At 40.4% G+C, this 288,358-nt stretch overlaps 2 protein-coding genes across 3 annotated transcripts; one reads left to right on the forward strand and one right to left on the reverse strand.

Moving 5' to 3' along the window:
• Window positions 1-2,741: 2,741 nt before the first annotated feature.
• On the reverse strand, window positions 2,742-39,099 carry CEP55 (centrosomal protein 55). Of its 2 annotated transcripts, XM_036736254.1 has the most exons (9): window positions 39,020-39,099; window positions 32,505-32,699; window positions 29,294-29,569; window positions 27,476-27,544; window positions 12,612-12,762; window positions 7,732-8,048; window positions 6,772-6,843; window positions 5,663-5,788; window positions 2,742-3,434 (listed from the first exon to the last, which is right to left on the reverse strand). In XM_036736254.1, exons 2-9 carry the CDS (start codon window positions 32,685-32,687, stop codon window positions 3,237-3,239), a joined length of 1,392 nt encoding a protein of 463 aa, XP_036592149.1. In that variant the 5' UTR covers window positions 32,688-32,699; window positions 39,020-39,099; the 3' UTR covers window positions 2,742-3,236. The 2 variants fall into 2 exon arrangements, with proteins under 2 accessions (XP_036592149.1, XP_036592150.1); XM_036736255.1 differs by lacking the exon at window positions 6,772-6,843 and having other exon boundaries at window positions 3,000-3,434.
• A 16,235-nt stretch (window positions 39,100-55,334) lies between these two features.
• Window positions 55,335-208,981, forward strand: MYOF (myoferlin). Its single transcript, XM_036735055.1, has 54 exons — window positions 55,335-55,515; window positions 87,435-87,490; window positions 90,995-91,086; window positions 111,904-112,012; window positions 113,846-113,939; window positions 119,820-119,977; window positions 120,447-120,575; window positions 122,969-123,031; window positions 123,118-123,168; window positions 124,537-124,567; window positions 125,111-125,226; window positions 128,042-128,168; window positions 133,506-133,609; window positions 134,676-134,744; window positions 134,854-134,897; window positions 137,372-137,454; window positions 139,416-139,454; window positions 143,784-143,908; window positions 148,083-148,199; window positions 152,413-152,590; window positions 153,748-153,872; window positions 157,002-157,108; window positions 160,652-160,844; window positions 163,580-163,735; window positions 164,331-164,462; window positions 167,009-167,172; window positions 170,123-170,237; window positions 172,220-172,325; window positions 172,908-173,053; window positions 174,039-174,212; window positions 176,805-176,913; window positions 177,255-177,332; window positions 178,802-178,983; window positions 179,080-179,238; window positions 179,364-179,462; window positions 180,184-180,345; window positions 183,600-183,765; window positions 185,230-185,306; window positions 189,535-189,546; window positions 191,128-191,226; window positions 191,754-191,879; window positions 193,070-193,225; window positions 193,991-194,082; window positions 194,413-194,583; window positions 195,540-195,688; window positions 195,860-195,999; window positions 196,405-196,493; window positions 196,588-196,683; window positions 200,151-200,292; window positions 201,316-201,415; window positions 203,735-203,925; window positions 205,402-205,511; window positions 205,871-206,018; window positions 207,739-208,981. The coding sequence occupies exons 1-54, from the start codon at window positions 55,428-55,430 to the stop codon at window positions 207,778-207,780; spliced, it is 6,186 nt and encodes a 2,061-aa protein (XP_036590950.1). The 5' UTR covers window positions 55,335-55,427; the 3' UTR covers window positions 207,781-208,981.
• The last annotated feature ends 79,377 nt before the right edge of the window (window positions 208,982-288,358 follow it).

The raw sequence follows: 288,358 nt of genomic DNA on the forward strand, positions 1-288,358 counted from the left end.
CTCTCCCTAGCACAAGGGGGTGAGGGTGGAAACTAGACTTAGGTGAGAACTGTCCTGGTGTTCTGGCCCTTGAAGGTTATCAGGGCTGAAACCCTCCCTTTTTGTTGATCCTTGCTGTGGTGGAATGACCATGTCTCAGGCATCTAATTATCCACTAATCAATCAGTATTGTGGGGAAGTTGTCACAGAAAGGATGGGCTTCTCAGAAGTAACTGATTTTCCCTTCAAAGTCATGTTAGTCTTTCAATTTATTACTTTTTGTTTACAACACAAGAGGTTATAGGTTGGTGGCATTAGGCAAGGTGAATCATTTCTAAATGTCGATCATCTAATAATAGAGATAGAATAGCATGGAGATGCCAGGACCCCAGGATAGTTTAATCCCAAAAGCAGCGTCTTCACCTCTAGGATCAAACTTCTCGCCTCAAGGAAATCTGTTATTGAGAGATGTGTGGGGATGCCTGGGAGTCTGGTTTAGTATCTTTACACCACCAAGCTATTGTTCATGGGTATCTGGTTTGCTATCTTTTAACCTTGTAGGTGAACTCAAACAATGAACACTTCTTAGTTACTGAAAAGGGAGGAGGAGGTTGTTGCTAGTCCCTCATTCCCAACTTCCAACCAATCATATTGTTCCCCACACCTCAGCTATGTAACCAATCACGTTTCCCTCACCTTCATGATATTACCAACCCTGTAACAATTGCATTATTCCTCCACCTGCCCTGTTTTGTTCTTTGTTCTAATCTTATAAAAAGGAACTGAGTTCCCATCTCTGGGTCTTTGGCTAAACTGAGGCAGCCACTGACACATTCTATTGGCAGGCAGTACCCCTGTTAATAAAATGTTATCTTGCTTGGAGAAAACATGCCTCAGTCTACCCTTGTTGAATTTCACTCGTGGCATTATGATACAAAAACAAACAGGATTGGGTTCTGGTACCAGAGTCAAGAGACTATAGTAGTTCCAGTCTAGTCACTGACTCATTTATAGTGAAAAATTACTTATGATCTATCCATTTTGATTTTCTTACTTCTTTAAGTTGATATAATAATGTTTGTATTACCTACTTCATAAGATTTCTGCAACAATAATATGACAGCTCTGAAATTTCTTTTCAAAAAGTTAAAAGTACTATTCTTTTGGTGATGGGGAGTAACAGCTCACAAAAATGTTCTATGCACACCAGCTCATTTATCTTCCTAACAACCACATGATGTAGGCAGTACAAGCATTCCACCCATGTTTTATAAAGGAAGAGGCTTGTACGACTAGTAAATGGTAGATCCGGGTTCAACGTGAAGTATTCTGACTCCAAAGACCCTGTTGGGGGACATGCTTACTGAGCACCATTGTGCTTTAGTACTATGTCCTCTGTGGGAATAGTGAGTGAGCAGAACAGAAGGCTTGTGAAGGGGAGCAGCAGGACAGAAGGCTGGCAAGGTAGGTTAGAGACAGGTGGTTATGAATGCCAGGCTAAGCAATTTCAATTTATCTCGTGGATGACAGGGAACCTCTTGTCTCAAATATTAACATTTTCAAAGTTACATGTCAGTAGCAAGGGCTTAATTAGTTGTGTAACCTTAGGTAAGTTATTTACTATTTGTAAAACAAAGGGGTTAGTTTAGATCAGAGGGGTCAAACACACTTGTGGCATTGCAGCCACAACACTCTTGAGTGTGGCCTCAACCAGATTAAAGTGTAATTGGGGAATATTTAACAAAATAAATAAAAGTACAACAGAACATAGATAATGTTAATATGGGGCCCACAGGGATCCTCATGCACATTTTAGTAGGCCCTGTTGCTCTCTGAGTTTGACACCAGTGGTTTAGATGATTTCTCACATCCAGGTCTACCGTTCTATGATTCTATAACTGTGCCACTCAATGTCCTTTATATACACAGGATAAATATCTGCTTGAATTTTAATTTTAGGAAAAGTTTTACCTCTGCCAGTGAATCTGAATGCTTTCAACAGCAAGAAACAAAACTATAGAATAAGTATATTATTAACTTATAGAATAAAGTTTCCTTTTGTCTAGTGTCCCAGAAAACGTAGAGCCAAAGTGTCATAGTCTACTCACTTCAGGCACCCCAAAAGCATCTATTTGATTTCTCTGTGTAACCTCTACCGTCTGAGTATTAAAATGTTTAATGTTGTGCTATGTTTTGATCTGTAAGCCATCTCCGTTTGTTTCAGTAGTAAGAAGGGTACAAATAATTTTTAGTAATTTACTTCTACATGTATATTGCACACATTAAAACTTTTAAAAATTAGTTTATTTTCTCTTTTATATTATTACAAATAACAGCCCAGTGTTAAGAATTTTAAAAACAAAAAAACTTAAAAGCATATAAAAATTTATTCTGAAAAGTTACCTGATACTTACACTTCCCAAATTTAAGCTACAGAATATAGAAATGCCAAGAAGAATTTAAAAGTGTTTCTGGTTCAAATGAGAGGCCTGGAGGCTTTTAGTAGAATTAATTTTAATTTTTCAGTGGACCAACATATGCTATGGAAAGTCTGAAGAAATACCTTTCTGGTCAATATGAAAGTAGCCATCACGTGCAGCTAAGTGCTTATTGGTTACTTTAGTCTGCACAGGCAATCTCTGGTTTCCACTCTGAACATGGCTGACATAGAAGGCACATCAACAAGCAGCACAAACACGTCAATTTAGACTTTTCCAATGCGACGCTATGATGTCAAGTGAAAATAATGAAAAATGCTACTGCGGTTTTTTTTAAAGGACATATATATATATATATGTATGTGTGTGTGTGTGTGTGTGTGTGTGTGTAAGAGCTTGGACCAAAAGATAAAACATTCCTCTATGATTGTTGCTGATTTTCTACAAAAGTTTTTGCCAGTGTTTATTTTATTGCACCATTGAACATCAAATATTTGGTGTGAGAGCACTAAAAATACTTTGAACTCTTTATGCATTTCCATTTCCCAAAAGAATATTTTATAGTACAAAATGTCAGTAGTCTCAATATACATATTCAGAAAAATCTATTATTTTTAACATGCCTAGATGATGCATGAACCCTGGAAAATATCACCGCAATGGAGAATAGAAAGTAACCCGATTAGCTTGTTCCAGTTGGAATCTGAAAGGCAGGCAGCGTCTTCTACAATTGTAAATGAAATGTGAATTCAAAATGTCCATAAGCTAACGTAAGATACAGTATTGGGTCTTTGATGCATAAATACAAATATTACCTTGCTAGTTTTCACAGAAATCAATATGAGCTAATAATTCTCTGTGTTGACTCGTTGGGTAGTGTGCTTTACATTTGGGACACTCTAAGAAGCTCTCATCCAACAGATTAGAGCACTTTGGTGAATCAGTTTTTAACTTTTCCTCGTGTTCTCCTGAGAAAAGGTCAGATCGCTCTATGTGGACATGCTCCTGGACTTGTTTCTGAAAAAGAGATTTTCATCTGAAACTACATTGCATAAAGATACAATGGTAGGTGGGCTCACAGCTGTCAGTAAAAACCCTTATTCTTGCAGATGGATTTTCTTGTGAACCTCTACCCCCTCCCCTTCACAGCACCATAGTGAGGATTCTCTGGTAGCAGGGGAGCACCAATCACCCAATAAGGACTGGTGTTGGAATTCGTTTTCATTTTAATTAAAATTCTTAGCTATAAAAAAAAATTCCCCCCCTACCAGGGTCTGTAGACCAGTGCTAATTTGCAAAGCTAATTAGTTTGTGAAAAGAGGAGGAACAGATCCAACAAAAGAATACAGAATGAAAATCAATGGGTACATTTATAAGAGAAGTTTACATTGGGTGTGCACAGAGCACTTGTAAAACTAAAGCTCTGTCCTTTTATGATTTCCTCTGAGGACTCTATAAGCCTTAAAACTCTAAACCAATGTTTAAGACACTGTGAAGATGATGGATGGGGCAGATACAAAGAGATGTACGGAGAATGGCTGGCAGATGACCAGAGACATTCTTGAATTTCAGAAAGCACCTGGTCATGCACAGAAAAACAATCTATTTCATTTAAAAAATAAAATGTTAAAATCAGTGCTGTACTAGATGCTGGGGTAGAAGGGAAGAGCACTGAGAAAGTGGGAAAGGCAGAGAGACTAGGTATTCTCGCAAGGCCTTATGATTCTGCAAGACTCAAAGTCTACATTTTGGCTGTAGAAAATTTACAAGGTTACAACAAGGGAAAAACCGAAGTGCTTTTAGTGATCTAGATCAGGGCGGTCCAACCTTAGGTTTTTATTGAAACAATAGACAATATATTTTGATTTGCCATTTTAGTGAGAGCTCTGCGGTAGCTCAGCTTTGTTTACTAAAGCATTTATGTAAATTTCTATGCTTGTAGGTGGGCCAAATAAATCGCAGCACTGCATTTTGGACAGCCCTGATCTAGATTATGATTCCCTATTTCCTACCTACCACCAAAATGCATAAATGGGAACACCAAAACAATCTGCCATGGCTGCGGGCTGTAGTCTTCATATTATGAAGATACCATACAACGTCTCATTCAAAAAAAGGTTAAGACTATCTAGATTCAATTTTTTTGAGTTCTCACCATCTAGGACAATGTTCTGTACATGTGTGCTGAACAAATGAAATCAACACCCTGGTTGTACCACCTACTAGCTGACTTTGGGCAAGTAATTTTCCCTCTCTGGGAAGGATATTAGATCTGGACATAGAATGGGACCTTTGCTCATTTTATCCAATCTCCTCATTTTGGAACTGAGCAAACTAAGCTCTAAAGTGGCAAGTGACTTGCCCGAGGTCAAAGACCTGATCAATGGATTTAAGCCCAGGTCTCTCTGACTTCAAGTCCAACACTCAATCACGAAACATCTCCAATAAAAACAGTCAACTCTGCTATAGCACTTGTTCTGAAAATGTGAATCTGTTCCCAAGTGACTGATACATTAGGGAACAATTTGAGCATAAAGTGAACTTTGAGTTTGTTCATGCTCTGTTTTATCCTGGAGAAATAGCGAGAATGCAGAAAACTGCACTATTTCACAATAACTCAGAAGCTGCAACTCCTCTGACTCCCATTTCTATATGCAAACTTCAGGTCTTTTTCAAGGTAAAATGCCATACAGATCATCTCCAACTTATAAACAGATTGAGCTCCAAAAGTCTGTAAGTGGGTTGTCGGGACTTGCAAAACATTTCCCCATAAAAACACATGATAAAATGGTGCCTAGTTTCTAGTCTAGTCCATGAAAATCTGCTGAACTCACAATGTAGCTATCAGAATAACAGTACTATTTCAACTACAGCCAATCAGCATGTCACTGTTCCAATAGGAAAAGGCATTCTATGTTTCTAACAGGAAGCTTGAAATCTCTCTCCTATAAGTGGTTCTTCCTGTGCTGGGAAGTCTGGGAAGGGGCTCTGTCATGTGTCCTAGATATTGGCAATCTGTTCACTTTCTATACAGGAAGAGAAGAAGGCATTTCTCTAGATTAACACATCTCAAGTTATAGAACAAAAGGCAGCTGTGTGCATAGAAGTGTGGGCTCTGGGCTCATGCTCTTACCTGCATGGATCCGTCCTTCCCTGCCCCTTACCCAGCACATACACAAATATACCCCAACAGGGTTAGATTACAGTTCAAAATAAAACACTAATTTTAAGTATTCAAGACTCACCATAGGTTCCAACAGTTTTATTTGTTCCCTTGTTCTTCTTAGCTCCTTAAGAACTCTATGCAACTGATGCTGCATGTTCTGACGGTCAAATTTTTCATTTTCAAAATCTATAGTACAAGCTTGGATCTGGTAAACCCCAAAGACAAATAATTACAGTTACAAATATGATTTAAGCAATAATTACAGTATAGTTTTCCTTGCTGCATATCTACACAATTGATAAACAATAAGCATTTATTATTTATAAATAAAAAAATCTGTTTAGTTCAGAGTAACCTGAAAACTTAAATTCCAATTAGTGAAGGCTATGGAAAATCCAAGGAGGAAGATGACTGATTGCTTGAGGTAGGGATGAGGAGAAAAAAAATACACTCACTCTGTCCAAACTGTCCCAAAGTGATTGTCTCCCTAGCTGCTCTTTTTTAAAAAATTTTCTTTATTTAGGCCTGCAAAATCCAAGTGACCAGATAGGCATGTAGGTGTTGTCAGGGCTTGTCATTTGAGAAAGGCTGGATGGTCAGGTCAAATCAGTAAGTCTCTATTAAGTGTTTATTATGTACCAGGCCCTGTGCTATGTGTAGCAATGTTAGGAAAAATGTTTGTAGTTGGTTTTTGCGGAATTTGGTTCCTTTTTTTCCTCCATCTCAAACTTCAAGAGAAGGAAAAACCACACTCTTAACAGTCATGTATTTTTTCCTATAGGGTTATCCCTGATTTGGAATTAATAAGGAATTGAACACTGGGAATATTTGCCCCACTAGATGGCTTTTAAAATTCGTAGAAACCTTTACTTCTCTTTGCCATTCCAAGGCAGCTCCATTAGGGAAATTTCCCAAGACGGGAATTGATGAAGCAGATGGAGCTGAAATCCCCATCTACTCCTATGGATCACTGCTTAACAGAATTTACTAAAGCACATCTCTTTTCAACAGATACCTGGGCCCTCTCTCAAGCTAGCCCCAGAGGTGTATAATTGGTATGGTCTACTTAAAAATTAAAAAAAAATTTCTCATGAATTTTGTAGCAGTTGTCCACATGATATTGTAAAAATAAGAAAACCTCTGATCTTCAGTGATAGATTCATGTTAAAAAGAATCTACAAGGAATACCTGTTGTTCCAATAAAGCCACCCTTGTGTGTTCCTCCTGTTGCTTTAGCAGAGATGTGGAGAGAAACTGGACCTACCGCAGAGAGAGAAGAGCTACATCATAACAGAATCTGTCATCACCTCTAGGAGTCGGTGTCTGAATTCACGCTCAAGCCAAGGGGCACTCATCGGCTTGTCTCTGGAGAGTCGTGTGGATGTAGCCAAAGGAAGCAGCCATTCTAATTTGCTCTTCTGACTATAATTTGGGGATGAGGATGGGGCAGTGAATGAGGAGGACTGAGGAGATGGGTCACAGAACAGGAAGCTGATGAATAGCTTCTTGAATTCTGTAGCAGCCACTACTACTACTTACCACCAACAGGAGGCTGCATTTACAAGGGGAAAGAAGGCTGAATCCAGAGAGGACCTGAGTTCAAATCCTACCTTGATGCGCTTGCCCTGGGTGACCTTGGGCAAGTCCCTTAACTTTCCTGGGTTTCACTTTCCTCATCGGTAAAATGTGGACCAGATGGCCCCTGAGGTCCTGTTCAGCTTCTCTCCCTCTCCCCCTTTCTTTTACTAGAGGGCCTAACCTTTGCCAATACTTCTTGAAGAGTGCTGACTGGAAGAAAGTAGACAGTTGGAGAGGCTAGCCTCGCTTGCCTGCAATTACAGAGATCTTTCAAATGCCACCACTACTGTCATCCCCAAACAGAAAGGACTGGTTGTGCTAAGACCCTGAAGAGCTACTCACCTTCCCATTCATCTCTTCTGAAGGTTTTTTAAAAGGTTGTTTTGCATTCTTAGTGAATCTCTATTGCAAGTAAGATAGTACTGAGAAGTATGTCCCACTCACAAACACCAAAGCAAGCCACCTTAACTCTAAGTGATCTAGCACGGTCTGGAAATAACAAAGCCCAACAAAGGCTAGTCAGACACAAACACTGTGAAGGTCGTGGAATCTAACTGGTAGCGGGCTCACCTGAGATAACAGATCCTCAGACCTTTTCTTTTCTTCTTCGAGTTTCTCTCTGACAATTTCATTCTCTTTCTTTAGCTTCTGTATTTTCTCCGTTTTGTATTTGTTATCTTCCATATATTTTACATCAGCCTTTCTTAGAGAAGACAACAGGTTACTTAAATCTAAATTTTCTTTCTTGGTTTCTTCATATTTCCTTCGGAATTCATTAAGTTCAAAACTCAGTCGGGTTACAGTTTGTCGTTCGGCCTCCAGGTCCTTTTCGATATTCCTCATCAAGAGATGGCTGTGGTATTTTTGCTTCTCTTCTTGAAGACAGACTAATAGAAGGGACAGTAAGGAATACCTCATTTTAGCCAAGAAATTTGGTCCCCAAATGTTGGCTGGAAAGCAAATGGCTACAAACCACATTTTCCCACTGACTTCTGTTATAACTATGGCGCTTATTTCCATAAGTGCTCAGACCCTATAAGGAATTAAAATCACACTTGAAAAGATAGCAAACTTTTATTTAAAATATTATGTTCCTTTAGGATTAGATCCAAGTATGACAGGGCCACATCATTTAAAGAGAGGATTTCCCTTTAGACACTCTCTGTACTGCCATCTCCATGTTAAGTAATTCCATCTGAAATCTGAAAATTGTAAAATAAGCTTGTGGTCATCAGTTTTTCTGCCAATTTGAATAAGATTAATGCTTTATTTAAGTAAGGGCTTTCTGCCTTGTTTGGGCTATTAACATTGTATTTTGTTCTGTTGAGATTTATTTTTTCTAGGTTATTTATTTACAGTTAATTTCATCAGGAATTTCTGTATTCTACATCTCTTGTGAGTATATGTGAATAATGACCATAGAAAAACTTAAAAGACCCATTTACATACTTCACTACTTCTGTAGGAGCAGATTTCCTTGAATTCATAGAATTTTAGAGTTGGAAGGCACCTCAGAGGTTTTCTATTTCAACCTGTACCCAATCATGAGTCCCCTTTATAACATATCCAGTAAACAGTCATCTCAGAGGGCACAGTGGATAGAGCACCAGACCTGAAGTCAAGAAGACTCATATTCCTGAGTTCAAATCTGGCCTCAGACTAGCTGTGACCCTGGGCAAGTCACTTAACTCTGTTTGCCTTAGTTTTTTCAAATGAGCTGGAGAAGGAAATGGCAAACCACTACAGTATCTTTGCCAAGAAAAGCTCAAATAGATTCATAAAGAGTTGGACGTGACTGAAAAAAAAGACTGAACAATAACAAAATGGTCATCTAGCCTTTGCTTTAAGAACTCTGTTAAGAAGTAACCTATTTGGTACATTTTTACAAAAAAGATGCTCTGTCTTAATTACAGAAAATAATATAATTCTTTTATATAGTGATTTAAGGTTTACAAAGTGCTTTCCTCATAAACTCTGTAGTCACAAATACATAGTGTAGAGTTTATTCTTCCTATTTTACAGATAATGACAATGAATGACTTTTCCATGGCTCCATATCAAGGTCAGAGATAGAACACTACACTAGATGGCTGAGGTCCTTTCTGGTTCTCAAGTCCTATGATTCTATTGGGAGGCCTATGAAAAATTACTATTATGATAGTTTTTAAAAAATTCATGTGCAAAAATGGAAATATAGGGGGGGTAAAACCTGAGAAGACCAGAAGATTCTAGATGCAGTCTAGAATTAAAATTTAACATGGGAGTTTCCCTCTAGCCTAAGTCAAACTGCTCCAATTCTAATTAGTGAAGAAAATAATGGTTTTTTTGGTAAAGATTTGAAGCCCAAGTCAATAAATTTACTGGAAGTGAAAGGCAGAGAGAGACTAGTATACTAGATCATCTCTTGAGGGCCCTGTGACTCTGCAGGAGTGAAGAGCTAGGTTTTGGTTAGAGAGGATGTACATGTTTATAAAGAACAAAAATCAAATACTTTTATGATGATTTTCCATTCTCTATCTCTAGGGTTACCAAAATGCATAAACAAGCGTACTAAAACAAACTGTATTTTCATGTCTCTGCCATGGCTGCTGAATGGAGACTTCATATTCCAAAAGCACAAACAATGCATGATTCAAAAATGGTGCTAATGTGTATTACCTATATTAAATTGCCTACCATTTTAGGAAGACAAGAGGGAAGGGAGGGAGAAAAATTTGGAACTCAAAATCTTGTAAAAATGAATGCAAAAAAATTGTCTTGACATGCACTTGGGAAAAAAATCTATTAAAAATGGTGCTGAGGCATTGTGAACTTATTAGATGCAATGTTAACTTCCAATTCATAGTGCCATTAAAGCAAAAAGTATTTAGCACATGGCACTTTCTAAGGTTTATAATGAACTGATTCCTAATGGCAGGGCAACATATTTCATTAAAATGGAATCAACATGTGCAGTTAAGCTAATTAATCTCTCTTATTTGTAGAGGTCCATGTTGGGCAAAATCATTACTTTAATGAACCCAGAAACTGACACTTCCAGTAGTATAGTACTGACCTGTCGGATGAGTTAACTTATCTTTACATTGACCCTTCAAGAAGTGCCCCTAGGTTCAAAGCGCGTCTCTACCTCTTACTGTCTGTGTAACGTGGGGCAAGTCACTTTAACCTTCCTTGGCCTGTTTCCTCATCTGTAAAATGAGGGGGATGGACTTGATCGCTTCTAAAGTCCTCCCTTCCAACTCTATATCTAAGATCTTATAATAGTAAATGGATTTTTTTGGTGATGGTAAGGTATATTTCAATTCAAAAGGCATTAGTTCCCAAATGCATAGTTCATCTGGCATTACCTTCTCTAACAATTTTTATCATTCTCATTTTAATGGAATACAAGAAGTAGCTTACATCTAGACTGCATCTAGAATCTTTTTACCTCTTTCAATCCTATCAATTTTGTTTCCAACGTGGATTTGGAATAGAAACTATATAACGTACAAATACCAAAGCTCTCCTCAATTAATGACCAAATGCTCCTGTCTGGTTTGAATGTTGGGTGGGGACTGCTGAACAACAATTTAATGATTAGATCTACTTTGTGCATCTAACTGGAAATAGCCTTGTTAGTGGAAGGTTAATGTCTAATTCTTGCCAAGGTCCAATAGGCCAGCCCTCCACACACAGTGTAAAACACCCTTGCCCATCTTCCGTTTGGTATGTTTAGGACAGTTTTTGTCCCATCTTTATGGAGCCTTCTGAAGTTATTGTACAAACCATACAGGCAGCGGATAGCGTGGGTATTCGTGTCGCTCCCCTCTGGGAGCTCCAAAGGTAGAAGTGTGGTGTAGTAGATAAAGTGCTAGACTTAGAGTCAGAAGACCTGAGTTTGAATCTCATCTGATGTTTATTCGGTGCTCCTGGGCAAGTCACCTGACCTCTTCCGGCCTCAATTTCCTCATCTGTAAAATGAAAGGACTGGCCTTGCTGACCTCCAAGGTCCCTGTTAGCTCTAACTGCACATTCTTAGAATTCAAGGGCAGACTTTAGTTTTTCTTTGTATGCCCAACACCCAGCACACAGTGAGAGCTTAATCCACGTGGGCATGGAGGGGAGGAGGCTGTTCCTCTTCACTGCACCCCCCCTCTCTACCACAACACTAAGCTTTCTCCCTATGTGAATACTCACATGACGTCAGACATGGGAATGGGGAAAGTCATCTTTGACTCTTCTCTAGTAGCGCAGGCCAGCTCTCCCTCAGCCCAAGCTGCTTTCTGAGCTGGAAGCAGGAATTAGTCATTGTTCCATTTCCTTTTATCTTGCCAGCTTCCTGTCAGGAGCTTGACACACCAGGGTTACCTGGTGTCATCTTAAACCTTGTATCATGTAGGGCAACTCTTTGTGAAAGGAGGGAGGACTATATCACTGGAGCCAAGTAGAGCCGGTGTGTCACCCCACTTCTCAACCCCTGGAAGCACCTGTCAGCCAGAGACTCTCAAAACACCTGAGTGCCTGAGTGTTCTTTGGCAGAGGAGGAAGGGTCCCTCCCTAGGCTTTCCCCTGGGTTATAGGTCTAAGGATCTTCACATGGGATCAAAATGACTCCTTGCTTTTCCCAGTCCCTCACTTCCAATTGTAGAAAAGTAGTCTACAATTCATGAGCAGTTAATTAAACTGTTTCTTTAGTACTAAGTCAAACCAATAATGACCACTGGACACAAACTGCACCCCCCCCCCCGCTCCGCTCCCCCAAGGATGAGGTCTCAGGCGCCAAGAAATGAGAGAAAGAACAATAACTCTTAATATTTATAAGTAAAAGCAAATAATTATCTGGTCAAAATATGGCTTCCTCATTTGCTTCCTCCTTCAATTATCACACCACTAAGCTTACTCTCTTACAAAAAATACTCAGAACATCTAAGTGGGGAATCAGAGAAAGCTTCCAAAAGGGAATTCTGAAGGAATAATGACAGATTGGTAGAAAGACTGGAGGAATGCTGAGAGGTGATCTGGTAGTGGAAAGAGAGTGACAAGCCTTGGCCTCAGAAAAACCTAGGTTCAAATTCTGCCTCTGACACTAGCCATGTGACCAGGGGAAAGCTAATTAACCTTTCTATGAGTCTCAGTTTCCTTATCTCTATAATGGAAGTGCTCTGTACTGTGTACTTCACAGGGTTGTTCTGAGGCTCAAATGAAATAATCTGTGTAAATATAGCAAGCACTTTGCAAACATGTCAGCTATTGTTAATCCAAAGTTGCAATGACTAAACCTTTGCTCCATGCCTTTCTTTTCAAGTTAATATTTAGGAAATTTAAAGGATTAGGTTGAGCTGGAATTACTAATGTGGGGGTTGGTAAACTGTCCCTAGTTGCTTAGTTTTAACATACAACAATACATTCGATTTGACAAATGATTTGGGGGAACTTATTCTAAAAGAGATCTTTCGTATCAGCCCGACCTTCTGAGTCACTTCTTTCTGATTGCTGTTGCAGTGAATGAGCAGCTGCTTCCGACTGCTGTTCCAATTCATAGATTTTTGTCCTAAGTCCCCTCACATAGGCCTCTCGCTGCTGATCATATATGAGCCACTGCTGATTCTTCTCCAGAGCCTTCGAGTGAAGATGAAAAACAAAATAAACAAATGAAACAGAAAAAGTCAAAAACAAAGGGGCCCAGACATTATTTTCAAAAACCAGAAGAAAAGTCCTTGGCATAGAAGAGAACTTAATTTGATCAATCAAGTAAGAAATCCTATTTAAAGTGCTTTGTAAACCTTCTAAGTGCTTGCTCCCCCAACTGCTTTGCCTCCTGTTTCACCCATGTGGCATGGAGGTGATTTCTAAAAATATTCAGCTTCAGAATAGAAAACCACATCTACTTAGGCACATTTCCACATGCCTGTGGTTGCTATACTAAAAAAAGAGTGTCTCAAATTAAAAATGTCAACAACTGTGACAAATTTTGGTTTATAGCTTGGACCTTGAGCTTGCATAAGTAACCGAAATTTATTAGTCACTGTACAAACTAGCAAGTGTGAAGGCTATATGGTCAAATAGGAAGGGAGACAAAGACTATTATTTCCATAAAAGAAATGAATTATGATACATTTATGTCCACATTGTTCAAGTCCAAGGAGAACAGCACTATAACTCAAAATACTAGCAAATTCACTACATGTAAGAGCCTTTTTGTAAAGTTTTAACAAAATAATTTCATTTTGCTTTGCTAATATTAAAATATGATTGCATTTACTGAGGAAACACCAAGTGACTGCTAGGTAAGGTGGCTCAAAAATGTGTCAAGTAATTTGAAGTAGACCAGAAATGACAATTTACCAGGAAAAATTGCATAAATTACTACAACTGAATAAACCATGTGCAGGTAAAAAAGGGCTAACTATATTAAGATAATGTGAGGCATGCATTAGCATTATAGTTCCCTTAGTAACAATTTACTGATTAAAAACCAACTATTCTACTCTACTATAGCAGAGAAGGTGCTGGTAAGATGATCCTACAAAATCATGAAGATCTGGCACTTGGCCCTCCAAAAAACTCTAAGTGGTTGGGAGCGTATCATGGTCAGGTTCAGAGTGTGTCATGGAGCCCATACAGGACCTTCTGGGTTCACCCTGTGAGGGGACAGGGTAAGTGATTTCCCACTGAACCTTTCTGGCTCTGGGTCCCCGTGCTCTCCCAGGCAGCGTTATCAGTATTAAATGAACAATAGGTAGAGTCCAGCAGATGTTATATCTGAACTGCACTGTTTTTAGCTCCTTTCATGGCGGGGCAGGGGTGAGAGGAAGATGAGGTGGAAGGTCAGCGTGGGGAAAATGCTAGGTGTGGAGAGAGAAGACACCCCAGTGGACTTGGAGCTTGAAGATGTCTGAAATTAGTATGAATCCAAATAGGTACATAACACCCTGTGATTCATAGTCACTGTTGAAAAATCCCTTTATTCACTATCCCTGCCCACATTCTCATTTCTGTGTGGTTCAGCCTGACCCAGGCCCCGATGCTAGCCTTTTCTGTCCTTCCTTTCCCTTTGTAAATCTGGAAGGGTTTAAAAATTCTCCTTTATACTGGGAAAGAATTTTTACAACCAGTGTCTCTGATAAAGGCCTCATTTCTAAAATACACAGAGAACTAAGTCAGATTTGTAAGAATATAAGTCATGCCCCCACTGATAAATGGTCAAAGGATATGAACAGGCAGTTTTCAGATGAAAAAATTAAAGCTATCTATAGTCATATGAAAAAAATGCTGCAAATCAAAACATCTCCGAAGTACCACATCACATCTATCAGATTGGCTAACATGACAGAACAGGAAAATGATAAATGCTGGAGAAGATGTGGGAAAATTGGAATACTAAAGCATTGTTGGTGGAGTTGTGAACTGATCCAACCATTCTAAAGAGCAATTTGGAACTATGTTCAAAGGGCTATAAAAATGTGCATACCCTTTGACCCAGCCATACTTCTAGGTCTGTTATCACAAAAAGATCATACAAATGGGAAAAGGACCCACATGTACAAAAATATTTATAAAAGCAGCTCTTTTGTGGTGGCAAAGAACTAGAAATTGAGGGGATGCCCGTCATTTGGGGAATGGCTGAACAAGTTGTGCTATATGAATGTAATGGAATACTATTGGGCTATAAGAAATGATGAGCAAGCAGACTTCAGAAAAACCTGGAAAGACTTATATGAACTGATGCTGAGGGAAGTGCGCAGAACCAGGAGAATATTGTACACAGTAACAGCCACAATGTATGATGACTAACTTTGATAGACTTATCTCTTCTCAGCAGTGCAAGGATCTAAGACAACTCCAAAAGACTCATGATGGAAAATGCTATCCACATCCAGAAAAAGAACTATGGCGTCTGAGTGCAGACTAAAGCATAATATTTGCTCTCTCTCTCTCTTTTGTTTCTTTTTTTCTCCTGGTTTCTCCCATTGGTTCTAATTCTTCTTTACATATTACACACTGTCTTGGAGTACGGGGAAGAAAGAGATGGGGAGAAAATTTGGAACTCATCATCTTATGGAAGTGAATGTTAAAAACTAAAAATAATAAACAAATTCTCCTTTATCCCATACATCCTCTCATACTCTTTCCAGCTTGGGGTCCTCATGAAACAGTTTTTTTTTGTTTTGTTTTTCCTGAAGACACTGCATTCTTTCTTCCTGCCTACTCATCTCAAGATCTTCTGACAATTTGTAGTCATGTTTTCACTGGAACACGGCTTCCCACACACAGACAGCTGTGCCTGTGCTTCACGTTGAACCCTGGTCATCTTCTTGCCACTTGCTTTCTAGTCTCCCTCCCGTTTTCCACCTCTAGTTGTTGTTGCTTCGTCATTTCAGTTGTGTCCGACTCCTCATGGCTCCATTTGGAGTTTTCTTGGCAAAGATACTGCAGTAGTTTGCCATTTCCTTCTCCAGCTCATTTTACAGATGAGGACCTGAGGCAGACAGGGTTTAATGACTTGCCCAGGGTCGCATGACTGGTAAGTGTCTGAGGTCAAAGTTGAACTCAGATCTTCTTGATTTCAGGCCAAGTGTTCTATCCACTGTGTCACCTAGCCATCCTTCACCTCTAGAGTCATAGTTAAATCACTGCTTACATTGCTCAAGAGAAGCAACATGGTATAGGGGAGAAGAACCTTGGAAATGAAATCAGAAATCGCGCTCAAATCCTGCCTCTATCACTCACTACCTGTGTGACCTCAGACAAGTCACTTGACCTTTCTGGGCCTCAGGTTCCAGACTTGCAAAATTAGGGTGTTGAGACAGAGAGATAGATAGCATCCAAGGTCCCTCCAGCTCTGTATCAATAATTCTGTGATCCATTAGAAAGTATTTCAATCAACTCCTCTATGGCTCCACTTATCATCCCTGTGATTTTTCAAATCAAAAACGCCTTCCCCCTTTTCAGATGGTAAGTTTCTTGAGGAATGTCTCACTTTTGTATCTGTATCCCCAGTGCTTAGCATAGTGTGTGGGACGTGGTAAGTGCCCTTTCAGGCAGTAGTTCACTCCAATCTTCCACTACTAAATGGCCAGAACCTCACTGCCTCTTTTTCACCTTGTAAACTGGCTTCCACATCTACCACTCTGCTGGGCCTATTCTCTCAGAGGCTGCCAGAGAGGTAAATCCTGTGGTCTTTTCTCAGTCCTCATCCTCCTTGATCTTAATGAAGCTCTCAATACTGTAGATTTCCTTCTCTTCCTGGATACTCTCTCCTGTTTGGGCTTCAAGGTCACTGATCTCTCCTGGTTCACCTCCTACCAATGTGAATGATCCTGTTCCTCAGTCATCTCCCACCATCTAAGGAAGAGTGTTCACCAGGGCTCTGTCCTGGACCCTCTTCTCTTTCTCCTCACTTTCCTTTGGTGATCTCAGTCACTCCTGTGGGTTCAATCATCTCTAAAGCAGATGACTCTCAAATCTATTTATCCATCCTTAATCTCTTCTTTGATTTCGAGTCTTGCATCTTCAACTACCTACTAGACCTTTCCCCCTTGTTCTTCCACTGGCATTTCAATCTCAACATGTCTAAAACCAAATTCATCTTATTTCCCCCTAAAGTAACTCTCAACTCTTTGCTATTTGTTTTGGTAGTACTACCGTCTCCCCAGAAACTCAAATTAGAAAGCTTGAGGTAACCTTTGCTTCTTCACCCTCTCTTCCCCACTTATCCAATCAGTTTCTAAAAATTTGTCAATTCTCTCCATAGTGTCTCTTGCAATTTCTCTTCTCTTTACTCATGGCACCCTAATTCTTCACCTAAATCTTTACCTGCCCTCTTCCTTTGCTACTGACTAAAAAGTGTCTCTCTTCATTGCCAAGTCTATGATCTTTATATCAACTGTGATTTTTGTATTTACATTGTTAATCTTTCCCTCTCTACTAACATTTTCCCCTCCTTCTATCTGCAAACATGCTAAAAATCCTCCAAATCTAAAATATCTCTCCTCCCCACTGCTCTCCCCCAAGTTACCATTCTATGTCTCTCCTTGTCACCAACAAATTTCTAGAAGAGTAGTCTGTACTCATTGCATCCACATCCTTGCTATCTATTGACAATCTAGCTTCTACCCCGACCTGTTTTATTGAAACTGCTCTCTTGAGTTACCAATAATTTTTTTATTGCTAAATCCAATGGCCTTTTCTCTGTCTTCATAGTCGGCATCTCCATAATATTTGACACTGTGATCACCTCTCTCTTTGAGATGGGTCTCCTTCCTTCACTTCTGTGATAGTGCATTCTCCTTGTTCTTCTGGTACTTTGCCTGCCTCCTTTGGTGGCTATTCTTCTTTCTCCCATGCTCCAAATATAGTCATTTAATGATCATATGACACAGTGGCTAGACTGACTTAGAATCAGGCCCACCTAAGTTCAAATCCCACCTTAGATATTTACTAGCTTTGTGTTCAAAGGCAAATCACTTAATTTCTCTGAAGAAAATCACATTTGCTCTATATGCCTAATAGCTGTTGTGAGGACTGGGCTTTGCACAACTTAAAGTGCTTTGGAAATGTGAACTGTTATTATTCCCAAAGTTCTGACCTCAGTCCTTTCCCCTCTATATACTTTATCTCTTGGTAATGCTGTCTGCTCTTGGCATCTATAGCAATTCTATATGACTACCAAATTTCTATTTTTTTCTGACCTCTTAACCAAAGTTCCAGTCCTCCATTTCTCCTTCCTGATGCCTCATACTCAATATGTCCAAAAATAATATTTCCTTCCAACCCATTCCTCCTTCTGACTTCTCTATTTCTGTTACTGGCATCGCAGTTCAGCCTGGGGGTTAGTGACTCCTTCCTCTCTCTCATTTCCTACATCTAATCAGTTGCTAAGACCTACACACTAAGACAATGAGAATGGAAAAGGAGGAGGCAGATTTAAGAGACGCTGCTGAAGTTGAATCATTAGACCTAAGACAAGGGAAGGGAAAAAAGGAATTGAAGATACTCTGAGGTTTTTGGAACCTTATAAAATATAAAGACATTTACTCTATTACATCATGTGATTTATAGTCAAGCTTTAACAAATACTGTTATAGGAAACAGAGTATGATGAATCCGATAAGGGCATTAGTGGACTAAACAAAGAGGGATATACAAATATGGGTGTGTGGATTTGAGATCTTTTTTAAGGCTCCTGTAGAATCTTGTAAAATGGAACAAATGTGTAAACCATCTGTAGGTGAATGAGTAGGGATCTTGATGTCACCAATAAAAGTTTATACAAAGATAAACTGCTTTTCTTATTGTTTAGAACATGGTCATATTAAAATTTAGATCTATATTTGCTATTACTCTTAGAAACCCTAGACAAGGGAGAATACACATTGTAAATTTCCAAAGGCTCTTCTGTCAGTAGCTGGGAAAAGAATGTGAACCTTCTAATCACCCTAGTGCCCTGGTTTGTAAAAAGGGTAGAGAGACTGGGGGTTGAAGAAGAGAATGGCTGTACTACCAACAGATGAAAAATGACTCTGAGAGAGAGGGAGAACTATTTGGAAAGGCGGAGGTGGCTCTGTCAGCTGTTACTAAAACATGGGAGGTTCTTATGCACACATAAATTAATTCATAATCCTCACCACATACATCATCAAGCCAGAGCAATGTGCCCTCTCCCTACCCTTCCATATATATCTCTCAGACTGTCACTGTATAAAAATTTCTTTTATCTTTCCAGGTTGTCATTGAAGTTTGATATAAGATGTTGGTCTAAACCTATTTTATGCTAAACTATTTTGCAGTTTTCCCAGCACTTCATGTTAAATAGGGAGTCACTGGACTGCTGTTCGATAGTTTCTTTTTGCTTTCCTTGTCTCATTGATCTACTCTTCTTTTTAACTAATATTACATAGTTTTGATATTTATCACTTTACAATAGTCTGAGATCTGGTAATGCTTTGTCCCTTCCAGATCTGATTTCAGTGAGATGAGAAAACGAAAAGGATCTATGATTTTGCCAGCATGATGAGTTCCCAATGTGGGAATTTCCTCTTTGAATACAGACTACAAATCATGACTCACCTAATAATAAATAAATCCTTAGAGCATTATCTGTGCATAAAGAGCTTAAGTGATCTATCCAGGGTCACAGAGCTAATAAGTGTTAGAGGGAAGATTTGAGCCCAGGTCTTCCTGACTCTAAGCCACTACATCATGCTGCCTGATGTCGCTTCTATAAAAACATGGTGGAGCAGAAGTAGAATTGAAGGTAGGTTTTTTTTCCCTAAGATATAGACTGGCATACTTGACTTTGGTTATGGAAAAATTCTAGAACATATTATTAAAGGGATAGTTTGTGAGCACTGAGAAAAGGAAATGGTGATTACTAGTCAGTGTAGGTTCATTGAGAACAAGTCATAACAGACTAACTCCTCATTTCCTTTTTAACAGGATTATCAGGGGAATCAAATCAGGCTTAAGTTTCAGCAAAGTATCTGACAAAGTCTCTCATAAGATTCTTATGGGCAAGATGGAGAAGGGACTGGATGATAGTAATTAGATGCATTTGAAACTGGTTGAATGATCAGATTCAAAAAGTAGTGATTATCAGATCTATATCAAGTTGGAGGGAATAGTGGAGTGCTGCTGGCATCTAGCTCTGTTCTGTTCAAATTTTTTTTCAATGACTTGAATAAAGATATAATTATTTGTCAAGTTTGCAGATGACACAAAGCTAGGAAGTCTGGCTAATTATAATTAGTATTGGATTTTTATTTGCTGAATTTGCTTAATGATAGGGAATCTAAAAGGATTCAAGATGTTAGAATAATGGGCCCAATCTAATAAATTTAAATTCAGTAGAGACAAATATAATGACTTACACTGTGGTTAAGAAATCAACCGGACAGAAGCAGTGTGATCAAAAAAAAAAGGTTTGTGTGAAAAAGATCTGAAGCTCATACTGGGCTGCAAGCTCAATGGGAGTCAGCAAGGCAACATGGCAGCCATAAAAGTGAATATTCTGAGGCTGCCTCAATAAAAGCAGAATATCCAGAAGGAGGCAGCTTAGAGTCCTGATGCACTGTCTTGGTCACACTATATCTGGTATATTTTTGGTTCAGCCATATTTTGGGAATGATGAAGGGAGCTTGGAGAAGATTTAGGTGGACATAATAGCAATGCTTGGTTATTTAAAAAGTTGCCAAATAAAAGACAGACTGGACTTGTTTAAACATAGAAGGCAGAACTGAGAGTAAAGTGGGAAGTTACAGAGCCAGATTTAGGTTCCAAATAAGGAAAAACTTCCTAACAATTAGAGCTGAACAAAAGAAAAGTAAAAATCCTCATATGGTAGTGAACTCTCCATCACTGGATGTCTGCAGGGAGAGGCTACCCAGACATTTTCAGGGACATTACAGAGGGGTTTCCTTCTCAGATGTAGGTTAGACTAAATAATTACAGGGGTCACTTACAATGCTGAGAGTCTGTGCTTACAGACCGAGAAGTGACCTGACCCATACTTCCTAGGAATTGATCTGCCAATTAATACTAGAGTCCTGTCCTCCCTAGCCATAACTGTAAAAGGTACCATCTTTTGTTCTCTAACTTTTAATGGTGAAACACACAGAAACACAGGCATATACACATATCTACTCAAATATGTATACACATATACACATTTATCCTATATGTACACACACGTAAGTGTGTATATCACACCCATTTGGAGCTTATCGTGATATATAAAATGTTGGTTTAAACTATTTTCTGCTAACCTCCTTTGCAGTTTTTCCAGCACTTCATGTTAAATAAGGAGTCACTGGACTTCCGTTTGATATCTCTTTTATATTCCCTATTTCACTGACCTACTATTTTTAACCAATACTAGTTTTGATAATTATAATTCTATAATAGTTTGAAATCTGGTAATGCTTTGCTCCTTCCTTATTGTCTTTTTTCACTGTCCCTTGAGACAACCTGCTGCCCACTGGCCACTATACGGCCCTCAGACAGCTTGCCACATGCCAAAGGATTTCCTCTACCTACAAAGGATGTTTTCGGCTATATTTTTTGCAGGCTGAAGGAAATCCTTTGGCTTGCTGCAATTGGACTGAGGGCTGTAAGCACCCGAGGGTGGCAGGCTGTGCAGACCTGTTCTAGACCTTTATTCTTAAAAATGAGATTTAATTCTATAAAATTGTTATTGGTTAGACTAGTATATTACTAAATCTACAAATTAATTTAAGTATCACTTTTATTATATGGGCTTAGCAAGGAAGAAAAGCAAAACAGCCCATCACTGGGCCCATATCAGTATGGACCTTTCCAGCTTTGCCAGCTTTGATGGGAACCACTGGTATTTATGCTCCATTGGGCCCAAGGCCCAAGGTCATCTTCACATCATAAGGCATCAGAACAGGATGTTATTTTATCTAACGCTTAGCACAGTGCTTGGGCTTTACATAGCAGGTGCTCAATAGATGCTTATTGGTTGACTTTAGCATAGGCAAATCTTAATGCATCAAATAAATGAATAGTTGTTTTATGCTGGAATGGGACTGGAACCACATTTCCTAACATACACAAATGAGGTTTTCTGTGGTAAGTATAACAAATATAATCGATTTCTACCAATTAGCTGAGGACTAGAAAATTTAAGAAAAGCTTGATTTTAAGACATTTAAAAAGGAAATAAGCATTGATCACTATCTACTGGGCCATAGCAAACAGAAGAAGGATAGAGAAGACTACTGTACAAGTTAAGTAAGGTAAGGAGAAGTTAAAGGACCATGTAACAAGGGATATCTATGTGCATGTAGGCACATGCACAAATGCACAAGGAGGAAAAGGCTATATAACTGAAGAATGACTAAACTTTGGCCAGAAGAATATATAAAGTAATACCTTTGGGTGGTATTTAATGTTTATCTCTGCAAAAATCAACAGAGCTAAATTAGGTTTGGAGTATAGGTGGGACACTCCCTCAGTGAGCTAAATGATGTGGGAAATAAAGTTGTACCAATACTTGTATCATAAAGCATATCTCTGGGAAGGTAGGTAGGATGGAGATAACTACTGGAAGGGAAACCAGAGCTAATAATCTAGTGCAAGGAAGAGGAAGGAAGAGGAAATTGAGTGGAAAGTTAAGTGACTGATCCAGGGTGTGTGGCTAAGTTGATGTCATAGTAAGGACCAGAATCAAGGACACTTGATTCTCAGTGAAGGGCTCTTTCTAGAATATCACTGAGCTCACTTAAAAGCTTCATATGAAAGATACAAAATAATGACTGAACTCCCGTTTAATCATCTGTACACATTGCTAACAGGTTAGCTGATAAATAAAACAATGAATAAATATTTTTGGCAATCACCATTGCCACTAGGTACCATCTAGAAAGATGATACCTAATTATCAAAATATTTAGTTCCAACTATCATTCCACTGTAGAGTTCATGTATAAGATCCTGAGTGCTTTTGACCTACACAGATGTAAACTCTTATAGCGTTCCCAATGAAGAATGATCTTGCGTGTTACCATGTCCTCTGACAACTCATTGAGGTGGATTCTTTGGCTTTGTGCTCTTTTTTAATTCAAGAAATTCTGAGCCCAGCTTTAGGCATGCATCAGCCATTCAAAGATATGTATGACTAGCACTATACTGAATGCTCAACGTCTTGCCACAGTTGCTACTGTGCATAGTCCAAGAACTGCTCTATCATAAGATCATAGGATTCAGAGTTAAAAGATCGTAAACATCTAGTCTATACCCCTTATTTCAGAGAAAATAAAACTGACGTCCACAGAGATTAAGTGATTTGAACAAGGCTACAGCAAGGCAATGATTTGGACATAAGTCCTCTGACTCCAAATCCAATGCTTATTTCTACCATGCCATTCTGCCTCTTCTGATAATTAAGAATGCTAAGTTCAGACAACTTCAGCATTAAGAGCTCCTGATTAATACGTCTTGCTGGATCTAAACAGCCAGCAAACAGTTGGTAGTCAGTAATAATATGGAGTCAGATGCAGTGTTACCAAAGGAGACTGTCTTGATTTAGCATTTATGCTAAATGTGTAGCTATAGCCAGTCAGTTCAGCCTGGAGATTAAACCTGGGTTAGCATTTGTGGCATTGACAGCCTTACTAGGATTGTGCCAGTTACAATTCAGATGTCAGAGTATAGTATGCTGTGCTCATTTCCATGGAATGAAACATGAGAGTCATTGCTACTACATACCTTCACATGGTAGGGTAGGGGGAGAACCAATGACTGTCAAACTTAATCGAACCTTTGTCTGAACTTTAATTAGCATGTGGGTGATGCACTGAGGTAATGACACGCATAAACTTCCAAAGAGCATAATGATTTAAAATCTTGAAAAGCAATATACTAAGTGACCACAAGATGGTGGTATTATTCTAGAAAAGTAGAAAACCAATTTTTCCTCACTTTGATTTATCTCTGTTTTGTCTTAGATTCATAGATCAAAAGAACTATTAAGACTAAACGGGACCTTAGAGGTGATCTAGCTTTGTCTTCTCGCTTCACAGATGATAAAACTGAGGTCCACATGTGTTATGTCTTTCTTTCCTTTCCCCTTAAGTGACTATAATATAGAAATAATTTATTTTTTTTACATATTGATGAATTTTGTTTAAAAGTGCGACTGAATAAAATGTTTTATATTTCTTGTGCTACAAAACAAAACAAACAAACCAAAAAACCCTACCCCAGCCTGCTAGAGAATTATGTGACCCTATGTAGGTTAGGGGTTCTAGACAGAAAAAAATGTTGCCAACCCTTCACAATAAGTAATGATTGTAGAATTACCTCCATGTAGGTGATATTAGTTATGTGAGTCAGGTTTTACCAACATTCAAAGAATGTTACAGCTGAATCTTGAGAGAGGTAATTATTAACACCAAAGGCTTTCCATGGATTAACCTAGTCTTACAAAATAATAAAAAAAAGCATTGGGAATCATCTAAGGAGATCATGTAGGAACTTTCAGAGGACTATGGAGGCAAGAATTGCAGCCTAACTAATTAATGGTGTTAGTGAACAGTCAGATAAGCACCTGACAACAGTGTAGATAACACCCTGCTGTGTGTGTGTTTGTTAATTACAAAAAAAAAAAAAAAAAAAAATTTGATTCATTACTGTAAGGAAAAAAACCATAGGATTTACTCCCACAAGTTGTCTCCCATGCACATCAGAAGTTCATGAGTCACACAAAAGAGAATTTCTAATATATAAAATTAAAAAGCTTTTCCAGGAACAAAAATCAATGCCACTAAAATAAGAGGAGATTATTGGGTGTGTGTAGGAAAACTTTGCATCAAATCTCTCCTAATACAAATCTGATATCCAAGATCTATAGGAAATTGATGCAAATCTATTAGACTAATAGCTACTCCCCACTAGATAAGTGGTCAAAGGATGTGAACAAAATTCTCAAAAGAGCAGCAAACTACCATGAGGAAAAAAAAATACTCCAAGCTACGTATAAGAGAAAGGAAAATTAAAACAACTGTGTAGTTTCTCCTCACATCCATTGACTTGGCAAAGATAATTAAAAATCAAAAAAGAAACTCACATTGGGAAGGAATATGGGAGGAGAATTACACAAATGTACTGTTGATGGAGCTGTGAATTGGCCCAGCTGTTGTGGAAAATGTTTAGAATTATGAAGAAGAATCACTGAACTCTCAATCTACTCCCCTATAGCTCTATTCCTAATCCCTGTAATGTTCCAAACCAAAATACCCATCTCTGACCACCAATCCTTTATAATAAATTTTTTAAAAAGTTAATACTAGCTAACATTTATACAGCACTGTGTGGCAAGCACTGTGCTGAGCACTTTAAAATAATTATTTAATTTGATCCTTACAACCACCGTAGGAGGCAGATGCTATTATCAATCAAATGATAAACAATTATTAAGCACCTACCCCATTTAACAGATGAGGAAACTGAAACAGAGGGTAAGTGACTTGTCTGAGGCTGGACCAGGCCCAGCACTGTACCATCTAGCTGCCCTTTTCTGCACTGTCTCTCCCTATTAGGATGTAATGCTTTGAAGGCAAAGACTACCTTTGTTTTTGTATTTGTATTCCCAGTGCTTAGTATATAGTCTCTTATGTAGCAAAATATTAAAAGCAGTGTTGTTTTTTTAATGGTAGCAAAACACTGTAAAGAAAGTAGTTACCCAGCGATTGCTGAATGATTCAACAAACTGTGGTGTACAAATGGAATGGAATGGCATGGATGCTTAAACAAGGAAGAATTCAGAGGAATATTGAAAGACCTGTATGAGCTGATGCAGAATGAACAGTAGAATGAGTATATACTTAATTACAATAATATAAATTTTTTTTAAAAAAAAACCACTAAAAGGCAAGTGAATTTGTATTAAAGAAAATTACCTATACCAGACTCAAGATGATGAAAAATATCCCTTTCCTTTCAATTAAGAACTCAGTAAGGAGAGGTAAGGGGTGGGGTGATGAGGTGGTGGCGGATTTACTTGCCATTTGGTAGTAGCAAATATATACTGTCATATATGGTAATTATATCAGTCGGTTGTGCTTAACCATTTATATTTCTGACAAAAGAAGGTTGGGGGCGGATATTGGGAAATGGAGCTGGTGACATCAAAAGTCCTCAATAAAATCTTAAAGATCATAGGATCACAGGATATATGTAACTACAAAGAACTCCTGAGTATCAATATTGAATGTGGCATAAAGTGGGGAGACATGCTCACCAAAAGGCTTTTGGCAGTGTCATGGATGACATTCCACACAAAACATAAATGGAAGAGTACCCTATAGCTAGAAATGTTTGTCAGTTGTACCAGATGGCAGATAATACTATGGTGATTGTATAAAGCCCAATAATGTTAAAGAACCTCCATGGTCATTTGAGAAGCTAGCAATTCACACAAACAGATAAAAAATGTGATTAGTTGAATGGGTAATCCTCTACTACATATCTTGGGTGCTAAAGATGGCCAATGAGTTGGCTACAGAAACGAACAGGAAGAGAATAGCCTAGATTACATCTGGAAAATCATACTGTGTTTTCCAAGGTCACAACCTGTTCTCTGCTGTAAAAGTGCATTTTTAACACCAATATTTTCCTTGAAATGCTCTATGGCTAAAGTAGGCTGCAGCATATTGTCAATAATAGTCATTATACAAGAAGTAGAGTAAAAGATGGTACTGAGAACATGCATGATTGGAAAAGAAGGTAGGCCAATCACATACAATTTTCTTTTTCAATTACCTCTAGAAGAGGCACTTTGACAAAGGTTGGATTGTTCCACTGTGACCTTTTTTGCAGTGGAGTAAATTGACTCCATTTCTCCTTTCAGAATGCAAAACCACTTCATAGAAAGTTTGTGTACTTACTGGTCAGAAGCAGAAACCTTAAAAGTCTATCTGCACATTTTTTCAGGCCAGTTACTTTTTCAAGTTCAAATGATAACTGATCACCTGATAATCAGCTCATTACTATCATTAACCTTCATGTATTAAATACCAAAGCAAGAAAAGATGGCCTATGAACATAAATTCTGTGGCATCTTTAGTTTATTCATTTTAAATTATGTTAATAATCCATGTATAATTTATTAAGAAGTCATGTAAAAGTACAATTTTATCATGCAAATAGCCAGTACATGTCTGATTCTAGAATAAAATCACATGTGACTAAGAGCAAAACATACTTTCTTCATAATTTCTTCATTTTATGACTAAAGATTACAAGATTAAGTCATTTTGTCAAACTAGGAAATATAAATCTTAAAAATGAGACATGTAAAAATAGATTATAATTTAAATCAGGGCTGTCCAACCATAGGTTTTTATTGAAACAACAGACAATATATTTTGATTTGCCATTTTAGTGAGAGCTCTGTGGTAGTTTGGCTTCCTTTACTAAAGCATTTATGTAAATTTCTATGTTCATAGGCGGGTGCATAAATTGCACTGCAGGACACATCCCTCCCATGAGCTGCATTTTGGACAGCCCTGATTTACATAGGTAAAGACAAAAAAGGAGGACAGCTTATAAAAACAGATTCTACCAACTAATTATATTATAGGTGATTGAAGGTCTCTTTCAGGAGAGGGAAATTTTAGGTATCCACTAATGGCAACAGACAAACTTTCTAAACTTCTCTAGGCTACATGGGGTAATATCAGCATGTGGGGCTCTTAAATAATTCAACTCTGCTAGCTCATTAGTAGCTTATTAAAATTACAGTATACATATGGTAGCAAAGCTCCCATTTAAATAAAGAACTCATCAAAAGGAAAATGCCCATTAAACTTACGTCTCTCAGCTGTATTTCTACTGCATGAATATTAACCACAGGTGATTCAGTGAAACTTGTAGCCATGTTCTACAAACAAATCAAAGTTATTAGCAGCTTAGACTAAGCATAAATTTATGAACAGTCTCATGATTTCCACCACAAAACTAAAGGCACCTATATATCCCAGATTGGCATATTCTGAGGGACTATCATGACTTAAAAGTATTGCATGGTTTTGGGCAGATGAAATAAAGATTTCTTGGACATTTAGATTGGAAGAAGCAGAATTCTTCAGGTACGATGTGCTCCTCTTAAGCCCACCAGAACTGCACAAACTTCCTTGTAAATAGGTCATAAATAGCCTAAAGATCTTCATCCAAAAGAAAATCATCACACTATTTAAACGTCTTTTGAGAGATGTTAAACTGTCATGTCAAAAAATTAGTAAGTACCTACTTTTTTTTTTAAGTTTCAATTCCAAAAGTCTGTTTGTAACCCTGTCAGCTATATAGAAGATTATAAAATAATAGTTAAGTGTTCAGGCTAGATAATAAAAAGTTCATAATGGAAATGTATTTTAGCTCTTCAAGATTTAGTAATAAAGAATTTGGTAGTCTAAACTTAGTCTTTTTGACTAAAAAGTTCACTTTTTTGAAAGCTCTGCTCTATATTCTATTTTGTATCTAACCATGATCCCTTGGCACACAATAAATAACAATAGGTGAGGAGGCCAAGGATAATGCATAAGATGGAGAAATTACTTAGAGATACAATGCTGGTTGAGAAATGACTTTTAAAAATTTGTTTGGAACTGTGATTTCATTGGTGTAGAGAACTCCCTCCACAGGTGCAGACAGCAACTAGTGTGTAAGCTATTATTTGAAAGAGAGTTGCCTGGAGAATTGAGAGGTTACATGACTTATTGCTATCACACAGCAAGTATATGCTAGAGGCTGGACTTGAACTCAGATTTTCCTGATTCTAAGACTCTCTAGCCTCTATATTACTCTATACTGCCTCTCAAATGTCAGTATTATAAAATTCATGCAAGGACCAAATTAGAATTTCTATTTAAAATTAACATTTGCATTCCACATTCAAATATTTTAGTTTGGTTTTTATAGGCTGAATTTTTTTTGGAAGATCTAGCCATCTCTGTTCTTATCTAATCCCCTTAGCACTTTCAATTTTATATATACACACATACACACACATATATACATATATGTGTATGTGTATGTGTGTATATATATACATATATATACACATACATATATACATATATATATATATATATATATATATAGAGAGAGAGAGAGAGAGAGAGAGAGAGAGAGAGAGAGAGAGAGAGAGAGAGGAAGAGAGAGAGAGAGGGAGAGAGAGAGAGAGAGAAATATAACTTATGTAAAACATAAATTGGCAGGTAAAAATAGAGACAACATGCAATGATATCCCAATACTAGTTGCCTTAAAATCAATCATTCATTTAAGAAAGTAATATTTAATTTCTTCCAGACACTTCCACAAAAATATTAAAATTCTCAGCAGCAATGTAGGTCTTATCTATACAGCATCTATTACATAGCCAGCTTGGACAAACTAATATTGATATAAATATTTTTATGTGAAAATGAACAAATGAATAGTTCAGCAAGAATAATACTTTGGGTAAAAAAAAGTTGCTGAAATTAGTTACCCTATAACTAAATCATGAGATAATCTCTATTATATACTTTGCTATAGTCACACTAGAGTTACAAAATACACTTTCTAAGTCTATCTGATTATGTACCAAAATACTTTAGATGCTAAGATTTTTTGTTTAAATTTAAGTACCTGTGATAAATGAAGTGTACTGGCTTTGCTTTCAAGTTCTGACAGTCTTGTAGTTGCTACAGACAACTGCTTTTTCAGAATGTCGGTCTCTTCTGATAAAGACTTTAAGAGCTGATCTCTCCTCTCTGCCTCTTTAGTTTTTTCTTCTAATTGACTCAGTAACGAATCGCTTCCACTTTTAGATTTTAGCTGGGCTTTTAATTGCTGTATTTCTTTTTCTTTCTCTGCCAGATGGTAACTATTATTCTCCTTTTCAGTTTCAAGGGCAAATATTTTCTAGAATTAAAAAAAGGTAAGATTATTACTACAAAGCTAAATCAAACAAGAAGATAATGTGATACAAACAAATGTCAAAATAAACACAAGATAATGAATGTCACCACAAAATAAAGTTTTAAATTAGAACTAAAATAAAATATGTAAAGAAATAAACATGAGCTATTTGAATATTTTACTACCACAGACTCATAAGAAAGCCAAGAACTTCCCACTTCTCTCTCATTTTTGGCCTCAATTTCCAGGAATAAATCAATCTTCACTTGATTAGAAGAAAACTAGAGAAAGGTTAAGTAGGTAGAAGTTCCTATTTAAAGGAAGTTATAAGGAGTAAACTACCAAGAACTCAAGCACTACTAAAATAAAAAGTTATAGTTTAATAGGAGTAGCTTCTTCTTTGGATGTGGAAACATTTTCCCCATTTCCCCTTTTGGATTAATTCAAAATTAAGATGCTAGTTGAGAAAAGAAAAAGTGAGAAGCCTCATCTTTCTTTTTTAGCATATGAATAAATAACACAAGGAGGGTAAAAACTAAATTAGATAAATGATCTTATATTTAAAGATTGTTGTGTCAAACTGGAAAAAACAACAACAAAAAAACTATTGCTGCTGATAACAACCTACTAATACTGTATTTACGTTTAACCTGATTAACACAATTAATTGCCTGTGGTGTCAAAGGGCTCTGTCCAAGGTACCACTCTGTTCAACGTTTTTATCAATTGAAGTCATAGAAGACATCCTATCAAATTTGTAATGATAGGAAACAAGTAGGGATAGTTACATCCAGCAATTACCCATTTATCATACAAAACATAAGAACATAAGCAAACACTTAAAAATTTTGATCATTTGAAATATCCTTTTAGAGGTGGCATAATCATGAGTCATGATACCAGAAAGATATAACTTAACTGGATAGACAAAGTCTTTCACTGGGTTAAAAAAAAACAGTTGTATATATTATGATGTGGGAGAGCTAGCTTGGGATTAGTTCAAGTGAAGAAAAACAACCTGTCTTCAAATACATGAAAGAGTTTAAAGATATTTAGAATATCTCAACTAACTGCCCTTTCCTAAAATCCAAAAGCTGATTAAATGTGTCTTATAGAGAAATAATAGTGAAGTACTGACTTTATGGAATCAAGACTAATTTTTTTTAGATTTAGAAGGAAATTTACTAGGTTGTTTGGTAGAGGTAAAGACTATATAACTCACTTCTAAATTATCATTTTTATCCATTTTTATAAAATATGTATTATATATTAAAATATGTATTATATATATATATATTGTATATATACTGTATTATAAAATGTCCCTTTGGTAGTTTGACTGGTATAATGCTAAATCTATAAATTACCTTCAGTAATAACGTCATTTTTATTTTATCATGGCCTAGTCATGAGCACTGACTATTCCTTCGGCTATTTAAGTTGTTCTTTGTTTCTTTAAGGAACATCTTGTAATTGAATCTATATATGTATTGAGTGCGCTTTGGTAGACTGACTCACAAGTATTTTATGCATGGGTACTAACATTTAAGAGAAGTACTGATAAGCTAAAGTGTAGCCAAAGAAATGGAAAGATGGGTCTGGAAACAATGTCATACATTGGGGGCTTCTTAGTCTATACAACAGAAAAGTAAGAAAGACAACCTTACTGTCTTCAAATATTTGAAAGGGTTTAAAGATATTTAGAATATCCCAACTAACTGCTCCTTCCTAAAGTTCAAAAGCTAATTTTTATAAATTGGAATTTTATAAGAACTTTACTTAAAATAGCCTGGGGGAAACTATCAGACTGCTTAGAAGGAAGCCAAGATGTGAGAGGTAACATAGTGAATACAGCACTGGACTTAGGAAGACCTGGGTTCAAATATTGCCTTGAACACTTACTAGGTGCATAACCCTGGGTAAGTCAATCTCTGGGCCTCAATTTCCTCATCTGTAAAACGAGGGGGTTGGACTCAGTGCTCTCTCAGGTTCCTTCCAGTCCTAAATTTATGATCTAAATTCATAATGATAATCTATGAAATAATAAAATGTGTTAAATATTCACATGAAATTTTCAGATTGTTAATTCAATAATCTCAAATAAGTAGCCTTGATTCTAAGAAGATAGTGAAGAGACAAACCAGATTGTGGTCATGACAAAGACTTGATATAAGTATGTATGTGTATGTAAATGTTTCAGGAAAAATCAAGTACTTTAAAATATGAAAATGGCTGGTATTTGATAAAATAATAAAATGCAATGACCATCAAACAACCAGTCTATTATAAAATTGTGAAAATGTTAAATACAAAATAACTTATATAGACTCAAACTTTCAGAAAAGAAAAATCCAGTTAAAAATAGTCTTGCAATTAAATTTGGTTAAATGTGTTTTAGAGATAAATAATAGTGGTATATTGACATTATAGAATCAAATAAAGACTTTTTTTGAGTTTCAGGAAGAAATGTATTAGGTTTTTTTTGGTAGAGATAAAGACTCTATAGGTCCCTTCTAAAACATGTTAATAATATATGATGGCCTGCTGGACTTGGAGTTAGGACCTGGGTTTAAAACTTGGGTTCTTCCCCTAATATGTATGATCCTCAGTAAGTCATTTAACCTCTTGTAGTCTCATTTCTTTTCTCACTTCTAAAATGAGAGGGTTCTATATTAGATGACTTCTAACATACATTTTAACTCTATATCTAATATACATGTGATGATTTCAATGAATTATGTGTGAACTTAAAATCCTTTTGGGTATGTTTAAGATAAAGGAATATTCTAAAATAGTCTTGATGTTATCCACCCTTTTCATCATATTGATCTTTGAAGAATTAAACAGTTCAGCTATTTGAAGTTAATAAGATAAGGGGAGGAAATGATGACCAGAACGTGTAATTTCATTACAATATTCAAAAGTGAAAACCATCTACCTCTAGAAGTCTGTGTCTTTCATTTTCTGCTGCCTTCCCTTTTGCATTTGCATTTTCTTCCAAAGACTTTTTAAGGGCTGCATTGTCTCTGTTAAAGTTCTCTAATTCAGTTTCAGATTTGGAGGTGCTAGCCTTTAATCCCAATTTACTTTTAACAAAATCTTTGGGGCTTCTGGAGGACATATCTGGAATATTCTGTAAAAACAAGAATGAAAGCACATAAAAGGATATTAGTTGGAAGATTTGTTGCTATACATACTCAATTGCTTTCAGCAAAAGAAGTACACAAAATGTAAAGGTGTTCAAATCATACATTGGCCCTGCCATATATAAGTCACAACTAAGAACATTTCCAATCTAGAAACAATGCTAAGTGATCCTTTATATCTCTATTGCACTTTACAATTTAACAAAGCATTTTCTCAGACATTATTTAATCCTCATAACAGCTCTGTGAGGCAAGAATACTCATTATTATCCCTAGCTTTACAGATGAATAGAGGATTAGAGAGGTTAAATGATTTTCACTTTTTTTAATTTAAATTTATTTATTTAACATAATTAGTTTTCAGCATTGATTTTCACAAGAGTTTGAATTACAAATTTTCTCCCCATTTCTACCCTCCCCCCCACTCCAAGATGGCATATATTCTGGTTGCCCTGTTCCCTCCCTTCTGTCACCCCACTCCCCTCCCATCTCCTTTTCCCTTCCTTTCTTGTAGGGCAAGATAAATTTCTACACCCCATTGCCTGTGTATCTTATTTTCTAGTTGCATGCAAAAACTTTTTCTTTTTTGTTTTTGAACATCTGTTTTTAAAATTTTGAGTTCCAAATTCTCTCCCCTCTTCCCTTCTCACCCACCCTCCCTAAGAAGTCAAGCAATTCAACATAGGCCACATGTGTATCATTATGTATAACCCTTCCACAATACTCATGTTGTGAAAGACTAACTACATTTTGCTCCTTCCCGACCCATCCCGCTTTATTGAATTTTCTCCCTTGACCCTGTCCCCTTTCGAAAGTGTTTGTTTTTGATTACCTCCACCCACATCTGCCCTCCCCTCCATCATCCCCCCCTTTTTTTATCTTCCTCCCTCTTCTTTCCTGTGGGGTAAGATACCCAATTGGGTATGTATGGTATTCCCTCCTCAGGCCAAATCTGATGAGAGCAAGGTTCACTCATTCCCCCCCCCCACCTGCCCTCTCCCCTCCTCCCACAGAACTGCTTCCTCTTGCCACCTTTATGCGAGATAATCCACCCCATTCTATCTCTCCCTTGATTTTCACTTTTTAAGTAGCACCTGAGCCCATTCAATCTAGTTTCAAGTACAATATTCTTCTTCTGTTACCTCTTCAGGAGATGATGCACACAGGTTCAAGTGAGAAAGAAATAAGACAGCACCGTACAGAAAAAATGACAATATGCATGAAATCCAAAAATGAAAAGAATCAAGTAGACAAAAACCCAAGAATAATGACTGGGAGTAATGGAGAGCCAGTGTGATATAAGGAAAAGACTACTGAACTTGGAGTCAGAGGACCTGGGTTCCAGTTCTGTCTCTGCCACTTACTACGTGACCTTGGGCAAATCAATTACCCTTTAATAAGTGATCCTCAGTTTCTGCGTCTAAAACTAACTATCCCACATGGGTGTGGCAAAGCTCAAATGAGATAATATCATTAAAGTAATTAATTGCTTGGTAAAAGAAGCACAAAAAAAAATTGAAGAAAATAACACCTTAAAAAACAGAAATCGGCCTAATGGTAAAAGAGGTACAAAAATTCACTGAAGAAAAGAATTCCTTAAAAAGCAGAATAGGCCAAATGGAAAAGTACAAAAATTCAATGAAGAAAAGAACTTAAAAAACAGAATTGGCCAAATGGAAAAAGAGATACAAAAGCTCACTGAAGAAAATAATTCCTTAAAAATTAGAACTGGGCAAGTGTAAGCTGATGACTCCATGATATTTCGAGAAAAAATAAAACAAAATCAAAAGAATGAAAAATTAGGGAAAATGTGAAATATCTCATCAGAGAAACAACTTACCTGGAAAATAGATCAAGGAGAGTTAATTTGAGAATTATTGGATTATCTGAAAGTTATGATCAAAGAATGTAGAAATCTTATTTCAAGAACTTATCAAGGAAAACTGCCCCAATATCCTAGAGCCAGAGGGTAAAACAGAAATTGAAAAAAATTTACCTATCATCTCCTGAAAACTCCCAGGAATATTATAGCCAAATTCCTGAGCTCTCAGGTCAAAGAAAAAATACTTCAAGCAGCCAGAAAGAAACAATTCAAATATTGTGGAGCCACAGTCAGGATAACACGACATTTAGCAGCTTCCACATTAAAGGAGTAGAGGTAGTGGTGGGATTCAGCCAGGTTGCACCAGTTCAGCAGAACCGGTACCGAATTTTAGGTTGAGTTCTTCAAGCAAGTTGTTAGCAGGGGGGAGGCCTGCGCCCACCACATCAGCAGCAGCACCTCAGCTCGGTTCCATGAAGAACCGGTTGTCAATTTATTTGAATCCCACCACTGAGTAGAGGGCTTGGAATATGATATTCTGGAAGGCAAAGGAGCTAGGATTACAACCAAGAACAACCTATTCAGCAGAACTGAGTATAATCCTTCAGGGGAAAAAATGGACATTGAGAAACAGTAAAAGAATATAAGCAGGCAGTTTTCAGAAGATATCAAAGATGTCTATAGTCATAGGAAAAAATGCTCTAAATCACTACTGATTAGAGAAAAGCAAGTTCAAACAACTCTGAGGTACATATGCTGGAGGGAATGAGGGAAAAGGAGGTACACTAATGGATTGTTGATGGAGTAGTGAACTGTTCTAACTATTCTGGAGAACAATTTGGAGCTAGGCCCAAAGAACTATAAAACTACATACCCTTTGACCAAGCAATCAATACCACTACTAGGTCTGTATTCCAAGGAGATAAAAAACAAAAAAGAAAAGGACCTATATGTACAAAAATATTTATAAAAGTTATTTTTGAGTTGGCAAAGCATTTGAAATTGAGGGAATACTAATCATTTGGGGAATGGCTAAACAAGTTGTTGACATATTACTGTGGCATGATGAGGAGGGCAGTTTCAGAAAAACATGGCAAGACCTATATGAACTAATGCGAAGTGAAATGAGAAGAACCAGGAGTTCATTGTGCACAGTAACAGTAATGTTGTAATGAGGATCAACTGTGAAAGAATTGGCTACTCTGTTCAATACAATGATCCAAGATAATTCCAAAGGACTCATGATGAAAAAATGCCATCTATCTCTGGAGACAGAACTGATGAACTCTGAGTGCAAATTGAAGTATAATTTTCTCATTTTATTTTTCTTGGTTTTTTCCCCCAATATGGCTAATATGGAAATGTTTTGCATGATTTCACAGGTATAATTGCTGTCCTGTTGTTTGGGGGACAGTAGATGGGGGAGGGGTGGGAGGGAGAGAATTTGGAACTCAAAATTTTAAAAGAATGTTAAAAGTAAATAATAAATTGAAGTATTTTTTTAAAAAAATATCATTAAAGTGCTGTTTATAATAACAAAATACTGCATATAGCTTGGCAGTGTGTTATCAGGTGGCCTATTAAATTCAAAGTATAAAGAAAATATGGAATTTGGTCAGTATATTGAGGAGAAAAAAAAGACAGGGCACTGCTTAGGTAGTGAGTACTGTTACTTTTTGCCTTAACTAACTTCTGTAACTTTCTAGGCTCTTTCACACTTAGCTTCTATTTGATTGGGTTCATCACAGCATACCAAGATGATACAATAAGAGGAATAAAGATAAGAATTGGATCTATGATTTACACTGGTATAGAGAACTCTGTAGTGAGGAACTTCCCTCCACCAATGCAGGTTAACACCTTTTATGAAACCTATAGTCTCAGAAAGTTACCTACATTCACTAAGAAGTTAAATGACTTGCCCAAATCCACAGTCAGCATAAGAGGCAGCATGGTATAATAATAAGTGAGCTTCAAAGCCTGGAGGACTTGGGTTCAAAATCTACTTCTGATGCATATTGGCTATGCTTAAAAAATTTAAAAAAAACCACACAACAAAAAAAGGGTGTATTAAGGTTCAGTGACAAGAAATGTTCAAAATATAAGCCCGGAAAATAAGTTGAGAAGCTTACATCCTCCCTTCACCTTTATATGCCCAATTAATTGAAATTAATCAATTAGCAAGCATTTAAACACCTACTATGTAATAGGCACTAAGATGCTGGGGGCAATGACAAACATTCAATAGCCCCTGCCCTCAAAGAGCTTATGTTAAAATAAACAAAATGTACCTGAATAAATATAAGGTAATGGGAGGTGCAGAGGGTGGCACCAGCAGCTCCTGGTGATATGGGAGGATCAGGAAAGGCCTCATATAAGAGGTGGTGTTTTTCAGTCAATAAACATTTATTAAATACCTACTACCTGCCAGGCACTGTGTACTGGAAATACAAAGAAAGGTTAAAAACACCATCCCACTCCTCAAGGAGCTAACTTTCTAACAAGGTAGACAGTATGCAAATGATTATGTACATACAAGATGTACAAGGTGTAAATGGAAAACAATCTTGGGAGAAGCCACTATGTGGGGATGAAGGAAGAGACATGACCAGGAAAGACCTATAGAAGGTGGGATCTAAGCTGAGTCTTGAAGGAAGCCAGGGAGGCTAGAAATCAGAAGTGAGGAAGGAGAGAATTTGGAACTCAAAATTTTGAAAGAATGTTAAAAATAAATAATAAATTGAAGTTGGAAGATGGATTGAAATGTGTAAGGAATAGAAAAAAAGGCTGGTGTCACTGGATCCTGGGAGTATATGGAGAGAAATGAAAGGTAAGATGACTGGAAAAGTTGAAAGAGGTCAGGTTGTGAAGGGCTTTAACAGCCAGAGTAGTAAAGGTAATAACAAATAATAAGGCTGGAAAGGTAAACTGGAGCCAGATTGTAAAGGGCTTTAAATGCCAAAGGGGAGTTTGTATTAAATCTTAGAAGTAATACAGGGCCACTAGAATAAACTGGGGACAACCAGGTGGTCAGATCTGTGCTTTGGGAATATTACTTTGGCAGTTGCTTGCAAAGATGGATTGGAGAAGGAAGAGAGATGTTCAGTGGGCCGTCCAATTGTCTGGCTTTCAAGATAGCCCCTCCATGACTGGGCTCCACACTACCCAACCACCTTTCCAAATTCATTTCACAAGACAACCCAAATCCAGTCCTCCACCTTAATCCTGATAATTTTCCTATTGCCCCCCAACATACAATATTCACTTCTTCTCTTCCCCATACTGTTCTATTTCCTCTTCTGTTATTAAAACCCACCATCCTTTAAGGCCAAATTTAAGCCCCAAGTCCCTAAAGTCTTCCGCAATTCCCTAGTCCTCATGGAGCTCTCCCCTGTTCTGACCTCCTATAGAAAGTCTAGTTGTTAACGCACAATTTGACAATTACTATGTTCCATCTTGGATCGTTCAGTAATTGTTTCAGGGACCTAGTCTTTTAATGAACCTAGAAGTCTGATTACTAGTCCTGATTCTGCCCCTAATTAGTTGTGTGACCTGAAGCAAGTCCTCTCTGAGCCTCGGTCTCTATCCAGAGAATGAAGGCACTGGACCAGATCGTTCCTAAGGTACCCCTCCGGCTCTGAGGTTCTATAATGCTATATGTATGAGCTGTTACAATGATTCTGCTTCTTAAATTCCCCAGAGTGCCTTGCACATAACAGGTATTCAACTGAAAGGACATTAGAGGGAGGGTAAAGCTCTTTCGTATTTTTAAGAGCCTCCTAGGAAGTCAACAAACGTTTATTAAGTGCTTCCTATAGACCAAGTGCTGTGCTAAGTGCTGGGAGTACAAACCAAGCAGGAAATTCATTCAACAAATATTTAAGCATCTTATTGATGGGGGGTGGAGAAGAGCAAAAAAAAAATTAGGTAAGACACAGTTTCTGCCTTCATGGAACTTATACTCTGGTAGGGAGACAAGATAAACATAGAGAAGTTTAATATTGAGTATTACGAGGTAGATATTAGAGAGTTGCAGAACAAAAGTGTTAGGAGAGCGAACGTTGGGGAAGTGGGCCGACCGCCTGCGTGGTGCAGAAAGGACTCCGGTGGAAGGGCTGGCTCAGACTCCCTCGCCGGTGAAGGCCTCCCCGGCCCGGCCGGATCTCTTCGTGGGGTCCTCAACCTACGGCTCCGCTATATCACAGAATCCACAGCACAGGGAAAGGCGAGAGAAATCCCCAATCTGGGGCCGCCGCCCGAGGATCCAGGGTGGGGTCTCACACACAACCTCGGCCGCTGGGCGGTGCGGGGCGGTGCAGGGCGGGGCCCTCAGCGGAGGCGCTAAAGCCTCCCCGCCGCCCCGGCAGGCTGGGACAATACCAGCCCAAGGTCTGCGGGCTTCGCGGTCAAGGCCTCCCTACCGGCTCCCGTCCCCTGGCGACTGACCGAGCTCGGTCCGCCCCGGCCACCGGCGCCACCACCCACCTGAGACAACGACGTCGTCCGCCCTCCTTAGCAGCCGAACCCTCATCGGCTTCCGGAAATTTGAATCCCGCGGCTGAAGGGGGGAGGGGTGTGGCGTCACTGCCGGCTAGGGCGAGGTTCCGGCAGAGAAGGGGCGGAGAGAAAAGCGCTCTCTTTCTGGATTGGTTGCTAGCGCTGATGGGCGGAGCCTGGACACGTGGACTGGGGTGGGGGTGGAAACAGAGGAGCGGGGCTGTCAGTCTGTCCCCCGCCTGCCCCTCTCTGCCCCCGCCCTAGGCTCAGAGCTCCGCCTCTTACACCTGTTGGAGCTGCCACCCTGAGGGCTCGCCCTTAGAAGGGGCCCCGTGTCAGGCTCCCCCGGTGGAATGAAGCTGGAGCCTCCCTCCCCCAGCCCTGAGACAGCTGCGTTCTTGCTGCAGCCTCCAGAGCAGGGGCTAGGTCTACAATCTCAGCCTTGGGACGCTCGTAATAAGCAGCCAAAGGCTGTACTTTTTAACCACAAAGTTAAACGTTGTTTTCCACGGCTTCACCTAAACTAGTGCTAAACGGAAAGATCAAAAAGGAGCAAATTGCTTATTGGCCTCGCATGACTCCCCAAATTTTTGTTCCGACCACAAATTAATTAATTACAATTCTATTAATCTGACATCAATTTAGGGCATTCTCTGTGCCAGGCGCTGCCCTGGGTGCTTGAGAGACTTAGAAAATTGAAAGAGAAGAAATAATCCCTGCCCTGAGGGTGAGAGGTAGGAGGGTGTGCTTGCTTAGATAACAAATCATACCTAAATAAGTAAGGTTGGTGTGGAAAAAAATAAAGTGGCTAAAAAGTTGTGGAGGCAAAGGAAAATAAGTCGGGTGTCACTGCCGCCAAGTGACAAAAGGCCTTAGACAACTTTTTTGCAAAGAGATTTACCAATCAATCCATAAACATTTATTAAGTGACTCCTGTGTATCAGTCATTCCCAAGAATTGGGAATACAAAAGGAGGCAAAAGTCACTGCCTGGTCTCAAGGACCTCACAATCTAATTGGGGAGGTACTATGCAAACAAATATATACAAAGCAAGCTCTCTACAGGATAACAGGAAATAATTAACAGAGGGAAGGCAGTGGAATTAAGAGGGGCTGAGGAAGGCTTCCTGTGGAATGTGGGGTTTTAGTTGGGACTTAAAGGAAGCCAGGAAAGTCAGAAGAAGAGGGCATTCTGGAGAGACTGGGGGACAGACAGAGGGTATGCTCAGAGCAGAGAGACGAGGCATCTTGTTCATGGAACAGCCAGGAGGCCAGTGTCACTCAATAGGAAGAGTTATATTGGGGAGTAAGGTGTAAGAAGAGGGGAAAGGTAGGGGTGGGGGTAGGTTATGAAAGACTTTGAATGCCAAACAGAGCATTTTTGTATTTGATCCTGGAGGCAAGGGAGAGCCACTGTAGTTTATTGAGTAAGGGACTGACCCAATGGACTTAAACTTTAGGAAAATCACTTAGGTGGCTGAATGGAGAATGAATTGGAGCGGAGAGGGACTGAAGCAGGCAGACCCACAGCTGCCTGTTGCAGTAGTCCAAGCATGAGGTGATGAGGCCTGTACTACAGTGGTAGCAGTATCAGAGGAGAGAAGAGGTCACGTAGGACAGGTGTAGAAAAGGTGAAATTGACAGGCCTTAGCAAGATTAGATATGAAGGATGAGAGACAGTGAGAAGTCCAGGATGACCTATAAGTTTTGAGCCTGAGTGACTGGGAGAATGGTGTTGCCCTCTACAGTAATAAGGAAGGTAGGAGGGCTAAGGGTTTAGGGGAAAAGATAATGAGTTCTATTTTGGACATATTGAATTTAAGCTAGGTCTAGTAGACATCCAGTTTGAGATGTCTGAAAGTCAGCTGAAGATTCTAGATTGGAGGGCAGCAGAGAGTTTGGGACTGGATAGGAAGATTTGAGAATTCTCAGCATAGAGATGGTAATCAAATTCATGGGAACTGATGAGATCACCAAGTGAAATAATACTGAGACAGAAGAGACAAGGGCCCAGGACAGAACCCTGAGGGATACTTATGGTTAGAGTATGTGATCTTGAGGAAGATCTAGCAAAGGAAACAGAGGAGTAGTCAAATAGGAAGGAGATGAACTAGGACAGTGTGGTGTCCCAAAAACAGTAGTAGGAGTATTAGTAGGTAGTATTATTAGTCCCGTTTTAGAGATGTGGAACCTGACACAGAGATTAAATGACTTGTCCAGAGTCACACAGCTAGTTTGTGTAGGAGGCTGGGATTGAATTCAGGTCTTCTTATCTCCAGGTCCAGAGCTCTACCTACCTTCCTACCTAGTTGCCTCTAGGACTCATCGGTGGAATTCTCAGGTAAGGAAACTCCCTATACCAAAGCAATTGGCCATCTCTGAAAGATGTAGTCTTAGAGAGATTAAATAACTTATCCGTAGTCAGAGCCTGTATGTCAGAGGCAGGACCCTGAGCTTCCTGTCTCTAAGGCTCTCAATCTCCTATTCCAAGCTGCTTTTCACCCCCAAGTTGTTTGGAAAACAAGGTTGAGGCTCCCTATCAGTACAATCATGGAATCATAAACTTAAAGCTGGAGAGGCCATTTAGTCGACCCACTCATTTTACAGACAAGAAACTGAGGCCATGATTTGCCCAAGGTTACACAGGTAGTAAATGGAGAGCAGAAAGAATTTTACAAAGATATCAATCCACAACAAGGATTTATTAAGCACCTACTATGCTTCTGGCAAATAAAATATTAAGAAAAATATTTTTTAAAAAAATCAAGAAAAAATAACAAGAAAAAAATCTACCAATGATCTGCAGGCCCACAGGCCCTGGAAAATACATAATATCACTCTTTTTGCTAAAACTTCAATTTAATTTATTTTCAAGTTTGTATTCTTTCCCTCCCCTGTCCCCAATCCCCAAAGTGAGAAAGTAAAATAAACAGTAAAACATGTATAGTTGAGCAAAATAAATTCTCCTGCTGGCCATGTCCAAAAAAATCTTCAATCTGCATGCACTCTATCATTGATCTGTTGGGAGTCTGTATGTTTCACTGTGAGTATTCTGGAATTTTGGTTGGTCATTGCATTGATCAGAGTTTCTAAGTTGTAGTATTATTTTTTAGCCCCCAGCAATGCACAATTAGAATTTGTCTATTGCCCCAGAGTCCCTCTACTATGAAGGGACAAGATCATTTGGCTAATAGAACACAGTTTGAAACTCAGTGTTCCATTCATGAATCCAGCAAGACCAATTATTACAACATGAAGATGTAAACGTCTGGCACTTGGGATTTCAGCTTAGCCCAGAATATGTTCCTCAGGATCGATTGCAAACTGGAACTTGAGAAAGTCAGTGCCTTTCCCAGCTTCAGCTGTCTTGTCTCTGGCCAGGATCTCTGATCCATTCTGGCCTCCACCAGCTGAGAATGGAATGGGGTGAGAAGACTCAGCAACCAGCCCAGCTAGGAATTCTGCCCCCATCCCACCCTAGCAGTCCTGACTTTCCCCATGACTCCCCTCTGCTGCAGCTATGTGTTTGAATTCCTGTAACTTCTTCCTCTCTTTCCTCAGCCTCAAAGACCCACAACTTGGGAGGATGGAGAGGAAACGGTCAACTATCCTTTTATTCTTCCCTTTGACCTACTTCTCCACTCCTTTCCAATTTCCTCAAGTAGCCAGCAATCCCTTTCTTCTTCAACAGGGGAACTCATCTCCTAATTACAGGGAAAATTGAGGCCATCCATCATAAGCTTGCTTTTCTCTCCTACATTGTACCTTAAAACCCCTATACATCACCTCCCTTCTCCTTTTCTTGATTCCTTTGTTACAGCTTCTAAGGAAGAGGTGGCTTTTCTCCCTTCAAAGATCAACCCCTCTGTTTTGCACTTTGTCCATCATCCCTTCCTATCTCCTCTGGAATCTTGTCTCAGTCTCTTATCTTTATTGTCCATCTACTGGCTCCTTCTTCCCAGCTGCCTATTGACTTACCAACTTCTTAAAATGTTTAACCACTTCACTTGACTCTGCCATCTCAGGCTATAATCTTTCTTTCACAGCCAAATGCTATATATTTATTTTTATTACATATTTTTATTAACACTTATTAACATCTGTACTTATGGCCTCTGTTTCTTCACTTCCCGCTCACTTTTCAACTCCTGGCAATCTGGTTTCTGACTACAGCAATAGTGAAATTGATCTCCAGAAGGTTGACAGCTAAATTAATTAGCCTTTTCTTAGTTTTCATTCTATTTGATCTTTATGAGACGTTTGACATATCAATCCCCTCCTCTTCCTCGATATTCTCTGCTTTCCTGTCCTTCAGACACTGCTATCTCCTTTTCCTCTCCTCCTTTGCTGAATCATCATCTTGTTTCCTATTCCTCACTCAAATTTCAGCCTCTTGGATTTGGTGTGTCAAGAAGATCTGGTTGCTGACCTGGCCTGGCCTTTGGTTTATGCTCGTTATTTTGGCCCAGATCCTCTTTAAATCCACAGTCCTTCCCTAGAAGAAGAGCAATATGGTCTGTTATTAAAGCTGTGAATTGCCCTACCCATCCCAGAAATAACTTGGAATTATGCCTTCTCCATTAAAGTCATTTGTACCCTTTAGCCTAGAGATCCCACTCCTGGAAGATACCTCCAAGGAAGTCAGGCATAAATAAAGGTCTGGGCACATAGCCAGTCAGTCAATAAACATGTATTAAGAGTCTGCTATATGGTAGGCACTGTGCTAAGTGTGAGGCATGAGAATATGAAAAAAGACAGTCACTGCCTGTAATAAATCAATCAATCATGTTTACTAAGGGTCTACTGTGCTAAGTGCCATTCTCAAGGAACTTACAATCTAAGAAGAGAGACAACAAGCAAAAGCTATGTATATGAGCTACATACAGGATTAATCGGAAATAATCAGCAGAGAGAAGGGACTAGAATTAAGGGGGATTGGGAAAGATGTCCTATACAAAGTGGGATTTAGCTAGGGTTCGAAGGAAACCAAGGAAGCCTGCTGAAGGAGATGAGGAGAGAGAGAATCCCAGGCATGGTGGATGGCCGATGAAAATGCTGAAGTTGGGAGATAGAGAATCCTGTCCAAGGAACAGCAAGGAGACCAGCACTGGTGGATCACAGAATACATGCCTTACTTTGCATCCCTAACATTTAGCACAGTGTCTGACACATAATAACTACTTAATAAACACTTGTTGAGAGTCCCCAAATAGCATCACTGACAGACATATAGTCTGTTCTGTATACAGAAAGGTGGCCTTTCAGATCTGCTATGACCTGCACGAAATCCAGTTTTTCAAAGATGCATTCCCTGCTTGACTAGGAGACATAGATCTGTCTTCATTAGGGGCATAAGAAAGGCAAGACCATCAAAGTTTTGTCTGAGAGTACTGAAATTGAGAGGGCTTTGACAGCATCTACCCTCCAGCAGATGAAAACAGCTGAGTTTAGAACTTGCTAAGTGACAAACACAGTTGACTAGGAACTGACAATGAATTGTCTGGGGCTGATCAGATGTTGTCACTCCCAGCCTCTGATTATTTTGTAAATCTCCTACCTGCAGTTTGGCCATTCCCTCTGCCCTAGTACCATTTATAAAGCCCATTCCCAGCCCCCACTTCATGTACCCCAACATTTGCTGTGTGGCACCCCACTCTGCAACTCGCTTCCCATAATTAAAGACCTCATTTTGCTATATTGGCTATTTTCTCTTTAATTCAGGTTGACACTAAGCAAGAATAGAGATAGGGGCCAGCCTATGATTTTACTGGTGTGAGAAGCTCCTACCTGAGGCAGTTCCTTTAATCTATACAAACTGCCCCATCACTGAACCTTAGAGTCTTGGAGTTGCCTAGAGGTCTGAGAGATGTTGTGATTGGAGGAGGGTCACATAGCCAGTCTGTGTCAGATGTAAGGACTTCAACCTAGGTTTTCTCAGCTCCAAGACCAGGTCTCCATCTGCTATCCCACACAGCCTCTCAAACAGGAAAACTTAGTTAAAATGGAAAGCTGTTGGGTTACAGATTTCCTTTTCCTAATAGGCACACCATGGTTGTGCTAGAGCTAGCTCTAACTGACTCAGACCTGATTGTTAGATTGCCAATGTAGGGGCAGCTAGGTGGTGCAGTAGATAGGGTACCAGCTCTGGAGTCTGGAGGATCTAAGTTCAAATCTGGCCTCAGATGGTTGACACTTACTAGCTGTGTGACCCTGGGCAAGTCATGCAACTCTGATTACCTTGCTGAAAAAAAGAAATTCTCAATGTGGGCCTTGGAAATCACTACAAATTAGAGTTTCGTTTATTGTTTTGTTGATTGTCTTCTAGAGTTCCATAGATTACCAAAGCTGGTGATATTGCCCGCCTGGGTGTGCTGGAATGATGGGGGAGGGGGCTGTAGTAGCTTTGGGTGCAATTGGGGGGTACTGAATAAAAATAAGGGGGTGGTGGAAGCAAAAGGAAAAAAGAGAAGAAAAATTTGAAAAAAAAACATTCGACCATGTTTCATCTGTTGTGTAACAGAGTTAAAGTCACAGTGATTACATTATTTTCCAAATAAACACACAAAATGCAAGTTAAAATCAATCAGTGGTCGAGTCTGCCAACGGGTCTTAACAAGCAAGTCTTGGCAGGCAAGCATGTCTCCATTGCCAGGAAGTCCAGCATACATCTTCAGGAATATATGCTTGTACTTGTTTAGAATGTGATACTGTAGCTAGAAAAAGAACAAATTGAAAATCCCCAATTAAATACCAAATTAGAAATATGAAAATCAAAGGAGAGATTAATAAAATTGAAATCAAGAAAACTATTGAATTAATAAATAAAACAAAGAGCTGGTTTTATGAAAAAAAAAACAATGAAATTGATAAACCTTTGGTCAACTTGATTTAAAAAAAGAAAGAAAAAATGAAATTACCAGTATCAAAAATGGAAACGGTGAATTCACCTCCAATAAAGAGGAAAACAAAACAATAATTAGGAATTATTTTGCCAAATTGTATGCCCATAAATTTGATAACCTTAGGGATATGGATGAATATCTACAAAAATATAAATTGCCCAGGTTAACAGAAGAGAAAGTAAAATTCCTAAATAACTTTGTCTCAGAAAAAGAAATTGAGCAAGCCATCAATGAACTCCCTAGGAAAAAATCGCCAGGGCCAGATGGTTTTACATGTGAATTTTATCAAACATTTAAAGAACAATTAATTCCTATACTTTATAGACTATTTGGGAAAATAGGTGAAGGAGTCCTACCAAATTCGTTTTATGACACAAATATGGTACTAATATCCAAACCAGGAAGAGTCAAAACAGGGAAAGAAAATTATAGACCAATTTCCCTAATGAATATTAATGCAAAAATTTTAAATAAAATATTAGCAAAAAGATTGCAGCAACTTATCACTAGAACAATACACTACAACCAGGTAGGATTTATTCCAGGAATGCAAGGCTGGTTCAAGATTAGGAAAACTATCAGCATAATTGATCATATCAACAATAAAACTGGTAGAAACCATATGATCATCTCAATAGATGCAGAAAAAGCCTTTGACAAAATACAACACCCATTCCTATTAAAAACACTAGAAAGCATAGGAATAAATGGAGGCTTCCTTAGAATTATAAATAGCATCTACCTAAAACCATCAACAAGCATTATTTGTAATGGGGATAAGCTAGATGCATTCCCAATAAGACCAGGGTTGAAACAAGGATATCCATCATCACCCCTACTATTCCATTTGGTAGTAGAAACATTAGCTGTAGCAATAAGAGAAGAAAAAGAAATGGAAGGAATTAGAATAGGCAAAGAAGAAGTAAATTATCATGTTTTTCAGATGATATGATGATTTACTTAGAGAATTCTAGAGAATCAAGTAAAAAGCTACTTGAAATAATAAACAACTTTAGCAAAGTTGCAGGATATAAAATAAACCCACAGAAATCCTCAGCATTCCTATACATTACTAACAAAATCCAACAGCAAGAGATAGAAAGAGAAATTCCATTCAAAGTTACTGTAGACATTATAAAATATTTGGGAGTCTACCTGCCAAGACAAACCCAGGGCCTATATGAACATAATTATGAAACACTTCACGTGAATAAAGTCAGATCCAAATAAATGGAAAAATATCAGTTGCTCATTGTTAGGCTGAGCTAATATAATAAAAATGACAATTTTACCTAAATTAATTTATCTATTCAGTGCCATACCAATCCAACTACCAAAAAATTATTTTACAGAGCTGGATAAAATAAAAACAAAATTCATCTGGAAGAAGAAGAGGTCTAGAATATCTCTGGAATTAATGAAAAGAAATGCTAGAGAAGGTAGCCTAGCCATACCAGATATTAAACTGTACTTAAAGCAGCAGTCATCAAAACTACCTGGTACTGGCTAAGAAACAGAGTCATGGATCAGTGGAGTAGGATAGGTACAGAAGACACAGTAGTCAACGACTATAACAATCTACTCTTTGATAAACAACCCAGCTTCTGGGCTAAGAATTCACTATTTCACAAAAACTGCTGGGAAAGTTGGAAAATGGTAGGGCAGAAACTGGGCATAGACCAATATCTTACACCATATACCAAAATAAGGTCAAAATGGATTCATGATTTAGGAATAAAGACTAATCTATAAGCAATTTGGGAGAGCAAGGAATAGTTTACCTATCAGATTTATGGAAAAGCAAAGAATTCATGACACAACAAGTGATAGAAAGCGTTACAAAATACAAAATAGATAATTTTGATTATGTTAAATTGAAATGTTTTTGTATAAAAAAAGCCAATGCAACAAAGATTAGGAGGGAAGCAGAAAATTGGGGGAAAAGCTTTGCAACTAGTGTCTCTGATAAAGGCCTCATCTCTAAAATATACAGGGAACTGAGCCAAATTTATAGGAATACAAGTCATTCCCCAATTGAGAAATGGTCAAAAGATGTGAACAGGCAGTTTTCATAGGAAGAAATTAAAGATATCTGTAGGCATATGAAAAAATGCTCAAAATCACTAGTGATTAGAAAAATGTAAATCAAAACAGCTCTTAGGTACCACATCTCTCCTGTCAGATTGGCTAAAATGACAAAATAGGAAAATGATAAATGCTGGAGAGGATGTGGAAAAATTGGAACGTTGTTACATTGCTGGTGGAGTTGTGAACTGATCCAGCCATTCTGGAGGGCAATTTGGAACTGTGCCCAAAGGGCTATAAAAATGTTCATACCCTTTGACCCAACAATACCACTTCTAGGGTTGTATCCCAAAGAGATCACACAAGTGGGAAAAGGACCCATGTGTACAAAAATATTTATAGTGACTCTTTTTGTAGTAGCAAAGAATTGGAAATCAAGGGGATGCCCATCAATTGGAGAATGGTTGAACAAGTTGTGGTATATGAAGGTAATGGAATACTATTGTGCTATAAGAAATGAGGGTGATACGGACTTCATAATAACCTGGAAAAACCTACATGATATAATGCTGAGCAAGCAGAGCAGAACCAGGAAAACATTATACACAACCACATATATATGGAGTCTGTGATGACTAACCTTGATAGACTTCATTCTTCTCAGCAAATACAGGGTGCAAAGACAACTCCAAAGGACTCATTATGGAGGGAGCTATCTACATCCAAAGAAAGAACTATGGAATCTGAATGCAGATTGAGGCACACTTTATGCTCGCCTTTTTTTCCCTTTGTTTTTTTTTTCTCTTTTGTTTTTGGTTTTGTTTCTTCTTCCTCATGATTCATTCCATTGGTCATAATTCTTCTTTACAACTTGACTATTGTGTAAATAAGTTCAATGTGAAGTTATACGTGGAAGATGTATAGGATTCCGTGCCACCTTGGGGAGGGAGGTGGGGAGTGAAGGAAGAAAATCTGGAACTCAAAATTATGTGGAACTGAGTGTTGTAAACTAAAAATAAAAAAAAATCTCAATAAAAGAGAATGTGATACTATGCAGTCACATGATGCAATATCACATCAAAATTTCAATGCAAGAAAAAAACCCACAAATTTACAATAAATTATTAAATTTAAGATACATCATTTAATTATTCATGAGTAGGCCAAGACAATAGAATAAAAATTATAATTCTACTTAAATTAATTCATTCAGTGACATACCAATAAACTATGAAAAATTATTTTATAGAGCTAGAAAAAATAGCAACAAAATTCATCTGGAAGAACAAAAGGTTAAGAATATCAAGGATTTAAATAAAAAAATGTAAAGGAAGGTGATCTAGAGGTATTATGTCTCGAACAGTATTACAAAGTGATAATCATGAAAACAATTTGGTACAGGATAAAAAATAGAGTGGCAGATCAGTGGAATGGATTAGATAATATATAATACACAGTAGGTAATAACCATAGTAATCTAGGATTTGATCAACCCAAATATCCAAACTTTTGGGAAAAGAATTCAGTATTTGACAAAAATTGCTGGGAAAACTGGAAAGCAATTTGGCAAAAACAAGGTATAGACCAACATTTCATACTATATACCAAGATAAGGTCAAAATGAGTACATGATTTAGACATAAAGGGTGATATCATAAGCAAAATAGGGGAGCATGGAAGTTTTTACCTGGAAGATCTATGGATAAGCAAGGAATTTATGACCAAACAAGAGATGGAGAACATTACGGGATGTAAGATGGATAAATTTGATTATATTAAATTTAAAAGGTTTTGCACAAACAAAACCAACGTAGCCAAGATTGGCAGGCGACTAATAAAAAAATTTTGCCAAGTTTTTCTGATAAAGGCCTCATTTCTCAAATACATAGAGAACTGAATCAAATTAATAAGAATATGAGCCAACCTCCAAATGATAAATGGTCAAAGATAAATCAGGAAGTTTTTAGAATAAATCAAATCTGTCAATAGTCATATGAAAAAAGTTCTAAATCACTATTGATTACAGAAATGCAAATTAAAATAACTGTGAGGTACCACCTCACACTGATCAGATTAGCTAATATGAAAGAAAAGGAAAACAACAAATGTTGAGGAGGATGTAAAAAAGCAGGGACACTAATGAATTCTTGGTGGAGTTGCGAATTTATCCAATCATTTTGGAAAGCAATTTGGAACTATGCTCAAAGGGCTAAAAAACTATGTATAGTTTTTGACCCAGCAATACCACTACTAGCTCTGTACCCCAAAGAGATCCAAGAAAAAGGAAAAGGACCTATATATACAAAAATATTTATAGTAGCTCTTTTTGTGATGGCAAAGAATTAGAAATCGAGGGGATGCTGAATAAATTTTGGTCCATGATTGTGATGGAATACTATTGTGTTATAAGACATGATGAGTAGGATGCTTTCAGAAAAGCCTGGGAAGACTTAGATGAACCGATGCAAAGTGAAGTAAGCAGAGCCAGGAGAACATTGTACAGAGTAACAACAATATTGTGTGATGATCAGCTGTGAATGACTTATCTATTCTCAGTAATACCATGATACAAGAATTTATGATGAAAAGTGCTATTCATCTTCAGAGAAACAACTGATGGAGTCTGAATGCAAATGAAAGTATACATTTTTTACTTTATTTTTCTTGGGGTTTTTTGTTTGTTTTTGGTCCGTGTTCTCTTTTGCAAGATGGCTAATATGGAAATATGTTGTGCGTGATTATACATGTATAATCTATGTCAAACTGCTTGCCTTCTCAAGGAGAGGTGAGGGGAAGGAGGGAGGGATTTGGGAACTCAAAAATTATTTTAAAAATAGTGTTAACTATTGTTTTTACATGTAATTGAGAAAAATAAAAACATTTAAAAAAGTAAAAAAAAGATACATCATTTAAAAATATTTTATATGTTTTTGAAATGATGCAAAGTTTAAAAAAAACCAGTAGAGAAAGTAGATTTCTAGGGGGGGTGCTGAGTAATTTTTTTGAGAAGGGGGCAGTAGGCCAAATAAGTTTGGGAACGTCTGGTCTAGACGTAAGAAAGTGATGGGCAAAATGTTAATGACGCAGATTAAACTTAAAACTGTCATGGGGTACATTTTTTTTTCTTCCAGGGAGCTGGTTGCTAAATACTTACCAGCATATCGCTGAGTCTATCCCATAAAAACCCTTCTCAGCTCAACCCTTGACTGGTTCATCTTCCCAAAGAGGCTTCTCCAAGAGTGACCTAGGGGTATCTAGGAGGTTCTGTCCATGGGAGCCAGGGTCCCATTACCTCTCTACTCTGCTACAGGTTGGCATCAAGAGCCTCTCTCATAGTTGATCTTTGTGATTTAAGGTTTCTCTTCTTTACCTCCAAAATGGAATGTTTTTAAATGTTGATTAAAGGGCATTTTTATACTGCTTGCTCAGAGTGAATTTTGTAACACCTGTCTGCCTATTCCTTACTGTCCTCACTCCCTATTTCCCACCTCTCTTCTCAACAGTTTTGCCACCTGGACCAGATACATGTTCTGGAGGTTTAACCCTTTCCTCTCTGGAAATCCCATCCTGGGACCTCTGCTGCCTTTACAGGTGATTGCCTTGCTGGGTTCACTATTTTGGCCTGACCCAACCACACTTCACTTTACTCCCTTTCCCCCAGGGGTATTCTCCACAGCCTCACCAACCACCTTGCCATTGTTGAAGTATCTTCTTTCCACTGCTCTAGTTCCAGGATCAAATCAACTTCCTGGAAGGAAGATTTCAATCTATTCTTTCATGGTCCCATTTCTCATCCTCAGTGTTCTGTACAAAAATACTCTCTCCCTGCCTACATCTCCCCTGTGTGTAACTCCCTCTATAATAATGTAAGTTTTCCTGAGAGCAGAAACTGTTCTCTGTATTTGTATCCTCAGCACTCGTGCTTAGCACATAGTAGGTACTTGCTTAATAAAGGCTTTTTCATTCATTCATTTGTTTCCCCAGATACCAGAAACACAGTTAAAGCTCTCGTTCTTGATTATGACACTTGCTCCTGGGACCCAGCTCAACATGTCAAACTTGTCTGTACCACCCCCCAGGACCAGCTGTTTGTCAAATCAGAGAGATTCCAGTTTGAGAAAGAAGGTGCTCATTCCCAGACTGACATACACTTTAAGAGCAGCCAAAGTGTTGTGACACAGGAGTACAACCACCAATCCAACCTTGGGGAGCCCAGACATCGGGGAACTGATCTGACCATCTAATTATGATCTCCATTGCAGTTAAGTCTTTCCTGGGAATTGGTTGATGGCTAGGGCTTTCCTATTACCTTGTCAGGGAATATGGCAAGAATTATCCTCTTCAATTAATTAACAAGCATTTATTAAGTACCTACTACATGCCTGGCACTATGTAAAGCACTGGGTATACGAAGAAAAGCTATAACAGTCTCTGCCTTCAAGGACCTTATATTTCAGTGGGGAGATGACATGTACAAAAATTGGTACATACAAAAGACATACAGAGTAGATGGAAGGTATCCTAGAAGAGAAGGATCTATAGCAAGGAAGGGGGATGTGGTGGCATGAACTGGGAAAGGCCTCCCATAGAAGAAGGCACTTCAGCAGAGTCTTGAAGGAAGCTGGAAATTATAAGAGGTAGAGGGAGAGCATTCTGGGCAGGGGTGGGGCAACAACCAGTGTGAAAGCATGGAGATGGGAAACAGAGTATCATGCATGGCGAACAGTGAGTAGGCCGGTATGGCTGGACCATAGAATAGAGGAGAGTAATATGTAAGAAAGTTGGAAATAGAAGAAAGGAACAGGAGGGAGCGCCAACAATTCATTGGATCAGGAAGGGCTTTTCACAGGAGGTAGAAGCTAAAACTGATCCTTGAAGCCTCAAACATAATTTGGCTACTCTATGGAGAATGGGTTGAAGAGAGTAGAGACTGAAAGCAAAGGGACCATTTAGGAGGTTAATTCAATGGTTCAGGTCAAATGTGATGAGGGGTGAACTAGAATAGTACATATTTAAGGGGAGAGAAGGGGACAGATATGAGAGATGTTGTAGTGGTACAGTGAACAAGACTTGGTAACTGATTGGACATGGAAGCATGTAGGAAGCGAAATGTTGAGGATGATCCTGAGGTTTCAAACCTGGATGGATGACAGTGCTATCAATAGAAATATGAAAGTATGAAGGATGTGTAGGTTTAGGGAAAAAATATTGAGTTCCATTTTGGGAATGTTAAATTTGAGATGCTAATGGGACATCCAGGTAGAGAGGTCCAATAGGGATTTGGTAATGTAGGACTGGGAATCATCTGTACAGAGATGATAATTGAACCTATATCGGAAAAGATGAAATTGGCAGGGGGAAGAGGGGGAGAGAGAGAAGGAGGAAAAGGAGGAGGAGGAGGAGGAGGAGGATGTGGGTGGAGAAGGAGGAGGATGGGGGTGGAGAGAGAGGGAGGGAGGAAGAGAATATAGCAAGAAAAAGGAAGAAGGTGAAGGTCCAGGGTACAGTCTTGAGGAACACACACATTTAAGGAAATATGGAGCAAAGGAAACTGAGGAGCATTCCAATAAAGAGGAAGAAATCCAGGAGAGATCATTTTTTGGAAGCCAAAGAAGGGAAAAGGTTTTCAGAAGGCAGTGGTTGACCGTGTCAAAAGCCACAGACAAGGTCAAATACTTGAAAGAGTGGAAAAACAACAACATTGGGTTTAACATTTAAATCATTGGAAAAGAAATAGTTTCTGTATGAGTATAGGATCAGAGCCAGATTCCCTCCAGCTAGAGAAGTGAGTGGGAGGTGAGGAAATGAGGGCAGAGAGTAGCGATAAATTATCATTACTATTATTTTTAGAAATTTCAGTGCAAACTGAGAGAAGATGCAGCTTGAAGGGATAGCAGGGACAAATGAGTATTTTCTAAGAATAGAGGACCTGAGTTTCTTAATAGGCAGTAGGGAGGAAGCCAGGAGATAAGGAGAAATCGAAGATTTGTGAGAGAAAAAGACTTTTGTAATTACGACCACCAACTTCAATTATCTGACATTTATCTAGATCTTTAAGGTTTACAAAGTACTTTCCAAAGATTATGCCATTTGAATTTCACAACAACATTATATAGCAAGCATTGCAGACATAATTAGTCCCTCTTTGATTATGAAGAAACCGAGGCTCTAAGAAGTTAAATGACTTTGCCCCTGGCACACAGCTAGAAGCAGCTAGGTGTCAAAGTGGATACAGTACAATGCCTGGAGTCAGGAAGATCTGAGTTCAAATCCAGCCTCAGACATTTACTAGCTGTGTGAACCTGGGCACAGGCTGAAACTTGGGTTTCCTCATCTGTAAAATGAGCTGGAGAAGGAAATGACAAACCAGTGTTTCTGCCAAGAAAACCCCCAGAAGCAGTCACAAAAGTCAGGCATGGTTGGAATGACTTAACAACAATACAGTAAATATCAGATCTGAAACTAAGCCTTTCTGACACAAAGAGCAACACTCTATCCATGTTCCATCTATCTATATTCCAAGAGGATAAGGTTTATGATATGAGAGGGGTTGGGGTCAAGGGCACAAATAGAGGGATTAGACTTGGTAAGGAAAAGAGCCTTTCTTAGAAGCAGAAGTAAAGGAGAACAAAATCAGGGCTGATGTGGAGAACTTTTCTCATATGGAGAAGAGAAGAATAGGAAACTCAATGGATAACTTTGATTTATCAGTAAAGAGAGGGAGAGAGGAGAGAGTAGCTATAGAAAGTATGATAATGACTCCAGATTTCCTTATATTAGCAATTAAGCCTAATTAAAAGCTACTTGGTATTTAAAACCCTAGGTATTGAAGCCTAATTTTGAGCTTAAAACCATACAGCTATTCCAAAGTCATACAGAAGGGGGAGTCTCTTACTTAGTTTTAAATACTGTAAGTGGATACCTTTGGGTGTGTGAGAGGGGAGAAAGGTACAGGTAAAATGAAAGGCACCATGGCTAATCAAAGTTAAAGACCTCTCTCTCCAAAGCTCAGGCACCTCCAAGCCACCTGGTATCTCTTTAACTAACCATCTTCCACTTCAGGAACTGCTGCCCGAAGAGTCAAACAGCAGCATCAGTTTTTAGCTCTAACTTTAATCATTAACCCTAAATCTATTTTAGTTTTATATATTGCACATTAATATTTTTAGTTGGAGTTTAAAAGGTTTCACTTCCACCTTTTCAGATTTCACAAGTTATACTACTGCCTGTTTCTGAGTGAAAACGGAGAGTTTCAGGGATCGGTTTGCCTTGAGTAAATTATCTGACAGAGATCCACCCATTTGACTTTTTTTTATTCCCCCTCCCCCCCTTCCCTCCTTCACTATAAGCAAATCACTCCCTGCCTTCTTTGCTCAGCTAGTTCTCGGAGGAGCCGCAAGCACAGATGCGGTGCTACCTTTTCAAACTTCATTTCCCGATCTGAGCAGCTTAATTGAAAGTCCAGTAACCATGCTTCGGGTCATTGTGGAGTCTGCGAGCGATATCCCTAAAGGGAAATTTGGGAAACCTGATCCAATTGTCTCGGTTATTTTTAGGGGTAAGACAACTTTATTTCTTAGTACCAGGGTCATGTTTGGATTTTGATATAATGCAGTTTCTCGTTTGTCGGGTAGAGGTGTTTTATGATTCTGATATAAGGAGATTGTACTGTTTGCAAAGACCCTCTTTGATTAGTGGGCTCTTGTTACCTACATAGAACAGGAAATGGAATTGATTATTTTGGATGATCTCTCCTTCCCCACTCTCTTCCCTCCCTCCCCCCCCCACCAGGCTCTGAGACTTATCGTAAGACCTGAAATTTGAACCTCTGGGGGAAAAATGATTGCTTTGTTTTTTAAAGGAACACATGTTGACTTATCAGCTCTGGTTTCTGTTATTAAAAGTCTATAGAGATTTCAGCTGCAAACTTCAGGTTTTTTATACATAATTCCTTCTGCCAGCCATAAGCCTGCTTTAAAAAGTAGTCAGCTGTCCCAGCAACTCATGCTCACTAATACAATTTCATGGTGATAATCCTTTTGATGCATTTTTGGCAATGCAAGGTGGGGGTCATAGGAGTATAGCTCTAGAGCTAAAAGTGAGCTCAGAAACCCCCCCCCCCCCATGTATTACAGATGAGGAAACTGAGGCTCAGAGGGATTTGAAAAAAAACTTGCTGAAGGCCACATATTTAGTAAGTAGCAAAGCATTGGTTTGAAACAAGTCAAAGGATCAAAGATTTGGAGCTGGAAGGGACCTCGGAGGCCATCTAATCTAACTCCCCCTTTTTACAAATGAAGAAACTGAGACCTAGGGAGGTTAAATGACATGTTTAAGGCCACACGAATAGGAAATGTTAGAGATGGGGTTTAAACCCAGACCCAGATCTTGAGTTCTTTTTACTGGAGTCATTATTTGTGGGTTAGTTAATGCATTCTTAAACATTTTTAATGTTTTCCTTTCTAGATGGAAATTATTTAACTTTTTGGTGTTTGAGGCAATGCTTGTTAAGTTCTTTATGATTAGAGGGATCTCCTTTGTGGAAAGATTCCTGGGCTACTAGCAAAAAGATTAGTGGATGGGGAAGACTAGGCTCTAGTTTCTGTTTTCTCTGTGTGACATTTTGGGGATAATTGAGCCTTTCTGAGCCTTGGGTTCCCCACTTATTAAATGAAAGGGTTGGACTGTCTAAGTAAGATCTCTTCCAGTTCTAAGCTTCTATGAATCTGTGAGAAAGTTATTTTTCTGCAAACTCTTGTGATCATTGACTTTTACCCAGAATGCTGGATGGAACTTCAGTTTTTAGAGACTGACCATTGGCCATTTGCAAACACAGAGTTTAGACACTAGAGCCCATAACAATTAGAGGGTAAAGGGGAAGGGGTGAAAGGCGAAGGCAAAGAATAGAAACTTAGACCCATTCCTCGTCTCCTGTAGTGCATGCCTCTTCTTTCGCTTATAGATCATTCATCCTTTTCTTTTCTTTTTCCCTTCCCTTCCCAGTCCAATTCCAATTCAATTCAATCAGCTTCACGTGGTTGTTGACATCAATATTATTATTGCTGAAGTGAAGAGACATTTATTGTTTGCTGCCTGTAGGACACTTACAGGAGAGGCAGCATGGCATGGTTAGAGAGCAGATCATGAAGATGAGAGGATCTGAGTTCTGGTCCAGCTTCTGACACATCCAGGGGTGTGACTTGGGGCAAGCCAATTAACCTCTAACTGCTCCAGGCAATTTAAGATACAAATTGAAGAGCAAGTGTTGATTTGTATTGGTAGGTGGAGTTTCCTCTAAGGTTCAGTCCAAAAGAAAAAGGGTTGGTGGGATTCCATTGTGTGGGGTACTATTGTCTACTAAAACAGAATCGCGTGTGGTTGGAAATATTTGCTAAAATATGACTAAGGAATCATGTGAATTTCACTTAAAAACAATACACGCTTACATAATGCCTTATTATCACAAAGTGCCTTATAAAAATTACCTACTTTGGTCACGATAGGGTCACAGATCTAAGAGCTTGAAGGAACCTCAGAGGCCATTTAGATCAACCCCCTCATTTTACAGATGAGGGAACTGAGGCCCAGGGAAGTTACATAATTTGTCCAAGGTCACACAAGGAGTAAGCATTAAAGGTGGAATTAAAAGGTATATAATAAGCATCAGAGATATTACCACAGTTACAGATTAGATATCTAGAGAACTGGGTCCCAGTTCTATCACTAACTAGCTATGTGACCTTGGAAAAGTCATTTAATGTCATTGGTCCTCAGTTGCCTAATCTGTAGGGCCTTTGGCCAAAACAGAAAACAGGGTTAGGGAGGAGAGAACGTGATAAATGATCTGCCCATGGTTACTCTGGCCTCAGACACTTACTAGCTATGTGACCCTGGGCATGTCACCTAACCCTGTTTGCCTCAGTTTCCTCATCTGTAAAATGAGCTGGAAAAGAAAATGGCAAACCTCTCCAGTATCTTTGCCAAGAAAACCCCAAATGGGATCACAGAGAGTTGAATAAGACTGAACAACAACATCCCAGCTAGTAGAAGGCCGAACCATGATGAAAGCTGACTTTAAGTATGGGAAGTGCTGTCCTGCAGAAGAAGAATTAGACTGTGGCCTGGGGAAGATGCTGCACTGTATGGTTGGGTGAGCAGGTAGAGAATGAGAGAGAAGGGAGGTCACCGATCAAGTCCAGGGGAGAAAGCGCGCTGCCCTGGACATTGACACCCTGGGGTAAAGTCTCCCTGTCTCTGGCTCTGCCCATCTGTAAACGGTCTCCTGCAGCTCTGGCATTCTATGATTCTATGAGAACAATATATTGTTTTGAAATCCCAAAGAATCCTGAGTTCTTTTATGCATCTGTGCATTATGCTCATGTATGTGAGTAATGTAGAAAGACTTCACCCATGACTGAAATTGGAAACTACTTGGATGAAACTTGATAAAGCATGAAAATGAAAAGGGAAGAACAGTGAGTCAAAACAGAGCATGGTTGACTTGTTGATAGTACATCAAGGCTGTTATGGAAAATGACTTGGTTCCTTTAATGATTATGAGTTCATCTCAGGCCCTGGAAGTACAAAGCCAAGTGCTAAGATGGAAACTGAAAATTTCTGTTAAACTGGGCAAGCACAGACCACTTAAATGACCACTCTGGATTGGCATTTCGCTCCATTCTCTTTTTCAACCATTGCCTTGTAAACTGAGGCATGTGTCCTAAGGAATCTGGATCTCTTTTTCCCTAGAGAGGACCTTGGGTACTCAAATTCCTCTTTTCCTCAAAGGGGAAGTAAACCTGAGGGAGATGATGCCTGCGAAATCGAGAGTGATCTTTATTAAGCAGGTATAACTTGATCATGTGGAACAGACAGCCTAATGCTGAAACAGCTCATTTTGAGAAAGCAGGAACATGGTTTATATTATTTTCAGACAAAGGAAGGTAGGGAATTGACTGGTCCAAAGACGGAATGTGTCTCCAGGCATGATAGGAGGGGGAGTGGCAGGAAGCAGGGGGAGTAAGGAATTCCAGGTACAAGGACTGTAGCCTTTTGATACATCAAACGGAAAGAACCTAGACAGTTCAAGGCTCAAACATAAACAACAAGATAGGGGGATGTCTCCAAAAGTCCCGTAAAAGTAGGATGTTTCCGAGAATCTAAGGCTAGCTAGGTTGGTTGGTTGTCATGTTTCATTCTCTAAGAGGACCAAAATGATAATCACTATGGTGGAGTCAAGTTACAGTGTGTACAACTTTGGCTGATCAGACCAATACAAGGTTGGAATGCTCTACCACAGGTCAGGCACAAATAGTCCATATGAACATTTGGAGTGGAATGTCTCTAAATTTGTGCATCAAACATTTCTTTTGAGCTACTGCAATTCTGCTTTGATCATAGAGCACAGCATCTTCTTTAATTCGGGCACTCCATGCAGAGCAGTCCTTTGCCAATGTCTCCCATGTCACACAATGACTTCCAAAGTTCTTCTTGAGAGGTTTGTATCACTTCTTCTGACCACCATGTGAATGTCTTCCTTACATGAGTTCTCTGTAAAATAGTCTTTTAGGCAAGCAGACATTTGGCATTAGAACAACGTGGCCAGCCCATCATAGTTGTGCACTCTGAAGCAGAGTTTGAATGTTTGGCAGTTTGGTTTGAGAAAGGACCTCAGCGTCTGCTACCTTATTCTACCTTATCCTGGTCTTTAGAATCTTCCCAAGACAATTCAATTAGAAGTGATTCAGTTTCTTGGCATGGCGCTGGTAGACTGTCCGGGTTTCACAGGCATACAACAATGAGGTCAGCGCAACAGCTCTGTAGACCTTCAGTTTGGTAGACAGTCTAATACCTCTTCTTTCCCACACTTTCTTTCGGATCTTCCCAACCACTAAGATAGCTCTGGCAAGGTGTACATCAGCCTCACCAACTTATCTCCAGAGACTACTCAAGGCCAGCTTGAGCTAAGCCAGCTGCAGGGTCACTGATTCTACACTTCCAGCTAGTTTCACTCTTGTTCACCACAAAGGATTGTTGGTTTGTCAAGTCATTCTGTATTGGTCAAATCAGTCCCATACAGCCCCCCTTAGTTACCTGGATAATGGGGGTGGGTGCTCAAACAAATCGAGCTAGTTAGCAGATCTATTTTCACACCCTTCAACCATCTTCAGTACCTTTGCACTTCTCTCTGGTCATTTGATAATGGCTCATTTTATTACGATGAAGACAACTGATTATACCATTAAGTTGAATTGGCCATCACACAGAGACTTAGAGATGGAAGAAATTGTAGAGATAGTCTGGTCGAAACACTTTAGTTGATGAGGAAACTGAAGCTGAGAAGTTAGGTAATTTGCCCAAGATCATCCTAGCATCAGAGCCAGACCTAGAAGCCAGGTCTGTCTCCCAAATTCTACTCCCACCTTGACAAGCTGCTCTCCAGCTTTTGTGGGTGCTATTTGATTGACCATATTGCCAGGTAGTCAGAGACTCAAAGGACTAAGAGCTGGATGGGGCCTTAGGGAGTTCAACCCACTCATTCAAGCCTCTCACTAAGTACCTTGTCCGAGGTCACATAGGTAGTTGGTGGCAGGGGAGTCATTTGAACTCAAGATCTTTGACTATACACCCTGCTCTTTTTCTACAGCACTATATTGCTATAGATGATCTTTGACTGCATCTCAATCTTTGGATTCCTGGCATGGCGCTGGTATACTGTCCAGGTTTCACAGGCATACAACAATGGGGTCAGCACAACAGCTCTGTAGACCTTCAGTTTGGTCTGGAGTTGGAGATGATCTTTGCTAACACCACCTTAGTGCCTTATTCATTTTCCTTTTATTTCACTTGACATACAGAACCTTTGATAATCCTAGCATCTCCTTTACCCCTAACTTTATTAAGCATGTCAGGGAAGGACAAATCGCAGAGAGATAATTAGTGGAATGGATTCTAAACTCATTTTCTGCACGTTTGAATTACAGATGAATGGGCTGGCAGGTCTGAAACCCAGTGAGGCTAGTGCAGCCAGCTGGGGCTCTATTTCTGGAGACTCACAGCAGCTATCACAGGCACACACTGGAATTTTAAATGAAAATGCCATTGCAGGCCAAATGTTACTAGTTTTGTTTTTTTTTTTAATGAAACACACACACAGAGCTACACTCGAACTCACAGATACAGTCAGTAGTTGAGGAAAATCTATTCATGGCCAGAGGCTGGCCAGTCAACTCTAAGTCATTCATCAACACTCCAGATGCACTTGGTCCAGCCTCATGAAAGTCAGAGCTAAGAGATACTCTGCTTGGTGTTTCCTTCTCCCAGTATAAGAATGAGTATTTTGTCAAGATGTCCATAATTACATGTAATGTTCTCGGGGGTTGATGTAGGATCTTCCAGGATCTGAGTTTTGCTGATCTTTGTCACAGCTCCAGTCTTTGTAACATGTCTGACTGTAAAGTGGATACATCTGCTGAAGCCCATCTTCCCCCTCTGGATGTTCATCTTCGTAGTCGAACTGTCTGCCATTTACCACAGTAGTATGCTGAAAGCTGCCTATTTCTCTTTCTTTGTACTGACTCTGCAAAGGAAAGTGTTCTCTCTGATGTGTGATTTCATTTTGAGGCACAGGAAGGGATCTTTCTTCACACACAGGAGGTGGTTTATGTGTGGGTGGAAGATCGATCACTTTATCAAGATAAGATGGCCTTTTCTTCCGAGGAGTCAGCAACACAGTCACAAAGATAGTAATGATAAAAGGTGCAAGCATGGCTCCAATGACTGCTCTAGCTACTGCTATGGAAGAGGTCTGCTTAAATGGAACGTCTAATATGTAGATGATCTTTTGGGCACTTCGTTGGCCAAGGGAATTTGTAACCTTACCGATATAAACACCGGAATAATTGTAAGTCAGTGGATTGATAAAATACAGAATATTCTCTGAAGTCTCTAAACCATCAGGTCACTGTCCATCCAACCTGCTCCGTTTAGACTGTGAAGGTGGTGGATTTGCATCTGCATTACACTTAAGATTAACATTCATTCTTCCAACAAACCAATTCCCATCATACCCTGTGACTGAAACTTCAGGGGCATAATGTATATCCAACATAAAAGAATATCGAATTTCCTTTTCCAAAGCAGGATGCCTCACAACACAAGTAATACGTCTTCCTCGAGCAAATTTGGTTGGAATAAGCTTATATTGGCTTACGATTGTCACAGTCTCGTTTGGAAAAGAAGTTACGGTGGATTCCATTTCACCAAGATCACCTTCCCAGTCTATCTGTGCAACTGGTTTTCCGGTGGCTGCTGTACAAATGGCTGCTACTGTTTCATTTCCACCATCAATTAAAGGGTATGGTCCTTTTTTTAAGCTCACAGTAGGTTCAACCAGTACAGTTACAGTTGTAGATGACTGTGCATTTCCTAATGGGAATGTAACTGCTTTGCATATATATTCTCCTGCATCAGAGAAGTCTATGTTGGGGAGAATAATTGTTGCATCGTTAAGTGAATGATTTTTAAATAAGACTCTTGATAGGCCCCTTGAACAGAGAATCCATATTGAGGATGATGAACCGCAACAGTCTGTGAACTTTTGCCCTGAATCTTCTCCCATGAAACTTGTTTTTTTTTGTTTGTTTGTTTGTTTTTGCCAAGGACGCTGATTTTTATTTTTATATGAAAGTTTCTTTTCAAAGTCGAAAGGTAGGCTTACGTTCCCCTAACCCACAGACCCACCAGGCACAATATAAGATAGACCAACCATTTTATTTTCCTCTGATCGGTTCAGGAATGTTGATGGACAGCTCTCTACATGGGCTTTGGAGGGGGGTCTGGGGGCAGCACCTGCAGGTCCGAATCGGGGCGGGGGCGTCCGATCCTTCCAAGCCTCACGGGAGCGATTCCTCACTACCTTGCTGTGGATCGCGCAGCTCACACAGTAATGTAGTTTCACATACAGTTTGGGCAGCAGTCGAAGACGCTGACCTCGGAGATGTCCCTGACGGCCGCAGCTTCCACGATGTTGCGGATTACAAATTTCTTGATGGCCTTGTCCTTCGGCACCAGTTGGTGCAATGGATGGGATGCACGTGGCCGCGGCCCTTCTTGGCGCGCCCGTTGTTCCTCCTCTTCTAGGTCATCTTGGAAGCCAAGAACCGGAAAAGCTTTTTTTTTTTGTTTTACAGGTGGAAAAAACCCTACGACTTATTTTTTTTTAAACCATTTATATCAAACAGCAAAAGATCTAAAGAATTTTAGTGTCATTATCCACATCATAGAAAAGTTCTGGAAAGGCACAGAAGAGAATGTTCCCATGCCAACCAGGAAATGTCTTAAAACTGCTGCATCCTAAATTTTACTGTATAAACTGTCATTTGAAAAGCTTAGCAATACACCACAGCAGAAGAGTTGGGTAAGTTCTTTGAAGGATCAGAAAATCACAGATCTGTAGTTGGAAGGGAACCAAGGGGCCAATTCCATCCTTTTGCTGAAAAGGAAAATGAAGTCCATGGAGGTTTAGCAACCTACTTGTCTAAGGACAAGCATAGTGAACATCAGAAGCAGATAAATTAAACTCAGTTCTTCCCAGGTATGTACTAGAGTCAGTCCTAACCAAGACCTATTGTTAAATTTTCAGTGAGCATTTACACCTTGGAAGTCTGCAAATCAGGGCTCTTTTTGTTGTTTAGTGATGGAGAAGAGAGAGTGATGGAGAAAATGTTAATATTGCGATTGTTTAGACTTGAGAAAGTGATGGAGAAAATGTTAATAATGCAAGTGTTTAGGCTTGAGAAGGTGATGGAGAAAATGTTAATAATGCAAGTGTTTAGGCTTGAGAAAGTGGTGGAGGAAATGTTAATGATGCAAATTAAACTGTGAGAGAAAGTTATTAAACATTTACTAGCACACTCTTGGCTCTTCCCATAGACTGTGAGCTCCCTGAGGGCAGGGACTGTCCTTCGCCTTTCTTTGTATCCACAGTAAGTTGTGCTCTTACTAAATTGCAGATCACTGCCTGACTGTCTTAGAAATGGGATTTAGATCAGGTCCTCTTACTCTTATCTGAGACATAGTAGTTGCAGTGTGGTGGGGTAAAAGACCTTGGTTCTGACCCTTTCTACCTATATGATTTCAGGCATTGGATTAGACTAGTTAGCCACTGAGGTTCTTTCTAACTTTCAAGTCCTATGATTCTGTGATACTTACACTAGTTACCTAAAATAGTTGTGATGAAAGTACATTGTAAATCATTAAGCACTACAGAAAGGTAAAATTTTATTACCTACAAGCGAGGATAATAATTCCATTATTCATCAGCAATGTGCCTTAATTTATGCAAAAGATGTGTGTCTGAAGAGTTGTGTGCCATTATGAAAAAAGGGAATTTCCTCAATCTACTGTGTTTCTTTCATTTTGGGATGAGCTACAAGCAGAGTCATGCAGGGATTCTATTTCTGGCCAAGTTTCTTTGGCAGAATCAGACATGCGTGAAGACGTGTTCATCTGATTCCCCATGGTTTGTGAAGGCAGTCTTACAAGCAAAAGAGACCTTAGGTTCTCTGTCATTCAAGAGAACCACATAGCTGACAGGACACAGACACAATTTTCAGGGTCAGCTGGACACTCTACTCACCTTTAGTCCTGTGATTATCCAAAGAATTTTTGGGGTTTGTTTTGATGTTGCTTTGGTCTCTCTGAGCATTTGCAACAGATTATCTCTGCTTTGGAATTCCCCCCTTCTCCTGACTGGTAACCTCCTACCTTTTTCTAAAACTTCCATATACTCCGTGCTGGAAAATCTCTTGTCCCTTGTCTGAACATCTGGGGCCTCACTGGTCAATCCAGAGCTATCCCTACCTATGGCATCAGAGATGGGAAAGCGATCAGGCATGCCTGATGTAGAACCTACACACTCCTTACATAATCCTGAGTTAGTTCTCCTGATGTGGAGGTGATGAAGCACTCATATCTCATGCATCACCTAGGAGGAGTGATGAGCGATGGCAAAACCTAAGCATGTTCAGTCAAAAAATTGGCCTTTTGCAAAACCATCACTGATACCTACCTCTCTTCTTATTCCTAGAGACCTCCCCAGTTGTATTCTTGATTGTCTCTGCCTCACCCTCTCTTCCCATGTCCTTAGTGTCTCACATTAGGCTTGGCTCCTTCCTTTGTGTAGGTTAAAATATGCTGTCACCGAAGCCCACTGCCTTATAAATTCATCGCCTGTATGACTTTTGTCAAGCCCCTTTTCAGGCCCCAAACTTAGTTTGTAAGCAAGGCGAGTCTTATGGTGAAAGGCAAAAAGAGGATCTCCCAAGAGTGCTACTATTATCTCACACTTACTAAATACTTTAAAAAGCAACAGGATTTAACCTACTGAGTCATTAATACCACTTCCTGGAGTTGGGAGATTGGACACTTTCCATCCAAATGACCCAACCCTACTTAAACTTGGCCTGTTTCAGAAGGCCAGCACATAGAGGCCTAGTCTGCTGACTCCTACCTATTTCTTAGGTGAAGTCCCCTTTGATTAGTTGACTTGGTTTGTTTGTTTTCTCAGTAGTATCGAGCACTTACTTATCGAGCAGACTCTGGTTATTGTTTTTTTTTTTCCCCTTTTCAATGAGATGATGAATAATTTACCAGATTCATCTTCCTGCCTTTCTTTGATATTTTTGTTCGCTGATAGTTATAGAATCTGAGAGTTTCAAGGGATTTTAGAGATTATCAAATCCAATGCCCTCATTTGATAGAGGCCCTAAAAGATAGCGCGTTGTGGGAGGTCAGAGAGGAAGTAAGTGGCAGAGCCAAAGTGAGAGCCCAAGTTTTCTGATTATTAGGACAAAGCCCTTCCCACTGTACCCACATTGCCTCAGGCCCCTTTCACTGCTCTCCAGAACAAGTGACATATTGTTGACACTGAACTTGCATTTAATTTTTTCATTCAGCAGGCATTTGTTTTTTTCACTCCATATTTTGATAGAGTATCAACAATTGATATCCTGTTTTTATATAACCTTCATTTCTAAATATTTATATTTATCAAAGTGCACTTAGACTTTATGGGACACTTTCTATACCTCTTTCTCCTTTCCTTACCTAGTGAACCATCCCTGGTAATAAATAATAAAACAGAAAGAAGAAGAAAAAAAGAAAGCAGTTTCATAACCAACCTATTAATAGAGTCTGACAATGTATGCCATGTTCCATAGGCCCCCAGCTCTCCAGTGAAGGAAGAGAGATATATTTTTCATCTTGTCTTCAGGCCCAGCCTTGATCATTATAATTAGATAGTACTGAGTTTGTTTTGTGTTGTTCTTTTCATTTACATTGTGGTGGTTATTGTGTATATTTTTCCTGGTTCTACTTGCTTCACTTTACATCTATTAATATATCTTGTAATGTTTCCCTGTACTCTTAATATTTCTTAATTGTTACAACGCAGTCATATTATACTATACTCATGCACCACAATTTAGCAATTCCGCAATCTTTGAGTGCTTACTTTGTCTCTGGATCTTTTCTCCTACAAAAAGTGCTGCTATAAGTATAACGGTATTCTAAGGGACCTTTCTCTCTATGACCTCTTTGGGCTACACAGTTAGCAATAGGACCTCTGGGTCAAAGACTATGAAAATTTTGGTCACTATTTTAGCATGACTCCTGCTTTACAGAATGCTTAGATCCATTCACAACTCTACTGGCCATATCTTGGTGAGCTTGTCTTTCTACAACTCCTTGACTTTGACCCTTTGACCTCTCTGTATATCTTTTTTAAAATTATAGAATAATTAGATTGGAAAGGGATTTAAGAAGCTATTTTTTTTTCTCTTTTCCCAAGCCCTGAAAAGTTAGGTGACTTGACTTGCTGAAGGTTACATCTACCCCTTTATCTACTAAGTCAAGTTGCCTCTACTTAAGACACCATACCATTATGGAATCTTGGATCTGGAAGGACCTTGGAAGGTAATCTAAACGACTTCCCAACTTTCAAGCAGTATCACACTTAAACCTGCTTTTTTTTGTTCCTTGATCAGTCATTCAGTTGTGTCTGACTCTTTGGGACCCTTTTTAGGGTTTTATTGGGAAAGACACTGGAGTAGTTTTCCATTTCCTTCTCCAGATCATTTTCCAGATGAGGAAACTGAGGTAGACAATGACTTGCCCAGGGTCACATGGCCAGTATGTGTCTGAGGCTGGATTTAAACTCAAGTCTTCCTGGCTCCAGGGACAGCACTATGCTACTATCCACTGTGAAACCTAGTTGCTTAGTATCATATATAATTCCTGCTTAGTATTCAGTTATGTTGTGGAATAGAAGTTTGACAAAAGGAATATTCCTACATGCTTAGCTTGCTACTTTCCTAATACCTATTCCTAGAAGCTAGAGGATGAATGGAATAGCAGCACTCTTTTAATTTTATTTATTTTTGATTTGTTTATTTTAAGTCTGGGTCTGCCTATTGCACCCAGGTTAGGAATGCAAGGGCTACTCACTGACTTCTCCCACTTTTATCAGCATAGGGGTTTTGGCCTGCTCTATTTCTGTGCTATGCCAATTCACCTCTACCTAGGCAACCCAGTGGCCTTTCTCTCCCTAGGATTCACCATATTAATATTACCTTAGTTCGGACACTTAGTGGGGTTAACCTACTAAAGCTCAAAACTCCTGAACTCAAGAGATTCACCATCCTTAGCCTCCCTGGCAAGACAGAGTACATGTGTGTGCTACCATTCTTGGCCCTAGAATTCTTTAGAGTCCTGATTTTGGATTTGAGAACATTAAAGAGAACAACATGAAATGGCGCATGCATTTTTTTTAACAAATCTAGTTGGATACTTTAAATTTTAGGTCATACAGGTAATATAACATACCAATCACTTCAAAGGCTCCCACAGTAAGGTCTGGCCAGGTGTAAGCAGTGGAGTCACCATCTTATTTGAGGAGGGAATTGGTAGGTTTCCCATCCAAAAATACTTTCTGCATTTTCTGTCATATTTTTTGAAGTTCCATCAGTGGAATTTCTTTGGTTCTTAAAGGCTCCTCTCTCTCCCTTCTTTCTTGATGATCTTATCAGTTCCCATCAATTCAACGCAGATGACACTAAGATCTGCTGTACACCCAATGTCGTCTCTCTCCTGAGCCTCAGTCCCACATCACTAAATGCCTATTGGACATTTCTAGTGGGATATTCTGTAGACATATCAAACTCAACATGTCCAAAACAGAATTCATTCTCTTTCCATAAATCTACCCTTCTGCTTAACTTCTCTGTCTCTGTCCAGGGCACCAACATCTTTTCATTCACCCACACTTGCAACCTTAGTGTTATCCTTGTTCAACTCTCTCCCCACCCCCACCTACATCCACTCTTGTTCTGATATCTGAGGCCAAGTCTTACTGATTTTACCTTTACAACATTGTGAGCATCTGTTGTCCTTTCTCCATTCACACAGCCACCCCTAGTTAGCCCTTTACCACCTCTTGCTTGGACTACTGCAATACCATACCAAAATGATATTCCTAAAGTGTGCATCTGACCATGTCCCTCCTCTGCTCTGAAAGTGCAAACGCTTTCTGTTTTCTCTAGGATAAACTATAGACTTGGCATTTAGACCACATACATAGTCTTGACTCCAGGCGATCTTTCTAGACTTATTACATATTACTCCCCTTCATGCATTCTCCATTCTAGCCATTCACTCTCTCTTCCTCTCACACATCATTCCATCTCCTGCCTTTCAACAGGATTCCTGGAATGTACTCTCTCCTAATGTCTGCCCCTTAGCCTTCTTAGAATTCTTAGGTTCCTTCAGCTTAAGTGACTCTGAATGGACAAGGCCTTTCCTGATTGCCCCCCAGTTGCTGGTGCCCTTGCCTCTAAAATTACCTTGTATTAACTTTGCGTATATTTTGTATTTCTATGTTTATATATAATTTCTTCTCAATAGAATATAAGCTCCTTGAGGGCAAGGACTGTTTTTTAAAAATCTTTTTGTACCCAAGGCCTAACATAGTGACTTTATCAAATGCTTTAACAATACTTATTGAGAAGAACATTGTATACAGTCACAACAACATTGTGCAATGATCAACCATAACAGACTTAGCTCTTCTCAACAATCCAATGATCCAAGACAATTCCAAAAGACTCACGATAGCAAATGCTATCCACATCCAGAGAAAGAACTATGGAGTCTAAATGTAGATCGAAGCATAGTATTTTCATTGTTGGGGGGGCGGTGGTTTTTCCCTTTTGTTCTGTTTCTTCTTTCCCAACATGACCAATGTGGAAATATGTTTAACATGATTGCACATGTATAATCTCTATCAGATAGGACAGGCAGGGAGAAAAATTTGGAACTCAAAATCTTATAAAGATGAATGTTGAAAACTATCTTTACATGTAATTGGAAAAATAAAATATTATTTATGAAAAAAATTTGTTTTATGACAAAAAATAAAAATACTTGTTGAATGAACAAATAAGTTCAGTATTAAAATACACATAGGAGGGGTAACAGCATAGGCTTTCTCAGTTAAGAACTTTTCAGCATTTAGTTGATAATGGAGTGTATAATGTTGCTTGAGTCAAGCTCAGAAGATCTGGGTTTAAGGCCTAACTCTGGCACTTATTGGTGATGTAACCTTGGGCAAGTTCTTTAATTTTCCTCATTTCCTTAGGTTTTCCTTATCCATAAAATAGGAATCATAACGTTTCCACCTCTTACCTTACAGGGTTGTTGTGATGATCAATCAATCAACAAGCATTTGGGGATGGCGATCTTTGTGAGATTAAAGCATGCATTACATGAATATCAGATATTGCTATAATCAGCTCCTTAAGAGAATGACAAGGGATGGACTGCCTCCAGTCTCTCCACTCTAATCTTTCCTCCACTCACTTGCCAATGTGATCTTCCTAAAGTGAAGTCTCCATTCAATAAACTCCAGTGGCACCTATTACTTTCACAATCAAATATAAAATCCTCTGTTTGTCTTTTAAAGCTCTTCATAACCTGAGCCCTTCTTACCTTTCCAGTCTTCTTACATCTTATTCCATTCCACATACTCTGCAATCCAGTGACACTGGCCTCCTTGCTCTTCCTAGCACATGACTGGGCAATTTTCACTGGCTGTCCCCATATCTAGAAAGCCTTCCCATCTCATCTCTGCCTCTTAACATCTCTGGTGTCCTTCAAGTCTCAGCTAAAGTACCACCCTCTACAACAGGGCTGTCCAACCTTAGGTTTTTATTGAAACAATAGACAATATATTTTGATTTGCCATTTTAGTGAGAGCTCTGCAGTAGCTCGGCTTCGTTTACTAAAGCATTTATGTAAATTTCTATGTTTGTAGGCTGGCTGCATTTTGGACACCCCTGCTCTGCAAGAAGCTTTTTCCATTTCTCTTTAATTTTAGTGCCTTCCTTCTGAGACCACCTCCAATTTATCCGGTATATATCTCACTTGTACACGGTTGTTTGCATGTCGTCTCCCCCATTAGACTCCTTGAGGGCAGGGAATGTTTCTATTTTGCTTTTCTTTATATCTCCAGTCTACTTAGCTGGTTCCTGGTACTTAGTACATGCTTAATTGACTTGGCTCAATTTTAGTAAAAAACCCTGTAGTCAATATTTCAATGTGGGCTTCTGCCTCTGTAGAAACTAATTCCATTATATTAAGTAAGGTCATTGAAATTACTTTTCATTTAAAAGAGAATGAATTAGCCAGTGTGTGGGGTCATGGTCCTAAGTCCTGATTGGTTGATATATAAATCAGCATACTCCTAGCCAGCATAATGAGAGCAGGTGCTAAGGGTAGACCCTGTAAACACACAGAAAAGGCACTTTATTGGCATTTTTGTCCCAATAGGGTAGGCACAGACCTACAGGGTGAGTGTAGGACACCCCAGCAAGTGGCTATCAGTGTTACCTGGAAGTAACTCCAGATCAGCTAGGAGGCCGATTGGGAATAGAGCAGGGTAGGAAGTTGCTTAAGATTTGTCCTTCTGAGGATCCCTAGGTGCATAGTATGCTGGAATACAAAGTGTGCTAGGTTTGGAATCACAGGACCTGAGTTTGACTCAGGACTCTGTTCCTTACGACTAATATGATCTTGGGAATCTCAGCTAACCTCTCTAGACTTCACTTCTCTTATTTGTAAAAGGAGATAAGCCTAGAGGATCCCTAAAGGATCTTCTAGCTTGAAAGCTTATGATCCTATAACTCAAGGAGATCTGGGCAGCCAGACCTCTTTTTTTTTCCATTTGGTATTCCCATGGCTCTGATGTTACCAGCAACTGGCTCCACTAGGTAATATGCTACTGCAAATAGGATTTGGGAGCCAGAGAAAAAGGGGGTAAAGGAGAGAAGAGGGGAAGAGAATGACCTCAGTTTTTGATACTTGGAGATTCTGGTGTCACCAAGCTATGCAAGTGGAGATGCCTTGTAGGGAGTTGAAGGAGGATAAGAAGGTCAATAATTTGTCAACATTTTGCCAAAAAATTTTAATCCATTTAGTGGTAACGGTGGTGGTGGTAATGGTGTGTGTTGGGGGGGTAGATCAGGAATTCATACTTTTTTATTAACTAGGGTTTGGTGGGGTCAGCCTGCTGTTTTACTGACTTTTTCACTGGTGGTGTGGGCATGGGCAGAAGCATACCCTGAATAGTTCATTTCTCAATCTTGACACCACAAAACTGAGCCCAAAGAAATGCCCATCTGTACCTAAGTAACTGCTCTAGCTGTTTTTCCTTTTTATCAGAATGAGTAAATTACCCAGTAGCATTCATGTTGTATGTGGACCCAAACTGTAAAAGGAAGAACATTCATCAGGAACAAAAGAATCCTTTCTATATCTCTCAAGGTGTGGGTTTGCCACAGGATAATGAAATTCCTTTGTAGCTGCTTATGACCATGGGCTGGAACATAGTTTAGCAATGAATCAGTTCCTTATTAGAAAAATTAGAGAAAATTAGAGGCCATCTTATGAGCGACTACTAAAATTATACAATTAAAATCTAACAATGGCAAAGAACTAGAAATTGAGAGGATGCCCATCAATTTGAGAATGGCTGAATAAGTTGTGGTATATGAATGTAATGGAATACTACTGTGCTATAAGAAATGATGAGCAGGCTGATTTTTTAAAAAACATGCAAAGACTTACATGAAATAATGCAGAGTGAAATGATCAGAGCCAAGAGAATGTTGTATACAGTAACAGCAATATTGTTGAAAGAGTAACTGTGAATGACTAAGCTATTCTGAGTAATATGAATATTCAAATAAACTACTAAGTACTTATCAAGGAAAATGCCATCTGCCTCCAATTGGTATATGGAAATATGTATGATACGTTTCTCTCTCTCTCTCTCTCTCTCTCTCTCTCTCTCTCTCTCTCTCTCTCTCTCTCTCTCTCTCAAATGTTGACCTTCTCTAATGTGGGCTTGGGAGGGATGAAGATAATTTGGAACTCAAAATGTAACAAAAAATATTTTTAAAAATCTAATAGAATCCGTCATTTGGGTGGCAACCTAGCCACCCTGTACCATTGGTTGGAAGGCCAGAACATATTATTTCAATTCTTAGACAATGTGTCCTTGAAAAACTTAGTCCTAACTTAAAAGCTTAGTGTGAGAATATCTCATTGGAACAGGTCAAGAAAAATTTCAGGATGTCTGTTCACTGGTCTGGTCTCCCAGAAGTCAGGATTTCTGAGGATGATGCTACTATTTATTGTTCTTCAGTTCTCTGGTTTACTTTTTTCATAATCTGATTTCCTCAGAACAGAGAACTCCTGGTATGGTGTGGGGACCTCCTCTACCAAAGTCGATTACATCCCATTTATAATTTAGAAGACGCATACTAGGGAATCTTGGCTGAGACACCTAGAGGTACAAGAACGTGTCCATGGTCCCTCGGAGGAACCTATAGCTAGAATAGGTTTGAGATGAGATGTCAGTTTGGGTCTTCCTGACTCTAAGCCTAGCATTCTATCAATTGTGATACCATGTTGCCTCTTGTCATACAGGACAATTTTTAAATTAAGAAATTCTCCCCGAAGCCTTCATCGTACGCTCTTCTTCCTACTTTTTTTCTTCATCCGCTTGCCTACTCCACGCTCCTGTCTCCTCTTCTCTCTGCTACTGGCTATAGCTAAACAAGGTCAATACGACCCACTGATTTGGTCAAATAAAAAAGTGAAAAAAAATTAGTCAAGTTGGTTGGAATTTTATAAGAAAAAGCTCAGGGATGTTATCTTTCAAATTCAATTCAATCCAGCAATTCAGTTGAATTCCATTGCATTGTATTAGCTTTGGAATACAAAAATACATATGACACAGACCTTGCTTTCAAGAAACTTCCAATCTAATGAGGGAAAGAAAGGCACAAATAATTACAGTACAAAGGACATTATAACTGTAAACGTGTACAAAGTGCAATGGAAAATTTGAGGAAGGAGAGATTGTGGCATGTCTAGTCTTGCTCCTCATATGTCTTAGGCAAGTTATTAAACCTTCATAGACCTCAGTTTTCTTTCAGTAAAACGAAGCAGGGAAGGGGGAGTAGAATGCAGTGTTGCATTTGATGATCGTTGAAGGCCTCCTCCGGCTATAAATGCTAAGAACTTATTATCTTTCAGCTGGGCTGGGGAGATGAACAAGGGCCTTTAAGAAGGGGAGGAACTTCAACAGATGGAAATGAAGGAGGGGAGCCCATTGCAAGCAGGAGAGACAAAGTAGTCTAGTCTGACTGGAATGTATAGTTGTTGTTCAGTTGTGTCAGACTCTTTGTGACCCCATTTGGGGTTTTCTTGGCAAAGATGCTGGAGTAGTTTGCCTTTTCTTTCTTCAGCTTATTTTACAGTTGAGGAAACTGAGGCAAACAAGGTTAAGTGACTTGCTCAGGGTCACCCAACTAGGAAGTATCTGAGGCCAGATTTCAACTCAGGAAGTAACTTCCTAACTACAGTCTCTGCCACTCCCTAACTGCTCACAGAATGTGTATATAGTGCATAAAGGGAAATGAGTATAGAGAGGAAGATTGGAGCCAAATCATAAATGGCCTTGAATTCCATGATCAGGAGTTCACACTATTTTTTTTTTATCAGGGAGGCAATAGAGTGCCACTGAAGCTTTTCGTTTGTTCTGTTCTGTTTTTTACTAGAGAAATGATTTGGTGCTATTAGGGAAATTATTCAAGCAGCTGTGTGGTAGACAAAGTGGAAAGAGGAGAGACTGAGGCAGGGAGACCAGCTGTGAAGCTATTCTAACAATCTAGGTGATCAAAGATGACTGCAGTAAGAGTGCAAAGAAGGAGAAAAATGTAAGAAATATTTAGGAGATAGAAAGGATAACATTTGGCAACTGATTGGATGTGGATGGTGGGGTGAAGAGTCAAAAGTAACTCCTAAGATTATGAACCTGGGTATGTGGGACAATGGTGGTGGCCTAGTCCTACAGAAATAGAGTTGTTGGGAGGAGAATCAGGGTTAGGGGGAAAGATGATAAGTTCAGTTATGGACATTGTGGAGCTTCAGATGCGGATTGGATATCAAGTGGAAATGTATGGTAAGATAGTACAGATAGGACCGGAGATCTGTGGAAAAAGTTAAGAACAAATTTGTAGTTTTGGAAGTCATCCGCACAGAGTCATAGCTAAAGCTATCAGAATGTAATAGAAAAAAGAAAAGAGGGACAAAGACAGAACTTTGAGGGACATACACCTTTAATGGGAGGGCAGAGGAGCCAACAAAAGAAATGGGCGAGTACTCAGAGAGGAGAAGAACGAGAATTCACTGCCATGGAATCTGAGGGAGAAGTGGTTTAGAACAGGGGAGCACACCAGCTCTAACCACTTGAGCTGATGGTTAAATTTTCCGTGTTCAATTTACACCTCAGAAGTAAGCTAACTACAAATCTGGAATTGGTTCATTGTTTTGTTGGTTTCTAGAAAAATGTTAATAATGCAAATTGAAGTCTAGCTGTTAAACATTTACCAGCACATCCTTAATTGGTCTATAAACATTGCTTGAGTTCAGCTGGAGCTCAGTAGAAAGCTCAGAGAATAAAGTTTTTGCTACACCAGAGGCCTGGTGACTAGCCTCCTACTACTACTACTACTAATAATGATGATGATGATGATGATTATAATTGTTGTTCAGTCATTCAGCTGTGTCCTACTCTTCATGTCCCCATAGTATACCAGGCCCTTCTGTCCTCCATTGTGTCCCAAAGTCTGTCCAAGTCATTTTCCTTGCTTCCATGATACTATCTATCTATCTCATCCTCTGCTGCCCCCTTCTCATTTTGACGTCAATCTTTCCCAACATTAGAGTCCTTTCCAGTGAGACCTGTCTTTATTATGTGGCTAAAATGTTTAAGCTTCAACTTCAGTATTTGTCCTTCCAATGAGCAGTCACAGTTAATTTCTTTCAATATTGACTGATTTGATCTCTTTGCTGTCCAAGGGACCCTCAAAAGTCTTCTCCAGCACCACAATTTGAAAGCATCCCTCTGCAGTGCTCAGCTTTCCTTATAGTCCAACCCTCACAGCCATGCATTACTACTGGAAGAACCAAAGCTTTGACTACATGGACTTTTGTTGACAAGGTGACATCTCTGATTTTTAGTATGCTGTCCGGATTTACCATGGCTTTCCTTCCAAGGAGCAAGAGATTTTTAATTTCTTTGCTGCAGTTGCCGTGTGCAGTGACCTTTGAGCCCAAGCATACAAAATCTGACACTGCTGCCATTTTTTCTCCCTCTATTTGCCAGGAAGTGATGGGACCAGATGCCATCATCTTAGTTTTTTTAATGTTAACCTTCAAGCCACCTTTTACACTTTCCTTTTTCACACTTACTAAGAGGATTCTTAATTCTTCATAATAATAATAGCAGTGATAATGATAGTAATATCTGGCATTTATATAGTGCTGTAAGGTTTGCAAAGTGCTTTTCATCCACTATTTCATTTGAACCTCATAATAATCCCTGGTTAGAAGTTCAGCATGAGGAGCCAGCAAGAGACAGAGAAGCTTTTAGAAAGCTGATAAAAATAAGGTCATTGGATCAAAGTCATTAATATCCTTGGAGAGATCTGTTTCAGTAGAGGGATAGAAATGGAAGCCAGATTGGAAGTAACTGAGAATGGAGTGAGAGGCAGCAGGTGTAGAATACTTTTTCTAGAAGCAACATATAGTCTTAGAAACTTGACTACTAGAACACTAAGTGGTTCAATGATTTTCCCACAGTCAAATAGCTAATATGTGTCGGAGATGATATTTGAATCTAGGTCTCCTTGACTTTAAAGACCAGTTCTGTATCTACTAAGCCATGCTGTCTGTCATGATATAGGGAGATGGATATAGATAGATAGACAGATAGATAGATAGATAGATAGATAGATAGATAGATAGATAGATAGATGACAGACATGTGTATATATTTATATAATTTAGACCTATATAGATTATAATCTATAGTCTAATTTATATCTACATCTACATACGTATATACATTATACACACACATACTTACTACAGTGTAGAATATTATCAGGGCAAACCTATAAACCTATTTTTCCTCATTGCATATTTTTCTCTATTCATTCCTATTCTGTCCATCCATTGACTCTGATTTGGCCTTAATTTCCTCCCTCAACTGTCTAACCTATAGTTTATTCATTCAACTATATAGTCTTTTGTCTCCAAAGCTCTTGCCTTCTCATACTTCTGCTATTTAGGTATTGCCAGTCCTCAATTCCAGAGTCAGGCTTTGCCTTCTTACTCGTGGGTTGATGAATGTTGCTAGTAAGAATCACACAAAAGTGAGCTGACTAGAACCACTACATATCATGCTATGCAACTCCATCTGGGCCCTCCAATCTACATGAAGGCCTTTTATGATTCACTGTTTGACTGTTATGCTCCTAGCGGCCATTCCAAACTTCTCTCCTCAAGTCCCATAAGTCCCCCTCTCTCAGGAGAATCTTTCCACATCTTTACCTGTTCTCTCTTCCTTTTATCCCATCTCTGATAAAGATATAACGCTTCTCATCACCAAAGCCAATAGTCCTACCTTTAGCCTTGTATTTCCTACTTTCCTGAATGTTCCAGAAGCTGATACCACCTATCCTTCCTGTACTCCCTTCAATCGTTCCTTATATATCAGGTTTTTTTTCCTCCTGCTGCCTATAAATATCCTCAGGGTTTCCATAATCTTAGAAGAAAAAGTTCATGGAGTCCTACCATCTTCTGAAGCTATTGCTTTATGCCTTTCCTCCCTTTCATTACCAAGTTCCTAGAAAGCACTCTTCACTCTCTGTTTCTGTTTTCTCACTACCCACTCATTTCTCTGCCCATTGCAACTGCATCACTCTACTGAAATTACCTTCAGTGGTTACCAATGATATCTCAACTGCTAAATCCTATGGACTTTTCTCGCAGCTTTGACTTCTCTACTCCATTTGACACCATCAACCGTGTCTTTCTTCTGCATACTCTCACTTCTCTTGGGTTCCATAACCCTGTTTTCACTTATCTGACTATTCCTTCCTAACCTCCTTTTGCTGCATCTTCAGCCTTCTCCTGCCTGCTAAGCCTGGGTATCCCGTAAGGTCTGTCCTGGGCTGTATTTTCTTGTCTTATAACAATGTATCCTTTGGGGATCTAATCTCTTCTCTATGGCTCAATTCTTCCCACTACACACATTACTTCTAAAACTATAAATTCAGCCCAGATCTTTCCTGAATTCTAGTCCCACGCTGCTAATTGCTTGCTGGACATCACCACCTAGATGTGTCAAATTCAACATGTTCAAGACAGATTGTCTTCCCCCATCCGACATTCCCCCTCCTCTAAGTGCCCCTGTTTATGTCCACAGGATCATAGATTTAGAGCTGGAAGGAACTTTAGAGGTCATGTGGTCCAATCACCTCATTTTATAGATGGGGAGACTGAGTCTCTCTTCTTTGGAGCCAAGCTCATTCTTTGTAGTTTCACAGCGTCTATTTTTGTTTGTTCGGTGGCTGTCATTCTTTCTTACATTGTTGTAATAAATGCATCTATCGTTTTTGTGGCACTGCTTACTTCATTCTTCATTAGTTCATTTAAGTCTTTCCATGTTTCTCTGCATTCAGCATATTCTTTGTTTCTTATGGCACTACAATGCTCCATTACATTAATGTGTCACAATGTCTTTATACATTAACTAATCAATGGACATCTACTTTGTTTCCAGTTCTTTGTTACCACAAAAAGTGCTACTATAAATATTTTAGTATACTATATATCGAACCTTTTTTTGTCAATGACTTCCTCAGGTATTAGCATAGCAGTGAAATCTTTGCGTCAAAGGGTATGAGCATTTTAGCAGCTCTACTTGTATGGGTCCAAACTGCTCTCCAGAATGATTGTATAAATTTGTAGCTCCATCAACAGCGTATAACCAATATATTAATTTCATTCGTGTTTATGATGTAGTCTCTACCTTTCTATAAAATCTTTCTCTAACTAGATCTCTCCTCCATTCACTGACCCCCAGAGCACATTAAAAACCAACAATCTGTAAGTATTTCCTAAAAGGGGCTGAATTGGGGATTAGCAGCCCTGGCTTCCTACCCTTGCTTCTATGCCCACTTCTGTGGGTAGGATGCTTAATTTCCTGTTTTCTCAGAAGTAAAACAATAATAATAGTAATACTTCTGCTACCTATTTCACAGGAATATTGTGAGAAAGAGGCTTTGTAAATGGTAAAGCACTGCAAAAAAAAATGTGAATTATTATGATTGTCAAATCCTCTGTTGATGTGTGGTTGGTGCCAGGCCTCAAGTTTTCTTTCAAGGCCACATTGTGGTGTGAGAGTAGCTCTGGTTTCTTAATGACTGCCAGTGGAAGTTTAAGCTTGGTGACCAAGTGGTATGTCTGTCCACCAAGGACCAGCCTACCTAAATCTAGAGGCCAATCACCAGGCAGGCAGCCAGGTTATGAATATTTTAGCAGCAGCAATATTTGAAGAGGGGTGGCTAGGCAGTGCAGTGGGTAGAATGCCAGGCCTGGAGTCAGGAAGACTCATCTTCCTGAGTTCAAATCTGGCCTTGGACACTTATTAGTTGTGTGACCCCGGATAAGTCATGTAACCCTGTTTGCCTCAGTTCCTCATCTGTAAAATGAACTAGAGAAGGAAATACTCTCCAGTATCTTGGCCAAGGAAACCCCAAATAGGGTTGAGAAGAGTTGGACACAGCTGAAATGATTGAACAAAAGAATATTTGAAGACCATCTGCGAAGTTATGGAGGGGTGGTGATTCATACCTGTAGAGGGACTATGAACAGGAAGCAATCATGGATCCTTCAGGTGCTGAGGTCTAAGTGTTATAGTGAGGTTTCAATACATTAGCTCCATCTCCTGCGGATAAGGAAACTGAGGTACACAGAATTTAAGTAACTTGTTCCAAATCACCCAGCTTGTTAGATATGAGTCTGAAGCTAGAAGTTAGGCTTCCTAATTTGTAGTCTTGTGCTTTTGGGAGAGATGCTGCTTGTTCTAATCCTGAGCATGATCTATACCTGAGAAACCAGAAAGCAAGGAAATCTGTGGAGCTTGGACATCACCAGTATACAATGGGATCATCTTAGGTCCTGTAGCAGTATGTTAAGGAGAGGGATATTTTCTGAGAAAGGTAATTTCTATGGAATGCTGTTTTTTGTTTTTTAATATGGGGCATCTCCTTAGGTCAGCAGGACTCCAAGTGACAGGGAAGTGATGTGGTGAATTAGCCCTGCTCCTCTCCTTGGTGTTCCAGTTTATCAGTGCTATCAATTACAGTTTAAAAAAAAAGGAAAAAGGACCAAACAGCCCCACGTTGAATTTCATTAGCTGCTCAGCCAAAGTTCTCTTTCTGAGCTTGTCTGGCAAGATTACCCTTTAGTGATCAAAAACAACTGTTTATGCCAGCTTGCTCTGAATTTCTGAGAGTGCGTCCAGAGATTAGAAAACATTATGTTTCTTTTCCTCTTAGAACCAAAAGGGCAACATGTTTCCTGGGGTCCAGATGAGAGAAGGGGCTTCCTTCAATCCCTTTCCTGAAGTCACTCCATCAACCTGGGCTGGCAACTGTGGAAAGTTGTCCCCTTGGGCAGCTGCCAGTCAAGGATGGAAAAGGCTCATGCCAAATACACCCAGGCTGTTCTATAGAAGGGGTGGAGTGGAGCCAGTGAGTCAAGTGAGACCATATGACCTATCACCTAAATATTAAGGTTAGCTCACCCCTTGAACTTTCCCTGGTCCATCCAGGTCAGCCCAGGCCAGGGTCCTGCAGCCTGGGGTAGGTATATTGCATGACATCTTTGCAGAGCTGGAAGAACAATTTTCTACCCCATCTTCAATGAATAGAGTGTCCTGGGTGAAGTTTATGATAACTATTTCCTGAGGCATGGTGGAGCCAGCTCTAACTGACTAGAAAGCTGATTATTAAATTTTCAGTGTGAGTGTTTGCACCTAGGAAATAGTCAAACATTATAAATTAGGGCTTGATTTGTTTGTTGATTGTCTAGACTTAAGAAAATGATGGATAAAATGTTAATAATGTGATTAAACTTAAAAGTGTGTCAGGCATACTTTTAAATATTTTTTTTAATTTTAAACCTTTTGTTCTAAAGAAATCTGGTTGCTAAATATTTACCAATGTACCCCTCACTATTTCTCACCTCCACTGGAGGGGACTGGGAGACATGCTTTGTTCCTCTGGTTCAACTTCAGTGGAATTGAAATTCTATCTCATTTCATTTTAATTTTTTTAACAACAAAATTAATTTGGGAGAAATTTTCTCCCTGACTGCAAAATTTCAAGTCTACAGCAACTTTACTGAATTGGACAAAAGTGAAAGATTCAAATTGTCCATTCTGCCTCTCAGACAACTCACATTTCTATAGCACTCATAGGTTTACACAGTATCTTCCTCATAACAGTGCTGTAGGGCTACCAATATTTATCCCTATTTTATAGAGGAGGACACTGAAGTGATTCTCCCAGGACCACATAGCTAGCAAATGTCAGAACTAGAATTCGGACCCAGATTTCCCAACTCCAAGTCCAAAGCTCTTTCCATAGTAATAATATGGGTTTACACATAATGAAGACTTCAAAATCATGGCTCCCCCTTCTCATAAGCCTGTTTCAATAAGGCTCAGCAAATAAAACAGATCAAATTTTCTGCTCTAACATATTTGGCAGGATTCTTATGGGCATAGTTTTAGATTGCTAAGCATCCGTGAATTTCTCTAGCCTCTTCATAAGTAGTTGGACGCATTGTCTCCAAGGTAAACTGCAGAGATAATGAATGGGTATAGTCATACAACTGTGCCTGGCAGATTGGCACTATCATATTTTTAAGATTTGGGAAAGGGTGGGGTGGAGCCAAGATGGCAGCTGGAAAGCAGGGACTTGCTTAAGCTCTCCCCCAGGTCCCTCCAAACACCTGTAAAATGGCTCTGAACAAATTCTAGAGCTGCAGAACCCATGAAATAGCAGAGAGAAGCAGGGCTCCAGCCCAGGATAGCCTGGATGGTCGCTGGGAAGGGTCTATCACATGGTGCTGGGAGCAGATCGCAGCCCAGCATGGGGCACCAGGACCAACCAGACCAGGAGCCAGGTGGAACAGGTTGTAGGGCCCTGAATCATTGAGCTGTGGCAGTTACCAGACTTCTCAATCCACAAATGTCAAAGACAACAGAGCAGGTTAGTGGAAAAACTGCTGGAACGGAGTGAGAGGGGTGCGTGGTCAGGCCCACCCCCCAGGGGTGGCGGAGGTGATGCAGTGCTGCTGCTGCTGCTTCCAGAGCATCAGCTGCAGTTGCTCCCAGCCCCAGACCCACCTGGTGGGAGGAATTAAGCGGCGGATCAGAGGGGGAGTGCAGAGCCTGCTTTGCCCTGCTTGGATGTGGGTCACAGTCCTGGTTGGCAGTTCTTGGGGCAGGAGGTGCGCTGCTGTGGCAGAGCTTGCTGTGTAGAAGTAGCTCTGAAAATAGCAGTGCGAGGCCCCTAAAGCTTGGGACAAAGCACTCTCTACTCTACAAGTAGTCATACCCTGACAAAAAGCTGTCAAGTAGTTGGCTGGGAACATGGCCAGGCAGCGAAAAAGGATGCAGACTCAGACCCTAGAATCTTTTTTTGGTGACAAAAGATCAAAACATACAGCCAGAAGAAGTCAACAAAGTCAAAGAACCTACATCAAAAGCCTCCAAGAAAAATATGAATTGGTCTCAAGTCATGGAAGAGCTCAAAAAGCATTTGGAAAATCAAGTAAGAGAAGTAGAGGAAAAATTGGGAGGAGAAACGAGAGTGATGCAAGAAAACCATGAAAAACAAGTCAATGACTTGCTAAAGGAGACCCAAAAAATACTGAAGAAAATAACACCTTAAAAATAGACTAACCCAAATGGCAAAAGAGCTCCAAAAAGCCAATGAGGAGAAGAATGCCTTGAAAGGCAGAATTAGCCAAATGGAAAAGGAGGTCCAAAAGACCACTGAAGAAAATACTACCTTAAAAATTAGATTGGAGCAAGTGGAAGCTAGTGACTTTATGAGAAATCAAGATATTATAAAACAGAACCAAAGGAATGGAAAAATGGAAGACAATGTGAAATATCTCATTGGAAAAACCACTGACCTGCAAAATAGATCCAGGAGAGATAATTTAAAAATTATTGGACTACCTGAAAGCCATGATCAAAAAAAGAGCCTAGACATCATCTTTCCAGAAATTATCAAGGAGAACTGCCCTGATATTCTAGAGCCACAGGGCAAAATAGAAATTGAAAGAATCCACCAACTGCCTCTTGAAAAAGATCCCAAAAAAAAAACTCCTAGGAATATTGTCACCAAATTCCAGAGTTTGCAGGTCAAGGAGAAAATACTGCAAGCAGCCAGAAAGAAACAGTTTGAGTATTGTGGAAACACAATCAAGATAATACAAGATCTAGCAGCTTCTACATTAAGGGACTGAAGGGCTTGGAATATGATATTCCTAAGGTCGAAGGAACTAGGATTAAAACCAAGAATCACCTACCCAGCAAAACTGAGTATCATGCTCCAAGGCAAAATATGGATTTTTAATAAAATAGAGGACTTTCAAGCTTTCTCGAAGACCAGAGCTGAATAGAAAATTTGACTTTCAAATACAAGAATCAAGAGAAGCATAAAAAAGTAAACAAGAGAAATCATAAGGGACTTACTATAGTTGAACTGTTTTGTTTACATTCCTACATGGAAAGATGATGTGTGTAATTCATGAGACCCTTCTCAGCATTAGGGTAGTTGAAGGGAATACACACACACACACACACACACACACACAGACAGAGGACACAGGATGAGTTGAATATGAAGGGATGATATCTAAAAAATAAAATAAAACAAAATTAAGGGGTGGAAGAGGAATATATTGAGAGAGGGAGAAAGGGAAAGATAGAATGGGGTAAATTATCTCACATAAAAGTGGCAAGAAAAAGCAGTTCTGTTGGAAGGGAAGAGGAGGCAGATGAGGGGGAATGAGTGAATCTTGCTTTCATAGTATTTGACTGGAGGAGGGAATAACATACATGCTCAATTAGGTATCTTACCCCACAGGAAGGTAGAGGAAAGGGGATAAAAAAGCAGGGATGATAAAAGGGAGGGCAGATGGGGCAGAAGGTAATCAAAAGCAAGCACTTTTGAAAAGAGACAAGGTCAAGGGAGAAAATTGAATAAAGGGGGACAGGATAGGATAGAGGGAAATATAGTTAGTCTTTCAGAACATGACTGTTATGGAAGTGTTTTGCATAATGATACACATGTGGCCTATGTTGACCTGCTTGCCTTCTTAGCGAGGGTGGGTGGGAAGGGAAGAGGGGAGAGAATTTGGAACTCAAATTTTTAAAAACAGATGCTCAAAAAAAAGTTGTTTTTGCATGTAACTGGGAAATAAGACATATAGGCAATGGGTCATATAAATCTACCTTGCCCTACAAGAAAATAAGGGGAAAGGGTATGGCGGGGAGTGGGATGACAGAAGGGAGGGCTGACTGGGGAAAAGGGCAATCAGAATATATACCATCTTGGAGTGGGGGAGGCTAGAAATGGGGAGAAAATTTGTAACTCAAAATCTTGTGGAAATTAATGCTGAAAACTAAACAATATTAAATAATAAAATATGGAATTAAAAAAATAAATCAATGCAGGATGTGGAAAAAAAAAGATTTGGGAAAGATCCTAGTTGGTAGGTGACTGGCCCTGCCAAGCAATTCCATTGTGACCCTTATAGAAAAGAAAGAACATCACTAGTTAAGATTGCAGAAAATAGGGAATGCCCTAAGAAAAATAGCATGTTTCAGTCCTGAATGTGCTCTAAGTTTGAACTAATTATTATTTTCTATGTAGAAAATGTTTTGTTCCTTTCCATAAAAAGAAAGTCATCTTAATAAAACTGGAATGAGGACTAGAAGAGAGAGCTTCCTGTAATTTAGTCTAATGTTTGTAGTCTGCAACTTCTGACCCTTTAAAGAAAACATCAATGGAATTGAATAGCTGAGTAATAGAAATATGTGACCCTGCAACCGCTGATAAGAAAATAACTCGACCATTTTTTTTGGCTTGACTTATTTTACATGTGAGGCTGGACTTCCAACAAAAATATAAAATATATCATTCTAACTAAAAGTCAAAATAATCAAGCCTAACCTTTTAAGGGTGGGATAAGATAGCTTTCTCTTAGCCAGGAAGCCTGTTCTAGCACCTAGGAATCAGCTGGGAGCCAGCCAGAGAAGTACCAAGAGAAGCAACAGGAAGCCTCATTTCCCCAGCTTCCAACAGGATAGAAGATGAATAGCCCCACCTATTCAACAGTCATCTCTTTCTCGGAATGACTCATCTCCCTTTTGCCCCAGCAAAAAAAAGTTTGATTATGATATTCACTGGGTTGGAGTGTTCTTAATTTATTAGATTCAATTAAATTGTGAACTACGTCCATTGGATTATAAAGATCTTCATGCAAGTGTTTATTCCCCAAGAATACTTAATTGATGTTTATTGAAGAACTAATTTATTGGACAGTTTCCACAGGGTTGGTTACTCCCCAAAGATTTCCCTCAGGCTAGGTTAGTCTATTGGCATTCCCACTCTTCCAGGAAGTCCAGGAAAAGGGCAAAAGCAAGAAATAAAATATTTTGGGGGAGTCCGATTTAATTATGTACATAGGGTCCCTGCCCTTTTATAATTCTAACATCCAACTCTGGGGCCATTTAATGGAAGCTCAGGGTCTGATTTCATCCTTAGCCAAGGTGTCTTAGGCCAGAAGCAACTTGGCTTGCTATCAAGCAAGTTAACCTGGTGGTTGGTCCTGCTCTGAATATATACCTCCAGTTCCAGTAAGTAGGCACTGAACTTGTTCCTCTTTGATCAAGATACTGCCTCTCTGTACTTCTGTTCTATTGTTTCAGTCCTTGTCTTGTTTCTTCCCTGCTCTCAATCCCATGTCTGAATCTTTGATTTAATTATTCTTTGTGATTAGTGACTTGGTTTTGAATCTTACTTCTGATACTTGCTACCAGTGTTATCTTGGGCAAGTCACTCACCCTCCTTAGGTCTCGATTCCCTCATCTGTGAAAATGAGGTGGGAGAGAAAAGCAGATTAACTTTGAGTAGAAAATTTTTAGAAATGGCAGTGCCATTGTACATGGTATACACTCCATGTAGATGTGTCCAGTTCCTTATTAGGATCTCTGAGAATATTTCCAGGTAAGGGAAGACCTTTAACCCAGTCAGGAGAAATGTTAAAGCAAACACTCCTTTCCTTTGACATGGTTTTGTTCACTTATCTCAAGAGTTAAACTTTTTTTTCATTGTAATCAGATATACAGATTTAGAGGTTTGTTTTGAGTTTTGAGGTTTGGTAAGGGAGAAGAACAGTCAATATGAACATGCCAAGGTAAGTTCTAGGAAAGTCCCCATGTGATCAAAAGAGCAAGGCCAGTGACTGGGGTTCTATAGGTCATACGGCAGGCTCAAACTCAGAAAATAAACACTATACACTTAGACATAAATTGATGATTTGGGGGTCATGTTGAACCTTAGAGAAACTAGTTTAGAATGTTCAGTCTCAAGGCAAGTGCAAAAGTTAATACTTAGCAAAGTAAGAATAATGAGTCATAGATTTGTTATGTTAAGCCCTCGGAAGAATGCAAATGGATAGACAGAGTGATATGTTAGGCTTAAAGCTTATCTTTGTATCAGAAAAATACATGGAAATGGGACATTCAGACCACACTAGAACAAAGGAAACTCAAGTCAGGAATTGTTTAGTAATCTCTAAAATATGAAAAGAGCATTTTCATCACAGAGCTAAGAATGAAGAAAAGATTGTAGAGATTTTGCAGTTCCAAGAAAAGGCTGAATGAACACTTGTTGGGGATGTTAAAGGGATTCCCATTTGGGGTCAGGTGGGAGGTCCTTGCCACCTCAGGGATTCCATGATTGCCTAATGTTGTGCACAAGGGACCTGCAGTATCCAAGGGAAGCACTTCTGAGTCACCAGCTTGTGATAGCCTTGCAGTATATGACTACATTTGAATCAAAGTGGGGAATATTTCCTAAGGGGAGTCCAAAGAATTGAATTCTCTTTCAGATTCTTTACTAAATAGCTGCATGACACTGAGCAAGTTGTGTTGCCTCTCAGGGCTTCTGTTTCTCCAACTATAGAAAGAGAGGCCTGAACTAGATGATCTTTCCAGGTTCACAGACATTCTATGATTTTGTACAAAGTAATTTAACATATCCTATCAGCTAGAGTAGAAAAAAGGTGAGCCATCTTGTTTTCACTTGAAGGGGAATTCTTGAAAATACCACAAAAGTTTATAGTTGCTTGTCATTGGAAAAGAGGGAATTTGTGTCTTTGATGAAGTTGTTGTCACCCCTCATTCTTGAAAAGGACCAATGATATCACGAGGGTAAAATCTTGACTTGCATGTGAGTTGGATGAAGTGGACTGGAAGACAAGGGGCTCCAAAGGGGCTTTCCTTGCTCTAGTTTAGTGTTAAACTAGCTCTTCTGGAAAATCCCAGTCACTCTGTATTAATGTGAACATACATTAGAAATGTGGAGCATCCAGGTGCTTATATGTGTGATTCTCTATCCCATCAGTCAATGAACACTTATGAAGTGCTCACTTTGTGCCAGGCACTGTGTTAAGTGCTGGGCATACAAAGAAAGGCACAACAGTCCTTGCTCCTGGGAAATCCCACCTCCTTTAGCGACATGTAAACAACAGGGAGGATATGCTATGGGCTCAATCAATTAATAAATCAACAAGCATTCTCAATAATGGTTGATTAATGTATTTCATTAATCGGTGATTAATGCATTTCTTTATTTTAATGGTTACTTAATGCATTTTGTGGTTGACTGATATGTTTTATTTTTAAATTTACAGATGAGAAGAAGAAAACAAAGAAAATTGATAATGAACTCAACCCTATCTGGAATGAGGTGACTTTAGCTTAAGCTTTGTTTCAGTATATTTGGCGCCTAATTCTTCCTCCTGTGGGTCAGAGACTAGCCTTGGAATTAGAGAATCTGTACTTCCCTCCCCACTTCCTTTGCAGAAGGAGCAGAGCAATTCTCCAGAACTTGACTGATGTAACTCCCCAGATGTCCTCCTAGTAGGGGAATCAAGACCCTAAAGGTTTGCTCTAAGGCTCCCCTAGACACTTCTTAGAAGCTAGTACCATGTGTAAGCTTTTGCTGTCTTGAGGTGCATGCTTTTCTGTTCAAAACACAGGGAGGATTCAGTCTGAGGGGAGAATCAGGGCAGTGAACCTGGCCCTGCCAATGCAGTAGGGAAGTTTTATGGGTCCATTCCTCTGTGGGTTCCTTGTGGTAATAATAATAATGATAATAATTTATATAGTGCTTTAAGATTTACAAAGTGTTCTCTTTTTATCCTTACCAAAACTCTTGGAGGTAGATGCTATTATCATCCCAGTATTTACAGTTGGGGAAACCAAGGCAGATAGAGGTTAAGTGACTTGCCCAGGATCTCATTGCTAGCGTCTGAAAGCACATTTGAACTCAACCCTTTTTAACTTCAGGTTTAGTGTTCTATCCAGGGTACTACCTAGCCGCTTACATAGATGGAAAAGGAGAATCAGGCACATTGATATGGGCATGGAAACCTAATGGGAACTGTTAGCTTGGGAACTTGGAAACTAATGTAGCTCATTCATCAATTAAGGTCTTGGTTAACATTTCTGTTGCCAGCTCTAATAACTCATTTGGATTAAAAGTCATCTGCATTCATTAAGCTATAAGTACCTGTCAAAAATTGGCAAGGTTGTGAGAAAGCAACCTTTTTCATCCCTTGGTCTGCATGGGGAGATGAGGGATTTGCCTCTCAGATGCTGACATCCAGGGGTCACTTACTCCACACTATAACCGTCATCTCTGTGCCTTACATAGTGATTCTTCACCAACCCCATACCACAGTGGGATTTCTTTCTGTACCTCTACTGTTAGTATCCCGTCTTAGCCATGGCATCCCTTTCTCCAGGCCTTGTCCCTAAATTCCCATGGAGGCTTCATTCAGACACTGCAATGGACAGGCCACCCCTCTCTCAGCATGACCATACTCAGTTAGACTGTCTTCTGTGCCAACATGACCGTGTCCCTCTGCCCCAACTAAATTTGTCCTAGGTTCAATAATTCCTAGTTATAGCTCTGTTGACCACTTGCTGTACCTTTGAAGATATGGGGGATTTGATAAAACTCTAATGAAAGGATTTTAGAAGATTCTTCCCCCATGGGAGGAGGGGACTGATTATTGGGCTCTGTGTACTGACTAGGTCTTTCTTTTACCAATTTCATTTCTTAAGGAGAGGTGACACAGTAGAGTAGAAAGACCACTGGATGTGGATTCAGAGGACCTCAGTTTGAATCAAAGCTCAGTGAGACCCTTCACCTTTCTGAACCTCAGTTTTCTTGTCTGTGAAATGAAGAATTTGGACAACATAATCTTTAAGGTCACTTCTAGTTGTAAATCTGTGAGTCTGTGAAAAAAAAATGGAAAGCATATCTATTGAGAAAAGCAGTAATGAATGACTTTTTGATTTTAAACTAGTTTACATATGTGCTTAAACCTCCCCTCTACAGATTTACATCTGGCTTAGAGAATCTGAAAACCTTTTCACATTTTGTCCAGGGAGGAAAAACAAGCTCCAAATAACCAAAAAACATTTTAAGTAGTAACAATTGCCAGTTTTAAAGCTGGCAGCTTAATGCTATTAACTAGGTGTGTGAATTCATTGTTCTGGGTCAGGACAACTTAACATTAGTATTACTATTTACAATTTTGAAAATATGTTGGCACTGCTTTTGATTTTTAATAACTCTCTATAAGTGGTTGTCCAAATCTGGTCAGACCTAACCTGGCCATTTGCAGACTGATCTTATAATGGACAGAATTTCTGTGTATATTCACATCTGCTCACTCTCTATCATGTACATATTGTGGGAACATATTGCAATTAGTTCCTAAAACAAATGTATCTTTAATTAGCACATTTATGAAGTGCACTTCTAATTACAATATTATAATTGAGACTCTATAGATAGAAAAAAAAAAGAAAATGAAATTCTTTCCTTCAACGTGCTGATTTGTGGTTGTGCTCCGAAATGAGCTACGGAAGCCATTTCCCATTATCAGGAAAAATGACATCCACTCAGTCCATAATCTGATACCTCATTGTGGTGTACAGGTGAACCCTGGATTCACTGATGGATATGCCAGCATGAGCGTTCTACCAAGCTACACCAGTCCAATCCTGGACTTCATGCTTGTGGTCTGAGGACCAGATTTTCAGAGGCTCATTGCCAGATAGGTTTGAGGTCAATGAATTTGTCATCCTCAGCAACTCTTAAAGTCTACTGAATAAATCAGGGAGGGGTTATGAGCTACATCAATAGAATCATTCCCAAATTATGAGATCACCAGTACTAGAAATATAGATGTGAGATAAAAATTGACAGTGAACCATTTAAAAGAGAGGCAAAAAAGGCAGGATCCTTGGCAATGGGTGAGAGTCTCATAAATGCTTTGGGGTATTTTTATTTTGAAATCAAATATCTTAGTTATTGATCTGCTTTGTGTATCCCCTCCCACATTCATGGCTCCAACCCACTCACTCATACCCAAGTATAACAGGAGTGGGGAAACTATATTAGGCATTGTGGCTGCTGGGTTTATTGACCATCTTGGATGCTATGAGCCTGAAATAAAGTGTTCTCATCTTTCTTTTCACTGTATAAATCTGTTAAAATTGTGTTTTCACCACTGACGGTTTTCAATTTTTAAAGATATTTTCATATCACCTTTTTCAAAGTAAAATCATTACATGAGAAAATGTGAAATTATAGATTCTTGGAGTTGAAAGAGACTAAAGGTCATCTAACTCTTTAAAGCATGGATCTCCTCTAGAGAAACTTCAACAACTGATTATTGGCTATCCATTGTGAGAATTTGGAGATCTGCTACCTTCAGACATAGTCCACTCCACTTTTAAATAGCTCTAAGATAACTTGGAAGTTTTCCTTAAACTGAGTCAAAATCTGCCCTTCTGTACCTCCACTTTTACATTAGTTGGTTTTAGTTCTAACCCTTGGGGCCACACAGAATTACTGTCATCCCTTTTCCACATCACGAATCTTTAAACAACACAAGATCCTATTTATGTTTCCCCAAGTCTTCTTCAGTTTGAATGTCCTGCAACTTGAATATAATGGTAGATCGCTTGAATTGTTAATTTGGTTATGTTTGAAGTATGCTCAAGGAAAAAAAACATATTCAGGATTCATTCACTTCTGCGTCATCCTTTGGTAAGAATTTTATTCCACAGGAATATCACTAGTGAAAATAGTTCTATGACTTGTTATATTGTTACAGTTAATGTTCCTTGTCCCTTAAAATAATCTAACTTTTAAAAACTTTTCTGTTCACAGATATTTGAATTTGACTTGAAGGGTGTGCCATTGGACTTTTCATCTGCTCTTGACATCATTGTGAAAGATTTTGAAACAATTGGACAAAATAAGTAGGTTGCTTTTCTGCTATTTTACTTGTGCTATCATCATGTTTTTATAAAAAGGAATGCATTTAATATAAAGCAGTAAAAATTTTCAATTTTCAAAAAATTTCAATTTGATTGAAATTTTCAATTTCAATTTCAATGTTAATGCAGATCATTGTAGGAACACAGTGTATTGTACACAGGACTACTATAAGTGTCTGTTAATCACTTGATATGATGGTTCTGGTTTGCGTGACTATTGCTAAACAGGACCAAAGGATTTGGTTGTTTTGATTCACTGGCTTGTTTGTAAGGTTCCGTGATGGATAAGGGAGAGAGAATAAGTGTGTTTCCACATCTGACCTCTCAGACCGTCTCTCATCTAAATTTCAATTATTTGTTGGATACTCACTAGGAAATCCTATCAATCCCTCGAGATGTATATCTTTTCTGAATGTAGTGCAAGCTCTAGGGCTTATTCTTCCAACTCTCCTTGTACTGTCAGGTTGGTTCCCAGAGCATGGCTACTCCTTTCCTCATGGTTCTAAGGATTACCCTGAGGGATCAGTGGATTGTCTAATACTATTGCTCATAAGCCCCATCTCGTGGGTTCCCTCCAGTATCATTCATCACTTTGACAAGTTGATCCCTCCTTAATATTAATTAACCAATTAACATCAATTAGCTTTAACAAAGGGTTATTTACTGAGAAAGTCTAGCAAGAACCAAAGTACATGGTGTTCCAAAAGTTGTAGTGCAATTTAATCTACTAACACCATTACTTCTCTACACAAGGCATACATTTCAGTCAAAATGAGTTACTTATGGTCCCCAAACTCAGACTGTACCTTTTGCTGTTAATTAAGCTTTGCTTCTATTATTCCACTTTCTAGGAATGCTCTGTCCCCTTCTCTCCATCTATTTAAAACCTACTTTTAAAACTCATCTCAGATTTCACCTAAAGTCTTTGACATTTCTCCCTAGTCTAAACTGTTATCTATATAATTGATATGTCAATTAATCACATACCTCTTTGTGACATCTTTTCTTATTATTGTCTTCTTGAACTACCAATTAAATCTTTATTAGCTTTTTAAATATTTATCTCATCTTCCCAATAAGATGATAAGCTTCTTGAAGGCAGGCACTGTGCCTGATACTTCTTTGTAACCTTCACAGTTTGTGTCAATAACAATGTCTTGCCTATAATCAATGTTCACTGAATCTCTGTTGCTTTAATTTTGATTTGGTAGGAGCAGGAGTGATGTGGGCATGGAAAGAAGCAGTAAATTGTACATATATGTATTGAGCAAGGAGATACATGTTGGGAGTGGGAATAGAGATCATAGATTTTCTATGGGAAAATGATAATCAGGCAGGAATACAACATTAGTTCAGGAGCCTAAGAAAGGTCATCTCAACCACTACTTAGATTAAGCTTATTAGGCAGCCTGCATAAAGAACAGGATTAATAGCATGGTGATAGAACATATTGACTGGACCCAAGAGTTTACTGATATAGGAAGTTCCTTGGTGAAGAAATTCTTTCTATCAATACAGGTTGGCATTTTCTTTGCAACTTACAGTTTTAAGGAGTTGCTTAGAACACTGAGAAGTCAAGTAACTTGTCCAGGCTCACACAACAGTATGTGTCACAGGTGAGCCTTGAACCTAGGTCTTCCAGGTCTGGAGGCCAGCTCTCTGCCCACTATGCCATACTGTCTGAACAATGAAAATGGATAGGCTATCTTGGGTTGTTTCTATAAAATACCAAAGTAACTAGTCAATTCAGTTAAAGTAATTGTTGGGTAGGTGTGAATAGACTTCCCTTCTCTTGCCTTCCCTTCCCTTCCATCTACATTTTCCCTGGATGAACTAATTTTCTCCCATAGATTCAATTATCATCTCTGGGCACATGATCCAGACATCATTTATTTCCATTATTTCCAGTGACCTACCAGATACATCCCCCTGGATGTTCCATTAACATCTCAAATTCATCATATTTAAAATGGGATTCATCATCCTCTCTCCTAATTCCATTTCTTCTCCAAACTTCCCTATTTCTGTTATAGGTGCCAATTACCAGGTCACTTAGAATTATCCTAGATTCTTCATTCTTTCTCAGTATTTCCCCAATATCTAGTCAGTTCCACATCCTATCAATTCTGTTTCTATAGTATCTCTCGTATCAGTCCATTTCTCTTCACTAAAACATAACCTCAGTTCAGGCCATCATAGTCTCTTACCTAGACTGTTATGGTTGTTATTGTTTGTCCTTCATTCTCAAAGAGGACCATGACATGAGGAAGCTGATGGCATGACTTCCGAGTGAATTAGATTTAAGTGATGGAGGGCTGTGCAAAGTCCCCAGCCTCACTTTCTTCTCTGGAGCCATCTGGGTCCAGTGGCCAGATATAGATCAGGATGACTGGAGATGGCCCCCAGACCATGGTAATCTCTTAATTGGTCTCCCTGTTTCTAGTCTCTTTCCTGACCATAAAATGACATTTTCCACACAGATGCCAATCTAATCTTCCAAAGAGATAGATCTGACCATCTCATTCCCATGATTAAAAGTCATTGGTAGTTCCCTATTGTTTTCAAGAGAAAATACACCCTCTTTTTTCTGGTGTTTAGGGCCCTCCACAGACTTGGCCTAATTTCCTTTCTATTTTTTTTCTATTCAATTTTATTTTATTTTAAATTCTAAATTCTCTCACTCTCCCTTCCCCTTCCTTACCCAATGAGAAAGCAAAAACCAAAAACAAAACCTGTTAAAATATATAGTCAAGGAAAAAAAATCCTGTTTTAGCCATGAAAAAAAAAGTTTCAATCTGTACTCCAAATCTATCACCTCTCCATCTGGAGCTGGATAGCACATTTCATCATTAGTCCTCTTTCTAACTTTATTTTGAATTACTCTCCATTACACAGTCTGCATCTTATATAAGCTGTACTTATAGCTGTTCCCCAAAGATGACATTCCAACTCAGGCATGCTGACAAATGTTTAACAGATGGAAAGTTTAATCTGCATTATTAACATTTCCTCCTTCATTTTCTTAAGTCTAGACGATGAACAAAATGAGGAATCCAGCCCCAATTTGTAGCATCTGCCCATTTCTCAGATGCAAATTCTCACACTGAAAATTTAACAAATGACCTGTTGTCCTCCTTACTGTCATGGATTCCAATAAACTATCTTCCCTACCTAGAATGCATCACTTCTTCCTCTCCGCCTTTCAGAGTCCTTGTCTTCATTCAAGGCTTAAGGCTCTGGTGCCTTGTCCTCCATGAAACCTTTCCTGATCCTCCCGCCTCCAGTTGTACTGTTCCTTTGTTCCTCCAAATATTTACTGAAATGCACTTGGGTTCTATCTTCCTAATCAAATACAGGCTTCCAAGACTGTTTTATTTTTAAATTTGATCCCTAACACCTAACACAGTTCCTGGAAAATAGCAAGCTCTCAATAAATGTCTGTTCAATTAATTAATTAATTAACAGTAGGTTGGCGACCAAGGGGTAAATTTTTCAGTCACAGCAACACCGGAACATCATCTACTAAGGCCCAGAGTGGTTGTGAGCTGCATGAGAGCAGTATCACAAGAAGGAGAATCGGAGGGGTCATTCATTGTATAGATGGGGAGCTTGAAGTAGATTTTACACACATGGATTTGGTAACAGAAAAAAAATATACTTATTGAGATTTCTGAATTCAAAATGATTGGCTTTATTATTCTATACACACAACAGGGTAATGAATAAGCAAAAAAAACCCCAATACTACTTTCTTATGATAAGGATGGAAATGTGATGTTAGGTAGCGCAAAGAGCTGTGACCTTGAAGTCACCCAAATTCCAAGAGAGCCAATAAACACGGCTGCCATTTCCTGATCCCTCTTACTTTTCCTTCTCAAAGCAGCTTGTTATTCCTATATTCCTCACTTTCACCCAGGGCTCTGTGACATTTATTTACGTAAATCTTGTCTCCAATCCTCCTCTCAACATAGCTTCAGGAAGGCAGATGTTATTCATTATTTTTATACCTATTGCTTTGTCTATAGTAGGTGCTCAACAACTGCTTAATTGAATTGAATGGATCTGATAGATTAGTTAGAAATAAAATGTAGAAGACTTGTGGGTACCATGCTCTCCTAGAGATCATTTGCATTTCAGGAGGGAGAAGGGAAGGGAATAACTCAGTGCCTCCCAAGTGTCTGGGGCTCTTCCTCTTCCTCATTTGATCCTCAAAATGACCCTGGGATGTAGGTACCATTATTATTATCCCCATTTTGCAATTGAGGAAACTGAGGCAAACAGAGGTTAAGTGACTTGCCCAGGGACACACAGCTAGCAAGTAGCTGAGACTGGATTTGAATTCAGGTCTTTCTGACTTAGGACCTAGTGCTCTGTGTACTATGGCCCCACCTAGCTGCCTCTAAGGGGCCTTCAGTACTTTAAGGCCAAGAAGTACCTTGACTTAAACAATTCAGACTCTGGAGCAGGGCCTAAGCAGAGCAAACTGGGGCTTTGTCAAAATTTAGGGGTCAGCACTTGTACTTTTTTCAATGGGCAGAAGCTCCAGAAAGCTCCCTAGGGAGAAAGATCAATACAGTTGAAAAGAACCTTGGCTTTAGAGTCAGAGAATGTGAGTTCAAATCCTGCCCTGCTACCTGTCTGTGTCACTTTGAGCATATCTCTAGCCTCTTCAGGATTCAAGCTCTTCATCTGTTAAAGGAATGGGCTTAAACTTGCACAGTGGAAAGAACATTAGCTCTGAGTTCTGATCCCACAACTGACCTTGGTCAAGTAATTCTCCCCCTCCCCCATCTTCCTCCTCCCTCTGAGAAAGTTGGACTAAGTGACTTCAGGAGTGTCTTTCAGCTCCAGATCTATGATTCCATGACCATAAGGTCCCCTCCTGCACTAATCTATGGTCCTAAGAGGCCTTGCAGCATCCCAATGTCTCTAGAGCCTGGAGTTGATGTTCCAAGGTCTCCAGGGTCTTTCCCACTCTGGATCCTTGTTTCCTGACATACAGAATTTGAATTTGATTTTTAAAAACTGTTTAGAAGGCCCCTTCAATGCCCCTGGATGCACATTGTCGTGCTTGGAAAGCCTGATGCCTTAGTGCTTAAAAGCACAGAGTGGCTTGGAAAGGCCTTGAGCCGGGGGAAGTGTTTTTGAGTAGACAGAAAAGTCGGATCAGCAACAAGCGCTTATGAAGCCCCTCTATGTGCCAGGAGCTGTTCTACATCCGCTGGGGAGACAAAGGAAAGCAAAAACGGCCCCTTCCCTCTAGCAGCTCACAATCTAATGGAGGAGTCCACAGTCAGACATCCAGCTAAGAAGCAAGACACATACAAGAGAAATTGGATATAATCTCAAAGGGAAGACATTAGCATCGAGGGAGAAAGCATGTATTTAAATAAGTATAGACAAAGTAATTTTTCAACGTAAACACTGACATGTGGGGGGAGGGGAGAGGAATCATACAGGAGGCTTCTACAAACTCAACACAATGGCATAATTAGGCAATTATCTGGATGATTCATTTTTTTTAAAATCCTGCCTGGACAAAATTGATATTTTTTGTTGGAATTCTGTTATTTACTTTTTTGAAGAACTTTGCTTTCTTAGTGGAAGTTTGATTTTTGAGAGAGGAGTATTTGAATACTGGGTAAAGGTTTTCCTCACCTGTCATGTCCCTGGAGGCACAACATTCCTTTAGCATTGGAAGACATGCCCCATATGTTGGAGCTCTGGTTACTGGAAGATAATGGTTTAAACTCAGCAAATAGTTGCTGCATTTAACATCTGCTCTGCCTGCAATTATAATTACCGTATTTCCCCATGTATAAGATGCACCTTAAATTTGGGGCCCGAAATTTGAAAAAAAAATGCCTTACATAAAGTTATTGAACTCAAGTTTTATTCATCTGCCATTGGCTTTCAGGCATCTTTTGGGCAAGTCTGGTGAGTGTACACATGCTTAGTCCATTCCATTTCATGAACCTGAAGCACCAATTGTGTCCTCCTTTGAAATCAGTAACTTCTTTTTCATCAGCAATTCTTCTTGCCTCATGCTGAACCATCTTTGTGGACATAGGAATTCCAATTGCCCTTTGCTCTTCAATCCATATCTTCAATTCCCTCTCTAAATCAGGCCATTTTGCTGACTTGCCTCTCATGGCCTTCTTCTGCCATGGCGTTTTCAGTAGGGTTTCTTCTTCCTGGAGCCAGTCTCAGATTGTTTTCTCAGTTGGAGGAGGACTAAACCTACATTCAGCAGCACGATTTCCATTCACTTTTGCAAATTGGATCACTTAACTTGAATTCAGCACTGTACAAAAATCTTTTCTGAGACATTTCAGTGCAGAATGTGGCAAAATGTAACCTAATACACCGGTAACAAATGCGAAACAATGAGTGCAAAGACAACAAGTGGGAAAAAGCAGAAAATGCAAGTAAAGAAAATCTACAACCACTGTATAAGACACACCCAGTTTTTAGACCCCAAATTTTTCAGAAAAAGGGTATGTCTTATATATGGGGAAATATGGTAAACAGACCCAGCCCTGAGGGGATGGGCAGAGGTACTTGATCACAACTGTGTGTGTAAGCATGTATGTATGTATGTGTATATAGAGAAAGAGAGAGAGAGAGAGAGAGAGAGAGAGAGAGAGAGAGAGAGAGAGAGAAAGTTGTTGTTCAGTTATTTCAGTCATGTTCCACTCTTCATGACCCCTTTGGGAATTTTCTTGGCAAAGACTGCCATTTCCTTCTCCAATTCGTTTTACAAATGAGGAAACTGAGGCAAACAGGGTTAAGTGACTTGTTCACAATCCCATAGCTAGTAAGTATCTGAGACTGGATTTGAACTCAGGTCTTTCTGACTTCAGGCCCAGCACTCTACCTACTATGCCACTTAGTTGTGATAGATAGATAGATAGATAGATATAAAGTGTGTAGGAAAAGTTTCATGCCGTAAGTAGTCAGTGGTCTTCATACCATCTCTCCTTTAAGCTGTAGGATGAGGACAGACAGTTCCCCAAATCTTACATATGTTCCTCCCTTCCTTGCTGCCATGAAAGTGACCATCCAGCCCAGAAAAAGGGAGGACTGCTAAGTAACTAGAAACTGATCATCTTAGCTGAAGTGGCAGAATATAAGGATTTTTACCCCAAGAGCTGTAGCAATTTCCCCTTACAGACAAGCAGATATGCAGGAATTTTGGAAGTCATCTGCTTTTTGGCTGAAAATACAAATTTTCACTCTTTTCCCTACTACTTTTTAAGCAAGAAATACATGCAAGCACATGCTATCTGAGGCAAAATGATAAAGAATAATAGTAATGACAGCCACTGGTGTTTGTATGGAGTTTTAAGGCTTTAAAAAGCACTGTGCCAATATTATTCCAAGTGGACATGACAGCAACATTGGTAGGTACTATCTAGGTGAAATTTGCCATGGATGTCCTTCTGTCCTCTGTTTCCTGGTACCCGCTCAGACTGGTTCTGTCTGGGTTCTGCCCGCTGTTCCAAACTTATTTTTCTTATTTTGACCCATCATAACCTCAGGCTGCTGTTCAGTTGATGAAAGGAACACTAGAGATAATTTAGTCCAAGCCATTTTATAGATGGGGAAAAAGAGAGGAAAAAACTAGCTTACCTCAACTCAAATGGCAAATTAGTGACATAGCCATCCTAGGAAACCAGATCTCTTGACACTTAGTCTAGTGTTTTTAAAGGTAAAGAAACTGGCAGGTGGAGGGGGAGCACTCGTGCTGGACAAATTGCTCAGCTGAGTTTTCAGGGCCTGCTCTTCTCCAAAGCTGACTCTCTTTTCCACTGCCAGGAGCTATGGTCCTGAAAGCTGCTTCCACCCTCATGTGACTGCTTTTCTGTATCTGTGTTTGTCTGGAATACATACATCTGATTGGGTTGTGCCTTGAGTTCATTTGTGCCAATGAACTCTTGAACATCTCTCTCTCTTTCTCTCTCTCCCTCTTTCTCTCTCTCTCTCCCTCTTTCTCTCTCTCTCTCTCTCTCTCTCTCTCTCTCTCTCTCTCTCTCTCTCTCTCTCTCCTGCTAGTTTCCCTGGGGAAGGAGGTGAATGGAAGAGAGGGAGAAGGGAGGAATCCCTCTCCTTTTCCCCTTCCATAAAGTTCTCCTGAGTTAGTACTACCTCATACTTCCCAGAATTTAGCAATTTAAAGCCCCCAAGATGGGCAAATTTTGCTTATCAATGGAACCTGTCCTTTCTGATACCCTCAAAGGACTTGTTCCCACCTTATAAAAATATGACTGCAATTTTACAGTTAAATACCTTCCTACTATAATCAAAACTTCATTTTTTTGTTCAGTCATTTCAGTTGTATTTGACACTTAGTGACCCCATTTGGGGTTTTCTTGACAGATAGTGGTTTGCCATTGTATTTGCCGTCTAGTAAGTGTCTGAGGCCAGATTTGAACTCAGAAAGATGAGTCTTCCTGACTTCAAGCTTAGCACTTTATCCATTGTACCACTTAGCTGCCCTGAAACATCATTTTCTCTGATGAAATCTAGTAACTATAGAAACTGAGTTGAGAAGATTATACTATTTTTCTTATACACACATATAATAAAACATATATGTATGCACATACATATATGCATGTACATATATATGTACACACACATTTATATATTTGGCAGACATTTACCAAGTGGTCAGACATCTGGGAACTTCAGATATCTAGAATATAGCATTGACTTAGAAATAATTATAACCTTTAAAAGTCTTCTTTGCACAAGGAAAATACCTTTCACAAAGTACAGATGCTTCACATAGAGAAGAGGCACTCAATTCTGAGCTGGAAATAAGCTTAGAGATCATCCAGATCAGTCATGCCACTTTAAGGCTAAGAGACAGTAAAATCACTGTTCCGAGGGCATGTGGAGTTATTAACGAGGTTAGGACAGCATTAAATAGGCTTCGTTGTCTGGTTTTCCTTGAAACATTTGGTTCTTCCTGGGTTATATCACATTGAGCCTGATAGAGTAAATGCTTTCTGACTTGACTTACTACAAGAATTCTGAAGCATCAGGAGTGGGGCTTGACAGAAGGTGATATCCTAAAAACTGATAGGAAAGGAGGAGACGGCAGAGGCATCAGAGTTATAATCTCTGAAGAGTTTGAAGCCAATATCCCCACATATCCCATTAAACCTCAGTGGTCTTACTATATCATAGCATAGCCAAGAAGGTTCACACTGATCACTTTTAATCATCAGGAAGAGGTTAAAATTCTTCTTAGCTTTCAGTCCTCCATCAGTTAACCACAAGTCATGTCATCATTCCCTGATGTCATGTTCCTCTTCAAGAACGAAGGTCAAAAACAAAAACAAAGCTGATCTGTGACAGAGCTAGAACTAGCAATTTTGGTGCTGTGGACAAGTGGTACAAAAGGTACACTCTGATCAATTGTTTACAATAGTTTCAGCTGGGAGTGGGGCGTATGTGTAAACCCTGAGCTACCACAAGGCCACTGCTGTGGGGGGACAGTTTGGGTCAGGGAGGAAATTATCTGGGACAATTTTTTTGGTAAAGTGCTTTGCAAACTTCAAAGCAGTATATGAATGCTGACAATTATTATTAATTATTATTACCATCCTCATCCTCCTCAACAACAACAAAAATGTTTAGAATACAATAAAAGCTTCAGTATTAAAAAACTGTGGTAACCTTTGGTTAACTAGAAAATTTGTAAATTTGGGGGTGCTTCATTTCCCAATGGTGCTGTATGACTGAAACCTAGCTACTTCCAGTGGTGTGATCTGACAGGCACATCCACTTAAAGAGCCAAGAATTTTGCTCTTATGTATGTGCCCTAATCCCAAGTACAGAGTAGAAGGAGCCTTTTTCTTGCTGACCTAAAAAATGACATGTTAACTTAATTATGTGTGACTCATAAGGAAGCTTTCTGTTTGCTGAAAACAGACTATCTCCCAGAGTTTGTTTGCATTTCTTTCTCTTCCCTCTCAGTCACCCTCACCAATGCCCAGGGCAAAGTTAGAAACAGATCATCAGAAAATGGCAGATGTTACCTTGTCTACTAAGCCAAAGTTGAGGGAAAGAAGCCTAATAATTCCAGATTTAGAATGAACCCCACCTCAATTCTACCATGACCACATTTAATTTAAGACAAAATTCCATTTCCTGATGAAAGGTCTCAAACTTGAAAGCTTTGGTTCTTGGCCATCAAACAGGTCTTAAGACAGTCCCTAAAAAATAATATTTATTGATTTGATTTGCCTAAAGGAAACAGCACAAGGAAGTGAGATTTGAGGGCATTGTGGAACTAAGAAAACAGAACTTTGTCTTTGGACACAATTTTACGTACCAATTCATAGACAGAGGTTTTAAAATTAGGAAAAAGAGCAGAACTGGTTTTTTTTGTATGAAATAAGTTTTTGTGGGGTTTTTTGGTTTATTAAAATCTCTAGAAAGTGACATCCTTCTTCTAGATTTATCTTTTTCTTACATCAAGTTTAAATATTATGTACATTTTACATCAAGTTTATATATTATATAGTTTTCTTATATTGTTAAGTATTTTTATATCAAGTTATATCTAGTTTTCACAATCCTGATTCATTTCTTCTCCATATAAAACCAATATATACAGCCTGGTAGAATGTAAACAAATTGCTTTTATTCCTTTACTCTTTAGTATCTTTAGTATCTTTCTTTCTGTGAGTTAGTTTAGTTTTATGGAAAGAAGGGTCCCTAGCAAGATGCCCAGTCAGAAAGTGTTGAAGGCATACTTTCCTAACTGAATGACTTACCCTGCAACAAAGTGTGCTGAAAATCAAATGCAGATGTCAAGATAAATTTCCTAATGATTGGAATTGATCCAAACAGTAATGGGCCGCCACCTCTAGAGGTGGTGGACCTCTGCTCATTAGAGTTCTTTAAGTAGAGCTTGGATGATTAGTTGGGTATATAAGAGTAGGGTTTCCTTTCTGGTAAAGGTTGAATTAGATGGCTGCTAAGATCCTTTCCAACTCCAAATTCTTGAGATTCCCTAAATGAGCACATTCCTTTGGGTGAACATATTACATTTATCAGGAATACCCTGTTAAAACTCCAATTCCTGGGAAAGATAATAAGTTAAGCTCTTTGTAACCATAAAAAGATTATTATAATTACTGTATTATTATTATTATCTAGGTTGGGGGGATGGAAGAAAAAAAGGAAAAAAATTCACATGATAACTTTATCATATATTTAAAAAGAATAGCAAGTTGTACATAATAGATTTGCAGTTTTATGTGCAATCATCTTTCTTTATTGCACTGTTATGTAAATACTTGTTTTATTCCATAAATTAAAAATAAAACAAATAAAAATTTTTTAAAAGATGATTGTAAAATAGTTTATGAGCTGGCTTTTCAGTATGACAGTTAACAGGAGAGGAGGTCTTTGAGGAGATATAAAAGAGAATCCATGTTTTTTACGTCATTTGAGAGAGGATAAGATGGAATCATAGGTCCTGAGGCTCAGGAATGGTGGGCCCAGGCAGGATGCTACAGCAAGTATCTTTGGGCAATTGGAGAAGAACCATGACAGTGTAGAACCCCTTGGGGTTCTTCACAATTTGGGGTCAGAAATGTGTAAAATCCTGAGTATGCAAAAGAGTATTGAAGACACTTTTCAAAGACTTCAAAAATCTGCCTGTGGTCAGTCCATCCTTGTACTAGCCTGCTTTTTGTCTTTTGCTCTCTGTTCTTATACATTGGACCTGTTGCTTCTTACTCTGTGTTTCTCCTTTTTTCTCGTCTCTCTCATGTGGAGCTTTGTGTTCTCTGTCTCTTTCTTCCCCATTTACCACTGACTCTTTCTTGGCCCTCCATGTTTCCTTGTTTTCTCTCACTCTCTTGTCTCTGTTTCTGTCACATCTAAAAATAAAGCCCCTAGTTAAACTCCCTATTCACTAGGCCCCAGATGATGTGCAGATGGTTTGTGAATAGGGCTTTCTGCCAACTGGTACTTCTGAATTTCTGGATGTCTGCATGAGGACGATGATTTTACAATTGATCGCCTATGAATGCAAGTTGCAAAAAACATTTATGGTGATTGTGAAAAATGATAATAGGAAGAAGTATAAACCAAAGAAGAAGCATACATCTGGGGAAGTCTTGCTGGGAAGTCCAAATATGTAGGACAGGACAGGACAGGAAAGAAGCAGGAATCACAGTTACATTTGTAGCGTGAGAGTTTTAGTTTGGTGATAAGGAATTATTTCCTGAGAGTAAGAGTTACTGGATATTGAAGTAGATAACTAATAATCAGATGAAATAAGTTCACATTTATATAAATTTTAATGTTCACAGGTTGCTTTCTTTATAACAACCATATGAGGTGGGTAAATAGAGTTAAAAGAAACTCTTTCACAAGAAGTCTTTACAATTGGGCACATCCAAATAGACCCAATATGCTCAAATGCAAGGCTATATGAAGGGGAGAAGATGAACAAGATAATAGTTTCCCAATTTTCTCTTCCTTTTTTGAAAATGTGTGATATAGTTGTCAATATGTGAAGGTCCATCTTCATGTCCTGCCATCCACCAATCTGGTCACTTATGTATCTACATCCTCCCAATCAAATTTATTATAGCTATACAGTAATAAATTTACACAAATCATTCATCCTCCTTCACTTCACTATAGTTAACACCATCACCACCTTCCACCAGTTTGGCTAAAAATTGTCAAAAGTGAATGAGAAGTTCTAGAATGTTATGACATATCAAGGACACCTTTGTGGTGAACTGACATGTCCCAATGTACTATTTATGGACTTCAGATTCCTTTTGGATATTACCATAGCATTCATTTGTATAATACGGTACATTTTTAGAAGAACTTTCATTGCTATCGTTACAATATCTCAGATTTGGCAGCTTAAAGCACCTGGGTGGTCCAATGGATAGACTGCTGAACTTGGAGTCTGGTAAAGCAGAATTTTAATCCTGCCCTAGACACTAGCTATGTGACTGTGGGCAAGTGACCTAACCTCTTTCAACCTCAATTTCCTCATCAACAAAATATGGGGGTTGGACTCAAGGGCGCTAATGCCTCTTCCAGCTCTAAATCTTAAAGTCTATGGGATTTCAGAAGCTATCCAGTCCTACCCATACCTAAATAATAATTCCTACTGTGACATGCTCGATGAATGGGTGGTGGAATCCATCACCCTGTGAGGCAGCCCATTTCACTTTTTGATATTACTAAATGTTCAGAAGTTTGCAGAGGATGAGATGGATAGAGAGTGTCATGGAAACAATGAACATGAACTTGGACAGACTATGGGAGATAGTGGAGAACAGAAAGGACTATGTGGGGTCTCAAGGAGTGGGACATGACTGAATGATGGAACAACGACAACAAAAGTTGCCCCTGCAACTCTTACCCATTTTACTTCCACTCATTGCTTCTGAGACCAAACAGAATGAACTTAATTCTTGCAGTGTGCTTGAAGACAGCTATCAAAGACTTCTCGCCCTGACTCCTCACTCCTACAAATCTTCACTTCTCCAAGCTAAGTTTCTATTGTTCCTTTAACTCTTCCTCATAAGGATCTCAAGCCCCTTCATCATCCTGGCTGCCTTCCTTTGAAGGTATTCCAACATATCAATGTCCTCTCTAAAATGTAGCAGCCAGAAATGAATCTAATACCCTAAGTGTGGAATCTCATTAGAGTCTCAAAACCCTTAAATCTATGTTTAATTCAACCTTCTCTGAAAATGAAAGTGGAATGCTTTTCATTGCTTATGGAAGATGTTAAGTGAAGGGTCCATTTGGAAGATGTTTAAGGGTGAGGTCCTCTTGATATTCATAGGATCATAAATTTAGACCTCTTAGGAACCTTGGAAGCCGTTTAATCTAACCCTTCATTTTATGGGTGAGGAAACCAAGGCCCAGAGTGGGGAAGCAACTTACCCAGTGTCCATAAATAAGTCACTAAGATTCTCTGAGACTCCATTCCTTCATCTATAAAATGGGATAATAATTTAATGAGGTCACATCCATAAAGTGCTTTACAAAACTCGAAAGCCCAACAGTAATGCCAGCTTCCTCTTCTAGAATTATCAGGGACCATCACTTCTTCAGCCTCCTTTATCTAAAGAAGATAAAGGAATTATTCATTCTGACTCATGGGATCTTTCATGGAACATATCCTTTTAAAAAAACCAGGAAGAATTTCCTGTTAAAGGGAGGGACCTTAAAATGAATGGAAGTTTCCACTTCTCTAATGCAGTTATTTTCTCAGCTCCCCTTAGAATTTCAAAAGAAGCACAAAACTTAGTATGGAAAACCAATTGGTTGGCTCTTTTAACACTTTCTAGGCTCAGTCTTATGTTGTCCCATTAGAGAAGAGCAGGTTAGACTGGAGTGTTGTGTGACGCCTTTGGGATTTATCAGATTCCAAACTGGGGGCTACTGATGGAATCTATTTCTAACTCATGCGGTCTACCTTCATTTGGGCTCTTAAAAGTCCATTTTTTCCTTCATTATTGCTTCCTTAGCTTAGTTCCCTAAGTAGCTGTTAGAAACCCTTTCTGCATTCCTGAAGCCCTCAATGGTCCACACTCTTCTTCCTGTTCTACTTCACTGAAAATATTTAGGCTGTCAAATATGAAGTCTCTCATTTACTCTTGTCACACCTAGGAATTTCTTCATAGCCTTTCATCTTGTTGATGGATTGATAGATGATAATCAGTCAATAAACATTTATTAAGCTCTTTCTGTGTGCAGGCACTATGCCAAGCACAGTGGATACCAACACAAGAAAAGAAAGACAACCTCTACAATCCACAAAAGGAAGCTGAAAAAGTAGGGGAAGGAGGGAAAGGTAACTGATGTGTGGGCAAGGTGGAGGAAATGGGCCAAGAAGTCCCCAGGTAGTACAGCCAGGTGAGAAATGAGGAGGTGTCTGAGCTGAGGTCTCTTCTTAAAAGGAGGTTTGGGGTTCTTGGCCCCACCCTTCAATCAGAGAATTGAAGGAGCAGGGGTGAGATGGAGGACCAAGGCTGAGGATATCTTGCAGGATGATGAGGTTACCCAGTTGATGAACTTTCTCTGGGCCATAGTGGAGAAGCCAGTCAGAAGAGTCCCAAAGTAGTGCAGCCAGGTGAGAGATAGATACATAGATAGAGATAGACAGATAGAGAGATAGATACATATGTACATGCATACATAGATACATAGATAGATACATAGATAGATAGATAGCAATATATGTGGCAGAGTAGCAGGTGGCAGAATGGATGGAGTGCTAGATTTGGTGTCAAGAAAACCCGAATTCAAATCCAGTCTCAGACATTTATAAGCTATATGAGTCACTTAATCATTGTCTGCCTCAGTTTTCTCTTCTATAAAATGGGGATGATAATAGCACATTCCTCCTAGGGTTCCTATAAGGATAAAGGGAGATAATATTTATGAAGTGCTTTGCAAACCTGAAAGTACTATAGAAATGTTAGTTATTTTTGTTATTATTATTATATCATGTATCTTCATAGTTATTTACATCTTGTCTCCTGGTTAGAATGTGAGCTCTTTTAGAGGTGGGATTGTTTTTTGCTTCTCTTTGCATCTCCAACGCTTAACACAGTGCCTGACATATCATAAGAACTTAACAAATGCTTTTGACTGGCTGTCCCTATCTATCCTTCCCGGCTTCTGTATTGTTTCAGAGGAAGGGATACCTTTCCTTTTGCAAGGCCAATACTTTTCATATTCTCTTGATGCCATCTTATCCTGCCTCCCCTGGGCCCTCAAACTCAATATGCCTCACCATGAGATTTCTATACTGCTGGAGGATGGGGGAGCAGGGCAAGATATGGATTTGTGGGGAGAAGGAAGTCTACCGTGGGACAAGTCTGCCTTTGATGAGGGGTGGAGAGAAGATCATCTGGGGCACAGCCTCAGGGAGTAGGAAGCAAACTCCAGAATAGCCCTTTTGGCATTCTATCAATTTCTGTACCCTGGGTCAAGGACTCAGTTACTCCACCCTAAATGATTCTGTTGAGAACCACTGCCATCACCAACGGAAAATCAAATTTGAACTTTCGTCTCCGGAGGTGCAAAGTAATGTGCCATATGATTTCTTCTCTTGAGGCTTTTGGTTCCCAGTAATTTTTCTGGCAGGAATTTCCAACAATCCATGTGGGCTGGTCTCACTGTTAAACAGAAGAATAGCTTTATAGGAGTCAGTCTCCCCAGTCAGGAACTCTGCCAGCAAGTTACTCACTACTAGGGCACGCTTCTGTAAAGTTTATACTGAAGTTAATCATGAGTGTGTTTTTTCTACTTCTCTTCTAGTCATCCTTTGTTCTGTACCCCATCAAAAGAAAACCACTGGTAGTGAAACTCTTAGTAAATACACTTAAGATCATTTATAGCTAGAGACACACTATACATATGCACATATTGGGAATGAATATAACTATATGTGTGTGTGTGTGTATACACGTATGTGTGTCTCCACACACAAACCATGAAACTGTGTGTATATCCCATGCTTTCTAGCTTACTCTTTGGGACTAAGGACCCTCTTGCTTGCTTATATTTTTATTCCTCACATTCAGAATAGTGCTTGGCATATAGCAAATGCTTAATAGATATTCTCTATCCTCTTTCTTTATATCTATCATCTATGTATCTGTCTATCTGTCTGTCCATTCATCCATCTATGTGAAGTGCTTTGCAAACCTGAAAGTACTATAGGAATGTTACTTCTTGTTATTATTATATCATGTATGTTCATAGTTACTGATACTTTTACCAGCCATTATGACATCCAGTTCCCACGCAGCTGATGCTCATGCTTGGTAACCAACCTGGCCTCTCAGGCACTGTGCCTAGTGGAAAGCACACTGAATTTTGGAGGCTGAGAGAGGGCCTGAGTTCAAATTCTATTGGTCTCTACTCGCGATCTTGAGCAAATCTCTCAATTCCTCTGGGCCTCAATTTAGATATCTGTAAAATGAAGAAGTTGGATAAGGTGAATTCTAAGGTCCCCTCCAGCCCCAAATCTATGATCCTATGTGGTTAAGTAGTGAAATATTTAGGAAGGCAATAGTTAACTCTCCTCTCCTCCTTATATGTTTTTTCTGAAAACATCTGTAATTTATAACCTCCCTGAGCTTAGCTAGAGAGCCCGAAGGCTGTAATCTCCTTTCCCATATGAAGTTTCCTGAGCAGAAGGCTGTTCATCTTTTTTTAAGCTGGGGCCTCGCTTAACTAGACTCTCTTATTTTTCTGGGAAAATACAACAATAACAATAAAAACAACAACAGTTCCGTCATGTTGCCATGTTTTAAAACACCGGGAAAACAAAGGAAAAAGTGGCTGATTTGAATGTGGCTGTCTGAAGGAAGTCAGTTTGTGGTCAGGCTGAAATGTTCTTGTCCCATGAGTAGGAGGCCAAGTCATCATTTTCCAGGCTCTCTGAGTATTTTGTAACTAGGCAACGTTTTAGAAAATAGGCCAGGGAGGCCCTTCGTCTTAGCCATGGAGTGCAGACTTCTCCAAAGGGAATGTTTTATTTCAGCCTGCATTGACTGTAATCTTATTAAAAGTTATGGTTATGTACCTACATTCTTTCTTCAACTGAAACTGTTTCTAAAACTATTTTTAGTGGGAAAGTCTCTAAAAGAAAGTAGCCTCTTCCTTTGAGAATTAAATATGCAGGTTTTGTTTTTACTGTACTCTCTGCAAAGGATTAATAATTTATGAAGGAAAATTGCTTGAAGGTTAGGAAATGGGGTGCAGTGCCTCCCCGCAAGGGGTATTTTGACTGCTCAGAGGCAATAATTGACTTCATGTTTATTTTATTCTATTCTCGGTCAACTCCCTTCTTGTTAGGAAGAAAAGGGAGCAGATGTAGGCTGAGTCAGAATAGAGAATGTGAAACTCTGTGTGTTAGCAATGAGAGTAGGAACCACTCAGGGTAAGATTGGGCTGGAATTCTGTATGCACATCCATGCTTTTAAAACTGCTAAACAGTATTTATTACCAAATGTAGACACATAGTAAGTAGATTTCTTGTAAATTGAAAGTTCAAAGAATTCAGGAAGAAGAAAGCAGGAAATTTCTGGCCTTGAAGCCTGAGCTGAAATTTCCTAAATAGGTAAATATTTTATAGAGAAACAGTATGGGGGAGTAGAAAGGAAAGTCAACTTATAGTCAAGAAGATGAGGGCTCAAATCCCACTGCAGGTGTTTACTATCAGTGTGACCCTGGGCATGTCACTAAACCTCTCTAAGTCTCAGTTTCCTTTTCTGTAAAATAAGGAGGCAGAACTAGATGACCTTTAAGGTTCCTTCCAGATCTAAGCCTGAGATCCTAAGAAGGCTCTGTATAAAGTCTTGATCTAAAATTTCAGAGCCTGGAGAGACCTTAGAGGTGATCTAATCTGCCCTGGAGGGATTTACAATCTAAACAAGGAGGAAGCATCTAAATTAGGAGAAACAAAATAAAAAATATAAATGCACAAATGCAGATTCACAGTCACAAAACAGTATGCAGTTAGAATCCCAGAATCGAGAATGCTCTAGAATTGTACACTATAGAATTAAGCAGTATAGCACAGTTGAAAGAAGGCTCGTCTAAGCAATTGGGAAACCTGGGCTCTAGGGTTAGCTCCGCCATTAGCTCTATGAATTTGGGTACATTTTTGCATCTTTATGGGCCTCTGTTTCTTCATCATTAAAATGAAAGGGTTGGATGAAATGATATTTTAAGGTCCTTCCATCTCTGAAATATTGTGCTGTAGGACACTGCAGTTGGAACAGACCATAGAGATCATCGAGTTCAATCTCTTTATTTTATAGATAATGACTCACTTTTATACATCACTTTAAAGTTGTTGAAGTCCTTTCTACATAGTGGCCCTGTGAGGTAGGCAGAGAGGCATCTGCATGGCTCAGTAGATAGAGCACTGAGCTGGGAATAAGGATAAACCTGAGTTCAAACCTGGCCTGACACTTACTAGCTGTGTGACCCCGGGCAAGTCACTTAACCTCTCTTTGCCTTCATCCTCTGGAGAAGGAAATGGCACACCACTCCAGTATCTTTGCCAAGAAAACCCCATGATGGGGTCACAAAGAACTGGACATGACCGAACAACAACGAAAAGGCAGACAAGTATTCCCACTTCTGTTTTAGAGATGAGAAAACTGAGACTCAGAACATTAAATCATAGAATCCTAGATTTAGACTAGAATGAACCTAAGAGTTCACTGAGTCTAATTTCTTCATTTACCTTCTCATCTAAAAAATGAGGATAATTGAGGCGTGAAGAGGTTACATGGCTGATGCAGAGTGAAGTAAGTGGAATAAAGAAAACATTATAGATGGTGACTACAACAACATAGGCAGAAAACAACCATCACAAAACAATCAAAAGTGAATGTTGTGAAATTACAAAGCACAAGCACATCCCCAGAGGAGAACTAAGATTTGACTCCTCCACCCAGGCCTCTACAGACAAGGCTCCATGGGGGCAGAACACTGCTTTTGATACATTGATAGGTTTTGCTGATTTCTTTCTTCTTCCACTTTATCTTCTCTTTAAAATATTGTTTGTGATATGGGATGGCTCTCTGGGAGGGGGAGGGAAGGGATACTTGGAGCAATTCTAGTGATGTAAATGCAAAAGATATTAATAAAAATTAGTTATTTTTAAAAAGAGGCAAAGTTTAGGATTACTCAGTATCTGAGGTGAAATTTGACTTCAAAGCCCAGTGTCCTCCTAACTTCAAAGGCCAGTGTCCTCTTGACTTCTAGGCAAGTCTCCCATCCTCTTACATTATGCTGCCTCTCTAGGAAGTTAACTGTCTTGCCCCATCATCAGTCAGTCAGTGGTAGACTCTGAACTCAAACATAGTTCTCCTGATGTTAGTGCCTCAGATAAGTTGAACCCATAATTAAGAAGAATTCTTTTCCTAGATTTCATTTTGAAAACAAAAAAAAGTCACAAGGAAACAACTCCTATCAGGAATTTATTTTAAAAACCCATCTTCCAAGACATGCCTGGGGGTCAGTCTCCATTCAGCACAACCTCCTACAGCTTTTGCTGTACTCAGAATAGTGACCCTGTAACACTGAAATAATCTTGAATCTTTGGAAGAGCATAGTTGTGTTCAGTGGCCGATGCCCCTTAAGGCAGGAAATGAGACTAGAGGTATTTTAAAGGGATTTTTCAACAAAAGTTGGGGCAAAAATACTTTCTTGCTCTGGCCCCTCAACCCTGCCTCCCATCTCTGCCCTCATATATTTTGTAACAACTTGTTGTGAATCTCTCTAATTCATTAACTATGGATTATTGTGTATCATAATTATTGGTGAATAACTTATCCTCCTAGAACAGGCATTCTTAACTTGGGGTCCATAAACTCCTAAAGAGTCTGCAGATAGATATCAGTGGGGTCCATGAACTTGGATGAGAAAAAGAAAATTACATCTTTTTTCCCTTTATTTCCTTCTTTTCCTTCTTTCCTTCCTTCCTTCTTTCTTTCTTTCTTTCCTCTTTTCTTTCTTTCTTTTTCTTTCTTCCTTTCTTCCTTCCTTCCTTCCTTCCTTTCTTTTTTTGAGGCAATTGGGGTTAAGTGACTTGCCTCGCGTCACAGAGCTAGTATGTGTCTGAGGCTAGATTTGAATTCAAGAAGATGAGTACATTTTCATTTTCACTCACCTCTAACAGAACTATAACATTTCCTTCAATTTTGAATTTTAAAGGCTTATTATTCTGTAAAATGACCTGTTTTCTTCCTCTTTCCTCCCCAGATTGATTGGCACTGCAACAATACCACTGAAGGCCTTGACAGGTGGAGAGAGCCGATCTCTTCCTTATAAACGCATAACTTTGGTAAATGAAAAAGGACAAGATACTGGGGTAAGTGATTTCACTCTGACTGGAGAGTATTCACCTCCAAAGTTCAGATGAAAGCTATTATATAAGAAATATGTGTGACAAGAATGCTGTGTCTGTTACATGTAAAACAAAAACATCGCTCCAAGATGAATGAATGAAAAAGTACTTATTAAGTGCAAGCAGGGAATATACAGATAGAAAGCAAGATAGTACCTGCTCCAAAGGAGCACACACTAGGGTGGGGGGGCGGGGCACAGCACACACTGAAGGTGTCAGCTACAAGTCAGATGGAAAGGTCCCCTGGCCCTTAGAGTACAGCTGCAAAACAGATGGTAAGGCATCTTCTTTAATGTCATTTCCACTAATTAAATCATATCAGTTTCTGATGTTGAACCATTTGACAGTACCCAGGACTTCGGTGGCAAAAACTTTCTTTTCTCGGTCTTCAATCACTATGACTGTTAAGGAGGCAGGGGCTGCAGAACTTGCAGAAGCAGTTGCCTGGTTGCATCATCAAGGAGGGCTATGAGGGCTGGACTGAGAGCAGGAGTGGGGATGGGGGTATGTGCTGCTATTTTGGGGCTCTTGGGCTTACCTGCTTGTCAATGACTGTTAACATTTGGGGTTGGTGTCATCGAGGAAGGCAGGCCCACTCTTCACACCAATTTCTTCCTTCAGTGATGGCTGCCAAGCCAAGGTTGGAAGCAGAGCCAGTGGTCTGTAAGGCATTGCTATTCCCAAGGTCTTTGGGTTCAAGGTCATGTGGTAACTCCATTTGGGTCAATCAACCAACCAATAAACATTTACTAGATGTCTACTATACGCCAGGCTCTGTGCTAAATTTTGGGGATACAAAAAGAGGCAAAAGACAGTTTCTGTCCTCAAGGAGTTTATAATCTAATGGAGGAGGTGGTAGGCAAGAGGATAGTGGTGTTGGGAAAGATTGACAAGGTCTCTTAGCAAAATGGGTTGGTTTCAGAATAAATCATCAATTCAATCAATTAACTGGTTTACAAATTCCATAAATATGAATCATGATTCCATATAATGAGAAGAACCTATATGTGGCTATATCCTTGTATACTCATGGGGGTTTGTTTATCTTTGCAGGGATATGCTTATCCCTGCATGTTTGACACAACTCAGAGTGTTCTTTAGCAGTCTGCATTGTTTTTGAATACACATGATAACCCTTTCTTGTGGTATTTGTAGTTGAACTGAGTCTGATTTCATAGCATGTGTCTCATTGGATGAGTAGGTTACAGTAATCCATTGTTAAAATAGAAATCTCATCTAGAAACACTGTTTATTGGGTAGGTTCACGTAATATCCAAGGAATGCACATGAAACTGTGTCCTTCTGTCATGCTTGGCTCTGGACCACCCCCCTCATTGACTTTTCAGCTTATGTTCCATTATATCTGAGCCCTGCTAAAAGATAAATCCAATCTGGGCTGACAGTCACTACAAGTTCATTCATGCTTGCCTGTTCTCACTATTTCTAGTTTACAAGACAATGTTACCATTCATTCATCTCCCATTGACTCCTTAGCAACAGCAAATTCCTTTGGCTAAGTGAACATTTGACTCTCATTCCTTTGGTCCTTCTGGTTCTCCCATCCTTTAGAGTTTATGAGCTTGGGAACTTCTCTTTCAGTTGGGAAGACTGCCCATCTTATATAAGATAGGTCCTCCCTTCACTAGCTATCTCTGCTTTCTTGAAAAATGCTGCTTCTGCCATGTATGTCCCCACAGCTCCTCCATAGATTTCAGGAGAGGAGATGCATTCATTGAAAAGCTCTGAAGTGCCCTACAGATACACTGACTCTATCTGCCCTTATTTATTTCTACTCAGGCCACAATTGATCTGGTGGTTGGCTATGATCCGCCAGCAGTGGTGGCTACAAATTCAAATGACCCAGGCGGGACCAATGTAGAAGGCACTGGAGGTAAGCTCAATTTCCATCTGCTGATATTGAAAACGTGAAATGAGAGTAATTCCTTAGAGTTATCTAGCATGTCATAGTCTCCATTACTTTCTCATAGATTATTTCATTTGATTCTCACAGCTACCTACAAAAGTCAAGCCAGGTGTTATTAACCCCATCTTGTAGAGGATAATAGGAAACAGGTTCAGAGAGGTTAAGGTCAAGGTTACTCAGCTTAGTTGGTTATGTATCTGGGATTAGAGCCCAGGTCTTCTGATTCCTGGGCTTTTCCCGTATTTCTTCCCTGTATTATCCTGCGTCGTTTGCCATTTACTTTATGATTGTTAATCTTGGCTTTCCAACTGGACTTAAGTTCTTTGAGGGCAAAAGCCCTGTATTATACTTTTTCATATCTTTTACAATGCCTAGAAAATACGGTGTTGAGCTTAATATAGAGACAATTGCCTGGCTGGTGAATAAATTTTTCTATCCTCGTTGATAGTCCTTTTTGCTTTTTTTTTTTTGGCAGGGCAATTGGGGTTAAGTGACTTGCCCAAGGTCACACAGCTAGTAAGCATGTCAGGTGTCTGAGGCCGGTTTTGTACTCAGGTCCTCCTGACTCCAGGGCTGGTGCTCTACTCACTGCACCACCTAGCTGCCCCTAATAGTCCTTTTTAACATCAGTTACTAGGCCTGTCTTATGCTGGAAGGGGCTTCCTATTTTTAAAAAGGGGAGTGGGAAGGAGTCTAGTAGGCAGAACTGCAGGGTTAGATGTTCCTGGGACTCTGCTCCCAAGACCTTGTGTCCTGGGGTTGCTACACATACACATTTGTGCTTAAAAAGTAGATTTTTTGTGAAGCTTGCCCCAGGCACTCTAATTGCTAGATATAGGTTAGTAGGCCCACAACTATTATGCCATCTTTTCTCTAAATAGATAACACCTTTGGAGGAACACATGTTTTAGATTGTTCTTTCCAGAAGTAGGGATGGGGGGATGCTGAGTCACCCATACTCTCACACAGACACCCTCCCCCCATTCCTTTGGATCAAATGTTCTTGTGAAGCTCTCTGTGAAGTTACTTTCCAGCAATCAAGTCCACACCCTGTGTTCACTGGCACTAATCTCTAACCCACTGAGCTAACTGGCCCAGGCGTGCTAGTACAGTGGAGAACACTTTGACAATGAACTTGCTTCTCTTAGAAGGGTGTGGTTACTATAGCTTCAAGATCAGGCCTGTATGCAGGCATTTTATACAATGCAGCCCCAGAAGGAGTTATGTAAAAATGTAAGGAACATGTAGGGGCTGGGATAGGGTAGGGGAGATGATTTACAGCTGAGTTCAGGGTGTCTCTGATGGGATAATACCAAGAGTACTCACTTCAGATCCAAACATTCTCCAGGGCAGTATTTGTTGGATGCCAAATAGTTTTCTATCACTTTAAGGGCAAATTTCCTGCTAAAATATGTCTTTGCTTCCATGTTAGGAAGCAGCAGAAATAGCTCAAGCTTTTTCTTCCCCTGAGTGCTCCTCTTCGATGATATCTGAGTAGAGTGGTTGGATAACAGCATTGTATACAAGGCCGACCCACTGCTGCCTGATCCTGGTTTCTCTCCCTTTATTACCTGCCTCACTCCAGCAAGACAAATATTTATTGAGTGTCTGTGCATTTAGCACTGCTGGACATTCCAGTCCATCTTTTTTTTCCTCCCTTCGTCCTTAGGTCCTCCAAGAATGTGAGAGTAGGGAAGGGCCTCTTTGCTCCCCCTTTCCTGAATCTGAGGGGCAGTTTTACTGGGTTGGCAAAGTTCAAGATGAAGGGCTGGATGTTCTTAGGACACAATCCACTTTCATTAAGGTCCCATTCAGGCTGCTGAAAGGGGCAGGATAGTGGTGTGGAGACTATAAAGACCCCTCTTTTGGAACCTCTCTGCTTCCTCTCATACTGGTAACAGACATGTCATAGAAAAATCTTGGTTCAAATCCTGGCTCTAACTACTAGTTCCTCATTTATGAAATGAGAGGGCTAGATTTTATGGTTTCTATTGTCTTTTCCATCACTAACATTCTAGAATCCCATGAATTTGTTTCTTGATCTATAAAATGAGGAAGTTGGACTAGATTAGGTTCTTAGCCTAGAGTCTGTGAATTAAAAAATTATTTTTGATAATATTTTAATATAATCAGTTTCCTTTGTAATCCTATGCATTTTTTGCATGTAAAAACATGATTTTGACAAGGAGTCCATCGATTTCAGTAGACTGCCAAGGGGGTCCATGTCACAAAAAAGGTTAAGAGTACCAGATTAGATCATCAATCTTGTCCCTTTTATCTCAGAATCTATAATCCTCTGAACCAGATTACCTTAAAAAGAACAAAGGAACCCCTTTGCCTTCTCCACCCTTGGGTGTAGTCACTGACTTCCTCGTCACACTTGGGGAGGGGAGGAAAGACTGCCCAATGTTAGTTTCTGCAGCCTTGTTTTATTTTAAAAGCTGCTACCATCGACTCCTCCAAGGGAATAGGACCAGGGACTGTCAGGGTCTCCTATAAATTTTAAGAGTGTTAAGGGTTCCTGAGACCAAAAAGTTTAAGAACTACTGGCCTAAGGGGTACAAATGACTTGTCCTATCTCTGTAGCTGAGACAGATCTCATAGGGGTAAATAAACCTCACAGGATTAGAACCGCAGGGGCCCTTAAGATCATCTAATCCAGGGAATTTTTTAACATTTTTCCATATTAGTCATGTTGTGAAAGAAGAAACAGACCAAAAGAACACACACACACACACACACACACACACACATACACACACACACACACACATACACACACAAGTGAAAATAGTATGCTTTGATCTGCATTCAGACTCCATCAGTTCTTTCCCTGTATGTGGATAACATTTTTCATCATGAGTCCTTTGGAATTGTCTTAGAGATTCTTATTCTTTTTTGTGTCATAGCCTTGGCAGTGTGATGAAACCCTTCTCAGACTAGTGTATTTAAAAATGCGTAAAGTAAAATATTAGAATTACAAAGGAAGCTGATCATAGTGAAATATAATTATCAAAGTAATTTTTAACAGTTCAAGAACTCTCATTGAAGAAACTCTAATCTTGTCCAAATCTCTTGTTTTCCAGAAGAGCAGTCTGAGGTCCAGAGAGGGGAAGGGGCAGCCCCAAGTTTGCACAGTGGCAGACTCAGGATTCACACCCAAGTCCCCTGACACCAGACCCAGTGCTTTCCCCACTATCTTATGGGTCAGGGTTAAAAAGCTTTACCCAGGAATGAAGGGAAAGATGAAAATAAATCAAAAGTACAAAGTTCCAGATGGTCAAATTTACAAAGACAGAAATCCCACTTAATCCCGTCTGTTGGTATTTAAGAAGCCTGGCCAAACATTCTCCCCTTCATTGCTCCCTGGAATTCTCAGTCCCCTCCCAAATCAATAGCCATCGGGACAACCTAGGAGCCACTTGAGGATTCCTGTCTGTGGGCAGTGCCCAAGAGTATTAAATCTATGGATAACTGCATTTACATGTCGGTCAATTATCCAGGCTATTCTAACCTTGTTTACACTTAAAGAGAGATTTTTTAAAAAGAGAGAAAGAGAAGAAAAAGCAACCGAAGGGGAAAAAACACCTTTTCTCAGTAGAGAAGTAGTAGGGAGTACATGGGAGAGGGGAAAGGAGGACCTAGAAAAAAGGAGACTGTGTCCCACACAGAAAAGAGGTGGGAGAGTGGGGGGAGGGGCAGTCAGGATCCTACTGATTCTGTCTCTCTCTGTCTCTGTCTCTCTGTCTCTGTCTCTCTCTCTCTCTCTCTCTCTCTCTCTCTCTCTTTCTCTTTCTCTCTCTCTCTCTGTCTGTGTGTGTGTGTGTGTCTGTCTGTCTGTCTCTTTTTCCATACACTTTTCTCATAGAACCCAGGGAACTTGTGTTCTCATGGTAGCATTCCCTTGTAAGCAGTTCTTACAAGGCCTTCTAGGACCTTCCCAGGAAGTTGTTTTCTGGAGATCAAAAGGTTTCTGCCTTCCCAAGCTTTGGTTATGACACATGCCAGAGAGATTTGCAAGAGGGAGGAGGGAAATAAAATTTTTGGCCTGGTGTTTGCAGTGAAATTGCAAATGTTTCTGCCATTAAGATATCTGGGAGATGTTATAGAGGCAATATACAATAATGGATAGAATGTTGGCTATGGAGTCAGGAAAACCCAGGTTTAAATCTAGCGTCAGACCCTTACTGTGTGACCCTGGGCAATCCAAAGCCTCTCTGCACCTCAGTTTCCTCATCTGTGAAATGATGAGGTTGGGCTCAATGGCTTCTAAGGTCCTATCTAAGTCTCTGATCCTCTGATCTTCCCCCTTGTGCCTTCTTCCAGGCTCTGAGATTTGATAGGGTGAATACTTCTTTGATCATGTAGATCAAAACCCCTTTACACCTTAGCAGATGGTCTTCATGACTTGCTGTGGCAATTTTAGCATAGCGTAGCAGTGATTAGTGTGTGGATAGAGTACAGGACTTTGAATTATGAAGTCCTGGGTTTGAATCCTTCCATGGGCTAGTTAACCTCTCCAAGCCTCAGTTTTCACATCTGTAAAATGAAGATACTAATTTTTGTTGGTACCTACTAGACATGGTATTTGGAAGACTCAAAGTGGGAAGGACTGAAGGTAAGGAGCCTTTCTGAACTTGTCTCTGCTGGTCCTCCACCTCTGACATGGTGCCTGTAGTCAGAGTCTCTCCAGCTTAGTAGGAGGTTGTGATCAGCTGCAATCAACATGGAGAAGGCTAGGTCACCTCCGCACCATGACATGACATCAGAGAAAGACTAGTGAGGAGGATGGGTGCAGAAGCCACTTATAATTAAGAGCTGTTGAGGTTGCCAACCCTATCTTTAAATGGACGCCCACAGTATTGTGCAGGTTCCATGGTTAGAATCACAGAGCTGAAAAGGACCTCTGGATACCATTTAGTCCAATCCATTCTGTGTTACAAGTAAGGAGTGATTGGTGCTTGTGTACATGGCTGGTTAGAGGCAGGACCAGCATCTTTTGACTTATGAGCTAAGTCAATGTCCATGACACAAACTCTATGTGCTCCAGTAAAAGCTCAAAATACTTTCCACTAGATCTTAGCTCCTGCCCATCTCAAACTCCTCAGCCCTTCAAGTTCCCTCCAAACACAAGAAAGGCATTTATATATAAAGGAAGTGTTGGGGGAGGGGGGAGATAGGGAGGTGTGTGTGTGTGTGTGTGTGTGTGTGTGTGTGTGTGTGTGTGAATGGGAGTGAAATCTGGCTCATTAAATTGCTTGTAATCTGAGGATTGATGACTTAGTGAAGATAGCAGTGATGTATTGTTAAGAGAATTGAACTTAGAGTCAAGGGACTTATGTTTAAATTTTGCTTCTGCTACTTACTAGCTAGGAAACATTAGGTGAGTCCATGAAAGTCTCAAAGCCTCAGTTTCATCTACTGTAAAATATGATAATGACATGTGCATGACCTAGCTCAGATTGTGCAAGTGATGGGGAGAGTCAAATGAGACAATGTATAAATACTGATGGCAGACCCTATTTGCATGCAGAATGCACTGTGCTGTCTGCTTCCACACTGGCTTCACACCATTTGCGTGAAGACATCAAGACATTGCCTTCCATAGAATATCAGTATCAGCATCCCAAAGGAGTGTCCTAGATTACTCCTGGGAGCTTTCATCTAACTCTACCCTCATTTACAAGTGCACCTGTTCTTGGAAGCACAGAAAAAAATGGAGGCTGGGCAGAACCGTTTGTATCAGGGAAGCTCACGTTTGGGCCCTTACAAAGGAGAAGTCTTTTTACCCATTACTACAAACCAGGTCATTTCTGCTCTTAACCTTGTGACTTTTTCACATATTAGAAGAAGAGGAAGAAGACACAGGAGATGATGATACTACATTCAAAGTCATTGCCCCAAGGGCTCCAGCTGCAAATGTTTCTGAAACCCAGCTGGCCCGGAGGATTACAAAAGGAAAGAACACCCGGAGAACACTTTCCAATAAGCCACAAGACTTCCAGGTAACCCACAGCCGGAGGTCTAGGCTTTTTTGTGTCCTGTGGGACAGTGCTCCCAAACTGAGCATCATATGTTATGATGTAATGGGCATGGTCTTACAGGACAGAAAATGAAGAGTCTTGAAAAAATTTAAGTAAGAAAACCTTTCTCATCATGTGGCCCAATGTAATTGAGAACATCATCTTTCTTTCTTTCTTTCTTTCTTTCTTTCTTTCTTTCTTTCTTTCTTTCTTTCTTTCTTTCTTTCTCTCTCTCTCTTCCTTCCTTCCTTCCTTTCTTCCTTCGTTTCTTCCTTCCTTTCTTTTTTCTCTTTCTTCCTTCCTTTCTTTCTTCCTTCCTTCCTTTCTTCCTTCTTCCTTCCTTCCTTTTTTTCTTTCTTCCTTTCTTTTTTCTTTCTTTCTCTTTCTTCCTTCCTTCCGTCTTTCTTTCCTCCCCCTCCCCTCCTCTTCCTCCTCCTCCTTCTTCTTCTAGATTCGTATTAGAGTGATCGAAGGACGTCAGTTAAGTGGGAATAATATCAAGCCAGTCGTCAAAGTCCATGTCTGTGGCCAGACACATCGAACAAGAATCAAGAGAGGGAACAATCCATTTTATGACGAAGTAAGCAGTTGGTAGATTTCTCGTTTATGTAGGTTTATAAAAATATATTATGATGAAGAGGATATAATGCTGGCCCAGGAATCTGGAAAACCTAGGTTCAAGTGCTGTTTATGAGAAATACTCTGGGGACTGGGGACCAGTCATCAAACTTTTCAATGTCCCCAAGCAACCTTCTAACACTGTGGAATTGCTGCTTTCACTTCCAAGTTATATGGTGTTTTTAGGAACGTAAAAATTCAATTGCATTATATATAATAGCATTGTATGTACCTCTCTCATAAAAAGTCATATGCTGAATATAGACAGCTAAAGGATACATTACACGATAAGGCACTAAGTGGGCAACAGACAATAAAGGCAAAAGGCCGAAACAGAAAGAAGGGATCAAGGTGAGAAGGTATCATCTGGGCTTCATGAAAGAGGCAAGACTTTAGCTTGTGGGTGAGGAATGGAGAGAGCACAGTTAAGTGGGGGGGGTGGTGGAAGAGGAGGGCTTTTCAGGAAGTTGGAATAGCATAAGTGAAGGAGTATATTGGGGGGGGGGAAATTTCCTAATTTGGGTGAGATATATGCCATCTTGAAATGAGTAAAGGTTTGTGTTGAGCAATGGTGGGGGATAACTTTGCACAGGCAAAGTACAGCCAGATTACAGAAGGCCTTAATAATAACATATATCAATATATTTATAATCCAAGCTTGATAAAAAGAGGCTGACCACTAAATTCTTAAGACTTTAGCAAGATCTCGAGAAGCATTTTCACATTCCTTAAAGGACCTGATTCACTGAAAAATCTAGGGACTGGAACAGATTAAATCAGAATCAGAATTTTAGAAGTAAGCTTGATTAACACATTCTTAGTCTCAACAAATCATTTAGTTATTTTACCCTAGGTTACTAATCATTAGTATTGAAATAATGAAAAATCTAAAAGGAGAATTAAATTTTTAGAGTTTAATTTTGGGCTACATAATAGTAATATTGCTTTGAGGTTTGCAAAGCATTTTATAAATATGCTCTCATTTGATCCTCACAACAACTCAGTGAGGTAGGTGCTACTAATTATCTTCATTTTAGAGTTGAGAAACTGAGGCAGACAGAGGTTAAGTGACTTGCCTAGGGTTACCCAGCTATTAATATCTGAAGCCAGGTCTGAACTCAGGTCTTCTTGACTCCAGGTCCAGTGTTCTATCCACTGTGCCACCTGGGTGCCTCAAAACAGCTAATAAATGCTAAATAATTAATGAATCAGTACCAAAAGAAGAAACCTCACAGGCTGGTATAGTATAAAAAGGCAACAGTTCCTTTAAGGCGCTGAGACTCAACCAGCCAACTACAAGAGTTGGTTTTAGGGACTTTTTTATTTTTAGAATAAACAGATAGAAAATACAGGTCTAGGTAGATAAAATGGAGGAAGAAATTGGTTACATTTTCCAGATAACACAGGCCTCAGACATAACAATTTGCCTAAAATATCCATTGGCTTGGTTTGAATTAAGCAGTACTATTATCTTCAACTTGGGGCCACTAGGTGGTGCAGTGGATAGAGTGCCAGGCCTTGAGTCAGGAAGACTTGTCTCCCTGAGTTCAAATCTGGCCTCAGATACTTACTGTTGGTGTGACTCTGGGCAAGTCACTTAACCCTGTTTAAGTCGGTTTCTCCATCTATAAAACGAGCTGAAGAAGAAACTGGCAAACCACTCCAGTATCTTTGCCAAGAAAACCCCAAATGGGGTTGTGAAGAGTTGAAAACAACTGAATAACAACAAAACTTAAACTCTGTTTTACTTGTATGGAAGAGAAGAAGGAGTGCCAGATTTGAAGTCAGAAAGTTTCAAATCCTTCCTCTGATTTACATAGCATGTTTATATGGCCCTTTAGGGTTTGCAATTGAGGCAGTGTGATGAAATGGATAAAAGACTGGCCTGAAAAAAAAAAGAAAAAATCCTGACCTGGTAGTCAGGACAACCTGGGTTTAAGCCTTGTCTCTGAAAGATCCTAGCTGTGTGACCATGGGCAAATCTCTTACCTCTCTGAGTCTCAATTTATTTATCTGTAAAATGGACTATCTATAATTTCTGTCTCACGGAGTTGTGAAGCTCAAATGAGATAATGTGTGTGAAATATTTTCAAGCCTTAAAGTACTATATGAGTGTCAAACTATTAAGTCACTTCACTGTTAGTGTCTAGGATAGAGGATGCATAGGGACTGGGGCTGTGATTTCATTGGTATAGGGAACTCCTAGACTGACACCTTCTCTGCAGCTTACAGTCTTAAAGAGCTGAATGAGTGTCCATCTAGCCCAAACAAGTGACTTAATGTGATTAAATACATGGCTCAGTTAATTTCCTTACAGATGGAATCCTTTTTTTCCCTTATTTTTTGTCTTGACAGTTATTTTTCTACAATGTCCACATGACCCCTCTGGAACTGGTTGATGAGACAATAAGCATTCGGGTAAGAAAAACCAAGGGCATTCACAGGCCATAGCTCAGTCAGTGTGACGCAAGGTTTGTGACTCTGGGCATTTTTCTCTCTTCCAGGTTTATGATTCTCATTCTTTGAGAGCAGACTGTCTGATGGGGGAATTTAAGGTGGGTGCCAAAAGAATACTTTCATCTCACTTCAGTGCTGTATAGAATCCCAAAGGAGGACCTGATGCTTTGCCCCAAATCAGTTTGTTCCCCTTAGTGAGTCTCCAAGTCATTCTGTCCTGGCATCTTGACATTCTCTGAAGGCAAGATATAATGGTGCCGGGGCGGGGATATCAGGAAAGATCTTGCAATCCTATGTCTTTGTTGGTAGTGAAGTATGGAACTTAGAGAGGGCTACAGAAACAAGATGTACACCTACATCACAGGTGAGAAGATTAAGATTGATCCTGTATCATTTTTTATCCTACAGCTGCTTTTGTCCTGTAATTGTATAAGTCATGGTTCTTTGTCTCTGAACTTAGTTCAGAATTCAGCTTGCCTGTAAGGAGTTAATTTCAGAAATCCAGCTCTACTGCTAATCCCTGATCTATTCTTGCCTTAAGGAATTTAGCTGACCTTGGGGGATGTGTGTGAACACAAAGGAGTCAGGCCCTAATGTCATTATACCACCAAGCTATTCTTCAGGGATGTCTGGTTTGTTATCTTGCACATGGATTCTCAGGAGGAAAGGAGGGGGTTTGTCCCTAACTCCCATTCCCTACCCCTCAGCTCTATAATCGATATGTTGTCCTCAACCGTATCATGTTACCTATGCTGTTCTTTTTTTTGTTCTGTACTCCCCAAAACCTACATAAGGAAACTGTCCTTTTGCTTGGGGCTTATGGCATAAATGAAGGCAATCCATTGACCCATTTAGTGACAGGCAGCATGTCCCTAGTAATAAATGTTATATTGCATGGAGAATTGCCTCAATTTGCCCTTTTGTTAAATTTCAGTCACAACACGGGACTTATCACCTCTGTTGGTCCTCTATGTATTAAAGCCATTGAATGGGCAGTAATGCAGGTTGGTTCTATATCATCACTGAAATGCTTCTAGGTGGATGGAGAAGTCCATCCTGCTGCCTCTTTTATTACAATGCCTTTCCATAGCAATAATTATTGTCAGTCTTCCAGTAGAGGTTGGACAGGTGCCATGGGGTAGGCAAACTAAATCAGGGAAGAATGGTAGAATACTTTCCTGAATATCTGAAATTCAAGGCAGATAGTTTGATGACACATTTCAAATCATTCTAAATGTAACAGGCTATCTCATTAGGTAATGAGCTCTCTGTCACTGGATATGTTCAAGCAGAGGCCAGATGATCATCTCTCAAGGCTGATGTAAAGGAGATTTCTACATGGGGTGTTCTAGACAACTCCTGCCCCCTGTTTTACTACCCAGATTCTCTGATTAAACAAAAGGAGGGGAACAAGTTTCTTAATATTAATTTCAAAATAATTTAAAATGCTTAAAACTTTTTTTCAGATTGATGTTGGTTACATTTATGATGAACCTGGTAAGTAATATTTTCATTATCTTGAATCCTGGATCCCTCACTTCTCCTTCAGATAAAGCATCTTTTTTAAGGGCCCATAAAGCAAAAGAAGAAAAGATCATCCAGGGGGCCTTAAGTCATTTGAACAAATATGCTGAAGTTTGAATGGTTATGCACTGTTGGAAAAACCCAGGGTTTCTCAACATACGTGAGCAGAAATTCATTAGTGGTTCATTCATTTGGGGTGGCATTTTGACCTTGCCTTGACAAATCTACAAGAGCAGTTAGACCAGATGCCTTATCAGACCCAGACCAGAAGAGGAAGCAAGGGACCATGCTGGTATTTCTGCAGGAACTTGTTTGGGACCAGGGAGATTTGGCATTTCCATAATAGCAACCAACTGTTTGAGGAACAGCTGAGGAAGTTTTGTGGGATGAGGAGCAAACTCCCTTAAATGCTTATTTGTTTTCTCTCCAACAATCTTAAGTTCCCACACCTACCTACATTCCTTTAACTTCTCCTTGCTCAGAAGGGGGTTCCATTTCACCCTCTCTTGTTTTTAGGTCATGCTGTCATGAGAAAATGGCTTCTTCTAAATGACCCCGAAGATACAAGTTCCGGTGCTAAAGGTTATATGAAAGTCAGCATGTTTGTCCTTGGAACAGGAGATGAACCCCCAGTGAGTATTTCTGAAGAAAGTTTCCACTTTTCTCATTTTCCACAAGTGAGGATAGTCATGAACTAAGCAAGCAAGTGGGCAATGGAGGAATGAGCCAGCACTCAGGATAACTCTTAATAGCTATTGATATGTCAGTGGCATTGATGCTCTGGAGAGAGGCGATAGGGTAGGATCATTGGATTCTTGATTTAGATCTGGAAGGGCCTTAGAGGTCGTCTGCTCCATCCCCTTCACTTTGTAGATAAGCACCTGAGGCCCAGAGAAGACAGTGACCTGTCCAGGGTTACCTAGCTATTTGGGGAAGACTTTGAACCAAGGTCTTTCAGACTTAAAGTGTAGTGCTCCAGTATGCAGTGCTTCCCCACATCACACAATTTATTGCTGTTCTTGTCCATTTCTTTCTTCTGCAGATACAGGCATTTTCCAGCCTAATGATATTAATGGGCTCTCTGAAAAGTCATGACAAGTAAATGACATTGTGGTTCCTAGCAATCCAATTCAACCAACATTTATTAAGCACCTACTATGACCCAGCCATGGTACTAAGCACTGAACATGCAAAGACAAAAAACCAATAAACCCAAAACAGTCCCTGTCCTCAAGATTACATTCTTCCTAAGGGGTACAATACACCCCTCCCTTAGATAAGTAAATACAGTATGATATGAAGTAATTTCAAAATGAAGAAGGTATTAGCAATGAGGGCGTTGATCAGGAAAGACCTGTGAAGGAGGAAGCATTTGAATAGGGCTCGAAAGAAAGCTTGAGATTTAAAGAGTTGGAGGTGAAGGGTGAGTGCTTTCCAGGCCTGGGGGACAGCTCGTGACGTAAAGAAGGGTGATGGAATGTGTATAGTGTGTGGACTGGAACAGAGAGAGTCTGGAGGGAGAAAAATATGAAAAAACACTGGAAAAGAATGTGGGAGCCACATTGTAAAGGGCTTTTATACACCAGGTTGAGGATTTTGTGTTTCATCCCAGCAGCAAATCTCATGCCATAAAGATTTTTGAAGGGAATGGGTACTGACATGGTTAGATCTGTGTTTTAAGAATAATAATAATAATTTGTAAGCTTTTGGGGAAGAGCATTAGAAAGAGGGGAGACTGGGCAGGGAGATGAATTAGTAGGCTATAGCAGTAGTACAGGCAAGAGTTGCTGAGGCAGTTTCCACGCCCATTTACATATTTACAAATACATGCATATTTACATAGAGCAAAGGTGATGGATGCAAAAGTAGGATTCTCATGTCGTGACAACCAATAGGATATGTAGGATGAGGGAAGCGGAAGAGTCAAGGTTGCTTCCAAGGATGAGAACTTGGGTCACTAAAACAATGGTTGTTTAAAATTAGAATGTTGGTGGAATCTGCACAGTTTTTTAAATTGTTGAGTTTAAGGATGCCTCCGGGATGGATGTCCAAGTGAAGATATCCAGCAGGCAATTAGTTGGTGATGCAGGAATGATATTCAGGGTAGAAGTTAGGGTGGGGTTTGGAACTCCTCTGCATAGAGATGATAATTGAATTTAAGTAGTTGATGAGATCACCAACTGAGAGAGGAGAGGGGGAAGGATTGACCTTTAGCAGATGCCTATACTTAATGGGCAAGAGTAGGAATGATGACCCAAGCAAAAGAGGCTGAGGAGAAACTGTCAGACAGTGACCAAGGAAGGAGAGAGTCCCAGAGGAGGGGCTGGCCGAGCATCAAAAGCTTTAGAGGAGTCGTGTCCAGTAAGGTCTGAGAGACTGCCTCAAGTTCCTAAGAGCAATCTTAGGATTTGGCTAGTCATAAGAGTGTTTTCATGACATCATGGTAGAGGCTGAGGACACTGTATTGATGAGGCTACTGAGAAATTGTTTTGTTCAGAGCAGTGGTATGCAGGGTGTGCCTGGCTTCTGCCTAATATCTCTTAAACCCTAAGCCTAAGGGAACCTGAGTATTTTCAAGGATTATTGACCAGGGCCAAAACCACAGTGGGGTACTTGGTACTTGGGGGACTGAGGACTCAGCAACACTCCTGAGTGTGGCTCAAGGCAGATTAAAGTATGATTGGGAAATATTTAACAAAATAGATAAAAAGACCATAAAACATAGATAATATTACATTTTTAGACAAAGTCAGTATGTGACCCTCAGCCCCTAAGTATGATTACTGCCTCCCCTACTCAGTTTCTGTTTGAGTTTGATCTCCCTGCTCTAAAGAATTAGGAGGGGAGTACCAACAGGCACATGGGCTTCTAAGGGGCATCGACAAAAATGCCAGGAACACACATACTTCACTAAATTGGTGCTCACCCAACCTACAAAAGCACAAATTAAGTTCTGATGACAGGAGGAAGTATGGCACAGTAGAAAGGGAGCTGGATTGGAATGAGAGGATCTGGGTTCAAATCCTGTCTCTGCCACTTGCTACCCTTGTTCAAGTCACTCTCTGTACCGTAGTTTCCTCTTTAAAATAGAAGACTTGAATTAGATGGTCTCTGGGGTCCTTTCCAAGTCTGGATCTCAAAATCTATGATCCTCTGATATTTGGGAAACCCTACCTCTGGAACATATAGATATGAGATGGCAAACTTGAAGATGAGAAAATTGGAGAGCACAAGTACTAGCCTGTAACCTAGGACTTCATCAGAGTTGATTTTGCATTTTTGCTTTTGCAGTTTCAACACATACATAGCAGGTGCTTTGTCTGTAATAGGAACTTAATGTTTATTTGGTTGGTTAATTATAGTGATACCATTTGGCCCCGCTGCAGGTGGTGCTTTCTACATGTATAGAATTCTGGTGCATAATATGTAACTATCTGTCCCCAACAGACAGAGAAGAGAGATCGAGATAACGATAGTGATGATGTGGAGAGTAACTTGTTACTTCCTGCTGGGATTGCCCTGCGGTGGGTCACTTTCGTCCTGAAAATTTACAGAGCAGAGGATATTCCTCAGAGTAAGTACTCACTAAATCTTGTCATTGATGTTGTGGGGCAGTAATCTATATAATGAAATAGATTGTGTTAAAAAGGACTTGTGGGGGCAGCTAGGTGGTGCAGTGAGTAGAGCACCGGCCCTGGAGTCAGGAGGACCTGAGTTCAAATCCAACCTCAGTCACTTGACACACTTATTAACTGTGTGACCTTGGGCAAGTCACTTAACCCCAATTGCCCTGCCTTTCCCCCTCCAAAATAAAAATAATAAAAAGAACTTGTGTTACACACACACACACGCACAGAACTTTTCATTCTAGCCCTTCTAGCTAGCCGTAGGACTTTGAGTCCTTTGAAAAATGGGGATGGAGAAGGGAGGGCAAGAAGGTGTCCTATAAAGCAGCGAGGTGTAATGGGAAGACTGGTGGACTCAGAGTCAGATCCTGCTTACGGTTCTGGTAGTCCCTACTAACCACATGGCAGTGGCCAAATCAGGAACTTCTGAGTCTGTTTTTATCATCTATAAAACAGAGAAAATGGTACCTGCCTTGCTTGCCGCTCAAACTTTTTATGAAGAAAACTCTTTACAATCTAGTGAATGCTGAAGAAAAATGAGTTTCCAGCATTACCAACTCCTCCAATAAAATTGAGATACAGACACAGCGCAGTTCCTCCACGAGTATGTTTTTAGCCTCTGGAGAAGCACCCCACATTTAAAGTTCAGACAGCTTTATTAATGTTTATAGATGGTTTAAAGTTTGTATGGTTCTTAGCTTTCCCTACATCCTCATTAATTTTTCATATTTAAATATTTCCTTTGGTTTCTATCAAGGGGGGGCCACAGGAGTGAGGACTATTTTGTATTTATTTTGGGGTTTCATGGGTTGCCATGGCCAAAAAAATTCACTGAAGGGTAAGTTTATCAATAATGAGCCTCCTTACATTATGGCCATAGGCTGACAACGTTTAATCAACTGGTCTGGCCTTCCAGAGCTCAGAGCTGCCTCCACGTCACAATGAGGCATCAGAATCAGACTTCTAACTAAGTAGTTCGATTGTCTAGGTAAATCTCTTTGCTCTTGAAAGGTCTACAAAAACTGGAAGAAAAGCAGTATCACTAATACAAAATTGAGCTTTTTCACTGAAGCATGGTAGAGTATGTTTGAGGTCAGGAAGACCATTCTAGTTCCTGGCACTTGAACTTGTGAATGTTTAACAGAAAAATGCCCACTTAAAACTGGTGTCCATTAAACCCACATTGTTATTTATGACATAAAAAACAGCAGCCAAAAGACTAAGTCACCTTGTCAGCTTGCTTCTTGAAGAAGTTTGGTTTGGGAGCGGGGAGAGTGTCTCCTTCTCCAATCAATTTGGGATTATTGATCATCCTATAAAGAATAGACATGCACATTTGCACCTTGCTGAAAAGACAATTGGCAACTCCTGAGACTGCCCCCAGACAAGTGGCTGGCTAGGACTCAGTGGAATGGTCTTTGCACCAACCTAGGAAGGAGAATAAATGGTCATTTTTTGTCTTTTTTTTCCTTGAAACCCTTTCTCTTGTATTTTTCTTTTAGAGTGCTTATTCCCCAGAAGGAATTAATGGGCAGCTTATAGTAGAGGCACAGAAGTAGAGTAACCCCCAAGAATACAACTAGAATTTTGTGGGGAGATTGGGGTCCCTGCTCTCATGGGTTACCCTGACATGCTCCAGCCCATATAACCATAGCCTCTCTGCTCTAAACTTAGAAGGACTTTCTTAATTCAAGCCAGTTCTCTTGTGGGGGTCTCAACTACATAAATTAAATATACTGTGATTGGTAACTCTTATCCTGTTTGATTTAGGAAGCCTGATTTAGGGTTGTTGTTCAGTCATTCAGTTGTGTCCAACTCTTTGTGACCCCCATGTGGACCACAGCACACCAGGGTCCTGTCCATGGGGCTCTCTTGGCAAAGATGCTGGAGTGGTTTGCTATTTCCTTCTCCAGTGAATCACCTTTTGTCAGAACTCTCCAGTATGACCTGTCTCTCTTAGGTAACCCTGCACAACAGAACTCATAATATCATTGAGCTACGCAAACCCCTCTGCCATGACTGGGCGGTGATCCGGAAGGGGATACATTAATGCAATTTCAAGTGGATTAAATATGGTGGACTTTAAAACTTTTAAAGTATTTAATATAAGTTTAAATAACCACTAAAACAGACTTACGAAAAGGAACAAAATCTTACATGAAGTCCTTAGTATTTTTTGTATTTAGTGATTTTATTGTATTGCATTTTTGAAGGCTTTAATTACTTTTTAAAAATTTTTATGCCACAGTCCTTTCTCAATATACTGCTTTGTCCCCATGGGACTTTTCTCTATATTCTCTCTCTCCTCTATATCTCTCTCTCCTCCCCCCCCCGTCCCCAGTGAATGAGTGAAGCAAAACCAATGGTCAAAGAAAGCATGTCTGACAACGTAGGCAATGCTTGTATCTGTAGTCGTCCACATCTCTACCAAGAGGAGCGAAGTATACTTTCTCATCTTTTCTCTGCGACTGAAATTGGTTATTTCAATTAATTGGAGATCAGTTGCCCTTTAATGATTTAACTCACATTGTAGTCATTATAGATCTTGTTCTCTTGGTGCTGCTTACTTTACTTTGAATCAGTTCAGAGAAGTCTTCTCATATTTCTTTGAATTCCTCTTTTCTTACAGAGCAATGATATTCTATTGTGATTGTTCAGTCATTCTCCAATCAAAGCATATTCACATTGTTTCCTTTTTTTCCCTCACAGAAAACCATTACAAAACCTTCAGAATTTAGCAAAATAAAACCAAATAAGTTAGCATCTTCTCTGTATCCCCTTTTCAAGTCAGCCTGAAGTGCTGCTTTAGTATTCTTTGCTTTTTAAAAAATATGTACATAATTGTAATATATATATACAGTTGTGGTCCTGCTGATCTTACTACATCTCACTTCATATAGGTGTTCTCATGTTTTCTTGATTCTTATCTATTGGTATCACAACACAAATAATATTCCTCCGCTTTTTTTTAGAGGGGGTGAGGAGGGATTGGACCTCAGATTTCACTGGTGTTGTGAATTCCCATTGTGGAAAACTCTCTCCTCTGACGCAGATTGGCAACTCATGTTGATATTGTCAAAGCCTAGATTTAGAGTTATAAGGGGCCTCTGAGGTCATTTTAATGTTAATGGGTTGTAAGATCTTCCCCCACCCATTAATAGGCCTCAGGTGGAGCCCATTAAGGGAAGCTTGCTTTTAGGAAGGCTTTTACACCTTTTGCTAATTTCTAATTAGTCACTGAGTCAAGAGGATTGTGACACCTTCTGGCTCTGAGAAGTGATTGTATACTCTGAGGTAAGGTATTGTTTTGGGAGCTTGCTTATGAGAAGGCCCTTGTGATTCCTTAGTCGAGACCCTGAGTGGCCCTGCGTTCAGAGCTCCTCAACTGCTCAGACATAAAAGCTCTCTTGATCCACTGGTTTATGTAAAGTATATAGCAATATTGCTTTGATTTGGGCAGTGGAGCCCTGCCTGTTGGTCTTTATTTCTCTGTGTGTATTTTCTCCAAGTTCAGGGTGCTGACTTTTCCCCTGAACTAATGAATGTAATTAAAGATCGTTGACCCCTTAAACTGCTATCTTTCCTAGTAAAGCAGATCTAAGAACCTGTACTAGCAGCCATCCCGGGTATGCCAGTGTGGTGGCTGCTACAGTCGTGCAGCCCAGTTCCATTTTATAGAGGAGGAAACTAACACCCAGGAAGGTAAAGCTCAAAGTCCCACAGGTAGTAAATGGATCCATCCCTGCCAGGCACAGTCGTACAGGTAGTAAGTGGCAGAACTGAAATTCAAACCGAGGCCTTCTAGACTCCAAATTTGGCCCCCCTTTCACTGTAATATGCTGTAATTTATGGTCCTGAAGGGCTGCCTGGGTGCACTGAGAGGTTAATTGACTTGCTAGTGGTCATTCAACTAGTATTTGTCCAAGATAAGACTTGAACCCAGGTCTTTCTTACTCTGAGATCAGACCTCTACCACATCAGGTTGCTTTTCATTCTATTCTATTAATATGCCATAATATATTCAGCCATTCTTCAATCACTGGATACGTAGGTTGTTTTTAGCTTTTATATTATAAATAAGTCTATCAAATAAATATTTCTGTGCAGCTAGGAACTTTGCCTAGATAAATAGATGTTTTTATATTTTTAGGATGAATATCCTAGCCATAGAAATATGCTGGATCCATAAGTGTCATCATTTTTGTGCTTCATTGTTTGTTGTTGGATAGTTCTCCAAATTGTTTATAACATGCAGCTGGAGGCATACTGAATAGAGCTCTGGACTTGGAGTCAGGAAGACCTGAGGTCAGATTTGGCCTCAGTCACTTACTGGCTGTATGACTCTGGATAAGTCTGCCTCAGTTTCTTCATCTGTAAAATGGAGATAATAAAAGTACCTACCTCATATGGTTGTTGTGGGAATCAAACAAGAAAATATATGTGAAGCTCTTTTTAAACCAGAAAGTGCTATACAAATGCTAGCCATTGTTTATTATTATCCTTTCCTCAACAATGTATTGATTGCTAATTCCCACATAGCTCTTCCAACATTAAGTTTTCACTCTTGCCATTTGATCAGGTTAGTGTAAAATATAAGTTTTACATCCTCTTCTACGGAAATCTGACCACCAAACCCATGGGTGGGACTGAAACTACATGATTTTAATATTGTTATAAAAACCAGAAGTCTAAATACATCATACTTTCTCTAGAAACATTGCCTAACTTAAGTCCAAGCTTTACCCGTGTGTGTTTCTGATCCACATTTTCAATGTTTAATAAATCATTGGTCTGGGACATTTCCAACAGTTGACCCTAACTTCTTTTTCAAATTGATACCTGTAACATGCCTTGATTTGCCCAAGGTATCTCTACTATATAGGCTTTCTTGATTAAGGCTAACACCACTGTTAGGACCAGGAGTATGCTGGAACCACTTCTAATTAGAGCATGAGCAGATTGTTAAATTTTCAGTGTGAGCATTTACATCTCAGAAATTGGCAAACTGTACAATTAGGACTTGATTTATTGTTTTGTTGGTTGTCTCTAGACTTAAGTGATGGAGAAAATGTTAATAATACAAATTAAACTTAAAAGTGTGTCCAGTCTATACTTTTCCCCTAGAGAGCTAGATGTTCAACATTTACCGTCACCCTTCTGTATGTTCCTAACTCTTGCTGCTTCTAATGACAAATTCTACTCCATTCATTCAAGGCATATTTGTTTTTAATTTCTATGCTTTTAAGATCCAAGTTACCATCTCCTGTCTATATTTTCATTTCTAGTGGATGATGCCTTCTCACAGACTGTCAAGGAAATATTTGGAGGCAATGTAGACAAGAAAAACTTGGTGGATCCATTTGTAGAAGTTTGTTTTGCTGGAAAAAAGGTATATATGGACACGATCTGAACAAGGATACTTGTAGGAATAAATGTTTAAAACTATGTGTGCTACCTAGAGCTGATAGTTATACATCAGACAGATTCATTGCTCAACTGGCCCTAGGAAGAACATTTTGATTCTTGGCAGATTTGACAGATCTATGCCCTTAGAACTGGTTCATTTCTCAGTTAGTTGGAAGATGGGCCAGGCTCAAGATAATCCCTTCCTCTTCCCCGCTCAGAGCCCAGGAACTTTCACCCCAAATCTTCACACCAGCCCTGGTGGTCATAAGGTTTCAGTGCAATCAAAAGAAATTCTTCCTTAGATGGGCACCTTTACAGTAAGGAGAAATGTAATCATTTCTTTTTATTTCAAAGATGCCAAGAACTAAAGATAAGACCCTGCCAAAGCATAGTGATACACCTTAAATAAGTAGTCTGTGGTGTAGAGGTTAGAGAGCTGAAGAGAGGAAGGCCTGCCTGGTCCAGTCCTGTGCCCTTGACACATACTGGCTGTGTGACCCTAGGCAAGGCCCTTGACCTCTTGGTACCCTAGAGAGCTCTCAAAATCTACAAATGTCAGAGAAGGTGCAGACCGGCATTGGTATAGGGAGTTTCTTCACCAGAAAGGTCCCTATGCCAGTGAAATCATGGGACCAGTTTTAAAGACCTGCCATCTCATGTAAATATAAGTGAGTTCTTATTTTGGTAGCAAGCTTGGACAGCTTAAACACCTGTAACTTTGTGTGTTTTGTCTTGATTTATTTTTTTATACTTCTTATGACTATCAATTGAAAAATCTGATGGTTAAAAATCTGTCAAGCAACAGACCCCAGAAATGCTCGGCATAGAACAATGATGTGAACCAATGTAGGCTATTTACCATATTTGATAAAATTCTCAGTTATATAATATATAATTGGTGAATGAAGGACCATGTCTGTACGTATTATGTGACTGTAGTTCAGTGGAACTGAATCCACAGAATGATTACACCAGACAATGGATGCAAGATTCTGTCATGGAAATTATAAGCTTGAACTGATGTTGCTTTATGCTGCTGATTTTTTCAGGTTTCCACAAACATAATAGAGAAAAATGCAAATCCAGAGTGGAATCAAGCTGTCAACCTTCAAATCAAGGTTGAGTATTTCATCTATTTGGGGAGAATTTTTTTTAATGTCAAAATAATGAGTTTAACAGTTATTGCCTAGTTTTAGAGATGACAATTTATTTTCCTCTTTTTAACAGTTTCCTTCAATGTGTGAAAAAATAAAGTTAACGGTGTATGACTGGTGAGTTATAACTCCTGATTGCTTTCTATCTCAATCAAAAAAAAGATAATTTCAGCTGGAGCTGTTCCTTTCTTTCCCCAATTTTCCTCAAGAACTTGGTCTGGATCTTTTTGGCCCCCATCACACTTAGTGTGATCATTCCCTTTCCTGCCTACCTTCTCTCCCTGCCAGAATGTAAGCTCCATAAGTCCAAGAACTATTTAATTTTTGTCTGGCATGATTTCTGGCTCATAATAGGTATTTACTGATTGGTTGATATTTATCTGTGTACGTAAAACATTCTTTGGACTGTATCATTTGAAAATATTATTTGTCTTTTTATTCCCAGTGCCTAGAGATAGTGCTTTGTACGTAATCAAGACAATAAATAAAAGGAAGAAAGGGAGAGAGGGAGCGAGATTTTAATTGGTGATACAGGAATCATTGATGGGCAATCTAATGCAATGAATACAGAGCTGGGGGGGTCAAATAGAACTTGATTCAGGGCCTTCCTCTGCCACATTGTGTGACAGATACTAGGCAAGTCACTGACCTTTGCTTTGCCCTTAGACATCTCTCTGAGATCCTACATTGCTGGAAAAAGGCTGATTTGCTTTGATAGAGGGGATTTCTTCACCAGGAGTTTCCTAAACCAAGGAAACCTCAAATCTGGATTCCACTTCCCCTCCCCTCCCAAAAAAGGGGAACCCTGGGTGAAATAACCGTCACAGGATCTTGCTGTTCTGTTAACAATACAACCCATAGCAATGCAGAAGTGTTGGGGTGAGAAGGAACCTTCCCTCTGCCTGTGTCTTTGGACTTGCTGCGAAGAGACTGGCTAGCCCAGGTCTTCCTAACATAACAAACCAACTTTCTCATGGAAATTGAGCCAGAAGGAGGTCAGTCTTGATTACGTAGCTAATTGAGACAACGGTGAGATGCTGCCCAGTTGGAAGTGATAGAACAAAGCTCCTTTGCTATGAATTGTGTTCACCGTCAGGTAGTGCAGTTAATCATTTCATTTCCACGGCATATGACACTTTCATGTTTGGAAAGGCATACTTTCTATGCCCTTCTGGAACTTTGCCAGTTGGGTGTATCCAGGTTGGTGAAGCGGGATGGTCCAATGTCTGCACAAATTGTATAGTGAACCGATAGCAGGTAATTATGAAACAGAGAAATGCCTTAAGACAAAAATTCAATTTAATTCTGTTCGGTTCAATTCAACAAACATTTATTAAATACCTGCTATGTGCAAAGCATTGAGGATACAAAGAAAAAATATGACACAGGGTTTGCTTTCGAGGAGCATAAAATCTAATGAGAGAGAAAGATATACATGCGGTACAACAGGGAATTGGATAAATGTAGAGGAGGATTAGGTATGAAGAAGGTAAGAGAGTGGGAGGGAAGAGGGCAGCCAAAATGTTCATTCCAGTGAGCACACGCCGCGATCAATATCCATCCAGTATCACCTAGAAAAGCTCCAGACAACCAGGGGTCCTCCAGTGATGTATCTTTGGTCCAGTCAGCTCAGGAGACACACTCTATCTCTTGACCAATATGGAGCATCTGTTTCTGACCCGAATTTGTCCTGAAGATATAAGTGGCCCTGAGAATATAGGTTTATTCTGACTAAATTTGGCCACTGCATGATCTGGCCTTGAAACCTGTAGGGGAAATGAATAGGTCACAGGAGGATATCCCCTGTAGGACCCCTCAAGGTTGGTCTAGTTGTCCTCCCTGATGTTCAGAAGAGAATTGAGCCTAATGCTCAATACATGGAGGTTACAATCATCTTGCTCATGCAAGTTGGGTCTGATTCTTCCTCAGTCACCAAGGAAAGAATTTACATGAATGAGTGGGACTATTTATAACTCCCATGGATACCCCAGGAAAAAATGTCTCTAGGTGGAGGAAAGGAATTGTGAGGAGCTGTGATGGTTGGCCACTCCAATGACTGACCATTAAATAGGGTGTGATTGCCAATGCTGCACGATACCCAAGGAAGATACCCAAAGCGATATATACTTGAAATATGCAATTTGGTCCCTCTCAAAGCCACCTCTGAGGAGAGCTCCTGGTAGACCACACTGCACTCAGAAATGCAGATGTGTCATGGAAGACTGTGCCTTCCTCTCATGGGTGGGGCTTTTGTTCACTCACCACAGATGTAAGGGAATTACTGAGCTGATACCAGTTGAATCATCCTGGTAATGCATATAATTCCCACATCACCAAATGAACCCAATAAAAATTCCACTTTAAAAAATTATGTAAAGACTCTAATGCATTTCTCTCACTGCCTGAAATTCTTATTAATTTACAAACTCCTTGATGACAGGGATTATTTCATCTTTTGTCTTGGTATTCCCAGTACCTAGCACAATACCTGGCCCTCAGTAAGTGCTTCATAAATGCTTGTTGATTTCTCGATTTACCAGTCACGTCTTCCATCTGCACAGGACAAAGCATTAATCTCTTCTTTCTTGTAGGGACCGCCTTACCAAAAATAATGTAGTAGGAACAACCTATCTGTATCTCTCTAAAATTGCTGCGTCAGGTGGAGAAGTTGAAGGTAAGTCACCCAGCCTGTGTTCAAGTGAGAAGGTACAAAGATCCCAGACTAGAACATATTGAAACAGACCAGTATAGATGGGGACCAAGCCTGAAAAACAAAATATAGTCAATCCAGTGAAGCATTTTAGCAACATTGTGGTCATGACTAAGCAATGCAGTTAATTCACAGATAATCACAGCAGCTCGAACTATTTGTGGGATCAGGTATCCCACCCAATGTTTACATATACCTTTTGATGGACCACTTCTCACTGAGGAGTCTTTCTAACTAACAGGTGTCAGCTATCCGTGGGCATCATGATGAAGACATGGAAAACCTGAACATAAAACAACCATTTGGGGGATGGAGACTCCACCTACTTCTCATTTTAACAATGTTATATCAAAAGACAGGGTATTATAAGTAAGCCTGGGTCCACTAATGATAATAGGTCATGCTTTGGTATAGAGTTAACATTTGGTGCCAGACCCCTGGCTTCAAGCTAGGATTTTGAAATAAGGGTTTCTTAAGACAGCTTATAAAGCACAAACAACCCATTATTCGTTAATACTCTTTTGCAAGATTGAATCTCTAAGACGGAAGTGGATTAATGCAGCAAGAAAAAAGGGACAGGGGTCTTAGATTCCTCCAGATCTGAGGAGCCTTGAGACTCCATTTTGTTTTGTAAGTTGCACTGTAATAAGGACTGATTGGAAGGTTTGTAGAGATCAGTGCTGCCCACAAAGTTAACTTCATGGCCCATCTATTATTTATTAGCCCTAGGTCCTGGAATAAATCCCCAAATTATCAATGCCAGGACCATTGAGAAGGCTGACAACCTTGTAAAAGTCTATCATTTCAATACATGCACCTGTAGCTTTCTCTTATGGTTCATTGGTGTTTGCTCTCTCACTTTGTTTCACTGATTGTTATTGTGATAATAATGATATTATCGATAATAATAGCTAACATTTATAGATTGCATGAAGATTTACACAGTGCTTTGCAAATATTATTTCATTTGTTCCTTACAAGAACCCTGTAAGGTAGATGCTATTTTTATTCCTATCTTATAGACAAGGAAACAGATTCCAAGAGAAGTCATTTGCCTAGTCTAGGGCAGAATTCAAACAGGTCTTCCTGATTCCCATTCTAACACTGTATTCACTAGGCCACCTCACTGCCTCAAAGGGACAGGTATCCTAGACTTTCCCAGATTTGAGGTACTCCATTTTCTATTAAAAATCACACTACAATAAGGACTCTAGGTAAGCCCTTACTGAGGGACAAAAATATGCTTGGGATCAAATATCAGAGGGTCATGGAAATGAGAGCCAGCATGCCATAGTAGATGGGGATCCAGTCACGGAGTCAGGAAGAGACAGGTTCAAATTCTACTCTTGGTACATCCTGGCTACATGACCCTCAACATCACCGAATCTCTCAGTGGCTGCAGTAAGCCCTCTAAGACTACAAGTTTCAGAGCAGTTACTAATCAGCGTTAGTAGGGGGAGTTTACTCCCTGTGATTTCCCTAGTTAGGAACATTTTCTCTGTGCAGAAATGGTCATGGACCCTAACCATGGTCTCAAATCCTAGGTCCCTGACCCCAAAGCAGCCAACCATACATAGGACAAAGGATTTGTAATAAAAATGTTAAGTGTTATACCTATCCCCTCTCCAACATGACTCCCTCCAGGCTCCTGATGATCACTTCTTTTGGATATATCTTTGGTGCTGGTTCAAAGTAGGAAATCTGGTGGAGGGATTTTCAGGGGAGGGGGACAAAAATTTCTTAGGTTTTTTTCTAACACTCTCTGCCAGATTGGTGTAAAACAGGATGGCAATATTCTCTTTGGGGTCCAAATTTGAGTTAACTTCAGTGTTGCTAAACCACCTGCTTAATAAATTCACTTCTTTGATGTTCCGTAATATCTGTATTTCTCTTGTTGTTTAACCAGTCATATTTTTACAATGTAGATTCTTCACCTTCGGGAGCTTGGGCTGCATCATCTACAGGTTTCGTGTTTTGTGACTTATGCCCTCCACTGCCCAGACTATCTTTCATTGTTTATCATACAAAATACGTTCATTTTTAAAATGGAGGTTTCTTATTTTGTCCTTCCCCAAATGGTTTTGGCAGTGGAATCGTCTCCATGTTACTCATGCATGACAGTGCTGTAGAGCTGAGCTTGGCAATGAACCTGCTTATGCGATGCTAGACCTCCCACAATTCCCTCCTGTACCTTAGATGCTCCTTGTGCTGCCCACCTGCCCTATGATTAATGTCTCATGAGTTTATTCAATTGTTTCATAACCCATGTTCTTTTTGTGCTCTCTGGCTACATAGCTGTGGACACCAAGGTCAGTGGCTCTGGAATTGACAATAATATTTTCTCACTTAAGCCCAAGACATTGATTTCATTGCTTTTTCCATCTGGTTGGAAAATGAAAATTGTTTTCATACTTGGCCACCAAAGTGCAAAAATGTGTAATTTAATACAAGCAGACTTGAGTGAGTCAACAGCAGAAAGTCTATTTGAAGCTCCCTCAGATGTCAATGTTCTAATAATTGGGTTTTAAAAAAATATTGGTCGGCAGTATTAATTAGGAACAACCATGTTAATTGAAGAGAATTCTCTTTCCCTGCACCATCCCTCCCCCCAACCCCATGGTGCTAGAAACCCAATAAGGGTTGAATCAGGATGGATAGAATTTCTTCACTCTCACCTCAGAAAGAGAGAAGGCTCTGGTTGGTAGCTTGTTCATACACAGCTCCAGTCCTCAGCCCTCAAAGGAGCCATGTCTAGAGCTGGATAGTGGTGGGCTCTACGACTTTATGCTCAGTGATGGCCCATGAGGATCAAATTTTAGGCCATCCTGATTGATATAGAAGGCTAGGTGGCACAGTGGATAGAGCACTGGACTGGGAGTGAGAAAGACTCATCTTCCTGAGTTTAAATCTGGCTTCAGTTACTTACTAGCTGTGTGACCCTGGGCAAGTCACTTAACCTTGTTTGCCTCAGTTTTCTCATCTATAAAATGAGCTGGTGAAGGAAACGGATGAAGAGTTGGACATGACTAAAAAAATGGCTGAATAACAACCACAATTGATATAGAAACACTGAAGACTCATCAACTTTTATCAATAAACCTAAAAAAAGTCAGGAAATACATCATAGGGGAGGGTTCTAATGATCCACAAGATGAATATGTCACCAAAGTAAGATTGTTGGGGGAAAGCCAAAATGATATTCAGTTATATTAAAAAGAGTAGGAAAGGCCAAGGGCAGGGATTTGACCCTTCCTCTATATTTTGTATTTATCAGACTATGAATTGAATATTGTGTCCAGTTTTGGTCATCACATTTTTTAAAAGGATATGGAAGAACTGGCAAGGGTTCAGGAAAGGCTCAACAAAATTGCTTACATCAGTATAGGACTAAGAGTATAAAGTCCTGGTCTCCAGTCATAGTCCTGTCCCTTACTCACTGAGTGACCTTGAACAAGTCATTTGCATGTGTGAGCCTCAGTTTTCTCATCCCTCCAAAGGTGAAGCCTGGCAATCACTAGGAGATTGGGGAGAATGTGTTGCAGGCTCTAAAGAGTTCCCAAGGAGCCCAAAGAGGAGTTTGTTCCAAAAGATTTTGAGCCCTAGAACCAGTTTGGAATAAGTATATAAACTCTCAAGGTGACTGCTTTGAAGGATAAGCCTTCTTTGGATGTCAACGTCCCAGTGCCTTGAGGGTATGATTTGGTCTCTTTGATTCATAATTGCATTTTGCATAAAGTCCATGAAATTGCACGGTACCTAGCACATAGTGTGCTCAATAGATGCTTGACTGAACCGAATTGAACTCATAAAAAGAAAATAGCCTTAAGGAAGGAAGAACATGAGAGGATTTCTTGACCATCAACTGGGTGATTAATTTGGAAAAACAGAAAGTTCATTAAAAGTTTTTCTTTTCTTTCTAAAAAGGCCATTCGAAAGATATGGAATATTCATTCTCAGGCAGGAGAAAAGACAAATATCTGTCCTGGATGTTTTAAACATTTACTTGAAGGATTCAGGGGCCCACCCCATATGAACAAAGAGGGAAAATGGGGTAATGAGATGGAGAATAAACAGGGAATGAATGGTGTCACCTCAGTTCTAAGCATGGTTCTCATGTAACTCATTCTAGGACCTTGGGACAAATTGCCTTCCCCTCTGGGAGTAGGTTTCCCCCTCTTTAAGGTTGGACTAGATGATCTCTTAGGTTCCCTGCAAATGGAGGAGTCTATGTTTCTTTAGGATTTCCTCCTTCTGCCCCACACCCTTGTTGTTATTGTTGTTCTGTTGCGTCTAACTCTCCACGATCCTGTTTGGGGTTTTCTTGGCAAAGATACTGGAATGGTTTGCCATTTCCTTCTACAGCTTATTTTATAGATGAAGAAGCTGAGGCAAACTGAGTTAAGTGACTTGCCCAGAGTCATAAAGCTAGTAAGTATCTGAGGCCAGATTTGAATTCAAGAAGATGAGTCTTTCTGACTCTAGGCCTGCCTAGCTGCCCCCCATGTCATTATTAGTATTTGTTTATTGTAAAACAGGGAAAGAGAATCAAAGCCTGTTAGGTACTTACCAAGCAAATCCTCCATGCCTCATTTCATATACTGCCAAATGCATCAAGCCATCTACACTTCGGTAGCAGACATATGCAATAGCGGTGGCCCTCCTGTTTGGATACCTTTTTCATTTATTTTCGTCTTTTACTCTTATTTTTATCTTCAATGACTTCATCATTTTACCTTTATAAACTCTGTGTGTGTGTGTGTGTGTGTGTGTGTACACCTGCACCTGTGTGTGATAAAAATCACTTTCTGGTGAAACTGTGGAATGTTAGTTAAGTGTTATCCAGTAGTTAAATATGCCCAGGCACTCGAGGCCATCACAAAGAGCTGCTTCTCCTCTTCATTCTTTGTCTCTCCTTCAAGTTTTTTGTCTCTCCTCTCTTTCTGTCTCTAGCAGGACACATTCTGAGAATTTTCATCAGCAGGCATGGAAATCTCTGCCCTCCACCTCTACCCACAAAAGCCCCGGGCACATTTATGAGTGCGCTGCAGAGTAAAATGGTCTACATAGCGTTAGCTCTCTATGTTCTCAAAGCCATGAAAGATTTGTGATTTCATCAGCTTAGAACCCTGAATTCCCTGCCTCCAGCACCCAGCTATGACTTTGTAGGCACAAAAAGGGTCAGCCCAGATATTACTGATGAGAAGCTTAGCCCTCCAGCCAGGATGCCAGGCAGCTTCTATGTGCATCTTCCTCTGTCTGCATCCTCTTATCGCTGGCCTATTGGTATTGTCTGGAGAGTATCATGCACTGACTTATTTACTTCACTTTAAGATATAAAATTACTGAATCTTCATGGAAAGACCTTAGAGGTTGCCTAGACCAACTTCCCATACAGTTAAAAATTCCCTCCACCACATCTCTGATACTCTGAGTAGTCATCTGGCTTCTGCTTGAACACTCCCAGGGATGGGGCGTTCAATACCTCCTTAGGAAGCCCATTCCATTTTTGAACCTTTGGGAAATGAGCCAGATTCAACCTCCTTGCATTGTTAGTTTTGACCTCTGGATAGAAAATATATCTAGTCCTTGTTCCACATGGCAGCCCTTCAGGTATTTGAAGTCAGTAGCCATGCCCTCAAGTCCCTCAAATCTTCAGCTTTTAATCTATGAGGTTTGTCTGATATCCAGAGAAGACACTAATGGATGGTGACATTTGTGATGATTTAAAAGGGCTTTTTTTCTAATCATAGAGAAAATATTGTAAACTAATAGAGTGAGTTACCATGTAAATCCGTTAACCCTAAACAAGCAATTTTTACATAATCATAACTGTTTATCCTTTAAGTAACTGCTTAAAGCTGAATAATATTTCTTAGAAAAAATAAGATGAGTGTTTAACTTACTAAATTTCCTTAACAAATATAAATGTAATTATAGCTTTCATTCAATGTCCATGATATATGTAATTTTCATTTTTGAAAATAAAAACATTCATTTGTGCATTATTGCAAATATGATAAAGAGCAATTTGAAAGCCTATTATTCTTCCATTTAAACAAAATTCATAGGTCACAAGATTAGCACATTTGAGCGGCAAACGCAGACAATCGTTAATTTATTCTTTTAAAGCAACCAGAAACATCATCGTAAGTGCTTATAGCCTGCATTAACATAACTAATGCACCTGTGGTATAAAACAGCCTCACACCATTAACTAATAACTAACTTTCGGCAAAACCTAACAGATTAGAAATTCCAGTGTCTATGATCTAATGGTGATGTTTGCTTCTCAGGGAAAACAGGAGAAACAGAAGTGGGCTTCGTACCAACATTTGGACCTTGTTATCTAAATCTTTATGGAAGTCCAAGAGAATACACTGGATTCCCAGATCCATATGATGACTTAAATTCTGGAAAGGTTGGTCTCCAATTAAGTGAATATTTTTAACAGTTGACTGATGGTAATGATTTCTTACTATGATAATAATTGCTATGACCAGGTCTTATATTTAGGAGAAACTAGGTAAGGTGCAACTCAAATCCCACCTTGCCTCTCTCCCCACAAACCATTTACCTGATTGGTTGATGGGGGAAATAGAACTCTTTTCCTCCTTTGCCAAAACACTTGGATTCTTGCTGTAATTGTTTAAGGTAAAATATTTCCGGACTAGACACTGTTATTCCTATTGAGGGACATTTATTCCTTTCCCTTAAAGCACAGACTTTCCAAATAGCCTTTTTTAGAATGCAAGTACCACTGAGTGTGGTTCAGGCAAAATTCAATGGCAAAGTGATTGCCAACCATTCTTCTCTTAGAGTTCTAGTCAACAAACATTTATTAAGCAACTACTGTATGCCAGGCACTGTGCTAAACACTGGGGATACAAAGAAAGGGATAAGACAATTCTTGTGCTCAAGGAACTCACATTCTAATGAGGAAACAATACATAAAAAAGGAACTGAAAAGGTATGTGTATGTGTATGTGGATTGATTTAGGGGCATGATAAAGTCATTCATCCATGATCTGAGGAGGTGTGAGTTCCTGAGTTAGTTTTATTTTGCAAAATGATGAATTCTGGAATCATGAAGTCCCCAGAGAGTAGCCTGAGTAGAAAAGCATGAGAATTCCCCTCTGCGTGCACCCCCTTAAATGGCAAAGGATCAGGGAGGAGCTCCCAGATGTTCATTTCCCACCCTCTCCAACCAGAAGGAAGGAGGGATTCCAGGGGCCAGGGGTATTGAGGAAACGAGAGCTTCTGAGTTGATTTCATATTGCAGAGTGATGAGTCTCTGCAGATGATGAAGTTCAGGAAAGTAGCCCAGTGGGACATGATGGCTTAGTTACATGTATAACACCCTGTTAAAATGCTTTGCTCATTTCAGTCTGGAAGGAACCCTTAAGTCCCTCTTGAACTTTAGAGAGTTTATTCTATATGGAAAGTTATGAGTGGAATCCCAATAACTCCAAGCCCCCAGTTAATAAAATTCCTAACATGTAGGTAGAGTTTGGGTTCTCTACCTAACTTTAACTTCTTATCTATCTCCAGTTAACCTCTGACCTCTTTGTGATTCAGGCAAAATTCAATGTTTTGGAAATATTTGGGTATGAAACAGGGAGCCCTCCCTTATAATGAAGAATGAAAAAAGAGAAAAAAAAATCAAACTAATAACACATCAACCAAGTCTGACATTATCCACAGAGTTCCATACCAATAGTCCCCTACCTCTACAAAGAAGCCAATACTAAAATTCTTATGCAGGGAATTCTTGCACTGGATTTAGGCCAAATGGACATACTTTAAGACATTCTTTATTTGTTTTGCTTATTAGGTGACCCTGGGCAAGTCACTTAACCTCTTAGGGCTCTAGACAACTCTTTAAGACTACAAATTGTAGGCCTTCATTGGTATCAAAGAATTCCTCATCCAAGAGCTCCTTTTATTAACTGAATAATTTCAGTCCGTGTCCCTGACTTTTTTGGTGACTATAGAATAGAATGTTTTTAATAAGCTTCCAAGCACATTTCTCCCATGAAATTCTCTAATACCCTTCTTCCCTTCAAAACTCACCCTGATTGTATTGTGTATTCTGGTCCTTGATTTCCAAAGGTTGCCATGTTGGACTTTGACTCTGCACTAGAGGAGGAAGGGAAAATCCGTTGGCTATTTGTCCCTAATTTCTCATACCTCTTGGGGGCTCCAATTAATACCCTCTCATCACTTTCCCAGCTTATTCCCATGGAACTTCAATATGGCCTTTAGACTATTCCAATCTCTGAACTCATACAAACTATAGGCTCTTTGAGGATAGGGATTGCTTCATTTTTATCTCTGTATTCTCAGCCACAGTTGTGCCTTGCATATAGTAGCCACTTAAATATGTGTGGAATTGAATTGTGTTCATCTTAACACTTTATGATAAGCTGTCTTGCTCTCTAGTTGTTCCTTCTGTTTAATTAATAGTAATAATAATAATAGTAATAATATGTAGATAAGGCTTTAAGTTTTGCAAAGTGCTTTACATATATATATGTATATATATGTACATATGTGTATATATACATACATATAAATCTCATTTGTTTAAATCCTGATGTCCCAAAAGGCTATAAGCCTTGGTGGGGACCAGGTTATGACTCTTAGAGGCAGCTAGGTGGCTCAGTGGATAGAGCACTAGGCCTGGAGTCAGAAAGACCTGAGTTCAAATCTGGTGTCAAACATATATTAGTTGTATGACTCCCGGCAAGTTATTTAACCTCTATTTCCATGACTGTAAGATGGGCCTAATAATAGCACCTACCTCCAGGGCTGTTATGAGGAACAAATGAAATAATATTTGTAAGGCACTTAGCAGAGTACTTGGCACATAGAAGGTGCTTCAGAAATGCTTGTCTCCTTCCCCAACCCCCATTTTGCCCTCCACAGCACAGTAAGCAATCAATATTTGTTGAAATTACTAAACTCTTGAGAAATAATAACATATCAGAATCTAATGATAGTCAAGTGCTCCTGCCTTCCATGATTAATCTTCTCCACCCCCCCACCAGATAGTATCTCACCAAGGACTTGTTTTAACAATCCGGCTAGCAGCTTCTGTGGGGGCATAAGATCCACCCACAGCCAGCACCCAGGAGGCTGCTGGCACGCCAGGAAAGCACAGGTTCTTTTCATCTGCTTAACCAAGGAAAGCACGGTGAAGGAGTTGACAAGCTTACTTTAATCTAGCATACAGACTACATTCAGTTAGTTCAGGGGAGCATACAGACAGCATTCAGTTAGTTCAGGGGAAAAAACAGCCAGCACCCTGAACTTTAGAACATTCATTTAGTTCGGGGGAAAAATCCAGCACCCCGAACTTCAGAACAAAATACAAACAAATTACAAATATCAACAGACAGACCCAATACAATTCATAGTTACCATCATCTAGGTTCATCCCGAAAGCTCGGAGCACGGGCTGGCCCAGAGTCACACTCGCCACCGCTGCCACTCCAACTGAAAAGGGATCTTCAAGCTGTCTTCTCCCCTCTTATAGAGTTTTTGACATCATCAAGCACCGCCTGAATGACCAGAGCTGATTGGTTCTTGAGTTGGCCCCTCCCCCTAGGACCCTGGGAGGTTCACATCCACGTAGACTAGGTTAATACCCAATAGGGCATGGCTCTGGAGTTAACACCTCCCCTTAGCCAGCCCCATGAATCGTCACAAAGAGGCAGACCTAAACCCACATGGTCTAAAAGCCTCTGCTGTCCCAGACATGTAAACTAGGCCCTCCCTGGAGTTAGCCCTAGCAGGGACCCAGCACCCAGCAAGGCTCAATGAGATAAACTGAGTTACTCAAAGAAAACAAAGGCCATTTTGCGTACCGACACAGGACTTAATTCTACAGAATGAATGTCCTGTTAGATGGTACTCCAAACATCATTCCCAAAGGCTGATAAACTCACAGAAATAGAGAGGTAAATTCAGGCAGGGGACAACTCCAAGTCTTTCCTTGTCTAAATATACCCTGGGAAATTAGTTCTGGATCTAATATAGTCTGTGGTAGGCCTGGAGATACAGATTAAATAGGGTCCATGTGTGTGTGTGTGTGTGTGTGTGTGTGTGTGTGTGTGTATGTAGTTGTCCATTCTCCAGATCCTTGAATTCAAATAATCTCAGTGGTCTATGTTCAGTTGTTCTAATACACTGTTCTATTTAAAAACTTATATTTAATTAAGTAGGAAAACATGCTGTATTCTTATTTTGTCAGTAATCCATGCCTACTTACATCTATTTCCTCCTCTAGAAAGTTTAGTTGTTTAGACCATGGAGCATAATCATCCACTTACTGGTAGCTTACCCAAATTACTGGAAACAACAATTTCTAGAATGCCCCAAGAACCTTCTAGACTGTCTTTAAATTTTAACCTAGGGATAAGCTAGATTATCTGGCTGTTCAAGTTTCCACCATTGTTCCTTGTCTGTTGGGTTTGGGATCTGAAGCCTTGGCCAAAAAAAAGAAAACCCAAGACCTCTTCATATAGTAGAGGTGTAAGGCATGCCTGTATTCGCATTAATAATCATTAGTAACATGTATCATTGCCTTCCAGGGTGAAGGAGTTGCTTACAGAGGTCGGATCCTGGTTGAACTGTGTACTTTACTTGAGAAAACACCCCCTGACAAAAAAGTTGAAACCATACCCAGTGATGACTTGTTGGTTGTTGAGGTAACTTCTGAGCTCACATATCATGTTAATCAATTCAAATGTTCTTAATGTTTATACAAGTTAGAGGATTGCTTGTACTCAGGTTGTATTTTTTTTCTTGGTCCATTTTAGATCAGGAAATGCATCTGAGGGTTGACTGGGAAATCAAAAGGTCAGTTTTATGCTTAGAAGGTGCTTTACATAGATCATAAATTTGGTTGTCAATCGTCTTTTGAGATAGATCATTTAATGTCATTATCCTCATTTTCTAGCTAAGGGAAATGAGGCTTAGAGAACTTAAGTGACTTATCCAATATCATAGTAAGGAAAAGGTGTCATTTCAACACTCTAAGGATCCATGACTTCATCTGTTTGAGTATTCTCTCCTTACTGTAGTAGATAGTGTTTATAAGTTGCTATGGCTGAAAAAAAGTATCACCTGTTAGCCAATCAACTAGTAATGAGCACCGCCCCCCAAGTTAGCTAGGCTGGTCTTTGGATGATGGACACGCATCCAGTCTAGTTGCATCTGGACTTGAATCTCTTTGGTGGGTAGCTTATCCTTCAAGAATCCTGGGCCTGTAATGAGACTTCAGAACAGGTCCTCCTTGGAGGAGTGTATGATCATTACCATTTTCCACTTGTAGAAACTGATAGTCTAAAATGATCAGGTCAGAAACTGAGAGATGAAGTGAAAGAATCAGCATGGTTTCATCGAGAACAGGTCATGCCAGACTAGTCTCATTCTTTTAGAGAAGATAAAGAAATGATGGACTAAATGGTAATATAACTAGATAGATTTAGATAGGTTGCTGAACTCAAAGAGTAGCTGTTAATGGTAGGAGGTCTGAGGTGAGGGGCCCTGATTGGACACCTTCTGGAGTACTGGGCATCATCATTTAGAAACAACATTGATGAGCCTAAGAGAGTTCAGAGGAGGGCTACCAGGAGAGTGAAAGGTCTTGAATTCATGATATATGAGAACCAGTTGAGGAAACTAGGCATGTACAATCTGGAAAAGAAAAGACTCAGTGGGGCTATCTGACTTTAAGTATCTGAGAACTTGTCATATAAAAGAGGGATTGAACTCATTCTGTTTGGCCCCAGTGGGCAGAACCGGGAGCAATGAGTAAAAATAAAAAAACAAAAATAAACAAATTTAGGCTCTTTGCGAGGAAACATTTCTCAGCAATTAGAGATGTTCCAATATGGAATGAACTGCATTGAAGGTTTTGGGTTCCTCCCCCTTTGAAGTTTTCAAATGGAGGTTTGATGACCACTTGTCAGTTTTGTTACAATGGATATTCCTTTCATATGAATTGTTGTAAATGGCCCCTGAGTTCTCTTCCCACTCTCAGATTCTATAATTTCTCTGTGTGACTCCTCCAAGGTCACACAGTAAGTGGTATGGGTTTGGGGCTTAATTCTTTCCACTCTACTAAGCTTCTTCATTTTATATGAAGGATATGAAAGTCAGGATAACTGCCAGGATTACTTAAGCCAGACTTCATCTATGACATTTTTAGAACATGAGTAATAAAGGCACTTAAGTAATATAGGCAGAAAAGGCTAAATGAGATTAAACATCCAATGGAAACTTAAGTTCAGCCCACTCTTTGGAGGTACAAGTGGGCTGCAACACATTACAAATGAGGAATTGCACAGAAGATGTGTTGTAAAGGATGTCTGTCATCAAAAAATGTGGGACTGGAAAAAAAAGATGGGCCTACCATGTGCCACCAATGAGAGGTTACTGATGGACAGCTCTTATTCTCCATTTGGATCCTCATAATGTCAAGAAAATGATGACACTTACTATGTGTGTGACCTTGGGCAAGCCGCTTAACCCCAATTGCCTTGCCTTGACCCCCCATTCAAAAAAATAAAAAAGAAGGAAAGAAAATGAAGGGAAGACCTCCAACATGTTGGGTGGTCCACCTGTGGTGATGTTATGGAAGGACAAAGATAAAGGTCATACCAAAGTCACAGGTGTGGATGGGTTACATATATGACACTACTTTTAAGATCTGCTGTCTATTTCCTGAAGGTTCTGAAAGGTCAAAGAAGCATTTATTCAGTTGTGCTTCTTTTTTTGTTTTAAATAATATTTTTCCAATTATATGTAAAGATAATTTTTAACATTCATTAAAAAAATTCTGTTCCAAATTTTCTCCCTCCTTCACTCCCTTCCCCTCCCCGAGATGGTAAGCAACTTTGACATAGGTTATACATGTGTATCATGAAAAACATTTCCATATTAGTCATGTTGTGAAAGACAGCACAGAGCAAAAGAAAAACATGAAAAAATAGTCAGCTATGCTTCTTATCAAAACTTAGCATTGTACTAAAACGCTGCATGATTTCCAGTAAGAGTTGACAAACAGAGGTTATTCTGGATAAAACCTCAGCTAACCAGAAAACTGCCTTTACCAACAGTGAAATTTTACTGTGGTTACTCTCCCTTTAATTCATAAGGCACGAAAGACCGTCACAAGTCCTTGAGACAGTAGTCTGGTCCTGGCTGCAAGGGAGACGTGCTCTTGAGGCACACCCATAGCTGAGCAGGTGGGCATGATCATGAATCACTTTGAAGAGTCATTGAAGTGCTATGAATTGGGGAAAGCCCAAGGGAAATCAGTCAGGAAATTCCTACTTGGGGTCAAATTGTTCTGACTGCATTCCACAGTGGAACGCTGTCAATGGGTTCTGTGACTTAGGCTGAACAATGACACACAGACCAACAAAGAAACTGGATGGAAGTGAATAGATAGAATCATGGGTTTAGAGCAGGGAAGACCCTTAGAGCTCATCTAGTCCAAGCACCTCATTTCACAGATGAGGAGGAAATTAAGGCCTGGGGAGAGTAAAGGACTTGTCCAAGGTCACCTAAGTAGTTAGTGGCAAAGTCAGAATTTGAACCCATGCTCTGACTCCAAATCCAACACACTTCCCAAAAAAATCTCACCCAGACTGATTGATGGTCTACAAAGTCATGGTAGCATCTCTTTCAAAAGGTCTGGATTGAGATTTTTTCAAACCATTTCACTCATGTACTTTATCTTATCTACTGTATGAAATGAGATATCATACGTAAAGCATTTTGCAAACCTTAAAGTACTATATAAATAATGACTGTTGTTTTTGTTGTTGTTATATTTTATATTGGCCGGCAAGGACTACCCAGTGCCCAAAGCCAGTCTACTGGCACAAAAGTAGGAGCTTGGACAGTGGCTGTATGTACAGGACGAGTTATATCGGGCAGGGTTTCCAACAGCTACTAGACGGTATTTGGAAGTGAGCCAGCACCAATAAAAGTAGGCAGTGAAGCATGACTTCAAAAAGACCCGTGTAGCTATAGATTACAGTGGTGGGAGCTGCAAGAAACTGGTAGGAGGACCAATTAGTCCGGACATGCAGGCAACAAAGATGGCGGGGCTTTTCCTGAGCACAGGCATGGGACAGAAATGTGAATCCAAGAGACAACATGGCCATTTGCCTTCAAATTACTATTGCAATCAACCCCCAAAGGACAGTCTTCATATGTGCATAGTGTGGAGAGGGTTGTTAGGCACACTAGTGATTCAGTGATGTCAAAAGCTACTAAATGGGATCACCATTGTCAGTATAATCAATCAATAAGCATTTAAGTGCCTACTATGTGCCAGGCAATGTGGTGAGTGTTGAGAATAAAAAGACAAAGAATGAAACAATTCCTCCTCTCCAGGAACTTGCATTCTAATGACAAGAGAGGCATCATGGTATAAGGGGAAATAAATCTTGTCTTGGAGCCAGGAGATCAGGCTTCAAATATTGGCTGTGCTATTGGCTGTCATCCTTAGGTAAATCACTTAATTGCCTTTGGGCTTCAGTTTTTTTCACCTATAAAATGAGCAGTTTGACAAGATGATCTTAGTATTATCAATTTAGAGTTGGAAAAGACCTTAGAAGTCATGTGGTTCAATCTCTTCATTTTAGAGTTGGGCAAAATGAGACATAGCAAGTCTAAATGATGTGGACAAAGTGACACAGATCATCAGCACCAGAGCCAGGATTCAAACTCAGGTCCCACTTCTTCAAGTTCAGGACTCTTTCCACTATCCTATGCTGAGGGAGTTGGGCTAGATGGCCTTGGAGATCTCTTCCAGTTTTAAATCTATAATTGTTTAATCAATTAGAAATTAACTTGCAAGAGAAAAGATTCTTCAATTTTTTTTTCTCCTGTTGTAACCCACAGAAGTATCAGCGCAGGCGAAAGTATAGCCTGTCTGCAGTATTTCATTCAGCGACCATGCTGCAAGACATCGGAGAGCCCGTTCAGTTTGAAGTAAGCATTGGCAACTATGGTAATAAGTTTGATGCCACCTGCAAGCCTTTGGCATCAACAACTCAATACAGTCGGGCTGTGTTTGATGGTAAGAAAGATCTTTAGCACTGGATGACTTTGATTCCTTCCCTCCCACCTGGGCAATGCATGCACCATTAGCTGGTTAACTACTTATGGGGAGAGAGTGTGTCTTACCCATCTTCAGATTCTCCACAAGGCCTTTGACAGAGTAGTCTTTAGATAGAAAAATGTTGAGTGAATGAATGAATGAGAGTTTTCACTTTCCTTTTAGTATTTTTTGGGGGAAGATAGCCTAAAAAGAATATAACCATAGGGCAAGGCACAATAAATAGGAGCTGCACACCCCTTCCTGCATTTTTATTAGGTACTTAATATTCTGAGCTGAACATTGAGGAGTGAAAGGTCAATGGGATAAAATCTCTGAGTCAGATTATGCCCCAAACCTATCCCCGTGCCTCTACCCTGTCATATACTCCTTTCTCAGGCTGGGCAGGCCACATAAAGAGCACATAAAGAGGGACAGGGTGACCTGCCAAGCTATGAATTTCTTCTCTGTCTCATCCCCATGCAGAGAATGGGGAGGAAGAATGGAGCCCATGGCACAGGCATTACATTTCTGAAAATTTAGAATCTACTTTAGCCCAGTTCGTGACTTACTGTGCTTATGGAAAGGCCTTCTGTAAAAGACCAGAATAAGAAGTAAAAACAAAACAAACCTGAAACCTAGAGATGTACTATGTATTATTGAGGTTTCTCAACCAGAGAAAAAGAGTCAGAAGTGGAAATTTCTATTTTTTTATTTGGAGCTGTTATTTTGGAAAATATGTCTATTATTCTTAATCCTAGAGAAATGACTCTGAAGTTAAGCAACTCACCCAATGATCCCACAGGTAGTATAAGTCAAAAGCTGGTCTTGAACTCAGATCTTCCAGATTCCAAAGCTATCCAAGGCTATTCCAAGCCATGACACCATGCTGCCTCTTACTACACTTGATAAGGCAGGGAAAATGGACAAAGATATTATTATACAATTTTCGACAAGGGTTGAAGCAAAAAGGATTTCTGGCTAACCCCCAGGTAAATAGAATATTAAATGAACCAGAATGCTCCATTTTTTGAGCATTCTGGTTAATCAGTTAGGGGCCTCATCTGAAAGATTATTTCATAAACAAGTAACATTTCAAGTATTAAATGTAAATGCTGATCTATGAATTTCTATACTAGGGAATTTCTATTATTATTTGCCGTGGTCCCAGACAAAGCCGGTGGTGACTCTGACTTCTTATTGGGAAGACATTAGTCACAGACTGGATGCAGTGAACACTCTTCTAGTCATGGCAGAACGGCTGGTAAGTCATTCCAAATCTCCTGTTGTCACTCCTGTCCCTCTTTCTACCCTCAACTTTCTCCTAGAGGTTTAGCAAAGATGATATCCTAAGCAAAAAGGAAGAGAAGAATCAATCAGTCCACAGTCATTTATTAAGTATTTACTATGTGCCCAGCACTAGGGACCCAGTCAAAAAGCAAAAGCAGACCCTGCCCTTGAGGAGCTTATATTTGAATGGAGTAAACAATATATACATTAATAGATATATACAGAGTAAATGCAAGGTGACTTGAGATGAGAAGGCACTGGGAATTGGGTAGGGGTGCCTGTAATGAGTTCCAGGAAGATTGAAATAGAACGTTAAAGCATAGGGTGGGTGTTTTGATGCTAGGGCAGTGAAGGTTCATACCAAAGAGAAAAATTCCAATGAACAAAAGTTGGATTCTGATTTTCCTTCCCTTTGTAGTGCCTTCCTCATAGGAGGTTGGGATTTCCTTTGGTAGAGATACTATTATTCCATTTTTCATGCTCAATTAATGCTATGGATGGGGGTGGGGTGGTAGAGGAAGTTGTTTTAGGCTGGGATGGGGAGGATTGCACTTCCAGACCCTTCTGCACAAGCCAAAAACACTAAGACCACTTCTATGAGATGAAATTCTGGCGATGAACTTGTTCTGGTCTTAGTGGTTTTATCCCCTTCTTAGACTGGCCATTCACTAACGACCTATTCTGATACCCTGTATTGGAATGGAAGTGACCCTAGTCCACCAGGACCAATCCAGAGAAGCATAAGCTTTGACAAATCCTTCCACACTGGAATGGCTTTGGATATGGGTCTGGCCATGAGCTGATATCTGTCCTCAGAGGTCCATACTAGCCAAGTGCTCAAAGGATCCATGTTTTAGATCACAGAGGCTGATGGGGAGCACCCACTAAGGTGAGGAAGGACTGCAATCTAATGTCACTGAAGGAAGTGAAGTCTTAGACCATTTGAAGATCAGGGATAATCTTTCCTAAGGCCCAGCTTAGCAGCACCAGGGCTCAGTAGGCCAGATGGACCTAGATACTAGATAGATCCATCAGGACAGATCAGGTGTTTCTGTAAGACACAGAATCATAGATCCAGAGCTAGAAGGGGTCTCAGAGGCCATCTAGTCCAATGCTATCATTTTACAGATGAGGAAACTAAGGCACATGGAGGGCAAATGAATTGCCCAAGGTCATATGCATGAGGGGAAGGAGGATTTGGACCTGAGTCCTCTGGCTTGAGAGCCTTCTGCCTCCATGGCAGTGGATACAAAGAGGAAGCTTGGATTGGTGGGTTGGAAAATGGCACTGTGCTTGTTCCTGGGGATATAAAGACAGAAATGGAACGGTCCCTGCCCTCAAGAAGCTTATATTCTATTGGAGTGAGAGAGCACACATGCATATATAAGTATACATAAAATATATATATGAAATAAATACAAATAATTATGGGAGGAATCAGGAAAGGCCTCAGGTAGGAAGTGGCTTTTTAGCTGATCTTCTAGTGATTCTGAGAAATGGAGGTGAGCATTTTAGGCAGATGATCAGAGCTAGTAGTGGGGTATCCCAGTAGGTGGGTTGGGGTACAGACTGGGAAGTCTAGGTAGGCATACAGTGTCTGGGTCCTTTACCAGTGGGCTTCAGGAACCCAGCTGCAGTGCCTGGACTTTGGGTGTCCTTTGCAAGGTTGCATGATGGCAAGGTAGAGTCCCCATCCAGGAGGGCCTGCAGTATACAGCAAGAATCCAGGGCAGGTGATTACGTACAGGAAATATGATAAGGACCTCGTTCCTGTAGTTCCAGCTACAGAACCCATTGCCCAGCCCATCCTTTCTCCCCTATTTTTACACATGAGTAAGCTGAGACCTGGAGAGGTTAAGCAGTTTACCCAAAGTCACACAGCTTGTGAAGTGAGGGGATGGGGAGAGCTTTATCACCAAGGAAGAAAGCAAAAGCTGAATTGGTTAGAGTTGTGGCCCCAAGCTAGGCATCTATGGACCTTTTTTATTCTCCCTGACTGGGCTGGGTGGATCCCAGAGCCTGGGTGGGGCTAAGCCTGACCGTGGCATTAAAAGGAACCAGCTGAAGTGGCACAAGGGCAAGGAGCCAGGCTGATCATTATCTAGCTTTTAGTAAGTGGGGCATGGGCTGTGTCTGCACCCTTTAGGTGACTCAGATCGTGGGATGACTTCCCTTATCATTTTTTGTCATTTTCTTGTTTTGGTGATTCTGCACGATAGCTCTTGTTCTCCCTCACTTCACCCATGTAGACAAGCCTTATTCAGGCAGTGAAAGTCAGTGTGAATCATCAAGGGACAGAAAAACCAGCGGGGAGGCCCCTGATCCAGGACTGGTGGCAGGCCAAGTTCTGGCCCTGATGGGAATTAAAAAAAAAAAAGGCCTCAAGACATTTCCTGTGAATAGAGGGCAGTGGCTGCTGTTGTTTAATACCTGAGGATACCTAATGTTCTAGGACTGTGGGATGGGAAAAATGCCCCACCTATAGCCCAACCACAACTAACCAAGGTCTATGATAAGCCAGGAGACAGAGGGTAGCACTCTTGGATTGGAGTTTCAAGGCTAAGCCTACAAAATCAGTCAGCTCTGCAGGAATTGCTTTTAAGATATAAAAACAACAATTTTTAGAATTTAGTATTAGGTGGAAACAGAAAGTTCCTCATGGTTAAGAGGGCATTTCAAACCATCAAAACCAATAAATCAACATTTGTTAAGTACCTGTTATATCCCAACCTCCTATGAGGAAGGCACAGTGCCAGGTGTTGGAGTTACAAAGACAAGAATGAAACTGTCCCTGCCCTCCAGGAGCTTCTATTTCATCCATTATTTCACTGCTGAGACAACTCTCCCCCACCACTACAATATCCTTTTAAAGAAAGAAATTAGCAGTAACCAATGTGTGTGTGTGTGTGTGTTCTAAATGCACATCCACCTGACCTTTGTATGTTAAATATTTTTCCATTTCTTGATTATAAGTAACTTGAAGGGAGGTGAGTAAGGGGAAGAATTGGGAATGATTGAAGAGGTCTTGGAAGACAAACATAAGACCCTTTTCTAACCAATTTTCCTTATTCTCCTCCACCCCCCCCCCCCCCATGTATTTTAGCACTTGAACATGGAGAATTTAAAATCAGGAATACAAGCCAAAATTCCTGGGAACCGTTTGGCTGAAATGTGGCTGAAGCTGATTGATGACCTTATAGAAGACACAAGGTAAACTCATCTTCTTCTAGATTTCCTACCTGGGCCGGTGGTAAGTACTTTGTCATAGTCACAGATCACATAGCCCTTCCCTCTTTTACAGATAAGGAAGCTGAGGCCCAAAGATATTAAAACAACTTGCCTACTCATAGCTAGTAGAGTCTGGATTTCAAGCCCAGGTTTCCTGACTTCCCCTTGATACGCTCAGAGCCTCCAGAATTGTTGTCTTTAAAATCATAATAATAATATCAAAGGTTCTAAAAAGCCTCCTCTGGGAAGGGAGTGGTGGCAATTGCACAAATATAGGAAATCTCCAGATTCTGCCTTTGTGCTAAGTAGCCTAAGGAAGCTATGGTCAGCCCCACCCAGCATGCCCAGTTCAATCTGCTTTACTCAATCTGCCCAACCCAGCCTACCCACTTCCATAGCTGGGTGTGAGAAGAGCTTCACTCTTGTGTGCCAGTAGCAGGGGCAGAGAGAAAGATGAGGCCTCTCTCTGCCCCGTTCCTTCCACAAACCCACACTGACCACTCTGGACAGATTTAAAGCAAAATGGATGTGCTGTCATGGATGTGGGGAGTAAGGGGAGGGAGATATCCCCCTCCCTTTTTCTTTAATGGAACAGCATTCCTAAATTTGCAAACAATCTAAAACCAAAGCTGTTTAATTTGCAGTTTTATTAAATGCCTCGTGACTTCTAAATCCATTACCAAGTTCAGTTGCCACTTGATGACTGGGCCAATCCTAGGTTATGACTGAAGAGACTTCTGAGATCTTTGAGGAGTCTGACATTTAAAAGGAGCTTGTTCCAGATCCAGGCTAAGGATTCTCTACCAAACTAGTGGGATACTGGAATTCCAGAAAGGATTATTATGCCAAACAACCAGAACTAGCTAGATTTTATTTTTCCTGAAGGCTGTTGAAATGCCCAGGAATTTCTCTGTATCTTTGTGCCCCCTGGTGGTGTAACTAGTAATGACAAGTCAGTTTGAGCAATGAAGGGAATTTTAATTTAATTCCTTGTTGAGTTCTAGTTACTGTTTGAAACATTGGGGTGGGGGTGGGAGTGGGGGTGGAGGTCACGTGCCCACTTTCATTTTAAATGCTCATTTCTTTGATTGAAACCTTCAAAACTTTGGGCAAAAATCATTCAGATGATATCAGACGTGTATATTTTATAATTGAGCTCCCTTTAAAATTGCTGGGGATTGTAGGCTTTGTTAAAAAAAAATAACATGATGTAGTGAACAGAGTCAGAAAGAACTGGGTTCAAATCCTGCCTCGGGCACATACCAGCCATGTGACACTAGGTAAGTTATTTTACCTCTGTGTGGCACAGGTAACTGCCTAGGACCTACTACTCCAGATTTTATTAATCTGTCTTTGCCTACGTGCTGGGCAATAGGACAGAACAGGATCTGTGTTGGAGGGCGAGATCAGGCATTGTATTTGATAAACAAAATGTGTCATACAGCTTCACTACATCCCAGCATGTGATTGCAACATTTAAAACTTATGTAATAAGAAATCCTCGGTTTAAGGACATGTTCAGTCATTTTCCATCATGCCCAAATCTCTGTAACCCCACTTTTGAGGGTTTTCTTGGCAGAAATACTGGAGTGGTTTGCCATTTCCTTCTTCAGTTCTTTTTATAGGTGACGAAACTGAAATAAACAGGTTTAAGTGATTTGCCCAGGCTACACGGCTGGACTGGATTTAAACTCAGAAAGATGAATCTTCCTGACTCCAGACCTGGTACTCTATCCACTGTACCACCTAGCTGCTCTTAAGGATATACATACTTTTTTTTTGGGGGGGGGGGATGAGGAGATTGGGGTTAAGTGACTTGTCCAGGGTCACACAACTACTAAATGTCAAGTGTCAGGTCTGAGGCCTAATTTGAACTCAGGTCCTCCTGACTCCAGGCCTGGCACTCTACCCTCTGCTCCACCTACTTGTAAGGACATACATACTTTAAAAAAAATATCTCTGTTTAGCAGTCTGGGCAAAATTCTACAAGTAGAACTTCCAGTAACTAAGGGGGTTTTGCAAGGAATTTTGACTATGCTAATAGTACCTTCCTGAGGGTGCTTCCTCCCCCACCTACCTCACCGCCAGCCTTGTCTAATTGCATCCTTCCTCCCATGCTCAGCTCTTCCCCTGCTGGTCTCACAGCCTGCCATGTCCACCGGCAGCCCTGCCTCCCTGCCCTCATCTTCAGCAATATAGAAACTTCTAGGTGCTACAAGGTGTGCTTCCTTCCCTTTCCAGATGAACCCCAACCCCACTTTCTCCAAGTGCAAATCTTGTTAATTATTGCTCTTCTGCTAGGGATGAGGAGCTTAGGGAGTACTGGGGACTGATAACAATGCCCATTTACCAGCCGGGGTGATGTGATGGAAAGGGCACTGGAGAGGGTAGGCAAGATGATGGATGTCTAAGGCCCCTTCCAACCGCAAGGTTTAATGATGCTATGAGCCTATGAACCCAGGGTCAAATTCTGTCTATACTACTACCTAGCTGTGCAACCAAGCTCTCACTTCACTTAATCATTCTGGCTTCAGTTCCCATATCTTTAAAGGCTTGGTTCCTTCTTCTGGCTTGGGCATTCTTGAATTCTAGGAAGCCAGAAAAGGCACTCACAACCATCCCCTGCTGCCCTTCATCTTTTCAGACTTCTCCACAGACCACTAGACAAGTAGGATGAGTTAGATTAGGACCAACACCCTGTATCCCACACTCAGAGGTCTGAGACTGTCCCTGACGTCAGAGCTGTATGCTGCCAGACTCGCTCAACTTTCTACCCTCTGTGATTTAGAGGGAGCAGCTAGGTGGCACAGTGGATAACATGCCTGCCCTGGGGTCAGGAGGACCTGAGTTCAAATCTGACTTCAGGTGCTTACTAGATGTGTGAGCCTGAACAAGTTGCTTAACCCGGTTTGCCTCAGTTTCCTCATCTGTAAAATGGTCCGAAGAAGGAAATGCCAAACTACTCCAGAATCTTTGCCAAGAAAATCCCAAGTGGGATCCTGAAGAGTGGGACACAACCAAAACACAACTGAAAAGTGCCTGCCTAATTTAAAGTGTTTGTATGAAGCCCTGTGGCAGTGAGGTGGGACAGTGGACAGAGTGCCCAGCCTAGAGTCAGGAGGACCTGAGTTCAAAGTGGTCCTTAGACCAGACACTTGACACTTACTAGCTGTGTGACCCTGTTTGCCTCAGTTTCTTCATCTGTAAAATGAGCTGGAGAAGGAAATGGCAAAGCATTCAAGTATCTTTGCTGAGTAAACTCCAAATGGGGTCACAAAGAGTCGGACATGACTGAACAACAATGAAGCCCTGTATAATTTCAGAATATTTTGTAGCCACCATATAGATGGCAAAACTCAGGCAATCTTTGTGGCCTGACTTAAGACATTTGTGATACTGTGATACAGGCTTGGGGAAGACCAGGTTTTTTCTCTAATGTTTTCAAATTTTCAGATTTCAAGTGACTACGTGCTGAAAGATTATTATTGAAAGATCATTGCTCTTTCTTTATGTTTTTGTTTTTAGCATGCCATTGCCTCCATTAGAAGGAAAATCCAACGTCACCATTCTAGACACTCAGATCCAAAAGCTGCGTCTCAGATCCCTTGTCCAGATCCAGGAAGCAGCAGCAAGAATGAAGTCTGAAGCCACAGATGTAAAGTCCACTTTGATGGAGATTGAAGATTGGTTCGATAAACTAATGCAACTTAGTGAAGAGGTTAGAACTTTAAAATAGGTCAAGTCGATCTGGGAGAATGGGTGCTTCTATGCAAAGATGTTGGCCATGTAACGTCTGTGAAGAGTTACCACAAGCTAACGTTTTACTGAAGACTAACATGGGAACAGTGGAACAAGTAGTGTCTTGTCCCAGATCCTTTAAAGGTCAGCTTGGTTGGAGAACAATTCTTGGGATGTAGGCATGGTCTAGTCTGGCCCTCTCTCCATGGGCTAGTTAGGAAGCCACACTGGAAGTATTATATTCTTCTGATTAGCTCTAGGGATGGGTCTCCATGGTTCTGGACCAAACTAGACCCTGTGGTCATCTCTTGGTTGGGTCAGACCTCTGGGCCTATTCTGTATATCTCCAGGCTTAGTCACTAGTTAGGACCAACAGTGTTGGGGCTGACCTGACAATGAACTTTTCTGCAGGGGTGGTCACTGGTGGCTCCACAGATTCATTAGCCAATGCTCACCTAACTACATGAGGTAACATTCCAGTCTAGAATTTTAATATTGGCTGCCAGTGAATTGTTTGGTGGGAAGATTTATATAACCACAGAAATAAAGAAATTCAGGCCAACAGGGAAGAGGAATGAAAAACAGGAAAGGAGAAAAATGATTCTATCTTCTCAGATTAAACTGGAGGAAAAGACTGGAGACCCCCCTGGGTCCAGAGTGTTAGTGAGGGAAGGATAACTGGAGGCCAGGCTGGTGAAAAGCCTTGACATCCTGTTGTATGAAGACTGCTTGAAATAACTGGAATGTTTAGCCCAGAGAGGAATAGACTTAGTGAGGACATAGAGGGTCATCGTGTGGAAGAGAAATTAAATTTATTCTATTTGGCTCTAACAGACAAAACAAAGAACGATGCTGAGTCAGGTTTTCCCTCCAGGTAAATAAAAGCTTTCTAACAGATTTAATCTATAAATATTTATTAACTGCTTAATGTGAGCCAGGTACTAGGCACTGAGAATACAAATATGAAGAATGAAATAGTCCTTGACCTTAATGAGTTTACATTTTATGGTTGAAAATCCCACATATGCATGTAAGTATATACAAATACTTAAGGATCATTTCTGCCAAAAACAAAAAATAGGCAGATATAAAGTGCACACAGAGAGTAAATACAAGGTGATTTGGGTCAGGAGGCCTCTGTGTGTGTGTGTGTGTGTGTGTGTGTGTGTGTGTGTGTGTGAGTGTGTGAATCAGGAAAGGCCTCATGTAGGAGGTACCAATTGAGCTGGGCTTTGAAGGGAGATAGGCATGCTAAAGGGTGAGGGTGAGTAAGGAGTAGGAGTACATTCTAGGCATGGGGGATGGCAGGTACAAAGGCATAGAGCAGGGAAAGAGATGGACTGCCATATGTGATGAAGGGAGAGAAGACCAGATTGGCTGGAATCCAGAGCATAAGAGGGGAATTGATACCCAATGAGCCTTGCAAGAGGTGGATACCAAATTGTGAAGGGCTTTAAAAGCTAGACATTGCAATTTAGATTTTTGTCCTAGAGTCAATAGGGAACCATTGGAGTTCATTGCATAGGGGAATCACATGGTTTGATTTGGTCTCAAGGAAATCTTTGGTAGGTATGTTGAGTGAGGAAATTGAAGGCTGAGAGGCCATTCTGGAGGCTACTGCAGTAATCTAGGCAAGAAATTATGATGGCAAACTGGACTACATGGCCTTTGAGGGCCCTTACTGTTCTCAAATAAGGAGATTTTGTTTTCCTCTCACTATTCACTCATTGTGTAGGGAGGCCAGTGAAGCCAGAAGGAAGCTAAGGCTGGAGGAAGGAGAGGGGATAAGGACTGAATGATAGACTTGGACAGGTTGGGTCACAATAAGAGTAAGGATCAGGTTCAGTAGGTATGAGGAAGCAGGGGAACTGAGGATTCAAGCTGGAGATTTTGTAGGTAAAGCAAGTTACAAGGAGGTCCTCCACATTTGACTGGGCTGGCACTACAAGGGTCACTGGAGTCAAAGAAACTGATTAATTTCGAGGTCAGCGTGCCAGACAGGTCCTAAAAATGGACAAAGAAATTTCTGACCACACCACTTCCTGGCTTAAGATGCTCTGTGGCTTCTATTGCCTCTGGGATAAAGTAGGCTTACAAAGAAAGGCACAAGACAGTCCCTGCTCTCAAGGTACTCACAGTCTAATGGGAAGACAACATACAAATAACTACAACCTATATACAGGATAAATTGGAGATAATCAGCAGAGGAAACATACTAAAATTAAGAAAGGTTTCCTATGGTAGATAGGATTTTAGCTCTGTGTAAGCCTGTTTCTAAGTCCTTGGGCCAAACGAGGTCCATGCTTAAACCTGGCCAAGGGGAAGTGGGACAGGAGGGTCTTGCAAGGCCTTAGTCTGTTCCAGAGTAGCTAGGCTAAAAACAGTCAAGGAGGATGCTGAAGCAGACTGACCTAAACCTAGCGGTACAAAATGGCACCAGATCCATAAGAAATATAATTGCAGCAAAAGCTACTAGTTCCAATGACTAACAGTATGCCTTAATGCAAAGAGCACTGGACTTGGGTTCAAATCCCTTCTAGCTCTTCCATGTAGTACCTATGTGATGATATTCCCTGGGATTCCAAGTCAGCTCCATGTTTGGCACCTGTGATCTAGGGTCTTTTCCGTCTCTACGATCCTATGATATTTTTTTATTCAGCAAAATATGTAATCTTGTTCTTGTTTTCTTTTTTTTCTACTCACCAAAATGACCAGCCACAAAACAGTATGCCTGATATTATCATATGGATGATCCGGGGAGAGAAAAGATTGGCCTACGCTAGAATTCCTGCACATCAGGTTTTATATTCCACCACCAGTGAAGAAGCTTCTGGCAAATACTGCGGGAAGACCCAGACCATCTTTTTGAAGGTATAGAGCTTCATCCCTCATGAAATTTAAAATGTTTAAATGTAAAACCTGTTTCCCAGACTAACAACTGCAGATATCTCTCAAACGAATTCTTTTGAAAATACCATGTCCTGATTGCCCAGAAGAAAGTAGGAAACCTGCTGTGTGTTTATCTCAAGCTTACTGAACCAGGTTTATTTTTCTCCTGCAATTTTCCTTAAGACAGAATAGGAAGTATTATTCTTAGTGGTGAGTCAGAACAATTTCATTAACGGATTAGTTTCAGAATAAGAAAAATAGAGAAGGAAGGTACCACTTCTTTTGTTTGTTTCTGGTAATTCCAGGGGGTGAATCACAGGATATTGTTTAGAGGAAATACTCTATTTTTACTGGATTCCTTAACTCCTGTCATTGTCTGATTTGGGGGAAGAGAGAAGGACATTTTTCTGTTGTTATTTTACTGTGTGTGGTCTAGTCAATTAGAAATTTAGCTTCAAAAAAAGAAGTGTTATCCTGATCTGTGTAGCAGTAAAATGCCTCTCCTTGTGTTAAGGCTCTTGTTTTAATGTCACTGCCCACGACTTAGCCCATAACCTATTTACCTTTTGCATTCCAGTACCCGCAGGACAAGAGCAATGGCGTGAAGATTCCAGCAGAACTGCGTGTTAACATTTGGCTTGGATTAAGTGCTGTTGAAAAGAAGTTTAACAGCTTTGCAGAAGGAGCGTTCACTGTCTTTGCAGAAATGGTAGATTTCTCTAGTGTAATCTGTTTTACTTCTTGCTGTTGGAAACTCAAAAGGCCCCTCAATAAGCATCCCTGGCAAGAACTGGCCTGTGCCGTTTTCAAGCATCCATTGGGGGGAGGGAGGCAGGGAGCTTAAACTCTTCATCAATTTCACTGACTTTGTAACTTAAAATGACAGCATTGAGTGTATCACATGGCAGGGTCCTCGGAGAGCTCAGATATCTGTCTGGATTGTTGCTTTCCACCCGGCCTTCATGTGACCTAAAAGTTTCCCAAAACTCTGATGATATTTCATTTATTCAGTAATGATTCACAAAAACAGCAAAGGCCTCAGACCTCAGAGGATCTGAGAGCCCACAGCTCCAAGGAGCTCAGATATTAGAGACACACTTTTGAAGACTTTTGGGGGATCAGACTTGGCTTACTTTGGGAGGCAGGGCTTTCAGTGCCAGAGTGTCAACACTCTTTGAAAGGGGTTGGATCAAAAATATTAAGTTACTGCTGACATATAATAGTCAGAATAAACAAAGCAACCCATTAAGAGAGATTTTGTGAGGTATGCAGTCCTCAAAAACCTAGCTTGGATATATTTGAAAGGCAGAATATATGTGTGTGTATACTGATTAGTTAGCTGTAAAATGCCTCTCCCCGTGTTAAGGCTCATGTTTTAATGTCACTGCCCACAACTTAGCCCTTAAGCTATTTACCTTATGCATTCTGTCACACATCTACATGTTTCAGTGTGTTTTAATGAATGAATAGGGTTAGTAACAAGTTATCTTTTTGGTTAGAGGAGGCATCGGGCACCTTATCCATTCTGAGGACAGGCCCTCCTCCCTGATTAGGAAGCTACGTTTTATATTGGTGATCCACTGGTGGTCTATTTAGAGATCACACAGGGCTTGAAGTGAGCCATTCACATGTCTCCATTCTTAGGAAGCTATGTTTTATATTAGTGATCCACCGGTGGTCTATTTAGAGATCACACAGGGCTTGAAATGACCCGTTCACGTGTCTCCATTCTTAGCTCCTTGTTATATTGGTGATCCACCAATGCTCTACTTAGAGGTCACAGAGGGTTTGAAGTGACCCATTCACACGTGTCTCTTCTTGAATTAGTTGCTAGACAGACCAATCAGTACCTCTGCATGCTTTGCACACGGAGCATGGAGATAGCCGTACTTGCCTCCTTAGCAGGATGGTTGTGAGGATCATACAGAGATCATACAAAAGATGAGAGACAGTTAGGTACAAGGGAAACAAAATCAGAATCTGGAAGACCTGAGTTTGAGTCTTGCCTCCAGTACTTACAAGCTGTCTGACCATGGGCAAATCACTTAACCTTCTTGAGCCTGTAAAATATATGTGTGTGTGTATGTGTGTGTGTGTGTGTGTGTGTATGTCACATTGTGAGGCTCAACTGAAATAATGTATAGAAAGCCCTTTGTAAATCCTAAGGTGCTGTTAAAATTTTATAAATAAGAGTCTTCAAAACTGAAAGGGCCCCATGACATAAAGGCCTCATAGAAGTATTGTTATCCTCTACATCTCCAATAACATTCTAATGCAGTCAGGGTTGGCAGACCTTACCTGGCCGATGGGCATTGGAAAAGTGGGTTTCAGTTTCCCCTGCCCTACTCTTCTAGATGATGTAATTGTAGATGTAGTAGACAGAAGCAAGGCCCAGCCATGTCCCATGTTCTTAGAGTTTGTCTCTCGTTTAGTGATTAAGCTGTATACTCATTGATGAAGTGTTGATGATCTATGTTAAGATGGGTAAAGTTAGGGACAGAATAGTGGATAAAAAGAATAGGTGAAGAGGCAGGAATTTTGTGAATAGGAGTAGGCAGGAATAAACTGCTGTTCCCATTTTAGAGATGCGTAAACTGAGACCCAGAGAGATTAAAGTCAAAATTCTCTCAGCTTGTTAATGGTGAAATTGAGGCAAGCATTAATATTCTGTTTCCTAGTCCTTTTTGCCCATAGGTCCGACTGGCATCAATATCTAGGGATACCTTTTATAAAGAAAATAAATCATTAAGGACAAAGGAGTTATTCAATTATAATATCTCACTCCTTTTAATACTGCATCCAGTGTTTTAGACCTGAGGCTAGAATTAGCACTGTGCTCATATCCTATCTCCAGTCTCTACCCAAGACTACACTCAGTTGGGATGGTGTCAGCGGGTTTCTAAACTTTTTAGTTTAGGATCAGAATTTCAACGTGTTCACCTGCTCTGAACATAAACCTGAAGAGGATGTCATAAGAGGGAGCCCCAGGAATTGAGGTTAACCTCTATCACCTCTAAAGGCCCTTCTGCCTCTCAGGGTACATAGTTCAAAGGTTCTATGAATTAGAAGGAAATTAAAGCCCATTCTTTGTTTCTGGGTCTGGGAAGATATCTTTTCTGCACCTACCTTGAAACAGGGTCTTTAGGGAAGACTCCAGTTAAATGAAGAAAGATATCCTACCCCAGAAGGACTTTAAAACCCCTAGACTGGCCTTATTTTTGCCTCTGATGATGTTCTCTTTATATTTCAAAACAGTATGAAAATCAAGCATTGATGTTTGGAAAATGGGGCACTTCTGGACTTGTGGGTCGACATAAATTTTCAGATGTCACAGGGAAAATAAAGCTCAAGAAAGAGTTCTTTTTGCCCCCCAAAGGCTGGGAATGGGAAGGCGAGTGGATGGTTGATCCTGAAAGAAGGTGAGTTTTCTATTCCTAGAAGTGAATGTATTGATTTCTCATCTCCAACCAACACATGATGCTGAGTGCACACTGAGTACTGGTTAATTTTGTAGAACTTTACAGAAAAAGGAAAAAATGTCATCCATGCTAACAGGAGCTGATAATTCTCTCTACTAGGATGAACAAACAAATAATCTTGAGGGAAAAATTTTCCCACTGTAACTGACTAAAAATGGGGATTCCTACACAGATACCCTCCTTCTACCATCTGTGTACACCAAAAACAGTTAAATGTTTTGAGCCAAATAACTAAGGCTTTATCTAGAATACTTCCTCTGTTGCTACAAAACAATGCAGCCTTGGGATCTAGGCCAGTGTCTCTGGGTGACAGTGCCCTCACTCTGGGTTGGTTTTCCCCAATTCCCACTCTTAACCTCATGAACACAGTTATAGAACCCTCAAAAGGCCACATATAATGGGACAACCTCCATATTGATGCCAAAAAGGAGGATGCAAATGCAACACTCTCTCTAATGCAAAACACTAGTATTTTGTTAGAGTACATTAAAGAAAATCATGAAAAAAGAGTTATTCTAAGTCTTGTGATGACTTTCAGGACTTATTTGCATATGTCTGACTCATTCTTAAAAATCAGATAGAAAAGTCTTCCTTCATAAGAGAGGAATATATTGAGAGAGGGAGAAAGTGAGAGATAGAATGGGGTAAATTATCTCACATAAAAGTGGCAAGAAAAAGTGGTTCTGTAGGAAGGGAAGAGGGGGCAGGTGAGGGGGAATGAGGGAATCTTGCTCTCATTGGATTTGACCAGAGGAGGGAATACCATACACACTCAATTGGGTATCTTACCCCACAGGAAAGAAGGAGGAAGAAGATAAAAAAGGGGGGACGACAGAAGGGAGGGCAGACGGGAGGAGAAGGTAATCAAAAACAAGCACTTTCAAAAAGGGACAAGGTCAAGGGTAGGAAGGAGCAAAACATAGTTAATCTTTCACAACATGAGTTTTGTGGAAGGGTTTTACATAATGTTATGCATGTGGCCTATGTTGAATTGCTTGCCTTCTTAGGGAGGGTGGGTGGGGAGGGAAGAGGGGAGAGAATTTGGAACTCAAAGTTTTAAAAACAGACGTTCAAAAACAACAACAACAAAAAAAAGTTTTTGCATGCAACTAGGAAATATGATACACAGGAAATGGGGCATAGAAATTTATCTTGCCCTACAAGAGAAGAAGGGAAAGGGGGATGAGAGATGAGTGGGGTGACAGATGCAAGGGCTGACTGGGGAACGGGGCAACCAGAATATACTCCATCTTGGAGTGGGGGGAAAAATTTGTAATTCAAACTTTTGTGAAAATCAATGCTGAAAACTAAATATATTAAATAAATTTTTAAAAAAAGAAAAGTCTTCCACTAGGACAATGTTAAGAGGAACAAGGAAAGATTGGAATCACAGGCTTCAGCTTCCTTGAATGGAATGGAGTTAGGCTCAATAGGTTATGCCTACATGAGAATTTATTTTCTTTCCTCCTAAACTCAAACTTCCCCTTTTTCTGATGAAGGTAACCCCATTCTTTCAATCTCTCAGGTTTCCATCCTTGGCATCCTCCCCTACCCCCTCACATCACATATCCAATCAGTTGCCAAACCTTGCTATTTCAGACTCCATGACATTTTTTGCATCCTACCCCTTCTCTTCACTCACGCAGCTAGCTACCCCTTTAGTTTGGACTCTTACCACTTCTCAGTTAGATCCAAACATTTCCTAAGTGATCTTCCTGCCTCAAGCCTCTCCTCACTCCAGTCTCTCCTGCACATAGTTGCCAAAGTGATTTTCCTTAAGCATTGAATTAACTGTCGCTCCCCTACTCAATAAACTCCAATGGCCCCCTGTTGCCTGTATGCTAAAATATAAACCTTGTTTGCTTTTTGTTTTTTGGTTTTTTTTAATTTTTTTTGAAGGGGGAAGACAGGGTAATTGGGGTTAAGTGACTTGCCCAAGGTCACACAGCTAGTAAGTGTGTCAAGTGTTTGAGGCTGGATTTGAACTCAGGTCCTCCTCACTCCAGAGCCAGTGCTCTACTCACTGCGCCACCTAGCTGCCCCCTTGTTTACTTTTCAATTCTTTCACAACCTGGCCCTAAGCTGTCTTTCCAGCCTCATTGCACATTGTTCCCTTTCCCCTACTCTGTACTCCATCCAAACTGGTTTTCTCTCTGTTTATCACAAATGGCAATCCATCTTCCTCCCTCCTGTACCTCTGCGCTGGCCATCCCCCATTCCTGAAATTCATTCCCTCCTTCTCAATGTCAAGGTCAAAAGTCTTCGCTTTTTACCCTAGATATTTCCAGATTCTTCCTGCGTCTCCCTGGCAGCTCTTGGTGACTAGTAGATACTAGAAGTTCAGTGTTTTCACTGTCATATCCCATTCCTTGGAAATAGCCTAGTATGGACAATTTCTAACTCTCGGAAGGCTACATGGCATGGTGGAAAGAGTGTTGGATTTGAACTCATAGCATCTGGATTTGAAACCTAATTCGACATAGAGAATGATGAGCCTGGAGTCAGGAACACCTAAGTCCAAATCTAGCTTAAAATACTTACTAGCTGTATGATTGTAGGCAAGTCACTTAACCTCAGTTTTGTCAGCTATAAAATGGGGGAAACAACTACAACTATCTCTCAGGGTCGTTATGAGGACCAAATGAGATTGTATTTGTAAAGCGCTTAGCGCAGTGCTTGGCACATAGTGGGAATTTAATAAATGCTTGTTTCCTTCTCTTCCCTGTGTGACCTTGGGCCAGTCACTTCCCTGCTTCCCTCATCTGTGAAATAGTGAGATTGGATTAGATAACCTCTCTGGCCCTCTCCAGCTCTAATTCTGTGATCTTATGACAAGACCAGTGGGTTTAGAAACCTCCATCAATAACACAAGCCACTGATTTCTCCCCAGTTTGCTGACTGAAGCAGATGCTGGTCACACAGAGTTTACAGATGAGGTGTATCAGAATGAGAGCCGCTATCCAGGAGGAGAATGGAAGCTAACGGAGGACAGCTACACAGATGTGGTGAGCCACTCGTTCTCTCTTAGTTCTGGTAGTTTGTCACATGTAAAAGTGTTAAGGTTAGGAACCAATCAGCCACAAGTCTTTGATTTTCCTCTCGTGCTTATGATTGTTGTCACCATCACGGTATCTACTAAAAGGGACTGGGCCCAATATTGGTTTTTGTATTCAACCTGATGATCAACTAAAGCTCAGAACTGAAAATGATGCCTTTCCAGGATTCACGTGAGAGAATTCATCAACATATATTCACCAATTTCATGCAAAATGGTGCATCAGTAGATGGAAGTTATTTCAACATCAGTTTCCAAGTTCCAGTGGTATGGAATGAAGTAGTGCAGAGACAGCGCGGTTATTCTAGCAAGCTCAAGTTAACTGTTAGCTTCTGTGACCTTGAAGTGAGGTGCTTAACCAGTCTGATCAAGGAGAGATGATTTGGAGCTTAGGATTTCTCAGTCTTTTTACATCCATATGAGAATTCTATGTTTTATTCAGTTGTTTCAGTTGTATCTGACTCTTCACGAACCCCAAGGCAAAGACACTAGAGTTGTTTGCCATTTTCTTCTCCAGCTCATTTTACAGATGAGGAAACTGAGGCAAACAAGGTTAAGTGACTTGCCCGGGGTCATATAGCTAGTAAATGTCTGAGGCTGGATTTGAACTCAGGAAGATGAGTCTTCCTAACTCCAGTACCAGCACTCTATCCACTGCAACACCTAGCTGCCCAATTGTATGTTATATTTCACATAAACAAACCTCCATCTTGTTTGGTCCTTTAGTTATTAGGATGCTCTGTTGTTCAGGCCTCAAGAATACCCTTATCTATAAAGGTCAAAGAATACCAACTGAATTGACACAGCACTTTATAGTTTCCAAAGGCTTAACATATATCATAGCAGTCGTTTGAGAGTCAGCGTGGTATAGCGTAGGGAGATCTGGGTTCTAATCTCAGCTCTGCCACTTAGTAACTATTGGCAAATCATTTGTCCTTTCTCAGCCTTGGTTTCCTTTTCTTTTCAATAATACCTGTCATACCTCCCTTAGAGGGTTAGTTTGAGGCTTAGATGTGAAAACACATATAAAGTCATTTGGAAACTTTAAAATATTACACAAATGTTAGCCGTTATCATAATCCACACAAATATCCTGTAAGACAGGTTGCATAAGTATCATCACACCTATTGTGTAGATGAGAAAACTGAGGTATAGAGAGATTAAGAATTACAAAGTCATACAACTGGCAAGTAGCTAGACCAGAATTGGAACCCAGGTCTTCTGAGTCAGAATCCAGTGATCTCTCCATTATACTACAATTGTCTACCCCACAGGGAAAAAGAGAGCCTTGATCCCTATTCTTATTTTGTGGAAATAGGAATCTAGGGGCCTAATTCATATCTCAGGGGACTTTGGGCAGTAGTAGTGGTTTGGGGTATTGTCCCCACCTCCTAAATATTCCAGAATCCTGAGTAAAGCATCCACAAAAAATACCAGCACTTTAAACCGAAGTAAGGGGTGGAGTTAGAGAAGTGAAACCTGAGGTCTCAACACAAAGCACGAGTTAGTCATTGGATAAATCAGAATTGAAAAGCTTCCTCACTATATTCTACATGAGATGGGATTCTCTGTTTTGCACAAGCATCGGTGGCTCTGTGGTGGTTTACATCAGGAGACGCCTAGTGTTTCAATACTGTGCATTTCATTGTTTCTTCCTTCTGGGATAGGTTCCTTCCTCCAGAGACTTTCCAATGAACAGGTGCATTACTTCACAAGAGAGCAAAATCTCCCTAATCTTTAGGTGCTTCCAAAGGCTGCCTGTGATCCAAGTCTTTACAAAGCACTTCTGTTTGCAGGTTGAGGTTGGAAATGTTTATGAGAAAGCATGGAATGCTAATGGAGTTGGGAAAGTCTGGTGAAGGGGGTGGCAGCCTCACTTCTCATCTTTACATGCTGTCTGACTATCCCTCTTCTCTTTTCATTTGGAAAAGAATGGAGAAAAAGCAGCACCGCCTGGAGAGATGACTTGTCCCCCTGGCTGGGAATGGGAAGATGATGCTTGGATGTATGATATAAACCGAGCTGTGGATGAAAAAGGTAATTGATATCCCACCACAAGGTCATTTCATTACTCCGATTGCATAGGATGTATCTCTGTCAATAGGCTAAATAATACAGTCCAACATGCGACCTTCTCCAGTGCAAGAAGAAAAGCAAACCCCTTGAGAACAGGGATTGGTGTTGCCTTTTTTTATATCCCCAGTGCTTAGAACAGTGCCTGACACATAGTAGGAGCTTAATAAATGTTTATTGACTGATTAACTGACTGCGACAAGAAAACAGGCCCAGAGAGTAGAGATTCAGAATGCTTGGATGGTGAAAGTGAACTGGGTGGTTGTGCAGGATGAGCTGGGGCAGAGGACCATATACAGTGGAGTAGAGGGGTCAGGTGGGGACTGAAGAGTCTGCAGGAATAACTTATCAGTGCATAGTGGGAGGTAGAATGACAGACTCATGGAACTGCAGAGCTGGAAAGAATCTATGAGCTCCACTAGTGAAACTCTCTCATTTTTCAGAGACCCAAGGGTAAGTAGGGACAACTGAACACTTCCTGGAGATTTATTTGCCCTCCAGGCAAATTGACCTCTTTATGCCAATGCTTTAAAAATTGTGTTTCAGGCTGGGAATATGGAATCACCATTCCTCCTGATAACAAGCCAAAGTCCTGGGTTGCTGCTGAGAAGATGTACCATACACATAGGCGGAGGAGAATGGTCCGCAAACGCAAGAAGGATTTAACACAATCAGCAGCAAGTACTGCGAGGGTAAGAGGATCAAGGAGGAACGTACTTGTCTTACACCTCACAAGTGACCAAGAACACTGATGAGTCTGTTTCTAAAGGACCTAATGTTCTAGGCAGTGCTAGGACCAGGAATCCTTCACCATAATACATTTCTTGTTTAATAATGAATTATCTCCACCCTGGTGAGGCCATAAGGTCTTAGGCATTATTCCATGATACTCTTACCTAAGAGGTGGTGTTATATAGACTTTCTGCTATAGGAACTGTATGAGAATCAGAAAGTACGGGTTTTGGTCTTGTCTTTGCCTGCAACTTATTCTAGGTAGCCATGAACAAGTCATGGAACCCCACTGGGTCACAGTTCATCTTTTTATTTCATCTATAAAATGAGGGGATTGTGCTAGAATAATAACTAAGGTCTCTTCCAGTTTTGAAATCTCCTTCTCTTTCTTCTGTTGACTTTGCATAATATTTAAATTCTAACATCAACATCACAAAATACAGAGGAATATAAGATTGTGCCAAAACAGACCTATGGATTGTACATAATTTGGATTGTGCTTAAATAGCTGATAAAGATTTTTTTTAAACCCACAGCATTAGGTTTTATTTGGCAACATAAAATATAATTTACTTAATTTTATTATACACTTAATTTTATTATACACGTAGTCATGCCATAAATATATTTAAATAAAACACTCTAGAAAGAATTGGGGGGAGCGGTTTGATAGAAAAATAGAGTAGTGATATAAATATATGGACATATATAAATAGATATAGGTACATATACATAAATATAAATAGATAAAAATAGAGTAAGTGACATGTCCTATTCACCTACTAAGTATCTATATGAACTTGGGCAACTAATTGTCCTCCTTGCCCACTTTGCCCATTTGCAAAATACTTTCTCTCTTGCCTTGCAGAGAATCAGTGAGAAAAAGAGCAAATTATATATAGAAAGCCCTATGAAGAAATGAAGTTATTCTTCCCTCTATTTTAGGGCTTAGCAGCACTAGAAGATAAAGAAGGATGGGAATATGCTTCTTTAATTGGCTGGAAATTTCACTGGAAACAACGCAGTTCAGATACCTTTCGTCGGAGGCGATGGAGAAGGAAGATGACCACTTCAGAAACCCATGGGGCAGCTGCGATCTTTAAACTTGAAGGTGCCCTTGTAAGTACAGCAATTCTTCAACGGATCCATTGTCTCTTCTGGTGGGGTGACCACTTCATCAGTGCACATAGCAGCCTCTCCATACTTTCCATATTTTAGGAAGGACATTGATAAACTGAAGATTTTCTAAAGGAGGGTAGACCAGCACTCTGAAAGGCATGCCTTATGCAGGTCAGCTGAAAGCCATGTTTAACCAAAAGAAGAGAAGATTTGGAAAGAACATGTTAACTGTCTTAAAGGATTTAAAGGATTGTCCTGTGGAAGAAGAAATAAACATAGTCTCCTTGGCCCCAGAGGAAAGAAATAAAAACAATGGATAGAAGCCACAAAGAGCCAAATTTGAAAGAATGAGCGATTGAATGAAAAAAAAATTATTAAGCACTTGCTATGTGCCCAACACTGTGCTAAATGACGGGAATGAAAAGACAAGAAAACAAGACAGAGCTTCTGTACTAGTAGAAGAATACAATTTAGAGTTGGAGGAGGGTGGTGGGAGTACCGGGATGGTATGGTGGTTGGGAAATGTATGACAAAGGTCATGATGACCTGGCTCCAGGCAAGCTAAAGTGATAAAGTCACCTAGTAGAGCCCAGGGTTTAGGGGCAGATTCTGAGTTGGAGAAGTAGGAGGAAGAGGAGGAGGGTGCCCACAGGGCAGGCAGCACTGTTTGGAAATGGCCAGAAAGAGAAATTGAGATTGGATATAAGTGAATCTGTGCTTTATGCCACCAGAGCTTAACATAGGTTCATGATTTTTCTCTTTAAAGTCCAGAGAAGTTGATCACACGTGTTCATTTTTGTCCCTTTTCCCCGTTTCTGCTTCTTCCCCACTCCTTCATAGCAAACAATTGCTCATAATATAATAAAAGCTAGCTTATCTTTATTTGGAGACAAAAGCCATTATAAAAGTACAAACAAACGAGATTTTAAAAGAACAGGAAACTCCAAAGGGTAAGCATTGCCAGGCAATGATGAAGCAGGGAGGAGGAAGAGGAAGTAATCAATGGATAAATTCATGAGTTTGTAGCAATGAGATGAAGTAAGCACATTCAGGCAAGTAGCATTCTCTCTCCAGTTGGATAATTCTTTCAGTGGATCCATGAGCCAGGCTAGGCCCCAACTTCTCGTGATTACAGTCAATTTAGGGTAGCAATGCTCTTCACTTGCAATTGACTCTCCATTTGTGGCCCCACTGTCTGCCTCTGCTCCCCACTGCTCACCCTCCTCTTCTCCCAGGACTAAAAATTACCCCAGTTTCTCCCATCTCATCCAGCTCCTGCTTTTCATGATCCTTCAGTCTTTCCTTCCAGCTAGGAAAAACTACATTTCCCAGCAGTCCCTGCTGCTGAGACAAGGCTAAATAAGGGGAAAAAACTCCCTAAAAATAAAGTTATCCCAAAAAAAAAAAAGGGCTGTCTTGGGAGACTGAGTGACCTCCTGTTGAAATTTTGAGGATGTGATTCTTGTCTCGGGCTAATTTGAATCAAATACTGTAGGTTCTCTAGTTAGTAACCACTCTAGCAGTTGAGTATAACTATGACTTCTCTTTCTCAACCCCAAGAACTTCCTTTTGAAGTCATTTAAATAGAAATAAACAGTTTTAAAACAGAAATATATAGTGATTTCCTTGCATCTTCTTATCCTCCAGGATAAGAAGTGCCTATTGAATCATTTAAAATGACAGTTAAATCCATTGCCAATCTTGCCAACCCATACTTCTTGCCCAGAATTTAGCACCTACAACTTAGTTTCTCGGTGCCCACTCAAACAGGGGCTGATTTCCACTCAAGAAAGAGCTGTATGTCCAAAGTTCCATTCAACTGTGTGACAGAAAAGATAGAGGTCATTCCTTTGATAATTTAAGAGCCTTTAGTAGCTTCCTTGTTTTCACTGCAAGAAAGTGGGAGCATTTGTCACATGCAGTGGAAGCATGTTGGAGACCTCTTCTTTAATTTTTTTATGATAACTTGCATTTATATAATTACTTTGAGTTTTTAAGATGTCATTGATTTATTTTATTTTTATATCACCTTTACTTCCAAATATATTTCCTCCATCCTAATCCCAGAAGACCATTCCTTGAAACAAAGAATAAAAAAGAGGGAAAAAGTTCAGCAAAACTAATCAAACATAACTGTTTATGACAATTCTATATATGCAATGTTCTGTAATCTCTTAATTTTGCAAATAAAGAGGGCAGAAGCATTCTCCTCATCTCTTCTCCGGGGCTATATTTCTGGCTATTATAATTGCGCAATACAGTTTACTTTCGTTGCTGTTGTTTTTCTTTCTTTTTACATTGTTATAGTCACTGTGTATATTCTTTATGTGGTTCTATTTGCCTCATTCTGTATCAGTTCATAGAAGTCTTCTTATGCTTCTCCGGTATTCATTGTATTTGTTGTTTCTTATAGCATAGCAATAGGCCATTATATTTTTCATGTACTTAAATTTATTCTTATTTAGCTATTCGCCAATCAATGGAAGTCCCTTTATTTTAGGAAAAAGTCCTCACCAAAATCCAATTTTCCAAGAAAGAATTTTTTTTCATTATGTAAAATGTGGTTGATTTATGTTTTGCATTTCTTCTTAGGGAGCAGACACTACTGAAGAAGGAGATGAGAAGAGCATGGAAAAACACAAGTATAGTGCAACAACTGTGTTTGGTGCAAACACTCCAATTGTTTCCTGTGATTTTGACAGTGAGTTTCTAGCATTCAATATTAGACTCTTTTTCTTCAGCTGTCATTATAAAAATGTTATTAAAATCATCTAAAGCAAGTTAAATAATCTCAGTGTTCCAATTTGACTTTTATTTTAATCCCACAAGGAAGTGCGTTTGGTTTTAAATAAACCTTAACTGAATTTTAAAAGTTAAATGCAGTATTTAAAAATAGATATATTTCTTTTTTTAAAAAAATTGCTAACTTTCATCTGGCCTGGTGTGTGTGTGTGTGTGTGTGTGTGCATGAGCATGCATGTACATTCACAAAGGAAATTTACCATATTTCTTGTATTAATTTTGCTTCTTTTTTTTTAAAAGGAGTATACAATTATCACCTTCGCTGCTATATCTATCAGGCCAGAAATCTTATGGCTCTAGATAAAGACAGTTTTTCAGGTAAGAAAAAAAGTTAATCAAAATCCTGAAATTACATAATAAGCCAACAGTATTCTCCCTATTTGGTCATTTCCAAAAAACTTCTTAGGATGAAGGCCCCGCGACCACAGACACATGGTGCTAGAGTGCCATCTGGTGGTATTTCAGAGAACTGGAGATCCAGGTTTCTTACCCACAAATAAGAATGAGAAGACCAAGAACAGAGAACCTTCAACCTGCCCTTTCTTACAATCCTCTTATTCTTCTCTGATACCTACCCAAAGCAAATGAAGCACTTCAAAGAAATGAACTCATTTCAAGACAGTTTAGTCCCAATAGCACTTTCTTTGGGGGTTGCTTTCCTGCCTGGTTGTGTTTGTGTGTGTGTGCGTGTGTCTACGTTTCCTCTACCTACTCTAGAACAAAGATGCTAGAAAACATTTCCATATGTTTCCACCAGAGGGTGCCCCCTCACTGAAAGTCGGAGGTAGAAATCTCAAAAATACCCAACACACTAAAGGAGTCCAGAAGAGAATGTTTGCTTCTGTTCTGTTCTCATACTGAGGATTACAGTGGCTGTTTCCAGTATGAGGTATTAGGATTATATATTAAGAGCTGGAAGGGATGTTAGAGGTCACCTAATTCAAGGCTCAGATACTGAGACCCAGAGAATTTCTTAAATAACTTGCCCAACGTCATTAGGTAAGAAGTAGAAGGACCAGGATTTGAACTCAGGTCCAGTGATTCTGAGTTCAGATCTTTTTCCACTTCACCATGCTCAAAGATGAAAGAAAGCTTTTTATTCGTGTGATTGACATGCTTTCTCCTTGAATCACTGTCAAAACTGATGCCGTATGAGATAATGGAAAGAGCCACTGGACTTGGAGGCAAAGAACAGGGTCAAATCCTGGCTCTGCCACTCACTATTCGCTTGACCTTAAGCAAGTTCTGGGTCTCTGTTTGGTTCATACATAAAACCAAGGCCATGGACAGAATAATTTCTAAGGTCCTTCCAGCTTTAAATCAACAATCCTGTGACGCCTGTCATATGCAACATTGGCTTTTGGTAGTAGGTTTACCTTAAGGAATTTGTTTTTCGCTGTTGTATGTGTGTGTATATTTTTTTAATTTGCTCAACAGGCAGGGTAGCGGAGGAACAATTAGGTAAAAAAATGCTTGTCACTTAATAATCAGAAAAGAAATGATGGCACAGGAAAAAATAAATTTGATTAACTCAACCCAAGCATTCCTGGCTCCAAAGGCAGTTTGCTACCTATGTGTCATGCTGTCTCTCATTCAAAGATCCATGTGTTCAAAAGACAGGACCCTACCAATAGACCTCCTAGGGAGCATGCAACTTCTTTACCCAACCTATCATCTTTGATACTTTCTAGGCAGTAGGAAAGTATAGAGGAGGTTTGGACTTCAGAGGTCTGGGTCTTCGGCCCATCTATTTGTTTAGTTCATTGATCCTGTTTATTAATTTTTAGATCCCTATGCTCATGTTTCATTCCTCCATCGGAGTAAAACAACTGAAATCATACACTCAACACTGAATCCAACATGGGACCAAACTATTATATTTGATGAAATTGAAATTTCTGGGGATCCTCAAACAATAATACAAAACCCACCCAAAGTTGTCATTGAACTCTTTGACAATGACCAAGTGGTAAGTCAACTGGAATTTCCCTAATGGTTGAGTTGGGGGGAATGGACATCTGAAATACTTTTAGGGGTGTAATTTGGGGATTGCTTGTTTTCCCAGGGCAAGGATGAATTTTTAGGCCGAAGTTTTTGCTCCCCGATGGTCAAGCTTAATCCAGAAGTAGACATCACCCCTAAGCTTCTCTGGCACCCAGTTATAAATGGAGACAAAGCCTGTGGGGATGTACTTGTAACTGCTGAGCTTATTCTCAGGGATAAGGTAATTCCGTTAGTTTCCTGCTCACTCCTTTCAAGGTGATTGGTTGAAAACACTTGTTCATGTACCCTGGAACGCTTTATTTGAAATGAAGAAACATGATGATATTACCATTTTTGATTTACCAGGATGGCTCCAACCTGCCAATTCTCCCATCCCAGAGGGCCCCAAACCTCTACATGGTTCCTCAAGGAATTAGGCCTGTGGTTCAACTCACTGCTATTGAGGTACTCCTCTCTTCTCACTGAATTGAGTAAATCAAAAGAATATGTTTACTGGTGATGGGAGAGGGTAGTTCTCTTGGGAAGGAGATAGATTAGATAGATAGACTAGATCTGCTTTTTCTTTGGGTACAGGAACAATCAGGTGAGGAAATTCCCTCTACTAATGTAGGTTGACACCTGCTCTTTTAGAAAGTTGCCTAGAACACTGAGAGATTAAATTACTTGACCAGGGTCACATAGCAAATATGTGTTAGAGGAAGGCCTCAAACCCAATTCTTCCTATTTTCAAGGCTGGGTCTCTGTCCACTATACCTTAAGTCTAAATTTCTAAATTTCACATATGTGAAAAAGAGCTGAGTCAGTCACATGTCAAGAGTAAGTACTAACAGAAGGATATTGGTCAGAAGGACTAGAGGAAGCTTCCAGCACCTTGGACAGATTTTCTACAGAGAATTGGAGGCAGCATGGTACCATGGAAAGTATAATGAGCTAAGAGTTGGGAAACCTGACTTGGTGTTCCATCTCTGCCCAACTGTGTGAACTTGAGCAAATTACTTGACGTCTTTCTGGTTCTGGTTTCTTCTAATGTAAAGTGAAAGGGTTGAATTAGATGACTTCTAATGTCTCTTCCTGGACTCAATATATGAATTTCTGAACATCATGCTTGGCATGCTGACTTTCCTTCATTCTTCTAACCATTTTCCTCTTCTTTTTCTTCATTTAGATTCTAGCTTGGGGTTTAAGAAACATGAAAAATTACCAGATGGCTTCTGTTACCTCCCCAAGTCTCATCGTAGAGTGTGGAGGGGAAAGGGTAGAATCGGCAGTGATCAAAAACCTTAAGAAGACGCCCAACTTTCCAAGTTCTGTTCTCTTCATGAAAGTGGTGCTGTATCAACCCTCCACTCCACCTGAAACTGAGATGCTTAATGTGTTAATAGTTAAATTACATTAAATGTGGAAGCACATATATACTGACTGCGTGAAGGATGTAGGCAGCATGACCAAGGGCAATAAGAGTTGATTGGCTTTCCCTGCCTCTGATAAATATTAGGTGTTTGACCCCAGGCACATCACTGAACCTCCTGGTACCTGGGAAATACGCTAAGACTGTGAGTTACAAGGAACGTTATACCACTCTGCATTGGAAGAGGAAAATTCTTCCTAAGAACTCCCTACATTGCTGAAATCACAGACCTAGTTTTCAAAAAATGGGGAAAGATCTACCATTTTATCAGCTTTGGGAAGCCTGATATAATTCAGGATACCTATTACCCTGGAACTCCCTCCACCAACACAGATCACAACCTGTCTGTGGCTTAGATAAGATCCAGGGAGTTACCTGAGCCATGTAGATGATAAATGACTTGCCCAGGGTCATACAGACAGAAACTGTCAGAGGCTGGATTTAATCCCAGATCTTTTTTGACTCTAAGCCCAGAACTCTATCCACTATGTCTGGCTGCTCCACATATGCTAAATGTAATGTACTATGTATATATACATATATACATAAATATGTGAACTTAGTTATGTGGATACACATCCATACACACACACATGCATGTGCATGGGCTCACATACACAAAGAACTTCCAACATCCAATAGAAAATCTGTTGAGCAATGTCTTTGTAATCTAAGGTTGTCAAAATGATCCTAATAGGTAGCTAGTAGTTTCTTAGATAAAGATGTAATAAAAGACAATAATAATATAATAGCTAACATATATGTTTTGTATATGTGTGTACATATTTACATATATGTATATGTGCATATATATTTATATATACATATACACACATACATGTATATATAATGCTTTAAGATTTGCAAAGCACTTTACCTATATTATCTCATGATCAAACATCTCCATCGTCATGGTAGTGCTTATGAATAGAAACTATAGCGGCCCCTTCTGTTTTTTGTCTCTTTAGCTATCATTTAAATACCAGCTTTTCTTAGTTTGCAGTGGACACTCAGTTCAAGAAACACTTAAATGCCTACCATTTACAAAGCCCAGTGCTGGGGGAGATGCATGGGTCACTAGGCTGCCCTCATGGAGCTCGTAGTCAAGTAGAAATGCCTATTATTTTATTCATATTGCACTTCTCAGTTTTCAAAGCATTATATCCATCATCTCATTAGAGACTCACAACAAGCAAGCCTAGGAGATAGACAGGGCAGAAATAATGATTTCCATTTTATGGATGAGAAAACCAAAGCTTAGAGATGTTAAGGGATTCATAACTAAGTAGGTGTTTTGGTTGGTTTTTTTTTACTCCAATTCACATTGTTTTTCTCTGGAGTAAGAACAAGGCTAGAATAGAATCCCCTTAGTCATTACCACTGGAGTAATTAACATCCTTATTAGCTGAGGGATTTCTTCTCCAATTGAGGAGCAGGGGCACAGGAAGTGCTGAATGACTTAACGCTAATAGTCATTGTACCTAGAAAAGATAGTGAAGCTTTGACAAGCTCTTCCTTCCAAATGGGTCCTGGTACCCCGCTTCCAGGATGCCCTTGGGCAGCTGCCCTACTTTTCCCATGGGAATTACACCAAGGTCATAAGAAACAATATGGATTAGATCCAGTTCATGGTCCATGATGACTGTATTAAGGTTTCATCTCAATAATCCGTGCAGTCCTAACCTCACCCTTCTATTCTGAACTTTTGTTTTGGTTACAGAGTCATGAATGTTATTAATGTCTCAAATCCAAGTCCCGGAGTGGCTCCCATCATGCTCTTCCCCTGTCTCTGCTAATTCTAGCTCCAGGGACATGTCCGCTTCCAATTTTCAGTTTGATCAGAGGTTGGAGGCCAGGAAAGCTTCAAGTTTGAGAGAGATACTTAGCTTATTCCTGCTCTATCCTCCAGTTTCTGGTTCACATGTAAAACTTAGACTGCAACTAAATTCAAGGCTGGAGTTGAGGCACAACTTCTGATACTGTACCTTGTTACATATATGTCAGCATGTGACTCCTCAAGCTGATTGTGCCATACATAGTTCTCTAAATTCCAGAGGAATAATGTATATCTATTTTTAGTGCTGACCCTTCAAAGCTAAAAAGTTTTCAACCATTGATCCAGGGGCTTTGAAATGACAAATTCCCTTAATTGAAAGTTTCAGTTTTATCTTAGCATGTTTTTGTTCACTCTGTGTGCTTAGTCACTTAGCCAGACAATGAAAATTTATTAAGTACCTACTGTGTGCCAGGCACTTCACTAAGCTCTGGGAATACAAAAAAATGGCAAAAGACAGTCCCTGCCCTCAAAGAGCTCATAATCTAATGGAGGGAAACAGCAAACAAATATGTACAAACTACATACAGTATAAATAGGAACTAATTAAAAAAGGAAAAATACTAGAATTAAGAGGAGTTGAAAAATGCTTCCTGGAAAATATGGGATTTTAGTTGGGACTTAAAGGAAGCCAGGGAGGAGGAAGGAGAGCATTCCACACATAAGAAAGTGCCCAGAGCCAAGAAATGGAGTGTCTTGCTTAGCACAATGCCTGGCACATAATAAGCGCTTAGTAAATGCTTGTTGGCTTAAATGTGGCCTTTTCCAAGGACGACAGTTAGATCTCAAGTTATTGTAGTATCTGTGTACTCTTATCCTGCTTTGATAGTTATCTCTCATTTGGGCAGGTGAACGTTTCTGTCCAAAAGAAATGGACTTTCTTTAGATACCTATGTGTCTTGTAGGGGAGAAACCAAGGTTGGATTCAGAGCCATAATTGGTATGGGGTATCTGGGACAAGGTACTGAAATTTAGAGGGCAATGATGGCCCTCGAATGCCTTCAGCACCATAGAAACTACTGAGCTTAGCACCTGTTTAGTCAAAATAAGAAGCTAACAGGTAGCACCTTTCCCCCAAACCAGCCTTTTCTACTGCAGCAGATTGTTCTTGCTGTGTCTCAAGACTTTCACCGATGGGGGCTCATGTTCCATTGTTTCTGTTGCCTCTTCAATTGGATTCACCTAAAAATGTTGGTTTGAGTATTTTTTTGGTGAAGGTATCCCCAGGTATGAAAAATGTTAATTATAGTTCTACTTAGGTTGGTAGATTTTTGTACTTATTTTCAAAGCCTTCACAGTTATCCTAAAGCAAAGTAATAAAACTCCATTGACCTCACAGCTCTTACCCAAGGAAGAATTGTACACACCACCATTGGTCATTAAAGTGATCGACCACAGACAATTTGGGCGGAAGCCCATCGTGGGCCAGTGCACCATCGACCTTCTCGAACAGTTTCGTTGTGACCCTTATGCATTTAAGGAAGATGTCGCACCCCAGTTAAAAGGTAAATACCTATAGTGTTTTGGGTTCGTGCCAAGTCTTTCTTCCGGGAACCTCAGAGGCCATTCAGGCTTTTTCCTATTTGCCAATTAAAATTCTTAACCAGAGAGACAGGGAAGGAGAAAGCATTGCTATGCCCCCTCATGGATGGGGAAGCATGTAGAAGCTAATCTAATTGCTTTGTACGTAATCACACAGCTTGGCAGTAGCAGGGGGTCAGAGGTCTTCTTCTAGGCAACTTTACCTCTAATTGCTTCTGTTCTTTTCTAAAGAAAGGGGAATCGCAAACTGATACAGGGAATATTTACACTTGGAGTTGGGAGAGATCTTGGTTCAGAGTCTTTCTTTGACACTTATCAACCATATGACTCTGGACAAGCCACCTAGCACTTTTGAGTACTGAAGAAGCTAGTTGGCACCATAGTGCACAGAGCGCTGGACCTAGAGTCAGGAAGACCTGAATTCAAATCCAGCCTTTCACACTTAGTAGCGGTGTGACCCTGGGCAAGTCACTTAACTTCTGACTGCCTTAGTTTCCTCAGTTATACAATGGGGAAAATAATAATAGTTATGTCCCAGGGTTGTTGTGAAGATAAAATGAGACTCTATAAAGTGCTTTACAAACTTTAAAGCACCATATAAATACTGGCTATTATTAAGTCTCAGTTTACTCATTTGTCAAATGGGGATAATAATGCTGTCAATATTTATCTCAAATGGTTGTAAGGCTCAGATAAGACAGCATACATGAAGCATAATAACTCTATATGTATCAGCTATTCTTCTTATTAATTCATCTGACAAGCATTTATTAAGCGCTTACTATGTGCCAGCTGCTAAGGCTACAAAGACAAAAGCTAAGTTATCCTTGGCCTCAAGGGGCTTATGACTATGAAGATCTCATGAAGCCTCTCCTGTTTATAAAAACAAGTCAAACAGATGGCAGCACAATAAATGTGCTTCCCAAGCAAGATTTTCATAATAAAGCATCTTTTCCAGCCAGGAAGTGTTTTATGAAATGTTGTCATTAAGAGCTAAAATTATTTGTAATTTGTTTCCGATGCCATTAAACCACGGCTACAATTGAAACCATCCCTAATGCTTTGCTGTGGGCTCATAAGATCGGCAGAAAGATCTGAGATGAGAAGCGTGCGAATGAGGATGTGGCTGAATAAGAGCTAAGCCCCTGGGGAACCCCATCGGTTGGGGAAACAGAGTCCTGCATGTACTTGTGATGGCCTGGTGTTAAAAAGCTCGTGCCTGAACATTTATTTACTGCAGCATTATAGAAACCACGTCCTTGTTGCCGGATTTCCTCATTTCTCTTGAGAGCAGCACCATCCTTCCAGGCTCCACGGCATGGTGACTTCCAAGCCCTCCTTCCCCTTCCCCTTCCTCTCTGCCCACCATACTTTTTAGTCTGCTGACTGCTATTGACCCCATCTCTATGACATAAACTGTTTTTCAGCTTCTATTTTGTCTGCCCCACCTCCCCGGGACGTGATTATCGAAGTAGAAGACTCAAAGCCATTGCTTCCAAACAAGGTAAGCGTCAGCATTGGCCATTTCATGATTAGGTTTTGCCTGATTGATGCCAAAAGAGTTGGTTGTCAGGCAAAGAGCTGTTTGATCACACTTGTGAAAAATGAAATCAGTTTTTTGAGAATCATGTAAGGTAAAAAAAAAAATAAGAACAAAAATTTTCCAACCAGATGTATTGTTAGTGCTGGATAAACAACCTTAATAGATAGCATCAAAAAGTCATGGGTGTGCCATTGCTAAGGATATCGGAGCAGAGGCTGGATGACCTGTTGGAGAAATTTGTTAAACTGAGTTGTTAAATTGAACTTGAATGTTTGAGAAGGGATTCAATCAAGCAGAGGGTCAAAAGAGAACCTTTTTTCATTTCCTTCCAGTGGTCTATGATAGGAGTTGGTAAAATGTACTGAGGCAAGCTGAGAATGGGTTTTACATTTTTAAATAAAGTTTTATTGTATTAAAAAAAAAAGTAAAATCCATTCTTAGCTCAATGTCCATACAAAAACAGAAGAAAGAATTTGGCTCTCAGGCTATGATTTGCCAATCCCTGCTCTACAAGATAATTTGTTCTATGAAAAAACATGTAACAAGGAAAAACTATTCATAATTGTACTGCAAGCCAAAGTTGTTTTGTATCCGTGAGGCAGACTTACTAGCTGGGTGACCCTGGACAAGTCACTTAACCATGTTTGCCTCAGTTTCTTCATCTGTCAAATGAGCTGGAGAAGGAAATGGCAAACCGCTCTAGTATCTTTGCCAAGAAAACCCCAAATGAAGTCATGAAAAGCTGATTAAGACTGAAATGACTGAACAATAACAGCAACAACAAAGCCATCCAAGGCTATAAAATCCACCCCGACTTTTAAAGTGAAACAACGAGGAGAAAATGTTAACACAAAGCCTCCCAAATCATTTCTGCTGGTCCTAGAAGATGAAAAGGAAAGCAAAACTCAGAGTTTGTTTCTGCCCAGAAAATACAAGGCAAAAAAATTGTCTTTGCTGTGTAGAAATGTTTTGGAGGGGAAAGGTCTCATCCAGAATGAACAAAAATAGCATATTTTATCTTAACATATGGATCAGTAAAAAAAATTCACATTTCAAAAAAGTATTAAAAATGTCCTTTTGAAAACAGATTTGAACAAGCACTCTAAAAATATAAAGAGTACCTACACACACACGCACATATACACACACACTGTTTTCCTGTCTAAAGTCTTTTAGCAACCTAACCAGAATAAACTTAGTCTTATACTACATTTATTTTATCCCCAACTAGATGTTCTATAGAGCCACCAAAGAAAAGGGCAAGTCAGCCGTCTTTTAGGACAAAAGCTGAACTCTCAGGATCCATAGTATCCCCAAAGCATGCCCGGGCAGCAGGAGCTGTGAGGGAACAGTCCTACAGTCTTATTACTCTTATTACAGGGCCTTTTATCCTGGGATTTTATCACAGGAGTGGAGAAGGTTGTCTTGAGTCTTGTGCCATAGTTGTGATTTACCACAGTTTTTCCTCCTCCATTGTTAACCCAGTAGTTATCAAATGCTCTATAGTCAGGGCTATAGGGGACTCAAAAGAAGAATAAGACACATTCCCATCAATGTTCCCTCTAAATTTTTTTCTTTTTAGGTGTAGGTTGATTGACCAGGCCAGTGGAGCAATAAACTATAAAAATTGAGTATGTATGAATCAATCAAGGGACAAATGTTTGTTAAGCATCTACTATGTGACTGGTCCTGGAGAATGAACAGAATTTATAGTGTTATAAATTTGGGAGGGCTAGTATTGGGGAAGCCATCAGTTATTCACACCTTAGTGTGAATTAGTTTAATCAGGCTGCTCTTCTAGCACCTGCCTGAGATGCGATGAGGAAGTGGCAGTTTTGATAGACCAAAAAGCAACAGTTGCGAGAAGCCACTTTTAAAAAAAAATCATAACAGTTTAAAAATAACCATTACTACCCTGATTTCAGGCAAGAGGTTCTTAATCCTAGCTTTACCACTAACTTGCTCCATGACTTTAGGGAAATCATTTAGCCTCTCTGAGTCTTAGTTTGCTCACCTGTAAAATGGAAGGAATTTAACTAGTTAACCCATTAAGCAAATGACCTGTAGTGTCTCTTCTAGCTCTCGCCTTTGCAAGATGGTAACTAAAAATATCTTGTTGATGTCTGCTCATAGTCAAATGAACTGAGTGAAGCTTAGAAGCATCAATCAGCCTGGTGAGCTGATGTTCCATTGGCCTATATGACCACATATTCAATTCAAGGGACCACGGTCTGCCTTTGTGCTCTGGGTATATAGAAGAAGCTTCCCTTCCTCTTTCAACCCGTAGATTTGAAGCCAATGATTGAGCTCATCAGTCTGGTAGGCTCCAAATTGACATTAAAAAAAATGGGCTGAGGATGGGGTGGGAAAAGGTATTGAGTCTTTCAGAGAACTGGGCTTCCAAAGTGCCAGTCCAGTGATCCAACAGGACTCCAGTGTGGAAGATTCAATGATTACCTTCCCGTTTCTAGTGCTTAAGCAGCCTGTCCACAGCAGTCAGCAAAATGGCTTCTCCGAGAACAGTGCATGTATGTATGCTAAGAAAATGCATGAAGCTGACTGGGACAGGTGGGGCCTTGGGCTAAGGCTCTATCTAATTCTCCTTTGGAGGGGTCTTCCTATAGGGAGATTTTTTGTACTAAAAGGTGCTTTTTAAATAAATGGGGTTGGTGATCTATGAATAAGGGAAGATCCTATTTCTTGTAACACTTATTCTTTCCACAGATATACGATGGGCTGTGGTCAAACTAAGCACTTAACCTTGTTATTTTACGTAAGCTGGTGTCCAATATAACTCACATGCGACTTAAGCGAATGAGTGGATACCAGTACTCAAATGCAGCAAGGACAACTTGGGGTAGTGTTTTTTTCAATGTTTTCATTAAAATAATGGATTTGTACTGTGGAAAAAATAATTGTGAACAACATCAATAAACTAATAATAAACTGCATTTAGTGAACCTTTTCAGAATAAAAGTCCAAAGAAAACAATCTTTCTCTCCAAAATCTATCATGATTTAATTGTAAATATGATTTCTATACATTTCCTAAAAATATCTTTATCACTTCTCTATCAACATTCCTACCTTCCTTTCTTCTCCCCCTCCCCGTGTCTCTCCCTTTTTTCCTTCCTTCCTTGTTTTCTTCCTTTCTTCCCTCTTTCTTCCCTCCCTCCCTTCTTCCCTTGCTTCCTTCCTTCCTTCTTATTTTTTGCTATCATGCTAAGCAAAACAAAACTTGAAAGCTAAACCCAGGAAAGTCTAAATAAGATGCCCATAGCAAAAATACATGTTCCCTTCTGATGGCCTGATCAATGGTTGGTAGAGCCTGGAAGCTTTTCTCCCCTAACATCAGAAGTTAGCCTGAAGTTGAGATTCCAGGGGTGGGGAGGGAGAGACTTTTCTCCATCCTGTTCCTCAAAAGACTCAGTGCCATTGCACTGTTTGCAAAAGGCAGAACCAGGCCACAGCATCCCGGTTATTCTGCTTCTCATCTCCCATATGTGCTCAAAGAAGAGGTTTCCTTTCTTAGAGAGGAGTGAAAATGGAGGAATGTGACCACACAGGGGAAAAACCTGCCAGGGTTAGCAGCTTCTTGGAAATGTGAACCTCTATTCAAGATCACAAAAATACCCCTGTGAGATAGCATGAGAATAAGGAGAGAGGCAAAAGCAAACAGAAAACAGACCAAAAAAAGCAGACAAGGAAGGCCAGGCAGTCATGCTTGGATCAGCAAAGATACAGGAGAGGTTTTGAAAAAGCAAAGAATAGAATCTTCTAGCAAAACCCTTTAGTAATCAAACTCAATCAGAGGGCTGGGGATTGGGTCAAAGGAAAAAGAGGCCTGAACTAATCTTTTTTTCTTTCATTATATGAGCATTGTCTGGGCAGATGTTTTAACACTGTCTAATTCTATTAAAACTTGATACAGATTCCTATAAATTTTTCATTTCACTATGGGAATAATTCTGGTGTCATTTCTAGAGTGGTGGAATAAATAAGGTACTGCATTCTGAAATCATCTAAGGTTAAATGATTCAAAAGAATCTGCTCAGATATGCTGGGAATGTTAAACCCTGAATGACAAGTAAATGTTTACCTTTTTTTTTTTAATCCAACGCTCTCTATATCTCCATCCTCATGTCATTTGTGTGGGTCTCTCCTGCTGTTGCACATGTGTCTGTGATCAGCTAGCTGAAAAGGTAATTCCTACCTACCTTGGCTGTATTTTTTAGTCATCTAGTGTCTGTTTGTAGTTGGTATGTGATGGAAGAACTTTTAAATCAGGGACTGGGTCATGTGGGTCATGGACCACACACAAATGTGAAACCCTCTGTCCTGGACACTCTGTTCTTGTTATTCGACAATCGCAGATTGATTAATATCACCCCATATGGTACTTCCCTCAATAGATGAAACTAAGCAATGGGTAGATCCATTGGGGAGCTATCCTTTCTTTTTGGTTGTTCTTTACATTTTATACCTTTTTAAAAATTATAGTAATTTCTTTTCAGACTAAATTTTTAAAAAAATTAGCAAGCATTTATTTTTCTCTTCCTCCCCACTGGGGAAAAACAAAAACAAAATCTTTGTAATAAATACGCACAAGCAAGCAAAACAAATTCTCTCACTGGCCTTGTCCAAAACATGTTGTGTGTTTAGTCAATCAGCTCCTCACCAGAGATGGGGAGCGTAACCAGAACACCATCATTGTAAAACAAAACAAAACAAAAAACCACCATGACTTTGAAAGACTTAAGAATTCTGAACGCAGTCATTTTTTGACGTGTCTCTATGACAACAAAGAAAAATAACTCTTAAAAAAGCAACCACATTTGGTGGCATATGACATTCCTCACCTGGGTGCATCCTCCATCTACTGAGAAGAGGGACATTTTTTATCCTGTTCTCTAGAACCAATGTTGAATTTTGTGTTTGAGTTAATATATTTATTATAGTTTTAAGTCTCTGACCCTATGAAATATCAAATCAATAGGATAAAGCATTAGTAGAACGAACATGGTGGCACCTATAGGATGTGATCCAATCAGTTATAAGACAGCCGACTGGGTATTGAGGGCACTAAAATTGCTCAGGGATGCACTGACTACCTGATCCATAATTAGAAGTTCCTTTAATGATTCAGCCACAACATATTTAGCATGTTCTAAATGATATTTTTTTTTACTGAAACTGCAAGTTTATAAATGCCTAATTATGATGTGTATAGATGGTGTAGGCTTGGAGTTAGAAAGATCTGGGTTTCAATTCTGCCTTTGACACTTATTAGCCATGTGACTATGGGTAAATCCCAACCCTCTGAGCTTCAATTTCTTCATCCATAAAATGGGGATAATAATACCACCTACTTCACAGGATTGTTGTGAGGATCAAATGAGATAATGTACGTAAAGCCCTTTGAAATTTTTAAAGCACTACATAAAGTCTGATTTTATTAAGTGATAGACACGATAGACATGTTTTGACCTGCATGGCTGGCAGGAATTTCCATGCTGACAATCTCACAGTCTATTCATATATTATAGAACATGTTTTATTTGTTTGTTTTTATGAGGCAGTTGGTGACTTGCCCGGAGTCACACAACTAGTAAGTATCTGAGGTTGGATTTGAACTCAGGTCCTCCTGACTCCAGGGCTAGTGCTCTATGCACTGTACCATCCAGCTGCCCCCTTTAAGTATACATTTTAAAAGAAGCTTAGTTCATAGATTAGAAGTCTGAACTACCACTCAAACCTTTCTACTCCTTGGGGGTTATGTTTAGGAGGAAGAAGTTGTCGATTGGTGGAGCAAATTTTATGCTTCCGTTGGAGAACTTGAAAAATGTGGAGAGTACATTCAGAAAGGATATGCCAGACTAAAGGTAACTTGAAGATTACTCCTGCAGACAGCCTTGGGATTGAGGGAGAAAAAAGGGGTCAAACAGAAATGGATGAGCGGCCCCATCAAAATCCAAGAGAATGTCTGTGAGTGTGGCTGTAGGTGTTGATCCGGAATGGGCCCTAGGCTGGACCAAGCAACAGATTCTGAACATCTGTGGTGTCAGGGTCAGAGTCTGTGGTCAACGGCAGCATCATTGACAGAAATAGAGAAGTCAGAAAGTGGGGAAAGATTTAATAGAAAGATGATGAGTTGCATTTTGGACATTTTGAGCGAGGATCACTATGGGACGTCGAAGTGGGTGTGTTTAACAGGCAAGTGGAGCTGTGGAACAATAAGTGTGTTAGTATACTGGTTTGAGGGTGCTTGAGAGTGGGGAACCTAGAGTATGGTGGGCCCCATTTTTCTAAAACCTTGGAGGGTACTATTTAGATGAAATGATTCTACACAAGAACTATGGATGACTATGGTTCCCTTTTAACAAACAACTGACTGTTGATTAATTTTCAGGTATATAATTGTGAGCTGGAGAATGTACCAGAGTTTAAGGGTCTGACAGACTTCTCAGATACCTTTAAGCTGTACAGAGGGAAGTCTGATGAGAATGATGATCCTTCAGTGGTGGGAGAGTTTAAGGTAAGCAAAACGGCTGAACTGATCTTCTTTGGGCACAGTGCTGACTCTAAGGCTTCTCCTTTTCCCTTTAAATGAAGAAGAAAGTGCCCTACATGCTTTGGGACACCCGAGTGCTTCTGTAACTAATGTCTTATTTGTGTGGAGTTGTCAAGTCATTTTATGGTTTCATAACTGACCCTTTTCTGAACTAGATGTACTGTCAGCTAAATAAAATCTACAATTTTAGAGGGCTTTTCATGAGCTTGATTGGGTCACTGCCAGTGACTTTGCAGTAAGATACTTAAGCAGTTGGGCTGACAGATGGCTTTGAACCAGAACTAAATTCTGGCTCTGAGCCAAGGATGTTGAAAAGAGCAACTTTAGTGAAAGTGACATTTAAAAATTATTTTATGCACTTCAAACCACAAAAGCATCCACCCACAATTATTTAAATTTTAAAAAGTAAATTCAGTTTTGAAAATATCTAAAACAGTATATTAATTACTCCCGATATGTTCCCTTCCATTCTCTTTGTTTATGCTTCCTTTCTGTAACTGTGTATAATAATCCTTTTACCTCTTGAGGTGGGTGGCCTGTTATTGACTTTCCCATCATGCTTTCACTTAGGACAATTCTTATGTTTCGTAGTGATTCCAAGGTAAATTTAGGGTGGTAGCTCTTTCCTAACAGTAATCTCTAGATCATAAGACCATGGTAACTCCAAAGCTTTATCTACTACACCACCCAGCTGCTTCAATAATAATAGTAATAATCAGAAACCCTTCCTATTTAATTACATTTAAGGGAAGTTATGCAGCCGAAGTTATGTCTCTGATATGTACCGGCCATGTGACCCACCCCTGGGTGAGTTCCTTACTCAACCCCTCAATGCCCAAGCAACATTCGTAGACTATACATTGCAGAACAAAGGCAAATCTGCTGGTGTCTGGGACGTTTCCTCATTGAGAGTTCCTTGTAGAGTGAAATGATAAATCCAATCCATCCTTTCCTCCCAAATCTAAGTCTATGACATACAATTGATTATACCCTATTGATTATACCCTAAAAAATGACCCTTAACAAAGCCTGCTATATCTATACACTCTTATATGACTCAAGACTTCCTCAGGAGACGAACAAGCACGGTCCAAATATCGTACAGGTTGTGTGGCTAACTGTGCATCTTGTGTTTCTGTGTGTGTGTGTTACAGGGCTCCTTCAGAATCTATCCATTGTCTGATGATCCAAATGTGCCTGCTCCTCCCAGGCAGTTTCGGGAATTACCTGACAGTATCCCACAGGAATGCATAGTGAGGATTTATATTATCCGAGGCTTAGATCTGCAACCTCAGGATAACAATGGGCTGGTGAGACTTTTATTTTGAAAATGTCAAGAAGCCATTTGATTTAGAAAAGTTATTTGTGGTTTGATACGGTAACTGTTTAATAAAATAGTTTGTCTTTTCTTTCCTGGCATCTGTTATTTCCTAAGAGCAGCATCACAACTGGTTCCAGAATCATACAAGATTTGAGCTAGGTGTCTTAGAGCTCATCCTATCCCAGAGCCATAAATAGGACGTCTTTCACAGGCACGGCCATAACAGCTGGACCCTTGGAGGGGGGCTGGGTGAGGTAGCAGGGGAATGGGGATGGCAGGTTCCCGATCACTGAGGGAAGTAAACACGATCTCCTCCCTCCCCCATTTTAACACCTGAGGCCAAACTCCTAGTTGTCCTACCCTAGTTATGGCTCCATGTAGTCCAACCCGCACATTTTAGAGATGAGAAAACTGAGACCCAGAGAGATTGGACTCTTTACTTAGAGCAGGAACTAGCACTCAGGTCTCTTTACCAGTCTGGTGCCCTTTCCACCCCCCAGAGCTCCTTTAACAATAAAGGAACAACCCACAGGGGCTATTTTTGCATGGTAGCAAGACATGAAGATAATTCAGCCAAAATATCAGTCAAATCTTTTTAGATTATTGTATAAACAAAACAACCAGCTGATTATTTCTCATTTTTAATCAGCTCTTTTAGTGTCATGTAGATATTAAGAACAACTAAGTATACCAACAAAATTAAGATAAAATAGCAGGATACCATCCAATAACATCTAATTTATTTTCCCAACAGTGTGACCCTTATATAAAAATATCCCTGAGTAAAAAAGTCATTGAAGATCGAGACCATTACATTCCAAATACACTCAACCCAATTTTTGGAAGGTAATGTAAATTTCTTTAAGTTTGGGAATGCTTCTATCTGACTCTGCTCTACTGTGCTATACTACTGGTGGGTTAATACAATGATATTGTAGAGTTAGCATTCTCTATCAGTCACTACAGAAGTACAGCTCTGGTTTTGTTCTCTAGGGTGCTAAGCCCAAACCCATTAAACTGTGAGCCCCTTGAGGGCAGGAACTGTCTTTTTATCTTTGTATCCCTGTTGCTTAGCATAGTGCCTGGCACATAGTAGGTGCTTAATAAATGTTTATTGACTAAGTATTCTACTAAATGCCTGGCAGGCAAATGTCAACTATGCATTTGCTCTTTTAGGATGTATGAGCTGACCTGCTTCTTACCTCAAGAGAAAGACCTGAAAATTTCTGTCTATGATTACGACACTCTTACTCGTGATGAAAAAGTAGGAGAAACAATTATTGATCTAGAAAATCGCTTCCTTTCCCGGTTTGGGTCCAATTGTGGCATAGCAGAGCAGTATTGCACGTAAGTTTCGTAAACCATGACTCGCAGTTCTTTTCTTTTGTAAAGACATTTATATCAGAAAAGGATTTACAATAGTCCTACAACCCTTCCCTGAGCCATGGTTAAGTTGGGATATAGCTACTCTGTCTGGGTATCTTAGCAGGACTCCTTCCAAATACATGTCACTTTCAATCATTAAGTACCTCAGCAAGTCTAGACTCAGAACTTCCAGCTTGTGAAAGCTGGTGAGTTTCTAATATAGCAAGGAGAATCTTCTCTTTAATCTGAACAAATGAATTTTTTTGAAATCTTCGTTGGAGGCTGAAAAATTACAGAATGACTTCCAAGTTGCAATGCACATTTTAGGTTCTTGAGACACAGCAGCATAGTACAGTTGATACGGTGTTGGATTTAGGGTCAGCTCCTGTTTTGGACACTTATTAACCATCAGTCTATGGGCAAGTGACTAGCTTAGATAGGACTCAACCATTTAAGTCCTATCTACTAAGTTAGGGATAAGTTATGGTCTTTGGGGAGGTTAAGGAGAGTTTCCGAATCACAGATCTTTCGTGTAATCGTGTAGTTTATCCTCTTCACAATTTTCATGTATAAAAGGGTTCTCACCGCTCTGTTATGGAGGCAGCTAGGTGGTGAATTGTATGTAATGATGGACCTGAAGTTAGGAAGTCCTGGGTTCAAACTCTGCCTCAAGCACTTTATTGTGTGATGCTGGGAAGGTCACAATCTTTATCAGCCTCAGTTTCCTAACTTACAAATGGGGATGATGATAGCACCTCTCTCTAGAGGTTACTGTGAGGATCAAATGCAATAACATTTGCAAAGTGCTTTGCAAGTGCTAAAAAGCTATATAAATGCTAATATTTATGGCTGTCATAACAGATGCATAAGTGTTGATAAGTTTAAGAAAAGCCTATGTATCAAATATTAATCCCTGGATGAATTGTGTTGTTCAACAGTTCTGGAGTCAATACCTGGCGTGATCAACTAAGACCAACACAGTTGTTAAGCAACGTAGCCAAATATAAAGGCTTTCCACCACCTATTCTTTCTGAAGATGGAAATAGGCTTCGATATGGAGGGCGAGAGTACAGCTTGGAAGAATTTGGTGAGTTCGATGCTGTTCAATGAGTTTGAATCGCTGCAAAATGGTCACATAGAGTCAGATTCTGATATAAAGTGGTTAGCTTGTGATATGCTAGGGTTCCAATCCTTCCTGAAAACATTAGCAATAGACCACTCCGTTGGGTAAACGACTATTTGGCATTCTCAATTACAGAGGCCAACAAAAATCTGCACCAACACCTGGGACCCCCAGAGGAGCGCCTTGCTCTGTATATCCTTCGGACTCAGGGACAAGTGCCTGAGCATGTGGAAACACGGACTTTGCACAGCACCTTCCAGCCAAATATTTCACAGGTACAGAGAGTATTTCGATCATTGAATGTTGGCCAATACCGCGCCCTACAAAATCCATAATAATGGTAAATCTGTGTCCACGTGGCTGGCTTTGTATCCTGCTGAACAGAGAGAGGATTCTGAGTGGGAAGCAGATAGGTAGACACGATGTGTTGATGCCATAGAATTGAAGCCAAAGAAGGGTGGTAGCATCAGGGCAATGTTGGGTCAATGATACAATCATTTGTTTGCTCTTTTGTTCTGTTCTAAAACATCACTTGTAGAAAAACAACTCTGAAGGCCAAAGAACGAGTCTGGCCCCAGTAATACAAAAAGAAAATTGTGCTGACAAGACCTCCCATGATTTTTAAAAAATAAAACAGAAAACTTGTAACACCAAATAATTTTTCCCCTTTTGAATGACAGGGGAAACTTCAGATGTGGGTGGATGTTTTCCCCAAAAGTTTGGGGCCTCCAGGCCCTCCTTTCAATATCACTGCCCGGAAAGCCAAGAAGTAAGTAATTCCAATCAATTTTAGGTCACTCGAAGGCTGTGAGTGTCCAACTAAAGACAAGTGAGAAAATTCCTTAAAAATGTTTTCCTCTCAGGTATGTCTTACGTGTGATCATCTGGAACACTAAAGATGTCATTCTGGATGAGAAAAGTATCACAGGAGAAGAAATGAGTGACATCTATGTGAAAGGGTGAGTGGCCTGGAAATCTCTTTGAAAACTTTTCAGAGATATAGGTGACACTCTTCTGCCCTTGGTGCTCTTTGTTTTCCTTATAGGGAAGGGAATAAAGATTTATCAAGTACCTACATTGTAACAGGCCCTGTGCTAATTTACAAATATTATCTCAGTTGATCCTCACAACAACCCTGGGGGGGTAGGTATCATTTTACAGCTTGAGAAAACTGAGGCAGACAGAGATTAAGTGACTTGCCCAGGGTCACTTGGCACGCTTTTTCAAGTTTGATATTGTGGGTAGCTAGGTGGCATAGTAAATAGAGTTCTGGGTCTGGAGTCAGGAAAATCTGAGTTCAAATGTGGACTCAGATACTTATTAGCTGTGTGACCCTGGACAAGTCACTTAACCCTGTTTGCCTCAGTTCCCTCGTCTGTAAAATGAGCTGGAGAAGAAAATGACAAACCACTCCAGTGTCTTTGCCAAGAACACCCCAAAAGGGCTCACAAAGAGTCAGACATGACTGAAAAACGACTGAACAGCAACAAAACCAGAGTCACACAGCTACACAATGTCTGAGGCTGGATTTGAAGCTCAGATATTCCCAACTCCAGGACCAGAGCTCTATCTGTTGTACCACGAAGCCAACTGCTTTAAGACAATGCCTACCATGAGAGGACTGCCAGATAGATCACAACCGTTCGATAACCTAGTAGCCAAGTCTTAAAGAATTGCTTGAGGCTTAGAAAGGTTAAGTGACTTGCCAGTGGTCACATACAGTCGATAGTGAATGAGGAGGGATTTGAACCCAAGCCTTCCTGACAGCAAATCCAACACTATACATTTGACCATACTGCCTCCATTGTTTTTGTTATTAGAGGAAAAATAAATGGACAGGGAGATAAACAAGAATATAAAACCCAGGTCATATTTATGACCAAGAACTTTTAGCATTGTAAGATCCTAAACATGTTACATCATTTTTATTTGGTGGCTTTTTCACTTATTTTCAATATATTCAGTGCATGTGTTTATGCTGCAGTTTGTTTTGTCTGGATCTCATTTGATCATGGGGTCTGTTTTTATTTCTGCCTTTAAGTGAATTTTTAAGGTTTTCCTTTATGCAGACTTGAACAGATATACTTATGCTCATGGGTCAGAGCATCTTTTACACTATCTTCTTTATATAGATGTTATCAAGAGAAGCTAATGAGCACAGCAGAGAAGAAGAAAATCTGTGAGCTTGTTTAAGTTCTGCTTTATGCTTTGATAAGAGCTATTTCCTCATTAAATTATTGACTGAGCTTGGGTCCCTGGCATGAAATGTAAGATTTGTTTGATTTATTTATAACATGGAAACATAATTTGTTAATGGTCTCTAGTAAAATGAAGACAAGAGCCAATCACTCAAGTAAACATATTTATTTGTTTGTGTTAACTGTTAACAGAAAGATAATTCATGAATTTATTCCTTTCCTGGCCTTGGAAGTTACATCTACTCCTGGGCAAATATTGCAAATTAGTTCATTTCTTAGTTAAAAGAAAGACACATTTCTTTTAACAAATGGACTTCCTAGCCACTTTATGTAGCTGCGATGTGATACTATTAATGTTTTGTCAATATTGTGATGTTCAAATGGTATGGCCCAGAAAAGCATAGAAAGGAAAATAAAAAGCTGATTTGTCCTAAAATGTATTTTTTTTTTGCTGGCTCCATCAATTTGATCATCAGGAAATTAGAAGAAGCAAAAATCAAAGTATAGATTCACTTACTTTGGCCTGTCTATTTAAAGTGTAACAGGGAAAATGCATTGACTCATTCATTCAACAAACACTTATAAGGCCCTCACTATGTTCAGTATTCATTACTCAACCATGTCCCCTATGTCACGTACCTTCCCTTTCCCCAATCTTTTAGCTTCCTTTTATCTCTTATCTTCCTCCATTAAAACATAAGCTCCTTAAGGGCAGGAACTTTATCTTTTTAAATATTTGTATCCCCAACACTTAAAACAGTTCCTGGCACATAGTGGGTATTTAATAAATGTTTATTGACCAACCACCATGCTAGACTCTAAGGAAGATTCAATGATAAATAAGATATGATCCCTTTTGTCAAGGAACTGGCAATCTTGGGTGTTGGGACAAAGGTAGATAGAGGTTCTGTTCATAAAAATATGATTTAGAATTTGGGGAGGGGGAGGAAACCTGTCATTTAATCTGCTGTGGAAACTCCTTCCATTGAAGAAATTGGCAAATCATCTGGAATGTGTATACCTGGGGGCACTCAGACTAAATGGCTAGCCTATTAGTCTGTAAGATCCTCCAAAGCAGGGACTGTCTTTGGCCTTTCTTTGTATTCTCAGCTTAACACAGTGTCTGGCACATAGTAGGCTCTTAAGAAATGCTTGTTGATTTGTTGACTGACTATGGACACACCAATAGTATGTGTTAGAAGCAACACTTGAACCCAGAGTTTCCTGATTCCAAGGCCAGCTCCCTGACACTTTTAATATTAAAATACTTTAAGTGGGAGTAGCTAGGTGGCGCAGTGAGCATCAGCCCTGGAGTCAGAAGGACCTGAGTTCAAACATGGCCTCAGACACTTGACACTTACTAGCTGTGTGACCTTGGGCAAGTCACTTAACCCCAATTGCCCTGCCTTCCTCCAAAAAAAAAAAATAAGTGCATGAAAACAGTACGCAGTTAGATGATTTTAGATACAGGAAAGACCAGCTCCAACTTGGAGATTTCAAGGAAAGCTTCCTAGTAGTCTATGAACGGAGGCCTTGAAGAAAGGGAAAAATGACAGCAGTAGTTGGGCAGTGGGGGCAATGACAGCAGCAGGGGAGAGGGGTGGAGTTCCAGGACTGCACAAAGGTAAGAAGCAAATATAAAATGCTTTGTTGAGATAATTAACCAGTCATTTAAAACTGCTAGCAATGACAACCAAGTGGGATCATTGATTGAGCTCTCAGTGTGGAGTCAGTTTTATTGAAATCCCACCTCAGACATTTACTAACTCTGGCTCAGGATAAATCACTTACCCTCTCCAGGCCTCAGTTTCCTCATCTGTGAAAATGAGGGGATTGGACTAAAAGTTCCCTTCTATCTCTAAAACTGTGATTCTGCTTCTTAGCTACCTTTATGGGGAGTGAAACCACAAGTATTAAACAATGATGCACTTAAAATTGTATTTGTTATCCAAAACTTTGTCTTTTTGTTTTTAAACGAAAGACTAAAAGCCTGTGGTGTTTTGGGTTTTCAACAAATTGTTTTATTTAGTTAAAATTTCTGTTGGATACCCTGTTGCTTCCACTGCTAGTTCCGTAAACTCCTGATAGGTAATTGAGAAATATGTACTAATTGTTTTGATTTTGTGTACAAATTCCACTCTCCTGTCTTGTAACCCTGGCCAAAATTTGCAGCAATGTCCCTCAGCAGTAACTGGAATACCCATAATCTTTTTGCCCATTATTTTCAGTTGGATTCCTGGGAATGAAGAAAATAAGCAGAAGACAGATGTCCATTACCGGTCACTGGATGGTGAAGGGAATTTTAACTGGAGGTTTATTTTCCCTTTTGAATACCTGCCCGCTGAACAACTCTGTATTGTTTCTAAAAAAGTAAGTTAGAAAACATGCCACAATTGAGTGTCACACTCAATTTTATGATCTAAGTAACTCTGAACTTAGGAGGACCTCAGAGACCATAGGATCAATGGATTTTACTCTGGAAGGGACCTTAAAGATGGACTCTTTAGTCCAAGCCCTTCCTTTTATGTAATAGTTTGGGGACCTAAGTTCTGCCAGTGCCCAGCTCCATTATTTACTGCCTGCATTACCTTAGGCCAATGCTGTTACTAATCAAACTACCAAAAAATTATTTTATTGAGCTAGAAAAAATAATAACAAAATTCATCTGGAAGAACAAAAGGTCAAGAATAGCAAGGTAATGAATGAAAAAAAATGTGAAGGAAGATGACCTAGCTGTACCAAATCTCAAACTGTATTATAAAGTGGTAATCATCAAAACTATCTAGTACTGGCTAAGAAATAGAGTGGTGGAACAGTGGTATAGATGAAGTATATAAGATACAATAGTAAATGACCATAGTAATCTAGTGTTTGATAAACCCAAAGACCCCAGTTTTTGGGTCAAAAACAAACTATTGGACAAAAACAGTTGGAAAAGATTGGGTAGAAACTAGGTATAGCCTACCATCTTACATCATATACCAAGATAAGGTCAAAATGAATATATGATTAAGATGTGAAGGGTGATACCATAAGCAAATTAGGAGAGCAAGGAATAGTTTACCTGTCAGATCTATGGAGAAGGGAAGAATTAGGACCAACCAAGAGATAGAGAGCATAATGAGATGTAAAATGGATAACTTTGATTAAATTAAATTAAAAAGGGTTTGCACAAACAAAAACAATGCAACCAAGATTGGAAGGAAAGCAGAAAGCTGAGAGACAATTTTTATAGCAAGTATCTCTGTTAAAGTCCTCATTTTTCAAATATATAGAGAACTCTTTGAACTTGAAATTTTATAAGGAAATGTATGAAATTGAAGGTACACGTGGCCCATTAATTGACTTACATTTCCTGGTTTTAACACCTGCCTGTTTCTGTTTTCACTCTAGGAGCATTTCTGGAGTATAGACCAGACTGAATTTCGAGTTCCTCCCAGACTCATCATTCAGATATGGGACAATGACAAGTTTACTTTAGATGACTACTTGGGTATGTCTTCTAAGTTGTCTCCTCCTATTAAAATGTGGGCTCCTTGAAGACAAGAACTGCTGTCTCACTTCTCTAGTTGTATTCCCAGCAATCAGCACAGTGCTAGGTACATGATAGTTGTCGTTCAGTCATTTCAGTCATGTTTGATTCTGTGATCCCATTTGGGGTTTTCTTGGCAAAGATACTGGAGTGGTTGGCCATTTCCTTCTCCAGCTTGTTTTTTACAGGAAGAAAACTGAGGCAATCAGAGTTAAGTGACTTGTCCAGGGTCACAGATCTAAGTCTAGATTTGAACTCAGGTCTTCCTGACTCCAGGCTGGGTACTCTATCCACTGCACCACCTAGCTGCCCATGGTAAAAGCCTAACAGAAGCTTTTCAATTCATTGTGATGCCTTTGCAGCACAACAAAGAGGAAGCACTAAATTTCAACTTTCACTCATGTACTCCTCTGGTGTTTCATCATAGCGTGGAGGTAAACCTGGCTTCTCAAAGGTGATACCAGTGGATAACAAGTTCTTCCAGGTCCTACCAAGTAGGAAAGGATTTGAGAATGGTGCTACAGACTCCTGAATTTGTCATCTAAGAAAATGGCCTAGCACAATTCTGGAAGCTCATCATCAGAATGCTGATGACTTTTTTTTTGTTTTGCCACAGTGGCTCAAAATCATCTGCTTAGTGGAGAGTACACACATTAATGAAATCACAGATCTTTTGAAGTGTATTCGGGTAAGGGAATAAGCATTTATTTAATGCTTAATATGTGCCAGGCACTGTGCTAAGTGCTTTTTACAAATATTATCTTATTTGATCCTGATGATAACCAATAACCCTGCAAGGTAGGTGTTATTATTACCTCCATTTTTCAGTTGAGGAAACTGAGGCAAATGCAGTTTAAGTGACTTGCCTAGGGCCATGTAGCTAGTAAATGTCTGAGGCTGGATTTGAACTCAGGTCTTCTCAATTCCAGCCCAGAACTCTATCTACTATACTCTATTATAACTATCATCTGCTTCTGTTATGTAGTATTATCTATTTATTATATATCTATTATGTAATACATACCAAAAACAGGCAGCAAACATATTAATCCTGAAAGATCAAACAAGCTGAAAAATGAAAAAAGGTGCACAGAGGGTTTATACAAATCCTTGGATTATTGATACTTTTTATTTTGGGCCATACTTGTGATGTTATCATTGTTGGAAAATCCTGGGGTTGGAACTTCTTCCAGGGATGTAGATGGGCAACTCATTCTTATTGATTTGGCTGGGGCATTGAGAGTTTAAGGGACTTGCCCATGGCTACACAATATTGTCAGAGGCTGGGTTTGGGTCCAGATCTTTTAAACCCTGAGGCCAGCCCTCTAGCTGCTACACCTCACTGTCTCTCAGATCTATAAGAGACTAGTAAGGTAAGGTTTTGAGTTAAGTCATCACAAAGAGGAACTACCAATTCTACCACAGCATATCCTGTAGAGACAGAACACCGGACCCACCAAACTAAGCTGTTCTTTTTGTTCTTATCTTTATGAAATTCAAAAATAGGTACAAATGGAAAACTCTTAACAAACTGCCAAATGGGCCATGGGTCTGACTGAGGGTAATTGTTCCTTTCTCTTATTATTAAAAAAAAAGAAAGAAAGAAAGAAACATGGCACCATGGATGGGTTGACAAGCATAAGAGAAATCTTCACAAAACTCTGTCATCCAAAGGTGAATATTTCATGTCACAGAGTATAAAATATACATCTTTGCCTGTGACTCTCTTGTTCCTAGTAGGAATTGGAGTCGTTAATATTCATTCATAAATTCTTAAAGTTAATCTAATACTCAGAGGAATTTATGGTTGAGTGTCTCTTTGGGGTGTCAGTATACTGAGCCACAGATGCCCTCACACAGACAAATGACCTCTCCATTGAGGGCAACACAAACTGCATGCCCAGTCCAAGGGCACTCAACCCAATAAAGCTTTTGTCTGCAGATGTTCATTTGTCTGAGACCCATAAAGCAAAGAATCATAAAATCTTAGGGACGTTAGAGGTCAACCAGTTCAGCCGCTGCCTAAATCATTGCCTCTATGCCTGGAGATGTAAGAACCAAGCTTCTCTAAGTGACAAGTTGACTAATAGACAGCTAAGTCAAAGAGACCTCCCATTTTGTATCATATCTATAAAGAACTCAAGAAATTTACAAGTGTTCTATTGTCTTCTTTTGTCATCGTCCACTTAAGATTCATCTCTGTCTCTCAGCAGTTGATTTGCAAACAAAGCTAAGTGTTTTAAATTTCTTTTTCTTCTTCATTTTTTGGTTTCTTTCTAGGCTTTCTGGAACTTGATTTACATAACACAATTATTCCTGCAAAGTCATCAGAAAAGTGCAAATTGGACATGATTCCAGACTACAAGATAATGAACCCGCTCAAATCGAAGACAGCCTCACTCTTTGAACAGAAGTCCATGAAAGGATGGTGGCCATGCTATGCAGAAAAAGATGGCACACGCATGATGACTGTATGAGTATTTCTTGGTTGGGAACAATTTGCTCTGTTTTTTCATTGATAGTTATAAGGGGGTTTGGGACCCAGAGCTATATTCAATCAAAGGACAAGAAAGTATTTACCTAGGGGAAACCAATGCTTTTGGAGCTCAAAGCAACAAAAGGCCACAATATCGGTGCCAGCTTTTAGACTGATTGAAGAATTAGGAGTTAAAAGCAGCACAGCACAGTGTCACAGGGCCTCATCACGGAAAGACTGACTAATGGCCTGGTGGCTCCAGTGAAATGTATTGCAAAAAAGAAACGTAAAACTTCCAATCTCAGAACTGACTCATCTGAAAAGTTCTATAGGCTATTCCAAAAGTGTATAAACACACACACACACACACACACACAATGTCCCATATATATAATTCTACTTAATGTATTTATATATAGTCTATATATTACATATTCTATTTGGAACATCAGGTGTGTATACATATATACATATACACTCACACACATATAGGGTGTCCCCAAAATCATGTATATGATATCCCATATGTATATATGTGTATGTATATATGCCCTTATGTATGTGTGTGTATTTTATATATAAATACATAGCTGCTATTTTACTGATTATTAGGCAGCTAGGTGGTATAGTAAGTAGAGCGTCAGGCCTGGAGTCAGGAAGATCTGAGTTCAAATTCAGCCTCAGACACTTAACTAACTGTGTGATCCTGGGCAAGTCACTTAACCTCATTTGCCTTAATTTCCTCACCTATAAAATGAACTGGAGAAGGAAATGGAATCCAGTATCTTTGCTAAGAAAATCCCCCAAAAAGAGAATCATGAAGTGTCAGACATAATTGAAACAACATTACTGATTATTAATTATAATATTATAATCCTGGAGACACAAGCTGAGTGAGGTAGCTTCCTCACTTCATACCATATGCTAGAAAAGCCAGATGGGCTCTTTAACATGCTCTAGCCCAACCCTCTCATTTTATAGATAATGAAATTGAGACTCAGAGAGATTTAAGTGATTTTTTTTTTCCCATGGCAAGACCAGGCCTAAGACCCAGACCTCCTGAACTCCTTATTGGGTACCTTTAACTGATTAAGTCTGGTCTATACTTCTATCTTCTGACTAGACCATATCTTAAAAAGACAAAACACATATACATTTTGGAAATAAAAAAGCATTGGTGAGTCACAAAGGAATGGAGATGGGTGCTTGGGATATGGAAGAGAAGCAGGTAAAAGAAGAGTAGAGAAGAAAGAGTTCAAGAGGCAGAGGTCTGGAGTTCTCACAAAAGATCTAGTCCAGAAACCCAAATATGAGAAATTTAGACAAAAGTTCTTGAGTAAAATTTAAGTTTATCTAGAGATTATTTTACAATAAACAAAAATCATTGTTTGGGAAAAAATGTTTCTCTACTTAAGTGAAATATTTTTAAACATCCGATGTCATGTGTTCAACCTGTTTTGATTTACTGAAGGGTAAAGTGGAGATGACTCTGGAAGTCCTCAATGAGAAGGAGGTTGATGAAAGACCAGCTGGGAAAGGAAGGGATGAGCCCAATATGAACCCCAAGCTAGAGCCACCAAAGTAAGCTGTTCTCTTTGTCTTTATGGGATCCCAACCTGCCTAAGAGTTGGAAAACTCTTGTTGCCAAATTGCCAAATTGAAAGAATTGTCTGCCATTTTGATTAATTTGCTAGGAGGGATAGTGGCTTGGTTTGCTTCAATACTTTCTTTACCTTGTCATGGAAGCAGAGCCCCATTTGTCTACTGGATCATTAGAAGCTTCCATGTGTAATGTATCTGTTAAGATTAGAATACAGTTACCTTCACTCTATGAAAAGAATTAGTTATTAGCTGAACAGTAGCCTTCCCATTCTGAGATGAAAGTACTTAATTAACCCTCAGGGTTCATGTGAGTCATTTTTGCTTCTGTCAAAATATAGTCGACCAGAAACTTCCTTTCTTTGGTTCACCAACCCATGCAAGACAATGAAATTCATCGTGTGGCGTCGGTTTAAATGGGTCATCATCGGCTTGCTCATCCTGCTCGTATTGCTGCTGTTCATAGCAGTGCTCCTGTATTCTCTGCCGGTACGTGTTCTTTATAGCCTCCATTCCATTCTCTCGTTGAGTGGTGGAATCCATCACTTTCCTGATCCATTGCACTAGTCTCCATTGCCACTGAATAAGAACCATATAAAAATAATAGTGTTGGAATTTACGTAACACCATAGCTACAACTATCTTACATGTGAGATCCAATTTGATACTCTCCGCAGTACTATGAAATAAGAAGGGTAGACATCACTATGCTCATTTTAATAGGTAAATAAACTAAACCAAAGGGAGTTTAAGTAAATTGCCCAAGGTTATAGGATTAGCAAGTGACAGAGCCAGGACTCAGATCCAGAGCTTTGGATTGTAAATCTAGCCCTCCTTCTACCATATCTTAGAACTCCCTCCCTTTTTCCATTCTTCTTTTTCTTCCTTCCTTCCTTTCTTCCTTCCTTTCTTCCTTTCTTCTCTCCTTTCCCTCCTTCCTTCCCTTCTTCTCTCCTTCTCTCCTTCATTCCTTTCTTCCTTCCTTTTTTCTCTCCTTCTCTCCTTCCTTCCTTCCTTCTCTCCTTCCCTCCTTCCTTTCTTCCTTCCTTCTTTTCTTCTCTTCTTCCCTCCTTCCATCCTTCCTTTCTTCTCTCCTTTCCCTCCTTCCTTCCTTCCTTCTCTCCTTCTTTCTTCCTTCCTTTCTTCTCTCCTTCTCTCCTTCCTTTCTTCCTTCTCTCCCTCCCTTTAGGTGCAGCTAGGCATCTAGAGCACTGGACCTGGAGTCAGGAACACCTGAGTTCAAATCTGGCCCCAGACACTTACTAGCTGTGTCATTCTGGGCAGATCACTTAACCACTGTCTGTCTCAGTTTCCTCAACTATAAAATGAGGATGGATGATAATAGCACCTACCTTCCAGGATTGTTGATAATTGATAAAATGAGATAATTTTGTAAGGTGCTTAGCACAGCAAAGTCTGACACATAACAGGCACTGTATAAATGCTTATTCCCTCCTTTCTTTCTTCCTTCTCTCCCTCTATCCTTCCCTCCTTCCTTCCTTCTTTCCCTTTACATAGGATGTAAGTTTGTACCACTTACCTGACACCATCAGAGACTTCTTGGTGTCATAGATGTCTGTATATATTTCTGATCTTGCTAGACTGTAAGCACCTAAACTATTGTCTTATGCAACCTTGTGCCTTCCATAGCACCTTGCACATAGTAGATCTTCAACAGATGTTTGAATTGAGCATGTGATTTTTTTTGTTTAGAAGGATATTTATGTCCTTCTAAAACTTGAGATTTTTTTCCAGTTTCCCAGTGTGATGGTCTCATAATCCAGTCTAACAGCTTCCAATTTACTTATAATCTTTCATTACAGTCTGGCCCATGCTGACTGCTAATGACCCATTTAAGGCAATCTGTAAAGGTGCTATGGTATAGTGGATGGAGGGCTGAGCTTAGAATCTGGATGACCTAGCTTCAGATCCAACCTTTGACACTTCCCAGCTTTGTGACCTTTACCAGCTTTGTGATAATTCATTTAACTGCCTTTGCTTCTAATAATGCCCCCAAATTTATCAGGCTGTTAAATCATAAACTGTTGCGATCTGTGTCATTACAGGGAATTATCTGAATGGAAATTTCCCATGATGCCAAAATCACAGATCTTTTGAATATTAAAATAGCTTACATCATAAACTACTTGCTGCAAGTTTTGCTGTTTCCAATATTCTAGGGGTTTTTTTGTTTCTGTTTTCATTCCAGAACTATTTATCAATGAAGATCGTGAGACCAAATGCAAAATAAAAAGGAAGACTTTTTTAATGCTCACCTGCAATGGGGTACTCTGCCTTCGAACCATGGACCAAATGCACACTTGTTCTCTGGTCACTTCTGTGCCCACTAAAACGAAACCAGCAAGAAATTTGCCATGTGGTCATTAAGCTTCATGGGATCATGAAAGATGGGAGTCATTGACCGCCAGACATCATTTGACCATATAGCTATTTCAAGTGTTCAAATCCTTTGTTTCAACTTTATGAACTGTATTTTTTATAAAAAAAAAAACTCTCTCAGGTGGCTGGTTCCATTATTTTTTAAAAGAATCACATTTTTATTACAAAAATTTTTTCTGTAATAGTCACTTTTCACATGTAGTCCCAAAATGGTTATAGCTCAAGTTGGAAACCACAGCCTTTTGACTTGTAAACAGTTGTTATTTCTTTGACATCAGTAAGGAATGATGAGGATAAGCAGCCAGAACAATGTTCTTATTCCTAGCCCAAACTGTCTTCCTTCTGTGTCCTCTGCATAAACTTTGTGGTCCTCAGACCAGCATCCACAAGAAAACCAAATATAAATGTTTCACCTTTGTGAGCTATTGTTATTGTTATTGGGGGACAGGGGGAGGGTTTCCCCTTGGAAATTTCAGAGAGCAAAATACTACCTTTTTTTGGATGTAAACATTTCTTTTAAAAGGAATAGATCCTAATTCTGAGAATAAATACCATGGTGCTGAAAACAGGTTATTCTAGATAGGAGACCCAGAAAATTTGTCAGTAAGTGCCTTGGCTTCCTGCTGCCATACTCTTCTCTCTACTCCATCTTTCACAGAACCACCAGATTCATTTTTTAAAAGCACCATTTCTTCTTCCTCCTTCCCCACCCTGACTCCTAGTGCTGGACCAGACCTTTAACTCCTCAGTGTAGGGAATTCATACATTGGAGGTACTCTACCAGTGCAGGTTATCACCTGCCTCAGAGGTCAAGTGACATACCTAGGGTTGCATAAAGTATGTATCCAAGGGGAGACTTAAGTCCAGGGCTTCCAGACTCTGAGGCTAGCTCTCTGTCTACTCTGACATCCTGAATGGTCTCCACAAGAGGGATGGATTGCCCCAAGAGGTAGTGAACTCCTCACTAGAGGTCTGTTTCCAAGCACAGACAAGTGGGGCAACTAGGTGGCACAGTGGATAGAGTTCCAGGCCTAGAGTCAGGAAGACTCATTTTCCTGAGTTCAAATCTGGCCTCAGACACTTAGTAGCTGTGTGACCCTGGGCAAGTCGCTTAACCTTGTTTGGCTCAGTTTTCTCATCTGTAAAATGAGCTGGAGAAGGAAATGGCAAACCACTCCAGTATCTCTGCCAACAAAACCCCCAAAGAAGGGGCGACAAAGAGTCGGATGTGCCTGAAAAAACAAGTAAACGACAACTCCCAGCAGTGACCAGTTTGAACAATTGTTGGATGTGTTGTAAGGAGGATTCTTTGGGAGATATGCTTTGGACTAGAAGGCTGCCAGCATCTCTTCAATTTCTAAAATTTTGTGATTCCATGTAAATGTGAGTTATGGTTATTAAATAACTTTCTAGAAAAAAGATCATTTTTCTCATGTTTTCTGACCTTCAAACTCATCTCATCTTCATTAAAAAAAAAAATACCTTCTTTTCAATTCTTTATCCATGTTGATATACTGCTTCCACATGTTCACATGAAATTGGACATCCCCAACCACAATCCCACCATCATATTTGGACTAAACCTGCACCTACCACTAAAGAGAATTTCAGTAACATCAGACCCTTTTCAAATCAAATGAATTTTCCTCTAGGTAAGCAATAAAAATAAAACGAGTGAAAGAATAAATGAATGAATGAATGAATGAATAAATGAATGAATGAATGAATGGGCACCCTAGGGGTAGTGCCAAGAGTACTGTACTGGGAGTCAGGAGTCCTAGATTAGAAGCTCAGCTCTGCCTCTTGAAAGCAATGTGACCTTGGATAAGTTTCTTCATCCCATCTGGGCCACAGTTTCTTGGTGGGAAGAAAGGTTTGATTAGGTGATTTCTAAGGCCCCCTCCATCTCTGATGACCCATAGCTCTAAACTGAACAGACAAAGAAAATGCAGATTAGAATCAGCTAGGAGGCATTGTGTCCAGGTCTCCAGCAAGCAGTGAGGCTGGAGCTGGGGAAGGAGGGGGCATGGCTAGCACCCCAAATGACACAGAAGGACTTGGCTTCAGGCAGAGATTTTGCATGAGACAAACTGTCATTCACTGATGGCTCGTACTTCTCCCTCCATGGGGCTTTCCTTGTCTTATTCCATGCAAAGGCTTCTGACCCCCACCTCACTCTGAACTGCTGCTGAGCTCCCGCCCTCTGGCCCGGTTACCTCGGTGAACCCTTTAACCTCTACTGGGCCTTCTGTTTGTTCCCTTCTTCCGATCACAGCTGGAACCTCACCTTTTATCCCCAGGCATGTTCCCTCCCTCTGTGTCTGTTAATTGCCTCTAATCGCTCCCTTGGTTCCCTTGGAGGGTGGGGTTCTAATGCAATTTCCCATTAAAATGTTGTGCTAAAAAATCTTACTTGGGAAGTGGTCAATGCTGTGTAACTAATTAGCTGTGTGACCTTGGACAACACAGTTCAAATCTCTGTGCCCCAATTTCCTCATGCACAAAATGAGGGGATTGGACTCGATGATTATAAAGACCTTTCCAGCTCTAATATTCTATGGTTATAGGTCAGATGCAAAGCCAGTGATGTGTCCCTGCTACCAGACAGGAAGATTTTTTTTTCTCTTAAATTATGTATAAACTTACACAGATCCTCTTCTCCTCAGAGCTTCAAGATGAAATAAAATATAATCTTTTTTACAAAGAGGGACTGACTGGGAGAAAGAAGAGTGCATATATTGGGAAATGAATTGTGTATGAAAACATAAGGTATCAATAAAAATGAGATAAAAATGTATAATTAAGTGAAATAGTCAAGAATCATTTGCATAATACCAAAGAATCACTGGGAGAATTAGAGTGGAGGGTTCCCAAAGAAGAAACTGATATCTATTGGCAGATTTCAAAGCCACAGAATTATCTATGTCCAATAACACTGAATCTCTAAGGACATGAGAAATAATCTAGGCCGAACCAGTCACTTTATGGATGAGGAAGCTCAGGTCCAGAGAAATGAAGCACTTTGTCCCAGGTCACAAACATTCCCTCCATCAACTTTTAAAAGACACCACATCAGTCATTCATTCTCTCCCTCCAATACCACCAACACTCTACATCTTTCTTCTGCTCTCCTCTGATCGTAAAGCTTTTTCCCCCTTAACTGTTGATGCATTTTCCTAGGATCACAGGCTTAGAACTAAAATGGACCTTAGAGATCATGCAGTCCAATGTCCTCATTTTACAGATGATGAAACAGAAGCACAAAAACATTAAATAACTTAGGCAAAGTCACATATATATTAAATGACAAACGCAATATTTGAACAGAGGTCCTTTGACTCCAAACTGACTTGAACATGTGCTTAAACTACAAACACTGAACTCACCCAAGGGCCAAGCAAAGTTATGGCTTCCCATCAGCCAAGATTGGCTCCTAAGGTCATTAGAGTAGAGGAGTGATGCCATACTCAGAAATGGATCCCTGCAGGCTGCATATTAACTTAGAAAATCACAAGTTAACATTATCTATGTTGTACTGTATTTTTGTTTATCTTGTTAAGCATTGCCGAATTACATTTTAATCCAGTTTGGGGATTGTACTTGGGAATTTCACTATTGACAGCAGGCTGTGAAGGTGACACCTATGAACAAGATGACTTCTCACGTTCTTTCTGGTTCTAAATCCTACTGTAACATTGAGGAACTTCTGCTTGGGTCCTGTGGCCACTCTCTTTTCCACTCAGTTCTAGACCCAAGCTTGTGATTTGAACCATTAGATTATGAGATGTTAGAGGTCAAGGACTGCCTATGCTTTTCTGTTTATTTCCAGCACTTAGAACAGAGCCTAGCGCATAGTAAGCACTTAATAAATGCTTATTAACTTCAGTCCTGGAAGAGCCTGACTTCTTATAAGAGCAAGGGCTGGGTTCCCTTTTCTCACACTCATTAGTCCGTACTAGTAGGGTACCAGTCAGATAGAAAGGTTAGATAGATGTGTAAAAGATATTATAGAAGTGGAGTTGTCAACAGTTAGAGATAACATGGATGGTGGTGTTGAAGTAGAGGAAGTAGAGGAAAAAGAAGTAATCCAAAGGTTGGGGCAGCTAGGTGCCATAGTAGATAGAGTTCCAGGCCTGGAGTCAGGAAGACCTCTTTTCCTGAGTTCAAATATGACCTCAGACACTAACCAGCTGTGTGATCCTGGGCAAGTCACTTAACCCTGTTGGCCTCAGTTTCCTCATCTGTAAAATGAGCTGGAGAGGAAATGACAAACCACTCCAGTATCTCTGGCAAGAAAACTCCAAACGGGGGTCACAAAGAGTCAGACATGACTGAAAAACAACTAAATAACAACAAAATCCAAAGGTTTTTTATATGGGTGGCCAGGCAAATGATAGTGCCACTGATGGAAATAGTAATCAGAAGGAACAGACTAGAGGGTTTAAGCTCAGTTCTAAGCATGCTGAGTCAGAGGTGCCAGTAGGACACCCAGATGGAGATGTCCAAGACCAAATGGAGATAAGGGTCTAGAGCTCATCAGAGAGATAAAGGATAGAGACATAGATGTGGGGGTCATCTTCTTAGAAGTGGTTGTTGAAGTCCTAAAAGTGAAAATATTTTAGAGGAAGAGAATATAGAAAGAAATGAGAAGAAAGCCAAGGATAAATTCTTGGGTAATGCCCCCTTTCTGAGTCAGTGAAAGAGACAAAATCAGAGTTGTTAGGCAGAAGGACTAGGAGCGTGGCATCTCTGAGGCCAAGGAAGTGAAAGGTATACATTAGAGGGAAGTGGTCCTTTTGTGATAGCAAAGAATAAGAAGCAAAGGAGATACCCACCCATCATCTGGGGGAAGGATGAACAAGTTGTGGTATACACAGGAAAAGAGAATATTACTCTGCCATAAGATATGACAAATACGAAGAATTCAGGGAAACTTGGGAAGACATGTAACTTGCTGTTCTTGTGAAGTCTATAGAACCAAGAGAATAATATAAACAATGACTGCAACCACATAAGTGGAAAAAACCAATAAATTGAAACTGAATGCTGTATAATTGTGATGACTAAGCTCGAGAAAACGCACTTCCCTTTTTTCATTGCAGAGGTGAGGGATTAAGTCTGTGGATTATTACATGCGTTGTCAGCCACAGTCAATGTGTTTGGTTTGTCTTGCTGACCTGTTTTTCCCCTTTTTTTCTTTGTTGCTGGGGTTGGGTGGGGAGGAGGGAGTGGATAACAGTGTTCTGAGGAATAGAGAAGGGAACCTCTTGGGATGGCGTCAGTCTCCTCAGTGAAGCAGGAGGCTAAGTCAGTTGCTATAATGGGAGGGTGGGGGTATGGGGTTCTTGGTTGGGATTTAAGGAGAGAAGAAGTGATTCAGGATAGTCCCTGAGGGTGGTGATGTAGAGAGTCCGTAAGAATAGAATAGGGTTGTTATAAGCAGCAAGGGCCTGGAAGTCATTAAACGCCATAAATGTGTTAGTGGTTGCAATCTGTGGCTTTCTTCAATGATAATGCTCAGCAACCAGAGAATAGGAGCGGAAACCTGGACAGTAAGGATCACCCACAGGTGAGGATTAGCAGGCAGTGAGCAGCATCTGGTTAGGGTTAGCAGAGGGTCATGGGACCATAGAGGTAATGGTAGAAGGGAACTTAGAGGCCAGAGAGTCCAAATCTCTTATTCTACAGATGAGAAAACTGACGATCAGAGAGGTCTAAGTGACTCGCCCAGGGTCACACAATTAGTAAATGCACAAGGCAAAATTTGAACCTAGATCTTCCTGACTTCAAGTCCAGTGCCTTAGGATTCTGGAGTAGTGCAGTCAGAGACTGGTAGATCAGAGGGGGACAAGGCTAGGAAGAGAGGAAAGTGAAGCCAGAGTCAGGGAAATAAACCGGGAGATGCAGTTTGAGGATTTGGTGGAGTGGACAGAGAGGTCGGTCTGAAGTCAAGAAGACCTGAGTTCAAATTCAGCTTCAGACACTTACTAGCCATACTTACTGGGCAAGTCACTTAATCTCTGCCTGCCTCAGTTTTGTCATAGATTTATAATGGGGATGACAATAGTACCTACCTCTCAGGTCTCAAATGTGATAGCGACTGTAGGGGGCTCAGCGGAGTGCTTGGCACATGGTAAGTGTTATATTTTTGCTGTTGTTGAGTTATTTCAGGTTGTATCCAACTCTTCATGACCCATTTTGGGGTTTCCTGGGCAAAGATACTAGACTGGTTTGCCATTTCCTTCTGCATCTTATTTTGCAGATGAGGAAACTGAGGCAAACAAGGTTAAGTGACTTGTGCCCAGGGTCACCCAGCCAGTAAGTGTCTGAGGCCAGATTTGAACTCATGAAGATGAGTCTTCCTGACTCCAGGCTCTATCCAGTGCATCACCCAGCTGCCCAGGTGCTATATAAGTGTTAGTTATTAAGGGTAAATTAGATTTAAAAAAAGACCACAATGAGAGCAAAGAGTAAGTTTAGAAATTTATTACATATCCCTGTCATACCTGCATTCGGGGCTCTTAAATCAAATAATCATTTTGATTCAAAGGATTTGGTTCTCTTAGGCCTTTGAATAATGGGTTGTCCTCCACCTGCGGAAAGGATGGTAACGGGTGCCGTTGCTTGGATTTACATAGGACTTTCCGAAGCATTTTAGATATTTTATCTCCTCTGAATGTTACATTCCAGTGAAATAAGTAAAGCAGGAAATACCATCCCTAGTTTGTAGATAAGGAAACGGAGGCTGCTATTGCTCAAGTGACCTATCCAAGGTCTCGCATAATGAATAGTGAAACTAGAAGGGACCAGAGGTTATCTACTTCAACCTGTACCTAACCAAGGATGCTGCCTAAAGTATCCAGATAAGAGTCCATTCAGCCTTGGTTTAAAGACCTTCAGTGAAGGGGGAGTGGACAACTGCCTCCCAAAACAGGCCTTTCTGCTCTGATTGTTTTCAAGATTATTCTCCTAGCATGGGGCCAAAACCTGCCTCTATGCGATGACCCTCCCATTGTTCCTAGGCCCAACTTTGGGAATTAAGTAGAACAAATCGACCCCTCCACCCAAAATTACCCCCTTTATTTACATCAGCCCTTGGAGTATTTGACAATTATGTGACTCTTTCCCCACATGGCTTCTCTTCTCCAGGATAAACATCCCCAGTTTCGTCATCTGATTCTCATGTGGCATGGTCTTTTGTCCCCCAGCTACCCTGGTTATACGCTGGATACACTCCAGCTTGTCGCTGTACTTCTTAAAATGCAGTGCCCAGAATGGAGCACAAGGCCTCAGATACAGTCTGACCAAGGCAGAGTACAATGGGACTCTCACATCCCTTGTTCTGGGCATCATGCCTTACCAATGTGACCTAACATCACACTATTTTTTTTTTAGCTGACATGCCACATTACTAACTCATATCGAGCTTCTGCTCCATGAAAGACCCCAGGTCACACACACTGTTGTCTAGTAATGCCTCTCATTCTGTACTTGATTTTTTTGAACCAAAGTTTCTCTTTCCAGGCTTATTGTACATTATCATGCACTCTATATGCTAACCAAATTGACTTTCTTCCTGTTCTTCTCATGTGACATCCTATCTCCTGGCTCTGCATGTTTGCCCCTGCTGTCCATCATTTGTGAAACGCACTCTCTCCTCGTGTCTACCTCTTGGGATGTGCTCAGATCAAGTACTGCCTCAAGCAAGATGCCTGTCTGGATTGTCTCATCTGTTAGTGCCTCCTTGTTTTCCTGAAATCGTTCTGTATTTTCTTATTACACATGCATGCATATAACATGAGCTCCTTGAGGGTGGGGGCTGTTTTTTGCCTTTCTTTGTATCGCCAGCATTTAATTCATTTCCTGACACATAGCAAAAGCTTAATAAATGCTTGTTCAAGTCAGCATGATTTCAGAAAAACCTGGAAAGATTTACATGAACTGATGCAAAGTGAAGTGAACAGAACCAAGAGAACACTGTACACAGTAATAGCAATGTGCGATGAAGAACTGTGAATGACTTAGCTATTCTCAGCAATACAATGATCCAAGACAATCCCAAAGGACTCATGATAAAGCATGCTATCCACCTCCAGAGAAAGAACTGATATTATTTGAATACAGACTGAAGCATGCTCTTATCCATTTTCTTTCTTTCTTTATTCTTTTTCTTTCATTCAAGTCTTCTTGTACAAAATGACTAATATGGATGTTTTACACGATTGCATGTGTAAAACCTGTATCTGATAGCTCTAAGGGAGGGAGGGATAGAATTCAGAACTCAAAACATTTTTTAAAAAAAATGTCAAAAATGATTCTAACGTGTAATTGGGGGGAAAAATAAAATATATATTTTTTAAAAATAAATAAATGCTTGTTCACTGACTGACTGTTCCTTAGCCCTTCCACAGTGTCTGGCTAATTGATTCATTCATTTGTTATAACTCAAGAAATTCTAATCAGGCACAGATCTCCCCTGCTCTAAAAATACATTCATTTGACCTTGTTTCATTTTTAGTGGTAATTATTTTCTACATGGTTAAGCATAAAATTTAATTTAATTGAAGTTCTGTAGTGAAAATAAAGGACCAGGGGGCCTACTCTCCCTTATACCTGAACGTGCATTTCTGAGATTGTCCACTAGATGTCAGCCTTAGCCTCATATTTTCACAGGGATGGACAAACCATCTGAGGATCATCCCAAGCAAAAGGCACCTAGGCAGGCACATTTGAGCCACATTTAGAATGAATTAGAACCCCAAAAGAAATCTAAAGCAGCATTCCCTCTGTAAAGTCAGAAAAAAATCTACAGACAACTGAATTAAATTTTCACCTGAAATATTTGGGCTAGTGATATAAGTGAACATTTGGGGTGTGCAGAAATTTGTCCTTTGGGAACTGAAACTTCACTGTATCACTTTGGAGAGATGTTCTTCCCTTTGGCCAACATCTTTGCAAAGTAGGCTGCATATATGATGTTGAAAAATTACTTAAACCCTCTGGTTCTCAATTTACTCATTTGTATAATGGGGATAAAAATTGCACCTACCTCACAAAGTTATTGGAAGGACTGGACAAAAAAATTTATTTTGCCACAAAGCCCTAAATAAACATGGATTGACACTGTTATCATTAAATAGTATTAACACCCTTGCTCTAGGAGCAACATCAGAAGACACTAAAATCTAGATTTGTTCAGTGACTTTCAAAATGTTAGGTTCTGGACACTTTTCTGCCTTGTTTTCCATGTATTAAAACTGGTGCCAGTGGGCATCAGATAAGAGACTGGGACTATGTCTTCCATACCTTTGTGTCCCCTCTGGCACTGAAAACTGTGCCAGGCACTAAGGAGATGCTCAATTAAAAGGAAATGAAAAAGAAGAAATTTTTGAAAATTCCTATTACAGTGATATTATAAACTCAGGGATTGCAGGTGCCAAAAGGAGCCAAATCCGTAGGCCAGATGGTGTGACTGACCAAGGAACTAGAGGCAATCACCAAAGAGAACTGCTGCACTTAGGGAAGGAAATATTTTATTCATTTAGCAAACACATGTTAAGCATCTCTTATCTATAGAGTCCTATAATAGGCACTGGAGGAGATGCAAAGTTTAGATAAGACACAGTTCCTAGCTTATGGTTTAACAGGAGGACAAACACATAGCACTCTAATATATAATATTACTTGATTCAGTGTATTATGATAACTAATGGTAAACCATGAGAGTAAGCCCAATAAATGGATCTCCCTAGCAGGAGATAGGTTAGATCAGGGGTGGGGAACCTGTGGCCTTGTGGCCACATGTGGGCTTCTAGGTCCTTGGGTATAGCCTTTTGACCTCAACCAAAAATAAATTCTTTTATTAAGGAGATTTGTTCTATGAAGTTTGGATTCAGTTGAAGGGCCTCACTTGAGGACCTAGAGGGCCACCTATGGCCTTGAGGCCATACTTTCCCCACCCTTAGGCTAGATAGCTACCTAGATAAAAAGCCTTAGAAAGGTAAGATGCCCAGATCAGATGGACACTAAACTAAGAAGAATTATCCACTTTACATATCATGATCATGAAGTTGGAAGGGGTCTTAGAAATTTGAATCCAGTGACTCTCAAAGGGTGTGCCATGGCAAATTTCACCAAGTGTGCTGTGAAATCTGGGGTGTTAAGAGCTTCATAACCTGCCTCTCTTCTACCTTTTCAGTCTTCTTATACCTTATACCCACCCTCTCCCTGTCCCCAAATCTTCAGTTCAGTGACACTGACTTCCTTACTGTTCCTTGCGCAAGACACTCTATCTCCAGATTCTGGGCATTTTCACAGCCTGTTGCTCATTCCTGGAATGCTCTCCCTTTCATCTCTGCTTCCTGGCTTTTCAGGCTTCCTTCAAATCTCAGCTAAAATCCTACCTCTACAAGAAGTCTGTCCCATTCCATCTGACTGCCAGAGCCTTCCATCTTCAATTACCTCCAATTTATCCTGTGTGTTTTTTGTTTGTACTTAGTCATTTGCATTTCTCTTTTTCCAATCTAACACAAGCTCTTTAATGGACTGGTTTTTCCTCTCTTTGTATCCTTAGCCTTAGCATCGTGCCTGATACATAATAGGCATTTAATAAGTGCTTGTTGACTAATATCAGTCTTGTTAACTTGGCGAAGCCAAGTCATCTGATTCTAAATCCATTGGTCTTTCCAGTATAACACATCGCCCTGTTTGAAAAAAGCCATGGTGTATTCTTCACCTTGAATGTTATCTCTCTATTAAATCGCATACCCCCTAGTAACAGACCTTGTGGGTTCTACCTTCTTGAAGAGTAGATAACATATCACCTCTCTAGTATGATGCCTAAGAGATGTCTGGGAAATCTGGATTTCTCTAGTTGATGCTTATGTCCCTAGTGCCTTATCCTTGGGAGATCTTACCTTCTCTTACTCTCTTCATCTCACTAAGTCAATCTTTTCTTGACTCTTCACCCTACTACTTTCAGAACCCTGATTCACCACCATTACTCCATTTTTCCTCTTTTGAAGTTCATACCAACTGTTTGTGCCACACTTTTTACCTCCCCATTACCATCATCCACCCTATCATCCATAGTATATATGCGTCTTCCCCCAGAGCTAGACCTGTCGACATTATCAGTCCATTCGCTTCCCTTGACTCTGTGCCTACCCTGGCACCTATGACAGTTATTTCTACAATGCACAGCTTTCTTCCACCCCCTTTCTTTTCATCATAGAAGACATCTATCCATGTAGCCTCTCTTTTCTTCCTTCTTTCCTATCCCAGAGGATGCCATTCTGCTCTTTTCCAAAGCAAACTACAATATATCCTCTTCCATGGCCTCCTCAGCCTCATTCCTTCAATTATTCCTTCCTCTCAGATCTTCAATTTCTCCTCATCTTCTGCTGACAAACATGCAGAGATTTCTCCTATACCAAAAAGATATTGCTTTGACCCTGCTTTTCCTATAATAATAATAATGTCTTTCAAGCACACGATGCTTTAGAGTTGACAAAGTCCTTTCTCATATATTATCTCACTTGATCCTTATAGCTATCTTCTGAGGTATGAATTATCCTTATTTTTACAGATAAGGAAACCAAGGCACAGAAAGGCCTACTTGATTACTCAAAGTCCCCATCAGTAGTATATGGAAGACCTGGTACTTGAACCCAGGCTTTCTGAACACCGAGTTGAATGTATTTTACACTACCCCCTTGAACTATCACCCTATTTCTTTGTTCCCTTTTACCACCAAATTCTGTAAGACTAATTTTGCCTCTTTTTTCTTGCCCCCACTCATCTGTGAATACTATGGAATCTGGCTTCTATCCCCTCCCCATCAAAAAAGGGCAACAACCCTTTTCAAGTTACCAGTGACCTCCCAATCACTAAATCCATTAGCCTTTTCACCAGGATTCTTTCTCTCTCACTAAATCTCTTTGTAATATACAACACTGTTGTTCAGCAAGGAAGGAAGTGGCTACTATATGCCAGGTACTGGGAATACAGAGCTAAAAATAAAATAGTCCCTGCTCTCAAGGAGTTTACATTTTATTGAAGGACATAACTTGTGCATATACAAGTATATAGAAAATTGATATAAAATAAATACAAAATGGTTTTGGCCAGGGACACATAAATAGCTAGGAAGAAATCAAGAAAGACTTCACTAGGAAAATGGTGCCAATGGAGCTAATTTTGAAGGAGACAAGGGATTCCTAGCATTAGAGGTAATTCCAGGCATAGGGGATAGACATTGCCAAGGTTGGAATGGAGATGAAGTACCATGTACAAGAAGGCCAGTTGGTCTGGACTGTAGAGTAAGGAAAAGAAAATCCAGAGTGTGAAAGGTTTTAAATGCCAAACAGGCATTTCTATTTTATTTCAGAGGCAATAGGGAGCCAGCGGAGTATATGGAGGAGGGGAGTGACATGGTCAAACCTATGCTTACTTTGGTAGCTATGTAGAGGATAGATTGAAGAGGGAACAGGCTTGAGGGAGAGAGACTAATCAGGAAGTTAGTGGGGGTAACCACACAAGTAGTGAGAAGGGATCAGGTGTGAAAGGTGTTGTAGAGGTAGAAATGACAAAATCTTTCAACGGATTAGATGTGGTGGGGCGAGGGGGAGGGAAGAGTCAGGCAAGGATAAGGCTAAGATTATGGACTCAAGAGACTGGAAGAAGAAGAAGAAGAAGAAGAAGAAGAAGAAGAAGAAGAAGAAGAAGAAGAAGAAGAAGAAGAAGAAGAAGAAGAAGAAGAAGAAGAAGAAGAGGAGGAGGAGGAGGAGGAGGAGGAGGAGAAGGAGGAGGAGGAGGAGGAGGAGGAGGAGGAGGAGGAGGAGAAGGAGGAGGAGAAGGAGGAGGAGGAGGAGAAGAAGAAGAAGAACAAGAACAAGAACAAGAACAAGAAGAACAAGAAGAACAAGAACAAGAAGAACAAGAACAAGAACAAGAAGAACAAGAACAAGAACAAGGAGAAGGAGAAAGAGAAGGAGAAGAAGAAGAAGAACAACAACAACAAGAAGAAGAAGGACAAGAAGAAGAAGAACAACAGTAACAACAACAACAAGAACAACAAGAAGGACCAGAAGAAGAAGAAGAACAACAACAACAACAAGAACAAGAACACGAAGAAGAAGAAAGGAACAAAAGAAGGATAGGCTTAAGGGGAAAAAATTATAAGTTCTATTTTTGGCCAGCTGGAGTTTCAGATAGGACACACAGGTGGAAATGTCCATCAGCATTCGGTAATAGTGGAGCTTGGAAAAAGACCAGGGTTGGATAGACACATCTCCATCCCCTCCACCTTGAAACTATTTTGGTTTTCATAGCACTTTACTCTCACAGTTCTCCTACCTTTCTAGACATTTCTCTTTTATTTGCTTTGTTGGCTCCTGCTCTGGCTCCTTCTGTCCCCTGAATAAGAGGGTAATTCCACTCTCTCCATCCTTTCTCTCCTGGCTCTAATTCATTCTGTACTTCACTGTTAGGTAAGGAAATCAGCGGTGAATCTAGGCCGTGGGTTTGAATCTCAGCTCGGTTACTAACCGTGACTGATGCTGGACAAGTCATTCAACATCTCTGGGCCTCAGTTTCCTCATCTGTAAAAACGAGGGGCTCAGACTCGATAATCTCTAAGGCTCCTCTTTAAACTTTGACTCCTACTTTCCATTATGGAAATCTCTCTCCTTACCTTTTCAAATCTTGTTAAAGGGAAAGTGACCCCATGTGTTTCTCCTTTACTAACTAATGTCATCTTTTTGATGTCCCCAAAATCTTTCAAAGCTATTTCTTTAGAAATGGGAATGTAGGTTTTGCCAAAATAAAATGAACTTGAACCCCAAAGGTTGAGTTAGGGTTCTGAAGTCTCAAACTGACATTTCCATGCAAGCTTCCAGGTCTGGCACAATCCCATCCCAGGGAAGAAGGGCTCCGGGCCAGCTTCTCCCCATTCCCTCAGCTGTCATTCATCCAGTCCCACTGGGCATTTTGACAAATGCCTTTGCTAATTACTTAATTACTTTGGCCAGCACAAGTGTGGGGATATTTTCCTTAAAGAAAGGAGAACCCTATCCAACCCACTCCGATCCAGCCCCAGCCCAGAGAGTAACCAGGTTAAATCCCATTAAAGCATTTGAATAACTAAGCCCTCCCACCGGTCAAATTAACTTAAATACATCATAATACGAGAAAGCAGACCCACAAAGCACTCTGTTTTCAAAGGTGAGAGCTAAACCCAAGACTTTTTTTCATGCGGATTTTCCTGGGCTTTATCCCTCCCAATTCAATCTTTTGTTTTCTCAGTTTTCCATATGAAAGAGGTCTCTGTTAGAATGAAAATAAACTTTAGCTTAATTAAAGAAACAATTAGCTAAAACAGTAAATGTGACCCCTGAAATTCACCGGAAGTGAGAGTGACTCACCAAACTCTGGGTCTGTGGGCTAGTTATCTGGGATACTGAGCACTAGGTGGGGAGGGTAGAGTGCCCATCTCACACTCCTTCCTAGCTCTAAGATTCTGTGAATGCCTTCTGCAGGCCGTGAAGCTCTCCCTGAAGCCATTCATCTGGTCCTGTGTTATGTAGCTGACCTGCTGGCTATATCTTCACAGAACAAGTGGAGATGCTCTTTTACCTCCCACTCCACTGAGCATAGACAATCAACTCTAATAATCCAAGCTTCCAAACCTAATAGCCCAGGCTTCCAAACCCAATTCTAGTATTGATGCTGAAAATTCACTAAGGGTCTTGAATGATCCAAACTGGCAACCCATATTGATCCTACTCACCTGATAATTACCATGCTTGACTGGGTTGGACTCAGTGATGTCTAAGACCCACTGCAGCCAGGAAATAGTGAGAAGAGCATGGGACTGTGGGACTGGGGCCCAGGAGACCTCCTGTCTCTGTCCTTGACCAAGTCACATCTCTTGTCTGGGCACAGTCAGTGGATAGAAAGCCTCCCTTCAAGGCAAGAAGACATGGGTTCAGGTCTGGCCTCTGATAAATACTGGCCATGACTACTTAACCTGTCAGGTCTCTGAACAACTCTAGAAGAGTTCTTAACTTAGAATTTATGAACTTCTTTCAAAAATATTTTGATAACTACCTTTCAATATAGTTTCTTTTGTAATCCTATGACAAAGAACCATATGAGGTGCTGACCTGAATTGATAGAAGGAGTTTCTTCACCTGGGAGTTTCCCATGCCAATGAAACCATAATCCAGTTCCTATCCCTATTATGCTCAAGACCTCAGTTTTCTTTCTGTTCTGTAAAATGCCAGGAGATGAATGTCTGAGATTCTCCTAGCTCTGATATCCTAGGTTTGGTGTTTGGTTTAAGTTAAATAAAAACATCCCAAGTGGGGCCAACGCTGATTGAATGTGATTCTGGCAGCCCATTAGCCTATCCCGAGCTCCCTTTTCATTGGGTCAACCTTCTAAAGAATGAGCATCCTGTGCATTCTTCCCGGTTCTTTAAAGACCAGCTGGGTAAGAGAATGAATAGCAGAGAGGAGGGGGAAAGGGGAAGGAGGAAAAAAGGAGGAGGTTGGATTACCTGTTTACAGTAGCCCTCAGGGAGGTAGCTTTGTGGCTAGCCCATTCTGACTTGAAACCCTTCGAGAAATGTCACACCTACTTGCAGATGCCATTAAAGCAGGAAGAAACAGAGACAATTGATTTGAGGTCCTGGAAAAATACCTACAATAGACCTGGAAAGTTCATTTTCGAATTACTGAAACGATTCTTATGGGAGGCAGTAAAGGTTGTTTTCAAAGGTTCTCTAAATCTCCAAATTATACTGAGGGGTAATAGAAAGACTAAGCAGAGGGGTGGTTATCTCTTTAAAGAAAGCAGAGCCTTTCATGGAGAAGATCTGATAGGGACATACGACAATAGGAGTGTCCCTCCCTCTACTTCCCCCCCTCTCCATCTTAATGGCCTCCGTTGCTCTATCCATGGTACTTTTTAATTCTTCCTTTCAGCCCCAGAGTCTTCTCTCTGGGCATAAGTGTGTGTCATCACCTGAAACAAGGAGAAGTCACAGACTGTTGGAAACCAGCCTGGACAATAAAATTGTCAGTAGCACCTTCAAATAGATAAGAGGCAGGGTCAGGCTTAGAGCAGGGAAAACCTAGCTTCACATCCTGTTACTGACACACATTAGTTGTGTGACCCAGGGCAAGCCACAACCTCTCCCAACTCCAGGAAGCCCTCTTATGACTATCCATTATGGATGGTCAGCATCTGGGGATGGAGTTTCCACTATGGCATTCCCCGTCACCCTGATGAAATCACATTTCTGGCCACCCAACCTGACCCCATTAGAAATTGTAATAAAGCTGCATAATTGGGAGTGTTCACCATGAAAAGAACAGTGACTTGGGTCACATAATCTCAGAGTTGGAAAGGATCTTGCAAAATCTGCCAAGTGATCATCGAGTTTCTGCTTAAACATTTCTAGTATGAGTGTCAGGCCACTCAGATGCTCAATGCTATGACAGGAATAACAGTATTCAGCTGTGTGGGTTATTATTAATCAATTAATTGACCAACAAGAATTTATTAAATAGGTGCCATATGTCAACCACTATGCTGGGTGCTAGAGATGCAAATACAAAGATGAGATAATGGAGCTGATTAGATGTAATAACAGAATGGTGTGTGTTGTGGGGATTGGGGGATGTCTGGTGAATGTACCCTAGTCTGGAAATACGATTTGGGTATTTTAGTTTTTGTATTTTAATTTACTTTTTAAAATTTTGTCATCCTGAGGACAGGGTTCAGCGATCCTGCTGGGGTAGATAGAAAGCTGTTTCTAGTAGTAGTTATGTGACTCTGGCCAAGTCACTTAACCTCTCACTGCCCCCAGGAAGCTCTATAAAAGTTATGGAACAATTGCTCGTCTGTACTGGCAGGGGGAGTTTCCTTATAGGGAAGTTCCCTACACCAGTGAAATCATAGCTCTAGACCACCCCCTCCACCCACAATTGTACAAAGGCCACACACACAGCCTAAGACAACTAGCATCCCATCCAAATGGAATGAGGCTACAACACAATGATGGGCCTCATACCAGCTTATTAGTTCATCTAGAGGGTCCAGAGAGGCTTGATTTGCGATACCAACCAGACCTTCTACTGTTTGCTTAGCTGGGGAGGCCAAGAGAAGAGAATCACCAAATGCCCTCAGTGAGAGCATTTTAGAGAACCTCTTCCATTATGCTAAAGCTCAAGGGATATCCCTAAAATACCACCAGGGTCCTGTCATGTCCTACATCTTCCTTTGATATCCAGATCTCTGGAAAGAGCATTGCCAAATCAAGTTATTACTAATATTTGTAAAACACATTACAAACTTCAAAGCACTATATAAATATTAGAGTTTCTCTTCCTCCTCCTCCTCCTCCTCCTCCTTCTTCCTAAATTATCTAAAGTAACCCCAAGGTACCAGTGTAAAAGAGATTGCTACTTTAACTGCTCCATGGGAGAAGTGGGGGGATTCTGCTAAGTCAAGAAACATGGTGGCCAACTCTAGGAACATTCTAAAGTAATGACCCTAACCACTCTTTGAGTCAGCTGGGCAAGTGTCATTTCCCAATTATCTGAATGATTTAGGGAAGGGCTAAAACACTCCAGGGAAAATACTTGTTGAACCCTACATTCAGTTTTATAAGATCAGAGAATCTTGAATTGGAATCTGCACTTGAAAGAAGAGTCTCCAACCATTGCTGGAAGATCTTCAATGGTAACAATACATTCCAGAGCAACACAATCCATTTTTGGATAGGTCCGATCAGGAGTGTGCTGGTAAATGTTTAACAACCAGTTCTCCAAAAATGCATTGTTCTTCAGTCATGTCTGACTCTTTATGACCCTGTATGGGGCTTTCATGTGGTTTGCCATTTCCTTCTCCAGTGGATTAAGGTGAACAGAGGCTAAGTGACTTGCCCAAGCACATACAGCTCGTGAGTGTCTGAGACTGGATTTGAACTCAGGTCTTCCCTACTTTAAACCCAGCACTCTATCCATTGAGCCACACACATTTTAAAGTTTAATCTGCATTATTAACATTTTCTCCATCCCTTCCTTAAGTCTAGACAATCATCAGAATAATAAATCAAGCTCTAATCTAAAGCATGTGTTGATTTCTGAAGTATAAATGACTGCACTCACTGAACCATCAGGCTCTTGGGAGCAGGTACAGCCTGGCTCCAGCACATTCTTGCCTCTTAAGTATGTTAGGAAGTCCTTCTTGCATCAAGCCTCAGTTAGCCTCCTATAACTTCTACCCATTATCCTCAGTACTTCCATCTTGTATAATGAATCCTACTCTCCTTCTACTTGACAGCTACCGTATTCTTCCTCAATCTTCCATTCTCCAGGTATAACAACCCCAGAATCTTTAACCAATCTTCATATGGCATCACCCTATGCCTTCCACCATTCTGGTGCTGTCTTTCCCCCCCGCCCCCTCAGAAGCTACCCTCAATAAATATTTTCAGGAAATGGCAGTTCTCATGAAGGTAGAGAGCCTTAAATAAAAAAGTGGGATCCCCTACATAACAAAGGCACAAATAGGATCCTAAGATACATGCTCTTGGAAGAAGGACAGTGTAGTGGAAAGAACGCTGCCCTTGGGAATCAGAAGACAACTTGTCTTCTTGGTTCTGCCACACAGTATTCCCATCTGTCCCCTCCCTTCTTCCTTCCTTTATTATTGTCATGAGCACTCTCAGCCTTCTGGTTACCCAGGCTCACAGCCTCAGTGTCATCCGTGACTTTTGACTCACCCTTACCTCCTATATCCAAACTATAGCTAAATCTCGTCATGTCTACCTTATGACCATTTCTTATCCATGTCTCTGTTCACACACTCATTACCCAAGTTCAGGCTCTCATCCACTCTTTCCTGGACTATCAAAATAGACTTCTAATTGGTCTCCCTGGCTTGTCTCCCCTGACTCCAATCCATCCTCTGCTCAACTCCTGAGGTTATTTTTCTAAAGTGCAGGTCTGGTCATGTCACCGTCTCTCCCCCTCCTCATCCCCTACAGAGTCAAATATAAACCCCTCTGCTTGGCAATTAAAGCTTTTTAAACCTGGTCCCTTCTGACATTTTCAGTCTTCTCACACTTTATTTCCTACCCTCCATGCACTCTACTAGGCAGCCAAGTGGTACAGTAGATAGAGCATGGGCCTAGAATCAGGAAGATCTGAGTTCAAATCCAGCCTCAGACACATCTAGCTGGGTGACCCTGGACCAGTCAAGTAACCTCTCTCTGCCTCAGACAGAGATGACCAAATGAGATAAGAATTGTAAAGCACTTAACACAGTGCCCAGCACATAGTAGGTGCTATATTTATATAGCTATATATGTGTGTGTGTGTGTGTGTGTGTGTGTGTGTGTGTGTGTATAGCTATATTTATATTAGCTATCATTATCTAGCAATACTGACCTACTTGTGGCTCCTAACATACAACGCTCCATCTCCTTTTCACTATGTCTGGAATGGTCTTCTTCCTCAACTGCACCTCCTCGTTTCCCAGCTTTGTTCAAGACTAACATCGGCTAATCTGTAGAAGGCCTTCCCAGTCTCTCCACTTGCCTGTGCCTCCTCTTTTAGATTCCCTTCCATCTACTCTGTATTTATCTTACATGTAACCAGTCATTTACACGTGGTCTCCTCCATTAGAGCGTATGCTCCTTGAGGGCAGTGACTGTTCTTTTAAATTCTTTCTATACGTCCCTATTGCTTAGAACACAGCTTCAGAAATATTTATCGACCAACTGCCTGACCACATAACCGTGTGGACAAAAGATGCTTCACCTCTCAGTTCCTTGATTTCCTCTTCTGTAAAATGGGCAGTTGTATTAGAAAATCTTTGAAAACCCTTCCAGTTCTAAATATCCATGATTCTAGGGCACCATGTTGGCCTGGTCTTTCCATGTCAGGAACATGCCTAAGATAGGGGTCATTAGGAAATTTTCCAATCTAGCCAGACACCCACCAGGGCAGGCCTATAGACATATGAGCAGGGCAGATGGTGCCATATCTTAGCCACAAAATGGTGCTAAGTTTATCTCATAACTGAATTCTGTGCTGCACCCTCTAGACATAAGCATATTGTATTCTAATTGATAGATAATAGCCTTGGCCTCTAAACTATTTTTATTATCTATTCTGTTTCCTCAGTACCATTAACCCAACCTTTAGAAACATGGCAAGCTTAGCATACCTTTTCTTTATGTTATTGCTACCTTGTTGTTTTCACTGGCACAGAAATGGAATGGAATGGCAGGGATTTGCTCTGAAATCCACCATGATATTTTTAGGTCTGATTTTTCCTCCAATGAGGAAAGAGAGAAGCATAAATGACTGTGACTCTCAAACTTCAAGAGTAGTCCTTACAATGTCTATCTAAACTCAGTGAAATGAGACCATCCTGTTCTAGCTCGGATTGAACAATTTACTCTATTCAATTAAATTATTTATGCAGAGAGAAGGGAAAACAAAGGTAGGGCCCAGACAATGAAGAACCAATATGTTAAATCCTGAACAAGGCAGGAGACAGGGGGATGTCCTGTGGCCCAGGGATCAGGGGACTTCATTGCTGGTCCTGGTTATGTTTCTTCTTAGTGGTAGAAATGGTGGACAAGACACTTTCCCTATTGGTGCCATGGTGCCTCTAAGATCCTTGCAAGCTCAAAAGGTACGTGATGAGGATCTCAATTTTTCTTACCCCTGTCTCAATATGTCCAATACGTAGATCAGTTTCCCAAAGCAAACTGTTTATTTTAAGCTTTATAGAAAGGTCTCTTTTTGGTTAAAAAAAAGTTTTCTTGCTGGTTTTTCCCCCTCAACTTTTTGTTCTTTAATATTAATTTATCTTCCTTTCCACTGTCAGAATCATCCCTTCCATTTTAGGATTCTTTTTGTTCCTTCTTGTCTTTATCCCCATTCCCTGACACATTAATCTTAGCATTCTCAAGTTTTACCAATGTTCATTTTGAGAAAATTTTGTGTGAGGGTGCATTGTTGGCTGGAAATAATTTTTGTGAGTTTAAAAAGGGATGGATGAGGTTCAAAGGTAGTGGTGGGATGTCACTACCAAGGTTTTCAAGTCATTTTGTAAAATTTGCACTGGAAGCACCTTTAGAAATCATCCAGGCATCCAGGTGTCACAGTGGATAGATCACGGGAAGTCTTGAGTTAAAATCCATCTCCAAACCTTTACTAGCTGTGTGACCTTGAGCAAGCCACTTAACCTGCCTGCCTCAGTTTCCTCAGCTGTAAAATGGGGATAATAATAGCACCTACCTCCCAGGGTTGTTACGAGGATCCAATGAGATCATATTTGTAAAATGCTTTGCAAACCTTAAGACTCTCTATAAATGCTGGCTATTATCCTGTCCAACTCTTCCATTTTACAGATAGATAAAATGTGGTTTAGAGATGGTAAATGACAGTAAGAGAATCTGGACTAGAACTCAGACCCCTTTATGAGGGAAGGGGCTGTTTCTTTTTTTCGTCTTTGTGCCAAAGGCTAACACAGTACTTGACACATACTCTATATTTTTCTTATATGTACCTTTTTATTTAGATGTTGTCTCCCCCATTTGAATGTGAGCTTCTTGAAGGCAAGAACTATTTTTACCTTTCTTCTTATTCCCAGGGCTTGGCAATGGTGCCTAGCACATAATAAGGACCTAAAAAGTGCTTGCTGACTGACTGAAACAATGAGGCATTGACTTTGTTCAAGGGGGCAGCTTGATGTGGTGCAGTGTGAAGGTAAGGAGGCTTGAGTTCTAGTTCTGATTATCTCAGTAACCCGTGGTTTGGTATTGGTCAAATAACTTTCACTCTCTCTCTGTCTCTCTGTCTCTCTGTCTCTCTCTCTCTCTCTCTGTCTCTCTCTGTCTCTCTCTCTCTCTCTTTCTCTTTGTGTGTGTGTGTGTGTGCCTCTCTGTCTCTGTCTCTCTCCCCTCTCTCTTTTCTCTGTTCTCTCTGTCTCTGTGTCTCTGTCTTCTCTCTCTTTTTCTCTCTTCTCTCTCTCTGTCTCTGTGTCTCTGTGTGTATGTCTCTCTCTGTCTCTCTGTCTCTATATCAGTCTATCTATCTATCCATCTATCTCTCCCTCTCCCTCTCCCTCTCCTTCTCCCTCTCCCTTTCCCTCTCCCTCCCTCCCTCTCTCTCTCTCCCTCTCTCTTTCTCTCTCCCTCTCTTTCTCTTTCTGTGTGTGTGTGTGTGTGTGTGTGTGTGCCTCTCTGTCTCTGTCTCTCTCTGTCTCTCTCTGTCTCTGTCTCTGTCTCTCTCTGTCTCTCTCCCCTCTCTCTTTTCTCTCTGTCTCTGTATCTCTGTCTGTCTTCTCTCTCTTTTTCTCTCTTCTCTCTCTCTGTCTCTGTGTCTCTGTGTGTATGTCTCTCTCTGTCTCTCTGTCTCTATATCGGTCTGTCTATCTATCTATCTATCTATCTATCTATCCATCTATCTCTCCTTCTTCCTCTCCTTCTCCCTCTCCCTTTCCCTCTTCCTCCTTCCCTCTCTCTCTCTCTCTCTCTCTCACCTCTCTCTTTTCTCTCTTCTCTCTGTCTCTGTGTCTCTATGTCTCTCTGTTTCTCTATCTCTGTCTTCTCTCTCTGTTTCTGTCTCTGTATCTCTGTGTGTATGTCTCCCTCTCTCTGTCTCTCTTTGTGTCTATCTATCTATCTATCTATCTATCTATCTATCTATCTATCTCTCCCTCTCCCTCTCTCTCTCCCCCTTGGTTTACTCCTCTGAAATGGAAGGGATTGGACTACAGGATCTCAAAGCTTCCTTTGAAATTCCTAAAAATTCTAGCCTGTGATACTGAGGACCAAGTATAAGCCAAGTCCCAGGGAGGCCCTTGTTTCCATGATGCTATTCTAGCCTCCTCCCCTTCCTAGCTCACAGGAGAATGAGAATGGAAGGGCTAAGTGCCCCCAGGCCTGCTGCTATTGGACAACTCCTTAAGAGCAAACTGCCTTCCCAGAACCTAGGAACCGCCAGGACTCATTCATCCCAGAAGGTTGCTTTGTTCTATTTCTTTTTTCCAGGAAAGCATTAATAGTTGTAATTGTCTTCACCTGAACCCCTTGTTCTCAGCCCTTCAATAGCCCTAAGGAAGTGGACCACCAGGTACGCTGGAAAGAGACCTGCCTTCGAGAGGGGCAGGGCCTGCATCCCCAGCTCTGCTGCCTGGTTAGGCCAGTTGTGAGCTTGGCTTCTCTCCCGAGCAGAGGGTGAACTGGCCAGCCTCTTGTTCAAAATCTAAAATTTCCAACAAGAACGACCAGTATCAACATAATATTTGAAGTCTCACAGACTATTAACCTGGATTATCTCCTTTGATCCTCACAATAACCCAATAACCTTCTAGGGTAGGTCCTATTATTATCCCCATTTGACAGGTGAGGAAACTGAGGCTGACAGAGACTGAGTGACTTGCTCAGGGACATACAGCCAGGAAGTCCCTGAAGCAGGACACCAAGCTGTCTTTTTTTTCAATTGTTTTTTTTTGGGGGGGGGGGTTGGAGGGAAGAAAGGAAGGCAATTGGGGTTAAGTGACTTGCCCAAGGTCACCCAGCTAGTAAGTGTGTCTAGTGTCTGAGGCTGGATTTTAACTCAGGTGCTCCTAACTCCAGGGCTAGTGCTCTACTCACTGTGCCACCTAGTTGCCCTTTTTTATTTTATGGCAATCAGGGGTTAAATGACTTGCCCAGGGTCACATAACTAGTGTCTGAGGCCAAATTTGAACTCAGGTCTTCCTGACTCCAGGATCAGCACTCTATCCACTGTGCTACCTAATACTGAGTCGTGTTTTGGTGAGAAATGTTCTGCCACCTGGAGGCTCCTCTCCCTCTCCTTTCAGATTTAGATTCCAATTCAGGCTGAGAAGGGAAGGGCTTCTCTGCGTTAACAGCCCAATTAGACTTTCCTCTTTCATCCTCTGGAAAACTTGGGTCTAGTGGGGACTGCTACTCTTTTTGCATTTCACAAACTGGTTCCGTGGGGACTGGAGTTGCTCCATTATGGCCAAGCTTCCAGAGAACAGAAGCCAGTTGCTACAATCCAATTATGCTGGACTTTTAACTGATTCTTTGTTTGGGTCAATGGAGTCATGGAGTTTTGGAAAGGACCTTAGAAATCCCAATCATAATCCTATGATCTAGGACTGGAGGGACCGAGGACTGGAGGGAGAAAATGACTTAATCTCGGTCACGTGGTGTGTCCTTGGCAGAGCTGGGACGAGACCTCCGTCTCCACCTACCTAGTCCGGTGCCGTTACCAACATACTGTGCCCTCACCTCTCTGTCTTACCTATTGCAGAGAGATTGTTCTATATAGAAACAGGGAAGATGAAAGCCAGAGAGATGGAGGCGTTGGGGATGCAATGCAGGCAGAGAGGAGAGGCAGGGGCTTCAGGAATCAAAGGGAAGGGAAGAGATGTATAATGTTCATGTAATCTTTAAGACTGCCAAAGCACTTTGCATGCGTTACCTCATCTGATCTTTATAATAATAATTGACATTTATGTAGTGCTTACTGTGTACTAGGCACCATGCTAAGTGCTTTGCAGTTATTATCTCATTTGAGCTTTGTAATAAGAATGGGTATAATTATTCCCATTTTACAGAAGAGGAAATTGAAGCTCAGAGAGACTCAATGTTTTGCCCACAGCCATACAACGAAGTACTAATAAGAATCAAGACTTGACTGCAAATCTTCCTTAGCTGCAAGCCCAGCATTTATGCCCTGCTGCCTGTCGTGACGTGAGCGGAGAGACAGAAGGGGGAAAGGATATAGATGAGGAAAGGGAAGAACAAGCCCAATATACGTAGCAATCAAATTTAAATGTTTAAAATATAACCATAGAAACATTCTTTTCCCAATTTCTTTTTCCTTAAAATAAGAACATCCAAGGTCATAAGCATCTGCTTTGTGTCAGGTTCGCACTCTGCAAATATTATCTAATTTGACCCTCACAATAACCCTAGGAGGTAGGTACTATTATTATTATTTTTTGGAGGCAATTGGGGTTAAGTGACTTGCCCAGGGTCACATAGCTAGTAATTGTCTGTGGTCAAATCTGGACTCAGGTCCTCCTGACTCCAGGCTGGTGCTCTATCTACTGCCCCACCTAGCTGCCCATAGGTGCTATTACTAACCCCATTTTAAAATTGATTAAAGGGAGGCTTCAGAGGTAAATGACTCGCCCAGGGTCACACAGTTAGTCTGAGGTCAGATTTGAATTCAGTTCTTCCTGACTCCAGGCCTAGCACTCTGTCCACCGCAAAATATACTAAGCTCTAAGACCATGGACAAAGAAGAATACATTTTCATTATTTTGTCAAAGTGGGTACTGATAGAGGACCTATTTTATTATTGTTGGTATTTGATTTTATTATTATTATACCAGCATTCTTTATTTTACAGAATAGATATATTCTTGCAAAGTTATAGTAAAGGAAATTTCTCTAAAGGAAATCATTTTCCCATTGGCTTTCATCATTACACTAGAACTAAATTTTTGTTCATTTAAAAAAAAATGTTCCTTAACAGATAGAGGTAAAGATGGTGTTCAAGACTGTGGTGGAATGTGGAGGCTGAGTCCATGAAAGGCGGGGCTTGTAGTACTGGGAATGGAAAGGAAACCTTTTTGGATTCTGGCTTATCATTGTTCTCCCAAGAGCCTTCCCTCTTACCCCTCCCCTTTCCCCGATGATAATAATTTAACAAAGCATTTTGCCTACTTTATCTGATCCGATCCTTACAATGGCTTTGTGATCTGGGTAGCACAGGTACTGTTATCCCTCTTTTATAGATTTGGAAACTTTACTCTTCCATCCAGCGACACTGGCCTTCTGGCTGTCCCACAAACAAGACATTGCATCTCTCTGCTCTAGGTATTTTCTCTTGGCTGCCCCCCATGACTGGAATACTGTTCCTCCCCTGACTTCCCTGGCTTTCTTTAAATTCTGACTAAAATCCCAACTTCTACAGGGAAGCCTTCCCTAACTCCTCTTAATTCCAGTGCCTTCTCTCTTCCTGTTACTTTGTATCTTTCTTTGGCATGTTGTCTCCTCCATTAATTAGATCGTAAGCTCCTCAAGGGCAGGGACTATCTTTTGTCTCATTTCGTATCCCCGGCACTTAGCAATATGCACTTAATAAATGTTTATGGAATTGAATTGAACATAGAGGTGAAGTAATTTGTGTAAGGCTACTACTTATTAGCAGTAAAGCAGGATATCAAGCTCAGGTCTTCTGATTCTAAATCCAAGGCCCCTTTCCATTATAATAATAGCTAATGTTCATATGGTACTTTAAGATTTCTTTTAAAAAACACTTTACACATCTGATTCGGTCCCCGAAGCAATCTTATGATTGTTACCTTAGCCACTACAAGCACTGTTGTCCGATTTTACAGATGAGGAAACTGACATGAAGGTAAGCAGTGCTGTGGTGTATCCATCATAAAATGACCAATAAATGTCAGAGGCAGGATTTGAACCCAGGTGTTCCTGCTTCCAGGTCCAACATTCTTCCTGGTTTACACCTGATAGTCTTGCCTCTTGTTAGATTATTAGCTTCCCTCATGAATGAGAAAGAATTCACTGACTCCCCACCCAGAGAGAATGTCTTAGAGCATCCTTCCCCTCTCTCTCCTTTTGTTTGGGATATTTAAACAAAAGGAGATCTGGGCTGCAGCATCACCCTCTGTAAATAGAACCTACCATCTCCTAGTGGTGGGCGCCAGTCTGAAAATCCCTTTAAATTTAAGGCTTTAGTTTAGCCAAATATTTCTTTCCCCAGAAAATCCATTTAGAGACTACCTCAAGACCTCTGTCTCCATTAAAATGTAAATGTAGGCTTCTAAGTATTTTTAAATGTCTAATGGAAGTCCTGGGGGATTACCTTTTACATGTAAATGTCCATTGGGGGGTTGTTGTAAAGGAGGGAATATGTTGACCAAAGAAAATCCCACTAATAAGTGGCAGGACCAGAATCCCTGAATGCCTAAGTATTCTTTTAGCACTCAATCTATTCGGATCTGGTCTGAAACTGAGATCCGGAAAGAGAAAAACACTTGACCAAAGTCCCACTGTGAGTTCCTACTGGAACTGGGATTCCTGATGTCTATTACAGTGCTATTCCTCCTCTGTTCTAGCTGTTACAGTGTCCTGGCCCATGCACAATGAGACACACTAGCTTCTCTCTACCACCTTACCCCTCCTAAAAAAAACCCACCCAAGCTCGTCATGAATGCCTGCCACATTACTCTTGGCCTGTTTCTCCAGAACCCCTTTCCATTGTGTCTCATTCCTGTACCTCAAACCCAGTCCTTGAGTTCAGCTGTCACCAGCTGATCCCCTCTTCTTGCAGGCCACCTCCTCAGGCTGGCCCCTGGCCCATTGGACTAGGCTGTAAAGTCAATATACGTATCCCACTTGGATCAATTCTATACCTGGGGATTTCTGTCCAAATGAGTTTCCCTGAAATTTGAAAGGGGAATCATGCCTGAACATTAAAATTCTGCTAATGTTCATCCATCCCCAAAGCTAAACAATGATTTCTAGCTTTGACTGTGCTGTCCAAAAAGCTCTCCTGGGAAGTAGCTTTTGTGGTGGCCAGTCTATGTTCAAGGATGGAGACTGGGCCCCTAAAATATGGAGCCTGGCTGAAACCGAATCCTGAGAACTGGCTAAACTTGGTGTCCAAGAGATGTCAGGACAAGTTGGGAAATACTCAGGCTTTAATCTTCCCTGTGGGCTAGTCCCTTGACAGGATTTGAGGTTGGGGTATAGCGGCTATGAGGCTATACTCCAAAGGCATGTACTATATTGTTTGCATTAGCTGGGCCAAGAAGAAGCTTGGCTGGCTTGGATCTGCCTCTAGTTCTTAGCATTACTTGGGGAAGGTGGGAGACATGTGGGGAACCATCATTTTCAAGACTTCTTAACCAGAGCCAGGACAAGCCCACAGACAGTCAGTCCCCCCTCCTCCTCTGACTTAAGCTGTAAGCACTGGGGATTCTGCTCCCAGCTCTGCCAAAGCCACATCTCAGGAAGCCTGGTAAAAGAGACCCCCCCCCCCACCCTTTCCTTTTGCCTGTCTACCAGAACAAAGTCAGGCCTTTTGTTGGTTTCTACTGATTCTGCAAACATTAAAAGGATTTTTTTTTTTGCGAGTCATGCACATAATCACCCTCAAGAAAAGAAAATTATTTTATTTGGTCCTAACTTGACTTCATTCCTTAAAGGTGTAATACAGAATAAAGTCCTTTCATTCAAGGATTAATTATACAGCTTTAGAAGAGGCACACTGGTTTATTGAGATTTTAGTGGGTTTTTTTTTCTTTTTCTTTTCCCCACCCATTGAGAAGGAAAGAAAGACAAAATCCATTACAAACATGCAAAACAAATTTCCATATTAGCCATTTTAGGAAAAGAAAAAAATAGGTTCCAATATACACTCAGTCCACCATTTCTCTGTCTGGAGATGGATAACATTTTACATCACGAGTATTTTGGAGTTGCTATGGGTCCTCGTGTTGATCAGTTACTCAGTCTTTCAAAGTTGATTATCTCTACACTATTGCTGTTACTGTGCAGATTATCCTCCTGGTTTTGCATCAGTTCGTATAAGTCTTCCCAGAATTTTCTGATATCATCTCCATCATTACTTCCTACGACACAATGATATACTATCACCTTATTCAGCCATTCCCCATTTGAAGAGCATGACCTCAGTTTTCAATTTTTTGCCGCCACAAAAAAAGCTACTACAAATATTTTTGAATTTTTGTAAATATTTTTGAGGTCCTTTTCCTCTTTCTTTGATCTCTTTGCAGTATAAACCGAGTTGCTGCATTGGTGAGTCAAAGGGGAGGCATAGTTTAACAGCTTTTAGGGCATAGTTCTAGATTGCTTTCCAGAATGGCTAGACAGACATGCACCAACAGTATATTAGCATACCTGTTTTCCCACATCCCTTCCAGGATTTGTCATTTTCCTTTTTTGTCATAGCCAATCTGATGATTGTGAGGCTGTTGCATTAAATTTCATTTATCTAATTATTAATGATTTAGGGCATTTTCTCATATAGCTATTGATAATTTTGATTTTTTGCTCTGAAAACTGCCTATTCATATGCTTTGACCATTTATCAGTTGAAGGCTCTTATTCTTATAGATTTGACTCAGTTCCCTACAGATTTTAGAAATGAAACCTTTATCAGAAAGACTTACTTCAAAGATTCCCCGCTCCGGTTTCCTGCTTTTCTTTTCATTTTAGATGCATTGGTTTTGTTTGTGCAAAAGCTTTTTAATTTTATGTAATCAAAATTATCCATTTTACCTTCTGTAAACCTCTATGATTCTTATTTGGATAAAAAGATAATTTCTTCCCTCCTCCACTAATCATATTATCCTTTATGTTTAAATCCTGTACCCATTTTGAGCTTATCTTGGCATATGATGTGAAATAGTGGTCTATGTCTAGTTATTTTCTGATTATTTTTCAGTTTTCCCAACAGTTTTTGTCAAATACTAGATGCTTACCCCAATAGCTGGTATCTTTGAGTTTATGACATTAGATTACTATGCTTGTTTGCTTCTGTATATTGTATACATAATCTGTATACTGTGTACCTAACACTGTGTTCCACTGAACAACCTCCCTATTTCTTATCCAAGTATCAAACTGTTCTGAAGAAATGCTTTGTAATTTAATTTGAGATCTGATACTGCTATGCCCTCTTCCTTCACATTTTTTTTCATTGATTACTTTGATATTCTTGACCTTTTGTTCCTCCAGATGAATTTTGTTATTATCTCTTCTAGCTCTACAAAATAATTATTTGATACTGTGATTGGTATGGCCCTGAGTAAACATATTAATTTAGGTAGCATTATCATTTTTATAATACTGGCTCAGCCTACCCATGAGTAATTAATAACTTCCTAGTTATTTAGATCTGTATTTGTATGAAGAATATTTTGTAATTGTGTTCCTATAGTTTCTATGTATGTCTTGGAAGGTAGATTCCTAAGTAGTGTCTGTTGTTATTTTAAATGGAATTTCTCTTTCTATCTCTTCCTGATGGATTTTGTTGGTAATATACAGAAACACAGGTTATTTGTGTGGTTTTATTTTATATCTTACAACTTTGCTAAAGTTGTAAATTGTTTTGATTAATTTTTTAATTGATTCTCTGGGATTCTCTAAGTACACCATCCTATCATCTGCCAAAAGTGATCATTTTGTTTCCTCGTTGCCTTTTCTTGCTCCTTCAATTTCTTTTTCTTGTCCTATTGCTATTGCTAGTATTTCTAGTACAATATTGAATAGTAAAGGTGATAATGAAAATCTTTGCTCCACCCCTGATCTTCCAAAGTCATCCACTGCATCCTGGGCCATCACTAGTCATCTTAAGTTTTGTCTTACCACTGGACTTCAATAACCCTGGAAAAGAGAGTGAGGTTGACAGCTTAGTGCGACTCTGCCTCATTTAAATCCAATGCACTCTCAGGTCAAGACATCACCCCAGTGGTGTCATTGGTCCTCCTTGAAAACAAAGGAATGAATAATGTTTGAAATGAACAACAATGGTAGGTAGGAAGTGAAGACCTATGGACCTACTAGATCACCTATATTAATAATTCAGTAATTTATTTACTTTTGGCTAATACCCTCAAGTGAGCCAAATTTGGACTCAGGCTTACTTTTTGAATGCCCGGGGTCTAGTCCAAATCTTTAATTTTACAGATGAGGAGGGAAATAAGTATCTGTGAACATTTTGGAGATACAGTGGAAAGAGTCATGACTTTGGAGTCATCAGAGACTTGGCCTAAAATCCTGCCTTTGCTCTTTAGCAAATGACAATTATCAGGTCATTTAACTTCTTTGATTCTTTGTTTTCCCACCCATAAAATGAGAGTCTTGGACTGGGCGATCTCTAGGGTTCCTTCCATCTTTCAATACCATAAGAGCTGCTATGACTGTGGAATCAGAGAGCTGACTTATAGATCTGAGGTCTCTTCCTCACTCCCAAGCTAATCTTCCTTCTGCTCTATCTTGTGGCCTTTGGGATGTACTTTCATTCCAGGAGGCTTTGTGACAGGGAGGGAAGATGGAAGAAAGGTGGTGGCAGCGGTGATGGCACTGTTCATGTAGGCCACTCCCAAGATGAGGACACCTATTCCTCAGTTTTTCTCTCCCTCCCTTTCCCTGAGCTCCTTTAGGGCAAGGACTGGCTTTTCAGCCTTTCTTTGTGTCCCCAGCACTTAGCCCAGTGCTTGGCACATGATAGGTGCTTAACAAATGCTTATTGACTGACTGAATTCACCACCTTCTACTCCTTGTTCATTTTTTTCATTGACATGATCTCCTAACTAGTCTCTGCCTCTAATCCCTCTCCTGTATAATCTGTCCTATAGGCACACCATCAAATTAATCTTCCTTAGAAAAAATGGCTTTGATCATACCCCTTCTTTGACTCAAAAGCCTTCAATTGCCTCTCAGAAGAAACCCTAAATTTTGTAGTCAATCAATCAATCAACTTTTATTAATTACCTACTATGTGCCAAGTACTGCACTAAATGTTGGGGATACAAAGAGAGGCAAAAGACAGTTCCTGCCCTCAAGAAGTTCACAATCTAATGGGGGAGACAATAAACAAATATATACTAACAAGATATACATATATATAATATATGAGATATAGATCTACAGATCTATATCTATGTGTGTGTATATATATGTATATATATATATATACATATATATTATGAAACAATTAACAGAGGGAAAGCACTAGAATTAAGAGGGGCTGGGAAAGGCTTCCTGTAGAAAGTAGGATTTTAATTGGAATTTAAATGAAGCCAGGGAAGCTAGCATGTGAGATGGGAAGTGAGAGCATTCCAGGCATAGGGGCAGCCACAGAAAATACCTGGAGCTGAGAGGTGGAGTGTCTTATTCATGCAACAGCCTGGAGTCCAGTGTCCCTGGATCAAAGAGTATTAGGTGTAAGAAGATTAGAAAGGTGGGAGGGGGCCAGTTTATGAAAGGCTTTAAATGCCAACCAGAGGATTTTGTAATTGATCCTGGAGATAGTAGGGAACCACTAGAGTTTATTGAGTATGGAGGTGATGTGGCCAGACCTGAGTCTAGGAAAATCATTTTGGTGGCTGAATAGAGGATAGACTGGATTGAAGTGAGACATTTGGCAGACAGACCCATCAGCAGGCTATTGCAATAGTCTAGGTGTGAAGTGATGAAGGCCTCCACCAGACCGGTGGCTGTGCCAGAGGAGGGAAAGAGGCTTCAATCCTCTGTCAAAGAGGTTGAGTGGCACTCTGGAAAAGATGCTGAATTTGAAGTTAGAGGAACCCTACCACTGGTGCAAATCTCAGGCCTGCTCCTGGGTCTCAGTTTCTTCATATGTAAATGAAAATGAAAGCATTGAGTATGATAGCTTCTAAGGTCTCTTCCAGCTTTAAATTTGCTATTCTACTATAAATGAACTCTAAGGTCCCCTCTGTTTTGAACACTCCCTGATTTAGGGAGGGAAGCCTTTTTGTGTCCAGGACTTGGGCTCCTGAGGAAAGTGTAGTTCCTAGGTATGATCACAAGGGATCATGATGACTCTATACATAACTACTCCCCAGAACCATAACCAGGTCCAGGAGCCAGGAATCCGTATGAAATTCGAGGAGACTCCTGGCAAATCCAAGAGAGTACATTAATCTACGGAAGTAGAAGACAGTGCTATTTGCTACAAGGGCCTAGGGCTGGTGCTTAGGAAGGTAATGCACTGGATCTTGAAGGCAAAAAGTTGTTCATGGTCTTTAGAACGGAGGAAAGCATGTGCTTTTGCCTTCTTTGGGTGGGTGGGTGGGGGCAGTTTGGCCATTATATTTACCCATGGAAAATTTCTAAGGGTCCTTGATGCTGGGCATCCCCAGCACCAAGAAGAGGTGTACCACGGAACTCCAGCAGGCTAGGTGTGGGAATTGTCATGCTATTGACACTCAGGTCTCTGACTGGAGGAGAGGAGGAGGGGGCTACACTCAGGGCTAGGCTTAGAGCTGTGTTCACTCTTTTCCAAACTCAGAACACAGGGTTCCCCTCCATCGCCTCCAAGAACCTGACTAGATTGTGGAGGGTTTTAAGTGCCAGGCTAAGGAATTCAGACTTAATTTGACACACAATAAGGGGGCCATTAAAGGGTTATAAACAGAAGAATTAAATTGCCAAGCTTATGGATAGGGACAGAAACTGGACCTGTGATTTTATTAATATGGAATTGCTGAATGAGGACACTCCCTGTATCAGCAAAGCTCATCTATGGACACCATCCCTATCTCTAGGTGTTCCCTAAAACAATGATGGGTTGGGTAACTTAGGACCACACAGCCAATATGTGTCACAGGCAGGGAATTTTACTGGCTCCAAGATCAGACCTCTTTTTATCTTTTCCTACCCAATTTTGTTTTTTTAGAATCACCCAATCACACACAACTCAGACCTAACCCTTTCTTTAAAACTACCTTAGTAATAATGAGCTTTAAGAATGCTGATAACATTTTCATATATAGTAAGTAAACAGTTTGACCTTAATGAGTGCCTTATAATTAGTCTTTAATGTTTTCCTTATATTTCTTCTGGATCTTTTATATAGAATTTCGACTGAGTTCTGGTCTTTTTGTTACAAATACCCAAAAGTCTTTCAGTTTATCAAATATCCATTTTTTTTCATGCAGGATTATACTCAACTTTGCTAGGTCAGTTATTCTTAGATGCAGCTCCAGCTCTCTTGCTCTTCAAAATATAATGTTCCAAGACCTATAGTCTTTTAGTGTAGAAGCTGCTAGGATTTGCAAAATCCTGACTATATTTCCACAGTATTTAAATTATTTTTTCTTGTTGCTTGCAATATTTTCTCCTTAACCTTGGAGTTTTGAAACTTGACTATGACATTCCTATAAGCTTTCCTCTTGGGATCTCTTTCAGGTGGTGAACAGTAGATTTTTTTTTCTGTTTCTACTTTAACCCTTTGTTCTAGAACTTCAGTAGTACTGTATCCAGATTCTTTTTTTGATCATAACTTTCAGGTAGTCCAACAATTCCTATATTGTCTCTCCTCCATTATCTACTAGGCCACAGCTACCTTTGTGGCAGTAGTCTGAAGGAAGGATTAGAGAGGGTAAAGAGATGAGAAAAAAACCATTAAGAATTTTTGATTCCACAATCTGGCACCACCCTACCTTTTCTAGGCTGTTCTCCTATACTTTCCTCTCCATATACTCTATTACTCCAACCAACCAACCAACCAACCAACCAACCAACCAACCTTTATGTTCTATGGACTTTGAAATTCACCACCCTATCATCTTCCTCCCTCCAACTCAACCTGTTGAAATCCTACCCAGTCTTCAAGACCAGGCTCAAATGCCACCTCCTCCATGAGATTGTTATTAATTCCATCCCTTCCCAAGTAAAAAATTCTTTGTACTCCCCATCCCCATGGACCTCATCCAGCCTTTTGTTCATAATTCTCTTCTGTGTTTATCTTGGTCAGTTTTGTATCACAGCTATTTGATGTTTTTCTGCTTGTTTATAAAATCTTTGAGGGCAGTCAAGTCAACAAGTCAACAAGAATTGATTAAGTGCATAATATGTGCCAAGTACTCTGCTGAACTCAGGGCCCATGTCTTTAAAAAAAAAAAGCAACTAATATATTTTTTTTGGTCTTAAATAGTATTTAATTTTTTCCAGGTACATGCAAAGATGATTTTTAACGTTCATTTTTTAAAATAAAATTTTAAGTTCCAAGTTTTCTCACTCCTTCTCGCCTCACTCCCTAGACAGTAAACAATTTGGGATAGGCTGCATATGTGCAAACATGTAATACATTTTTAATAGCATCTTCATTTCCAAGGATATCTTTCCTTCTCCCTTTACCCAGAGAGTATTCCTTGTGACATGGTATAATAAAAGAAAAGGGGGAAAAAGCAGTTTTGCAAAATTAACCAACATATTAATGGTCTGGCAGTATCCCATACCCATAATCCCCCACTCCTACACAAAGGGAGGAAGGTACATTTTGTCATCTTTTCTAATCTAATGTTGGTCATTCTAATTATTCAGATATCAGTTTCTTTTTTTTTTTTCTTCTTTTTTTCATGTGAGTTGTTGGATGTCTCTTTAATCTTTGTATCTACCCTATAGCTCTCCACAGAGTAGGCCCTCATTAGGTCTTCCTTGAATTAAATTAAACTGAACTTTCCAGGTACCTCAGCACCCTTCACTGATTTTGGATGCAAATAGTCAGCTTTTCCTGAGACCTTTGTCCTAAGCCCCTTGTCTGCATCCTGAAATGCCAGAACAGGAGCTTCACTCAAGTGACCCCACCCCCACCTCACTCCCACCCCAGGGTCTCAATCCAAGATTAGCCCCAGGGCTGGGATCAAATGTAAATCCATTGGATAATCAGCACCACAGGGTTGCCGCTATTTTTCAGAAAAGCCAAAAGAAAACCTCCCTCATCTCTTTGGCCTACCTACCCTTTTTCTCTTACCTTGGACTGCTGGCTAGAGCAACCACAGAAATTCAAAAAAAGTAATTAGAGATTACTGCCGAGCCTGGCTGCCTGCATCTTGAATGCCTGGGTGCCCAAGCCCTTGGGGGAAGGAAGTGGGGAAGGCTGGCCTGCTAATCCTGCCCAGTTTGGCTTCAGCCTTTGAAGTCTTCAGTGGCTTCCATGATGAGTCTTCTACAAGACTCTAAGGAGTCTGTCTCAGTAGTTGTAAAAATCATCAGTCAGTCATCTAGCGTTTGTTTATTAAGCTCCTGCTATGTGCCTGGCACTGTGCTAAGCACTGGAGACATAGTGAAAGGCAAAAAATAGTTCTCTCTCAAGGAGCTCGCAATTTAAGGGTCTATGACAAAGGATTTCTGTTACATCCAATAAATTGACAATACACCACAAAGCAATCCATTGAGGCCAAATGAAAAAACACTGAACTGGTGAGTCCAGAGGCCGAAAGACTCTAACTCAAACCATCTGTGTGTCCTTAGCCAACTCACTTATAGGTCCAGAGTCAGAGATCTCAGAGGCTGTCAAATCCAATCCCTTCATTTTACCAGTGAGGAACCGGAGGCCCATGGAGGTTAAATGATTTGCCTCTGGTCACACAGCTATTATCAGTGGTGGGATTTGAATCTGGCTCTTCTGACTCCAAAGTCAATGCTTTTACTGTACCACACCATCCAGCCCTTCAGTTTCTTCATCTATCCAAAGAAAATATGGAGCCAGTTGATCTCTAAGGTCACTGGCATCTTGAAATCTATGATCCAGCCCGCTTTTTAACCCACCATACTAGGCTATCTTAGCAACAATAATATTAAAAATGACTATTCCTAAGACAATGTCATCCATTTATTTTTGCCGGTGGTACCATGTCAGAGGAAGTAGGCTGAGATTTTACCTCTTGCAATTACTACCTGGGTGATCTTGAGGTCACCTTCATGGACCTCAATTTCCTCATTTGTGAGAGGGTGAGACTAGGTAACCTCTGAGATGCCTTCCAGGTATAGGTCTATGATCCTATGACTGAACCAGCCTGTGTCAAACTTAGCAATAATTTCAGTTCAATTTGATAAACTCCTATTAGTCACCATCTTTATGCAAGGTACTCTATTAGGTATGGTAGGTGCTGGGATATAAAGACACAAAACAGGACATAGTTACTATGCTTTATGTTTCCAGTTACTTTTGTTCATAGGAAGGTGTTTGAGCGTTAGCTACCTAATTACCTAGAGAACATCACGTAGATACCTTCTGCCACTATCTGCTCCTTTACCCCTGTCTCAGATGAAGTAGTGATGCTTCTCCTTGCCAAGGCCAACCCCTCTACCAGTAAAAGGGATCCCATTCCATTCCATCTTCTCCAGCAAACCGGTCCCTCTATCATCCCCATTCTCTCACTTATCTTCAATCTCTTCCTGTCTACTGGCTGCTTCCCTACTGCCTATAAACATGCCCACATCTGCCCCATCCTCAAAGAACTCCCATTTGAACCATTCATCCTCGTTATCCACTATCCCATATCTCTCCTCTTCCTTGAGAACATCATCTTTCAACAATCAATGTCTCCACTTCCTTTCCTCTCCCTCTCTTTTTAACGCTCTACAATCTGACTTTGGACCTCATTGTTCAACCAAACCTGCTCTCTCCAAGGGCATTAGCACAATCTTGCCAAACCTAATGGCCTTTCCTCAATCCTCATCCTTCTTGACCATTCTACAGACTTTGACACTATCAGTCATGTTCTTCTCCTCCATACTCTCTTCTCTCTATCCTGGTTCTTCTACCCATCTGACTACTCCTCATATTCCTTTGCAGGCTCTTCATCCAGATCATGCTCATTAATGGTGCCTGTCCCTTAGGGCTCTGTCCTGGACTCTCCTCTCTCTTCCCCCCCCCCCCCACTAGGTGATCTTATCAGCTCCCTTGGAGTCAATTATCATCTCTATGTTAATTCTCAAATCTACTTATCTTGTCCCAAAATCTCCTGTGACTTCCAAGTCTCACTTCTCCAAATGCCTATTAAATTGTTGTTGGGTTGTTTCAGTTGTGTCTGACTCTTTGTGACCCCTTTTGGGGATTTTCTTGGCAAAGATACTGGAGTGTTTTGCTGTTTCCTTCTCCAGCTCATTTTGGAGATGAGGAAACTGAGGCAACTGGGTTAAGAGACTCACCCAGGGTCACACAACTGTCTGAAGTCAGATTTGATCTCAGAAAGGTGAGTCTTCCTGACTCCAGGCCTGACATTCTATGCACAACTGTCTGAAGTCAGATTTGAACTCAGAAAGGTGAGTCTTCCTGACTCCAGGCCTGACATTCTATGCACTCAACCAGCTAGCTGCTGCCTATTAAATACCTTGAACTAGATGATCCATAGACATCTTAAACTCAGTATGTCCAAAACTGAAATTATTTTTTTCCTTCCAAAACTTCCCCACTTCCTAACTTTTCATATTACTTTTGAGAGTACCACAATCTTCCCAGTTCCCCAGGTTCACATACTAGGGGTCATCCTCATGTCTGTTGCCATCTCTCATCTATACTCCTTCTCACTTCTGACGTTGCTATTACCCTGGTCTGGGCCCATATCCGCCTTATGCCTGAACTGTTGCAATGGCCTTTGGGTTGGTCTCCCTGGCACAAGTCTCCCTTGACCACAGTCCATCCAACACTACAGCTGCTAGATTGATCTTATTAAAGCACAGGTCTGACCATGTCCTCCCAGCCCCCTTAACTCTGTAGCTCCCTATTACCTTCAGGAGCAGTTACGTATACTGCATTGAATGGCATTGGCCTCCTTGCTTCCTTACGCAAGACACTCCATATCCTGACCCTGGGAATGTTCACTGACCGTCCCTATGCCTGGCACGCTCTCCCTTCTTATCTCCACCTTCTGCTTTCCCAGCTCCCTTCAGGTCTCAGTTCAGGTCCCACCTAGGAAAAGCCTTTCCCAATCTCCCTTTCTGCTGGTGCCTTCCCTCTGCTGATTACCTTCCGTACATTCTGTCTCTATTTTGTTTGCACAGAGTTGTTTGCAAGTCGTATCCCTCCTTAGACTGTGAGCTCCCTGAAAGCGAGGACTGTCTCTGCTTAGCACAGTGCCAAACACATAGACAGTACTTAAGAAATGCTTACTGATAGTGATGAGGAGGCTGGCAGGTGGGAAGGAAGGGATGGTCACATTTGGCAGGATGAGTAAAATTTCTATTTTACAACTTTTTCAAATTGTGATATATTATCTGTGGGTCATAGACCCCATCCGAACCACAGTCATGTCAAGGGGGCAGCAAGTTGGTCGTAATCTGGGCCTATGGATAGGTTTGAGGAAGCCTGCAAACTTCAGTGGGCAGCTAGGTGGCTCAGTGGATGGAGCACCAGACCTGGAATCAGGAATGCTCATCCTTATGAGTTCAAATACAGCCTCAGACACTAGCTGTGTGACCTTGGGTAAGTCACTTAACTCTGCTTCAGTTTCCTCATCTGTAAAATGAGCTGGAGAAGGAAATGGCAAATTTTTCCACTATCTTTGCCAGGGATCATGAAGCATCTGGCATGACTGAAAACAATTGAATAACAACTCTGGTTAGTGCAGTGCATTCTATGGATTCTTCTTTATTTAATGATAATTATGTAGTGCTTTCAAAACAAGATCTCACAACAACTCTATGAGGCAGATACCATCCCCATTTTATACATGAGGAAACTGAGGTTCATAGAGGTCAAGACACTCATCCAGAAACACCTAGATAGTGAATGCCACAGGCAGGATTTGAATCCCGATCTTCCTGCCTCTATTCACTGACACTACCTCTAAATCAATTTCTCTAGTGGCCCCCAGCGACTCTCCTTCGGCTCCCTTTCTTCACTCTACAAAAGTGATTCTAACCCCGTCTGACCCCACAAAGCATTCTTTCTGCAATGCTTCAGTCAGAAATCCTCTTCCTAATTGTCTGTCAAAGCTACCTGCAGGGCACAAAAAGGAGCCACTCAGAAGGGCTGGGAATGAATGACTCCTAATCCTATGGCTAATCTATAGAGTCTGAGCCAGCTGAAAGGAAAAAGAACTCCCAGTCGCCCCAAGTGTGTGATGACTCAGAGTCAGAGATTTAGAGCTAGGAGGGGTCTGGTCCAACTCTTTCATTTTACAGATCGGGAGACTGAGGCTGAGTTAAATGACTTGCCTAAAGTCACACAAGTAGTAAATAGCCAAACCAGTATTTGAATCCAGCGATCTGACCCAAAATCCAGTGCTTTTTCCCCCACTATGCACTAGACTTCTTTCAATGTAATGAGCAGCTGTATCAGATCACTAACATACTAGTTAAAGTAGTCAAAGGAAGATCAAAAAACAAAAACTCAGTCCTTGCACTCGAGGACCTCACCGTTCATGGAAGAGACAACATGGGAGCATCTATGTATAAATAAGATATATACAGGCAAGTTGTAGCTCATCTCAGAGAAATTCAAATAAAAAGAACCATGAGGTTTCACCTCACACTCAGCAAACTGGGAAAGATAACAAAAGATCGAGGATAGTCAGCGTTCAAAGGTTTGTGGAAAAGACAGGTATGCTGATGCATTGTTGATGGGGCTATGAATTATTAGTGCAACCGTTCTGGAAAGCAATATGGAATTATACAAATGAAATATCTAAAATGTCCATGCCCTTTGACCCAGAGATTCAGCTTTAAGACATATACTTCAAGGACAACATTGATTTAAAAAAAAAAAAGCCTCCGTCCATACAAAAAATTTATAGCAGTATTTTTTGCAAAGTCAATAAGCATTTATTGAGTGGGTACTATGTGCCAGGCACTGTGCTAATCATTTGGGACACAGAGGAAGGCCTAAGACAGTCACTGATCTCAAAGAGCTCACAGTCTAATGGCAGCAAAGACCTGGAAAGAAAGACATTGCCCATCCTTTGGAGAAAGGCTAAACATATGGCGGTACCTGAATAATAACCAATACTCAAATCAACATTAAGCACCTACTGTGGGCCAGGAACTGTGCTTATCTCTGAGGATACAAAGAAAGGCGCAAGATAGTCCCTGCCCTCTAGGAGATTACAATTTAATAGAAGAAGACAACACATTTTTAAAAGTTGAAAAGTGCAGAGAGGCTGGGGAGAGGAGGGTGCAAAGTACCCGAACAGGGGCATGATGAAGTGGTCTGAGAAAGTGTGAGTTAGAGAACTGATATCTTCTTACAGGATGATGAGTTTCCGGAGATCATAAAGTCCAAGAGAATTGCCAGGTGGGAAATGATGAGTTAAATACCCTGGGTGCCCTCCTCAAATGAAGGATCTGGGAGCGACTTCCAGATGTCCACCCCTGCCCCAGGGGTAGGGGGTGCTGAGAAGGACAATCACAATGCTATATAATAAATGACAAAAATGATAATAACAAGGAAATATGTAAAGACTTACATGAACTGATGCTGAGTTAAGTAAGCAGAGTCAAGAAAATAATATGGACAGAGACTACGATAATGTAAACTGAAAAAACAAGCACCCCAAAATGATTGAAAAAGAATATTGCAAAATTACAAACAACAAGCTTGGCCCCAAAGAAGACATATGAGAAAACATTTCCTCTAACTCTTTGGCAGAAATCAGGGGCCCACAGATTGCATATAGAACATTGTATATAGAGTCAGCTTTTTTCAATATATTGATTGGTTTTGCTTTAAAAAAAATCTTCCTCTTTATTTTTTTATTTACAAATTCTTTTTTTGTAATGCATGACTTTCTGGGAGAAGCTGGAAGGATGCCAGGTAAACTCTAGGCACTGTAACAATAAGATATCAATAGAATTTTATTTTAAAAAAATTTGTCCAATCTCACACAGGTAGAAAGTAGCAACATCAGACCAGTATTTGTCCCTTTATACAACAAAGACTTAGAGCTGAAGGATAATCAATAAGGTGGATCTTGTAGGACATCTAATCCAAAGTTTGTAGATGAGGCAACAAAGGTCCAGGGAAGAGTGACATAGCCAAAGTCTAGAGCCAGCCCTAGGACCTAGTCTCCTGATTTCCCATCAGGTGCGTTTCTCCCTGTCCAGTTGCACTTATTCTAGTGTAGTGGTTCATTAATTTATTTTCATGACTCTTGTCAAACACAAGGTTTGATCAAAACGTTAGCCTCTAAGGTAATTGATTACTTCAAAAATATCACACCAAAGATGGGTGGGGAGAAAAATGATGAAATCCCATGGTTTTTCATAAGAGGAAATACAGAAATGAATATAAAGAAACCCTTTGATCTTGGATCCCTATAAGGTTCAATGTGGAAAAATGTGATAATTAATGTTTCTATAAGTCTATGCTTACGGAGTTGTCACAATCAGCCTTTGTCTGCTCCGGAGTTGGCAGCCTGGGCCCGCCTTCGGCATTCGTGAAGGGACGTCTGAGGGTCATTTCACTCGACTCACTCTTGGTGATCCAAAAGCTGCTATAATTCTGCCAAGGAGTATAGAGGGTTCCCCAGTCTAGCTCCATCCGGATTTTGATTATTGTTTATCTCCAGTCCGTGTCTGAATAGTCGTAGTAAAATAGAGGAAGTTTTACTCCTGAATTTGAGGTCAGCTTGTAATGAACCATGGGTTCAATTGCATGAACAGCTGCTCCTTAGCTAAGTAGAGAGGGTTCACTTACAGTTCAGGGTAACACAGTAATAATTTAAAGAACAAGGACGCTTCTATTCATGGCTTTATTTTTTTTAAATGTTTTTTGAAACATTTTGACATTGGCGTGCCTGTGGCCAACTCTTATGATGTCAATGTGGATTACTGACATTACAATTCTGGGCCAAATGAAAAAAAAAACAGGAATCAGTAAGGCAATTTAAAAAAAAAAAGAAATTTAGTATTTTTCGACTGATCAATCATTCCTGAAAGTTTCACTTTTAGACAGAGGAAGTTAAAATAATTTGCCACACATAAAGAACCGGATGCACTAGGCACGTTTAAAAAAATATCTTACCCTATAAGGATTAAAAAATGAAACTCAGCGAAAAGAAAAATGTGAAGTTCATCGATTCCTACTGAAAAGATGAGCCAAGTAATTACATTTGTACAGCATGTTATGGTTTACAATGTACTTTACATATATTTGAGGTTCACAGCAACCCTGTTCAAGTTTTATTTCCATTTTATAGATGAGGAAACAGAAACACAAAGAATTCCATCGCATTGCCAACATTCGCATGGATAGGAAGCATCAGAGACAAGATTTGAACCCAGATCTTTCACGATTCCAAGTACAACCTTCTCTTTATTATGTCAGTCTGTTTCTAAAACATTTTCACCGGCTACCAACCAGATGAATAGAGGAGAAAGCATTTTTAAAGCTATGGATTTTTACATTGTAAAGGCATTCTTTCAATTCACAAAATACCATCTGTCTCCAAAATCTTAGGACAACTTTGTTGATGTTGAGTCATTTTAGTAGTGTCTGTCTCGGTGACCCCATTGGGGGTTTTCTCTGCAAAGGTACTGGAGTGGTTTGCCATTTCCTTCTCCAGCTCATTTTACAGATGAGGAAACTGAGGCAAACAGGATTAAGTGACTTGCCCAGGGTCACACAGTTAATAAGTGTCTGAGGCCGGATTTGAACTCAGGAAGATGAGTCTTCCTGATTCCAGGCCCAGCACTCTATCCACTGTGTCACCTAGCTGCCCTTCATGGAGCTCGGATCAAATCGTAAGAGGCAACCCCTTCCATTGTAGAACAGCTCTATTTTTAGGAATTTCTGTCCTGCTGAACTGAAATCTACTTCCCTATAGATATCCCTCTCTCCCTGTACCATCAGCTTCCTCTTTGAAGGACAATCCTTTAAATCTTTGGAGAAAGCTGTCCTATCCAGCCTGGCCCTGGCTCCCACCTACTCCCCAGTCTAATTTCATATCAATGCCCTTCACACACTGTCTGTTCCAGATGGACCAGCCTGCTAGCTGTACCTGATATGTTACGGCTGCTGTATAGAGTATGTGCAGGGGACTAATGTGAGACAAAGCTGGTAAGGTAGGTTGGCGCCAGAGTGTGGAGGGCCTTGAACGACAGGCCAGGGGCTTGACTTTTACTTGGTAGATAATAGGCAGCCACTGAATATTTTGATATGTCCAGTCCACAGATTATTGGAGCAGGCAGAGTATAGAGGCAGGAAGCTGGTTTTAGAGCATTGATTCAGCAATCAATAAACATTTATTAAGCACCTCCCTTTTATGTGCCAGGCATTGTGCTAAGTCCTGTAGCGTGATTTTACAATACAACATAAATGATTTAACATTTTTGTTCTCTCCTTAAATTCTTCCCCAGTGGAGGGAGGTTGGTTTTTATGTCACTTGGGACCAAGAGGCTGCTGTCAGGAGGAGCTAAGGAGGGCAAACTGTGCAAAGTGAAAAACTTTCATTTGAGTAGATTTATCTGTAACCTCAGAAAGAGAAATCGTTGCAGCTGTGGAGGAAATTGCAGCTCTACGTGGTAAGATCCTCATTTTTTAAGACCTACAGACATAGACACAGACTTTACAGAAGGCTCTCCATTTCATAATCCTTTTCTGGCAGCTGTGAAATGCTCCCTGTGATTTCAATGTCTCGTTTAAACACAGGCCCTGTCTTCTGAAAATCTGGACAGAACCTGAAAAATGTAGTTGAAACAGACAAAGGTGGGTCATTCTCAACAACCAAAGCAATTCAGTTTCTGGGTTTAAATTCTTCCCCTGCATTAATGAGAATATGTTGTTATTGCTATCAATACTAATAATACCAGCTAGCATTTACATAGTGCTTTAGGGTTTACAGAGTTCTTTATGAATATTATCTTATTTGATCCTCATGACATAAGTGCTATTATTACAGTTTTACAGATAAAGAAACTGAGGCAGTCCACAGTTAAATCATTTTGCTTAGGGTCATGCACCTAGCAAATATCTGAGGCCAGATTGGAACTCATGTCTTCCTGACTCCAGGTCTGGTGCTCTATCTACTACCTAGCTGCTTAGGATAAATACCAAGAAGTGTGGAAAGATTTTTATCAACTGATTCAAAATAAAATAATAATAAGAAAAATAAACACGCAATGATTTCCATAATGTAAATAAAAATAACAGTCACCACAAAATAGCTCCAAGTGAATGTTGGCGATCACAAACCAAAAACTTGGCCCCAAAGAAGAGATGTTGAAAAATACCTCACTTCCTTTTGCAGAGGTGGGGAAAAAGAAGGGAATGAGCATTTATTAAGTATAAGGGAATGAGCATTTATTAAGTGTCTGCTGTATGCTGGGCACCTTTCTAGATACTTAACAAATATTATCTCTTTTGACCCTCACAACAATCCTGGGAAGTAGATGCTATTATGATCTCCATTTCACAGTTGAAGAAACTGAGGCAGACAGACAAGTGACTTGCCCAAGATCACAAATCTGATACATGTCTGAGGTTTAGATTTGAACTCAGGTCTTTCTGACTCCAGACCCAAATCTCTATACACTGTGCCATCTAACTGCCTGTGGTGGTTCATCAGCATGGTTTTTGTTTTTTCAGTTTTGTCTAACTCTTGGTGACCCCATTTGGGGTTTTCTCAGCAAAGACATTGAAGTGGTTTGCCATTTCCTTCTCCAGCTCATTTTACAGATGAGGAAACTGAGGCAAACAGAGTCAAGTGACTGGCCCAGCATTACACCGCTAGTAAGTGTCTGAGGCCAGATTTGAACTCAGGAAGATGAGTCTTCCTGACTCCAGGCCCAGCGCTCTGTCTACTGGGCCACCTAGCTGCCCCATCATCAGTGCGATACATTGCATATAATAATCAGATATTTTTTTTTATATATGGATGGGTTTTGCTGAATTTTCATTTTCTTTTTTCTTTAAGAACTTCTTTGTCATAAGGGATGCGGGGAAGTTCCTATAAAAATAAAATCTATCCATACAAATATATTTAATTTTAAATTCTTCTCCTGCAAGTCTTGGTTTTCCAACTGTCACTTGAACCAGTTGGGTTTGGTGCTTTCATAAAATCCATTCCATTCCTTGACTTCCTAATGAACACCCCCTATTGGTGGTCTCCAGAAGTCATTGCTCATTCTTAAACTGGATCTGGTCTGTGAGTTCTTCACTTTTGCCCTTGCCCTCCCACCCGTCTGTTTGGAATACATGTTGAGGGAGGCAAGCCAGAATCCCTTCATTCCCTTTCAGCTACAGGAAGGGCTGAGCTGACTGTGATCCCTTTCCAGGCCAAAAGAATTTTCTTTCTTTTGGAGCTGCTATGAGAGAATCCCTCTAGGACATCTCATCTCTCGAGGAAGGCAGAGTCATTTTCTATCTCTGCAGGGCAGATAAGCCTTTTGTGACACAAGCCAAAGTCATAGGATTAACTACTTCCCAAGCCAATCCCACAATCCCACAATGAGGCCTAAGGGGTAAAAGGAAGTGCCAAGAAACCTCCTATAATACTAACAGATGGGTCCCCTTCATTCCTAACTTGTAGGGGGAAAAGAAGAGAGTTGAAAACAGGGGTTCCTAATCTTTTTTGTGCTGTGGGCTCCTTTGCTATTCTGGTGAAACCCATAGACCCCTTCTTGGAATAACATATTTAAATGCATAAGACAGAAGATGCCGGATTATAGAGGATACCAAGTACACTGAAATCCAGTTATCAAAAAAATTTTCAGAAAAGTCCATGGACTTCAGATCCATGGTTAAGGACCCCTGATTTAAAGTTACATTGCTTGCCAAAGTGGTTTCTTACCTTTTGATAGGAGTGGAAGTACTCCACACAGCCTCCTCCAAATCCATCCCTTCCTCTTACCCTGTCTCCCCTCTCTTCCTCCTTAACCAGTGGGAGGACAGATAAGGTTGGTCTTCTTTCTCTCCAGGATACAAGCTTAATTCCTCAGCCCCGAAAGATCCCATTTGAGGCCCACTCTATCTGGCTCCTTCTTCTCCATGCTTCCTTCCCATTCAGCAAGGCCCCATCCTCAACCACCTTAACGTTTTACTTCAATGACCGACTGATTTTTATGACATACCCCTTTCTCCCATCCTAACTGGGTATATTCTTATATGCCTGGTGGATGTGGATATTATGTTCCTTTTGGCAGCTAAGTGGAGCAGTAAATAGAGAACAGAACCTGGAATTAGGAACACCTGAGTTCAAATCCAGCCTGAGACACTTAGTAGCTATATGACTGCGGGAAAGTCATTCATTCTATCTGCCTCAGTTTCCTCATCTCTAAAATGAGGATAACAACAGTATCTCCCTCCCAAGGTTGTTGTGAGAATCAAATGAAATAATACGAGTATAGTGCTTGACACATAGTACGTGCCATATAATCATTAGCTATTATTATCACATTGCTTGCAAACCTTAAAATGCTATGTAAATGCTACCTATTATTAACAAAACTGTAATCTGTTTTCTGGGATTTGTCACCTCAAAAAGTCTCTGACTCTCTCATCTCTCATTAGTCCCCAATTTCTTGTCACCGCTAGGATGGCCACACCACTGACATCCAAATCCATTGCAATAATCCAGCTGAGAGGTGGGAGGGCCTGAACTAGGGTGGTGTGGCCATGTGAGAAGAGAGAAAGGGTCAGATGTGAGAGATGCCAATGGAAAAGGCAAGATTTCGCACCTCAATGGCTAAGGAGGAAGGACAGAGAGGAAGGAGTAAAGGGTAATGCTGAGCTTTTGAAGCTGAGAGACTGGCACCAGAAATAAGGAAGTCCAGAAGAGGGCTGGTTTTGAGGGAAGTGATAACAAGTTTTATTTAGGATATGTTGAATTTGTGATGTCTATGATGTCTATGTCTATGCGATGTCTAGTTTGCAACATCAAATAGACTCTCTAGAGATAGATGGCATTTTTTCATCATGACTCCTTTGTAATTGTCTTGGATCATTGTATTGATCGGAGTAGCCAAGTCTTTCACGGTTGATGAAAATTAGAACATTGCTATCATTACACAAAATGATCTCCTGGTGACATAAGACTGGAGGTTAGGAGGGCTAATTGGGTTGGATATAGAATAACAGTCAGCATTGACATGGTAGCACAGTGGATAGAGTGGTAGGCTTAGAATCAGGAAGACTCATCTTGCTTGGTTCAAATATGGCCTCAGACACTTACTACTGTGAGACCCTGGGAAAGTCACTTAATCCTGTTTGCCTCGATTTCCTCATCTGTAAAATGAGCTGGAGAAGGAAAGAGCAAACCACTCCAGTATCTGCCAAGAAAACCCCAAATGAAGTCACAAAGAGTCAAACATGGCTGAAATGACCAAACAGCTAAAGGTTTACAAAGCACTTTACATCTATTTTCTTATTTGATCCTCACAACAACCCTGGGAGCTAAGTGCTATTAATGTCCTCATCGTACAGATGAGGAAACTGAGGCAAACAGAAGTTAAGTGATTGATCCCAGCTCACATAGCCAGTAAGTGTCTAAGGCACGAGTTAACTCAGTTCTTCCTCATTGGTTGAGCTGCCTTAGTTTGATAGATACTTACAAAATATTTTTTGAACTGAATCGAATTACATTGAGTTGAATTATAAGCAGATCACTAAATAACTCAATACTATGGCCCACTTCTGAACTGACTTCTGTTACTACTTACTGGTTTTTACTCTGAAACTTGGAAACCATGATAATTCACACAGGGTCCTTCCTATTCCTCTGTCAACAGGGATTATAGGCTTTAGAGCTAGAAATGACCTTAGAGATCTAATTTCAACCGCTGAATTTGGTTGAAAAGGAAACTGAGACCCCGAGAGGTAAAAATGACTTTCTTAAGATCATTAAGGCAATAAGTAGCTGAACAAACTCTGAGCTCACATTCCCCTTCCCCTCTCACAACAAATGTCCTAATTACTTCTTTCAAGAAGATAAGAGTCACCAGATGGGACCTTCCCTTGGTAACCATTAACTCAGCATTCCAATGGCTCACCTATCAGTCTATACTATTTACTTTCCCTGGTGCCAATAACAGTGAGAGGACCAGCTTCCACACTGCACTTCTCTCCACCTTTATCAGGGATCCCATCTTCTCCCTCCTTCTTAAATAATTAGCCTTTCTTTATACCCACTCATCCACATCTTCAATGTTACTCTTTGCGTCTTCTTTCCCTTTAGCCTAAGAATAAGCTCCAGTTACAATTATTCCTAAATCTGGATGGTCCAGAGGTTTACTACTGCTAGCTGTATCAGCTCTCAAGAGCCAATTGTTAAGTTTTCAGTGTGTTCATTTATGCCTTGGAAATCAGCAAACGCTACAAATCAGGCCTTGAATTACTGTTTTGTTGATGGTCTAAACTCAAGGAAGTGATGGAAAAAATGTTAATAATGCAAATTAAACTTAAAAGTGTGCATTGCTTTTGGGAGAGCCAGTTGTTAAACACTTACCAGCACAGTCCTGATACAGCTATTCTCACCAACCAAGCATTGCCCCAATTATTTCCATCCTTTCCCATCCATGAGCCTGAGCTTGATACAAGCTGAAGCCTTCTGCTCCAGCTGTTTGAATCTCCTGACAACGAGCACATTCCTGAACCAACTCAGGGCTTCCATGTCTTGGCGCTCTCCAAAAATCGACACTGTTATCAGGATCCCATGTGGTTTTCACCACCTACAATTCAAAGCACTGTCTATATTGCCTTCGACTCTCTGGGCCTTTTGATCTCACATACCACTGCCTCTTTTCAACACCCGTTTTGGCCTGGGATTTCAGGATATAGTTAACAAGTAGTGTACTTCCTACTTTGGGCTTCAATTTCCTTATCTGGATAAAGGAAGAGCTAAACAACTTTAAAGTACTTTCCTGCTCCAAAATTCCTCTTTGCTGCATCTACAAAGTTCCCTCCAGTGCTTCTATATTGAGTCCACTCTCTTTGACGGTAAGAGTTCTCCAGTGTTTCTTGTATTGTCCCTTTACTTTTATCACTATATACCCGGATGCTGCGCAATCAATCCATCAATGAGCATTTATGGATTCAGCCATCCTATGTGAATCAATAACACGTCAGTATGTTGGCCTTACTTTTGACTTGGTTTTATACATTCTGCTCAAGCTTTTAGGACTGAACCCTAATCAATTCAAACTAAACATGGAACTGCTACTCTTCATTCATCTTCTATTTAGTTATGATAAGGGGTTCAACCCTTGTCCAGGTTAACCACAAAAGTTAAGGAAACCTCTGGGCTATGAAATGGGTCCAAGTCCCTTCAAAGATCTTAGTATCCTTCCAAGGGGTGCCAGGATATTCAAACAACTGCCTTACCTAAGTGAATTCCTCCCAGGGAGGCTTGCACCCCTCAGGTAGATTACTTTGGGAAAGCCCCTTATCTGGGACCCAGCTTAGTGAACAAAAGCAGACCTATATCAATTACCATAATTTCCTTTGTGCCTACAGAGAGCTTGAAGATTCCTGGACCAATTTTGCTTATTTTTTTCTCCTTTTCCTTTTAATAATTCTTGATTTGTAAGACAGCTTCCTGGGAGAGAAGGAATACAGGAGGAAATCTGGGTGCCATACCAACAAAAGATATCAATACATTTATTTTTATTTTGTTATTTATTTTTAAATTTTTTTTTCTTTTTAAATTTTCAGTTCCAAATTCTCTCCCTCCCTCCTGCCCTTCCCTGGCCCACCGAGAAGGCAACAGAATGGTATCAATTATACATATGAAATTATACAAATCATTTTCATATTAGCCATATCACCAAAAAAAAGCAAGAAAAATAAAGACAAGAGAAGATTTACTTCATTTTGCACTCAAGAGTTCATCAGTTCTTTCTCTAGAGATGGATAGCATTTTTTCATCATGACTCCTTTGGAATTGTCTTGGATCATTGTATCGATCAGAGAAGCCAAATCTTTCACAGTTGATGAAAATGAGAACATTGCTATCTTTGTACAAAATGACCTCCTGGTTCTTCTCACTTCACGTTGTCTCAGTTTATATAGGTCTTGCCATATTTTTTTTTTCTGAAACCATGGCCCTTGTCACTTCTTATAGCACAATAGTTCTCCAGCATAATCATGTCACAATTTTTTTCAGCCATTCCCCAATTGATGAGCATCCTCTCAATTTCCAATTCTTTGCCACCACAAAAAGAACTGTTATAAATATTTTTTTGTATATATAGGCACTTTTCCTGTTTCTTTGATCTCTTTGGGATACAGGACTAGTAGTGGTACATAGCTGGATCAAAGGGTATGCACAGTTTTATAGCTCTTTGGGCATAGCTCTAAATTGTTCTTTAGAATAATTGGACCATTTCACAACTCCACCAAAAGTTTATTAGTCTACTTATCTTCCCTCATCCCCTCCAGCATTTGTCATTTCTTATAGCTGTGAGGTGGTACCTCAGAGTTGTTTTAATTTGTGCTTCTCTAATCAACAGAGATTTAGAGCATTTTCATATGACTATAAACAACTTTCATTTCTTCTTCTGAAAATGAAAAAAATTCATATCTTTTGACCATTTATTAATTAGGGAATGGCTCTTATTTTTATAAATTTGACTCAGTTCCCTACATATTTGAGAAATGAGGCCTGGATCAGAGAAATTTGCCCTTAATTTTTTTCATATTTCTTCATTGTCTATGGTACCTTTAACAAAATGTAGTTTCCTTTCTTATCTCTTTTAATTATTTTTGCTTTTTCATTGTCTGAGATCATGATTTCTACCTTTGCCTTTTTAACTTCAGCTAAAGCATGATAGATTCTGCTCCAGCTCCTTATTGAGCTCTATATATGTCTTTCTGTTCAAATGTGTCTCGTGTAAACAACATATTGTTGGATTCTGGTTTCTGATCCATTCTGCTATTTGCTTCTGTTTCATGGGTGAGATCATCCCACTCAGTTACAATTACTAACTGTGTATTTCCTTCCATCCTGTTTTCTATTATTTATCCTTCTCTTTTGTCTTTTTACCAGTCCATCCTCAAAAAGTCTGTTTTGTTTCTGACTACTGCCTCCTTTAACCCACCATCCCCTTTATCACCCTCCCTCATATCTCTTATTCCCTTCCCCTCCTATTTCCTTATTGTGTAAGATAGATTTCTATACCAAACTGATCTGCATATATATTCTTCCCTCTTTGAACCAATTCTGAAGAAAGTGATGTTCAAGAATTATTTGCCACCTTCCCATTTCCCCCTCCACTATAAAAGTTCTTCCTTGTGTACCTTTTTTATTTTCCTCATTCTACCTGTGCCTTCCTCCTCCTCACAGTACACCCTTCTTCCTTACCCCTTCATTTTTTTTAGAGCTCATCCTAATATAATTGACTCATACTCATGCCCTCTAACTGCCCTAATAATGATAAAGTTCTTAGGGGTTACATGTATCATCTTCCCATGTAGGAATATAAACAGTCTAACTTTATTCATCTCACAGTGGATTGCTGCTGGAACCAGGAAGAACTTGGTTCAGATCCTGCCCCTGACACATACTAATTATGTGTTGATGGACAAGTTGCTTAACCTGTCTAAAACTCAACATTTGTCAAATGAACTAATTTCTTTAACGAAGATTAACCCTAAGTGCCAACCTTTACCCTACTTTCTATTTCTCTGGCATAACCAAGGAAACCACAGGTCCTTGATGTATTGACATATATTGACTTTGACTTAATCCCACAGCATCTCAGTGCAATATGGATATTGCTTTCATTCATTCACTCACTTCTAAAGGGTCTGTCTATCAACGTGGACAGTTAATACAAGTAAGATATTTTAGCAACCATGTTACGTCGACTCAATCTGGTACCCTGAGATTAGAGGCAAAATGCTGATTCCTCTTTCTGGGCCTCAACTCACTCCCCTGTAAAACGAAGGAATGATGTTAATACCAGATGATCGCTAAGGTCTCGTCTAGGTCTAAGATGCCATTTTTTGTTTTTATTGCATTCCCCCCGCCCCGACCCCTCCACTCTAGCATCTCTCTTACTTTCTGGGAGCTGGAGACTGAACCCTTCTGCAATTTCACTGCTGAAGCCCTGGAGCAGGTACAGCTAAGCCTCTTCCCTTCTCTGTGCATTTGCATGCTTGGAACATCAGCGATGTAACTAACCCATGAGCAGGCTCAGGTCTACTGTTTCACTATTAGTACCCTTTCCTCCATCTACAAGCAACACTGGCCCCTACAACTATTACCTAAAGCTCAAATCTTTTTGTTGTAGAAGGGAGAGCCAGCAGTGGCATTCCCTGAGAGACCCTGGTAAGCAAACTGCTTTTTGTTGTATTTCTGTAATTAAATTCTCCCAAAATCCAGGAAAGGGTTTACCTCCAGTTTGTCTCTTTTAGTGAAGTTTGTTGTACCTAGGACAAATTGAACAATGCCATCTTTGTATCCAGAAATATGTAACTCCGTATGTGTATATATATATATACACACATACATACATACATATACATACACACACATACATATATGTGTATGTGTATGTAGACATGTATATATGCCTATATATAGATATAATATATACATATATGTATATATACGTATAATATATGCACAGTTGTTGCTGTGTTTGTCCTTTGTTCTTGAAGAAGACCATGACATCAGGGACATAATGACATGACTTATAGTTGACTTTGATTTGAGTGAAAGAGGGCTGTGAAAGGTCACCAGCCTCACCTTTTCCTTCGGAGCCATCTGGGTCCAGTGGCCAGATATTCATCAGGATGACTGGAGATGGCCCAAGATGCAATGGGAAACCCTGGCTCTTTTCAGCTAAGGTCTTTTCAGGTTCTCACTTTGAGTGAGGTAACACCCGTTCAGTGAATAGGCCTCTTTAAGAAGTGAATCAAGGGATGAACCCTTTAATAAAAAAAAAAAATTAAACTGGGAGGGGAAAACTCTCAGCGTAGCCAGCCAAAAGAGAAACAGCTATTATTTACATTTCCTCTGAGCCAGGAGGGCCCAAAAATAGCCATTAAGTGGTGCTTGGACAGGGATCTACTGTGGTCCAATCTAAGAGCTCCAGAGTGAATTAGGTTTAAGGTTTGGTCTTTGAGAAAGAAATCTAATCAGTAAACCCCAAGTGAATTTGGCAGCTTTCCACCATCAAAATTTACATTCCTGGGGCAGCTAGGTGGCACAGTGAGTAGAGTACCAGCCCTGGAGACAGGAGGACCTGAGTTCAAATCCAACCTCAGACATTTGACACACTTACTAGCTGTGTGACCTTGGGCAAGTTACTTAACCCCAATTGCCCTGCCTTCCTCCCTCCAAAAAAAAAAACCAAGAAAAAAAATTTACATTGAGAGGAGAAGGATAGGGAGAGGGAGGGAGAGAGAGGGAGAGGATGAGCTGAGTTACCCAACTGTCTGGATACCCATTCAGGCAACTCAGATTACTCACAGGTTGTGTTTGCCCTTTGTTCTCAAAGAGGACCATGACATCAGGGAGATGATGACAGTCAATTTACATACAATACAAAATATACAAATATGTAGTATATGTATATATTTAAATGATGTCTCCTAATGGTTTTGTTTGTTTTTTTTTTAGCTTCAAGTTTAAAAAATATGCTTTTCTCCTAGATGAAATAAAGTACCTTCAGAAATTACCTACTAAGGTGTTTGGTGGTCTAATAATCCTCACTCACTGACTGGCAGAGACTCCAGAGCTCTCAAAGGTCAAAGTTCCCCAAGCAGCTATTTGAAGCAATCTGACTCCATAGTTTATCATGAGGCTTCCAACATCACACAGTTACCACCTAATTCCTAGAAGGGCAATACTTTTCATCAGTATTAGAATTGTAATTTAGGGCTCTAGAAATGAACCTTGGAACCCAGAAGGCCCTGAATCCACTCTTGGAGGCTTGTCAGTAAATCTTTCTATGGCTTGTATTTGGCCCTACTGAGATATTCCTCTAGCGACATTGGACTGGCTTGTTGAGGCAACTAGATGACACAGTGGACAGAGTGCTGGTCCTAGAGTCAGAAAGACCTGTGTTCAAATCCCACCTTAGATTCTTACTAGCTATGGGACTGTGGACAAGTCACTTAACTTCTGTTTGCCTTGGTTTTTCTTCTGTGAAATGGGGATAATAATAGCACCTACCTCCAAGGGTTGTTATGAAGATGAAATGAGATATTTGTAAAACCCTTTGCAGACCTTAAAGTGCCATATAAGTGGTAGATATCATTATTTTGGTTCTCTTTGAGAGGTATTCAATTTACCCCCTTTAAGCAATCAAATTACCTACTTAGGTGGTTGAACTTTAAGTTAATGTATCTCAAGACATGTCAAAAGAACACATAAGATGACTCACATTCCTGTCTCATTAGTAAGAGAAAAGTAATTGCACATACATTCATAGTCCACTCCACAGGATTATCAATTTGGAGCTGGAAGAGACTTCAGAGACATTCCCAATTTACAGATGAAGAACCTGATGCCCAGAGAGGTTAAGTGATGACTCCTATGGTCAGGAAGGAAGTAAATGATAGAGCCAGGATTTGAATCTAGGTCCTCTGACTTCAAATACTAAACTCTTACTCTTCTACCATGCTCCCAATTTCTGTATCAATTTCTTGTTCCTCTTTACCCCAGAAGAGTTTGTTCTTGGACCCTACCAAAAAATCGTGATATCAGTAAGAGTCCCAGTAAACTGATGACACAAACATTGTACCTCCTAGGGTCAATTTAGCATCAGGACCTCGGCTCCTTCCCCTGGGGTCATTTATAGTTTCTCTGGCCATCTCCCACTGGGTCTCACACGTGCTTACTACAGAATCACAGAACTGTCAAGTTGCCAGGGATCTCAGAGATCATGGAGTCCATCCCCTACCCAAAGCATGAATGCTGTCTATGATATGCCAGCTAGCACTCCAGGGATGGGAAACTATCTGCCACTCATTCCATTTTTCAATATCTAATTGTTGAAATTGATTTCCTTTGTATTGAGCAAAAACCTGCTTCTCTGCCAGCTCTACACATTATCTGTCCTTCAGAGATGAGGTAAAATTAGAATTAAGTTGACCCAAATTCGAAAGAAAGCTTTACTTAGAAATATGATGAAAGTGACATTTATTCACTCATTTTGCCAATTGTCATGACAAGCTAATTCTCATTCATTTGAGTCATGAGTGCAGAAAAAGGCTGAGAATTCTCCATAAAGCTTCTGTGGATGATTCCCCATGGTGCTTCCTTCCACTGTATGAGTTTGTCATCACAAGTTAAGATGGTTCAATCACCATGGATGGAGAATTAGTTCAAAGAAGTCCACTTCTGCTTTAATATGAACAAGGCATTTCTAGCCTCCAAACCTTGAGATAAAAGTCCTGGAAAATATAATACCTTCTAGGAAATCAGGCTAGGATATTGACACTTTCTAAGGATTCCCAAAGCACAGAAGCTTTTGTCTTGCCATCAGCTCTATTAAAAGTAAGGAAATGTCTGGGCTGAGCACAAATTTCTTTCTAATTTAATTTTTTTTCAGTTAACAAAAATTCCTCTTCTCTCCCTCACGCGCCTCCCCACTAAAAAAAAAAGAAAGAAAAAAGAAAACTCAAACCTCTGTAAGAAATATCTTAACTTTTTTCACTGTCCATCATAAATATGGCCTAGCATTTTACTATTGTCTGCTCTTTATTAACTGCCTATTACCTACCTAATTCCAACATACTGTTTGTGCTGAATATGACAGGCAATCTCTAACTGACTGTGTGTGTTTTAAAGCCCCAGTAATCCCCTGACACTGTTGTGTCTCACCTGACCCATATAGGGGGAGGACCAGGGACAGATCTCTAGTCAAGCAAGGCCAGTCATTCATGGATATTTAGCTGGTTCATAACCCAGTCAAGGGCAAAGGTGAGAGAATGAGTTGGATAGAGAAGCAAGATAAATAACAGGCCTGGATCCCAGCCAGGGCCAGAGCAGATGGCTCCAGAACAAAGTCCATGGAATAAAGCAGTGATCAGCGAGGTAATAAACCAGAACAGGGTGAGGGGAAAGAATCATCTGATGAGATAAGATGGTAGTTTGAGTTGCTTGAGGTCTAACTATATTTTTTATGCTTGGGGCTACTGCCTGATCACTACCCTCTACTCCTTTCAAACACACACACGTATAACTTGTGTGTGCACACTACCCCCCACCACCCCCCATATGTCCTGCTTAACACTGGGAGAGCATCTCTGTGATATTTGCAATTGAGGCCGTTTCAAAGCAAGTGGAAAATAATGAAAAGTTTGGAACACACTTAGCAACATTTAGCCCAGCCCCTTTAGCAAGGGCTTTTAAGATAACATTTCCAATGAATGTAGACCTATAGTTCACATCATACACTACAATGCATTGAGTGAATTTTTTAAGTCATAAAAAATGGAATATGCTTATCCCCAATGTGAAGGGGGAATAATCCTTGACCATTGAGGCATTGAAGGAAAATAGCATGAGTAAGGTCGATCAATCAATCCTATTATCATTATTATATTTTCATTCATCTCATTCTAACTTTTCTTGATAGAATTCAGACAGTCCTGGAATAAGTCATTTTCTTGCTCTTACACGCTTACATGTAAAGTTCTCTCTAAATAATTGGTTTTTGTAACTGATCATTAATGTTTCTCATTCTCCTCTTCTGTTGTGAGTTAGAATCATTATCACCATTCTGTTTCAGACCTGTGATTCTATCTATGAGCGTAGATCCGCTTTCCTCCAAAGCAGACCAATAACTTGGCAGTAGCTTCTTGTCTTAGGGAGTCCCTTGGGGTGCTGAGAGATTAAATGATTAACTGTCTGGTATCCATCATGCCTGGAGATACCTCTATCTACTTTCAATTCAATTATATTAAAATGCAGTACACTTTCTATAGAATGAAAAGCAATGTTACAGGGGGAAATATAAGTAATAAATAGTAGACTTCCCCAGGTGGCATGGGAGGATTAGAACACTTTGTTCCAACAGCCATGAAGGAGGCTGAAGCAGGCACATGGAGCAAAAATTGAAGATCATCCTGACTTTTGTCTTGCCACCGTTCTTCATTGACTGGGAAAGAGAGTGAGGCTGATGACTGTGCAACTCTGCCTCACTTAAAGCCAATTCACACAAGAGTTAGGACATCACCTTGTGAAGTCACTGGTCCTCTTTGAAATTGAAGGACAAATAACAACAAAAAAGAGTGTTCCATGGTAGACAGAGTGTTGGCCTTGAAGTCAGGAAGACTGACTGGGTTCAAATCCTGCCTCAAATATTTACTAGCTAGGTGACAATAAGCAAAGCACTTACCCTCTCGGTTTCTTCATCTATAAAATCAGGAGAGCATCAATAGCTACTTCATCAGAGCATTATGGGGCAAGGCTCTCTTCCCTCCACCCCTTCCCACAATGGCAGTCATTGCCCCTTTCTCTCCAGTTTCATTTCTTTGTTCAAGTACAGTTTCCCAAATCATGAGGCCGTTCACTATCAGTAGCCATGCCTCTTTCAGAAACATAATGCAGAATTACAGAATTAGTAGGGCTCCTAGAGACCGTTCGGTCCAACCCATATCTAAACAAGAATCACCTCTACAACATCCCTCTGGGCCTCGGCTTCCTCATCTCTAAAATGAAGGAACTCTCTTCAATGGCCTCTCAGGTCCCTTCCAAATCTAACTCTACGCTCCTGTAGTACCCAACAAGGCATCATCCAAACTTTGCCTAAACAGCTCCAATGACAGGGAACTCACTTACAGTAAAAGTAACAATGGCCAACATTTATGTAGCACTCTAAAGTTTGCAAAGCACTTTGTAAGCATTATCTCATTTATGAGATAAGTGATATTTTTATTTTCATTTTACAGATGAGAAAACTGAGGCAATCAGAGGTTCAGTTACTTACTCAGGGTCTCACTGCTAGTAAATGTCTGAGGCAGCATTTGAATTCAGGTTTTCCCAACTATAAATCCAGTAGCAGCTCCTCAAGTCGTCTCTTCTCCAGGGTTGTTAACATTCCTAGTTTCTTCCAACTGTCCTCACGTAGTATCAACTCAAAGTCTCTCACCATCTTGGTCTTTCTCTTCTGGACACTCTCTAGCTTTATTGGTGAAGTTGCCACTGAGAACCGAACATAACACTCAAGATGGGACCTGACAAGATGAGAGCAGAGTAGGACTTTCACCTCCCTTTTCCTTGACATTCCACCAAAGCTCACAATGGTTGGTGGTTGTTGTTGGCTGCTATGTCAATGCCTACGATTCATGTCAAGCTTGCAATCTGCTAAAACTCCTCAGACATTTTTCAGAAAAACTACTTTCTAGGCACGCCTCTTCTCCCCATCTTGTATAATCTTATGGCTTCCCTCAAGAAAGATGTTAGAACTAATATATGGCCACATACTGCCTCACTGGAAGAGTCTTTCCCAAGTATAGAACTTCCTTCTTAAAATCTCCAGTTCCTTTCAGATCTCAGCTCAAAGGCCACCCATTACATGAAGTCTTCCCTGATTTTCCACCTCCCAGCTGCTTATATCCTTCATCATATAATTACACATATATACACACATATACATAACGCTTACAATATATTTATATATATATTCATATATAAAAATCTGTATGTATTTATTTTATATATATCTATAAATTACACATAACACAATATATGTAAGGATACAAGTATTGTATATTACATATTCATATTATAATTATAACTATTTATAATGATATATAATGGTAATTATATATTTTGTACATAACTAACTCTATGTATAAGTGTATATGTATATATTTTATATGCATGTATATATGTGTATATATACACATATACATATATATACACATACATATATACATACACATATATACATGCATACACACATATGTGTATGTGTGTGCATGTATGTATGTATATGTGCACACCACTTTGAATATTTAAGACATCATGCTACATAACAAGGAAACAAAGATTAAATGACACTCTATATTCACTTTGTATGTGCTTACAAGTATATGCATTTTTTCCCTCTCCACTCCCCAGTAGAATGTAAGGTTCTTGAGTGCAGCAGCTTTTTCTTTTGTCTCTTTATCCTTGTGTCTTGGGCTAGGCCTATCACATAGTAGGCATTTAATAAATATTTGTTAACTGATCGATTCCTCTGTCATTACAAATTATATAAAGGAACCAGAAGCCTGGATTTCTGATTTGCGTCAGGTCAACAAATGAGAGAAACTAGAGCAACCTCTAATTCCAAGGTTATTCTTTTATCTAGAAGAGATCTGACCAACAGTCTCCTTTCCAACCAGACCCAGCCTCAGTCAGAGTAGCCAGTCCCTCAGTTGCCAGGCTCTGGAAACAACGCAATGGGGGTGTGTCATCAAGGGGCCACAAAGCGGGCCTGCCATCTGTGTCCCCAAAATGATATTGTTCTCCTTTTGGCTGCTCTTTATTGCTGTTAAATGGGCAGGGGAAGAGAAGAGAAGAGGTCTCCTTCTACGCAACTTCTTGGAAGCTCAGAGGGTAGAAAGAAGAAGCTAGAAGCCCCTGCTGAGGCCAAGGAATGATGAGCTTAGTGCTAGAGAGTGTGAGGCTTGACTCAGCACATACCACTCAATATATGTGGCTCCCTAAATGGCTACCTCATGGCTGTGGTTGTGGTTTGTCCTTTGTTCCTCAGGAAGATGATGCCATGACTTTCAGGTGAATTGGTTTTAAGTGAGGGAGGGCTGTGCAAAGTCACCAGTCTCACTTTCTCCTCTGGAGCCAAGTCCAGTGGTAAGATATAGATCAGAACAACTGGAGGTTGCCCAGGATGCAATGGGAGACCTTGGTCTTTTTAAGCTAAGGTCTTTGAGTTCTCACTTTGACTGAGGCAATGCCCATTCAATGATTAGGGTTATGTAAGAAGTGAGTCCAGGAATGGCCCTTTTAATTAAAAAAAAAATCAAACTGGGAGGGGAAGACCCTCAGGTTTTCTGGCCAAAAAAATTACTCTTTACCCATTCTTGGCCAGTCAGTAAGAGCCAGAGTGAATTTGCTTGTCAGGTATGGTCTTTAAGAAAGAAATTCAGCCAGTAAACCCCCACAATATCAGTCTTCAAAATGTACCTTCCTTTGGGCAGAACACCCTCAGGGAGAGGAGGTGGGGAGGGGAGGAGAGAAAAGAAGAGAGAAGAGGGGAGGGCCAACTAGAATTGGCCAGTTGGGTCTCTAGTGGCCCAGTGGGACAGCTCAGACTACTCATAAGTTGTAATTTGTCCTTTGTTCTCGAAGAGGACTATGACTTCAGGAAGATGATGCCCTGACTTACAAGTGAATGACTTTTAAGTGAGTCAGGGCTATGCAAAGTCACCAGCCTCACTTTCTCCTCTGGAGCCATCTGGGTCCAGTGGCCAGAAATAGATCAGGACAACTGGAGATGGTTCAGTGGCTGCCTCATTAATCAACTTAACAAGAACACACAGATCTGTAAAACAGGAAGGTTAGACTATATGTCTGTAAGGTCTCTTCAAACTCTGGATCTATTAGTTAATGCTTACAAAGCACTTTCCTTACAACTTCCCTGTGAGGCAGGTCATATGTGCATGCCTGGCTCCATTTTGCCCATGATAATACAGAAGTTCAGAGGATTTGAATGGCCTTGGGTAAGAGCTGAAGGGAGGACTTGGCTCCCAGTCTTCTGACTTCTAGTCTAGAACTCTTTCCCACTACACCACACTGTTTGTTATTGGTTAAGCTTTCCCACACTGGTTTTCCTAGAGGGACCATAACTCTAGAGCTGGAAAGGACCTTAGAAACCATCTAGTTAGTACAACCGTTTCATTTTACAGATGAGGAAACCCTCAAGGCCTTGAGAGGCTAAATGATTTACTTGCCCAATGTCACACAGTTAGTAAGTGTCAGAGGAAGGATTTGAAGAAAGTTTTCCCTGGTTCCAAGTCCAGCGTTGTATCCCCCGTGCCAGGAAAGGGCCAAGAGGAGGACGAGAAGGGACTGAATAGATGAGTCAATCACCCCACTTGGACTCAGGCAGACTTGCCTTTCTGTGCACAGGCCTGACCTGGATATGGCGATAGGAATCTGCCTTCCTTCAGAGTTTACAAATGATGTATCCTGGATTAGGTCCAGACACACTCTGGGAAGAGCTTGCCCACACAAAAGGCCGACTCTGAGCTGACTCACTGCACTGCAATAACAACAATAACCACAACCAGCAGCCACAGCCACAACCTCGACAACCACAATCACGGTTTGTGTTTACATCACACTTTAAGCAAGGTACTTTACATATATTATCTCATTTGGTCTACTTTAAGGGAAACTTGCAGTTAACAAGTTCTATAACAAAAAATTAGTTAACGCCTACAACGTGCAAAGTATTATGCTACATACTAGGAAAACAAAAATCAAAATGACACTATCCCCTGACCTCAAGGCGCTTACTACATTCTATTAGGGGAAAGGGTATATGATACACCCAGGTAAGTATAACATTAGGTAGGGAGTGATGGGGCAAGAGAGAGATCCACAAAAAGTTACAGGAGAATTTAAGAAGGGAAATCGTGTCTTCAAATGAGGAATTAAGAAAAGGGGTCTCCTCTGAGAGTTAAGGATCCCGTTGACACAGCCTGAAAACCTTCTGGAGTACACTGTTCCAGGATATTCTGATCATCTTGTCATAGGAGGTGGGGAGAAGGGTGGGCAAAGAAATCAATCACTTATTGAATACCTAATATATGCAAAACATGAGAACAAGGATAGTATTCTGGAATCATAGAATGCTAAATGTGAAAGAAGAATTTGAGATCATTCAGTCCAGTAGTGCACTCAAGCCAATTCTAACCAACTTTCAAGAGCCAATTGTTAAATTTTCAGTGTGAGCATTTATACCTTGGACATTGGCAAACGCTATTATCAAAGCTCAATTAATTGTTTTGTTGGTTAACTAAACTTAAGAAAACGTTAACAATGCAGATTAAACCTCAAAGTGTGTCCTGTGTAGATTTTTTTTTGGGGGGGAGATGGTTGTTAAACATTTATTAGCCCACTCCTGACCTAATCCAACCCTCTCATTTTGTAGTGTCTCAGAGAGGGACTCCCCCCAGGGAGGGAAGGAGAAGGAGAAGCAATTGACTCTTAGCTCATATGGCAAATTAGTGAGACCCAGGATCCTGCCTCCCAGTCTAGTTTTGTTTTCCCAAGATTCCATGATTCAGGCTGTTTCTACAACCTGGCTAGCAGCTGTTGTGGGGGGTGAAAGACCAACACAAGCCCAACAACAAGCATGCTACCAACATGCTACAAAAGCCCAGGTTCTTTTGATCTGCTTTACTAAGGAAAGCAACGTTAAGGGGTTAACAAGCTTGCTTTAATTCAGCATACAAATACCATTCACTTAGTTCAGGGGAAAAAGCCAGCACCCTGAACTTTGGAACAAATACAAACAAATTACAAACATTGACAGACAGACCAAATACAATTCATAGTTACCAACATCTAGGTTCAGCCTGGGAGCTCATAACAAGGGCTGGCCCAGAGTCATGTACATCACCATTGGCTGTGGGTAAGAGCTCCAAAAAAAAAGAAAACCAACCCCTGGTTTTATATCTTTTTCAGGGTCAAGGGTAGGTCACACATGCAACTCACCCACATGACCTAAAATCGTCACAAAGAGTGACTTAAACCCACGTGGTCTAAAAGCCTCTGATGTGCCAAACATGTCACTCAAACCCATGTAAACTAGGCCCTCCCCTGAGGCAAGGAGGTCATCAAGGATTCCCAATCTAATCAAGGAAACAAAGGCCAAACTCTTCAAGGGCACTTGGTTGAACTGAGTGCTAAGGGCCCATTTTGATCACCAACACACAGGCACAAACTAGAAGTAGGAAGAACAATTAGGAGATTATTTCAATAGCTCAGGGAATTTAGATAGGAGCAACTGAATGAGGCTAGAGGCAGTGTGCATGGAGGGAAAGAAGCAGATGCAAGACATGTAGTGGAAGTAGGATGGATAAGACTTGGCAACTAATTGTACATGAAGGCTAAGAAGACAGAATACAGTGAGCTGATGGGGGCTGAGTCAGCTGAGAGAAGCGACTAAAACCCAATAGACTTTAGAGATACTGGAAGCTGAGTCCTGCTGCTGTCTGAAAAGCTATCCTAGGCTTATTTCTCTCTAGTGCCTGAAAAGGCAAACTTTTTGTGGGTATCTGTGTTGCCCTCTTTTGGCCCCTCTGATTTGAGAGGGAGGAGCAGAGGAGGAAAGACAGACTTTGCAAATGCTTTTCTGTGAGAAGAGGCTTGGTTTTGCTGAGAGATGATTGTATAAACTAGAAACACCTCCTGTTTGCAGATCTGATTTTGGCAATTGTCTGCCCCAAGGGAACTGTCACTGAAAGAGGGTAACACTGTCTTAGTGTCCTACCTAAAGTGGCTATGTGCAAAAAGAGTTTGTCATTTCTTCAGCAACCTAAGAGTATCAGATGTGACTTTGTTCAGCAAGAGAGCTATAAGGGGAGCAGATAGCAGAGAAGGGGTTTTGCCCAACTGGTGATGTATTTTGTAGACTGGTCTTTGAAGAGACCAAGGATATCAAACTATGCTTTCCAGAGTCTTGAGTCACCCTGGGAACATAAGTTTCCCTACTCGTATGCTTCCCTACTAGTTTTCTATGAGTATGTGCTCAATCTTTCTCATGAACACTGTGTATATTGATGGGACAGTGTGACCCAGGTTTATAGGCGGACTCATCAAATGAGTACGTGTTATGGTTGTTCTTGCTCTTGCCTTATCAATTAGTAACTATTTCATGTCTGAGTCAATGGTGTCATGGTCATTGATTTTGTGAAAATAGGAACAACTGTGGGAATTTGGGAGCTAGAGTGATGAATAGTAAGAATTTATCTCCCCCTCCCCCATCATGTACATACACCTTAGGGTTACTCCTAGAATCCTGAGAGAGAATTTAAATTTAAGCTACATGGCTGCACCCACAAAAACTCCAGTCAAGCCAGTGTGAATGCTGATTGGGGTTAGTGATCTAGCCCAGAAAGATAGAAGTGGGATATGGGTACCATATTGAGTAGCATACCTGAACACTATACTGTTCTTGGAGATTGACTGATGCTGGACCCTGGCCACAAACAGGAGACTATATAGACAGAGAAGAGGAAAGGACCCTTAGGGAATGTCCCCAGTTAGTGGGAAGACACGAATGGTCATCAGCAAAGGTGACCGAGAAGGAACAGTTAGGAGGAAATCCAAAAGAAAGCGGTGTTCAATGTATTCAGATGAATATTATTAGGACAGATATTTTACATTGAAGTTATATAATTCATAAGAACATAAAAGATTATTGCAAAGGCAACCAAAGATATCATTTGGTACAGAAGTTTATTATCACTTGTACCATAGTGAACTGAAAGAGTTCACATGTTTGTTGAATACCTACTATGTGCCAAGGATACCTGTAGATCATACAGGCAAAGTCTGAAGCTAGGACTGGGATGAGCGGAATTGTCATGTGCTGCCCAGGGCACTGGGGAGGTAGAGTAGCACTGAGGGGAGATGGCAATCTTTCTTGGAGCAGGTAGAGGAACAAGGCTTGAAAGAGAATAGATATATTACTAGAATAGCTCTGGTATTTCAGTAAGAAAGGGGCTAAAATACACTGGCAAGTCTCCTGTTAGTCAGAATTCAAAGGGATGGCAGTATACTTAAGATCAGGGAACCAAAATTCAGGGAATGCAGGAAATAAAAACATGTATCCAAATCTGATCTGTGTTCTAGAACTTAGGTTTTGGTTTTGCTTTTGGTTTTTTAGGTGGGGGGAGTACTTCATCCTGGCTGAGCCTAATGGCATGAAGGGACTTGTGTGGGCCGCACTGCCTCCTGATGACACAGCTGAGTCACAGGGCCAATACATGCCATGCCTCTTTCCAGAAAGGCCCTGAGAAAGCCCCTTTAAAAGAACTTACCAGGTTCTCAAGGCTCTAATTTTACTGGGGTTGTGTGCTGATGATTCACTGATTCCTATATTCTCTCCTTAGGCCCATAGTCGTGCCCGGCTACTTGGTACTACAGGCAACCCCCAAACCTTTGAGAATCAAGGATATCCTAGCCAACATATACTTCCTGCGCCCCTATCATCAGAGGTGGTGCACTAGGATTAGGAAGGTATAGTTTGGAGTGGAAGAGAGCTTGGTGTCATAAAGAGAGTATAAATATCTGATTCAGAGGATAGTTCTGGGTAAGAGGGCACAGAAATTATGCCTAAGTGATAAGAAAGCAGTTTGTCACCCTTAGTCAGTTTCTGGAAAGGTTTTTTGGAGGTGAAAATCATAGGTAGATAACCAGATTTGTCTTCTAGGTTCAAAGGCCACCAACAAGTATGTTTACAGTGGGACTTCTAAAGTTTCTGTGTTGCTCAGACTGACTCACATTGCACCTTGCAAGTAGTCAAAGCAACATATAAACTTATTCTGGCTTTGGCTGCTAGCAGGGTTCACTGTGAGTCAGCCAGGGATACCTGTAACTCTCTCAGGTAACTGTCCACTATGTGGATTGTGATGCAGGAGGTAAACATGAGATAATATGCAGTTGGAAGCCATAGTACAGAGGAGAAGGGTACATTCTGAATGGTTGAAACAATTGAGTTATAACAATTCCAAGCTGGGCAGAAGGGGTGGCCAGTCATGCTGATGGTAGGAGGTACAGGAAGAAAATTTGGTTTGTACTCCAAGTTCTTATCAGATCAAGAATCATAAACTATAGAAACATTTGCCTATCAGGTGGCTAAAAGGGATAGAAAGAGGTTTAAACAAGTGCTCTATCTGAAGTGTTGTGAATAGAGCAGGCCAGAAATGTGAGAAGAGATAGAGTCTGAAAATTATTCTCAGGAAGAAAATGGTCCAGTACAGTGGATCATCTACCAGGGAATATGTCAAGTTGTCTACTGCCATGAAGACAGAATGATCATCCTGCTGGAAGACAAGTTAGTGATGGGAATAATATCCCCACTGCCCAGGCTCAGGGCAGGGAGCTGGGCAGAAGACAAACTTATTGGATGGCCCACAGGGTCCTTGTGACACTCACCTATTTCACACATACAAGCACTTTACTACTTGCCACCAGTCCGAGCTCTGGATCTATGGTCACTTCCTCCAGAGTTCTCTTTTCCAAAGCAAAAATGGCAGGGGATACCTGCCAAGCCTTGTCACCACAGTTCCCAAAATACATCACTATTCATGAGAAGGCACTAGAACTTAGATTGTACAACCTCTTTGGCAGGCTATATAGGCAGGGGAGGCCTACCTCTGACTTACTCTAGTATCCATTCAAGACTCACTACAAACACAGAGACAGTTCTGGGGCTACGTACCCATATATCTTTCCTCCTTCATACTCATTCTCTAGTCTTCTACTCAAATCTCCACACATACTCAATCACTGCTCCATGCTTTCTTCTTTTGTTTTTCACCAATCCTATTCTATTTAATTCATTCAATAACTTGGTCACATTTTCGTCTTTTGTCATAAACTCTAGGGCTCAGGTCTTCTACCAACTGCAACCATCAGAGGTCAAGATGTCTTTATATCCCAGGGGAAGGAAGGATAGTAATTAGCCATTACAGACAACTATGCTAAAGCTACAACTTTGCTATTTGGCTGTCTACTTTCTCATGGGATTCTCAACCCTAACCCTACCAGCCATGTTGGACTTGTGGCCACCAAAAGTCATGGTGCCTACAGGTAACATCTTGAACAGAGTCCTGTAGTCTACAACTGTCATGGCAGAGACTGTCTTTCATTAGCAGGGACCAACAGCCACAAGCAAAAGTATGGAAGCATATCTGAGACCAACCCTCTTTGGATATGGGTGTCTTGTCCACTCAAAGGGGCTAAGTACAAGTATCCTGAACCTATTGCTGGTGAATTGGTTGTGATAACTCTAGTGAGAATTTACTAGCTATGGAGGGTATGGCCTAGAGTCTGGATGACCAAAGCCTAGCTATTGTTCTAACAACTGATATGATAGAGTTCTCACCAACTGAGACCTGCAGCGTTCATTCTCTGTAGCGTGGCTACTTGTAAAGACGTCTGGGCCTACTATTCTCCAGACTCAGCCGTCTCAGAAGCCCTCTGCTGGGAAGATGGTCATATAGCAGGCACCCTGGCCATTACAGGGGAAAGCCACACGGGAGTTCAGACAATAAGGTCATGCATCACCTGAAGTATGACTAGCAAGTTTCAGCCATTAGAAGTATCCCTGGGTGGGGGAGAGAGTAATCCTCAACAGCTGAAGGGGGTGAAGAGGAAAAGATTGGGGAGGGAGTGGGGGTCAGTGTTATCCAAAGGCCAAGCCAGTCTGTTCCCAGAGTGCCTGTGGGCTGCCAATATACAAGCAGCTAAGACAAGCAGATGAAGTCAGTTCTCCTTTGGAGTTCAAAGCCAAGAGAATGTGGAAGATTAGGGAGCTAAAATTCAGAGAGTATAAGAACACTGTCAAAACTTGGCCTGATTCCGGAAAGTATAGGTCTTTTTATTCCAGGGGGATCCATGCCCCACTTCAGCTGATACAAATACCATCCATGGTCCTTCCTGGTTGGGCTGTACCAACTCCTTCTGGCTCAGCCACCCCTATAGAGAGGAAGGTGCCAATGAGGGGATAGTTTAGGGTTGAATATGAGCAGATGATTCCTATAGCAGGGACTAACCAGAGGCTTCAAGTCAAGGCAGGGCAGGGAGTTGAAAGTCAGACTAACTGAGCTGCCTGGATTTCTGGTTTCTAGGTGCCCTCTGGATCAAAGTAGATCAGTGGGGTCTAACAACAACAGCTTCCCTGGTTCTTGTAGAGGCAGTTGTAGCAGAGTGGGCCTTGGAGCTAGGATGACCTGGGTTCAAAGTCCCGACTCTGATACATGCTGGCTGTGGGACCCTGGGTAAGTTACCTAATTTCTCAGGAAACTCTCTAAGACAATAAGTTCTCCCCTACCCTCTGCCCCTACATCCCCCTTGTCACAATGGGATATGGAATGTGGATGGAGTCTGGAGAAGTCTTGGTAACTCAGCGGGATTATAAAAATTGTCCCAGACTGGCAGGAGAGATTTGGGAATGCGAGAGCTAATGGGAGGGACCTTCCTCTGTTCTCTGTATCAATGAAGTCACAAGTCCATTCCCTAAGCCTATCCACATGCTTCTGAGTTGAGTGCCCTGATAATTGAGTCATTTAGGGGGGTGGGGGTGTTATGCTATGCACACATTCTCACCCAGGTGTCCAACCTGGGGCATGGGGTAACTAGGAAGGGCTCTCATCTACACCCCTACCCACCTCCTGACAGGGCAAGGGTGCTAACAGGGAGCTTCCCACCCATACAGCTCAGAAGCAACACCTTGAACCAAAAGATCCCGCATCAATATACTCTGTGGCTGGAAAGACCTTTCTTTGGGGGTTTCGAAGACAGCTTGGTGATTAGAGCAGCTGGCCCCCAAACTGAGGGATTCTACCTGAGCACAAGACCTTCAGTTTCAGCCTTTGTTCCCCCTCCAGGGCTGGGACACAAAGTGAGCCTTGCCTTGGGGCTGACATTTACACATCGGAGCAATAGGTAGCCCAGCAGAGACAGAAGCTGGCCTGGAGGAAGCCAGCAGCAGCCCAGCTACTAAGGCTCTGACTTCAGCAGCTCGGGCCTGTCTGATGGGATTCGCAGCCTTGGTGCTCTGCAGTCGTCCAAAGTTCACTGCAATTATCAGGTTTCCAGGGAGGGAGCTTGGTTCTGGAACATCTGGGTGTCCTTGAGTTGCCTTCTTGTCAAGAGTGTGACCACAAGAGAGTGGAATTTGGTCTGTACTTTGAGGGAATTTGCAAATACCTCAGGGAGGAGAATTTTGCCTTTTTGGGGCGAAGGAATTATAACTCCTTTGAAGAAGAGATTTCCTTCCCAGAAAACTAAAACTTAAGACAGGCTGCTAAATGTCCCTTGGCAGGCTGCCTCAAACCGTTTCCTGTCCAATTGCTACACTTGCTCCTGTGAGCCATCCCGCCAAGGATTAGCGCCTGCCCTGTTTATTCCTGGGCTTTTTTTGGCCCAACGTTAGCTAAATGCACATTTGATCAATGCTGCTCTCCATTAGAGCTGACACGACTTTCCTGCCCGGCATCCGGACAGACAGGGCATTGAAGAAGAAGCAGGGAGCCCCTCCAGGTCTGCCGTTCTTTCCTTCTCTCTCTCCTCCTAGGGTCCAGCCCTCTTCCCCCTTCCCATTCCCGGTTCCAATGGAACTAGAATGTGGAGGGAGGATCCACTCCTGGCTCTGGAAGCTGCCAGAGACATCAGTGACTTGCTAAGATTATGAGGATTGTCCCAGACCAGCAGAAAAGATCCAGGAATTCCAAGAGCAAATGGGAGTGAAAGAAACAGCTGCCTCAGATTCCCCAGCTCTGAGGAGTATGTCTGGTACATAGAAGGAGCATTCCAACCCACCTCCCAACTCCTTCTCCCCCAGTGCTTTGGGCCAGCCCAATGTGTAGCTAGAGGTAACTAGAGGGCTACCCTGTTGAGGGTGATGGGTGTGTGTGTGTGTGTGTGTGTGTGTGTGTGTGTGTGATGTTAAGAAATATCAAAAGATCCTCCTAAAAATACATCTCATAGATTTGGTTCTTAGAAGACATCTAATCCAACCCTGTCATTTTCGAATGGAGGTCCCTGTGGCACAGGAAGAGAAAGTGATTTACACACAGTCACACAGTGAATAATGGAGATTTCTCATTCTCTAGTTCTTTTTGCCTCATCCCATTAAAGCAGATGAGTTGAGTGGAGGAGTTGGGTGTTACCTTCAAAAGTTCAAAGATGAGTCCCTGAGGGGATGAGATATAAGGAGGGTAGCCTGGAGCGGGATAGGAGAAAAGCATACCAAACTCAGGCAGTGTGATGCTCTGTAGGACTGGGAAACATCGTGGAGCAAGGAGAGGCCCCACCCAAGGGGGAGACCTAAATGGTGGCCTGGCCCAGCCTGCTCTTACAAGTAGCTTGGTTACCTCTACAATGTGATTTCCAGGACCTTTGGGAAGACTTCCTATAGATTCTGGTGTTGTTGTTGTTGGTCCTTCATTCTCAAAGAAGACCATGACATCAGGGAGGTGCCATGACACGTGAGAGAATTGAATTTAAGTGAGGAAGGGCTGTGCAAAGCCTCACTTTCTCCTCTGGATGTAGATCTCTGACTCACTCCCTGTTGCCTGAAATATCATAGGGTTTCCTTCCTTTGGCTTAAAGTATTAGCAGCTAAAGAATAGCTCTCCCTAGGAGGGCTAATATGTTAAGCATATTCATCCACTTTACACTCTGCATTTTAGTGTAAATGAGTTTGTCAAAGCCTTTGTAGGAAGCCTGATTTTTTTTTTTATTAGGAGAGAAAAAGAGATTTCCTATGGACACTAGGAGCCCCAGGGGAAATGGGAAGGGGAATATGCTCACAGAAAAAAGGAAAACTACCAGCAGATTCATTATCAACTTCAAAGTCCTAAATAGGTCTGGCCCTGTGTGCAGCCTGGGAACCCTTGCTGAGGGTGTCAGGTCAGGGAGGTCAGGTTCAACATATCAGAGCTTTAAAGGGAGAGGCAGGGGCAATTTCACCCAGAACTGAACCTAGTAGATGCCTTTATCATCTGTGGGCAAAAAGCCTGTCTGGTTAGCTAGATCTGCTTTCCCTCTTCCTCCCATCCTGAGTAGATCCATTGCACTGCTGGATACACCCCATCACTTCCAGCCTGCATGTGCACAGTGCTTTAGCCTATGATTCTAGCTCTGGCTCTCCCACTAATTAGCTAGGTAACTTTATATGGCTCATATCATTATCAAAACATAGCTTACCTGTACATGGTGCTTTCTATCATTATCAAAACATAGCTTGTATGTATGCAGTGATTTATACACACAAAGTACTTTCACATACATCTTCTTATCCTTTCTCCCCAGGCCTCAGTTTCCGTTCTTGTAAAAGGAAAAGGTTCATTGAGAAAATCTCTGAGGTCCCTTCTAGCTCTAGCATCCTGACACTATGATTAACAACACTGTTGTATGGACTCTCATGATTCCCCCAATAGATCAACTACCCTCATGTGGCTCTTGAGAAAACTAAATCTGGGAAAGGTTTTCACCTTGAACTTGTATGCCCCAAGTTCATGGCAGGGCCAGGGCTACAACCCCCATCTCCTGCCTTTTAGTCCAACTTGGTTCTTTCTACTAGTTCACAATCCTTCACTTGTCATCCGCAATGTAATGGGATATCCCTTCATTTAGGGATAAAGGAAATAGGACCTTAGAATGTAGGACATCAGAGTAGCCTGGAAGTAGCCTTAGGACACAGAACACCAGAATGCAGGGACTTCAGAAGACAGAATATTAGAGTTAGAAGTAGCCCTAGACCCTAGAACTTTAGAACACAGGGACTTTAGAACATAGAACATTAGACGTGGGAATAGCCTTAGAACACAGAACATTAAAAGAGAAGTTAGGGCTGGAAGCAACTTTAGAACATAGGCTATTAGTGCTGAAAGTAATCTTAGAACAGAGAACATTAGAACTTAAAATTTCAGAACTGGAGGCAGCCTTAGAAAGTAAAATGTTAAAATATCAAATCTTGGACATATATGAAACTTTGGCATGTAAACTGAACCAAAGGCAGCCTTAGAATGTAGACCTCTATAGAGGGCTGGAAGGGACTAGTCCAAACTTTTCATTTTACAGTTAAGACAACCTAAGTCTCAGGCAGTTAATGACTTACCAAAGGTCACAAGATAAGTTAAAGCAGGTGACCCAATCCCCAATCTAGCACCCTTTCTAACATTTCCCACTGCCTCCATCTCAGCTTGGCATTTAAAAAATTGAAACTAAAACATTTTAGTGTATACTAAGAACTAAGATATAAACCATTAAAAAAATTATTTCTTTTCAGCTTGACGAGGCGCTTCAACCTTATAGAGTCTCTGAGAAGCAGTGAGAAGCAATAGAGAGAGGGCAGGCCATGGAATCAAGGAGAACATGGTTCAAGCCTTGCCTCTGATGTGACCGTGGACAAATCACTTAAACTCTGGCATTCAGAGAAGTGGTGAGACAGCCAGGCGGAACAGGCGACAGAAAACTAGATGTGGAGTCAGGGAGGACCTGAATTCAAATGTGACCTTAAACCCTTTCTAACTGTGTGACCCCAGGCAAGTCATTTAACCTTTCTTGGCATCAATTTCATTTCTAAAATGAAGGGGTTAGAAATGACGGCCCCTAAGGTCCCTCCCAGCTCTAAATCTATAAACCTATGAAGTTTCATATGACTTGCCAATGTGTCTCAGTAAAGGGAATTTTTTTTCTACACTGATGAAATCAGAATCAGAGATTAGGAGCTGGAAGGGAATTTGGAGGCCATCAATTCTACGCACGCGCGCACACACACTCATTTTAGAGATAAAGAAACTGGATAGTTAAGTGACAACTCCCAGAGTCAAAGAGGTAATGTCAGAAATAGAATTTGAACCCAAGACTTCTTGGCTATAAATCCAGCAGTTCATTCACTAAACCACAGTGCTTCCAAACATCCCTTCCCCTGCCCCCCCAAAAAACCCCTCAGTCTTTTACATAAAGGAGACTCTTGGGGTGGCAGTCAGATATGAAGGAAATGTTACACATTATAGGAATGAAGTGCTTTCTAATGACGATGAAAAGAGTCCTTGTTCTCTCTCCTCTGCAAATTCAGAGCTAACTGGACTAAGAACCCTGATTTCATCAGTGTAAATAAAACTCCCTCTACTGATACAGAAGACTTGGGTTCAAGTCTTAATTCTGCTGGGCTATCTACCTAACTTCCATATCAGCAAAATGGGGCTAATAATATTTCATTTCAGTGGTATGTACCTTTTAGAGGTGTAATAGACTGTGAAGGAAGGAAGGAAGGAAGGAAGGGAGGAAGGATGGAAAAAAGAGAGAGGGAGGAAGGAAGGAAACATAAAAGCATTTATATAAGCACATACTATGTGCCAGACACTGTGCTAAGAGAGCTTTACAAATGATCTCATTTATTTGGTCCTTACAACAGCCCTAGGAGGTAGGTGCTACTATTATCCTTATTTAAGTTGAGGAAATTGAGGGAAACAAACAATTAAGTGACTAGCCCAGGGTCACACAGTTAGCATCTGAGGCTGGATTTGAAATCGGTTCTTTCTGACTCTAGGCCCAGTGCTCTAACCACTGTGCCACCTCACTACCCCTTGAAGCTAGAGAAGAACCTTATAAGCCATTTGGTCCAATCTCCTGATTTTACAGATGAGAAATAGGCCTAGAAAGGCCCAGTGTCACACAGTTACTAAATGTAGAACTGAGGCTTGGACTCAGGTCTTTTGATTCCAAAGTTGCCTATGATTATTATCCTAAAAACCAATTAATTTGTTTCTGGCCCCATCTCCATGGGCAATAGAAGTGAGGGTCAAAGCAGTTTTACTTTGCCCATGGAAATGCAGCCTCCTTAGTTTTCCAGAAATGAATGCCAACATTTACAAAGGAGGAGGGCACATTTCCAAGCCCAGATGAAAATGCAGAGTGTCTGTACCATTGCTTTCTCACTCAAAGGAATGACTTTTTGTGCCTAGTACAAAAAAAAAGAAAGCCTATGAAATGCAAGGGCACCCAGCCCAATCCTCCAGCCCAGACTCTACGTGTCACTTTGGGTATTTAGTCTCACACTAACACAAGACAGACATGGAGCCAGCAAGGGGTGGAGAGAAGGCATGTGGGTGGCAAGGGATGAACAACTCCCCAAATTTAATGATAGCTGAGAGCGAAACAGTATTTAACCAGGGAGGGAGGGGAAAGGTACAGTTTATCAACAAAAAAAATGGGTTAGAAATTTAGGGTTTAGGTAGCATATGACATATAAAGAGGAAAACACCTTGGGAATAATACCAACTCCTACTTTATGATTGTAGGTAGTTATGGTAAGTGTCCCACCAGCAAAACTAACTCAAACTCCTTATCCTATGGTTCCCCCCAACACTCCCTGTTCCTAACTTCCCTATTTCTGTCAGCCAGTTTTGAAGTCATATAGGCCCAATACCTTGAAGCCATCATTCACTCTTCTATATCTCCTGAGCTCCAATCACTCACCCAATCCTGTGCTGCCAGTGCCGCCATATTGCTTGCTTTCATCCTCTCTACTCACCTTACATGATCAGAGCCCTAGTTGAAGGTCTCTTGGTCCCATTCTCTTCACTGACTTTCTTACCTCTACTGTCTTCCCTTTCTCCAATCTATCTTCTACATAGCAAACAAAATAATAATCCTCTTGTCACCTCCCTGCCCTACTCAAAAACCTTTCACTGGTGCATTTAATCTCCAGTAAATGAGTGAATACTATATGAAGTTCCTTGGGCATACAACAGGGCTTGGATAGATGATAAGCTAATACTTCCTACAGCGTCCTCTTCAGCAATCAGAGGTATAGGGGACAATGTGATTTAAGGGTGGGTGGAGAGAAAGGGGGCTTTCATTGCCTTAATTACCTACTTGATTCATTCTTATCATCCTGATTAGGTCAGACCAAGAGCCTACAGTGGGCACCGTTAGGCCTAGAAGGGACTGGGAGGAGAAAAATCTGGGCAGCTGCCCTAGGTCAAGACAAGCATATGGATGACTCTTGTTGTCTCAGATCGGCTCCCTACAGTTGAGTCTATGTCCCTCCAAAGTGATCATACCCATAGACTACAACCTGCTATTGCCAATAATAATCATAGTTGAATAAAGTAACACTTTTTTTTTTTTGGAATGGATCTGTGATTTCTTTGGCATACGGAACTCACAGGGAGAAAACTTCTTTACCAATGCAGATCTATGCCTATTCTGCAACTTAGCCTCTGAGAGTTGCCTGGGGGCCTAAGAGATGAAGTATATTGGCTGAGAGTCATGCTGACCAATATATGTCAGAGGCAGGATGGTGATCCAGGACTGTAAGGCTGGACAGGCTCTCTCTTCACTGTGCCACAGGCTTTCTGTCACCTCAGAGTCTACAAAGTGCTTCCTTCACCACAACTCTGGGAGGTAGGTAGTACAAGTATCCTTTATCTCCATTTTACAGATGAGGCATCTGAGTCTTGAAGATGACTTGCCCCTGGTCATGCAGCTGTTAAGCGGTGGAGTCAGGACCTGAGCCCATGTCTCCTAAATTTCCCTGCTATGCCAAACAGCTCAGTTGAGTCTAGCCTTGTTTCCAACAACCATTTGACCAAAGAAAGTGAGGATTTTGTTTTCATTTCATGCAAATGATTTTGTAAGTTCTCCACATGTGCAGTCCAAATGGTTCAAAGCCAGAGGCAGCAAGGGAGCAAGCACAATATGATGGGAATGGTCCTAGAATTGGAATCAGAGGACTTTGGTTCCATCCCAGTTCTGCCACGTGCTAGCTATGGGACATTGGGCAAGTCACATGAACATCTCTGGGACTCAGTTTCCTCATCTGTAAAATGAAGATGTTGAACTTCTAAGATGTTGGTTTCTAAGGTCCCTTCCAGCTCTAAAGCTATGACTTATGATTCTATGACAATCCTTTCTTCATATGACAATTGGTTTCTCTACTCTTGGCAAGAAGTAGAAAGTATTTCCCCCAGCAAGTCTCCATCCATTCTGCACCACACAAAAAACTCTGAGAGCGACATTGGTCTTACTCTAGTGAGACTCTCGCCAGTTGGATCCAGCAAGAGTCATCTGGAAACTCCCATCTCATCCCACATCATCCCATCGTCAGTCAGCCAGGAATCTCCATTTGGGCTGAAGTTATAAAGTAATGACCCAAAGAAGATATCCAGAACTTCTTGAGGTAAAGAACTCTCTAGTCCCAATGGAAGTTCTAGTGGGTCCCTATCAGGACCCTTATCAGATGTAATAAAGATACATTTTGAGTTAGGAAAGACATGGCTATTCATCCCTCTAGCCTGAGTAGCCTGATGGTTGTAACAGCTCATGTTAACACAGAATGTCATGGTTAAAAAACACTTCACACATTATGTTAACTAATCCTTACAACTTCAAGTGGTAGATTGGCAAGTATGATTGCTGTTTTAAACATGAAGAAACAAGTCATTCAACAAAAACTGAATGGTTTATCTGAGGTCATAATGCTAGTAAATGATTCTTCGGAGGTTAGCACAGGTCACCTGATTCCTGAAGAACTGTGTTCTTTTTAATGCATCTCACATCACCAGTTCCTTCAGTTCAGAATGGAAGAGTTTTGGAGTTTGGAGGGACCCTTTGGAGATCCAGCTAGTCCAACTGATAACTGAAAAGTAATCTCTACAACACACCCAAGGACAAGTGCCTAGCTTTTGCTTGAAGATCTCTAGTGAGAGGGAACACATTACCTCCAAAGGGAGACTTCTACTTTGGACAGCTCTCAGAGAGCTGGTCTCAGAGTCAGGAAGACCTGAGTCCAAATCCCTACCCTGAGGCATACTAGCTATGTAACTCTAAACATGTCTCCCAACCTCTCTGGACTGAGATTATAAATTGCGGAGCAGATGTCCATCTACATTGGGAGAAGGCGTGTCCTCACCAGAACTTTCCTACGCTGGATTCACTATTGGAAACAGAGGAAGCAAACTCCTTTTACCAATGCAAATGTCATCTGCTTTGTAGCTTATAATCTTGGAGAGTTTTATAGAATCCTCAGAGGTTGAGGGACCTACCAAGAGTCACACAGCCAGTGTGCATTCGTGTGCATACATACGCACACATACATATATGTGCATATACATACATGCATATATGTAGATAGTATAAATATGTTTTTCCTGACATCAAGCCTGTTTTTGCTTCCTTGCAACATCTATTGCTGTCTTCTGGAATTGGACAAAACAAATTTAAACCCCCTTTCCCCATGACAGCCCTTCAGTTACTTAGAGTCTATCCCAAGAGTTCTCTGCCTCCAGGATAAACATCCCCAGTTTCCTCATATGCCATGGAATCAAGGCTCCTCTCCCCACTAGGTGTCTTCCATTCCCTCTCCAGCTTATTAGCATTCTTCTTAAACTGGCTCTCTGACCTAAAATAATAGCCCAAATTCGGTCTGATAAGGCAGAGTACAGCAGAACTGTACCCAATCACCTCCTTATTCCTGGGAGCTGGGCCTCTCTCAATGCAGCACAATGTCACATTAACTTTTGGGGCTGCCATATCACATTGGACTCTCACACCAAAGCAGGGAGGGATACTTGGACTCTTCTTTCCATTAAATGTAAATATCCCCTGGAACTCTGGGTCTACGTGGCGGTGGAAACCACTCCCCCACCTCCACCACACACAGATGCCTCTTCTTCCCCCAGTAGGACCAGCAGGTTCCTAACAGTTGTTTTTTAATCACAGATCATAAAGGAGGGGGAAAAACAGCACTCAGGTGATATATGAATCTGTTCTATTACCTCGACCTCAATTTTTTTAAAATCATTATAAAGCTGTTAGGAAAACAGGAAATCCCAGCCAGAAATATGTCAAAGAAAGATCATAATATTTCTCTTGCTGATTTTCTCTGACAGCTAGGTCATCCCGCCTATTCACAGCAGCAGTTATGAATGCAGATGAAACCACAGAGTAGTTTTTAGGAAAAAGGTGTGGGCCAGCTTTGAAGAGCTGAGGGCTAGATGAATCTGGCTGCCTAAGGCTTGTCTGCACCTTCTGGGAGGGGCAGGGGGAGAAGCAAGCCAAGGGCCAGGAAGGGGCTTCATTCTGTGGGCTCTAATCTCAGTTTTTCTGGAGGTGAGAAGGCCCTGGGAAAACTGGCTCTGTCTCCCAGAGGCCGATTTGGGATTTGAATCCTGCTATTTACTTATTGTGTGACCTTGGACAAGTAACAGCCTCTCGGAGTCCCTTTCATCATCCACAAACATAGGGATAATAATACTCACACTGCCTATATCACACAATTGTTCACAGGATCTCAGAGTTGAAAGGGACCTCAGAGGCCAACCCACTCCTGACCAAGAATCCCCTTTTCAAAATCCCTGACAACTAATTCTCCATTCAGGCTCTGCTGGAAGACATCTAGTGAAACCTTGTAACCATCATAAAAACTTTTTATAAAACCATAAAGCATAATATATCCATAAATATGTGTGCTAGTTATTAGTATTCTTTTTAAACTAGAAAGCCAATTTAGCAACTTACAATGAAAAATTCACTGTATTATCTACAATCCTCATATTGCAATAACCTCCCTGGTTATTGTCAGTGGTTTCTCTGCCTCTAGCATCTTCCCCTCTTCAATTCATCCTACATTGCACTTCCAGATCCATATTCTTCATGTGCTGCTCTAATCGGGTCTCTTTGCTCCTCCAAAACCTTCCAGGGCTCCCTATTGCTTAGAAGATCAAATCTAAACTCCTCAACCAGGCGTTCAAAAATCTCTGCAGACTGGTCCCAATTTATTGTATAGAGAGGCAAAAGCACAAAGCTTAGAGCAAAGACTGTTTTCTCTTTGTATTTGCATTTCCAGGGTCTAGAGCAGTGCCTGGCACAGAGTGGGAGTCTAATAAATGCTTGTTGAATGATTGATTCTAGCCCTGGGATGGGCCACCAACAGGCTGCAGGAGCTCTGGCTAGCTCCTTACTCTTTCTGAAAAATAAGTTTGGGCTCCTCTGCTAAAAAATGGCAGGGGGCAGGGGAAGAGGAAACATCTCTAATGTCCCTTCGAGCTTGAAGTTCAGGAGAAAGAGGGAGAAAGGAGCCCTCCTCTGCTTATACCTAATTTAAACATTCACAACAACTTCACAGATAACTTGAAGAAATTTGGTCAGTCACTAGCTCGACGCCGTGTTTATATACGAGGCTTTCCTACCGGGGCAATTTATCATTGCTGTTTAAATCATCAGTCATCCTATTTTTGACATTATTTTCTCCTTCTCATTGATCATATATCCCTCTTGTGATCCCAGGATCTTGGAAAGCTCCACAGACTGTTAAAATACTTAAAGGAAAAGCATTAGTTTAATCTTTCCATTCAAGCGAAACAGTGTGTTCTATCAAGAATGAAAAACTGGTTTGCAGAGGCAGACGAAGGCTCGCTTGACACAGGAATGAACCCACAGAGTTTGGAAGTTTAAAGACAAAGGGTGTTAAAATAGGAGTGAGAAGTTTCAAGGAGTGTTTCCCCCTTAATGAATTACTAGGAGATTTGTAGCAGGCCAGCCAGGGTAAGTCTTTCAGCATGTGTATCCTGAAATGTCAAAGGCTTGCTGCATTATATCCTCACTGCCCTCTCCATGAACTGGGCAGCCTTCCCTTCCCCAGTTTATTTTCTCTTGTATTCTTGCAGCTGTCTGTGGCCATCAACAGTCATTTAAAATAATTTGCTATTGATTAGAGAACTCTTCCTAAGGAGCAAGAGAAGTAGAAGAAAACCATCATTCGTGCAGGGTGGAAACCAAAATTCACAAGGAAGAAAAAACCTTTTCCCCTGACATTTTTTGTTCTATCAGTGTAACTGTATTAAGAGACTAGCCAGATCTACAAATGCCAAGCAAACAGGAGAAGGGAAATGTGGAATCTCTTTTGCTGAGCAGGTGTGGAGTAGGATATGAGTTCAAATTCCGGTTTGGATGTTTATTAGCTGGGTGACCTTGAGTAAGTTACTCCATCTTTCCAGATCTCAGCATTCTCATTGGTAAAAAGGAAGGATTTGTCCTAGCTGAGTTATAAATTACTTCCTGCTCAAACATTCTATGATTCTGTGGCTTACCTTAACCAACCAACAGATTCTGGTATTTTATTTCAGCTTTTATTTAGAATTCTCCTCCCTCTACTCGTCCCTGCCTCCACTGAAAATGGATATGGTTAGGAAGCTGAAAGATCT

Source organism: Trichosurus vulpecula, chromosome 8, assembly GCF_011100635.1.
Source record: "Trichosurus vulpecula isolate mTriVul1 chromosome 8, mTriVul1.pri, whole genome shotgun sequence".
Lineage (NCBI taxonomy): Eukaryota > Metazoa > Chordata > Mammalia > Diprotodontia > Phalangeridae > Trichosurus > Trichosurus vulpecula.

Coding starts and splice junctions, on each gene's coding strand:
- CEP55 (XM_036736254.1), bottom strand. CDS start 32,687: ATGTCCTCCAGAAGCCCCAAAGATTTTGTTAAAAGTAAATTGGGATTA. Junction 29,570..32,504: donor AAAGACACAGACTTCTAGAG/GTAGATGGTTTT, acceptor TTTTAATTCTAG/AAAATATTTGCCCTTGAAAC. Junction 8,049..12,611: donor AGAAAGAAGTGACTCAGAAG/GTCGGGCTGATA, acceptor CCCTTCTATTAG/TCTGTCTTCAAGAAGAGAAG.
- MYOF (XM_036735055.1), top strand. CDS start 55,428: ATGCTTCGGGTCATTGTGGAGTCTGCGAGCGATATCCCTAAAGGGAAA. Junction 174,213..176,804: donor TTAAACTTGAAGGTGCCCTT/GTAAGTACAGCA, acceptor ATTTCTTCTTAG/GGAGCAGACACTACTGAAGA. Junction 180,346..183,599: donor CTGTTCTCTTCATGAAAGTG/GTGCTGTATCAA, acceptor TTGACCTCACAG/CTCTTACCCAAGGAAGAATT.